The 288,358-nt window shown below is 38.1% G+C and overlaps 1 protein-coding gene across 2 annotated transcripts; it reads left to right on the forward strand.

Moving 5' to 3' along the window:
- Positions 1-16,032: 16,032 nt before the first annotated feature.
- Positions 16,033-144,618, forward strand: CDH7 (cadherin 7). 2 transcript variants are annotated; one of them, XR_006195385.1, is made up of 13 exons: positions 16,033-16,085; positions 28,049-28,454; positions 71,179-71,473; positions 75,218-75,337; positions 82,354-82,521; positions 85,159-85,346; positions 100,754-101,007; positions 113,392-113,528; positions 114,330-114,451; positions 115,106-115,223; positions 118,293-118,544; positions 134,831-137,106; positions 144,485-144,618. XR_006195385.1 is itself a non-coding variant. In XM_042911057.1 (12 exons), exons 2-12 carry the CDS (start codon positions 28,245-28,247, stop codon positions 135,322-135,324), a joined length of 2,358 nt encoding a protein of 785 aa, XP_042766991.1. In that variant the 5' UTR covers positions 16,033-16,085; positions 28,049-28,244; the 3' UTR covers positions 135,325-137,445. The 2 variants fall into 2 exon arrangements, 1 of the variants encoding a protein (XP_042766991.1); XM_042911057.1 differs by lacking the exon at positions 144,485-144,618 and having other exon boundaries at positions 134,831-137,445.
- The last annotated feature ends 143,740 nt before the right edge of the window (positions 144,619-288,358 follow it).

A 288,358-nucleotide genomic window follows, 5' to 3' on the forward strand; every position in this document is an offset into this window, starting at 1 on the left:
AATAAAGGCCCCTATAGGAGGCCCTCGTGATTCTGAGGAGAGCGGAAGAAATAATAGGGTTTATTATTTTTAGTATCCCAGGGTCTTACAGAAGGTTTTAGTAGAGAGAAAAATCATATCTTAAAAATAATATAATATGTATAACAAAATACTAATATGCGTTATATACTTAATTTTATTTATTTTACTAGCTTATTTAATTATAGCAAAGTATGTATATATTTTTGTCTATGTGCATAACATATATTACATATATGTAACATACTCACATATTATGTTATATATAAATGTATATAAGCACGAATATATATGCAATATATATAATGTAGGCTATATATATTATATATATGTATTCAGATTTGCTACCTCCTACTGTGTCATTTCTACACTGGATTTCCCTTTCTCTCCTGATTATCCTTAGTTCAGGTTTATCTCTGAGAACAGTCATGCTGACGTCCCCATGGTATGTAAAGTGAGATGTCTGGATACAGACTTCATTTGCTGAGTAAGATTCCTCTGAGCATACTTTACAGATGGAGACAGCTGCTATAAATCATGTGGAATTAAAGAGTACATTTTAAATTTCTGAAAATGGAATTAATTAAAATGAAAATATAAAGATGTGGGTGCATCAGTATAGAAAAGCAATTTAAAACTCAACAGCAAATTGTTATGGCTTAAAATCAACTCCATGTTCAAGGTTGCTTTCGGGTACCATATCAATGATGGTATAAAATACATTATGAAGGTGAAATCTAAAGAGAAAAATTCCAGTATAAGTGACTCTGACAATGGAAATCATGGAGATCACAACCAAGAAATAAGTTGCATACACATCTTCTTGGCTTCTAATGTAGATACTGTAATTCCTCTGAAACAAGTCGTCTTCCAAACTTATTGACTTTCAATATATGCCCAATCTTAGATAGATTGTGATCAGATTAAGAGCACCTCAGTCTAGTAGTAGCAAAAGAAGAGGAAGAAATTTAAAAGGGAAATACTAGAAACTAATTGGGGAGGATATATTTAAATGTAATATGTTGCATATATTTAATGCATTTTTCAAAATATCACATTTAACAAGTAAATAATTGTATTGGTACTATACTTACAGTTGTTTAGAGATTTTGAATTCCTATGACAGAAAAACAGAACCTGTGAAAATGAAAATTGTTGATGCATTAAGATAGATAGGTAAGATGATAATGGAGAACACCCAAAAGCCACGGATCAAAAAGATAGAAAGTTATTTGTCTTTCATGTTTAGAGAAGATGAGCAGGTTCTGAGCAACAAAATGAGCCAGTGTCCTGGACCCACAATGGCTCTGCCGTATTTACCACAGCTTCCAAGGCCACTCTGGACACAATCCTTTCAGACAATGGGAAGGGGAAGAACAGAAGGGTAGAGGCAGGGATTCCCTCATACGCAAGAGAAGTGGACGTTACACAAATCAGTTCTACTCACATTCCATTGAGGAGACCTTTGGGCTCCTGACCTTGTGCAATTCAAGGCAGACTGAAAAATGTACCCTATTCAAAAGCTTACTAGAGGAGAAAGATCAGCATGGGGAGTTGCCAGTCTTAGCCTCACGGGCAGGGTGGATATTTTTCGTCCTTTCCTTGTATTATTAGTATTTATTCAGTAAAGTAATAAAAAGTCAGTGGGAATTGGGAACCATCTCCAAAATAATCCACGATTTGTTCCTTTGGGTCTTCAGTGGAAACTCAGAAGTCTTTCGGAGTTGAGAATCGGTTGTGACATAAAAGTAAAGATCACGTGACTTCAACTGCCATATGCAATCCTTTTGTGAGAAAAAATATGAGTTGCCATTCTAAGCAGGCAGAGGGTGCATCTCATCTGGTGGCCAATACCAGATGTTTCACTAAGAGGAATAAACCTCCCATCATATACTTAATTTCGCAATATTATACCATGGGGGGGCATATCTTCCTGACCCATCTGGTGAGCAGTTTCTGCCCTCAAGCATGAAGATTGATAGCGGGTGTAATTCTATCCTAGCTCGTGTACTGTAACTGCAGATGCCAGCCTTCCTCACATGAATCTCTAATTATCTTTAGGATCATTTTCTCTCATTCGCCTTCGCTTGCCTGGTATACAGGTTAAAAATGTTGCTAATTCTTGAACATTATTCTAAAAAAAAAAAAAACTACTTATGAATGTTTAATATATTATTCTGTCTTGTTTTATTAGCTACAGGTCACCTGTGTCTTTTTTTTTAATGTTCTATTTATATTTTATATTGCCCCCAGTGATTTGAGAGGTGCATTGACAAAATAATTTTTCTCAAAATATATCATTGTCTCCATTTCCCCTATGCCGAATGTCTTTGTTTATTTTCCATGACAATTTATAGTCATGAACTAACTTCCTTGCTGCTAATTTCACTGTAAATTTCATTGTGTTACCAGACACCCTCTGGACTCAACTCTAACAGATCAATACACTGAATTTATATTTGGTACGGAGCTATTAGCACCAGTATCAGCAGGGTAATTAACTTCCCAAATAGAGATATCATTCCCCGTCCTCATTATTAATAGCGTGTATATCTTGAGGAAATACTTCTGTTTCCACCTAACACACATCAAAAGAACTTGTGACTCAATTCCAACGTCCATGTGAATTCTAGACTTTGGGGACATCATTTCTTGGCACAGGATAATTTTAAGATCTATTAGGACAGGAATAGAGAAGAATAGAGAAATTGCCCGTCATGAAAAGAGCTACACACAGAAACAAACTATAGAGGCCGCATGGAAGAAAGAGCTCGATATGAAAGACTACTCAGCATTTTGATCATCCTTCAGAAATAATAGTCAATCCCTATCTAAATGACCATGAAATTCACTTGAAGGTCAGCATTCACTTTGGTAAAGCAAAGGCCGATGACTTCTCATTGACAAAATAAGTTGCCCTTCATAATTTAAGAGGTAACTACCTTAGTTGAAAAATATGCTATATGCTTAATGATAGTTGGAAAAAATGTGCAATGTCTTCCACATATGTGCATCTGTTTCTTTTTTTGTGTGATGGCATTATATACTAATGTAGTATAAATTAATATTTAAACATGCTTCATGTAATGAGTGCATAAGCTATGCAAGATTCTCTACTGAATTCTTTGAATAGAACTCAGCAATATTACCCATCCTCGTCGGGATAAGAAGAAAAATATTCTGAAGCAAAAGTTCTAACATATAAAAATTTCACCACTATCTATGGATGGGAGATCTGGGATTGAATTGGGCTCATGGAATAATTGCCCTGAACTCTGACTCACTAATATATGTTGAAAACTGAAAAGTGTGGAATTGACAATACGAATTTAAGGAATATAATTCCACCAAAAAAAAAAAAAATCTCACTTATACTTAGGGAATATTTGCCTAATGTTTTTATCTCAATGAATGGGTCAGGAACATTTTATATTAAAAGTAAATACGATTTGGATGTAAATTAAAAAACTAAAACTAAAAAAAAAAAGTAAATATGAGATCTTTGAAACAAGTCCTCCTAAAATTTCTTTCTTCCCCCCAACCCTTTCAAAAGCCCTGATTTAAAATGAGAGTGCCATTTAAATCAATTTATGCTCATTTTCATGTAATTAATTTCTGTTGTTATTCGACAATATTTTCCTTTACTCTTTGTTTTTGGAATAGATTTATTAGGTTTAAACTGCTTATATACTCCTATGCTTAAATTGGGAGACAATCCATCCAACTTTGCCTAACCATTGCTTTGCTTAAGATCGCTTCCTGCCTAATGGATTTTTTTTTTCTTGATAAATGTCTTTAGCCCTCTGCATGTGTCCTGTGCACATAATGAGTTTGTTGTCGAAGTGACAGTGAGAATTCCACAGATGTCACGAAGACACAGAAATGTAAGGCGCTTGATAATTAGTTGTAACTTCATAAACGCCCAGGTACTGTTTTCTCTTATGGTCATTCATATAACTATCTTGTAGATTCTTATGTCATTATGGCCTCCCTCTCAATCTGGCCATGTCTTAATATCCAGTGTATCAAATCAAATCCTACGGTTTATTGTGGGCCACCCCAGTTGGTCTGTTCTGAGCTCTTTCCTCCCTTCTGAATGAATAGGAGTTATACTTATGCCCTGCTGGTGGCTTGAATCACCTCAATTTGTTCTGGCAATCAGAGGCGGCCACTTCACGGGAAAGGCGTGAGGACCACTGAACACCACATTAAGATTGACCTCAAGCTAAATGTAAAAGGCTCAGTCCTTTCTGCCAGGCCAGCAGAGCATGTGCAAACAGATTGGCTCAAGTGCGAAATGGTCCAGTGATGGAAAGCAAGTCTTGGTCTCTTTTCTCTGTTTCATTCTCTCTCTCTCTCTCTCTCTTTCTCTCACTTTTCTTTCTTCCTTTAAAAATGAAACAGGATAGTGGACAGGCTAGTATCATCTTTGCAACATCTGTTGCCTTTCACAAGGGTCTTAGCTAAGGACAATAGGTTTCAAAAGGGGACTGAGATCCTGTTGATGGGGTAAAATAAAAGCTCTCCACTGAAAGGAATACATGTTTCCCCACACAGTTGAGCCCTTTTGTGCCTTCGGTCAGAATGGACACGAAGAAACTTTTTTTTTTTTTTTTTCCTGATGAAACTGCCAGGAAAAAAAAAAAAAAATCTTTCCCAATTAGTGCTTAATGGACTTAAAGAAGTGAAGAAAAGTTACATTTCCCCCCTCCTTGCTTTTAGTCTCAATACCTCAATCTTAAGCTTGGTTAATCAGAAGTGTGAAGGAATTTATGCTTTCCCTTCTTTCACATCTGTTCTGTTACTTCTGAGCTTTCTAACTTTTTTATACTAAGTCCAGAAAGTTTAGAGAGAGAATGTTAGGCTCTTACATTTTTTTTTTTTTCTTGGCCAAAATGAGTATTTCACAGTGATTATTCTTTCTTTTGAATTTGATGTGTTCATCTGACTCCAATGATCATCCACTGGGCATTAAATTTACATAATTTATATAGTATCAGTAACCTGCTTTTTGTTGGCAAGATATTTTTCATAAGCAATTTTGTTCACTCCAACCATGGCATCCTTTCCTATAAATGAGATACGATACAGCTGATGTGTGTGTAACTCCTGCAGCCTTCTGTTTCTTAAAACAAAAAAGCAAAGCAAACAAACAAAAGTCAATTGCAATATCTATACTTTTATTGACTTGTGTATGTTTCGGAACCCTTCTTATAGTTTTGAAAAAAAAAATAGAGAATATCTAGACTTAGAGATTTACATCTATCAAGAGAATAATAGGTTTGTATAGATTTTAATGATTATGATCCATGTTTTATTTATAACAAAGATATATAAATAATTCTGAACAAGTGTGAACGAATTCAAGTTTTTTTTAAAAAAAATAATGTAGGGGCGCCTGGGTGGCTCAGTCGGTTAAGCGTCCGACTTTGGCTCACGTCATGATCTCACAGTTCGTGAGTTCAAGCCCCGTGTCGGGCTCTGTGCTGACAGCTCAGAGCCTGGAGCCTGCTTCCCATTCTGTTTCTCCCTCTCTCTCCGCCCCTTCCCTGCTCATGCTGTGTCTCTCTCTGTCTCAAAAATAAATAAACATTAAAAAAATAAATAAATAAAAAAAATAAAAAAATAATGTAATGGTGGGGCACCCGAGTGGCTCAGTCGACTTCAGCCCAGGTCATGATTTCACGGTTTGTGAGTTAAGAGCCCCACATTGGGCTCTGTGCTGGCAGCTCAGAGCCTGGAGCCTGCTTCGGATTCTATGTCTCCCTCCCTCTTTACCCCTCCTCTGCTCACAGTCTGTCTCTCTTTCTCCTTCAAAAATAAATAAACATTAACAAAACTTTTTTTAATAAGATAAAATAAAACAATATAATGGGTCCTTTGACACTCATATGCTTTTACCAACATAGTATATTCATACATGATATATGTAATAAATGTTTAAAATGCCCTTTAAACATATTAGTTAAAATGGGTATAATTTATTTTATTCCAAAATGATAATGTAAATGCCTCAAAAGTTTTAAAAATATTCCTTGTAGTTTAAATGCATGATTATATATCCAATTCTATTTACATAGGCACTATTAAAAATATAAAATACAATGTTGCATCCATATCTTGTATGATTCTTATTACTGATTATCAAGTCATCCTATTTTTTAAAAAAGCTTTAATGTTTACTTATTTTTGAGAGAAAGAGACAGAGGGACAGAATCGAAGCAGGCTCCAGGCTCTGAGCTGTCAGCACAGAGCCTGACGCGGGGCTCTAACCCATGAACCATGAGATCATGACCTGAGCTGACGTCAGATGCTCACCTGACTGAGCCACCCAGGTGCCCCTCAAGTGATCCTGTTTTTAAACTCAAAGTAAAAATAACAAAAGAAAGTCAATGTAAGGAGTGGAATTTAGGAATATAAAGACCATATATTACAAATATGGAAGAATATGCGGGGCATGATTGAAATGACTATATTTTGCAAAAAAAAAAGGAATCTTTATAAACTGGGCTTTAATTAACATCTGATAATCCCATTAGGATAGGGGAAACTAAAATTACTTGGGAGTATTTCAGAACTAGTCTTCATGAAATGAGATAAATCGCGTTTTGCTTTTCTCGCTTCTGATACTTTTATGTGGATGCTAAGTTCCCATTTAAATCAATAGGAGTACCAAGACTAGAAAACATTGATAGCATAAATAAAATAAGGGAAAAAAATAGATCAGAAGTCTTTTGCAATCATACATATAATAAGGTAGATATGTCCCAGTGGGTGGTACTAAGATTTTCCAGGTAATGTAACAGGGCAGATAGACTAATACTGAGGTTTTCACTCACTTCCAATATATCCTACAGGTAACTTCTATCCCAAGAATGATAAAATCTCATTATGTCTAGTGATTAAATGAAAAAAAATGTCTGAAGACTTCTTTTTTTTAACTTTTTCATTTTGTAAAATAAGACACACTTTATAAAAATTCTTAGACTTTTAAGTCTGCCTACTCACATGCTATGCTATGGACTGAATGTTTGTGTTCCCCGCCCCCTACCCCCCAAATTCATATGTTGAGGCCCTAATCCCCAATGTGATGGTGACTTTGGAGCTGGAGTCTTTGGGACATAATTGGATTTGGATGAGATCACTGGGGTGGAGCCCTCACCATGGGATTGATTTCCATGTAAGGGGATAAAGAGGGCATATCTCATTCTTGGCTACATGAGGACACCACCAGAGGGTGGCTGTCTCTAAGCCGGGAAGAGAGCTCTCACCCGAACCTGACCATGCTGATGCCTTGACTTGAGACTTGTGGCTCCTGGAATTGTGAGAGATTAGTGTTTGCTGTCTAAGCTACAGTGTGTGGAATTTTCTTATAACAGCTTGAGCAGACTGAGACATTGTACCCTTGACACTAGGGATCATTATTTGTACACCCATAAACTGCTACCAGTTAAATTAAGGACTCAGATGACTGTGGTAAACAGGACTGTACACGTTCCATCTCAAGGAAACAGAAAATGCTCAAGTTCAATCATACTTTACAATATGAAATTGCAGCCCAGCTTGGTCAGAATTTTGGCGTATAAAAGAGAAGTCAGAAATAGGGACCTGGATGCATGATCTTCCAATAACAAATACGGGAAGATACTTATGTACAAAATGAAAACAAAAAACTCTGTGGGCCAAAGTCATGTGGAAGATGGGCTCCGTGTAAACCAGAGGAACCCTCAGTTGGTACACCTTGGTTACACAAACTAAAACATCTGAAACACTATTGGCCTTGCTCTTTTCTGGTATTCACACAAACAGGAGACACAATCTAAGCAAATTTTCAAGAGCAGTTAAGGAGCTGTTTTTCCAGAAATTTAGAAATATTTATTTTGTCTTAATCTATTGGGGAAAATTGGAATGTTTAAAGGAATCTAATAATTTTCTATAAAGTCATGGAGCTATTTCTATTCCTAACTATGATTTAAATAAACTTACTTTTTTTTTTTTTAAATTTGTTAACTTTTGGGTGGAAACTACTTGACATTTCATATGATAATGGAATTGAATTATCAATAAATATGGATTCTAACAGCAAATGGCTTTCTTGCCATGAGCTAGTCCTTTGCCTTTTTAATTCTCTACCATATAGGCATTTTGCCCTGAAGCAAATGGCTCATTCAATTCTTATTCTCCTAAGAATGAAAATTATGATGTATATTTGTATTTAAATAAAATTTTAAGGTGTGATGGAAATCCATGTTTTCAGATTTATAATATACATTCAATTTTTGTAATTATACAGTCACTACAGTCTGAGCTGTAAATATCATATTAAAAATGAGAAAGGCTACAACCAAATTATTTTTCCATTGCTCAGACACACTATGAAATGTAAACAAAAATCTTTCTTGGTATTTGAAATGCAAAATATCAAATAATTAAGTACCAGTATCTAAGATCTTTAAGAATCCTGCTTCGGGTATTGCGGGATAGACCAATCAGCATGCTTTCATCACCGGGTTTTGATTCTTACTTCCATACTTGAAATTTATCCTAAGAGTATGAACCAATCTCGTTCCCTCTCTGAATTTCAGTTTCATCATTGATAAAGTAAGGGAATATGATTAAATGTCTTCAAAGGTGTCTTATGTAGGTCATTTCATGCATAAGGTATTGGTTCCAATTATCCTCAGTGACTGGTGGTAATTTAGTGGCTTGCCAAGACCCATTAACCCTTTCAGACCAGCATCGGTATCCACAGATATATTTGCAAGGAAGTCTTTAAATTACTTACTATAACATTTTTTTTGTCTGTCAACATTAAAAGTAAAAATCCCTAGCTAACAAACATGGCATAATGAGAACTCATTTCAACCACAACTGTTCTCACACGAACACGTGAAGGCATTGGGAAATATCGTGCCTTATTTCGCCCATGAAGTATGTTTGTTCCTATTGGTCCTAATGTAACTGCATCAGTCTGAATTGGGTTTGTTCTTTATTTAATCATTTGCAGTCGGGGGACCTCCTTTAATTTGGACTTTAGAGTGACCATTTTGTTAGATGGGGAATGAAATAAAACAGAGACGCTTGTTCTATTCATTTTTAATCATTCGGCCCTCAAAGTGGAAAGGGAAACCATTTGTAGTTCACAAAGATAATGACTGCTTCAGATTTTGCCTTTGTGCGTGTAGTTCAAGTTCATAAAAAGACTACTGCTCTCCTTAACCCGAAGTATCTTCTAGGGCGGTGGTTCTTCACGACTTTATTAAGCATGCTTGACTTCTTAAAAAACTCACCTTCGGAGAAACTGGCTCATTTCATCTAAGCTTTCTCCCTGAGGTATATAGTTTCCTCTCCTATTTTCTCAGATTTTCCTTCTGAACATGAGGGTGGCCTCAAAGTCACGTAGCTCCATGCAGCCGCTGGAGGCAGGGTCATTCCTACATGCACAGTTTATGTGTGTTAGGAGAGCACTAAGTATAATTGAGTGGCACCAGCTGTAAAATCTGCAGAACCCAGGGCACGCCCGTTCTCTGGACCTCCATGCAGGGAACAACCAGGTCAGCGTTGAGCTCAGTGGGCTTGGGCGGAGGAATAGTGTCCCAAATACAAGTGGAACAGCTGACTGCATGCTTAGGGAGCCCTCTTTCTGTCTCGGTGAGAAGAGGATTACGTAGAATCTAATTTTATCTGAAATAAAAAAAATCCCTTTGCTCCTTGGAGATGGTTTCCAGTTCTGTGAATAATGTCCTGATTTGCTGTTGACTCCTACTGGCTCTAGTCACGTCCTAGACCCAAGGGAAATGCCATACTTTTTTCTTTTTAATTATTATGTATGTATGCATGTATGTATGTATTTAGAGAGGGAGATGGGGGAGGAGTAGAGAGGGAGGGAGAAAGAGAAGCTTAAGGAGGCTCGATGCCCAGCAGGGAGCCCCATGGCGGGGCTCGATCTCACAGTCATGAGATCATGACCTGAGCCGAAATCAAGTCAGACTCTTCAGTTAACGCTCCAGTAGAAACTATTATCTCCGCCTTTCAAATCTGGTAACTCTCTGTGTGTGCACTGTACCCTTCCTGAGTTTAGCCTCATCTCTCCCTTCTTTTATATTTATGTGCCGGGAATACAACTGTGGGGTCTTGGCCTTTCTTTCCCTTTTGGTTCCTGCGGTGTGTGGCATTAAACCTGGAGTGCAGTTCATACTCAAGAAATATATTTGAAATGAGTTTATTGAGAAAATCCACATTTGTCCAGAGATTCTATTGCTTATCACAGAGAGTGCACTGTTTAGCAGAAGTTTGCATTGTTGCTTTTCTCTCTGAAGGTTTTCGAAGGCTTTTATGGAACCGCTGTGATTCAACAGACAGTGCAGGCCTCGCCGTATTATTTCTGACAATTTTGATTTGAGCTTTTTAAAAAAGTCATTTGTGTTCCGACTATTTTCAACCCTGAGATACAACTGCATTAGTATATGCCATTTAAAGAAGTAGGTGTTCCCTTGCTTTGGCATTTAATACCAAATCCAAATCAGATGTTTATCTGCTGGAGTTTGTTCTTCAGAAAGAAAGTGTTGAGAAATTTGACATGTAGCAGGAGAAAATTCTGCTTCTACTTACAAATCATACCCAATGGCCGAGAACAGCTCAGCTATTCTCAAGCCTCGACGGGAAGCCCTGGATATCTGGAGGAAACTGGATGGATAGTCAGGACCACCTCCTTTGCTTAGATCTGGGGAAACACGAATTCATCATTTTTGTATGCCATTCCCGCTACGTCCTTTTGTTCCCATTTTCTCTCTGTGGGTGTTTTTGTTTTTTTTTCTAAATGGTTTGCGGGAGGAGTGAGCCACCTGCAAGGTCACAGCCAACACGGAACCTTTGGCGGCACAAACTGAGAGTCTCAGGGAAATTTTCCATGTAGATTTTCACTTGCTTCCTCCCAGATCACGGACCATTGAGCATCCTGCATTCTTTTTCTTTTTTTTTCAAATTTTTAATGTTTATTTAGTGTTGAGAAAGAGACAAAGCTTGAACAGGGGAGGGGCAGAGAGAGAGAGGGAGACACAGAATCTGAAGCAGACTCCAGGCCCCGAGCTGTCAGCACAGAACCCGACACGGGGCTCGAACCCACGAACCGTGAGATCATGACCTGAGCTGAAGTCAGACGCTCAACCGACTGAGCCACCCAGGCGCCCCGAGCATCCTGCATTCTTAAGGATTCAGGCTCCTGAAAGTCCTGTTGCCCTCCTCTCCACACGGAGAAACTTCTAAGGGATGACTTCCTTTGGCCCCAATAGACATCTTTGTATTTTCTAAATAATTCTGTGCTGACTTCGTATCTCTCCTGTCCGCGAATCTCTTCAGGGCCCTTCAACTGAGTGCCACACCCTGCAAGTATTCATTTTTGAACAGACTGACTTTCTGGATGATGAAAAAGGAGCCCTTGAGAATATCCTAAGCAACAAAGTTGTATTACCTCAGACTTTGGATTCTTCCAGCCCAGTGTTCTGCGAGGGATACTGTCACCAGTAGGAGGTGATTGGGGGCGATTCCACGATGCTACTTGTAGGCACATGTCTATCACCTTTCAGTGTTCATTTATGCTCCCTTATTGATAACTATATATCTATAGATAGATGATAGATATAGATAGATTTAGATACAGATTTTCTGATTTCAAATCCAAGAGATATTCAAACATTAGTGTCACAAGTAGAGTCCAGGCCCAGATGTTTCTTACCCGGATTTCTGGAATAATTTCCTAAACATTTCCTAACCTCTAGTCCAATAACGTCTTCCAAGGCTGCCGGAGTGTTCCTTCTTCTACTGGAGTTATGGTAATGACTCTCCCTCATAAAACTCTTAGTGATACCTTATTGTCCTCATGGCACACCCCAAATTATTCTCGCATTCAAGACTTTCTGTCATATGGCCCCTTTTATGGGCCCCTACACTTGACATTTATGCATGCTTCATCACAACGTTTATCATGGTATATGGAGATGTACCCCCTGCCTGATTTTCACCATAGGTTGGAAGGTTCCTAAGGGTAGGAACTACATCTGAAATTCATCTCTGTAGTCCATCCTTCAGCGGGGGTTCAATTCATGCTTACCTAATTGGCCAATGAGTATATTGAGCTAGAACCTCTCCTCCTAAAACCTTCATTTTCTAGAAGATGGAAGCATGCTTAATTACATAAAATAAATTGAAGAACATAGACACCCTCTGGAAAATGCTAAGCATTACATAATGAAAAAAAAACCATATTTATTAGCCACTGGCTTATGTTGAAGAAACTATAAATTCCTCTACTTGACAGTTTGCCCGATTTAGGTGCTTCTTTCTTCCTGTCGCATCTATGTTTTCCTACCGGAACCCCCTGAATTTCTACCGCTACTCAATTCTCAATGGTTAGCTGTCTTCAGCTCTTAGCTGCAAGATCCCTGAGCCTCGTTTGGTTTTAGAGGAAGTCCAGGATAGAATGAATATAACCTAATCAGCAATCTCACCAGAACCTTCTTACTTGTACCAAATCTGCTTTGAGAGATAAAATATGTAGGGACGTACCTTCTATGGTGACACAAGACATGACAGAGTTCGCCTACCTTTTCTGACTTCTCCTTTTCCAAAATATAGCTCTGGTACAGCTGATTTTATTGATTTCATCAAGAGTAAAAAAAAAAAAAATAAATTGAAAGGAGGGTTGCTTTTTTCAACAGAGAAGGGAACATTAATCAAATTTGTGTATACCATTATGAGACACTGAAGAAATAAAACCTTCCACTGAAGGGATTGGAGAAAGGTTATTATATATAAGAATAGAAATATGAAAACATAAATTTGAAAATTATATGGAAACATTATGAAGTTTCTTAAATAAGAATATGCAGTTATGACTTACATTTGTATTTCATGGAATCTTAAACATTTGCCAGGCACCTTAGGATTTATCTAGTACAGTGAATTTTTATTTGTGTTTCTCAGGAAACTAGGTTTTCCAACCAACTAGAGTTTTAGGAAAAGGAGGGGAGAGTAAAAGAATCTAATAAAACAGGTCTTGTCCCTGGACTTGACCACAGCCTAAACCTGCGGAGTTCTTGTCTTACTGGCCATTCAGAACAAATGTCAGGCTTCTTTCTGAGAATAAAATAACGAACCCCTTTCAGGGACCTAGAGGGACCTGGGAATGTGTCCCTGCCCCAGCAACCCCTCCCCCCCTCCCCTCCCCACTTGATGCATCTAGACTTTCCCCTTCTTACAATACTTCAGGTTTCTCAAACACGCCCAAAGCTTTCCTTCTGTAGATATTCGACTTTATTCTGCCCAGGTTTTTTCCTTCAGATCTTCACAAGCGCGACTCATTCGTATCATCACCTAGAGCTTAAGTGCCACCTCTGCAGAGAGGTCATCCCAGATGTCCTAGGAAAAGGAGTGTCCACGATTCTTTATCTTGTCCCCGAGGTAGAGAGGCACTTAGACCTTCCTCTATGATGAATGGCTTGTGACTCTAAGGACCAGAACTGGTATTCTGTTTAACTGAGCTCATCTCACCCCTTCTACAATCCCTGTAAAAGTTATGGCTTCAGGATTGTTTTGTTTTGTTATTTATTTGAGAGAGAGAGAGAGAGAGAGAGAGAGAGAGAGTGAGCACGCACAGGAACGAGCAAGGGAGGCGCAGGGAGAGAGGGGGACAGAGGATTCAAAGCGGGTTCCATGCTGACAGCAGAGAGCCCAAAGCAGGGCTCAAACTCAGTAACCAAAGCCCAAGTTGGACACTTAACAGACTGAACCACCCAGGTGCCCTAGTTTAAGAGATTTTTTTTTTTTTTTTTTTTTAAGAAGGCAGATTACATGGAAGCATGTGGTTCAGGATAGAAGCCAAATTTGTGATCAATATTTATGGGGAGGCACAAAAAAAAAAAAAAAAAAAAAAAAAAGAAAAGGGTAAGTTGTGGGAAAAAAACTTAAAAAAAATGATCTCCAATTTGTTTTCCTTTGATTAAAACAAATATGGCACAGTACCTATTTCCTCATATCATCTCAAAGATGAAAGACCCAGGAGATCAATGAGCAGGTTACAAATAGCATGGTGTCCTCAGGCTTGTGGTAATTGCTGGATGAGATACAAACATTCTCTTGTTTATTTAACAGATATCTATCATGGCCCAAGTCTGTGCGGTGTCTTGATCCTACTGAATATCAATGTGAAACCTTTGTTCTCCCGAGTCTTTTAGTCCAGAACAATTATAAGAATTGGTCCCATCCCAGCAATGTGTTCATAAGACAAAGCAAGGCGCATGCACGTATGGCCGTCAGAAAAATGTAAAGTTCTAGATTGTATGGTATTAGCCAGAATAATTAAGGATTTTAATACAAAAAAAAAAAAAAAAAACATGTCAAAGGCCTCAAAGATGAAGCCAATGTTTAATGTCTGGGTACCTGGAAAATGATAATGCCCTTGACAGAGAAGAGACTACTGGGGAAATCCAGTATTCAGATAGGTCTGTTCTGAACATCCTGAGTTTGGGTGATGACACAGTTGAGTGGAAGTGAACTATGAAATGGCCACCCAAGCGGGCCTGGAGTTGGGGAGGTTTCGAGTGGGAGATCGAACTTTAAAAATGAAGCAATGTTTAGTAAACAGCAACGCTAGGCATCTGGAACTCAACAGGAGTTTAAAAAAAAAAAAATTGCTGGTGGAATTGTTAGCAAAGGACTGTTTTAAAGACTAAGAAGATGCAAGCTGAACGGGCAGGATGGACCGGATGGGGGAGAGCTAGTGTGCCTGAATGAACAGGAAAGCAGAGGGTGCTGACAAGGACAAGCCTTGCACCCACATTCGCTGTTAAGGATGGATAAGAGAAGCAGGGCACGTTCCCCTGACAGAATAGGAAAAACGAACGCACTCAGAAAGGATCTGTTCACCTCCCGAACCCTGACGACAGAACACCTAGCCGTCAGGTGAAATCAAGCACCTGAGCCGAGGAAAACAAAGCGGGCTCAACTCTCCTGGCTGCAGCGCGCTCTCCGCACAAGCCCGGATCCCCTTCCCCACCTCCCGAGGGTCCTTCCACCCCACCCCGCGCGTAAATCGCACCCCGCAGAAGTTCTGCGTTAGAGAACGCAGCGGGGAAGAACATTTTCTGCAAGGAAAGAAAGTAAAACTAGGGCAGTCCGAGGAGATTGAAAGGGCAACACTATCACGCAAGAAAACTGTAAGTTCTGATTACTTTCATGACTTTGCCTTCATGCCTCAGGAGCTCAATTGATCACGGCTTCCACGACAGGTTGGGGGTGGGAGGGGAGGGCGCTCGGGAAAAAAAAAAAAAAAAAATCTCAAAACTCTCCTCCAGCTTCCGCGCTCTCAGATGCAAATACCTGGCGGAGAGATGGATGGGCCGCAGCCCCTCCTACTTTCCCCGCTCCCCTTGATTTCCCCGCGAAGGACTCCATCTGTACGGAGCCGTCAGGAGGGCGCTGGAGGAGGGGTGCGCGAGTGTGCGCGCGCGTGTGTGCGCGCGTGGCGGCGGAGCGGCTTCCTCTCCAACAGCCCTCACTGGGTCTCCAGGAGGTGCCCAAGTCTCAGTGGCTCCCCGGGCCGGGGTCGCCCGGCGCCGACCGCAGGCCTCCGCCGCCGACCACCCTCACCTCCTCGCCTCCCTGCTGCGCTGGCCCGGCGCCCTCTCGTCTTCTCTCGGGCGCTCGCCCTCTCGCCCTCTCTCCGGACGCGCGCTCCCGCTGGCTCCGGACCTGGCGTCTGAGCCGCTCGGGGAGAGGCGGCCGGCCCCTTGGAGCGGGCGGCGGCGGGCCGGGGGCGCCCGCGGCCCGGGCCGGGGCAGGGGCCCCGCGCCCCGCGCCCCGCGGAGAGGGCTGTGATTGGAGCAGGAGCCCGCGCCCGGCCGGCCGCAGCGGGTGCCGGGCGGGCGCCGCCAGTCCGCCCCGCGCGCCGAGCTGCGCTCACTGGGTCCCGAAGCGCACGCGGGCGCCCGGCCGCTGAGCGCGCGCCCTCTCGGATGCCAACAGCCGGGTCGCTGGCGCCGGACGCCGCCGGGAGGGCAGCGAGGCCCCAGGTGAGTGCGTCCGCCCGCGCGGGGCCGGGGAAGGCGCCGCCGGGCAGGAGCGCGCGCCCTCGCCGTGCGCCTCCGGGGGCCGGACTCGGCGGTGAGCGGCAGGCGGGCGGGGGGATCCGTGCGGAGTTTCCCTCGGCGTCCCCAAGTTTCCGCTGTGCGGCCGGGAGACGTGGCTCGGCGGGGCAGCACAGACGTGCGTACCGAGCCGCGGGCGCTCGGCCCCCCGAGAGCCCGAGCCGACCGCCGCCGGGGGCGGCGCGTGTTGGCGAGTTCGGGGCGAGAGCGGATCCGCGCACGCTCCCGATGAAGCGGTGAGGCCGGACTCTTGGACCGCCGTCCTCCAGGAGGGACGCGAGTGGGCCGCCGCTGACCTGGGGTGCAGGGGGGCGGGGGGGGGCAGGACTCCGCGCTGGCGGGGCCGCCGGCTCCGCGGCGGTCTGAGACTGGAAGGGGGGTGTGCGCCGGCGTGCACGGGAGTCCTTGTAGCCGTCCACGCTGGACTCCTTTTACCTTTGGAGAAGGTGCCACTCGTCTAAGGGTGTTTTGCTCTTGCCTGTAATTAGTATTCTGCTGCGACGGTGCGTCTGCAGGGCTTGCCTCTGCTCGGCGCCCCCGCTTCCCCTCCGCCTGGCGGTACCTTAGGTTTGCGCTGGGAAAAGGGCACCCTGTTTCTCTGAATGCGCGGTGGACGTCTTCGTGGGTGCACCTGCTACGCGGCTAGTTGCCGGTATCCAACCTCCCTGCGTGGATTAATGAGAAGGGACCTTTGGTCTGTATTGGCTTCACGTTGTAGATCGTTAACCTTTTCGGATTTCATAGATATAGTTCAGGTGAGTAAAAGATTGGCCGTGAGTTCACCCAGCCTTGGGCAGTTGAGAACTGTGAAGAAATCATCAAGGACTGGGTGTCTCAAGGCTTTGGAGATGTGCAGATTGAACCGTGAATATACTTATGTTGCAAGAAATATCTTCCTTTTATTAGATGAGTGAAGTGAAATATCTTTAAGTAGGAGCCATCCTTCCTAATTCCTGTAACCAGACAGGTGTTCAGCAGATCATTTTCCATACAGAAGTAGATAAACAACTTTATGACAAGCGTACATTTAAAAGATCAGGTTCACGGCACAAAAGGACACATTTTAAAAGAGTTTAGGGGCGGTAACATCCCGTGTTTTAAAGGAAAGTTTGCATTGATTCACTGCCAGCAACATCTAAATAGTTTGTGTCTTTATAAAGACAAGTTGGTGGGCGGGGGGGGGGGGGGAGAGCTAAGGAAAAAAAGTAATTACGTTAGGAGGCTTTCAGTAACTCACCAGGAATTACTTTTTTTTCCCCGAAGAACTAGTCAGACTTTATGTTTACCCAAGCTCTTGGCTCGTTACGGTATGTGACAGGAAAATACATCAAGAATCAGTTTCTTCATTTTTAGGGCTATTTGGAATAGTATGAATGAAAATGCAAAAGAATGGAGACCACGTAGCGAAACTGACAACTTTGTGGAAGTCTTGTTTATAGGTTAGTGTTTAATAAGGAGTGGAGTGGGAAAAGCAATTAGGTGGCCTTCAGTGTTAATAGTCTTATCTGGTAATGTCTGTGGACAGAAAAATAAAACAATAATCAGTAGTGCAGACCATCACCCTGCAAAAAGCTATTTCGGATTGCAGCTTTAATAAAAGGGCATTGTGTGCTTACAACGTGAGATATTATTGTAATTAAGGGCTGCAATAGGTCATTGGAATTGTGTGGACAATCAGCTGACAGGCTCACAACTCTCCTTCAGTCTACTTTTGATACAATAGCACAGAGCTTTTCCCTTTTTTATAAAAGGGGAATTGTAAAGCATCTGTATTACTGCAGTTTACCCTTGAATTGACTCTAGTTTTTAGTGTCCAATGAAAAAGACAGGGTGGGGAGCATACTGAGTTTTGGCTACTGTTCAGCCTTCCCTAGATGTAAAAAACCAACCCCACTGTGTCTCCTCAGGCATGATTTCTTTGCTGGTCTCCCTATCGTTCAGCACTGTAGTTAATTTGACGGCAAAGCTGTTTTAAACTTCTCTGCATAGAGTCAGATACTTTGTCACGTCTTTCAGAAATCTTTTATAAAGTAAAAGCCCATAGATTGTTTAGTGTTGTGAGTATTTATGCCTCAGTGATCTTAAGCTTCCTTGATTTCACAAGGTTTTGCATTTGTTGTGCTAGGGGTTTGTATCCTATCATGGTTCTCTCTCACACGCGCACACAAACATTTTTTTGCTTGGTTGGAAGGCTTCAGAGCCTTAGTTTAAAATGGGAGCTTCAGGAACTTCTAAAATAACTAACACGCATTAGCGTGTTGCAAAGGGATTGTGATGGGAGCTTTTCTCCTTGGCGTAAAGGAATCCGTTGCTTCCAAATGGGGGAATAAAGGGGAGCTGAGGACAAGGAAAAAGACATGTGATCAGAGTCCTGTGTGTGACCATCTCCTCAGCCTCTGACAAGCAGAGCACATTTAGCTGTAACCAGCAATACGCGAGTGCCTCCTCTGGGGATTTGCCGGTTTTGCAGAAAAGCTACCCCTGCAAACATTTTCCCCCTTGTTGTTCGCAAGACTCCTCCCTGACAGAATTATCAGTGCAAATGACTATGCAGACATCTGTCCATATATTCATCTCAGATTATACTCTAGATTTTCATTCTGGTAGAATTTCTTTTAGGTTGTTTTGCAAAATGTTTATTGAAACATGGTGCCTTTAAAAAAAAAAAAAAGAAAAAAACATGATGCCTTTTATTGAAGTCACATACATCATACCTGGCTCAGTGTAAATGCTAAGGTAAATTACACAGTAAAATTGAGATGGCTGGGATGTTGTAGAAGCATAAAGGAAAAACACTATAAGTATATTTTCACTGTTATAATTGTACATGCATACGTATGTTATGTATAACATATAAATAGCTCAGATGGACTGTGGGATGTCATTTTGTTTTCTTTTTAATTTGCATGGGCTTCTTCTAGTTAATTATAAACTCTTGCTCCTCTTTTCTTTTTCATTCCTTTTACCCGTGACAAGTTATTTGTGCTTCGTTGAAATCGACTCTGTAATCCACTTAGAGAAGTTTTCATTCCATGTCTGATAGCCAGATGCACGCTACAGGCTGTGTGATTCATTTCCAGGGCCCCTGCCTGAATATTTAGGCCAGTTAACGGTGGGAGGCTGTGGTCTGTGGTTGTAATGTTATCTGGCCCAGGGAGCTAATGGAGTTGATCACAGTTTCTTTACGTGAGAAGTCGCATATCACGGAGGGTCCCCAGCCTCACTAATTAAAATGTAAAAAATTATACCTTTTAAGTTAAAAAAAAAAAAAAAAAAAAGAAGAGAGCTGTTTCATCAGTGTTAGCATTACTGAAGCTAATCCTAAACTTTCAATGGTATATGGATAGAGAAGTTAAATGATAGTATGTTTTATAATAGAAGCTAAAGATGACACTATTAAATCTAAATAGTAAATGGCTATAGATAGGAGCAGACAGTCCTTTCAAAATATAGGATTTGTAGCAACAACCAAATAACCATACATATACATCCTTACATCTTAAGATATTGAGTTGGTAGCCTATTTCTACAACATTCAAAGAGCTATTGTTTAAACTTCAGTGGACATCTATAGTGTCACAGTGTGGTAGGTATTCTTTGATCACCAGATTTGGAAAGGAGAGGAGATTTTAAAGTTGGATCTTCCTCAGTGTGCCTTTGGGTAATATGGAAACGACAGTCCTAAATGGATCTGTTCTCCCTTATTCTCACTCTGCACTCTGCACTCATGACCCTTCTGGATAGAATAATCCTGCTTGGAGAATTCCAACTCATGGTCCTATAAAAATTGGAGTATGATTAAACTTACTTTTCTTGGCTTTTGAAGAATATAATCTATTCCAAAGAATATAATCTATTCCAAAGATGATAAATTAGAAGGATCTTTAGTATCAGAATGAGAAATGTTTAACATTTTAAGTTTTCTGGTGTAACCAATGATGCCCAGTGCCATTAAGAACTTGTCGCGTGACCTTGGGCATTTCACTAGAATTCTGTAGATACCGTTTTTCTTAGGAAAAAAAAAAAAAAAAAAGAAGAGGCCACCTTAGGTTTTTCTAATGTCTGTTCCAGTTTTGTGGTTCCACCACTCAAGGAACCTTCAAACATCAGGAGGAACAGAGGGTTTAGGGACTTCTTTATTTATTTATTTTTTTCTTTTTGCAACATGAACCCTCAGGAGAGCCAAGCGATTACCTTCCTCAGCACTGAAGTAACATTCTCTCTGTCCCATAAACATTATCCTTGAAAGCTCTGCTTATATGTGGTGGTCGGAAAATGTGGCCACAGATCTTGAAATGCTCCTTGCCCTGGATTACTTTCTGTCTATTGTGGAATTATGACATCTGCCCATTCATGAACAGGAGATTAGACTATCTTTTCTTTCTTTTGTATTCCCTCAAATGTATTCAGTGGTTCTACTTTAAAAATAAATACAAGGGGGCGCCTGGGTGGCTTGGTCGGTTAAGTGTCTGACTTCGGCTCAGGTCATGATCTCACTGTCCGTGAGTTCGAGCCCCGCGTCGGGCTCTGGGCTGATGGCTCAGAGCCTGGAGCCTGTTTCAGATTCTGTGTCTCCCTCTCTCTCTGCCCCTCCCCTGTTCATGCTCTGTCTCTCTCTGTCTCAAAAATAAATAAACGTTAAAAAAAAAAATTAAAAAAAAAAAATAAATACAAGTAACAATGAACAAGTATTATCCTTTTTACCAAGCAGACTGCTCTAACTTTATGGACAGAGATAAGTCACAGTGAGGACCTCAGTGGTGACAGGTGGCTGCTGTCCTGGGGAAAGCAAGGACAAAGGAAAGTCTTTTAAGAAGGCCTTGGGTGAATCAGGAGGCAGTCTTTTCGTTGAATTTAAATAATGCTATTAAATGCTCAAGGACTATTTTAAAAAGGCATATTTTTTTTTGTCAGACAAAAAGGTACAAAAGAACAGATACATGGAAGGTTGTTCTTAAGGCAATGGTAGTATTTTCATAGTGCCCTCTAACCACTGCTGTGAAATGGTACCATTTCCACTTTTGAGCATGTATATTGTTCTCTCTTCATAAGGATCCATTAAAAATATGTTGCTTGTCAGAATGTAGTTCCACTTTCAATCAGTCTGGGAAATGACAGTTTCTTCCCAAAAGGCCAACAGCAAGATTTTAAAAATTTTTGTTACTGTTGCAACTGTGATTTCTGGTACTGTTATGTTTTGTAGATTAGCGAGCAAAACATCTTAGGGAATATCAGTTAGAGTCGAGAGATGTTGGACAGTCATCCATTATGGATTTTTCGCATTCTCACTGATTATTTTCTGTCAAGTACACGGAGTCCTCGAATGTTATTCTTACCACCGTTTTTCTAGAAAATGCAAGTAAGAATTTACTTTGGGGATATCACGATCCACATAATTGTGAACCGTACCTGTTTTTAAAGGAGAGGCACAAGTTGTTCGAATCTTCATTGACTTACCAGGAGATAAGAAATTATGTGTTCATGTGGTATATAGTCAGTACATTTCAAAATAGTTTCAGACCCGTGTGTGATGCAGCTCCAGACACAGAGAGCATGAGTGTCTGTCCCTTGCTTGTCATTTAGAGAAACTGTTGATAGTATTGAACTGAGCTAAGCCAGCGGTTACTTACATTGAGCTGCAAAGAGAATATTCCACCCTAACTTTGCCACAGAACCTGAAATACGAATATGTTTCCCTTTAACATAACTGATCATCCTCTTTCATAGCTCAAGTGATTTCTAGAAGGCATGTAGCGCTTGGAGAGAAGCAGTTTAGCATGTATAAGTTAATTGGTAATCAGGCATGTGTTGAAAACTACTCTTGTGTTTGTATGTTAATGTGACTGGCTGAATACGATCCATTTCATGCGATTTGTCCTGCTTTTAGCATGTCGCCTGTAATTTAGATGGAGCAGGTCCGGGCAGATTTATGCTTTTGCTGATTGGCACTTGGGATGCTGATGCATACAAAATATTGTTTTGTCGTTAAGGGATTTTTAGTCCTTGTGTTGAGGTATGAACCAAACATTGTTTTGAGCCTATGATAGTCACTTGCTCTGATTTTGAAAAGTGGTTTCCCCGAGATGTTAAGTAGAGCAGAAAATCCAAGAAAATTTTATACTAATGAATTTGTTTGGGTAAAATGATAGGAGCTATTAAGGTTAAGTGAATAATAAACCATCTACTTGGAAATAATTCTTTGCCACTTAGTTGAACAAAAATAATGGGAACCAAAAAGTAGCACGCTAAAAGTGGTGTCAGGTCAAATAAATGATGTTGACGCAGTAAATAACTACTTGACGGATCCTTACCACGGACTTTTTTTCTTTTCTTTTTTCCTTTTTGCTTCCATCCACTTAAAATTTCCTTTTGGAGGTTCTCTCTTCTGTTCTTTTGATTAAGGTGTGTTGTGTTGTGTTGATCCCACTATTATGATTTTCATGTGCTTTTAGTTTGGCAGAAAAAAAGAAGTTATATGTTAAAAAACACGGGTTTTTATCAGTTTTATTTTCTGATAGGGATTGCGTTCAGTGTGTAGATTGCTTTGGGTAGTACAGACATGTTAGCACTATTTGTCCTTCTAGTCCGTGGGCAGGGAATGTCTTTCCATTTCTTTGTCTCCTCTGGAGTTTCTTTCATCAGTGTTTCATAGTTTTCAGGAAACAGGCCTTTCGCCTCTTTGCCAAGTTAGGTTTTTTTCCTAGGATATTGGGTGGTTTTTGGTGCAGTTGTAAGTGGGCTTCATCCCTTACAAGTTTTAGCTTTAAAATGTCAAGAGGAAAACATTTTAAACCTTACTCAGATATGTGTGTGTGTGTGTGTGTGTGTGTAATCTAAAATTTAATGTATGTATATATATGTATATCTTAAATTTTAGATTATATATATTAGATATATATGCATACATTAAATTTTAAATTACCAGTCCGGTAGCAGCCACTACTGTCTTTCAAACATCTGGTTGGCTCCTATTCAGTTCTTTTCTCCTGAGGTAGAACCTGTTGTTTTTCTCCCCACAGCTATAATGCTACCCATTTGTAACTGTCTGGAAGTTGACATAGATCTGTAGAAGTTACCCAAAGTGTGTATATATCCCAACACATCGTTGTTCTGCACTGTCTTTCTTTCTGAGCCAGCAATAGTGAACAGGTCAGACCTCCAGTGGGTCACCGCCCCAAGCTTTCCCACGTAGGACATAATGACACATAACACCGCTTGGATGCAGGGGTCTCTGCTTGTTTCTGAGGGGACTTTCCCTCTGTTAATGGGGACTGTTTCTGATGGGGAAACAGTGGGGACTGTTTCCCTCTGTTAATGGGGACTGTTCCCTTGTTTCTGATGGGACTTTCCCTCTGTTAATAGGAAACTCAGGAGGCGGAAAGAAGGGAAAAGACTAGAGGGATGGAGACCTAACTAGGCAGGGTGCAGGGTTTTGCTTTGGGGCACAGATTTGCGAGTCCGAATTTAACCCTTTGTGAGAAATGGCAACAATTGTGATTGGTTGTGTGCTCAAATTCATTTAAATGTAAAAAACAATGTTATTGGGGTGCCTCTCTAAGTGCGGACACTTGTGGGATGATAGGAAGCCTATTTGCAGTAGGGAATCTCAAGTTCATGCTTTGATGACTTCTCTTTGAAGACCACGAATAACGGAAGGTTTTTCATAATGCTTCAGAGCCTATCATTTCCTTCATGATCTCTCAGGTCAGGTCAGGATTAGTTGGGTTGACCCTCTGTACTGGTCTTTACCTTGAAAACCAGATCTGGTCGTAAAGGAAGGCAAGGATTTGGGGAAGCCTCATGATGAAGGGTCATCTGCCCTGTGACTTTCCCCCTGCTGTTGTCAGTTGTTCATTCCAGGCAGAGTTATTAGTCACTGTCAACAGTGTTGATCAACAATGAATCTCCCCTACTCCAATCACAATCATTCACATGGGAGATTCTGACTATATGAGTGCATTTTACAGAGGGTATTGTAGAATCATTTATCTGCTTCATAAAAATGAGAATTTTATCCTCCAGTAATGTACACAGAGTCCGTTAAAATATTCTTGTACACTATTAAAGACCTTTAAAGAAAGGTAAATGAAATTTGGGTCAAGAGCCTTCAACTACTGCAGAAAAATATAATGGACTTTTTTTTTTCCAAAGTGATTTTGAGTCATAAACATGGAAGAGTTACCAAGGAATTTATATATTGACCTACATGGTTAATTTCCCATATTAAAAACATGAAGTTGATCGTAATGAAAAGAAAATTTGTAAATATGTTCTCAGCGTCAATTGCGTGTGTCTACTTCTGTTTCTAGATACTAGGGTGGGTCTTCCTGTTCACCAAGGTTTTTATTAATCCCTGCTTTTAAAACACTTGGTTTTAAATAGGAAAATACAGATCTCCGGTCTCTTTCACAAATATTAACCCAGTGACTATAAAGTAACCCATGGTGTGTTTTATAACTCACTGCTTTTGTATGTTCTGGCTCGTTTGGTAACTTCACAGTCTTGGGTGGAAGAGAAAAGGTCTTCAAGAGGCAAGAAGAGTAATTTAAACATCTCATGTTAAAATTCCTGCTAAATTTCATAAATGTAAAAAAATGCTTTTATATTCCTATGACTTTCTTATATCATTCTGCCCTTTCATTAACAATGCGTGCTTTTTCACAGCTTAAAAAAGGCCAGCAAAACCAATTCTATATAATTGTCAAAAGCAGAGAAGTTACATCTGTTAAAAAAAAAAAAAAAAGACTTTATAATTTAGTTCATCTTCCTCATTTTGCAAATGTGGAAAATGAAATCCCAGAGGGATCTAAGGTCATATAGCAAATGGTGGAGGTTTTAGGGCAAAGACCCCAGTGATCCTGTTTCTGGTCCAGATTATATTTCTTTTTCTTATTAGTGAACATTTTGAGTGAACTCAAATCTCTCCAATTCTGATACCAGTCTTTGACGTATAAAAATCACAGAGGACATGCCTTTAGGAAAGAAAGTACTGCATTCTTTTTTTAAAAGTATTTTGGTGCCATTGTCCATATTCATCTAGATTTTTGGGTTCATGATCCATATAGTTCTCTGGCGGTGACTGGAACTATCGAGAGTGTTTTCATTCAGTGTTAAGAGTTGTCTAAAACATCTTCCTATAAAGAACATTAACATGAAAACTAACATTACTTCACAAACTAACTTTAACATAACCAGTATCAAACTAAAAAATATCATCACAATAATAGATAATAACCCAACAGCTTTTTTTTTTTTTTAAGGCTGTTAGTTGCATCAGGGATCATCCTTAGTTTTTCATGATTTGCTTATTTAATCCTATGAAGTAGATGCAGTTGTTATCTGTTTTGTAAGTTAGAGGCTTACAGCTTCCTCTCTGGAACGCATGTTAGAATTGAAATAATGTGTCCAAGGCTGCATAGCTAAGACAGGGCAGACTCGGAATTCGAATCCTTCTCTGGTGTAGGTGCCCACACTTTTTCTGAGTGTATAATTTTAATAACTCCCCAAATACTGGATTCCATTTGCCACTCAGGTTCTTAGAAGTTGGATGTATTTAGGGGCGCCTGGGTGGCTCATTTGGTTGGGCAGCCGACTTCAGCTCAAGTTGTGATCTCAGGGCTTGTGAGTTCAAGCCCCGTGTCGGGCTCTGTGCTGACAGCTCAGGGCCTGGAGCCTGCTTCGGATTCTGTGTCTCCCCCTCTCTCTGCCCCTCCCCAACTCATGCTCTGTCTCTGTGTCTCCCTCTCTGAAGAATAAATAAAACAGTAAAAAATTTTAAAAATAAAGTTGAATGCATTTCACCGTGTAACAGTGTTCTCAAGTTCACTTGAACCATAAAGTGGCCTTAATAATATAACTTAACTATGTTACCTTAAAAAAAATTGTCTTCAGGACCAAAGTATTTATCTCCTTGTTTTTCTGAGAAAACACATTCTCTCTTGAGGAAGTAGAGCAGCGAAACTGGAATATTCTTTGGCCCCAGGTCTCCTAAGCTCGACAGTCCTGTGACCACACTCTAACCATCCCCCTCCGCCCCGGAACAGGGTTTTTTGCCACTGGCATGAAGGGAACCACATGACCTTGGCCCTCCCCACGATGACAGCCATTCCCACAAAAGCCACTCAGTATGAGTTCCTGGCTCATCGTAGACTAGTCCATACTAGTTTCTGTTTCCCAGCAAAGAAAGAAACACCTATGTGCCTTCTTTAACTACAGATAACCTGTGTCTCAGGTGGGTTAGCTCAGACCTCCCTGCAGTGAACTTTCCGCCTGATGGGTGAGTGTGGTGGCTACATGGGAATACAAAGATACGACCCCACATTACTTCTTGTTTATAATTCTAAGTCTTAGAACAACTAACCCTTCCAGAGTGATTTCTAAATGGACCTTTTTGGTGCTGAGATGACCGATCTGGATTTTAGGAGAAGGTGTTCATTGCCCAGGTTATGGTGAATATGCTCCGATAATAATTGGCCTATTCTGGTAGTTCTCCACATATGTCAGCCGTATGTTGGATTATTCTGCAGTGCCCTCTGGGATTTCAAAAGTTGATAGACATAGTTTTAACACGAATGTGTTCATTAGAACAGAGATCAAAGTGCAACCTGTTTTTACAGGTGGGTGGACTATTTTAATGTATTTAATACATTTAATGCATTTCATTTTTCTTCTACAAGATAAGACATTTTCCATAAGCAGACTTTACTGTCAGAAATCATCTAATGAGTTACAGACACTCTTGTTACAGGAGAGACAGGTAGAAAGATGGAAAAGCTTATAAGGTAAAGACAGTGTATTTTCTACTTTGATTGGGAACTATCTTTTGGCTTCATGTTCCTAAAACTGTATTTTACCTCCTCTCCCTCAAAAAAAAAAAAAAAAGAAAAAAGGCAAATATTAGCCTTCACCTTCATTATCCTATTATTTATAGGTAGTCGAATGAATTTACAAACCAAAGTGCAGCATAGTGATTTAAGCATTTTGCCAGAAATCCTCATTCCTCTGTGTTTTGGGGTATGTTTGGAAGTTTCTCTTGTAACTGACCTTGTATCTCTTGCATCATCAAGAATTCTGCATCCGACACAAGTGGACTTTAGAAGAAAAGTTATTTTATTCCCATGCTGCTGCTGACGCCTTCTGGGTGCACGCTTGCTGTGAGTGGGGCTCACAAAGACAGCTGAGTCTTCAGACCCCTCTAATGATCTCTTCGTAATCTGTAAATATTTAGGCGAGAAGGCCCTACTGTGTGCACAAGCCCTGCTCTAGGATGTTCGATAAATATTCGTGGGGTAGCAAATAACGGCCATCCTATGGCATAACGTACCAGGCCACACAGCCGACGTGACAATAGGTTTGAAGGGTGGAAAATGGAAACCACTGAGCTTTTCAGCTGATCACAATCAAATCAGAACACATCAAAACAGCTGGTGTTCTGTGACTCAGAATCAATCAACCGGTTTTGAATCACCTCATACCTCTTTATTTCTCTTTACAGTTTCACAGAAGAGATTTAAGCCAGCATATGTCCTTCCCATTTGGTTAAATCCCTGCTTTGAGCAGCTTGGCTTTCATATTCTAATACCAGCGAATGAAACTGACTGTAACATAAAAGAAAAAAAAATAGTGATAAAGGCTGGCATTAAGATGATTTCTTTAACCGACGTTGCTCCATTTGTATTAAGTAAACCGGGTAATCCTGCATGAGCAGTCTTGGTGTGGTTTAGAAATATGGCACCAGTCGTTGTACGTCTTGAAGTTCATCATCAATATTTTAATGATTATCCAACTCCCGGTATCTGGGGGAAGATCAACAGTAAGTTAGCAAATGAGAGTTAAAAGTTATGATGTATTCTGGTTTCTGACACTGGCTCTTCCTTTTGTTCTGCCAGGTACCTATTACACCATTCTTTGGCGAAGGTTATTCAGCAGTGGTGACCCTTACAATCGAACACTCTACAAATTATTATCTCTGGACTCCCAGCTGACACCCTGCCGGAGGCAAGAGCTACTGAGCCAACTGGAACTGTGCCTTTTCTCTTGTCAAGGTTTTTTTCTTACACAGGAAAAAGGAAGAAAAAAAAAAAGATGAAGTTGGGCAAAGTGGAGCTCTGCCATTTTCTGCAGCTAATAGCGCTTTTCCTGTGTTTCTCGGGGATGAGTCAAGCAGAGCTCTCCAGGTCCAGATCAAAGCCCTATTTCCAATCAGGGAGGTCCCGGACCAAGCGCAGCTGGGTGTGGAATCAGTTCTTTGTGCTGGAGGAATACATGGGTTCAGACCCTCTCTATGTAGGAAAGGTAGGGCATTTGGCCTTTCAAAGTCGCAAATGATTATTGTGAATGTCTGCGATTGGATGGAGAACTGCTCTTTTTGCTTTGGGGATGGAACACGTAAACTTGTTGCTGCTGTGAAATAGTTCGTGAAGTTTTTGGCATTCGTTCCTCTGAAAGGAGAGCCTGGGTTGGTGTCCGTACGGTGAAGCCATAATTTAGGGAGTGATGCTTTAATCCTGCATCCAGATGAGTCCGCAGATGTCTAGTTTACCAGGATTGTGGCACACTGATAGAACTTTTATTTCCAAAATTAGAACAAGAATATTCGCTAATAAACGAAGAGTGGTGGGTGCTTCTAGCCAGTCGATTTGTTTTTTAGCTTCATTTTTGGGGGTCGGTACGGTGCACACAACTAACTTTATGCGTATCTTTCCTTTTCTGATACTTGCATTTGAAAAACCGCCAAGTGACATTATTGGGTCTGTTGTCCCTCAGTCATGAGCGGTTCTGACCCCCCTTTCCTTAGTGGTGGTCTTGTGTTGGTGGATCTGTGGTTTTGTTTTTTAGATTTTCTTTTTGGTTAAAAAATGAATGCGAACAGAAGTCAGTTTCTAATGGATATTAGACCAAAGGTGGGCACCTTGTGGTACGTGGGTTCGGTGGTCACGTCCTCGTAGGAGCCAAATTGGGATGTTTCCCCTCCCGCCACAGATTCTTTCCCTTTGAATACTTGGGCATGGGATTTGCATTCAAATGCTTTCTGAACTGAGGGGACTTTGGAGAGAGCATGGCCTTTCCCCCTACTATCCTTGTATCCTGTTCCCAGTCTCTAACCTACTGCAAGTTTGATAATGTTCATATTTGTAAAGATATTTGGAATTTCTCGTTTTGGTACTGGTAAAGAGTTTCTAAGTAGAATGCACTGGCAAGATGTCTATACATCCACGTTTCTGTACTTTGCCAGTTTTATGTGTCTATTCTTGATAAAATGGAGCGTAGCACACTGATGAACTTATCTGAGAGAATTTTCAATTTTGAGTGCTTGAGGAAGAATCTTTGCCGTTTATTCCACGGATCATTGTTTCCTTTGAACACACCTTAAATAAGAGTGAAACATCTGTTTTTGTTGATGAGTATCTGTATAAGTCAAGGTAATCTTCATTATGTTATTTTTCTTTTAATGCCTCTATATTTTACAAACACCGATACTATATTATAAACAAAAAGGATGAACAAGTTAACGGTTTCCAGGGATGTGGAGTAGGATATGCCCAATTGTAGCATTTTTCTGACCTAACAAAGAATATGTAAGTACACAGAGCCATTCTGCCTTAACCAGTAGGGTACCATCATATATACTGTGCATGTACTAAATCTCTCTGTCTCAGTCTCTCTTATCCATATTCTCGTAAACAAAGTGAGAGCAGTAATCATTATGCGGTGTTACTGACGAGGAATCTAGCTTTTAATTTCATTCATTTGTAATGAATATTTAACAGATTCATCAAAGTTTGTTTTCGTTAGATAGGTGTATAAAAATCAATTAATTCATAAAGAATCAGTAGTTATTAGCTGAAATCACACTTTTATGGGAATGTAAAATTTTCTAAAGGCAACGAAAATATTCCCATTAATTGAGTTTTAAATGGAGTTGCTTGAATGAGGTTGAGATTTCGAAATCAACATTACTTAAAATTTTAAAAGTGCTCTTATTTTAACTTTTAAAGTTTTCACATCATAATTGAGAGTGTGTATATCGAAATAATCCCTGTAAGTCCATTTCGAATTCTGGAAATGCATGCCCCTAGGTTAAATTCCAAATGCACATAAAGCTACTGGGCAATGCTGATGTCATTTTTCTGAGAGAGATTGTGGGATTCCTTGATTGGTAATGTTATCTGTGCTTCTCTTTCAATTAATCAGCGACCATTGTTTAGTAGATTTTATGTGACAGGAAGCAAATTTGTGTTTATCTCTTGCAGGCTATATCGTGGGAGTTCAGTATTGCCATTCACAGTAAAAGAATGTCCAGGGTGGTGAATAGGTTAAAAAACCAATCAACCCATGACTGAAAAAATACAGAAAAAAAGACAGTAAAATAATTTGAGATGGAGAGGTGAATTTATAGACAAAGCACCAAAGGCTTCAAAGGAACAATTTACATTTGCTTAGGAGGAGGTGGCAGAGAACTTGAATACTTTTGGATTGTATGTATGAGATGCCAAAATGAATCTCCTTGGTTTGCTGGTCTGAATAAGCAGTTATAACAATGAGTTTGACCTTGGTACATTTTTGATCACTTGGGGTATGTGGAATAAATAGATTTTCCTTTTTTTTTTAACTTGAGGAAGGTAATGGGTGTGACCAAAAGTTTTCATAGGACATAGAAAATGAAAAATTATAGATGTAGACGTGGAAGAATGGAGAGACAGATGTTCATGGAAAGGAAAGAAGGAACGCAATCGTTACTTTTTCTGGATGCATATTTAACCCGTAGTAATTGGATGGTCAGACTCTTCGCCTTCCTGACACAATCCAGCTACTTAATTTGGAAAATATAAATAATGACTTTGATGAACATGATAGTCTAGTTTGATCACATAATGGATAAATACAGTGTGTGTCAGATCGACTTCAGTTTTATTGCGGACTCTATGACTTCCTACTCATTGTGGAACTTTGGATAAATTGCCCAATATTACTAAATTTTACTAATATTATTAAAATTTACTAAATATTACTAAAATCAGCTCTAAAATGGGAATAATGAAGGGCGCCTGGGTGGCTCAGTTGCTTCAGCATCTGATTCTTGATTTCAGCTCAGGTCATGATCTTGTGATCATGTGATCGAGCCTTGCGTCAGGCTCCATACTTGGGTGTCTGTCTCTCTCTCTCTCTCTCTCTCTCTCTCTCTCTCTCTCTCTCTCTCTTTCTCTCTCAACCCCGTTTCCCCACTCATGCTCTTTCTCTGTCTCTCTCAAAATAAATAATAAACATTAAAAAAATAAAGACAGTGGGGTTAATAATACCTATAATCCAGTGTTTTTCTGAGAATAAATGAGATCAAAATATTTGGAACATATATTAATTTAATCTAGACATTCTATTTATCTGCTTTACATATACTGTTTATGAAAAGAACTGCATTTCAGATGATTTATTGTGTGTCCAGGGTTGTATTTGTTATCCTTCAAGTGAAATCAGACATTATTTTATGTGCTAAATAGTACTTAAACTTTTTGCAGTCATTTAGGAGAATGGTCTGTGTAGGGTGTGCTTAGAAATACAGCACATCTTCATATTTCTTTCTGAGTAGACTATGGCAAAAATATGGTTAGTAAGCAGGTGATTCTTTAAACACAGGGAATTCACATGTCAGAGAGATCGTATCCAATTCTTTAGACCTTCAAATTTGGAGACCATATTTATGGATGGTAGGCAACAAGATGTGTTAAATGAAATTTGGTCATTAGGACATTGAGGCTAATGTGGTTAGAAGATGGCTGGTGCTATTATTATTATTTTAGGCAGTTTCCTGGGTTTGTGTAACATAACAAGTCAAGACCAAAGTAGAACAGTCTGTGGAAGGGGACCAGCAGTGCTTCTAGAACCCTCATCAAGAGACCTCCTTGGTACATACTTCTGGGCTGTGTTAGAATCTGGCATTTACCATTAGCATCCCACTTTATTCTTGTGATACAAATTGATAAACTCGTGGATCTAAATATATAGACTTAAGGAAAGAATCACTAGACGTTACTGTGGCAGGACTTTTTTATTGAGGCGTAATTGATATATAACGTGTATGTATGTAAATATATACACATATATACATGTGTACGTACATATACATACATATATATAACGTATTATATTGATATATAATATTAGTTTTAGGCTTACAGCATAATGGTTCAATATTTGTATGTATTATGAAATGTTCAGTATAGTAAATCTAGTTAAAATCTGTCACCTTACACTTTACATTGCTACAATTTTATTTTTTTCTTGTAATGGGAACTTTTTAAGATTTCCCCCCTTAGGAATTTTCAGATATACAGTGGAGTGTCATTAGCTATAGTCACCATGCGTACGGAGTACTGTTTCAAAGACTAATAGTGTGCCCTTCTCTAAGAGTAGCTCTTAATTACCGTCATGACTGTTTTCTTGTCCTTTTACAGGGAGAATTAGGTGGAGAGTCCTCCCCCGCCCTCTCCCCCCCCCCCCCCCCGTGACTTAATGTCACCCTGAACTGGCTATTTGAAGTACACAGGAAGTAGCAGTTTCCAGCCTTCTCATTGCATCACAATGCACTTTTCTAGATTAGTCTTTTCCTTGCCTTGGCATTTCTCACTAAATGTCCCCTTAACCACCTGACACAAAAAAAATTTGTCTACAGATCCACTCGGCCTCTGTTCCAGGTATTAAGTGTTTTTCATCTCTTCTGCCCATAATGGGCTGCTAGCTGATGGCTGTGCTCCGGGCTGTTACTTTCCCTGAAATGTGTGCTTCGTGCCTGTTCCGCGGTCTGCTCTCTAGCTGTTAACATCACTCTTGCCTTTTAGGCTACTCCCCTCTCTTCCCTCCTCATTCAGGCAGAATTTATACCTGTTACCCTGGTCGAAATCAAATATATAAGAAATGCAGTGTGGGATTCACTCTGCTTTAAATTTAAGCTTGCTGGAAAGCGTCGGTGAGCATTTTCCGTGCATTTGATTGCACCTCAGCAGTATCTCCTACCAAGAGATTCTCTGTCTCCTGATAACTGAAGCTATGTTCAGCGTTCCAGAAAAGAAATATTCATCTTGAAAATAGGTTGTGTTTAAAAACTTGAGTTCTGCATTAGATTCCTTAATGGGGCGAATTTATATTAGATGCACAAAAAGAAAATAATCACAAATATTAATTCCTTAGGAAAGAGCATGTTCATCATAGTCAAATTTCTATTTTATAGATTTGGGAGAGCAAGAATGCAAAAGTGTCCTCCAAATCTATAGATGACTTAAAGTTGGCTCCGGTCGTAGAAGACAGCAAAATACAGTTCGTTTGCCCTCTGTATGTATGGAAAACCCCCTTTTCGTATTGTCTTCATAAGCAGAGTGAATTAAGAAGACTCTTGTTCTTATCTTTTTGTTTCTTTGCTAATAGAAATGGAGGGCTCCTGTGGCTTCAAAATGAATTTGGACTTGGATCAGCTCTATGGGATACAAATATGTTTAGATATTTAGAAATACTCTTTTGACAGTTATTTTTAGCTTTTATACTCCAGCATAACTAGTAAGTAGTAAATGCATTTTCTTCGCATAAGATCAATGATTCAGAGTCTTTGTTTATTTCCTTTAAACTATGATGGAAATAAAACATGTCAGTTTTTGCCACTAAAATGAAAAATCCTACCATTAATTTAGTTTAACATTGGTCGTTTTCTCTTTAAAGTTATCTTAGGTTAGAAATGAAGGTTACGATTGCCAAAGGCTTTATCAGGGGAGGCTGCACAGCTCTAGATGGAGGAGAGAGAACTCACAGTTATCAGCCTAATAATAGTCAAACTAGATAGTGTAGATTGGCTCTAAATTTTGTGAGTATCTGTGTTGGTCAAAGTCACTTAAAAATGCTGTCATTTTTAATGTGTTTTTTTTTTTTTGGTACGTATTTTACTTGTTGCCCATTGATGGGAGAAGCAAAAATTAACGTTCATTCTATACCACTGTGTTTTTATGTTGTATGAAGCTGTGTTTTTAAGTGCAAACGACAAGAGGTAACGTAAAATGATGTTATCAGGCACTTTCTATACTAAGTGCACTGTAATTGTTTGACAAGCTCTATATGCAGGGCTCATTGATAGAGTCACAGAAATTGCAGCAGTCTCTGTAACTCACCAAGATAATTGACAGATTTAGATAAATAGCAGGGCGGTCACTGAACCTTTGCTGGTTCAAGCATATGGATAAGAACTGTATTGGAAGAAATTTCATCCTGATCATTTTGCATGATTTGTATTGATTATCTGTCATAATGATTATGGTCACCAGAGCGAAATTATAGTTTGTATGAATATGCTTAACATTATCTCCCCCGAACTCACTTTGGCATGCTGTAAAGCCTCTTACGTTCTCTTCTTTTTTCTCTCTCCTTTTTCTTCTTCAAATGCTTACCAAGGGCCTATTCTATGATAGGTATTGTGTTAGGTAGGAGAGTTAAAACACACACACATGCACGCACACACACACGCACGTGCGCACATACACACACACACACACACACACACACACACACACACCCCACTCTTCTTCATAAAATTTAGTCTCGTTGATAAGCCAAGAAGGTAACCAGATGGCATGGGGAAGCAGTAAATTCTACAGGTAATCTACAGCTGTGGAGGTGGGAAAAACAGAGGAACTAATTCATGCATCCGTGAACAAATGCTTGCATGAGGATACCTGACATACCTCTGTGATTTCACAATCCTTTTATACAATCTTCAAACCAAAGCAATAAAAAATTACTTTCTTTTAATGTAGGACAGAGTCTTTTAAAATTATATTGGGGGGAAACTTTATGCAGTAGAAAGATCAATAAATAGAAACCCTAGGTTATATACTTACAAGTTCCTTGTTTTTGAGCACTGTTCTAAAACATAATAAAATGTTATCCTCACAAATATAAAATGGAGATCAAAAGGTAAACACTTTAGAATTTTTATTTTAAAATAACTTCGGACTTACAAAAGGTTGCAGAGTACTTTTCCCAAACCCAGCCTTTCCAAATGTTAGTATTGGACATGACTATACTTAATATTTAAACCATGAAATTAACATGGATATATTACTATTTACAACAAATCGTAGTCAAAAATTTCCAACTATTACAATAAAGTAAAGCAAAAGTTTGGAATTGCGAGTAGCTTGTTTTGAGAGTATCCTGCAAGTTGAGCAAACGTTTCTAACAAATTTTAACTTGATAGATGAGTGATGTCTTGCAATATGAATAGTGCGTGATGCCGAACATCACACGATCACAACTGTGCCAATGGTTCTTGAAATTTGCTTTTGTATACAAATGCTTTGGATTACAAGCATGTTTCCAGAACCAATTAGGCTTGCAAACCAAGGTTTTACTGTACTTTGTCTGATAGGAGCCCACCTAGTATCACATTTCACACTTATTTTGTGATCTGGGTCTTTTCCAGTCTGGGATGGTTCATCAGTCTTTCATTGTCATTCTTGACCAGTGATTTGGTAGCATATTTAAAAAAAATTTTTTTAATGTTTATTTATTTTTGAGAGAGAGAGAGAGAATGGGGAAGGGACATAGAAGGAAACAAAGAATCTGAAGCAGCCTCCAGGCTCCAAGCTGTTAGCTAGCACAGAGCCCGATGTGAGGCTCGAGCCCACAAACTGTGAGATCATGACCTGAGCTGAAGTCAGACGCGTAACCAACTGAGCTACCCAGGAGCCCCTTGGTAGCATATTTTCCGATCTGGCTTAGTTTCATGTTTCCTCCTCATGGAGATATTTTAGGTGAGGTATTGACAAGGATGCCACAGAGGGGATGTTGTTCACTTCTCAGTGCCTTTTGTCAGGAGGACGTTGATATGATTCATTAGTGTTGATGTTGACTTTGGTCACTTGGTTAATGTGCTGTCTTTAGGTTCTTCTGAAAATACATGTGAAAGTTTTGAAATCTTAAAGGAGGTATAAAATTATTTAAGCTGTCACTATGGATTAGAATAAATACTACCACTGGTTTGAAGGGGCTTCTTGGGTGACGGTCCATTCATTGTCCATTTTTAGGGATGAGGGGGTCGTTTCATGGGTCGAATTTAAATCTATAATACAATCAGGTAATGTCCACAATTTTACATAGAAATTGCTCTTATTCTCCCAAAGCACATCAATTTAGTATGTCTCAGGGAAATTGATATTTTTTTTTCTTTTCAACCAGGCAACAATAATCTCTAAAGTCCAGGATTCCAATAAGATGTTTACTGACATAGAGTTACAACAAGAGCTTTCTCTCCCATTGTTTACAAAAAATAAAGAGCTGTTTTACATTGGAAGGTATGCCACAAATACTTAACCCTCATAATTGTAAATTGTAAATATCGTTTGAGAAAATAATAGATACTCAGGTTTGGCTAAGGTGGAAAAAGTAGCTCAAGAGAGTGCCATCAGATGTCTTACATTTTAATATATTCACAGGAGAATTGAAATCTAAACAGTGAAGAGAATTATATTTAGTGTTTGAAAAGATTTAGTAATGACAGTTTCTTCTAATGATTCTCTTAAGAGCCTATAAAATTTCTGTTTCATAGTGAATGCTGATTAAATCTTCAGCGTTAGAAAGGAACCATTCTTATATCAGAAATGAGATTATTGATACATTTGGAAGTAAAACAAGAAAGGGAACAACCATTAGAGCTATAATTTAGAAGAGTTAGAAAACAAATATGGATGCTTATATCAATTCTCAGAAGTAAATTTCTGGAAAAATGTTAACAAGATATTTTAGGTCTATAAAATATTTTGTTTTCTTGCAAAGTATCAGATTCAGTTGTGCTACCGCTGAGCCCTTTTAACAAATGTGTTTGAAACTTCTGCCTTTAAAAACAGCACGTGTTCGGGGCGCCTGGGTGGCTCAGTCGGTTAAGCGTCCGACTTCAGCTCAGGTCACGATCTTGCGGTCAGTGAGTTTGAGCCCCAGGTCGGGCTCTGGGCTGATGGCTCAGAGCCTGGAGCCTGCTTCCGATTCTGTGTCTCCCTCTCTCTCTGCCCCTCCCCCGTTCATGCTCTGTCTCTCTCTGTCTCAAAAATAAATAAACGTTAAAAAAAAATAATAATAAAAAAAAAATTAAAAAAAACCAAAACAGCACGTGTTCAAGAAGGAACAAATACATTTACAGTGCTCTCAAATCATACTACTTACTAAAATTTAACAAATCTTGAAGGTGAATATGGTTGGAATGATAAGCAGTGGTAATAATGGAGAGATTACGTGGTATTTAGTCAGGATGCAGAAATATTAAAAATGAACCCTAGAACTGAAATCTTCAGAATAGGGTTGCAACGAGAACAAACTATTGAGAGTCTGGGAAGAAAATGTTTAGGACTTTTATTCCATTTTATTAAAAAAAACTTCCATCCTTCAAAAAATCTCATTTTTGGATACAATACACTTCGGGAGTTTTTAACTGATAAAAGTACCATTTCAAACAAGCGGGGTGACCATTAGCCCAACCCAGAAGGGGTTGTAAAAGAGAGATCAAGGAGTGTTTGTAACCAGTTGGCCCTACCTACATTGCAGCACAGTATTCCACTCCATGGGATGGGCTCGTGGAGCATTTGTTAGGTTGGCCTGGACCAAGATAGGTTCCCAAATCAACGTAGCTTACTTTTGCATCTCATGGCTTAACATTTCACTGGAAGGGAAGGTCTGAACATACCTCAGTCGGTGGCATCTAGAGAAAAGGAAATGGCCAGGAAAATACTCATGCTGGACTCAGTCAGCCTTGGGTCTTCTTAGGCCGAGAGCCTGGAAGTTGTCTTTAGAACTGTCACCACACAAGCAAAAGAGAGAGAGCCCAAAAGACGCGTGTTTGGTTGGGGGGTGGGGTGGGGCAGTGCAATAGAGTAAGGTGAGGCCATCTCCATTCCTCGTTAAATTAGAATCCTTGTCTTCTGTAAGATAAATGCAGACTAATTTCTCAAGATGGGGCTGTGTTACTGGAATGGCAATTACAAGAACCAAAATGATTAACATCATTCCGGCAAGTTTTGTGTGTAAACAGTGTGCAATTATCTGATAAGAATGCTTCCCTTAGAATATTTACTTATCTTCTTAGTTAAAATGCTGACATGTTTTAAGGTATTTAACTGAAAACACACAATCAAGATTTGGACAACACATACATAATGCTCTCAACAGATGTGGGTTTGAAAGATTTGTGATGATCACTAGTGAAATTAGTCAAACCCTACTTAAATTAGATTTTGCTCATTTGTGAGTCATCTAAGGGTCCACACTGGAGCAGAATGTGTGTGGCGAGTAAAAGATTACACATCCTGCACTTGGTTTGAAATGAAGAAGAAATAAAAGTCAGCATTTCCTTCTTCACAACATATTGGAAAAACTCAGTTCTGTATCTCACACCCACTCTATCCTTGACACAGTTTATATAATTTTCTCAACTGAATCATAACAGAGCTGAATTTAGGCCGCTAGCTAATTTTGCTTATTCAGGGGAAGCAGATACTGGTGAGCCATAGTCTTTGGGATTCAGTGTAATTATATATAAGAGAAGTGAAGCTATCAACAGTTAAGACTGATTGCTAGTCACAAATGGAGTCTAAAGAGACCCAGAGCCACGTCGAAAATAAGGTGACTGGAGTTGTGCAGCAGATGCACGACCTCGGAGACGTTTTTTTACAAAGATTGGTATCGAATGATGGCATGGCATCGTGAAGCTTGACACTGAAATTAAAAACACAAGCTTTGTTGCAAAGGCTAAGTAACCTTTTTGGCTGATCCTTACAACATCTGCAAGTAGACTCTTACCTGTGGCATAACAGCTCTGTTCGGTACATTTGGAAGAGCAGTTGTGGGGTGTAACGATCCGAAACAAGGCTGTTTGTCCCATTGATTAAATCGTGTGTTGGAAACGTGAGTACAATTGATGATGGAAAGTATATGCCAATGAATGAGGACTCGCAGTAAGGGTCAGAGGGAGGCGATGCGTTCGGTTTCCGATCCAATTAAGATTTCACCGTGGCACCGATGCTGAAAAACATAGAGACTAATATTCAAACTATTAACATCTTGTAACATACGCAGTTGAGTGCCACTCTCTTCACACCCTCTGTGGCTTCTGACTTATGTTTAAGTTTGAGTCTTCCATAAATTCTGGGCACACTGACCGAGTCCAGTCTGATACAGTACTCCATTTTTTGTGTTCTAGCCAGAGCTAAAAGGATGTGTGGGAGAAATGGAAGCTTTAAGGAGGAAGGATTTTAAGTTACTCGAGAGGCTTCACCAGTTATGCAATAGCTTCTTTACTGTTTTTCCAAGCCATGACCTCTCTTGGAATTTAGCAAAAAAAAAAAAAAAAAAATCTTGTGTGTAATTTTGGCTATGAAATATGCATTATCGCCTTTTTTTACATGCATCACGTGTATCATTAATGTGGAAATCCAAATATTATGTAAGTATCAGATATTTTCAGCAAAAAGAAAATAAGACCCTTATTTTTACTTGTTTTTCATATTAGAGCTGCCTGGGGCTTTCAGGCCCGTTTACTATAATCTCTGAATTTAGAATTTATTTTTAATGTTTGTTTATTTTTGGGAGAGAGGGAGAGAATGCTGGGGGAGTGGCAGAGGGAGACAGGATCCTAAGCAGGCTCCGCGCCGACAACAGAGAGCCCCACGCGGGGCTTGAACTCACGAAACACGAGGTCATGACCAGAGCCAAAGTTGGACGCTTAACGGAGCCACCCAGGTGCCCCAGTTCAGAAATTTCTTATACAGTTTCTCTGATGGCTGATCAGGGAGATCAGGTAGCTTCAGGTCTCTTTTAGTTGGGGCAGGAATGGTGGTGGAAACACACATTTCAGTCCTGTGCACTGGGTTTGAGTCCTGACTCCCACCCCTGGAGACTGGTGACTTTGAGCAAATAGCTTATTTTTTTGATTCATTCACTTCTAAAATAGGAACAAAATATTCATCTCACAAGGCTTTTGAAAGCATAAAAAGTGTTAATATGAAAGCATAAAATAAAGTATGAAAGTCAGCGAATATATTTACAGAAGTGGCTGAGCTTCATGAAGAAAGGGGTCTTGTCTGCTCCAAAAGTCATTGGCAGCTATTAAATGTGCTGGAAGCTTCTGGAATCGTGAGGTACCAGAGTTGTATTGAGGAGAGTTTTAGGACCAATAATACGGACGACGCTTATTTTTAGGAACCTGAATTACATCTGGCTATTGAAATGTTTGAAGGCAGGTATTTCCCAGCCCACCTCCCATTTGAAATAATGCTTGAAAAGATTAAGTAACGTTATCTCAAGCATTCCTTTTTTTGACATTATTTCCAGAATTTTCCTCAGACTTAGCTCTCCTTGTTTCTCAGTGTCTCAAAATTTGACAACCAGGATTAAATGTCAGTAATTCATAACTGATCCATTAGGTTCAAAACAAGAAAAATTGAGATTTTTATTCCCGTTGGTATGAATTCCGTCATCAACACAGGCCATGATTGTATTACTTTTCTTTTTTAATTTTTTAATGTTTATTTTTAAGAGAGAGAGAGAGAGCGTGAGCAGAGGAGGGGCAGAGAGAGAGAGAGAGAGAAGGAGACCCAGAATCCGAAGCCTGTGAGCACAGAGCCTGATGTGGGGCTCAAACTCACATATGACAAGATCATGCCCTGAGCCAAAGTCGGAAGATTAACCGACTGAGCCACCCAGGTGCCCAGCATTACTTATTATTCTTATTACTAGTATTATTATTATCGTCTCTTAGAGAAAACAATGCAGAAAAATCAGGGTTTAAAACTCAATGTATATGATCATAAAATAGTGAATATACAAAAGGAAGTTCTAATAAAATTGAACATTGACTAGGAACGCCAAAGTTGATCTCTCCAAATTGTGTTCTCCTCAGAAAAGTGTTAAATGAGCCTAGTTTCTCTTCTTCCAGAGCATACACTGAAAACTTCCTCCCAGGCTGCCGATGCGGGCTTTCTCATATGCTTCCTTTCGGGTGTCTGCATTTTCCTTTGGTTTTATGAGTTATACCTCTATAATTCCTATGATGGCTTGGCCCTGCTTTAAAATCTGCCATGAAACTGGAACAAGAAATACATAAAGAGAATAGAGGTGAGGGGAAGGAGATGGGTTATTTTGGAGCTGTCTGGAGGTTAAGTGCAAAAGATAGAAGGAATAGTTCAGTTGGTTTTCTTTTTTTTAAAATTTTTTTTTTAATGTTTATTTCTGAGACAGAGACAGAGCATGAGTCGGGGAGGGGCAGAGAGAGAGGGAGACACAGGATCCGGAGCAGGCTCCAGGCTCTGAGCCATCAGCACAGAGCCTGATGCGGGGCTCGAACTCCTGAGCCGTGAGATCATGACCTGAGCCGAAGTAGGTCGTTCAACCGACTGAGCCACCCGGGCGCCCCCAGTTGGTTTTCTGATAAATATGTAGAGGATGAAAGGAAACTAGGGTTAGACTCCACAAGCAAGGGCTTTATAAGAGTAGGATGGCAACTGTTGTTTGTTTTTTTGTTTTGTTTTCTCAAAGGGAACTGGAAACTCTGCAGCTCTTTACACATTATGTGGTCTTCTTTGGGTAGACTACCTAAAATGAGTGGTAATGAGTTGATAAATTATGCTAGGGCATAGGGAGGAAGTTTAGCCTAACTGTAAAATCCTACTTCAGGCTCATAACTCGGGAAGATCTGAGTGGGAATCTCAGCAGCAGCATTTACTGGGAAATTAATCCGTTTCTGTCCGCTTCATCTCTGTAAATGGGTTAATAACAGGCCTCCTATAATACAGTTGTTAGAACTAAATAAGGTAAATATAAGTGCTTCCTGTTTGAAACGCGGGGAGCACTAAGGGTTATCTGTTATTGTTAATAATAGTGAAAATATTTTTACTCCACTTTCACTCTCTACTTTCTCAGTTTGGTGTTTTCTTTTTAAGGAATATGTATTTTAAACAAACTATAGTCTAAGGAGAAAACAAGGAGAAACCCAAGAAGGATTCATCACATTGTTGTACTTTGTGACCACAGCTAAGTCCTTTATATATGTTTTTGTTTGTTTGAGAGAGAGAGAGAGACAGAGAGAGAATCCCAAGTAGACTCCACACCTGGTGCAGAGCCCAATGGGGCTTGATTTCAAGACTGTGACATCACAACTGAGCCACCCACAGAAAGGTCATTTAAATCACCTTCCTTATTCTTTTATCTATCACAGAGGGACAGACAATCCCCCTGGGCCACGAAGTAGACCCCAAACCTCCAGCAGATGACCTGTATTAAAGTGCTTTGAAATATATGAAGCATGAAACTTGAAAGCTATTTCTGATGGGGAGAAAAATTACCAGTTATAGTTATAAAATATTAGGGTAGAAACGGAATTTGCAATTCCTATGGATTTTTTTTTTTTTTTTTTTTGGTAATTGATAAGTGATACTTTGATAGGTACCGTGAAAATGCTTTCAGGATTTTGCTGCTGTTTTAAATACTATATATATTCAGGATCAAATCAGATTTAAAATTACATAAGACAGCTTTTCAGACCGTACATTAGCAGAAAGGTTAGAGCGTACACACACACACACACACACACACACACACACACACACACAGGATTGCTTTATTCTCAGACTCTTTCCAAATCTATAAAGTTAATGACATCTTTGAGAGTTTAGGAGGCAAGAGATTCCAGTGGCATTAGAATTCTACTGAAGAAGAGGGATGTTGGATGGAACTAGGTAAATGGGGTTGCTTGTTAATCTGCTATTTTTTTCCCCAATCGGCTATTTTTTTGACCATGCTTTGGGTTCGAACTTCATTTTTATTTGGTCAGAAGTTTGGCTGGAACCAATTGCTAGGGTGTGCCCATCTAGTACTCCATGGAGTTCTGAATGCAAGAACTAAGTTAAACTAATTCATTTTAGTTCCAAAAATGGTCGCATTTACACATCTCCAGCTTAAGTATTGAGAATACTGCTTGCATAACATTTTTGGAGTAGTAAAATTCTGACATTTTGAGAGAAGAAAAGGTATTGGACGTCTTGATGTAATTTGAATATTTGTATTAACATGTATTTTTTCCCTTCTCGTCATTGGATAAATAGAAACCAAATATTTTGCAATTCTGATAGTTTTGCCAGGGCACAAGAGGTGGGATAGAGAGTGTTCATATTCGGAAATACTACCAGCTTCTAGGAACTGCCATTGCAAAGAATCTGTTCAGGCTGGCAGGTGTTCTAGAATATGATTAAAGAAAAGAAAACAGAGGGGAAAAACAAGGCCATAGGTTATTTTTCTTTTCTTTTTTTTATAAATTAAAGAAAAGTGAAAGACGAGATTTTGAAATAAGTGATCCCAAGGATATGTGTTACAGAGGGAGAAGGGCGTTTTTAAATTCAGTTCTACAATATAAAGGTGAAGAAATGCTTCTGTAGCTAGAATTTTTTCATGTACAGAAATCATGATTTCAGTTCACTGTATCCAAATGAAAGCCATGTGAGTTTTAGGGCAAGTTGTATACAGTTTAACCATGAAAAACCACAAGGTTTCTAGATGAAATGAATGCTAAAGCCACCCAAAAGCTCCTAGGATGCTTATTGATGTTTGCAATGAGGCTAGCTTATGGGCAAAAAGAAAAACTTCTCAGGCTGGAGCAAATTCATCCATTCAGAGGGATAAGTTTATGTTTTATCCATCCAAACATAAGCATCTAGTTGAGTGGAGAGAATACATATCTGGACTTCACAAACTCTTTACTACAGATTGACCCCGTGACTTAGGGTAATTTTTTTCCTTTATCCCCTGCCCGGAGGAAGTGAGAATTCTACTAAGGCATAAGCTGCTCTCACACACCACCAGACTCTAACTGTGACTCAAGTTAACAATAAGTGTACATAAAACGTGATACGTTCCCGTAAAAATAAACGCACACAAAACTAGTCAAGTGTCCCTTTTGGTGGATCTGTAACAGTGTCTGCTTAAAGGAAATAAATCCTTTACTTGTGTCTATTTTAGTTTTGATTATATCTCCTTGAAAGGTGTCATCAGCCTTTTAGTGATTTTAATGTTTTTTTTTCAGGGAGTCAGTGACTTTTCCTTTGTGTTTACTTTATGCTGATCTGCAACTAAATGCTATACCTAAGTGTCTGTCATTGCTTTAATTGAGAACTGATGCTGTGCTGATTCAACAGTACCTTGCACTGAACTCACATACACCTGCACAGAGAAAACTGTTTTAATTTTGTTGCCAGGAATATACGACCTCCCTCTTTTTTTTTTTTTTTATTCTACCACCAGAACTCGCATGAATGAGAGGAAGCACTTCTTTATTTTTTTATTGTTTTTATTTTTGAGGGAGAGAGAGGGGAAGAGAGAGAGAGAGAGAGAGAGAGAGAGAGAGAGAGAGACAGACACTGAGTGGGAGCGGGGGAGGGGCAGCGAAAGAGGGAGACACAGAATCCAAAGCAGGCTTCAGGCTCTGAGCTGTCAGCACAGAGCCCGATGCAGGGCTCGAACTCGTGAACCACGAGATCATGCCCTGAGCTGAAGTCGGACGCTTAACCGACGGAGCCACCCAGGCTTCCTGAGTGAGCACCTCTTTAAATGTTGTGCCCTTGGTGCCTCATCCTTAGGATGGCTCTTGCAGGGAAACAGAAGGGCAGGGTTAATACTTGCCTAAAACTGAGAGTGAGTTGGTCCTTAAATCGTGTGCCCTTAACTGCCTAACTCGCTTCCCGCTGGTCACGACCTTTTGGCAGAGAGGCAAAAAAGAGGACTTTCCTCTCTCAATCTCTGACTCAGTTGCACTAGTGTGGTCTACGTTTGAATCACATATGGTCTCACCAAAACTTGTTGGAAGTCAGTGGAACTATAAAGTATAAGCACAGAACTGCTTAAGATGCGACAGAATGGGAAGCATTGACCGCCTCTTTCAGTGTTTTAGAAGGAACATCTGCCAAGCTCTAATTCCGTCTCATGGATACACCATTGCCGTTTTATCAGAGAGTTGACAGTGAATCCTCAGATTTGATGGACCTGTCTAGTCCCCTTTACTTAGATTGGCCCCGTTCAATCTTTTGTTTTCTTCTGTCTCAGACGTGCTGAATTTTATAGCAATGACAGTCAGTAGATGATAAAAAATAATTGAGAAGAGAACCCTTGACTTAAGTAAGAAATCAGGTTAATAACACTTAATTCTTTCTCTCAAGTCGCATGAATATAATCTGACCGTACGTGTACATTTTATGTAAATCTATGCAAATGTACATAGAATAACTATTTTTACTATGAAGTACTATTTGAATGTGGTTTCTTGGTACAAGTTTAGAGCTATTTCGCTTGAGAAAAAAATAAATTTGTGTTTACAAGTTAACCTTTTACATATTTTAAGGGGCAGTGCTGTCAGAAAGAAGGAAATACACAATAGAATAGGTGGAATTCAAGCTCATTTTTAAGCTCTTTTTACTTTCGCCATTTCCACTCTTCTCTCTTCCCTCTGTCCATCCCTCGTTTCCTTACACTCTGTCTGCCGCATTTTAATATCTGACACTCAGGAGAAAGAGTTACTATCTTCAATAGGGCAAAGGACCTTGCTTTCTACCCTGTTGATTAACTTTTATCTGTATGTAGAAATGGAATTTAACATTAACAGAAGTCTTAAAGTGGAACACAATTTTCCATTGGATGGGTGGTTATGCAGTTAATGCTTACTATTTATGGTAATTAAGTTTTTTATAAAATTGCCACAAACACTGAATTAGAAAATACTGAACCATTGCTCCTGGGGAAACCACCTAACTGGTCACATTTTCATCTTGTGGTCACCCTGTAACCTTGTTTTATGAGTTTCTGTTCAAAGACACCTAGACAGATAGATACGTAGTTGGTGGATCATTAGCACTGAGCACATGTCCAGCGGCACTAACTCATGCCTTAACAAAGCTTAACTAATGTACATTTTTTGCCCCTGAGGCACATCATAGCCCTCTTGCATCTGGAAACACTAGACAGCACTTTAGCAGTATGTGGAGGTGGCGGGGGGGGGGGGGCAATTTTAAACCTCAAAGGCACCAACGAAAAGCACAAAATATGAAAATGTGGTACTATATAGACCTGAAAAAGTACACTTGTTTGCAACATGAGAGCTGAAACGGGAAGGCAGAGCAGTAACTTGTTCAGCCGTAGTCGGGCACCGATGAACAAGGAGACTCCCAATTTATTGCTGCTCGGCGCATGTCCACGAATGACCAAGAACATGTACATTTTAGTGAGGAGGCAAGTTCACAAATGCAGAATCTGGGATATTGAAGAATCACTGTATCCACTGTAACAAAGAGAATACGCACAAGTCCTATTTTGAGCACGATGCATGAACACTTTAATACTGTCATTAGGCAACACGTTTCTGCAAGTAAACAAACCAGAGGAAAAATAAATTGATAACGATGAAGATAATTTAAATAGTTATGAAAGAAGTAGCAGTTGGAAATTCTGAAAAGCCCAAAACATCGCTGACAATACGTTATCCTTTCTGGAAACGGTAGGGTTTTCAGTTAATTACGTGTGAATATTCGACCTAGGAGGTTGGCAAAAATGTGCTGTTTCATAATAACCACATTTCTTATAGAATGGTGTGTTAGAATCCATAAACAATAACTGTAGTCTAATTTCACTGTATAAATACCAAATTTATTTAGGGGCTAGTACTAACCCCTAGTGGTATAAAAGTTTGTATGGAAAATTTAATGGTACAGAAATTCCTACTGAAATTCTGACCCATCTCCTTAAGGCCCCTCCAGAGAAAGTTGGTGGGCTGAAGAAAATACCTTGAGGATCTTTGACTTAGACGCTGCAAAGAGTGCTCACAAATGTCTGATGTCATATTTTATCACCTTGGTCTTTTTGGTGGAAATCCTGAGCAGAGTAAGTCAGGCAAGAGTGATATCAGCTGAAAGTACCCACGGAGAAAGGCCCCAAAAGTGTAATGGAGCGTACATCCTAGTAGGGGACAGAGGCAAAATCAAGTAAAAATAACGTGACCGATCCTAATATATCATGTAGAGAAAAATACATAAGGGGGTGGGAATCAAGAGTATCCATAAAGCGGTGACCATTTTTTGAAGGGTAGTGAGCTTGACTAAAAAGGGCATTTTTACAAAGTCCAAGAGGAGATGCAGAATGAACCCAGAGGACACCCAGAGAAAGTAAATTCCAAACAGAGAAATAGCAAGAGTAGTGTCTTTTAGCCGAGAGTGGCCTGATCCTTTTGGGGAAATAGAAGGGGCCGAGGTGGCTGGTTGAAGTGAGTAGCAGATGGTGGCAGAGAAGAAAGGGGAATCGGATTATTGGGCCGGCTGTGCAATCCCTATGTAATTCCTGTCCTCTGGTGTAACTGGTGAGCTGCAGTTCAAATATACTATGAGAAAATAAGTCCTAGGAAACCTGTCCGTGTGTCTGCTATGGAGACATTGTCCTTGACCTGCCAGAATGCTTAGAACTTAAGTGGTTACCAAGTTTTGGTAGCATCTTTTAACTCCTTATTACTGAGTCATTTCGTTGGCACATTGGTTCTCTGATGCTGCCTTGCTCTTCTCATTATATCCTTATGAGCCATCGTATGTCCCTTCTGGAACAAGGTATTCAGTAGATAGACAGGTAGAGAAATAAAAAGATGATAAGGAAACTGAGCTTGTGTTCTTTCATGGTGGTTGCAGCAACTGCAGTTTGGTTAATGGCTCTTGGATTGAATTTTGGCTAATTAGAATTTGGTTAATTTATTATAACAATCCTATTGCAAAGCAGTCCTTTTAAACTATTATTTGACTGATTCTAAAATATTATATCTGACCTAATGTTTATGAAATTAATTATTGGAGAACCATGGCTACGTTCAAAACAAGCATGTGTGTCGTACGTCCTTTGAAAATACACGTGATTGTGTTGGGTACTTCTCAGCCCAAAGGGACATGTATATAGTTCTCTATAGAAGCAGAATGAAAACTGGATCATCTTTTTAAAATATGTGGCCAGCATGGTAGAGAAGATTATATACTGTCTTTAGTTCAATTTAGTTAAAATATGTTTGGTTAAAGTGACAGTGTGAAATTCATTGCCTCAATTTTCAGGCAAAGTCGGGTCATTTGATCTAACTTGACACACCTATTTGTAGAAAATTCATTCATTCTTAGCCTTCCAAGACCACCGTGCCCAACGTAGTAGATATTATATAAAGGAGAAAATATAAAACCCTTGGAGGTGAGGAACAAATGACACAATTTAACGAAAAAAATATCTAATGGTGTTTAGGGAACTTAATATAATTTTCCTGGTGGCATTAGTTTTAGAGTTCATTATACACATCATGGGTGGTGTACTTACTCATTTTATTCTGATATTGGGCCTAAGAAAAAGCATGAAAGTTAGGATGGTAAAGTACTATGATTTAGAAGATTTATTTCCTACACAAGAACCAGGACGAGGATTACAACAAAACTGAACTTTTAAGTATACAAAATGAAATTTGTGATCATAAATAGAGCAACAGAAATTTTAAATCACATAGACACTGTGAACATCCACTTTAAAATGTGTTATAAATAATGGTACTGCTCATTGCAAGTACAAGTCTCTCCTACATTGATTGGCGCGTGAAATCTTTGGTTCTCTAGGTCCAGAGATGGGACTTGGCATGAAGTAAATGAGGGCCGTTAATTTGAGTTAAAGCCGCCCATTAATAGGATCTGAATTGGTACATATAACATGAATTGGTAATGACGACGTTCTCCGTGTAGCGTTTAACATATTCGGGCTTGTGTTTCTACGGTGAATGTCCCTGACTATGTCATGGAAATTAATGAGGAAGTCGTTTTCAAGCCAAACATTTTGATATGACCTATGACATTTCAGGAGCATACCTAACATTGAAAAAAAAAAAAAAAAACAACATGAAAGATCAGAGTTTTGTGGGTCCTAAAGCTTCTTAAGAAAAAAAATCTAAAAATTGCTTTTGGATGTTTTACAAAATTGTGATTCCATTTGTGTGCCAACTCTCCCCCCGCCTCCCCCCCACCATCCCCACCATGTCTGGGTCTTGGGAATGGCTTGTGCAGGTACACAGCCCTGAATCTTAAGGTGCATTTGCTGCAGAATAAATCCACCTTTGCATCGCAAACCATAAATCTCTACTGAAAATGTTTAATTGGATATATTAATATCTGTCTGTGAAGGGCTTGGTTTCTTGTTCCGAATGATGTTGTAAAAGGATAGCTTTAAGGGTTGATAACTCTCTGGGTCAGATAATTTCCTTGGTTTCATGCCCATCAATGAAAACCTATTATTTCTGACACGAGACTGTCATATTTTATGTGTTTCTGCTAAAACGATTTAAGGGTCATTATCATAAGCAACATTTTTCTGACACGTGCAGGTCGAGAGCCATGCATAAAATACTTAGAAAAATTTTATCAAAAAATATTTTTAACTTTCAGAGAGATTTTATGCGTATGTATATATATGCATGCATATGTAAATCTGTAAAGCCATTTACATTTTTTTCAATATTTTTTATGTTTGTTTATTTATTTATTTATTTATTTATTTATTTTGAGAGAGAGGGAGAGACAGAGCATGAGCAGGGGAGGGGCAGAGAGACAGGGAGACACAGAATCTGAAGCAGGCTCCAGGCTCTGAGCGGTCAGCTCAGAGCCCGACGCGGGGCTCGAACTCACAAAGCGCGAGATCATGACCTGAGCTGGACGCTCGGCCGACCGAGCCACCCGGGCGCCCCTGCATATGCAAATATGTCAAACGAACTTGTCCAGCAAAAATACTTGTCTAACGTTTCGAATTAAATTGTGCCACATATGTTTAGATGCCTGTAGGTCTAAGAAGGATTACTGAAACTTCGATTTGGAGTGGCAGTTGTCAACTATTCTGCATTGCCGTTTCCCTGCTATGGCTGTGGCCACAGGTGCTGGTGCTCCTGCCACTGGTAGAGTGGTCTCAGTTCAATGTAACCGAATAAGAATTGACAGAGTGTTTGTCGTTCCTTCTAGAAGATACGACAGGAGTCTCCTCATCGTCCTCCCCTCTCCCCCTCCTCCCTTCTCCCCTTCCTTTCCTCTCCCCCCCTCCCTCTCCTCCCACTCCCCCTTCCTCTCCAGCCCCCTCTCCCTCTGGCAGTCTCCCCCTCCCCTTTTCACCCCTCCTGAGAGAGAAAGAGAGAGAACACAAGTCAGGGAGAGGGTCAAAGGGAGAGAGAAAGAGAGTCTCAAGCAGGCTCTGTGCCCAGCATGGAGTCCAACGTGGGGCTCATTCCCATGATCCTGGGATCATGATCTGAGCAGAAATCAAGACTTGAAAGCTTAACCTACGGAGCCACCCAGGCACCCCCTATAGGAGTATTCTTTTTTTTTTTTTAAGTTTGTTTATTTGCGATACAAAGCACTAACCGGGGAGGGGCAGAGAGAGAGGAGGAGAGAATCCCAAGCAGGCTCAGCCCTGTCAGTACGGAGCCCGACACTGCGCTCAAACTCATGAACCGTGAAATCCTGTCCTGAGCTGAAGCCACCCAGCCGCCCCTGATAGGAGTCTTCTCAAAAGCATGAACAGGGAGACTAGTTTTCAGAGGTCAGTAGCACATTTGAAGGAATTTGTAGTCTAAATTTCAGGAGATTTGGGCTAAGTGTTCAGGGCGTAGGTGGAAGAACAAAATTAGAGCTGCTTTAGTTTTGAATTCTGTGCCGTGAAGGACTGGATATACTGTCCAGATATATAAAGGCAGGGGCAACAATATAATAAGGCAGAGCTGTAACTACCTGTTTATTGAACTGGCTCTTCTCTTGGATGAACTCTTCGAGGGAAAATGTGTGCCTTTTATTTTTGCATTCTCAGCACTGAGCAGATGGTCTGATGTAAGTATTTTTGAAATCTATTACGCAGATGAATATAGCCAAGAAACTACAGTTTCTAAGTAGACTGAGACTAATCGAACTCTGCACTCAGGAGATATATGGGTAATATATTTCCTGAATAAGTTGGTGAAATTCAAGGCAAAATAAGCAGTGTGAAGAATGGAGAAGAGTAAATCACATTTGCTTTTTAGCGGGCTACCTCTTGGTGAAACAGAAACCCTGAAACCGTGCCTTAAAATTAAGAAGAAAGGCAGATAGCAGCTGCCAGGATTTTTGTGGTTTTTTTCCCTGTATTTTTACTCAACTCTGTCCTCCTCTTGAACACACTGAAAGCAAGCTCTTATAATCAAGAATTGATTCAGATTCATTAAGTGGACAGTGGATTAAAGTTGAATCATCTGGGCAGTGGCTGGTTAGGTAGAGAGGTCCAGCTACAACAGGCATCCGGAATAATGGGTGGTTATTTCAATAAACGTTTATTAAGTATCACTAATGCACACAGTTCTTTCCCCTCCGAAATCTTTGAACACGGTGGAAGTTATTAGAGCCACTTTACTACATGCCAGATTCTACACTGTTGGCTCAAACCATTATGTAGGTTTAAAGACCCAAGCAGTTAAAAACAGGCAACCACTTGAGATCAGCATCACTTAAATAGCTGGCTTTGGAGTGCTTTATGGAATCCATGCATCCTATATAACACACAGGATATCTGAAATTAAAGAAGGGTGGTGAGGGGAGAGGAGAGAGAAGGGAAGAGGAAGGGAGGGAGCTGAGGGAGAATGGCGGGAGAAAGCCTATCTGTCACAGTATGTGTGCAGTTCAGTTGTGCAGGTGTTAGTGGGTGTATGCACAAATGCTCCAGAGTAGAACTCCTCGAGACCATGTGCCGTCTGCTCAACTAATGCAAATGCACGAGTTCCCAGAGGCTCGCAGACTCCTGAAGTTACCAGCTCACTGATCAGACAGACCTTTCACATCATGCCACTTGCCAGATACCTGTGTAATCCAGAGAAGAGCAGAATGAACGCCGTTTTTGTGTGTCCTGCCTGGGAAGAAAGAGAAGCGTAGTTGTGTCTGCTTTCACTAAGATGCAAGTCTTAGCGAGTCTAAGATGGTTAGCTGGGTGGTGAGGGTCAAAGCCTTCAATAGGAATCTACTCGAGACAGTTTCGCCCTGTTCACCTTTAGATTTTACCTGTAGCTTAAGATAGTTTGCCTGTTGAAAACCAAACTTACGCGATAGGGAAATGCAAAAAGAAAAGAAAAAAAATTCATGGTCTGCAGTTATCCTGGAAGAAGTCATGTCATCATGATGATTTTAAGCTATGCGTTAATTCACTCTTCGTTCAGACATTTGTACGTGGGCTGTATGCTCCTGTCGCCATATACTGGGGATACAAATATACAAAGAAAGACTCCTGTCCTTTCTGTGGGTCACAATGACATGGGGCAACTTACAGACAGGCTCAGCGTTGTCTGGTAGTGGATTTTATAAATGTGCAATGAAAGATTAAAGGCAAGAACAGGAAAATCAGCCTGGGGAGATCAGGCAAAATCTTTAAAGAGGGGATAATTTTTCAGCTGAGGCTTAAAGGATGAGAAAGTGGTCCCTAAACAAATGGGATATGAGAAAAAGAGATTCCTGTTCCAAAGGAATGGTTTGTGCGAGGCATGGCTCTGTGAGATAATACAATTTCTTTAGGGGTCTGTAAGTGATTCAGGTGGCCACAGAGGACAAAAGAATAGTGGCATCCACGAATCGAGGGCCACGCCGTGAAATGTCAGTATCCTTGTTAAGGAATTTTTTGTTGGTTTTCTCTTGGTTCTTGTGTGTGTTTTGGTACATCAGATGGTTGGTTTTGAGCCAGTTGGGATTTCAGAAAGGCCAACTTTACTAATGTTAAAGACTTTTAAATTAAAGGAGGCCAGCCGGGAGGCAGAAGACTGAAGACATCAAGTCAGCGATGATCAACTACTCCAGGCAAGAGATGGTAGGGACTGAAATATGGCAGTCGGAATGAGGATGGAAAGGAGAAAATGGATAAAAGTTATTTGGAAGGTGGAGTAGGTTTGATGTCGAGACATAAGAGCAGAGCTAGGAAGGTCTGGAGGGATACAGAAGGGGAGAAGAGAGGTTGCCCGTCTTAGTCACCGGTGTGTCTGCAGCATTAGCAAAGGTACCTCCCACACGGTGTTGTACGGTGAGTGGTGACTCCCTTGTTTCTGGCGCAAGACAGGAAATAATCTGATTAAGTTGCAGTCTGACACTGTTGAATTTGAAATTGCCTGAGGGGTATCCACCTGGAGATGTTCATTAACGAAACATTCAAATCCCTAAACGTAGAAGACTGGTGAGAAAAACAACTTCTTGCACCTGGTTGGGGGTGAAGCATGTAGGATTGACGTCTCAGCGACGAAGAGCTGACTCTTAGGCTTGATCACAAACAGGACCTTGGGGAGCAAAGGGTAGAGGCAAATGCTCTACAGCACGCTGAGTTTTACATTCACTCACTGGCTCTTCATCCTCTCTGTTTACCCAAGTAGCCAGAAATACTTTAAGAAGACAAACGCGACATTAAATCATCGTACTACGATTTGTAGAAAGCCCACTGTTACGGACTATTTCTGAAAGGCAATTGGTTAGTTCAAAACACTTCCGCTAAATGCTGAAGTATGTACTGTATGTAGTCACTGTGTGTAATATAGTACATCAGTTAGACACCTTGAACAGAAGAAATTCTATTTATTTACAAAAGGGCTCTCAGAACGATGAACAAAAGTTTAAAGATTTCGTTAATGTTCTTGATTTTCAGGCAATGATCTTATAAATTTGCAAAATGCTTCATGAAGGATCTAATCTGAGAACTAGGAATGAAATGTCTTTTTGTCTGTTCAGACCTTTAGTCCTTATCATCTCCGTTTGAAACCTAAAACTCTGAGTTTATGTATGAGTGTATGTGTGTGTGTGTGTGTATTTGTGTGTGTATGTATATATAGTGTGTGTGTGTGTATATATACATACACACATGTGTATATGTGAGTGCATATATTTATGTGTATAATTTGCATTGTGGATATATTCCCGTGGTGCACATCTAATCTGCTTTTTGCATTCGTATATGCATACAAATTAGTAAGGTATTTTGGTCTTGAGACTGTCCTTCATATGTGGAGTTCTTAAATAGCACTAACCTAACAAAAATTTGCTATTTATTTCATATTTTGTAGTTTGTAAGCTATATTTTTGAACCCATTCTCTCACTCGAGCCTTACAAAAACTCTTTGAAGTTGGGGGAAACATGAGTGCCAGTTAACTTCTATATATGAGAAAATTAAAGCTGAAAGAAAGTTACATACATAGCTAATAAGTGATGGAGTCCGGCCCTGGCCCCAGGCATTCTGCTCACAGACCATGCTCTCCTTTCCACTGTTAGCCACTGTCTGTCTAGATGATGCCAGACATGGCACTAGAATTCTTAGGGGATGTGCTAAATGATGTAATATGTAATAATAATTTAAAGTTCACTCTGGGAGTCTGTCCAAGAGTCCTGTCACTATTTTTATTTTTTTTTTAAATTTTTTTTAACGTTTATTTATTTTTGAGACAGAGAGAGACAGAGCATGAACAGGGGAGGGGCAGAGAGAGAGGGAGACACAGAATCTGAAACAGGCTCCAGGCTCTGAGCTGTCAGCACAGAGCCCGACGTGGGGCTCGAACTCACGGACCGTGAGATCATGACCTGAGCCGAAGTCGGACGCTTAACTGACCAAGCCACCCAGGCGCCCCAATTTTTATAATTTGTTTAGAATATGACAGAATTATTGGGAAAACAAACGCAAGTCGACTCGTCTGGATTCCTTCTGCCCTGAGAGTTGTATGTATTCTCCACTCTTTCTTTCCTCTCTCTCTCCCTCTTTGGCCTTTATTTTCCATTGATGTCTCTGGCTTTTAATTAATGACATTTGGCTTTCTTTGTTTAGCATGCTAATTTGTGTATATGGTTCTTGGATATTGAGTTTTGAAAACTACGTTAACTAGTTCTTTTAGGGTAGTATGGTGGATATTTTTCTGAAGTGCCCCTGATGCTGACTTTCCGTGCACTAAAAAACGACTCTTAGAAATTCTAGCCACGTTCCGTGGAGCCCCAGCTTGGCTGCTGAGGCCAATCTTTTCTAAAGAGTGGTGAAACATATGGAAGACTTCTTAGAGAATTTGGAAGAGAGGAGAAAAGGAAAAGGAGGGTTTTCCAGGTTTTGTACTTCAGAGGACTGAATTGACATGGCCTCTAGGGCTCAGAAGGGGGTCAGTGTCTGTCGAGTACAAGTGCAAAGAATGAAATGCCAAAAGGGATACGTGTGGCTTTTCCTTCTCTCTTCCTTCATGGATCATCCAGCTGTGATTTCTCTTTCTCTTTTGTTTGTATTAATGGAATTAGTAATTATTCTTTATCACATGGGTGTTTGTGAGAAAGAGGTAGATGCCTCAGTCTTTTTCCCACAAAGATTTTGAGACATTTCCTCGACATAAATACAGTTGTGATAAATGCCAGTGAATACACATTTCGTTACAAAGCATTTTTCACTGGATTAAAAGCCTGTATAACTGTATTATCACGGTCCAGTTTATAGATCGGAACCCCAGGTATTAGAGTTTTCATTAATGGTGGTAACTATAAATTGCTTACAACATCGGATCACACTGTACTTGTCACAGAAGTTTACTGCCACTCGGTGTGATTGCAATGGAGACTTGATTGTGTAAAGATAATAAAAATAAGATTATCTTAAAAGATGTTCTAGAGAAAATGCATGCTGTGGCAGTACTAAACAAAATGCTACCATTTATTGAAGCTTTTTCATTATGTTTCTTTGAGCAACAGATCATATTCAATGCTTCGTGTGCTCTTTTTACTTTTACTTGGCTTTCCTTGATTTTCATGTTAGATAAATGTGAAATATGGATAATTTTGGCCTGGGATCTGATGGATTTGATTGTAGAAAGCCTTAGGCAGTGTGTTCTTGCTTTGAAAAGCCCCTTGCATTTCAGAAGGGGGGAGAATGTGGGACAATATAGGAGAGTTCGAAGTAGGAAGTAAGAGACACAAACCAAAAGGCAGCACATTCTGCCTATTTTAAGATGCATTTTTTTTTCACATTTTGCCCTCAGAAATTGGAGTGTCAGGTAGAATGAATGACATCTTAAAATTATAATAGCCAGGTTTCTTTTTTGTGTTGAAATAAAGGATTATGATGCATATTACGGTCATTGGGGTCATACCATTGGAGAAAGCGAATGCTAAGCTAGACATCAGAGTGGAAAGTTGTAGGGAACCTTCCCGTAACCACGAGCCAGAGAACAGTGCCATGAGTGTGGTGTCGTCAGGTGCATGTGGCAGCCAGGTGACACTATGTGCTAGAGATGGCAGCAAAGGGGAGGACAAGTGAGAATCTGCACGTTTTTCATAAAAGTGAATTTCTTTGTTGTTGTCATGTATAAGAACTAATGCAATCCAACTCGGGGCCGTAATAGGCGAAGCAGTGACAAACGGACAGAATTGGCGAACCATTGAGGTGGAATATGGGAAATCGACAAGTAGGGGTGGGGCGAGGACGCGGATGCCTCAGGCACAGAACCTGGAAAATTGGGTACCTGTAAATTCCTGTTTTGACTTACTAATCGCCGGGTTTTTCACCTAGGGGAGGGCAAGAATCCAAGATCTTCTAGGCCATTCGTCTCTTATGGGGGGAGATGGGTAGGTGCCAGTGCAGGATAGATAAGAACGGGTAGAGTAGAGACTTTGTTGTTGGGAAGATCTCCCATCAAATCTGGGACATTGTCGTGTCAGCTTGAGTAAAGCATTTAATCCTGTTAAATCCCAGTTTCCTCCTGTGTAGAACCAGGCCGATCACGCGCACCACAGACGGCTGGTAAGTGAATTAAAGGCCCCTTTACCACAGTGTCTGGCACATAATTACTCTCAATAAATATTAGTTCTCACTATCAGCTATTTGAATAAAAGAGCTATGAAACAATATGTGGAGCAGGGCGGCTAAGAGGACTGCAAATATAAAGCAAAGAAACGTAAGGTTACAGGAGGGAATCGAGAAGTTATGTTCTTTAACGGGAGTCATAGCATTTTGAGTTAGACTTGGATGAAGCCTGCAGGAAAAAACTTCTGTCGTAACTCCGTGGTCAAATAGGTCCCTTTCACATAGTATCACAGTCCAGAATTAGCTGGCCGTAGTGGTCACTGTTTTATATTGGGTGTGACAACACACATCCGTTTCATGATGGGATTCTTTATTTACTTCAATCACACGGAGTATAAAAGGAGGGCGATTCAGTTAGCTGCCCCTTCCCCTCAGTCTCCTCCTCCTCCTCCCTCTTCTTCTCCTTTTGGGGTCCACCACAAAGGAAGTTTTAGTTAATAGGAGCAGCAGAGAAAACAAGGGCGGGGGGATAGCCACCCACAAAGATGCCCTCCAGGAAGGTTTCTCTGTATTAATGTCTCTCAGTAGCAGGCTTCTACCAGGAAATCATTATCGTCACAGTACAGCTTTGTACTCTTTCAGACTGAAATATAATAATACATCTGGACCATGTGTCTGTAATATGACAGGATGAAGTACGGGGAAGATGTATAACATTGTAAATCTCAGGGAAAGAAAGAGCAAATGGGTTTTTTTTAGTGTGTATATATTTTAAGTGATACTAATTGAATTTGTGCATATCAGACAAATGATAAATACCATGACTCTTTCCTTTTCAACAGATGTACTTGTCCAAATGGTTGTGTTTAGGTAGCATGTTACTTTCCCATACCCTTTAAAGATACCTTGTGCATGTTGTTGACACAGATCTTTAAATGAAAAACTAATTCTCTTGAATTATTTTAACCAAATTGCAAGCTGTTATACGTACATAGGACGAATTCTCCCAAGTGCCCGGAAGTAAATGTCTTAATGTCTTTTTTTTTTCCACGAGCCATTACAAAACAGACATTTTGAGATTACAGAAAAGAATCTTATAACCTAAATCTATGGGATTTTCTGAGGATATAGTAGTCTGAGCGTGTCCTAAAACACTCCCAACTTTCCCAAGGTGGCATAACTACGCAATTCTTACGTGTGATCTTATAGATTCGTTTAAGCTAAGGCATTCTCATACCCCTAAAACTTAGGTCTCCATGTCTTGTGCGGTCCCCAGAGTAGACAGCATATGTTAGGAATCTGGATGGATGCCTGTGGGTCACTCGTGTTGACTTAGAGGTGATATGTAGAGTTTTAGGAACGAAAGGGGAGCTTTGAAGACCTCCTAGTTCAATCCATTTTGTAGATGAATGAACGGAAGTTCCAAGAAGGTACCCCTTTAGCGTTGTCCAGTGTTAGGGCAGTAACCCGTGGCTCTAGTCGCAGGTTCCCTGATTCTCGTCCTGTGCCGTGGTGCTGCACGCAGACGTGAATCGGTTTCAATAGGCTTCTGATTCACTTTCCCGATTGTGATTGTGCTGCCAAAGAGCTTCTTTTATTCCTTTTCAATCCCAGGCCTGTGAAATAACGGATAGCAGAATAGAGTTCCAAAATTTAATACCCTTTTTAGGAGAAGGGATAAAGAGTCACAAATGTGGCTGTTAAGAAAGTACTCAGATAACTGACTGCATTTTGAAAATTAGAACGTCTTCGGTTTCAAAGCTAAACGGAACTGGAAAACTCATTTTAGGCAAGGTAATTACTCATCTTCCTTCGCTGCACTTTAGCAGGGAGGAGGGAGGACTCAGCCACCTGTGTGTGTGTGTGTGTGTGTGTGTGTGCGCGCGCGTGTGTGTGCGTGCCCACGTGCATGCCTGTGTGGGACTGGTGGAGTCCTGCTGGTAATACCAGAACAACCCGTAAACAAAGACAGACAGCCGCGAGCGGTGTCTCCTGGGAAAACCCATGAGGCCTTTCCAGAGTCTGCGACGCTAAGAGCTATTTGAAGATGTCTTGCTCTTGTGTCAACTGGTTATCGACTTGGCTTTCTTGCTGCCTGTCCTTCCACCGCACTCTTCCTCCCTTTTTCTCTTTCCTTGTCTTCCAGCTTTACAAATGTTGTCACATTGGCTCGTGGGAACTTTTATCCTTCGGGCCTCAAACACTTCCTGGAGATGGTGAGCGGTAGGGAGCCGGGGCGTCGTGGCCCTGTGGTTGTAGTGGGCCCAAGAGGGCTCCGAAGGAACGTTGTTTTCCTCCTTTATTTCCGAGGGATCTCTTGCTTTAGAGGCGAAAACATGGCTTAGCTCTTCTTAGGGCACCCGAGCTGGAGAAAGGCCCTCTTACTTCTTAAACCCGCTATATTTTAGATGAGGCAATTACATATCCCAGGGAGAGTCCTGTCATGTGAAACCAGTGTACTTTTTCATTTTAGGAAGCTTTTGTGTTCATTGAAATTTCGCCAGGGATTTTTTTTTTTTTTTTGAGGTATGATTTTAAAATCTGCCACCCTTTCAGCAAATTATTGGCTAAGCTCCACAGACATGCTTCTTTTCTTTTTTTTTCTTTTTTTAATCTACTTAATAAACCTCTTTTTTTCCCCTCTTTCAACGCGATATCATCAGTAAAATGGACGAGCGTTTTCCTCAGCTTGTATATTTCTTTCTTCCTTTTAGGCCAACGATTCTTACATTGGGTGTATAATAGTATGACCCGGAGAGCTTCTAAAAATAATTAAAAAATAGGGGCGCCTGGGTGGCGCAGTCGGTTAAGCGTCCGACTTCAGCCAGGTCACGATCTCGCGGTCCGTGAGTTCGAGCCCCGCGTCAGGCTCTGGGCTGATGGCTCGGAGCCTGGAGCCTGTTTCCGATTCTGTGTCTCCCTCTCTCTCTGTCCCTCCCCCGTTCATGCTCTGTCTCTCTCTGTCCCAAAAATAAATAAACGTTGAAAAAAAAAAAAATTAAAAAAAAAAATAATTAAAAAATAAATAAAAATAAAAGCTTGGGCCCGTGGACGCGTATTCTGCTTGAACTCTTCTGTAGTACGTCTGGGCATCATACCGCTCGCGTGAACAGAAGTCACTCGCCCTGGGTGTGGAGAACAAGCGTGTTGTATGAGGAGAAACACACGCGGACTTAGCTCTGGGCTCACTGAATTAAGGACATTCTGCTTCCTCCTCTGCTCAGATAAAAACACAGTGAGTCCTCCTCTCTCTGGTGACCGGTTCATGCACAGTATGAAGTTTCTAGAAATCAAAGCCGCTGGGAGCCCGGGGGGCAAAAATAAGCGTATATCGGGTGTAGACTGAAAGAAACAAGGAGCGCTCTGTCCAGGGTTGTGTCTTTCGTGTATGTGGCTGCCCCGCGGCTTCTTCAGCTGCTGCTGCTTCTAATCTGCAAGTGCACACCTCTCAACAGGTTACGGAAATGCGCTTCTCACTCTCCTGTGCATTGTAGGAGACTGTGTGGGACGCATGAGGACAGATGTCTGCAGGGAGCTGAGCCCCGCCACTCACTAGTTACTGAGTTAGTCTCCTGGGGGCATGCTGCAGGTCAGGTCACGGGAAATGGCCTCGGAGACCCGGATTTGCCTTGAGGGTAGTTATTGGAGGGCGTTCTTGGAATTAACACTTGGAAGGGGGGGAGGGAGGGTTGGGCAATACAGTTGCAACCTACAACTTGGCTGACCTTTGGGGAGCAGTGGAGCTGGAAAGTTTCTTCACGGGGTTCCTGAAGTAGGAGAGAAGGAGGCGCGTTAAAGCCCCCCATCACTAGTGTGGATGTGGGATGCCCCCAAGACCGAAGGATTACCTCTGACGAGGTGGCTCTTTTTGCCAATTTTGCAACTTGTCAACTTTGTAAACGTCTCAAGAGTGGCGATTTTGGGGGCAAGACCTAGTTGAGAAAGGTCAGTCGGCGACACTTCCCGTGTTGACTGATTCGGGAAAGGAGTGGACTCAAGAGGCTGCCGTGACATCCCTTAGAGACCACCCCTGCCCCACTAACATCCCTTTGCATCGTGTAGTCCATCCAGAGCACAGTTCCTAGGGAAACGTGTTACATCTCTTTTCTTGGAGGAATCTATAAGAAGGTTAGTAGGATGAGGTACAGCCTATGTTGTTGCAGCTGATTTTCAGGTTAACACTGACACCCTTTTCCCCTGCCCCAGTCTGGGGTCTTGCACTTCCCCTTACCATCAAAATGGGGCAAGGGAGTCTCAAGAGACAGCCGATGTCCAGAGGCGATGCTTGCTCTTTCCCATTGTGTGAGAGAAGCCCACCTCTTCCTGGTGAGCGAGGCCAGTTGCACCTACTGGGATGTTGTTCCCGTGGTAGTGGGAGTTCAGAGACAAGGAGAGAGCATGTTCTAGGAAGTGGAAGGCACACAGTCCTCAGGTGGGGCGGGAGAAGTGAGGGATCACATGGCCGGGTCCACTCGACCCCTTTATTCTCTGGTCCTGTCTATTCTCCCTGCCCCAGGAAGCTCTATGGCATTAGATGGGGGCATTTTTCTCCCGGAGAGAGAGAGTTTTCATAAAGCAAGTGGCGATGGGCCGAGGACGCGAGGATTCCAGGACCTCCAGCACTTGAGGAAGTGTTTCTGCCCATAGGGTGAAAGTGGGGTGCGGGAGGGGTGCCACACCACAGATGCCTAGACGGATAACCTCTGAGGTCTAATTGAGATCATAAGTATTTTCTTTCTACTATTACTTTCTTTGTTTGCTTTATATTTCCAGCCTTTTAATAATAAACACATGGTAGTTGAAACTATTAACTTTTCTGAGCCGACATGGACTATTTCTTTAGGAAAAATATAGTTACCACCAGAGGCTCCATGGATGCCATTACTTACAGTTCTTGCCCCACCTTGAGTGTTCCCCTTGCCTTTCTGACTCCAACCAATGGAAACGTGTAAAATATAAGCAGGACATTTTATTATTCTTAGTTTATCTTTCTGGCCCCAGAGGGATGCATGCCGGAAACCTAAGACAATTTCTGCGTCTTGAAAAGAAGTCTCACAGGGTATTGGATGAGGACATAAGTATATACTGTGTACTTTTCCCTTGTAACTTTGGTAGAGAAGGGATAGATCCCTGTTGAGTAAAGTGCATAATTAAATCAAGACAGAAAATTTTATTCAATCATCTTATATAGAATAAGTTATACATACAAACTAATTGAAAGTACTGAACTATTTTAAGCCATGACATTATTGGTCTAAAGAGGCTGCTATGTGAGTGGTGATTTTTATTAGACCAGAGGTTTTCTATCTGGGATGCTGGTTGAAAATCCATATTTTCAACATGCTGGTTGAAAATCCATATTTTCAGTGGTTTCAACTCAAAGACATTCTGATTCCATAGATTAATACAGAGCCCAGAAATTGGCATTTTAAACCAACATCTCAGGTAATGCCGATGCAGGCAGGAAAGCTACATACTGAACTTCAATAAATAATAACTTCAGCATCCAAACGGTAGGTTAAGATCAGTGAACATTCTGTAGCCTTTTAAAAACAGTTATTTAACCAGATGTTTACAGGATATTGGTTGTAATATATTTACCCTATAAAAGACTCTTTCCGCGTATCACATGCCAAAACTATCCTCTATTATAAATTAATGGATCCTGTGTATTACTGTGTGACTATTCCTAAAAAGAAATTTATTCCATCATGAGTCAAGTGCCTTTCTGGAAATCAAGCTCTGCCCTTCATCATCAGACTATTTCTTAGTAGTCGTCAGCTTGTCTCAAATATCATTTCTTTAAAGAACACTTCCCTGAACCTCTGAACTCCGTTTGATTTTCCTGCCACATGATTTCTTGGCATTCTGTGGGTGCTTTTTCAATGCAGAAATGCGATTGTTTGTTCGACCTGGTCCCATGCCTGCTGCATTGACAGCCTTTCTCTCCGTGAGCTCATGAAAACAGGCCACTGTTGGCTCTACACTCTAGGCTCCCCTGGGCCATCTTGTCTTCATTCAGACACACGCACACACCTGGCCCATAGGAGATACCCGGGACTCATTTGTGATACATGTTTAATATAGGTGGAGTTTCTAGAGAAGACAGAAACAGACTGGATTCAGTCTCTGTTTTTCCAGGACAATTCAGCTTAGGCACGAGGACCATGTCGATTGTATCCCTTTAGTTCGTGCGTAACAGCTGAAATGCTACTTCTCACGCGGTACGCGGTGCTTTTAATAACAGCTAAAGGGATACTTGTGACTTTATAAAGATGCCAGAAAAGAGTCACTAGACGAACATTAAATACTCAGAATATTTGAAAACAAGTGTACCAAGTAGATATCACAAATTACAAGTAGTGTACATTCTTACTGTGGGTGTAAAGTTTAACCATTGGCTCTTCTTACTAAGGTCTTACTAATAAGTGCATGTTGAATGACTACTTACTGGCTGTTCTCTTCTTGGACTAGCTCCTTTCCTCTGTTCACCCTCCTACGCTCATGTTATCTCTGAAATTCTGTTTCTCTGGATCTTTCTCCACATACGGGCCTCCGTCAGGTCACGTTGGACCTATACTATGCTTGTGTCAGAGTTGATACGATAGTGTGGAGTATTCTCTTTTTAGATTACACGAGTGTCAAAGCTTTCTTCCCCAAATGGAGACTCCAGAATTATATTTCTATTAACTGGTATCGTTTCATACTTTTGAAGGCACAAGGCAATACCCCTCAGAGGACTTCAGGAAATACTTGGCAAACACGTGCCGTTGCCCGCCGCAGCTTGTACACGAATGCCTTCTCCAAGATGCCATGTGCAAAACATCTGTGCAAGTCTTCAGGCTGGCCTCCGGCAATTGCCCTGTCCCTCCCTGGGGGCTAGCATCCTCGGGTTTTGCTCATGTGAGGACAGGAAGAGAGTTCTGGACTGATGGTTTATTGCCTAGAAGCATTCAAAAGAGCTTTCACATAGGCGTTATCCACTGACCCGGTGCTTCTCAACTGATCCGGAGGGAAGGGCCAAGTTTTTGTTATTTGCAAGCTTAGTGTTTTTTGAAGAACACAGAACATGCTCTGTTGTAACCCCCTAATAATTTTGTAACTGTGTTAAAAATGAATTATTTAGATATAAAACTCAGCCCTCATTTTTCCGTTACTGTTGGGCTCAGCAGACATTAGATTGCTCTGTAAAACAACTCTGGAAATTGCTAAGCTCTTCTACTCATTTTCTGTACTTGCCTCGACTTGGACAGATGGCACCCAGTCCTTGGACCCCGTGTTGAGTAGCACTGCTTTAGCTTCCTGTGACATTTTCTGCTCAACCAGCCCCATTTAAAAAGCAAGATTGAAAATTATCCTCTTGAGCAAAAAGCTTAACGTTTCCAGGGGTTTGCTTTTTATCTGCTTCTGGTTGACTACTTGGAGTTTAGAACTCAGTGAGTAAAGTACTACGGGGGAGCCCCGAAGCAAAGAACATGATGTGCTCACAATTACCTTGGAAGAGGAGCCGTTTTGATCAGGAGGAGTTTTGATCAGTAACAATTTGACTCAAGGCAGATTTCCTAAGTTGTTTGAAAGTTCTGGATGTGGCCTGGAGACAGCAGTCGGAGAGAGGATGAGATGAACGCTGTGGAGATCTCTTTAGGGAGGCGCATGTAGCTGTGTGGGATAGAAAACACTTTTCTGAGTTGGTATCGTTGGGTCCCTGATGAAAAAGATGCAGCCCTTAATGTGAAGTTCTCAGTAACCACGCCCTAGGCGTAAATGTAGAACCTTTGCAAAGAAAAGGAAGATTCCCCCCCACCCCCACCCCCCCACCCGCCTCCGCCGCCTTAGGGGATGCAGCTAGTTCTATTGTACCCGTTCTGTGTGGATTTGCAGATAGGGAGAGAAAGTTACATTTTACAGAATACGCCCAAGTGCATTACTTCATTTTATCCCCATTTCAACGTGCAAGGCCAACTGTACCTTTATGGATGCTGGTCTATAACAGATGAATAAACTGTGATTTGGGAGTGATCAAGGGATCACATAAGGGGCAGAGTGGAGATTCAGTGGCCATACTTCTGGTTCCTTGGCAATGGACACCTAACAGTTGTCCCTTTCAGCTACTAAGTAAGTGAACTAAGACCCCAGGAATGTTCATTGCCACTGAATTAGTGTAGACTTTTTCCAAGGGGGAAAAAAAAAATCTGAATAGGTCTTCCTTTTTACTTATAGTTGGCTAAAAAAAAAAAAAAAGATTTTTTTTGTGTGTGTGACAATTTTAACCTTCGCTAAGCACTTCCTGGATTGCATCCCTTTCCTCTATTACTCGATGTGCTGTAATTAACACCTTTACTTTATAAACCGTGCATCTTCATCAAAAGATGCTTCACAAGTAAATTGTGTTCCGTTACCCTGGACCACAATGATACGTATAAATTGGAAATACTTCAACCAGAAAGAAATGGCTCATACACTTGTTTTCCTCTATAATATTTCTTCAACAACCTGGTAATTACACGGTATCCAGTGGCATGTGGAAAATATCTATTAAAAAAGCATAACGAGAAAAGAAAACTCACATGGAATATGTATATTCAAGAGGCTTTATTTCCATCGGTCATTGTTTCAATCTGTCCTCTATACTTACGACTTCAACCTTGAAAAGTTTAGTGAATCATGTGAGTCCTATCAATATGTAATGTATTTTTAAACTTAAAAACAAATCTAGGAATCTATCATCAGTAAACCAATGCTGGGAAGTTCACCTTAGAAATCCTTTACTAATATTCAATATAAATCATCCATAGATTGCGATCAACTTGCTGCTCCTCCATCATTGCTCTATTTTTGTGTACAGGTGTAGTATGAACTTTTATATTGTTGTAATAATACATTTTGTGCTTATTCAAATGTTTATTACAAGGAACATTGAATATCAACTATAATTATTTCCATCCTCATCATACATAGGTCAGTGAGGGTCACAGAGACATTTGTTGACTTTAGTTTTATTTTTTAGTGTCAAAGCTTTCATGATAAACACGATCTCTTTTCCAAATAGTTTCATCTTCTGTCTAGATTTACAATTTTTTTTTCATGTGAAAATTTTGTCTGTTACCTTACAAAGCATAATCCTGATGCTAGAACCTCTCCAATAGTTCTACTTCTATATGTGTTCTACTCTAGCCTCTCCAATAGTTGTCACAATTGTTCAGTGAACTCCAAGTACAGGTGTCTTTTGCTTCCATTTTGCAAAGGAGGTGACTAAAAGGCAAGATCATTAGATCAAAAAACAAGCAGAATTTAAGCTGTTCATAGAGAGAGGAAAAGTTGACCAACATATTGATTTTTTTTTCCCTTCGCTTTTGCTGAATTGAGATTTATGCACCATATTAAGACTCTTCTTTAAGCAGATAGGTTGACAGTTCTACAACCAGATAGTTCGTATCAGGCCCTCTTTGATTAAATAGATATAAGAAATTTGTCAAAACTGCAGGGCATTGATCTATTTTTAGTTTTGGTCTTTATAATCTTAAATTAAAAACTAAATGGTGTATATAAAGGTTAAGGACATTGAGATTCTTCCATCCAAGGGATCCAAAGGTCTGTAAAACCCTCTACCAGCACGTGTGTGTGTGTGTGTGTGTGTGTGTGTGTGTGTGTGTGTGTGTGTGTATGTACTACTGTGTAAGACTTGGGAGACAGGAATAAGAAAGTGTGACTGGCCCTACAGGGTTCTGTCTCCTGGGGAACACAAATGTGTAAATTTGCAAGTACAAAATAATGTGCCAAATGTTACCATGGGCATACAAGATGAGGTATCTGAGCTCAATCTAGGCAGTTCAGAGGATTAGGGAGAACAGTCGAGAGATACAGGATGTTTTTGTTTAGTTTTTCTTTTTGCCTAATGCTATTAAAACTTAAAAGGATAGAAATTGAGGAAAAACAAGCACTGCTCTTTTACAAAGTGGATTATGAATTGACTCCATTTAATACAATGAACTGTTTATTGAGAATGTGGATTTGGTATTAAAAAAGAACCTGGCTCTTAAGGAGTTTATAAATCAAAGGTTGGATATGAGAACAACTAAACCAGATTTTCAATATAAAGCAGAATTAAATGCATTCTGCCACAGAAATGCAAACAGCAGGCCATGGGGAAAAGATAGGAAGATTTTTAAGACTTCAGTAAAGGGGATTTTGCATTAAGCTGAGTTGGAGGTCAGTTGATGGAGGTCAGTTGGAGGCAAGATGATGAAGGATTTGTGTTGAAAAGGATCGTGCTGCCTGCTCTGCATAGCCGGTGTGGTCCTCGTCTGACATGCCTGAAACATGGAGTGCCTTCTGAGATGTGATGCAAAAGAGAGACTAAAGAGATAGCATATGGCTACATGGAGCCCCATGCTTAGAGTTTGGGGTAAATCCCTAGACCATGGAGAGCCATTGAAAGTATTTGATGAGGGGTGTGATATAATTCAATATGAATTTTAGGGAGATAATTTCTGACACAGAAAATGGAGAGTAACTGAAGAGTTTTGTAACTAGTGAAAGAGTTTAAGATTCCAAATTAAGATTATTGTTCTGAAGACTGAGAAGAAAGAGTTGCTCTATTGGAGGTAGTGGGTAGGTATTCTGTCAAGGGAATGATGGAACCATAATGGATTATTAAATCTATTACATTTTAGGGTGCATGTCGTGGGTGCTTTGATTTTCCGGCATGTGTGGCTTATAAAGGATCCAGTACGGTGTGATATGTTCTCACATTGTTACCATACACAGTGCTGACATAATGACATAGAGAAAACCCATAATGATTGTACCTCCTTCTCTACTGATTCTTTTGCCTTACCATGAGGTAGACCCAGCCAAGAGGTGTGTGCTCCTCACTGTGTTTATTTGGAAAAAAAAATATTAATGTAAACATCTACTTTGGAGTCACAACAAATATTTTTAAAGGGATTTAGGAATCCATGCACTAAAGGTGAGCTTTGTGTGGTGATTAATGAATCAAGGTGTTGTTGTTATTGTTTAGATGAATCACAAGATCATGTTCACAAGGGTATTTGCAAATGAAATAGACGTAACATTGTGAAGTTCTACTCTGCCCAAAATATGAGAACAAATATTTGTTTTTGAGCATGGTTTTCATTTATTGTTAATTCCATTGCCATATGGTGGGACCATGGAATGCTTATCTATTTATTTTTCTGCACAGAGGTTTTTGCTATGGAGAATAGTGCTTCTTTAGTCTGTAATAGTCATTCACAAAGATCACGTGTACCTGTGTGTGTGTGTGTGTGTGCGCGCGCATGTGCGTTGCACACAGACACGTTTTACCTAAGCATGCCATTAAGTCATTCTGCACTTGCAAGTTTTTTTTGCTGAGGTTTTGTGTGGTTTCTTTGTTTTTGTTTGTTTTTTGTCTTTTTAGTAGAGGAGAATAGTAGTTTTTCCCTAATAGCGTGGGTTTCAGTCCACCTCTTAAGATTAGTATTAGCGCACAGTGTTTCACAGATTAAATGTCTGAATGCTTCTGATAATCGGGTAGCCGTCTTAACATTTCAAAGTTGGTCATCCACTTGTAACTACAGATGCTTACACGAACCTTGCAAGGACACTCAAAGCAATTTTCTGCTTGTGAATTCTGGCAGTGATTACAAGCCTAGTGATGCTCCAGAGAGAGGGGTGTGTGTGTGTGTGTGTGTGTGTGTGTTGGTGGTAATAATTGTGGGCGGGGTGGGGGTGTAGACATCTGATCCTCTAATGATTAGAGAAACCAGCGATATGAATCATTTTTTCCTTTAAGTTCTTAATGCTGTCGGTTGACCATCAGCTCAGGATTTAATGTGTGTTATGTATTGAAAAGGAATGCGCCTTCTCTCCCTTACCACAGGAGCATCGTACCCCCATGCCATGGAAACAGCAACTAGTTGACAGGAATCAGTTAAATGAATCGTGAGGGCTGGTTCTTCTATATATGGTAGTCCCTAATGAGACTTAGAGACACGGCAAGCCTTTGATTAAAGACACGACCTGTCTATCCCTTGAGGGTCTCTGTGGTCATTGGATCATCCTCTGTTGTTTCACACCAAGGTCAGTGGGAGCGTATAGACTCTTCTAATCCTTGGAGGCAGGGATGCGGTGAGGAGGGGATAAAAAAGTAGCCGGGAAAAGTGCGTGGAGCTGTGGGGGTCGTTGAGGTGTCAGCAGCTTAAAACCACCTGTTTTCATCCATCATCAGCGCTTGTCTCGGGACTCCAGTTTTTTGGTCTGTGTTACTGAGGGTGGTGGAGCGTTTTGCTGTTCCACAATGCCAAGGAAGGAGCCTTCTGCCGAGTTACAGAGTGCGTTGACGGAAACCACCAGAAGCGCTCAACTTCTTTAAGACTTGGGGGTGATCAGGGTGGGGGTTGCATGCACCCCTCTTTCTCTGACTTGTCCTTTGGCTGCAGCTTTTGATATGTCCACCCCACGGGACAGCGGCTCCTCTCTGGATGCAGGGTCTTGTTGCCTAAAGTGGAGGTTGAGCCTTCCAGCAGCCCCCCTCCAAACCCCCTCCCCCGATGTCATGATCCTGGTCGCAGTATCACCATGTGACCTCAGGCGAGCCACTAAGCCTTTCTTGATCTCAGTGTCCTTATCCGTTACCAGGGAGAGTGAATCCATTCAATGTGAGCGTGAAATGAGTTCCCAGGTAGAGAACATTAAGAAGAGTGCTCGACCCCTAGGATGCACTCCGTAATTCAAACTACTGTGATTCCCAGCTTTCCTGAGAGAAAGAGAGAGAGAGAGAGAGAGAGAGAGAGAGAGAGATGGAATAGTAGCCCTGAGGATGACTTCAGAAAATTAAGCAATCCCCTGTATTTCAAGAATGCAGCCTTTCCATATGGTGGGTACACATGCGGTACAGTGACCCGCCAGATAATTCCGCACTGAGCAGGGCTAAATTGTAACTTGGCGCCAGTAATTAATTTTTTTGTATGAGTGAGTCCCGATATAAATTACAGAAACTAAAAGGTGAATCAGCTATTTGCGTGTTCTGAAGCAGAGTATAAACACAGCTGTCACAATGTGGTAGATGGAAGAATCGCTTACAGAGACAGTGGTGCAAAAAAGCGATACCTTCGGCACCTACCGCGGCAGTAAGGAAACGTACCACGGGCACACTTCCCTAAGTAGTTTCCCGCATCTTACATTTTTGAAAGGGTGCAAACACAGTTCTGGGCGGCAGTGAGAAGCCTCGTTATTTGGTAAATTGGCTGTTTGCATTCATATTAATCGAAGTCCAGATGATAGCGGTTCTAGGGGATGAAAGATTGTGGAGATGACAGATTGGGTCCTGTGTGTTGCGGGTTATGAAGTTCAGGAAAATGTGTAATTATGTCTGAGTTTCCTAAGGTTCTTCTGTTCAACATAATGTTCTGACATACAGTGGGGACGGTTCCGGATATGAAATGCAAATTAGTAGGTGCTGGCCGTGCTGCTGATGCCGGGGTTAATCATGCAAATCTAATGCAGTTCTTGGTATTTCAAGAAAGGTTTGAGCTCAAGTCTCAGGCACATACTGATTTAACATTCCTACTTCAGAGAGCAGTGTAATTTTTTTTTTCGGCTTCACATTTTCAAATATAGAACAGGATTTGGAGGTGGATTTAGTGGCTGGACATCCATCCATACTTGTTAATCATGAAAGGGGGTGGGAGGGAAGGGAACCCTTAAAGAATGTGGGGATTTCTAAGCAGATTACATATTTTATTAGATCGAAATTTACAAGTGTTCTGTAGCAAGTCCCTTTGCTTGGAATAAGATCAAATCAACCGATTATACATGTTTACTGAATGCTCTGTTCAAAGAAGATGGCCAAAACTGGCAAGGACAGATCAAATAAAAATTAACACCACCACAAGTTCCTAACTTTGGGAATTCTAGGAAAAAAAAAATACCTTTGGAAATGAGACTGTTTACAGGAAGAAATGAAATTGTCTTGCTCACAAGTGCAAGCTGACGCATTCTAATAGCCTTTCTGCTGTGCACAATAAGCATCAGCTTATCTTTCCAAGAACAATAAAATTTCATGTACTGCTGCCTGACATAAGAATTATTTTTACCTATCTCCATATCGCTGACGCTCTTGTAAGTTAATCTCATCTCACATGAATTTTTCACCAGCTTCACTCTGATGTTGATAAAGGAGATGGTTCCATCAAATACATCTTGTCAGGCGAAGGGGCAAGTTCCATTTTCATTATTGATGAGAACACGGGGGATATCCATGCCACCAAGAGGCTGGACCGAGAGGAGCAGGCCTACTATACGCTGCGAGCCCAGGCGCTGGACAGGCTCACCAACAAGCCCGTGGAGCCCGAGTCCGAGTTTGTCATCAAGATTCAGGACATCAATGACAACGAGCCCAAGTTCTTGGATGGCCCATACACTGCAGGAGTTCCTGAAATGTCGCCTGTGGGTAAGTCAAGGCATGCTGGTCTTCAGTGTCTGGTCTTAGGGAGTTTGTATTAAAATCATACCATTGGGCGGCTCAGTCGAGTAAGCGCCTGACTTCGACTCAGGTCACGATCTCACAGTTCATGAGTTCGAGCCCCATGTTGGGCTCTTTGCTGACAGCTCTGAGCCTGGAGCATGCTTCGGATTCTGTGTCTCCCTCTCTCTCTGCCCCTCCCCTGCTCATGCTCTGTGTCTCTATGAAAAATAGATAAGCATGAAAAAAATGAAAGAAAAATCAAATCATTGTAGGTACTGAAAAAAAAATCACATTAGTATTGGTATAGCAGTTGCCAGGGAGGGTGAGGGGGAAGACTGAGATGTGTTAATAGCCAGTGCCTACATCTAATTATTCAAGTCATTATTTTATTTGGAAAATTAGGCAAGTTTTTCGTTTCACACAGAGATCTCAAAATCTTCAGTAAATTATTCAAGCCTTGCCTTTTCCTTTCAAATGTAATATTTAACTTTAAAAAAGATTAAAATTACACCTAAGAAGTTAAAAAAGAATATGCTTCCAGACTTTGCCCTGCGATAATCTCTTCTTTCTCCTGATTAATATTAATGATTCACTCTTCTGAGAATGCTTCTGTGGCCGAGGTATCAGGCAGGCCATCTAACGTTTAGGTCAGCTGGTCTACTTGCTTGTAGAGTGTGCTTGAACTCAAAAATGCCCCTCCATATGCCACCACTAATTTTTTTTGTAATTTCTCCAGAAACTTAAATGTATGAAAATTTATGCTGAATTGATCATAATGGTAAAGAGATACTCCGTTTGAGATATATAAGAGAGTCATGAAGTCTATTCTATTCGAAGGCCTTTTCACATTGCCCCATTACTGGAAACATAGAAAGTAAAGTACTATTGGTATGTACTTTACTTACATCAGATGATATAATTTCAGTTTTAAACTATTTATTCAGATACCTTTGGAATATTTTTTTAGCCGGTATGTAATTTTAGATGATCTCGTAAAACAATAAAAAAAAAAAAAAAAAAAAAAAAAAAAAAAAAAAAGATGGGAGCTTAAATAGACCAGTTGAGTTAGATATTTATTTCCTGTCATTTTCAGTTTTGAAATAAGACATGCATTTAAAGTAGTAATTGGCCTTGTATTTCAACATGTAAAAATTTTACCCATTGTGATTTGTTTTATTAAATAAAGGCCACTTTATTCATTCCAGCGTTCAGTCAACATGTCTACCATGGTAGTGGAAAAGATGTGTATTATGCGTGCCCTTGAGGAGAATCACAATTTAGTGCCCCTAAATTTCTGTGTCTAGCAGATGGAAAAGGAAAATTATTTGGGGCACCATTGCTCTAGCTGCTAAAGAAATAGAAACTGAAAATGAGCCAGAGGAATACCATGTTCATGGTCAGGAAATATTCTGAACTACGACGGCAGGATCTCACCATAGTCAGCTTGCATGGAGGAACTTCTTTAACCAAACAGGCATGTTCATACTTTCTCAGTACTGCCCACGTCTTCGGAGTGCTTCTTGCCGTTGCTTGACCGCACAAACAACTAGGACAACAGCAGCCACAACAAGATTTTGGAGGTTTTAGAGAAAAGAGAAGGCACATTGTCCTCTCCAAAGCACTAATGTTTGGAAAAACAGGAAGCTTTGAGGCGTGTTTAAGCAGTTTGGTTCAACTCTATAATTTTCACGTTGACATGTTGGGCTTTCTTTGTTGGCTTGCTAAGGTTTTCCTCTGCTACATAGACTGTAGCCACGCAAACTGGAGTAATGTGAACTTTTTTCTTTTAGAGGCTAAATAATGCACTGTAGTTTTGATTTCAGTGGTACCACTCTTATATCAGACAGCATGATTATTGTGCGCACATGCAAGTTATTTTAGCTCTTTGACTCCAACAGGTTCAGGGCCTTTTAGGAAATGATTTTTAGTGTCTTCTGGATTTAATTGACATTAATTGGGACCACTAAAATAATATCGGAATTTAAACTAAGAACAGTAGATAGCTACATTAAATATGTTATGTGGATCCATAGTGAGCTGTAGTTTATCAAAGTGTTTAATTCTAACCAAATACTTGTATATATACAGCACAAGCATTCATTGTTTAATATTCATGGGTGTGGTTTTCAATGGATGCTAATTTTAGATTGAAAACCTGCTAATAAGTCCTTAGGATAGTTCGTCTTCTCCAGAAGAGCATAGATAAGCATGGACAATTAAAATCATTTAAAAGTATGTGTGCATGTGTGTTGGGTATGCGTACATATGAGTCTATATATAAAGTAAGTTTCTTAGTGAACATTTTAGAAAAAAAAAAGTCATATACAACCAAATTTACCCAAATGGTTTTATTTTGTTTAGGCTCTTTCCCTTTCAAAAGAATTAGAAAATCAATACTTAAGCATATTACCAGAGTAAATATTGCTGTAAAGCTGGTACAGTGTAGAGAAAATAGAGAATATCAAGGTCATTGGTTCTAACAGTTTAAAATGATCTCAAATTAATTCTTAATATTTTTAAATACACATCATTCACTATTTGGTCCTGCCAGGCATCCGCACGGCACAATCAACTAAGTCTGTCAAATTAAAAAAAAAAAAATCAGAATTTAAACAACAGTGCCATATACATAGCTTCGTAATATGCACCTGTTTTTTTTTTTTAAAGGAAATGGGATTGTTCATGAAAATCATAGTGTTGAAAAGACGATAGATTTGTAACAAAATGGACACCAATGACTTTTTTAAAGGGCTTAGAGAGGGAAATCTATTTAGAAATATACCAAGATGAAATTTTAGATTAAAAAATATTTTCAAAACATTTGAAACAAACTTAGAAGAATACATAAAGAGATTTGCCCCATTGTCATCAATAGGACAGAAATGATAAAACAGCATGTGCTTAAATATAGAAACTAAGTAAACGTGAGTGACGTTTTTAAGATTATACTCCAAATGGAAATAAAAAGAACAGATCGCAGTAAGTGCTTTCCATGTGGAGTAAGTGAATATATAGTAAAATGAGGAAGCTGCAAAGCATTCTATCACACACACACACACACACACACACACAACCCTGCTGATGCAATTTTTAAAGTTGCTGTGCTACGAATTTTCTTCTTGGGGCGTGTGGTTTGCATTTGATTTTATGCTTTTGTTTTTAAATCAATTCATGGAAACAATGAAAACTAAAGCTGAAGAGATGCCACCTAATATCCAGTTAAGTGTATCCATCAGAAATTGTTTATTCAGTGAGGGAAGTTTCCTTTTCCGCCTGGCTCTCCTCGGCTCTAACAGTGAGAGCGCCTCAGCGACTTGGGTGTCAAGATGCTGTTACTCGTCACGGTGCCTTCTGGATGGTAACTGAAACTTGGAGAGATTGCTTTTGATAAAAACTTGTTACCTGCCCCTGATGGATGAGAGGCCGAAAATTTGAGTCCCATCCGGTTCTGAGTATACTCGTAATGTGCATCATCAATCTTACTTTTTTGCTAACATATTTTTGTACCCCTTAAATATTTCTGAGGGCTTCATTAGTATTTATCATCGTTTTGGGTGTGTCATCTACAAACCACATGTCCATTTTTCATTTGCCTTGAAGTAAGAAAAAAAAAAAAAAAGAAAAGAATTCAAAACAAATCTAATGGAGAATCTTCAGCAGTGTGTGGGTTCTTCTGTGTTGTGGCATTTGGAAATTTTTAATTCATTGGTTTTTTGGATTGGCATGTAGGGACCTCAGTGGTACAAGTGACAGCAACGGATGCTGATGATCCTACATATGGCAACAGTGCCCGAGTGGTCTACAGCATTCTGCAAGGACAGCCATACTTCTCAGTGGAACCAAAGACAGGTAAAAAGTGAAATGTGCCTCTTCGTGTAACGTCATCTTTTATCTGTTGGCATAGAATTAATATTAGTGATTTTTTTAAAAAACCTTTTATTTATTTTTTATGTTGATTTATTTTTGAGAGGTGGGGGGGGGAAGGGACAGAGAGAGAGGGAGACACAGAATCCAAAGCAGGCTCCAGGGTCCGAAGTGTCAGCACAGGGTCGGATGTGGGGCTCAAACTCACAAACTGTGAGATCATGACCCGAGCCGAAGTCGGATGCTTAACCAACTGAGCCACCTGGGTGCCCCATTAGTTGTTTTTATGCAATATACTTGGTACTGATAACGGACACTACGTTATTGCTGGGCTTTTCTCAGTGGGTGTCCTGTGGTAAGAAACAGCCGATGATTTATAGTGGCATTAACATCTTTTAAGAATATTTTATTACATTCATCAGAATTTCTAGCAGAATTAAACAGAGTATTATATATTTAAAAAGTATTGTAGTTGCTGTCTCCTGACAAGAGAAGAAAATCTTGATTATTTATGTCACGTGTTATTTTTGTCTTGCCTCCTCTAACTCATTCACAAAGGAATCGCAGGCAGTTAAATTTAAATCTCAAGCAAAAATCTCCCTGCCAGGTAGTGGAGTAGGTAGGTTCTGTTTATCTGTCTGGAGTCTGGTTTACTCAGGGAAATTAGTTTATGTTTTTATTTTTTATTTTTGTCAATATATGGAATTTATTGTCAAATTGGTTTCCATACAACACCCAGTGCTCATCCCAAAAGGTGCCCTCCTCAATACCCATCACCCACCCTCCCCTCCCCCCCACCCCCATCAACCCTCAGTTTGTTCTCAGTTTTTAAGAGTCTCTTATGCTTTGGCTCTCTCCCACTCTAACCTCTCTCTCTCTTTTTTTTTTTTTTTTTCCCCCCTTCCCCTCCCCCATGGGTTCCTGTTAAGTTTTTCAGGATCCACATAAGAGTGAAAACATATGGTATCTGTCCTTCTCTGTATGGCTTATCAGGGAAATTAGTTTAAATGTAGCAATTTGGATGATGAGCTGCCCAATCAAAAATTAAGTTGATTCTTTTTTTTTTTTAATTTTAGAAGAGAAACATATTTTTATGAGTTGATTGTGTGGAATAGGTGGTTGGTTGGCTAGGTGTTCTGTTTTGCTCTGGAGCTGGAATAATTTACATTAAGTAAGACCATAATTTGGAGCGCTGTTATCTTGGATAGAAAATAATGGTTTATCTGTTCTGCTTTTCTGGCTCTGGGTGTTGGTGGGGGGGGGGGGGGTGTGGAGATGGGTGGTTTGAGCCGATGATTTTCCTCACCACCACGAAATCCAGAATTTCTCCATGTTGTAACTGTTTTGTCTTCATCATGAAGAAAATTATTTTTCAAACAGCCAAGCTTAGGATTAGGAATATTGGAGAGTACCTGTGACCTTCGATGCTGATTTGAATGCTACTCATACTGTGTTCCATATTTGTAAATGGTAATATTGATTCATTTTCAGATCACTATGGAGGATCCATAGTGTAAGTGTCTTCTGAGAACGACAGGGGTAAGGTGCAGGAACAGAAAAATAAAATTCGATCCTAGCTCACCATTAGGATTTTTATGGAGACCGCGTTGCGTCTTTCATACCAATATGGTGGTAGAGTGTGGAAGCCACCTGGACAGTCTAACAGAGAAGAAACAGTTCCGATTAAGCAAGTATTGATGGAGAAGTAAACAAAAGTATTCGATTGGTGATATGAATCCTGTCACTATGGAATATGTGCTTGGGGTGGATTTAACGATAGATCTGAGAAGCCTAAATTCACACACCCACCCATTCCCTTATATATCTACTCTTTACAGCCTACAAAGACATTGACAAGTTTCTGACAATTTGCTCACAAATTATACACTTCTGCATTATATAACCTGTCCAAAAATAGCAGGCACTAATCCCTAGGGTTCAATATTTTGCAGGAACTCTTGATTGGCCGGTGATTTTAGGTTTGTGGTAAGATAACAGTTTTTTTTTCTGAAGTCCAGTGGGAGTAAGGCCTCTGATTAAGTGGACAATAGTCTGTGTCGTGGGATCACATGATTAGTACTTCAAATTAATTTTAATTTCAGAATCTCAAGGATCGTGTAGAGTAGGAGATGAATTTAGTTTAATTTTGTTTAGACTTTTTCATACTGTAATTATGGTAATCATTGGGACTTCTCTTTCTAGAGTCATTAGTGCAGAGAGATTCTGGGAATTTTTATCCTCTGCTAATTTCTCGTATGGATAGTGTATTATTTGCACAAATGTATTTTTTTTGACAGAAATGGAAAGTTTTCAATCCTTAAGGGCATGGAGATCTGTAAATGAAGTTTGACTTAGTCTTCATATTCGGTGTCAGTCTGATTTGTGTCTATGTGAGAAATAATGTGATTTTTCTAAACCTTTAAATGGAAGAATTTTTGAGAAGAAAGTAAAATGTTTGATAGGAAAAACACTGAAAATATGCTAACTCCAGTATTTGTGAAAATAAGGCACAGAGCATCACTATTAGGTACATTTCCATAAGTTTAACTTCGGTTTTCTCTTTTCCAATATTGACAATACCCACTACCGTTTGTTAACCACACATCATGAACCTAGCATGGCTAAAACCTCCAATCACATATTTCACCTGTCGCACTACTCACAACCCATGTGACCAGAGGGTAGCTGTATTTTCTACCTTCATTTCTCCATCCATAAAACAAGAACGCAAGTAGCTGCAAAAGCCAATGTTAACAATTTGCTCTAACAAGCGAAAGGAATGGCACTAAGAGGAGGATAAGGCAGCATTAAAAGGACTGTAGAGCTGCCCATCCCCTGTCTCCATGATGGCGACAAACTTCTAAGAAGCTTGTGGTCATTCTAAGGTGTTCATCTACTCTGTCACCTGCAAGCAAATAGATCCCGTGTTTCTGCCTATTTGATATGGGGCAGGACTGGCTACATAATTTGCAGTTCAAAGTGAAAATGCAGGCGCCGTCTTCTAAAATTAATAGGATTTCAAGATGTTACCAGCAGAGCAAGAAACCAAGCATGGGACCTGTGTGGCTGCAAAGGGCACGTGGCCAACGAGGCTGGCCCTGAAAAGTGGATTGAATGGGCAACGCCACTTGTCATTTACGAGTTTCTTCTTAAACGTGAGAGGTGTGACTGCGTGTGCCTACTGGTTAAGTCGTAATTTTACGCAGGTAATTTAGTCATAATGAAGCCTGCCTCCCAAGTATGGCCTTCGACTGCGTTCCATTCTGTGGTGTGGCTCAAGGTGTGGAGGGCCCTCACTCCCATCAGGGCTGCTGAGGACATCCTCTCACAGGTTGGAAGAGTCCATTCCTCAGCGACTCTTCATTTGAAGTTTACTGCTTCAGAAGCTTCCATGTTTACTATCATTGGCTCTTCTCTGGCTTTTTTGGTTCTGTTTCACATGCTTCGCTTATCGATAGACCAACCTAATATAAACAAGGCCTAGAGGCACAATTTAGGAAAGAGTGTAAACTAATAGGAAGAGATTCAGCAGGTACATCTAATGCGTCCCAGATCCACACCGCATGAAGCCCCACAGCCCCGGGTCACCTGGGTCACGTGGTTGCCGAATCAACTGAGACCAGCCCAAGGCCTGAGTGTGCAGACGCCCGTGGCCTCAATGATTGTTTGGTTCTCTAAACTGGGGTCAATTTCAAAACCGGCTCTTATCTGTTACATTTAAGACATATATAAATTCTTTAGAAGATTTCATGGTAAAAGAATATGCTTTAAAAAAACCAAAAATCATCAGTGGCTGGTAGGCAGAGAATCATCTGAAAATTTATTCCCAGACTCAAAAGCCAGAGAGATGTTCAGCAGTAATGAGGATAAATTTATGTTTCCTATGCCCAGTACTTTTTGTGACCATGGATTATAAACAAATGAAAAGTTCTGGGTGATTGGGTCAGACGATACATCTATAGAAAACTGATTATTTCAGGAAGCTTAACATCTGAGCTCATCTCTCTTTTGAAGAGCTACAGGATATATTCTCATCATAAGGGGGTTAAAATGACTGATTATTGAAATTAAATAATATCGTCTTCCATGAAAATCTCACGGAGCTATAGGGATCTGGTTAGAAAAGACTAGCCTTTACGACTTCAGAGTTACAGAGTGAACAATTTGCCATATGTGTGTGTCCCTAATATATAGCAAAGTGCAAATCAAATCCAATGTATGAGAATTCTTTTCCAAATATAGACAATTTTACTTAAAAGTAAAAAGCCAGCAAAAGTCATCGAACTGGAAATATATTTTGAATGTCCGGATTTAAATTCATTTCTCTCCCAATTATCCCAGTCTTGTCAAAAATATGCTTAATATTTGAGGTATTTGGAAATTACCTTTACTACCTGGATTACTCTGCAAACGTTGTGATGATTTCTGCTTTAGAAAAGTGCTATTTATAGGATTACATGTAAAGAAACAATTAAAGGTGTGAAAAATCAGTGAGTAACTTTGAATACCAGACTTTCTTAATAGTGCTATATTTCCTTACAAACATAATGCCACCAAGCAAAACCATGAAAGGATACAGTGTTCTCCTTGTTGAGTAGTTAAGATATTAAGGGCTCTCTCCACAACATAATAAAGGTTCGAGGATGAAAGTTCACTTATACCTATTGATATTAGAAGGAAAAATAAGAGATGAATAGAAATTAAAAGAATGGGAAATGATTCTAAACATAACTCATTAATATTTTGTCATCTAATGACACACACTTAATACTCCAGTATTCAAGATGGCCAATCCTCAATTTATTTAGAAGAAAAAAAAAAGGTTAGAAATAAATAAGGGATGATTAACATGAGAAACATAAGAAAGGAAAACAAAATGAAGAGGTTTAAGTCCCAGAACGCTTAGACAAAGATTATTTATGCTTATTATTACTGAGATCAGTGCTCACTGTTTTATGAATTGGGGTTCACAGAAGTATTGAAGAACAAATATATAATATTCATAGAACTGTGATGACACCAAGAAAAATATGTATTAGACACTTACCAACTGAACCAAATGACTGTTTCCTTCGATTTTCACGTCTCTTGGATATGTCATATATTAAACACAAGCAGTATGTAGAGAGCCAAAGACTTCAGTGAAGGAGTTACTTAAAGAGACCTTGTATTGCTGTGTTTGTAGCAAAGGGGCCCAATAAGAGAAAGTGGTTAACGTTTAAAAACAAAACAAAACTGCCCAACTCAAAGAAGTGTAATCTAAGCACTTAAAATATGGATGTACTGTTGATGTGTGTATGTGTGTGGGGGGTGTGTATTTGCTATCTAGTGCTCAGACTAAACAAAAGTATGGTTACTTAAGATAGTTTGAGTGCTGTTTAACTTGGAATCTTGGAACTGATAACAGATTGCTCAACTTTTAACTATACTGTTGAAAAGCTTTTCTCGTCTGTTTCCCATGCCTAGAACAGTTACCATACTGTAGAATATCGTAAAGTATAGGGCAGGCCTAGTTTAGTGTCACCTAGGCTTATACTTCGTGCTAAAATATAACACAAACTGTATATGAGATGTAACGCGTATTATATATAAAATGTAACGCGGCATTATTACATGTGTACGTTGAATTAGCAGCCTTTAAACTATTTAAATTGGCAGCCCTGAAAAAGTTATAAATTTGGAGAATATAACTTTTTGTGCTAACCATGAGGAAAGAAAGAACCTCCATCCCAATTTAAAGAGCTGTTTTCAGTTATTTATTTCCAAAGAACCGTCCTCCATCAAGCAACTTGGTATGAGGAGTGCAGAGTACTAGAGTTTCTCTTTGTCAGGTCGGAATCAGTGAGGATTTAAATTCTGACTTCCCCCTAAAAGGTAGATTCTGTTTAATAAAATACATTAGACATCTTTCAAGCTATGGTCCTACATGGATTAGTAAGACAGTGTGTGGGAAAAGATGAAACTGCAAGACATCTTAAAGATGACCTCATATTGTGAGTTTCAAGGTCTATATAGATCATTTTTAAATAGGTTTTTTGTTGATATCACCTTTGTGTACATGTACTAAGTATGTTAGGTATATAACACACATATAATTTGTATATTTACCTATACATGATTAAACTAAATTCCACCCCATAATTAAATATTATTGCCTAACATACCTATGCAATAATTAAATAGTTATTAATACAAAACAACCAGTTCAGTGCAACAATGATTATTCTGTCAAGTTTCTCCATTGAGTACCATGAAACCCTGGAATCAATTTCTCATACATCTGAAGCCTTAAGGGTGATCAGTATTCAATGCAACTGATTAGAAGCAAATAACAACAAAACACATGAATGTTTTCAGTGTTGCTGATTTATATTAACATAGTTGTTCTCATCTTTAGTGCTTTGTCAGATCTTTCAGTATAGCATAAGATCATCCTGCATCATAACCACATCCACAAACATAGCCATAGGTTGAAATGGTGTTTTTGTTAATAAATGTAAATCATTCTCATTTTTTGCTTTGTAGACTATTTCAGTTGTTTTGCTCAAAGAGAGGTGGTAGGAACCATAGCTGAAAGGTTTTTGGTGATTTCATGTCACCTGTGAATGAAGTTGTTGGACAGCGTGAAAGAGAAGAAAAGGAGAGTTTCGTGACCATGTACCTATATGGGTAACTGCCCATCATTGTAGATGAGGACTTCATGTTATTTATTTATAAGTTGGTATTTCCCGAACCATATTTTCATAAAATCTAAACATCATCTCTCTCTCTCTCCAGTATCTAGAAGCCCTGCTTGTCCATGTTATAGCATTCTCTATGTTTTGTAATATTGTATATAATTATTATACCCCCTGGTCTTTAATATGCGTTAAGATTATTTAAAATAAGCAAAACAACAAAAGGCAACAACTCAAGAGCGACTTGCTACCTCTGTCAGTGTTCTTCGCCAGTATAAATGCAATGATTCATGATGCGTTTTACTGGGATTTGAAATTTTACAGGAGTCATCAAGACCGCCCTTCCAAACATGGATAGAGAGGCTAAAGACCAGTATTTGCTTGTTATTCAGGCAAAGGATATGGTTGGTCAAAATGGAGGACTCTCAGGAACTACGTCAGTCACCGTGACCCTAACTGATGTCAACGATAACCCACCTCGCTTTCCTCGAAGTAAGCTGGTTTGTTAAATGTTCCAAGTCTCCTAATTTTCCTTGCCGGTCTATACAAATGTCTCTCAAAGGGAATTTTTCCAAATGCTTTTCAAACAAGTAATTATCTTATTACAGGGGTGTGGTTTTAATTCAGAAGTGTGGAAATCCTATCTTTGTATTACTTCTGTCTTCAATATATTATGGGTTTTTTTGGTTCACGTTTTTAATACCGGACTGTTACTAAGTTTGTTTATAGATTCATCTGTTCATTCTAAGATCTTCTTTGCACACATTCTGTAATTATGAGATTGTTGCCAATTAGTAACATTCAAATACATACATTCTGTACACCGACAGTATTGATTTATTTTTAAAGAGAAACATAGAAGAACATGCAGCATTTTCATTTTTTACTCTACACTTTTTTTTTTTTTACGATTTCATGCACATTAAACATTCCTACAGCAGTTCGACCACCTCTTTCTTGTGCAAACGTTCAGTGTTTCAAAAGTCAGTTCAAAGAACCAGAAAACCATATGGCCTCAATTTAGTTTCTATGACCAAAGTGGCTTTTGACTCAGCCAAGGAAAAGGAAAAAAAAAAATCTAGGTAGATATGTCTTGATTATATAAAAGCATTTCATCTCAGTCTCTTTTAGTTTTTTTTTTTTTTTTTCTTTTTTTTTTGTGTGTGTGCAATATTTCTTTACAACGCTCAGGAAAATTAAGGAAATTGAATAGACTACAATATCTCTAAAATGTTTGTTGTATAGAAATGGGAAATTAAGCTCCCTTACAAACAGATCTCAGAAGCCAATAAACTCAAACAAGGAAGCTTTCTCTGTAAACATGAAGTCGCTATATTTTCCAGCAAATATTCCATCTGTCAATGTTTCATTTTTATTTTACACATTTTTATATTTATATTGTACAACAGACATTTTAAATTTTTTTAATGTTTGTTTATTTATTTATTTATTTATTTATTTATTTACTTACTTACTTACTTACTTACTTATTTTTGAGAGAGAGAAAGAGCATGAGGTGGAGAGGGACAGAGAGAGACACACACAGAATCAGAAGCAGGCTCCAGGCTCCAAGCTGTCAGCACAGAGCCCGACGCGGCGCTCAAACCCACGGACCATGAGATCATGACCTGAGCTGAAGTCGGATGCTCAACCGACTGAGCCACCCAGGCGCCCCTATACAACAGACATTTTAATGCCTCCACACAAAATCAAGTGAAATTACTCAAAATTCAGCATTCATAAAAAATGAACTTACCCTTAACTGTGCCTTTGATACCTTATAATGGGAGAAGAGAGGAAGGTTGTAGAATAAACAAAACAATCATATAATTATATTGGGCTCACAATCAAATTAACTGTTCTTCTTTACGCCTACAGTGATAAGAATTGATACTTAGAATTTGTGTTATTCCAGTTGTCATGATTGGATAAGACACAGTACAGGTTTTCTAGCTTACTCTAGATACTCTCCTGCTCATTAAAGTGAGGGAAGGCAAGGAGGGAAGGCTCAGATTTTCCGGACTGCCTGTAGCTACTATTCTAACCTTGAAATTTCTGGATTTTACTAAGGTCTCTTACGGATGTGTGAAAGAGATCACTTGAAAGTCATCAGCATCTCTTGTCATTATTATTATTATTTTTAATCAGTAACTTGTCACAAAATTTAGAAAATTGCCAACAATAGTAATTCTGAACTGAACATGTGGTCCTTTCATATGGATACATTTTCCTTTTTCAGTTCCTCTCGAAGAGAGTCTTTTCATAAGAAAGTGAAAATGCACCGCGTTTAACAACCAGAAGGGAATGGAATAGGTGGAAAAGGCAGGAAAAAATAGAAGATCAGGGAAAACTGTTTCTGAGGAGTTTTCTAGTTTCAAAGGGATGGTTCATGGTCATGGTCATCTGCTTCCCAAACTTTTTTTTTTTTTTTTGACTTTGAGGATGGTGAAGAGGAATTTTTACAAATGAAAGTTTGAAAAGCTTCTCTGTTTTTGCTTCTCTTTCCTTTTGTTTGAATAATACGGCCTCTGCTCTCGTACCGTTGTGTTCCAAATCACTTCTACATAAACCCACACAGGTAATCCTTCCTGATAAATCTATGAGCTAAAACAAGACCAATATTGTCTTTCATCAACTCCCTGGCCCAGTTTTCTGACACTTTCATAGTAACAGACACTGTGATGTAAATTCTAACAATAATTCATCGGTACTATTTAGGCCTGTATTTGCCCATTGGAAGCCTAAGCTATACAATTTTTGTTTTTAATATTTACAGTAATTATATTTTAATTATGTCGATTCAATGGTTATCTAGTAATCTTCTTCATAATTGTTTTAAATATATGTTATTATTCAAAGAAGCGTATTTCCCACCACTAGAAAAACAGGAATCGAGATTCTTCTCACACCTTTCCTCAGACTGTTTCTGCTGTTATATAGTGATTATCTAACCATCACCATGAGATTTCTCAAGTCTCTATGAAACTCGTCATTTATCTGATATTGCCTCAGCATCTTTTTTATGAACTATGAACACAAATTAAGCAAAGATGATGCAAAAGAACCAAATAGGTTTTATTGGTTAGCTTTTGTATAAAGCTTGTTCAATTCTTGATTTGAATTTCACAGGGTCTTACCAGTATAATGTCCCAGAATCATTGCCAGTGGCCTCTGTTGTGGCCAGAATCAAAGCAGCTGACGCAGATATAGGAGCTAATGCTGAAATGGAATACAAAATTGTGGATGGTGACGGATTAGGGATTTTCAAGATTTCTGTCGACAAAGATACACAGGAAGGAATCATTACTATACAGAAGGTAATATTTTCTTTATTCTTACTTTCTGGGAGGGTGACACCACAGAGCATACTAAGAACCATGTTTATTTTGATTGAAGAATGTATTAGACAACATGAATCGCCATATGGAAATATTGTTATGTTATCTTTAGGAAGAAAGCTATGCGTTTACTTTTAGGTGTCAGAATTATAGAGAATCGCGAATGGCATTTGTAACCATGCCCTGCAAGTCTGTTCTCTAAGTAAGAGAATAGACTTATCGTAGTTCTGTGACCGTAAGGCCCACTGGCACATTAACTGCAAACTGTCAGCACAAAGCCTGCCACCAAGTTTGAACTCACAAACCATGAGATCATGACCTGAGCTGAAGTCAGAGGCTTAACCAACTGAGCCACCCAGGCACCCCACAAATGTACTGTTTCAAATGTCCTAATGGAGAGGGGAAGATGTTTCTTTGTTGACTATTCCAGGAATGAAACCCTAAAATCAACCACAAGTCTTTGTTAGCAAACTAGACAAACACTCCATCTCTGTGAAAAAAAGTATAAACTTGGAAATAGCAACCAAAGTGTTGAAGACTTGCTACATTATCAGTTATTCCTTTTTAAAGTTTATGCTAATTGAAGTACTTAAAGAATTCATACAAACAGAGCATGAAAAGTTGTGAAGCCTATCATAATCCCTTAAGTATAAGTATAGAGGAGATAGAAAATTATTATAATCCTAACTAAAGACTGTTTGTCATAGTATATTTAAATTAGCTCCCAACACTGATTAGATATGGGAGAAAATGAGCTGTTTACTCCCTTTGCTCTGTATAGACATGATCTTTGACAACTGTTAAATTAAAAAAAAATGGAAAAAGGAATTATTACAGAATATAGTCTTATTGTCTCAACTAAGTACTGAAAATTAAAACGTGAAAATCCCACCCCCTAAATAATGGAATTTCATGCTGGTCTGACAATCCAGGTGTATAACTCTGTAATTAACACTCCTGAATAATTAACACATGTCAATAAAGAAAGTTATATTTTTAGTTGTTACCGGAAAACATATGTTTGATTTCAGGCCAATGGGCAAAACATTTCTGCAATTATTTCCAGTGGACAGCTGCTGTTTTAGCTCAGCTGGTGACAATCTGTGTAAAAAAGTTTTAATAACTAGGACAGGCCAACTGTTGGCAAATGTTTTGTTGTCTAAAATAAAAGAAATGCAGTAAAGTACAGTGCTGCTCAGAGATTTCAAAGATTCAGCTGAAATATTCATCTGAAATCAGTCTGTTCATACTGAAAAATTTTTAATATATAGAAATTATTTTTGTTGCACACGTGCATTTCATATATTATAAAGAGAGAGCCTAAATCATTGGAAAACATATACACAAATATATATTTGATATGTGTTGCAGTAATAAAATTATGTCCAATTTCTTAATATTTTTTGAAGTTTTAGAGAGTTGTTAATTCTGGTCACAGTCAAATAGGATACTTTTTTTGTTTTCTTTTTTAAATTTAAAGCTCTGAAGTCATTTCTAACTTCTCTTCTTTCTCCTTTTTGAGCCATATTAGCTCTTGGCTGTAGGTTTATTTGTATTTTTCGATTGTCTTTAGCACTATCCTAAGGTTGGTCATCATTACTCACTCCAAAACTATTTTAAAAGCTCCCAAGCTCACAACCTGTTTCTAGCTTCTCAAATCCATCTTTTGTTTAAATTGCTGTTCAAAATTCAAAACCACTTTATTAGTCCAACTAGATTGAAAACCGTCTCCCTTATACTAAGGAAATAGGAGACAGTGATGCGACAAAGTGATAGGAGGCAGTAAAATAATCATTAAAGAGGTTATATATTTAGAAATTCCAAGGAATTCATTGAAGGATTTTTAGAATTAACAAGAGCTTTCAATATGAGAGCTCCAGTAGTCAGTCAGTTTCAGTGATATTGGGGTCTGTATTGCATTCCAGGTAAAATGCTTCCAGAAGTGCCTCACAGGGAGTACAGTGAGCAAAAACCTGTATGAGTCCCATACATTCAGTATTCTTTCTGTACTAGAGAGTAGTGAAACATCTGTGAAATCCAGAATGGATTTTTGAAACTGACTCTCAAGAGCATTCTTACTAAAACCGGGAAATTCTGAAAGAAGACAAAGGAAGCATTCTTCCGTTGTTCTTAGACTATTTTAAAATTTTCATTTAGAAAAACAGTAGAATGCTATGGGGAATCCATAAAAATGACCCTTTTTGTGATAGGTTTTTTTAGTCTCTCCTAACTATAGGAAAACATTTACAACCAGGTGCTGCTGAGATTTGATGTATGTATTTATTCTGATGATTGTGAACACCTCTAAAGATTATTTCACATTTGGACAGCCGAGTCCCATTGTCTCCATTCAGATGGTCATTTCTCTTGGAATTCGGTTATTTTGTACCTGTGAACCATGCTTCATAGTCACCTGAACTTGTTTTCTCTCGACTCTGTAGTATGATAAAACTTCAGTTATTTGTTTTTTCATAAACAATGCACTGTCATGATTATAATGGGATTTATTCCAGTTTGAGAAAATTGTTGTCATATTTTGAGACATTTGCATATGTTACACTTTGCACAGAGTGAACTTAAGAGCAGAGAGCGAAGAATAGGAAAACTGTCTTTTTAAAGAAGATACATTAGTAAAAGAGAAATATGTACAGAACTGTGGAAGATTACTTTAAGTTATGCTATTATTGCCCCCATGTCTTGTATAAAAAATGTTTATAAATAGGACCAAATAGGCAGAATCCACAAGGCTAAAGGTTTTTGTAGGTATTGCCACAGAATTAGTTGTCCGCAACTTAAATATTCCCTCTATACATTAGGAATAAATATGATTACATAGTTTAAGTGTTGTTTAAAAATTATGACAAAAATACAGTGTTTCACAGTTAAAGTGCCGTACAGGCTGGTTCTTTGGCCATTTATGAATGATTTAATGATAACCTTGGCGAGCAGTTCTACAGGGCTTCAAAATTCACGAAGTGTCAACATAAATATTCCTCCATGTGAGCGAACACGTTTTTTTTCCCCACTTAGAAGTTTTTCTGCTTGCAGTCTCATATCCTAATTTACAGGGGGTGTCCTTTAGCTTTCTACTTTTCCTTTGAGATACGTCAGTCCTGTCTCTAACGTACTTCAGTTTGCAATACGAGACCTCAGCAGGGGTTAACGACGCAGTTTTGCTTTTCTAAAATTCATTACCATAGAGTCGCAGTGCAGTAGAAAAGGATGTGTGTTCAACACGCATTTCCTGTGAAGGACAAGTACACATTCCTCTCTGGCCAACAGATGGTGTTTGGTGGGTCACATGGTCACTGTCAAACAGCATATTTAAGCTTCTTCTGGACGATTCTGTGCTATCTTCATAATCTCCTTATATTCGTACCTTAAGAAATTCAGAATGACGCCAAAGCCACGAAATAATAAAGCATTACTGTAGAAGGATCCTTAAGGTGGCCCGCACCCATCCACCGCTGGGGAGCAAGAGTTCACATACGCAGTTTCCTTTGAACCTTCAACTCGGCCGCAAGGATTTCTGAGCTCCCGGGTTTACCATCTTGTTATTGAAACGTGTCCTTTGTCGACTACTTGAAGTGCTGAGGGGCTAATCCCCAGAGTCAAGTTTGTATTTCAGCATTTCATACAAGGCTGTCGATGTATAGTGGAGGAAACTGACAACATTCACAATTCTTCTTTTTTCTTATTATTACATTTTTCTTTCAAAGATCCAATTCAATTATTCCCGCTGTGGAGGCACGTTCCTCAAAATGGAACAAAGATGTTTCCCTTATTTGACCGTGAAAGGCACAGATTTGGAATTAAAGGCTGACTGTCATAAGGTTAATACAGTAACTCTAGTTGACTTCTGAATTTCAGATTATATTTTCCAATTAATTCAACCCATTGTTACTGTATATATTTAAGTAGATCCTTCTGTCATTTTAATCATTATGCTCATGTGTGCATATGTATAGGCTCTCTGCTTATCAACGTATAAACTTACCTGTGTGTGAATAGCCAAGAGTAGAGATGAATTTAAGGTCTTAAAAAGGAAGTAAGAAATTGACAGTCTCTGAAGGAAGTTGATAGTAATGTACATGTCAACGCATGATAGTCTTGATCAAAGAGGCAAAGGCCATGTTCGCTTGGGAGTATTTTCTGTTTGCTTTGATGTTTGATAGTTATCAGAGCAATGTTTCTTGGAATATATGTATGTCAAAGACATTTTTCAGTGAGTCCATCACTATTTTTTTTTTTTTTTTTTTGCTTAGTATAAACAAGTCACAGATAACGTACAAATTTTTCCTTGACTTCTGTCTTTTTTTCCACGGTGTGTTGTTTCCTAAATTAGCTTCAGTGGGTAGGCTTCCAAGAAAGAGATATTTAAGAAAGAGATAAGAAAGGATTTAGTGATTGTGTAAGAAAATTGGAGAGAGAATTTAAGGAGAAAACTAATGTTTCTAGCATGGGTAACTGGGTAAGTGTGTCCTTGAATAGGGGTGTGCAAATGATTAATATGGTTTGGAATACACGTGAAGCGCCTATGATATCTGGATAATAATGTCTAGGAGGTCATGAATAAGGATTTGCAGCTTAAGGCAGAGGCCTGGAGTACAAACTTAGGTCTGGGAGGCATTACCATATGCATGACAATTACAATTAAAGGGACACTGGAGAATTCCCTAAAGCATGTATGGAAAGTAAGGGAAAGAGGTGCCTGGCTGATCTCAGGGTTGTGAGTTCAAGTCCCACAGTGGGCACAGAGCTTAGTTAAAAAAATAAATGAATCAAGTGAGGGAAAGAATGCTTTAGACACTGGTGAAACTGAAAACTTTAAGTTAGAAGGGCAGAGAAGAATTCAAAAAAGGGAAATTGTTTTATTCTTCCAGCATTAAGGTATTTGCAGAGAGTTTAAAAATAAGTAGTCAAAAAGCAAATTAAATACATGTATATACACACATATATACACATATATGTGTATGTATATACACACATATATATGTGTATATATGTGTATATGTGTATATATATATACACATACAGGGGTGCCTGGGTGGCTCAGTTGGTTGAGAGTCCAACTTCAGCACAGGGCATGATCTCATGGTTTGTGAGTTTGAGCCCTGCATTAGGTTCACTGCTGTTAGCACAGAGCCTACTTCAGATAGATCCTCTGTCCTCCTCTCTCTGTCCCTCCCTTGCTCGAGCTCTGTCTCAAAAATAAACCTTAAAAAAAAGTATACACACACACACACACGCACAGAAAAGTAATTGCATATATTATCAATAGAGAAGGGAACTGATGGAGCCTGGAATCTATTTTAGGTGATAAAGACAGAATACAACCAATCAGAAAATGATTAGAAGAGTCAAGGGCCTGGAATTCAAAGAGATCACATGTCTAGACATGACCCCCTCCCACCATTTCATTTGGTCATTTCAAGGCTAGTTTGATTCACTTTTACTGGCTATGCTGTCATCACCTGTCACAAACTGAAGCCACCAACTTGTATTCTGTGTCTCTCCACAATTGTGTCAGCCATCCATTGCGACTTAACCAATTACCCCCCAAATGGACTACTTTAAACAACAGTTTTTCTTTAGGTCATGACTTTGTGGGTGAGCAATTTGGTGGGGGGTTAGCAGAGTGATTTTTCTGCTGGTCTTAAGTAAGCTCATCTTAGTGGTGAGCTCCTGGTCAGCTTGGTGGCTTCTCCATGGAGGTGGCTGTCTGTCTGCTGGGACAACAAGAGGGGAAATGTGGCTCGCATCATCCAACAGCTAACCTGGATTTATTCCAAGAACGGCAAGAACAGAAGCTGCAGGGACTCGCGGCGCCAATGTCTAGAATTGGCTCATCACTGCTGCCACGTTATATTCATCAGAGCAACACAGGCCAGTCCAGATTTGAGCAGTGAGTGGGAAACACACATATGTACACACGCACACGAAAAGAAAGGAGCTATAAAACATTGTGGATGCTGGCAAAGTAGAAAAAAGATTTTGAGTCCCAGCTGTGCTCCAGAGAGATTCAGCTCAAAAAATCTTCACGGTGCACATAGAAGGAATGGTGGAAGTAAGAATCTCAGGTCAGCTGACGTCTGCTCTCGCCTTCTCTCCTGTGTCAGCTTTGCTCACAAAATAATTGCGTGGATCAAAATAAATCAGTATTTGCCACCGTTTGGTAAAGGCTCCCAGGAAAACATGAGCTAAACTGCCTTTGGGTCATAATCTGGGTTCAGCTTGCCTGAAAATGCGTGAGACCCTTCTGTAGGGCGTCCCTTGGTATCCTCAGTCGTGCATGCTGGGAAATAGAGACCTCTGCCTGGGCTGTTGCGTGAACCAGGTGTTAGATGCCGGGCAGGAATGTAGTCTTTTGCAAAGGCTTGTTTCCTGTTTTCTGCTTATGAAAATCAAAACAGTCTAGTAAATTCACAGTAGGAGGTTCTGGTACACAGAACCCTGTGCCTTCCCAGAGAGATCTCTACATCCTAATCTCCGGAACCTGTGAATAGTTTATATTACAAAAGGAATTTTGCAGATGGGATTAAATTAAGGAACTCAGGATGGGGAGATTATCCTGGATTATCTCCTTGGGCTCAATGTAATCACAAGGTCTTTATATGAGGGATGCAGGGAGAGTCAGAGTCAGAAAAGAGATGTGATAACAGAACCAGAGAAAGAAGTGATACGTTTTAAAGATGGAAGAAGGCAGGCGTGGGGGGGGAGGCGCGTGCACCTGGGTGGCTCAGTCTGTGAAGCTTCCGACTTTGGCTCAGGTCATGATCTCACCGTTGTGGGTTCGAGCCTCACGTGGGGCTCTGTGCTGACAGCTCAGAGCCTGGAGCCTGCTTCGGATTCTGGGTCTCCCTCTCTCTCTGCCCCTCCCCGAGGCCTTGAGAAGGAACACATCCCCTGCCAATACCTTGATTTAGACTTCTGCACTCCAAAGTGGTAAAACAATACTTTGATGTCTTTTAAGCCGCTAAATTTATGGTGGTTTGTTACTGCAGTAGTAGGAAATTAACACATATGTCGAATGGAGCATTTCTGTGAATGGAAAAGCTAATCCAGACAATAACATAAAAGAGGAAGCAAGACATTAACTAGTCTGGGTAATTCCTGATTTAGGCATTCTGTGCTCAAGTTGAAATAATGTACAATGGCAGTGCACATTTTGGTGATAACAGCCCTCACTTTCTCTCACTCAAATCTCACCCACCCCCCAGTATGGACTGCTTGTTTCCAACGTCAGTTTTATAGGATTTCTCTCACTTTCTTCCTTTTGTCATCGTCCTGAGATTAACTCCTACTACTTTTGTGTGTTTGTTTTAGATGATCTGATTTATACTTCCAATTCATTCTGCTTTTCTTTCTTAGTCTGTGGGAACAAAGACACTGGAGCCACCCTGTGTGATTAGGAGCAAGAAAGTCAATCTGTCTTGACTCAGTTCTAGATTTGTTAAAAAGATCTGTTCGAAGCTGTATTATCTTGTGAGAATCAATGATGTTGATAATGCTGTTAAACACTTAGCATGATAACTTGCATATGGTAAGGCTATATAAATGTGTTGTATTTTTATTTCTTTTATTATTTTATAAATTATTTTTTAGAGAGAGCATGAGTGCAGGAAAGAGGCAGAGGGAGGGAGGGAGAGAGAGAGAGAGAGAAAATCTTAGGCTCCACACTCAGAGCAGAGCCTGACATGGGACTCGATCCCACAACCCTGGGATCATGATCTGAGCCAAAATCAACCAACTGAGCCATCAAGGCGCCCCATCAATGTGTATGGTTAATGGGGAATACATCGAGCAGCTTACAGTTCTACCTCTTTGTGGATTAGTTCAACTAAAAATCTGAAATGTATGTGCATTTAACTGATTGTCTCAGATTTTTTTAAGTTACAGAATGGAGATGTGTTATGATGCCTGCTTGAATTATCTCTTTTTTTTCACATCAAGATTAAGATATGTTAATTTAATTACTCATAGAAGTCAAAAGACATCTGTTTGGCTAGATAATGGAGATAGTTACTCCCGATATGTATGTCTTTATTTTATTCCTAATGGGTTGACATAACTTAATGTTTCGGGCTTAAACTTTTCTGCAATTATTCGTAAGATCTTTGGTGGGGTACCAATTTACCTATAGAGTACCAAAAATTTTCTGTGTAGTAATAATAGTATATTAGCAAAATGTGAATATTTGTATCAAGTACCTGATAAAGAGCTGCGTTAAAGTATAATTTTTTGAAAAGATAATAATTCTCCTAGAAACATAAACTGGACATGGTGGTATCTCATAATCTTTTTTTGCTTAGTCTAAATTTGCTTATACTTATTTTGCGACATTTCAGATTATTTGTCCTTAAATATTTTTAATTCATCAACATAATGCATCCAAGTATAGAATCATATAACAACTTGAAACCTGTGTTTCCCTTCTCTTATCCTCTATAAAAAAAAAAAAAAAGTACTCTATTGTCCAAATCTGAACATAGGTTTTATGATTCACAAAAGTTTTCAAGGCAAATAAAACCTTCAGAAGATGCTAAAATCACTTGCACCTGTCAGCAAAAATTGCACTGGACAAATTTAAACAGCTTAAGACAGACTTCAAGGATATTGCAGTAGGAGAAGGAGACCATAATTCAGTCTAAACTCAAGTCAGAGGAGGGCGCCTGTGTGGCTCAGTAGGTTGAGTGTCTGACTTGATTTCGGCTCAGGTCATGATCTCAGTCTTGAGATTGAGTCCCATGCTGAGCATGGTGCCTGCTTGAGATTCTCTCTCTCCCTCTGCCTTCCTCCCACTCCCATGCACACTTACTTTGTCTCGCTCTCTAAAAAAAATTTTTTTTAATAATAATAAACTCAAGTCAGGTGAGAAAGAGGGCTACCGAGTTAGAATTTAGTATCTACGAAGAGAGATAACAACATTTGTCTGTCCTGATTGGCTTTACCCAAAAGAAAAGTAGATTTTCTTGTACCTTTATGACAGGGGGTAGTTTTACAACTTGGAGTAAGGCTTAGACTGAAGGTTGGCTCCTACCCTCCACAGCAGCCAGCAGCTAGAGGGTCGGTCTTCCTTGATAATGACATTTCAAAGAGATGGCTCCCCATTTCTTGAGGAAGACATTTCTGGGCTGTAAAAATGGCAAGTTTTGTTTTTTTTTTTAATTTACCTCTCAAAGGGGCAGAGAATGGGCTTATGATACAAGCTGTCTAAGAAAAGGGCTGTCAGGGGCCAAAGTCAGGAAGAAGCCTACCTAAATTTAGGCAAGTGGGAAACATGAAGGCCTCCTTGGGCACAACCCGAGAAAGGGTGAAAATAAAGGCAATAATGCAGTTGCACATGATAAAGGTGTGTTTTGCTTTTGAAAAGTACTTGGGGGGAGTAACTTTAGAACTCTTATCATTGTATTTAAATGCTATTTAAATTTATCCTTGCTGAGAGACCTTTTTCAAGGTTGTAGTCCATTTTTAAGGTTTTGGACAGTAGGTTTATTTTAAATCATTGTAAAGGGAAAATTGTGAGTGGGGTTATTTTTCCATAGGTATGGCTTCATTTAGGCCCACTTACTAAAGGGAGACAAAAGGTTTCTGTTGGTTTGATCAACAAGTAGGGAGGATATTGAATACAAAACAATATGCTTTGATCCAAAAGACGGCTGGAATCTCCAGAGAAAGAAGTGTTTTACAAATGACAGTCTTCGTGCTTTTGCACAAAATCAACATTAAATATAAGACACTAAATATATAGACAGGGGGACACACACACACACACACACACACACACACACACACACACACCCTCTAATCAGCTCTTATGACACCACTCCATGTTTAGAAGAGCAGAAAGAGAACAATCTGCAAAGGAAAAGGTTAACCTGGGGGGTGCCTTGGTGGCTCAGTTGGTAAAGTGTCCGACTCTCGATTTCAGCTCCGGTCGTGATCTCATGAAACATGAGATGTCATGAGACCGTGAAGCCCTGCGTCAGCACAGCCTGGTTGGGATCCTCTCTCCCTCTCGCTCTGCCCCTCTCCTCTGCACGCATTGGTGTGTGCATGCACACGTTCTCTCTCTCAAAATAAATGAATGTTTTAAAAATATTTTTTAATGTTAATTTATTTTTGGAGAGAGAGACAGAGTGTGAGTGGGGGAGGCGCAGAGAGAGAGGGAGACACAGAATCCAAAGCAGGCTCCGGGCTCTGAGCTGTCAGCACAGAGTCCGACGCGGGACTCGAACCCATGAACCACGAGATCGTGACCTGAGCCGAAATCAGACGCTCAACCGACCGAGCCACCCAGGCACCCCAATAAATATTTTTTAAAAAGAAGAGTTTAATGTGAATCAATTCCTAAACATCAACTTCTGCATTGCTCAAAAGAAGAAGAGCTAAAAGGAGGCCGTTGAGCTTAATGAGAGCACCTTTGGCTATAGACCAGTAGCCAAACTATATGGAAAAGAAGAATGTAGTGCATTGATTTTATTAAATGAATTCATGATTATGTTTTAACTTAGGTTCTACTATTAAAAATGCTAAAAATGGCAGGGGGAACTATGGAGACCCCACTCTATATATTTTTTTAAAATCCAAGCCACCATATTATAAAGTGATTTTACTGAAGGTGTAGGTGTCATGGGGGTGTCCTCTTCCAGAAGAGGAAGGCATGGTCTTAACTGTCATTGGATTTGCTCATAATCTAGCAGGAAATAATGGCACTAAGAATGATAATGACCAAGTGAATATTTGTACAGCAATTACTCAGTGTCGGGCAGTGTTCTACGTATTTTAAAGCAAGGAATACTTTAAAGCAAACCTTTGAGGTCGGCGACGTAAGCAGGTGCCTAAATTTGATAATGCCATACAATACGAAGTCCTAATTGCTCTTCAAGCCTGCTTTTTGTAGCAGGAAGGGAGTAGGTGGTGGGTGGACATGGCCTTGAGTTCACATAATGTGCCTGCCCTTCTACACATGTAACTTTACACTTCCATTGTAACTCCCTGCTGTTTGGTTTTCACATCAATTAATAATACCAGCCTTGCATCGTTTTCAATGTACGTTAAAAATGTGTTTAAAACTTCTTGTTCATGGTTAGCCTTCAACATACAGTTTATTATGTGTTAGGTACGGGGATTCTGGGAACACTCATAAAAGAAAAGGTGATCACGAGTATCCTTGAGATTTCTATAAGAGAAATGGAAGACAAAATTATGTGGGAAAGAAGGGCCAGCAGGCGATACGAACTGGAAGACGAAGTGTGATGCTCGTAGTGAATAGTTCATTTTAATTGTAGTAAAAAGGATGGGGGAAAGAAGGGTGAGCATCTAGTCTGGAAACATAAGCTTATTCTGTTGGGCTCGCTAGATCAGGGGTTGACAAACAACTGCCTGTCTGCTATTGTACAGCTCCAGACCCCAGGGTGGTTTTGTGTTTTTAAAATGATGGAGAAATCGGGAAAGACGGATGTTGTGTGATACGTGAAGGTTATATAAAATGTAAATTTCATTGCCTGCAAATGAAGCGTTATTGGCTCACGGCCACACTAATTCATTTTCAGGGGGCAGAGAATGCATACCCTGCAAAGCCTAATTATTTAGTATTATTTCCTTACAGGAAAAAGGTTGTTCACCTCTGCCGCAGTTATACTGCTTAGTGTTTAATTACGCTTTTTATTTTCATTCCCGTATAGTTAACACGTAACATAGTGTCATATTAGTTTCAGGTGTACAGCTGGCTGATGGGACACTTCCCCACATTCGTCCATGCTTGTCAAGATGAGTGCACTTTTCAAGCCTTCATCCCCTTCGCCAGTGTCACCACCCCCACCCCACCTGTGCTCCGCTAACCATCAGTTTGTTCTCTGCAGTTTTTTTCTTTTTAATCCTGAAGTTTCTCATCTCTGATGGCAAAAACAAACAAACAAACAAACAAAAAACAGCCCTGTTTTATAGTCTAGGAGATAAGATACCCAATAAGCTGCTTCTTTCTTTTGGTGTCTCTGACATACGGGTCACTTGACAGATGAAAGAACAGCTTCTACAGGTCCCAGATATGTCTCTATGACATCACTGGTTTGGGTCTACGTGATTTCCATTTGAACTCAGGTTCTCATTAATCCCACATCTTGCTTGCTATTGTGGGCGACAGCATGAACAGTGTTTTGGTTTGATTTCCAGTGACATATGGTCTCCAGTGATATGTAGCTTCTAAGATCGAACATAATCTCTTCAGACATTACCTTCATCTCCTTCCTTTTACTTTGCCTTTCCTCACCTGTTGCTTTAACATTTCTTTCCCCAAGTAAAACCCTGTTCGTTAAATCTAATAGTTACGGAATATGTTGCTTATATAGAAATCAATAAGAAAAAGAAATAGGAATCAAAATTCTGTTGCAAAAGCTTTTTCTTCTATGTGTTTAACAACTCTGTCTGTTACCCCACACCTCTCTTTGAAAAGTATTGTCTGGCTTATTCTGATTTGCTCTGAAAATCATTTTGTGTAGCAATTCTTTTGTCTGTAATCTTGATTCATAGCCTTTCATATGAATTCTCTTATTGCTCTATTTTCATAATAGCTCTCAGGCAACCAATCATCATGTGTGATACTGTGTTTCATTATGATTCAGTGGCATCCAGATGTCTGTATCTCATGTTGTTGCCTTTTAGACAGATTAAAAAAAAAAAGTTGCTATAAAATAATTGCATTCATTTGTGTGGTAGATTTTAAATTATTGTTTCATATATCAGTCACACTTTGAATACAGAAATACTTGTTACCCCTTTTGATAAACCTGAATGAATATCTTAAAAGTTGTGGTTTTGAATTGATTTAAAAGGAGATGATAAACAGGATTTTTAAAACACATTCTACATACACAGATACATATTATATAAAAATAAGATTCCTCTCATCATTTGTCAGTTTTATAAGTAATAGAAGCACAAAGTAAACAGGTTAATATCTGAGCTGTTTGTGCGTATGTTTACAGTCTCTAAGTAAATGCATTTAGGTACATTTTTTTTTTTTTATTCTCAGCAGTACCCAAATTAAATAGTGGATTATATGTATGGTGACAAGACCGTGTTAATGCAAAGATCAGGCTTCTTACAAGAGGGTTTGCATCACAATTACCCAGTGAGCCTTTTGAAAATGCGTATGGTTGGGCTTCATCCTGGATCTGCTGAATCAAAATTTTCATTGAAGGAGCCACACGTGTGTCAGAAAATTCCTCTGGGTAGTCCTAATTCTCACATTTGATTGAGAATTATCGAGCCAGAAATATTTTTAGGTAATAGACAAAAAAGGTAGCCTCATAAAAAATATCACTGAATTTGCTAATAAGGACTTGTTTAGAGCACTGTCATGTGCCCCTGAATTTTCACATGAAACTTCAGAAAAAATTAAAACTGCATTTTCCTGTAGCAATTCTAAGAATTTTTTTTTCCTGTGGTAGAATACCAATATACCTGATTGTTCCTTCCCCTCACCCCCTACTTTGGCCATCGGGATTCTCTGTGGCCAAGTGTCCTGGCTATCTGTGGTCTAGTTGTTTTCTAATCCAACAAGAATTTATTGAGCCCCTTCTATGTACTGAATTCATAATAGGCACTGGGAATGCTAGTAATTAACAAAACAGTCTGGAGCTTACAGTCGATTGGATGAGACCGATGTGAGGCCAGTAAATAGTTCAGTAAGTTCTCCTTTATCTAGATATTGTAAACCTATTTTGAGAATTGATCTATATATTTTTTTCTCGGTATTAACCAGAGATGAGCCATGGAATCTTTTCATGTAATATATGTCTGCAAATACACATGAATATTTGTATATTTTGTACGTACATGGGTTTATGTGTGTATGTGTATTATGTTTTGTCTAAGCGTGTGTAGATGTATATATATGTATATATATTCTGTACATCATATATACATATATGTGTATATATATACTTTCAGTGTGTGTTTATATGTGCATCTCCTAATTTATATTTATAAAAAATTTTTTTTAACGTTTATTTATTTTTGAGACAGAGAGAGACAGAGCATGAACGGGGGAGGGGCAGAGAGAGAGGGAGACACACAATCGGAAGCAGGCTCCAGGCTCTGAGCCGTCAGCCCAGAGCCCGATGCGGGGCTCGAACTCACGGACCGCGAGATCGTGACCTGAGCCGAAGTCGGCTCCTTAACCGACTGAGCCACCCAGGCGCCCCTAATTTATATTTATATGACTACATTGTTTTGTTTTTTTTTTAGTATCACACCTTTTGGGATGGTTGGAATGTATGCATACCTTCATGTATGTAACACTCATGTGCCCACGTACATAATAGATGAAGTTGGATTATAATTCGCAACATTACGTTTTTGCCCCTTTTCATAATACTTTTCCTGTGACATAACCATTAAGTAAAAACGAGAGTTACATGTATCATGTGTTATATTTCATACCATGCCTTTACTTTTTTACACCATTATTTTTGTCTTATTGAACGTAAGTGATATTTGGGGACAGCTTTTCAGTGGTGAGACTGAGATCGAAAGTCATTAAACTCTGAGGCTCTGTATCCCTTGAAGAAAGAGCATTTTATTGTCACAAACAACTTCAGCATGTTGTGTGCGGCATTCTTTTTTGTTTTCCCCCCACAGATGGTGCGTTTCTAGGACAGCATTTAATTGCCCTTACAACTTTTTAAAGCTGCCAAATGGTTTAACTTGGGTCACTATTTTTGAGGAACGCGTTCGCATGTTAATCCTCTAGGAAAGTTACAGAATGGAAGTTCTGGAATATAACTCTCCACCATCAAATACAGAGACACAGTGTGCACTGGTAGAGGGATTGTGGAGAAAGAAACAATGCGTGCTTCGTCGAGAACTGGCTGTGTTTTCAGACGGCACAAACTCAACGTACCACCTATCCTGTGTGGCTGGCTCCCTTTGGAGCATCCGTAAAAGCTCAGGACTGGAATGGAGTCCCTGAAATCAATAAAGATGACCTTTTAAATAATAAATTCAGTGGAAAGTTGTATTTTTCTTTCTTTTTAGTGTGCACCCCTGGATAGTGCAGCTAAATTACATGGTTGAAGAAAATTATATTGATATCCCTGTTGGAAAGATTTTTCAATCTTATCAGTTGTCTTTCAAATAATATTCAAAAGACTTGCATTTGCCAGCGGAGTGGATTAAGTTAGCTGAAAAGCACTTACCATTGTCTGTGAGCCAGAAAAGCAGCAAGGAGTCTGATTGGCATTATTATTTATTATTTGTGAATGCTGATGGTGCATTTTCGTGGCGGAGTCCTTTCTGTGCGTACTGACATTCATAAATGAAAAGGCTCTGCTTAGCTGACTCTTTAATTGGTAATTTAATTTTCCTAATAACTTTCTTTACAGGACCTGGATTTTGAAGCCAAAACAAGTTACACACTCCGGATAGAAGCTGCAAACAAAGATGCCGACCCTCGCTTTCTGAGCTTGGGTCCCTTCAGCGACACGACCACAGTGAAAATAATCGTGGAAGATGTGGATGAGCCCCCTGTGTTTTCCTCACCCTTGTACCCCATGGAGGTATCGGAGGCTACCCAAGTGGGGAATATCATTGGCACCGTCGCGGCTCATGACCCAGATTCTTCCAACAGCCCTGTGAGGTAAGAGCTCATTGCTCTCCTTTTATGCGATTTTACAAGAGTGTGCTTTGCTCACAGTTCATGTCTCTGCGTTACGATGCTTTTGGTTCATGGCAAATGAAGACCAGTTTTGTGTATATATTGAGCCATAGAGGCAGAAGGAACCAGGATCAGAGCGGTGCAACATTTTACTAATTTAAAAATGTTTCACCTGATTATCTGGGGCCATTATTATGTAGCAATAATTTTTAGGCATCCGTTATCATCCACAAGCCATAGCTGATGTTCCTATTCAACCAATTATCCTGAGCTCTTTCAAAGCAAACCGTGTTCAAAGATGAAGTGATGCGTGTCCTAGTTATGGGATATATGCATATATTAGAAAACTAATTTTATAAAAAATTTAAATTAGGGATTGACTTTCAATAGATCATTTTCTCATATTGGCCTGTTTGGTTAGCATGTATTTGTTTATTATTTCCACTTATAAAAAGTATAACTGTATCTGTATCTAAGGACTGTTTTAAAGTGTTTTATCAATAGTCCTGTATCGAGACTAGACACACGGTTCTAAGCAACTGATCTCTTCGCAACTAACAAAATGATGATAGGTAAGCACGTCAAAATACCATGATATCCAATTTCACACTTTTTACATAAAACTTACAACCTATGATCTACATGTATGGTTTTGTGTATGCATGTGTTAGCATGTGTGTGCATACGATACATTATGTCTTTTTAGATAAATGTTATAAAGACGATATATTTGAAATGTCTTTGTATTGCATGTCTTAATGTGGGTTCACTAGTAAAGTTCCTCAATGTGACCTTTTGGATTTTGACTACAAAAATGTAAAGGTATAAAGTACAAAAATCACTCAGTATTTTATATATATTCAACTAATAAGCTAACCACATTTAGATTTAACTGCTATCTGGCAATGGTGAAAGCTTTGAGCTGACTTCTGAGCTAAGTCTGGACATTGACTGTAAACTGTCACGAAAAATATCCGTAATTTAGACGATGATTATTGTTAAGAAAAGCTTATAATCTTTTACCTCCCTAAATAATAAGCTTATTTAGGGATACAGATATGGTAACACACACACACACACCCACACACCCACACACCCACTCTCCTTTCCTTCTGTCATGTCTGACATTAATATCATAGTCTAGTGAAGAATTTATTTAAAATAATTGTTCAAAAATGAAGTCAGACTTGGCATCCCCCTATCTATACGATAAAGTCAGGCTATATGGACGGCTATATTATTTTGAACACAGTGATCACAAACCATCTCTAGGAATATAATCTTCCGTGCAATAGAACATTTGGAAGTCGCAAATGTAGCAGGTAGAACACGCCTTCCCCTTCTGCCTAAAACAGCCCATCCTTCGTTGTCAGAACAGTTTCCTAACTTAAGCTCAGCTGCATCCACCAAATCCCGTTGACTTGCACACACTTGAACTTGGGTTTGCTATAGCATCACATCTCCTACTGACACACGTAAGTCTCCTTCCCTTAGGAACAGTCAGACACAGCATGACTGTAGGCACAGATCAGCTACTCAGAACAGTCAGACTTCTGCTTAAACCATTCAATGGGAAGAAAGAGAATGCTTTCATGACGTTAGGGGTGTAAAAGAAGAGACACATATATATCACGATTCGGGCCTTGAGTGAGAGGAGTCAAGGAAAATTGATAGATTGCATTGCGTTTTTATCTTGTTTCTTTCTTATTTTTCCTTTACTCATTTGCTTGTATGTCATCCTGTTAAAGCCTCGCCACACAAACATTTTACTTTTTATAGTACTTTATTTGAAAAAAATGCAGTATTATAATTTGGGGAGGAAGGAAGAGTAGGGCTAGGAGGGTAGTGACCTGATGTAGAGATGAAGTGACCTCCAGGTTTACTCCCTGAAGTACAGAGAGAGAAAGGGTCAGAAGGTGAACTCTGTTGGTTTTGAACGTACAGATCTCTGTGGCTTTCGTCAATGAAAGAGGCTGGCCAGGAATTTATTTTTACCTCATTTTCTTTTTCTTAAGACTAATGAAGGTGGCCTGAAAGTTCAGCTTAGTGCTATCTTATATCAGTTTTTGAACACCTAAGTCTCACAACTAAAGAGGACCGCCTTTGTTCAAAGTGGACTAAAATGTTGTTGTGTGTATTTTTTTTTGCTTTTGTAGAATTCATGTCGTTACTTAATATTTTTCAGAAAATTGTAACGTTTATTTTTGAGAGACAGAGTGTGAGCAGGGGAGGGGCAGAGAAAGAGGGAGACACAGAATCTGAAGCAGGATCCAGGCTCTGAGCTGTCAGCACAGAGCCTGACGCGGGTCCTGACTTCGTGAACCGCAAGATCGTGACCTGAGCCAAAGTCAGATGCTAAACTGACTGGACCACGCAGGTGCCCCTGACTTAATATTTACCACTAGTACTTTTGAAGCATTTTTACACTATTTTTTATAAGGTCAGTTCACATCCATAGCTGATTTTTTTTTTTTCTGCATCTGTCTTTCATATCCATTTGTGATATCCACCTTTGAAAGGCCAGGCTCCTCCTATCAGATTCTAGTTTGATGAATAGGTGTTCACTGATGTGCATTCTCTAGAAGACTAGTTCTCTTCTCAGCACTGATATTTGCTGAGTTACCTAGGGGATGCACTTAGTCTCCTAAGTTCCCATATACCTAGTAAAAAGGAAAAGTAAACCCTATCCCTGCCTTCTCCCAAGTTCTTTGAAGATTAATAAAGGGAAAGTAACCAATGATTTCAAACTGAGAATCATGACTTAAGCATTAGAAAGCATTATCATGATACATTGCTATTATTATAGTTTGTTGTGTTTCCCTGCCATCTTTATTTCAAGGTCAATAAGCCAATGAAAGGAGACATACTCTATAGGCAGCCGTATTGGCAGTCTGTAGTGAAGTTTATTTGGTATTCACATAGGTTCCAGTACACAGACAATATTACATAGTTTAATGGACATGAACACGTGTTTGCATTGGGCGCTCAGGTACCTATCCAAATGTAAGCCCTCCTTCAGCGAATGCCACTGGTTGGGTAGATGTCACAGTCTTCTGAGATCTTAGGAAAAGTGAATTTCCAGATTGAGTTAGAACCCGAAGCGTCTTAGAGTTGTGAACCTTGTGCTCACACCTTTAGAAATGGTGTGGTTCTTAGAGGAGTGGAAGAGTAGTATTTGTTTTATTGTAACTGCTTGAAATGAGGCCGATAGTGTTTGAATTGTAAAACAGGATGGGAAACTGGATACTTCGCATTTAAATTTATCGACAGGTTTGTAGCATAATACTAAAATCTAGCATAGGCTACTTATATTTGGGATGTTTACCAATATGTGGGGTATGAGACTAGAATTCTAGAAGGAAACACATTCACTTTCCTCCAAAAAGACAGAATTGAGAGCCTCGTCTCATATGATCCCTTCCTTGCTCAGCACTTTTTATTTTTACCTACCTCTGGCACCAGCCAAAGCGATGAGTAACTCTTCTCTGTGCATATGCCCTTTCTTTAAAAGAGGACTGGGCATCTACATCACGATAAAGCATTTTGACCATCTAGAAGTATAGTAGCGATAGGTGGAAAGGTTAAATGAACTCTAAGCACGGTACTTAGCCAGAATATAACACCATCGTGAAATGTCATATCTTCCTTGGAGCTTGCCTAGCATTCAGATAGGGCACCTCCCCCATCATGTCATGTATACATTGTTTTCCTCTTCCCATATAGAAACTTAGAAGCCCAAAATGCAAATTAGGTGATAGTTAAGATTACTTAGCCAGAAGAAAAAAAAGGAAGAAGAAGAAGAAGAGGCTTTTTTGAAAGCAAAAGTAGATCATTGAGGTCCAGCATATACCTGGCTCTTTATGTTTTATGTAGTTGCTTACTGTTTCATGTAAATTTTGTCCCAGAATGCCAAATATCAGGGTTTATCTGTTGAATTTGGAAGGACAGGTCACGTTCTGATTTTGATCATCTTTCTGAATGTTAGAAACTTCGCTTCTGCGCGTCTCATCAACGAGACGGGAGACACTAGGAGAGCAGCCTAGAGCCTAGAACACTCTTCACCCTTCATGTCAGCACTTGGAGACCAAAGCACTGCATCAACATACATTTATTGAGAACCTGCTTTGTGCACAGTGCTGGGGAGAATACTGACAGGAAAAACAAAGATGAATAAAACATTTCCTCTGACCTCCAGGAACTTCCAATCCGGTTGAAGAAATAAGATCCCATAAACGTTAAACAAAATGAGGGGGGAAAGTGTCAGAGCAAATCATGAGATAAATTGTAGTCACTCTGAGCTCACTGGACAGGAGACTTCGTTTGAAGGAGTGATAGTGTAAGCAAGGCCTTGAGGGAGGGCAGAATTTGGACAGACCACGAAAACGTTATGCAAAGTCTGTTTATGTTTTATTTAGTTACATCTTAAGAGTCGAGTGCTGTTTTATGAAATCAGAAGTACTTCTCTAGGCAGCACAAACAGCCCGAAGTCCCTATGCTAAAAATAGCCAATGGATTGAAACATGATATCATCGCAAATAAGATTAGATGTGAAGGGGGGGGGGGGGGTCATAAAAATTAATGGGGATTGTTTTCAGCATTTCTAACAAGTTAAATACAGAACTACATTTGGACTTATGTTCAAGGATTCTAAGGTAATATTACTTACCTGCAGGCACTTTTGGCATTCCTGGTATTTTATGTTCTCAGATAAAAGGTGATAAAATAGTATCAGATATTACATTATGTAGTGTGACTAGTATGAACGCATTTGGGATGTTTGAATAATTCAGTGTGCAGGTTTTTTTTTTTAAAGTAGCCTGTATACATGCATATATTTGTACATATTATTTTAATCTAAATTATTTGGTAGTATCTTATTTTGTAAGAAACTTAGCCAGTAACATAGAGGAAAAATAGTGGTTCATGTGCAAAGTAGCAGAAATCTATTCCATCGGGAAAATATGAGCTTTAATGTCAAAATGCTGCCCAATTGAATATAACTATCACTAAAAATGAAAAAAAAAAGTTCACATATGGTGGAGATAAAAAAAAGTGTTTTTATTATACTAGCGTATTTAATATCCAGAGATAATTTTCAAAATGTGAGTAGAAATTCCTAATATATGTGATCAATTTTTCCATCTTTTATCATATTGCCCTAGAATTAGAACTCTGCTTGGAGTTCTGAGTTAGCTTTTGGAAGACTGCAGGTAATGAATTTATTGAAGATTACATTTCTCTTGATTTGTCCCTTATATTATTTTCCACATTTAAAATGCTTATTGAAAAGTGTGATGAATAGAAGAATACTAAATCCATAATGTGTTTCGGTGTGAGTCTTAGGGAACTATCCATGAGGAAGAAAGATTAAGGAGCTATACTTACACTGAACTGTACTCTTAGCATTGTTTAGTTGCAATAATAGAAATTGGCCATAGATAACTGAAAAAAAGGACTTATTGAAGTAATTGGGGATAGCTCACAGAATTAAAGAAAACGTTGCATAGCCAGTACTCTGAAAACAGAAGACTAAGGTTTTTCTAGAAATATGACCAGCAAGAATGAGCAGATAGTCTTTTGAGGATGGGGCAGTGGGGTGAACCCGTGCCAACCCTGTTCTTTTCTCGTGGCCCTCTGTTTAAGGTTCACGTTTCTTGGAAAGTTTTTTGGCCTGTCTTAGGACGTGTGCCCCGTCTCTTACCCAGGAAGTTCTGGGCATCTTGATTGTGAGTACCATCAAGATTGCATGAGATTGGGAAGGTTTAAATCTCCAAGGAGAATCGAGTTGCCGTTATCAGCAGGGGGTGAGAGTACAAAGAGTAGCATCTCTAAGTGCTGAACTCAGTAGTTTATTTTGAAGAAATTTCTTGTTAAAGTCCTGTAAGGCAAGCATTATCATTCCTGTGTTATAATACATCTGCCTCCTGGTCACACAGTTAGAAAATGTGGTTCCAGGATTTTAGCAAGGTCTGTATGAGAAGCTGCCCACTCCTTACAGCAGTACACACACATGCACGCACACACACAACACACACACAGGCACACAGAGGCACCCACCCACACATGCGTTTCTTAAGATCTCAACTCGAATGACTCAGCTGTTTCTGTGTTCAGAATTGTTCGTGTATATTTATCACATTCTCTTTTGCCATTTGGGGAGTAGCGGTGATACATTTGTGTTAATCTAGCTCACTCACCCACACGTCCTCTTTGTGAGTGTTCACATGCATCTCAGTAGCTGGGCGATAAGGATGCTGCTGGAGAAGGACATTTCGATTGATCTCCATAGCTTCTCAAACAGCAGCCATGGTAATAACAGGCGTTTATTAAGGAATTCTTTTCATTGCAGATGTACAGAGAGCCGAGCGTATACAGATGATTAGATGAGTTCCCAACCCTCTTGTTATCTAGCTGGAGAGAGGTGGTACACAAAATCTTACTTAAAAAAGCAAATGTTAAATCTGGAAATGATAAACCATCTTGTAAAACTGTCTCATTTTGCAGCGAAAGAAACAGAACAGTATAAATAGTGATTCGAGAGCCCAAATGAGTACAGGAGGGCAGTGGCAGGGTCGGGGCCATAAATCGTGTCCTTTATTTCCTTGCGTGTGATTTGTGGTGGGGAGCACCAGGTTCACAGATCCTAACTACTGCAGGGTTTCTTAAAAAGGCATAACTTGTAAATTGTTTTTGCTTTGGTTTTTGCTTTTAGTTTAAAATATTTGTTTTGAAAAAAGTTGTAAGATCTAGAGAACAGAGAGATCCAAATATGTGTCCTCCAACTGTTCCCTACATTAAACATTAAGGGATTTTAGTGACAGCCTGTATTCTTTATACAAACCAAGAAAGGCCCATTATGGATTATATGCGTGTATCATATTTTTAAAACAGAGTGGCTTTAATGAACTAAACTTCAGAGATGTTGCTTTGACTATGAATTGTTCTTTTTTTTTTTTTTTTTTCTTGGCAATATACTATAGGAACAGCCTTGATTTCCCAGTACCGAGTGCCCTAATTTTTTGTTTGATCCTAGGGAAATTAGAGTTACAAAAATATGCAGTGACTCTCTGTGATAATGTAGGATAATTGCTAAGATCAGATCAGACACTTAAAAAATTTTGGAGATCTCTGTTTCAACTCACTTATTAATAAATTTGGGCTGAGGGATTAAATTACTGGTAGTCCCTCCAGGCAGTCAGATCAAGCTTGGTGCTAATATCCCAGGGTGTCCTGACTTCGAATCCTGGGGTCCCACAGTCACATCACGTCATACTACATTATTTTTTAAAGACTTTTCCAAAATTATTACTGGCGTGATTTAACAGAAACTTGATGCTGGGGGCAGGGCATGGGTCGAAATGAAGAACACTCTTGGGTTGGCAAAAATCCATAACACATTAGCTTTTAGGTTTAAATCTTGCTGCTTTCTGATGTTGTTCTTGGGCTTTCTTTCTGAAACCGGTACCCATTTTCTTCAAAATGATGTATGGCAGGACCCTGTCCCATGAGCCTTCCTTTTCCTCCCAAATAAATCAACCACATTTTCTGATTTGCTCTTCTCCACAAGCAAAGCCCCAAACCTCTGAGGCCTGGGGGTCTCTGATTTGAGGCAGGAATGCAATTCTCCAGGATGGCAATTAAGTCCCATGCATCCAAAGCCAGGAAAATGGAGATGAGTTAGAGCAGAAGTCAAGACAGCTCCTCTGTGCTTGCTCTACATCTGGCGCCTTAGAGAGGCCCTGATTGGGGGGGAAAAATTCTTTCTCTTTTATGTAATTGGAAAGGCTTGCTGCTTTAATGCTAGAGGACTGTCTTCAAGGAATCATAGGACTAAAATAATTGGAAAGGCGGAAACACGGAGTACAGGAGGACCAACATGAGGAAAGACATCAGAAATGGAGAGACACTTGGCCTTTTAATTAATCCGTTAACATCAGTTTGACTGGCTTAGGGTTTTAGATAAGAGAGCATTGGGAAAAAGCAAAAAGAAGCTGAATCGTAAAGTTGTAAGTGACAGGGACTAAAAGCTCGTTTATGGGTAATGTGGTACATAATGGACAGGTGGCTCAGATGACACGGTTCTGAATCTTGTCTCCATCAACAACCAACTGTGAGATGTTAGTATCTAATTCTGAAATACCACCATAATAGTACCTGCTTGCCCTTGTTTGAAATTGTGCTTGGCTAGTTGCAACAAAGCTTAACACTAATGACTTACTAATGAGAAGTCTGGAGCTATGCACCCAAGGACTGACAATTTGGCAGTATAATGTCATCAAGGGCCTTGGCTTCTCATGCCAAGCACTCATCACCTCCTATTTACAAGATGGTTTTTGGACCTCTTCCATTGTGTGCGTGTCCCAGGTGAGATGGAGGGGAAGGGGCGGACATCAAATGCAAGCTGAATTATCAGCTCTTTCCTATCGTCTGTAGGGGTTTTTCAGTCATGCTCGACTCAACTTTCTTCATCTCATTTGCTAAAATGTTAATATAAGGAGATTGACACTGCATCAGCATGGAAGACTAGTAATCCCAGTTGTTCAGCTGAACACATGGCTGCGTCTAACAAAAGCAAGGTTCTATTAATAAGAATGAAGGGTAAATGAATATTAGACATGTAAGTAGAAGTCTTTGTTACACATGACCCTTCACAGTTGAGGATTCAGAGAAAAACGTCAACTCTGCTTTAAATACTCAGCTCGTTCCGAAAACGGGAAAGTTACGAAGAACTGATAGTTTTGGGGAAAGGCTGCTGGATCTGCTTTAAATCTACTGAATTTGAGTTCAAGACATTGCAGGAGTCTGGAGCAGTTCACAGCTCTCAAGAAAAGGACTGAGGCTGGACAGTGAGATTTCAAGCTGCCTGCCTAATAAATGGATAGAGCAGAAGCTTTAACTACGGCAGATCACAGAAGTGATCTCTTTCATTGGTTCCTCCAACATGCATTGAAAGAGGCCAAGTTTTCTTAGGCTGTCATTTGCAGAGAGTAGAGGGATCATCGTGAGTCCAAACACCACTAACAGCATGAGGAGATGCACTGACATGCACTTCAGTTTGTGATTAGAGAAACAACCTATCCCCTTCCTTTCTGTTCAGCCTCTAATTGACTCGGGCCATCGAACATCTCAGGGCCTTGGCCCGTGGGTCCAGACCTGTACAAGGTGCTCCTCTGAACTTCTTTAGGCTCTTCCTTTTCTTTTGGCTCAGTCAGTCCTCCTGAGAGACATCTGGCACCTCTCACTTAAAAAATGCCCATGTAATCATTACTTCTCTTGATTGAGGGGCTGCTTTTCTTAGGTAACTTTATATCGTAGTGAATGTCTCCTATATAAAATCTAGGTTTTTGTATGCCTGGAAGGACTGGTTGAAAATAAGGAACCCCTTTAAAAGAACTAACATTTATTTATTTTTGAGAGACAGAGACAGAGCATGAGCAGGGGAGGGGCAGAGAGAGAGGAGACACAGAATCCGAAGCAGCTCCAGGCTCCAAGCTGTCAGCACAGAGCCTGATGCGGGGCTCGAACCCACAAACTGTGAGATCATCACCTGAGCCGAAGTCGGATACTCAACCTACTGAGCCACCCAGGCGCCCCTGAAAATAAGAAACCCCTTTAATCCTCAGTGATCCCAAGTCCTTGTGATGAAGAAGTATGACCACCACCCGGAGTGTTCTGGACAACCCGTGTCCTCTGTGTCCTTGCCAAGACCTTCAATCTCAAGCCAACAGCTCATTCTTTCCCCACATCTGCTCTGACTCCCTCCGCCTTAGCCTCGGAGAGCAATTTGTTAGTTTTCTCCTAATACGTTGATAAGGAGTAAAATAATGCAGAATCTAGGCTACAGTGTATGGCCATTGGAACTGCTTGTACTTGGAAGTTGCTGAGAAGCTGGATGCAAGAGTAAGTGAGAAAAACAAGTCACTGACCAGTTCTAGATTTTCTGATCGAACATTCAAGTGACTGGTGGTGTCATTTACTCGGAGGAGAAAGAGTAGGGGAAGTAGGGGCTTGGGAGACTGTAGCAGTTACAACATCACTTGGGACATGTTACATCTCAGTTCATGTCGTCTATCCATGTGGTGACATTAAGCAGGCAATTCAATATATAAATCTAGTGGGCCAAGAGGATTTTATGTGAATTTTGGAGTAATCAAAAATACACAAGTTATTTAAGCCATGGGACTGTATAAATTTGCAAAGGAAAAGAGTTTTATATAAAGAACATAAGAGGACCTGCAGGAGAGTTTTCAGATTTTAAGTAAAGGGCAGTCATGAAGAGGAAGGTGAAGCACAAACACACACACAAACACACACAGGCACACAATATCTTCTTTATCTATTCATCAGTCAATGGATCTTTGGACTCTTCCCATAATTTGGCTATTGTTGACAATGTTGCTGGAAACGTCGGGGTTCATGTGCCCCTTTGAATCAGTGATTTTGTATCCCTTGGGTAAATACCTAGTAGTGCAATTGCTGGACTGTAGCGTAGTTGTGCTTTTAACTTTTTGAGGAACCTCCTTACTGTTTTCCAGTGTGGCTGCATCAGTTTGCATTTCTGTCAATAGTGTAAGTGGGTTCCCCTTTCTCCACATCTTGCCTGTTGTTTCCTGAGCTGTTAATTTTAGCTAATCTGACAGGTGTGAGGTAGTATCTCATTGTGGTTTTGATTTGGGTTTCCCTGATGACGAGTGATGTTGAGCATCTTTTCACGGGTCTGCTAGCAATCTGGATATCTGCTTTGGAAAAATGCCTACTCATGCCTTGTGCCTGTTTCAGTTTCTTGGTCTTCTTACCTCCAGTGATCTGTTTTTCTGCCTTGATTTAGTCCTAGATTCTCACGAACATACTTGTGACTTGTCAGCTCTCGTATATACGCTACTGTTGAAAATCTACCTCGAGGATCTTAATCTTTGTCCACTACTTTCCACTTTAGAAATTCCGCATCCTGAAAGAGATTTATAATGTACTGATGCAATAAGAATCTTGTCAAATCAGTCTATCTTATTTCCTTAGTTCTTCCTTACCAACTTATAGATCATGGGCCTTCCTTATTATCACTCTTATGTACATGCCCCTGTTGTCCATACACCCCCCCCCCCCCCGCCGTCCATTGTCCGTGACCAGTTAAAATAACCCTATGCTCTTTATGCGCCTTTATGACAACAGAGCAAGACAGACACATAGAATGACTGGTTTCATATTAAATCGATGAACATAAATCTCAAAGTATCAATCCACAATGCTTAGCTCTTCTGTTATACATTCCCTGGTCTCTGCGTGTGTATTTATATTTATTTATATTTCTGTCTCTTCTAAAAAAAATGACTACTCTTCTCAAAGTACCTTCACCCCTTTGCTCTCTCAGCTGATAATCTTGTTTCATATGCCATCAAGAAAATAGAAATCATCAGAAAATAAGTTCCTAACATTCTCGGTACCCAAACACCTACTATTGCTGGACAAAGACGATATTTGTTGGTTTGCGGTTAATTTTCTAATATTTTCTGATGCCTCCTCTTTCCTTGCTATGTGTCTAGCATTTTGTGATACATCAGACTGGAAGTAGATGATTCTATTTAATAATAGTGTTGCAGAACTATGGAAACATAGAATACTTTCTTAAATTGGGTATGCGTTTATCTGTTGGTTTTGTCTGTTTTTAAATGAGATCCCTTTACTCAACTAGAATGACTTGGGGGTGGCATTTAAAGACAGTCATTAATGGGAGGTGGGTGAATTTTGTATACAGAACAAATAACAGCATAATGGATTAAGAACGCAGGTAGAACATTTTTCACTCATATTTGGATAGCAGATATTTTGAGAAAATGCTCCTATACACCAAAATATTCATGTAATTTTAGGGGTTCTACCTTGAAACTTCTCTATGGAATCCTGGTCAAGATCCTGAGGGATTTTTTTTTTAAGTTTGGGGGATTAAGATCTGGCTGGAGTTGTCAAGACAAAAGGTCTATGTGAATGGTCAGGATGTCTGTGTATATTTCATTTTAGAGGGACCTATAACCATGGCAGGGGCTACTAAGTCTATTGTAAGTGATTTGGGGGAACTAACATAATAATAAAATAAATTTGAAACTTATAATATCAAATCTGCTGTGAAGAGAACTATACTAGGGTGTTTATTTTTTACTGACAGAAAATCAAAAAGATTACTGAGAAGAACTTATGAACCAAGTATGACTTTGGTGAAGTTTTAAGCTAAGCATGTATTTGTACTAACATGACAGATTGTGGCGTCAGCAGGATTTGATGAGTGGCCGTGTAATTAATGAAATAAATTTAGCAAATGGTAATCAAACATAAATATTGAAGTGTTTTTCTTCTTTTTTAATGTTGCATTAGGTATTCAATTGACAGAAACACAGACTTGGAGAGATATTTCAATATCGACGCCAACAGTGGAGTTATTACAACCGCCAAATCTTTGGATCGAGAGACAAATGCTGTTCATAATATCACAGTTCTTGCAATGGAGAGCCGTAAGTTGCAAGGTTTAGTATTCAGTTAGGATGGGGGACACTGAGAGTGGAGAGTGGGTTGTCACGAGGTTATCGTTTCTACTTGAGTCATATTACGTGCTTATTCAAGTTAAGCAAAACTTTGAAAATCCTTAATTTCCAGCTGTGAAATACATTTATATTCATTAGCTTTATTTTCTAATGCTCAGAGAGTTAATGAAAAGAGAGGACTATAAAATAATGGGCCTGAGTTACCTGCAGAGGATTTCTTGTTGCTTTGTAGTCGTATTTCATAAGCTACATTTATGCTGATACAGAGTTGGGCCAGTAGCTTCCAGAAAGTAGTAGGTTGATCTCTAGCCAAGACACTCAGATTTGCATATTAATGTCGAACTCATTTGAGTCTCTGATAAGAAAGACATCGACATAATGCGCACTTCTATGTTATGCATATTATGTACATATATATGTGTACATTATATACGTGTAGTCCTACACACCTGAGCTCTAGCTTCAAAGAACATTGAAATTCATGGTTTGTCATTCTTTCAATGATTTTCTTATCAAGGACTAAAAAAATGCGTATACTGTACGTATATATGATGCTTGGATCAAATTTTCTGTTGCTCTCTTTGAAGTCTACAGTGTTAAGTTTCTAGATTTCTTTCAAAGTTTGGTCATTTTCTTACTAGGGTCATGCTTTAGAGAGGCCAACCCTTTTGATTGATCCTAATTATTTTTAATAGGACTTTCTTGAGTTAAATGGCAATGGAATAACAGCTTTACTCTGAGTAAATGATAAGACATTTTCCTCTTTATTAGAGAATCCGTCTCAAGTTGGAAGAGGCTATGTGGCCATTACTATACTCGACATCAATGACAATGCCCCTGAATTTGCTATGGACTATGAAACCACCGTGTGTGAAAATGCCCAGCCAGGGCAGGTGAGAGCTTTCAGAACACCAGCCTCCTAGCTTGTGATTTCTTTTAAAATATCCAGCAGCAGTTGCCCTTGAAATTCTGTCAGCTTTAAGATAAAATATAGTCAGCATGTCTCAGCAAAACTAACACTTTGATGTGTAGTATAAACTAATATTGAAGGAACTTTAAAACTCTGGTTTAATTGGGATGATGAAATTTCTCAGGAAGAAAGATAAACGTTGTAAAAGCCATGGTAAATGGTTGAGGGCTTTGACTCCTTTAAGAAGTCTAGCATATTAAGCTTGATTGAGCTGTTCCCCACTTTACACAGCAGGGCGTAAGTACCTTGAACTTCAAAGAATTAAGCGTAGTTTAATCTCGGTCTGGTTTGTTCTACTCATCCATTTTGTTCAGTGCTTTGTAATGTTTACGGGGATGGTGTCATCCGTTGGTACAGCTTATGTCTCAGGTTCACAAAAGTAAATTCAAACACAGCGTTTGAAAAGGACACAGCTTGTTTTTCAGAGCCCTTTTTAGATTGAGTTCATATTAGCTTATCTGCTCCTTCCTTCCAGAAGGATGGTGTTTATTATAAGGTATAGAATTGCTCTTCTCTGTCACAGAAAACAAAGCCGAGCACAACAACATATTTTCATGTTTTACTTCTCCGTCCCTAGGTTATCCAGAAGATCAGTGCCGTTGATAAAGATGAGCCATCCAATGGACACCAGTTTTATTTCAGCTTAACGACTGACGCAACAAATAACCACAACTTTTCATTGAAAGATAACAAAGGTGAGGGATTATTATGGTCACCAGTGGAGGCAGCAGGTACAAACTCTCTAAACAACTACTATTTCTTGCTCAGGGATCCTGATTGTGGAATACATATACATACACATATACCTACACATACAAGGACATTAATTAAAGGGCAGTGAGTGGAGTGCCTGGGTGGCTCAGCCAGTTAAGCACCCAACTCTTGAATTCGACTCAGATCACGATCTCACAGTTTTGTGAGTTTGAGCCCCAGTGGCACAGGGCCTGCTGGCGATTCTCTCTCTCTGCCCTTTCCCCGCTCGTGCTGTCTCTCTCTCTCAAATAAACTCTTAAGGGGCTCGTTGCCCTTAAATTTTTTTTTTTAAGTAATTTTTATCTGTGGATTTGCTGTCATTAAGAAGCAGCTAAATCACTTCCGGCCAAAATCCAAATCAGGGAAAAGGCAGGTCCACCTTTCTCTTTAGTCCTAGACATTTGAGGGGCCACTGAAATGTATCAATAAAGCTATCCTGTATAGGCATAACTGACACGTTAGGAAAATAATTGGTATTTCCAATCTGATTTCAACATAAATCAATTTTGACCTAATACCTTCAATAGCAACATCAGTTATTCCTTTATTTTTACATAAAAGTAGTCCATGCAGATAATTAAAAGATCTACTCCTCATGCAAGGAAATATAAAAAAAGAATTTCCTGTCATCCTCAATCTCATTTCTTTGCGTCAGAGGTGAACACTCTTACCAGTTCCCTAAGTGTCGTTATAGAAACATATTTACAGAGGCCTGTAAGTATATTCTGATTTTGCTTAAATAAATAAATATATATACAATATTTATATTTTATAAATATATACAGACTTACAGGCATATATAATTATATATAAACAACTTATATAGACAGTTATATATATATATATATATATATACATATAAAATTAGAGACATATACACAACATATAGACAATTATAAGAACTTTTAAGGGAAGCAGAAGACCATTCTGTTGTCTAATTTTGAATCTATTCACAGGTGATTTCATTCAAGGTATTTATTTTAACAGAAGGGTATTTGCAACTGATATATCGAGAAGAGTATTCCCCCACCAATACAGAAGATGTATTTCTTTCAGCTTGAATATGTGAATCAGGCTTCAGGAACAAAAAAACAAAACGTAGAAACAGATTTGCTAGTCAAACAGTGGCTCATCTAAAATGACTTAGAAGGTGGGCATTATACCTCCATCCTGTTTAGCGCAGAAAATCCAAGTTTGACCTCAAAACTTCAATCTTAAAATATTTTTCCTGATTCCATCCTCTGCTTAAATGAGAACACTATCTTGTCCCTTCTGTAACATAAAAGGAAGAACATTCTCTATGTGGGTAATCCCAAACTCTCTGACTTAATCATATTTGCAAGGGACAGTTCTCAGCACTTGGATTCACCCAGCACAAATGCAGAGAGGGGAATTTATGACCTTTCCAAGAAGAGAGTATCTCCCCCATGTGTCATCATCATTTAGTGCCATGATTTTTGGACAGTAAACGCACACTTGAAAGACTTCCCTAAGTCAAGCCCAGAGCGTCCTAGCATGAACCATGTAAGAATTAGGAGATTAGTTCTTATATTGGCTTCCATCATAGGAACTGCATAGAGAACATCACACATCTTATGATATCTTTCCTGAGCACAGGGCTCCCTTCTCATGTATTGGGCATTTTTGCACGTGTTCCTTGATTCGGCGTGTGTGTGCGCATGCACAAGTGTGCTCTCTGATGCCAGGCATGTCAGATTAACGTTCAGCAACTCTGAAACAACTTTGTGTATCACATCATGAATACATACATCTGAGTGGTTGAGAGGCCAAGAAACAGACGTCGCGTTACTATTAAGTGTATAGAGAAACATACTGAAAACAATATCCTTCAGCCGCATGTGTGGGTTTTTAATGAACACCTCAAATTCACGTTTTAAAACAGAAGATTCGTTTACATAAAAACTTACCGGATGGAATCCAAAAAGCAAACAGTTTCTCTTGCCATATTTGTAATTGCAGGATATATGATTTCTTTGGTCTCCTGTGAGCTTGCTGTTTGGTGCTATTTGGATAGAATACATTTCAGCTTGCTCTTTCACTAGAGCATTGTTAATTCTTAGATAACATTGGATAAATGTCTTTTTGATAGCTTGGAAAGGAGATACAATATTAAAGTACACTGGATGAAACTAGCATCCTATTTTCCTTTATGTGTTAATTGCTGTAAGTTTAAAGGACCACATACATTCTCTAGTTAATGAAGACAAGTTAGTTGGGTAAACCGCTAGCAGATAAGAAAAAATATTTCTGATCTAGAAATCACATTTATGTGATACAGACTTATTGATCACTGTTAAAAGTTTCATAATTACTTTAAACGTTCAGATGAAATAGACTATTGAATATAAATTAAACCCAAATGACCCATTTTATCACTGACACAATGTTTATACACATGGGGCCTGGGTCACGATATACACCGATATGGATTTTTGAAAACTACAGTGTCATTTCTCTCTGATAGCTATACTTAGATAAAGCCGGATCGACTTATTTTAATTGTTTCTATATTGGGTTTGAGACAGGTGGAGATTTTTGGGCCATCTCATGATTCTGCAAAGATACCCTGTTCATTTGCATCATCCTCTTTGTAAGTGTGTGGTTCGAAACGTAAGAGAAGTAAGAGGGTAGACTGCATGGAATTTTCACAAAGCTGCAGTTAGTAAGTGACGAATAAAAATTTCCATATTCAGTTTTACTTTGTCACTGTTCCCTTTGGTCATAACTCCATAGCATGAGGTAAATGTATTAAACTGTACTACAGTGAACCAGTATTGGGTAACATATAGCGCTCAGTCTAAACACACCAAACAGAAGGACTTAACTCACATACATCGTGCGCGTGTGTGTGTTTCTTCCAGAAGTTTGTACTGCTTAAACCCCCTCACCTATTTCGCCCCTCCTCCCACCCTCCCCCTTAAATGGATACAGTTTGGCAGGACTGAGTCTGCCAGAAATCTTGGGTTACACGTTTGCTTTCTTTATCCTAGACAACACGGCTTCCGTTCTCACCAGGAGAAACGGCTTCCGGAGACAGGAGCAGTCTGTGTACTACCTGCCCATCTTCATCGTGGACAGTGGTTCGCCTTCGCTCAGCAGCACGAACACCCTCACCATCCGCGTCTGTGACTGTGATGCCGACGGGGTAGCCCAGACCTGCAACGCGGAGGCCTACGTCCTACCTGCCGGCCTCAGCACCGGAGCCCTGATCGCGATCCTCGCCTGTGTCTTGACGTTACTGGGTGGGTACAGTTTCCAGTGCTTTCGCTGCGAGAGCAGTCACGCCAACCCTGCATGGACCGTGACCCTTCTCTTTCCTTTGGCCTTGGGTACCTTTTTGAGAACATACGCAAATGTTCCCTTCTATTGTGTTTTGTTCAGTGAGCAACCCATGTTCCTTTGGCCACACTTTCCCATGGTATATTTAAAACACAGCTCAGAAAAAAAAAAAAAATACCAATCTCTTTTTTAAAATCGCAGTGAAGATACAGGACTGTTTAAAAATGATTTTTTTTTTCAAATTTACCATGTTGTTTTACAGTACCCTACAGAGTCATCTTTTAGACCAGAATCTTCTCTATGTTGTTTTTTTTTTAATTTTTTTTTCAACGTTTTTTATTTTTTATTTTTGGGACAGAGAGAGACAGAGCATGAACGGGGGAGGGTCAGAGAGAGAGGGAGACACAGAATCGGAAACAGGCTCCAGGCTCCGAGCCATCAGCCCAGAGCCCGACGCGGGGCTCGAACTCACGGACCACGAGATCGTGACCTGGCTGAAGTCGGACGCTTAACCGACTGCGCCACCCAGGCGCCCCTCTATATTGTTTTGATGAGAAAATTACTTCAGAAATTTTGGCTTTATATGCCCCCTCTTTTCAGAAAAGGTGTAAGGAATATTTTATAATTATTCACAAAGCTAAAGAGATTGTAATTCCAGCAGTGCAAAAGTTACAGTTTTCCCCAGAATTAACATATTTAATTGTACTCTCCTGGATTATTTCATTACATGGTTAAGTAAGATTTACAACTTGTATTAGAATTACAGTTTTGTAAGAGATTATGCAGTACGCTTTTAAAAATTGGGAGCTAGCCAACATGGGCATTGAGTAATGGGTTTATTCCTTAGCTATACTCTCTTTCACAGTGTAACTTTCCACAGCAAGGACAATGAGCATTTACGATTGCATTTGAGACCGTGCTGTGTGTTTTCTAAGGTAAATGGGTCTGATATAATTTGTGAACCCATTTATAATATATTTTTATAAAAGCAGAACTTGGCGATGTGAGTCATCATTGTGTAATCTTTAAAAACAAGATTTATGGAGTTAGGTAAACCTAGTGTTTATTACTGCTCCCAACATACACTGGTTTTTCACCAGAGGAACATTAATTCTTCTAAAGCTGGCTTCTTAATCTATGAGGGGAAAATAGTAGAACTAGACCCATAAGGTGATTGTCAACCTTAAACGAGACAGTCATGTGCCTACCACATAGTGGACATTCAGTAACTTTTAAGCGTTATTGGTGAAGCAAGTTCCCAACCCGTGAGCTAAGCTAAGACCTAGTTACTAACACACTGTCAATGATCTCACACAAATGTAAACTACGTTTTCGATAACTTCAGCTAACCAAATAACTTCACACAGGTGGCAGAAAGTCTCAGAAAACCATTAGACATGGCAATTCCCAGTTAAAGCCTGATGAGAATTGAAAGGACTAGCCTCAGTTTTGAAAAAGATGGAACCATTGCAAAGGTAAATGGTATGTGGATGACTCTTCTTGAACTTAACTTGGCTAGTTTATCACACACCATTTAGATTACATCGGACTTCAAAAGAATAAGGTAAAATTGGATTTCCCAGAATTTAATCATACCCAGCAGTCAATTATCTTTTTTTAAGGCTGTCTAATGAAGCCTGATTCATTGTTAGAACATACTTTTACCTTGGACTTAGGGGTTCCTTGCAATTTAGGTTGCTTGGTTCTAATTAGTTAAGAATCATTACCTAGCTGTCACTGGTAAGTGAAATTGAGTATTATTAGATTTCATTTTTGCATATAATATATATGAGGATTTGTATGTGTATACGTATATCTTAGGGTAAGTTTATAGGTTTTTGTTGATTTCTTCAAAATTTAAGAACTTGGCTCAGTAATCAGCATGTCCAAAAACTGGTATTTCTGTCCAGCACTGAGTCTCTTTGTGCCTTATTTCCTGAGTCTTTAGAAGCAGATAGTCGGGACTTTGCATGTTCTTTTGGTTCTGTCTCCTCAACCGTAGACTCTAGGTTTTCACACAGTATGTACCGAAGTCAATGTGACTGAGTATTTGGGGTGAGGGTGGTGTGGATGGGACAGCCAGCCTGGCACGGATCATGGCTTCTAGTGCACAAGTAACACATTCTTTCCACCTCAAGAAGTAAGATGACACTCAATACCAGGTTTTATAGTTCAGCCTTTTTAGGCTTCTGAATAAATATTGCAAGAAAAAAAGAAAGGTAAAAGGGTGGAAATAGGGAAGAACTCCTTGAGAATCTAGGTCACTTTAGGGATGTTGTGGTCCAGTGAGGTTTTAAATTAAAGCTACTTATAAGATGAGAGAAAGGGATGCCCTGAAGGTTCCAGAATGCTCCTACAGGAAGGCATCGCAGAAATCCATTCCAACCCAAACCTCTGCATTTTGCAGAGGGGGAGAGTGAGGTACAATGAAGTTCAAGGATTTCAGGAGTTCATATAACAATGGCGATTATGGCATAAGATTCTAGGTCTCCTTATTCTCAGTCACTGATTTTTGGATTAATCTACAAAGGAATTGCACCTTGAAAATACATTTGTTTAATGTTCATATGTAGTCCTTTCTTAAAATTGGAAAGTCATGTTGTCTGAAGTTGGTCGTGTTGACTTCACCTCTGTGTCCTTTTAATTTCATGGGTGAAATCTTTCCCGACTCTTCTCCCATCCCCACTTTGTTCTCACCCTTTCTGACTTATTTGCGTGGGAATTCTCTGAATGAAAGACATGATCCCACAGTTAGAGCCTGAAGCTTCCTTTACTTCCACTGAATACAACTTGAACGAGAGAGATTATGGTCATATTCAACGTTCATGAGAAAGTTATCAACGAGATGCAGTTATTTTGCCAGTAGAAACATTTCACCAATATATGGCAAGATCCTTTAGTATTCTAATGTCTAAATATTTTGCCCCAAAATTGTTACACATTTTGATCATAAACTCATAATTGTTGACATATATGCTTATTTTTCAACCAGGCTGAAAGCACTTCAAAAAAATTTTTATGAATGACACTAACTTACTACTTCAGTGGATTTTGAGAAGTGAGCAGACAGAAAGAATTTCAGTTGTTTTAAATACGGATTTGGGGCACCTGGGTGGCTCAGTCGGCTAAGCATCCAACTTGATTTCAGCTCAGGTCATGATTTCACGGTGGTCGTGAGACCGAGCCCCATGTCAAGCTCTTTGCTGACAGAGCAGAGCCTGCTTAGAATTCTGTCTCTCCCTTTCTCTGCTCCTTTCCTGCTTGTGTGTGCTCACTCACTCTTCCAAAATAAACAAAAAAATAAAATAGGGTTTCAGTATTATTGCACGTCTATCCAAAGACTGTAATAGCCAGTTTCTTCATTAGTCTGCACAGTTACTTTGTTAGCTTGTGCATTTTCCTGCACGTTAAAACTGTCACTGAATTTACTATATTCAGTTTTGTTTTTCCCTATTTGGACCATTAGGTCCAAGTAATTGAAGTCCTATAACACCCCCTCTGGCTCTTTGCTCTTCAGCCACAATTGGGATTTGTTAGACTGGCCCAGCTTCAAGTGCAATAAGACATTTGTAGAAAACACTGCTTACCACATGGAATTCAAGTTCAAGTTCTTCCAGTGTGCCCAGGATGGCCAGCTTCACATTCAGCTGTCATGCGTCTTTTCACTTTTCCTTCCTGATGTACGAAGTGCTGAAGTGTACTTGCTCCCCTGTGATTCTGGCCACTCATGCTTTTGTTCAACAGGAAAATATATTCCCAGTTTTGTAAGTGACAATATTACCTAACTAAAAAAAAAAATGCGGAGAACAATATGATAGCACTACGTAAAAGACTGAGCCCCATCATAATCTATAATGATCAAAAGTACTTGATACAGCAGTCCTATTGATAATAAAGGACTGAAGTAGCCAATTTACGATGGCACATGGTTCCCCTTTCAAACAAACGCAAGCATAGTAAAAAATGAATTGCATTCAATAAGCTCATACTAAGAGCTAGCCATTAGTTATGTGCTTTACAAGCATGGTCCGATTTAATGCTCATAACACGCATTTCCTAGGCAGGTGTTAGTAAGCAGTCGTATGCCCACTTTTTTATATGAGAAAACTCTAAATTGGAGGAGACATGCACAAAGTTATAAGGTGTCAGAGCCAGGACTCAGACACAGGCGGGCCTGGCTTCTGAATGTCCTTTATAAGGCATGTTTCCCTGTGTGTTTTCCCATGTGAAAGACTCGTGTGTCTCTGGGAAATGCCTACAGATCTGTGGGTATCGCAGCCCACGTACTGCCAAATTAGAGCCAGCAGAATCTTTGATCTGCTTTACACAGCAGCTTTATCGCTTCTTTGGCTACCTCTGAGTGTCTAATTTACAGGATCTTCCAATTACTTCCAACCTTGAGAGAACGCGTTGAGAATTGTGTATGATAAATTTGAGATGATACTGCATTATCACCAAAACGTATAGTATACCAGTTGTCTTTGTACACACGATATTCACTTTACTTAGGTCAGTTTTATCGCTATCTTGAGACTCAACTTGCACACTTAATGGAGAGGCCTCTGTGATACTTTTGGGGAAGTAATGGGAAGTTTGGTTTGAGTTATAATGAAATGTTTCCCTTTCTTGAGACATGGAAAACAATGTCTCTTTTGTGCAGGTGATTTGCAGAACTCTAGGTGGGCACAGTCATTATTCTAACGGACTGCTGGCATTAGCAATCGAATAGAATTATTAAATCCTGAACAGTTTTCCTATATCCTTACCTCTCCTCCCAATTTAGTCCCTACTTCCATGTTTTTTTTTTTTTGAGGGGAATCAGTCATCCTTTTCTTTCTTTTCCATGCCCCACAGTCAATCACCATGCCCCACAGCCAATCAGTATCCCCAAATATGAATTTTACTTTATTGATCCTTGAATCTATGCTATTCTCTGCCTTGATGTTGCACCTGATTTTGCCCAGGGCCCATCGTCGCCCTTCTGGATTATGGCAGTCATTCCAGTCTCTACCAGATGCCAATCTGTCAACATCCCAGGCAGAGTAATGTTTTGCAAAGCAAATGTGACTGTGACACAGCCCAGCATAAAATAAAATGTCCATGGCTCCCAATTGTCTACAGACAAAAATCACAGACTCTGTGACCTTACTGCTCCCTCCCAGTTCAACCTTCAGCCAAATGGCAGAGCTGCTCTTAGACTCCTCGTGATTTGCCTTACCTACTCTTAAATGACTTGCTCCTTCTGCCTGGAACACCATTCTCCTTTTTTGCATTGGAGTCGACTTTGGGTACTGTTCCTGCATACCCCATAGCACCTTGTTTATACAAGAGCATCCTGCAAGGCTGACTCACCTGTTTCATTAGTTTGTCTATCTCCTCGAGTAGATTCCTGCTTTTAGAGGCAGGGGCTGAGCATTATTTAATCATTATATATGTAGCATCTCATAAAATGCTGATATGACATGTAGAGGGTGTTCCATACCCTCCTGTTGAATTAGACCATGGACGATTTTAATGTACTCATTAGTGGAAAAGAATGTTTGATTTACTTTTGTCTTTATCCGTAAGTAGTATCTCCATTGGACCCAGATTTTCCCATTTCCTTAGATGATATGATTTTAGGGGCGCCTGGGTGGCTCAGTCGGTTAAGCGGCCGACTTCGGCTCAGGTCATGATCTCGCGGTCCATGAGTTCGAGCCCCACGTCAGGCTCTGTGCTGACAGCTAAGAGCCTGAAGCCGGTTTCAGATTCTGTGTCTCCCTCTCTCTGACCCTCCCCCGTTCATGCTCTGTCTCTCTCTGTCTCAAAAATAAATAAACGTTAAAAAAAAATTAAAAAAAAAGATGATATGATTTTAAGGCATTTTTTCCCCAAATCCAGCCTATTTTTTTCTATAAAGTGGATATGGCACACATTTAAAATATTTAAATTCTATTTTCAGTGTAGTAATCCCAAGATCTATAAGGGCTCAAGAAAAAATAAATCCGAATATATGATTTTCCAAATCTGTCTAAAGACAGAGAAAATATTGCAGCAGACATTTCAAGGATACTGCATTTGTTGTTAAAATTCAGTTCAAATTTTAGTTAAAAATGCTATAGTTGATAGCTAATTTACCTCAATCACATGCTGGGATTTTATCACATATAAATCTTCATTTATTCTTTGTGACTATAAATAATAGAGTGGGTTCATAAGTACAAGTTCAAATTCTAGCCGCCTATTACTGAGCATCTGCATATATCTCTTATTCTACAGCACATAGATCCAGACAAAATGACAAGTTGAATTTTCTCATCCCTTAGATCTTAGCTTAGATGTCACTTGCAGTGACATCCGCCTTTGATCACCAGACTGCACTAGTACCCCTGTATTTTTCCTATCATTTCACTTTTTTAAACATAAATTATTTCTTTGCCTGAAACATTTCAGAAGCGTCAAATGTACCTACATGAAACCCAAATGGTTCTCATGGCCCACAAAGCAAGACATGTTCTGACACCTGCTTGCCTCTTGAAGGTATCAGGCTAAGCCTTCACTCAGCCTGTAGGAAGAGATGCACAGCTGCCTTTCCATCCATTTCAAACATGGCACCCTGTTACTGAGAAATTCTTCCTGAATCCCTTCGCCTACTGGGCTCACACGCCCCTTTATGTCCAGACTCAGTGTTACCTTCTCAGGGGGACTGTCCTCACCTACTGATTAAATTAAGAGCCATTCACAACCAGATTCTTTTTTTTTTTTTAATTGAAGTATACTTGACCTACAGTGGCCTATTAAAGTGTACATTATAGTGATTTGATACGTTTCTATGAAGTGAACCCCATGATAAATGTAGTTACTGTATATCACCGTAGAGTTGTTACAAAATTATTGACTGCATCCCCTGTACATTTCCATGCCTTAATTTCTAACTGAAGGGTTATTTATACCACTTAGTCTCATTCACCTATTTTGTCCACCTCCCAGTCACTTCCCACTCATAACCAACATTTTGTTCCCACCGAGTCTGTTTCCATTTAGGATGTAATTCTTTTTATGGCTGAACATTCCATTGTGTGTGTGTGTGTGTGTGTGTGTGTGTGTATTTTTTTTTTTCCTGTGCGAGAGAACACTTCCAATATGGAGGTTCCTCAAGACATGTGTCTCTTTGAATTGGTGTTTTCATTTCCTTCGGATGAAGACCCAGAAGTGGATTTGCTCCATCTTCCGGTGGTTTTAACTTTTTGAGGAACCTCCAGACTGTTTTCTGTAATGGCTGCACCAGTTTGCACTCCCACTCGCAGTGTATAAAGTTTGTTTGTTTTTCTCTACATCCTTACCAACAATTTTTTGGTTTTTTTTGACAGTTGCCAATCTGACAGGTGTGAGGTCATCTTATTATGGTTTTGAATGTCATTTTCCTGGTGATTAGTGATGTTAAGCATCTTTTAGTGTGCCTGCTGGCTATCTGTAGGTCATTTGAGAAAATTATTCAAGTTTTCTACCCATTTTTATTTTATTTTTTATCTATTTATTTATTTGAGAGAGTGGGGAGAGGGGCAGAGAGGGATAAAGAGAATCTTTTTTTTTAATGTTTAGTTATTTTGAGAGAGAGAACATGAACAAGTGAGGGGCAGAGAGAGATGGGGACAGAGGCACTAAGTGGGCTTGCGCTGACAGCAGGAAGCCCGACATGGGGCTCGAACTCACGAACCACGAGATCGTGACCTGAGCCAAAGTTGGACGCTCAACTGCCTGAGCCATCCAGGCACCCCTGTTGTAGTTTTTTGTTTTATTAGGTTCTTTTATAGGTTTGGTTTTGGTTACCATGTGTTTCACATACACCAGTGTTATAGCAGTCTATTTTAAGCTGATAGTTGCTTCATTTCCAATGCATTCCAGAAGTATGACATTTGAGGGCCCTGGGTGGCTCAGGGAAGCATCCAACTCTTGATTTCAGCTCAGGTCATGATCTCATGATTGGTGGGATGGAGTCCCTCACTGGGCTTTGTGCTGACAGTGTGGAACCTTGGGATTCTCTCTCTCTCCCTCTTTCTCTTCCCCTCCCCTGCTCATGCACTCTCTTGCTCTTTCTTTCAAATAAACTTTAAAAAATATTAATAAAAATAAAAGTACATTTGTACTCCCCCCAACACACACACATTTTATGTTGCTGATAACATATTTTACATCCTTTTGTTTTTTTTAATTTTCATACTAGATTTTTAAGTGGCTGATTCACTACCTGTATTATTTGCCTTCATTGGTGAGATTTTTTTCTTTCATATATTTTCTAATTTTTAGTTATGGCCTTTTCCACTTAAATTTGTTTTTAATTCCTTTCTTTTAATGCGTATTTTGAGAAAGAGAGTGAGTGAGGGAGCAGCAGAGAGAGTAGGAGAGAGAGAATCCCAAGCAGGCTCCACACTGTCAGCAGCCCAATATGGGGCTCAGTCCCACAAACCGTGAGATCGTGACCTGAGCCAAAATCAAGAATTGGATGGTTAACTGACTGAGCCACTCAGGCATGCCTTAAAGAAGACATTTTAACTTTCTTTGGAAGTCTGTTTTAGTGGTGGTGAACTTTAGTTTTTGATTTTCTGGGAAACTGGGGATCCTTGGTCACGTCATGTCGGGGCTGCCTTAGTGGGATGGCTGAAGCTAGAGCAGATGTGAGCTGGGGGGATCCCTGGGCGTGCCATGCTTGGGGCACCATGACCCGAGAGTTGAAGCCAGAGCAGGGGGTGCCCCAGGCAAGCTATACAAACACCTGCAATTCCTTGTCATGAAACCTGTGTATTTCTTTTAGATCAGTTATCACAATTGGTACATCTGTTTATTTGCTTTGCTCAAATTTAAGAACACCTTGAGAGTACTGATCTTAACCTTTCTTTTAATCCAGTGTATTCCCAGGGCCTAATAGAGCAAAGGTAGGAGGAAATTCCTTTAGGGATGAATTTGTGAATAGTATTTAACATGTCCTATTCACTTTCCTGTCTTTGCCACATTTGTTAAGCTTCTCGAGAATCGTTCTGGTGTCTCTATTTTACCATCCAATAAATAGAATAGTATAGATAGCAAATAACTAAATAAATAGGGAGTTAGCAAAATCACATGAGTACAAGTAAAATTTGCTTTTGCTTTTAGTGTGCAAGTTATAGGACTCAAATTTTAGCAAGACCCAGAGATACAGGCGTTATGTTGCATAAGACTTTGTTATAGTAGTTTAACACATATCACCTATTATTGTGCTTACTGTATATATTTTTAAGACTTTATAAACGTAATCTTTGTAAAGTTACTATAAGATAATTTTTATGAGTTGATTCTATTATCTCCATTTTGGAGAGGAGGAAACTGAGGCAGGGCTAAGTAAAATATTTTATATAAGCCCACATATTCAGTCAATAGGGGCAGGGATTCAGTGTAAATGTGGATTTAGGGACAGGATTTGAGGTACATTCCAGGAGTTACACTATATAATAATTGGTTCATTACAGTGGTGGAATGAGCAAGAGGTAAATACAGGGAGGAAGTGAAATTCAGGGCAAAGACGACCTGGAAGTTTCTAGTTTGGGGTTCGGGGATCTTTCTGAGAAAAGAGCACAAAATATGAAACAGATTAAAGTAAACAGGTTTAAACCTGAAGAGAGACATTTGTACAGAAAGGTGTAAGCTAAGTGATGGTAACATTAAAACATTATAATTGCCATATAAGAAGTATTTACCATAGTCCAAGCAACCCATACATTTTCATTCATAAAAATCACAAGCGGTCATTTATGAATATGATCTGATTCATTTAGAGAGACAGATGGGAGGTTTATATGTCAGAGAACTCACCAATCGCCATATATAGAAAGTAGTCGAATTCTTGGGTTTCACTGAGCTCATGTAGAAAGAGTATTGGATGAAAAGGGAAGAAGCCAAGTACAGAATTTGAGGAAGATTTACCATAAGTATTACCCTAGAGAAGATCAGCTACCAACAAACCATGATTTGAGAGGAGAGAGTAAAAAAGATTTTTTTTAACTATAAGAATTTCTGTAACATTGTATTAAAACAAAAAACTCACCCATATCATGTTTCTGCATTGAAGTTCTACTTCACATATGATAGATATGCCATGTAAACATAGAGCTCACTAGTGCCCACTGGATTGGGCAACCGTCAAGGTCATTGGTAACCTTAGTCTTGGAGATAACAGAAAAATTCAGATTTCTCTGGTTTCAGAGCAATTAGGATATAAGAATGTGGAAATATGAAATAGGCTGCTTTTATAAAAAAAAAGAAGTCAATAAAATTGAGTGCCATTGAAGATAAATCATTGCTTAGCAAACTGTCACTTAATGACCTATTTTTTTGTGGTGGGAGTATGGAGCTCTGGGGGAGTTCCAGGCATGGAAAAAGTGGTGGGAACTTGGAAGTGATGCTGAAAAGAACTAAGATGTTTCTCTGTCATGGTTGTTTCTGATCTGAAGCCACCAAATTAAATGAAAATTCATGAAACGTAATTAGTGCCAAATAGAGAACATGTAACAGATTTTCAGTAATAGTGGTGCAAATCAAGAGGATCAAAAGACAGTGAAGAGTTAAAAAGTAGTTATCGAAGGGCTAAGTTCTACTCGCACATGGATAGAATAAGCATTTACAAATTAGTGAATGTGGATATAGATTATACTAGCAGATTTTCCATTTAAAGTAGGTCACTTTTCAGTTACACCTAATAGACACAGTAATAATTGTAGTGCAAGAGCTGTTTTGCTGTTCAATGCATCATTTGGCCATAAAATTTTAGAGTAGCGTACGTCAAGATCGTACGCAATTAAGATTTTTCTAGTATTTTTGAATCTTTATTTTGTCCGAAGACGTAGGTTATGGTTCACAAGTGTGAACTACGTCAATTTAAACTTTCAGGGAGTAGCCTCATTAGTAAAAATAACAAGAAACACCTGAAATAAATGCTAACAACAAATTGAATGAGCTATTAACAAACTAGTATAATTTTAACGTGTTACCAAAATATGTTTTTTTTTTTCACTTTAACAATGTCTTGAGTGTCACATGTGCATTTTACACGAAAGCACATCTCAATTCGTGTTTCAGATAGGAACAGCCAAACTTCAAATGCTCAAAGCCACAGGCAGCTAGTGGCTGCTGTGTTAGCAAGCGAGGATTTAGACAATTTTATTGACTAATAAGAAATTCTGATGATTCAGAGAGATCCGTAGAGAAAGTAGTGTTTCTAAGTGATGGTGGTTTATCCTTCAAGTCTTAAATCATGTTTTCTCTTTTGTGAGACTTCTCTGAACATCGTGGGCAAAGTACACCTTTCCATACGTGTTTACCTAGCATATGTTACTTTGCTGAATAATCTATTGCATAATAGTTATTTGTATACAAAATACTGAACTTCATAATGCCAGATCCATTTGCATCTCTCTCCAACCCCTACTTTATTAATTTAACTAGACTTATTGAGTGCATATTTACTATCAGATATTGCTTTTTGTGCTTAAAATACAACTGTGGGGAATAAACTCACTGACGGTATAGGGATTACAGTTGTAGGAAATCAATTGCCCAGTGGAAAAAAAAAGGAATTAAAAGTAATTTAGGTTTTAACCTTCGGTGATAGTCTCTAAACAACAGGTTAAACTTTACAAAGTGATGCCGAACAGTACGAAGACTTCCACTTTGATGTACAAAAAGAACCTTTCATCGAGGTCTCAGATGGAAAAGAACTGATTTGATGGTAGTTTGCACGACTGGGTGCTTTAAAATGATCTTGGCTCAAAATTTGAAATATGCTAAAAAATAACTAAATACATTCAGGGAAATGGTTTTCCTTTAATATAAGTAGGCTTATCAAGCTGTGGTAGAACTTGTACCACATCAGCAGCGTTCTGCCAGGTCCTGGGGACCAACACTGGATGTTGAGAATTCTGGTGTTTGCAAGCTTAGAACATCCCGTGCAGGGGATTCGGGGATGACCACTAGGTGTTGAACTCAGTAGCTGAGAATACCCTGTAAGCGTTTCAAGAGCTAATCTGGATGACTTTTCAAGCGTCTGCCGTCTTTCAGAAAACAAGACACTTGATGATGCAAGTGTAGTAGAGAGGGGGCCTCTTAATCACAGGGGCCAGTAACGCTACGGTTGACCTCTAGGAAGCGTGGCTGGTTCCACTGAAATGCTGCCAAGATGATTAAGTGAAAATGAATATCTGGCACAGATCACGGTGACGTTGAGACTATAGGAGCCCGCTAGTTTATAGGATGCTGTGTATTTTACACTTCTGTATTTTTGTCCATCTTCCCTTTTCTTTCTTTCAATGTGGGAGGACGGTGCTGTTCTCGTAGGTATGCTTCTTTGCACTGGTGGGTGTCTGCACTTTCTCACAGTGAACTGCATTATGATTTATACTGTATTTCTCTTTGTAAAGATACAGCTACCAAGTTGGGAGCTGCGTGGATGCAGGGATCCTCCCTTATCAGGATTTTGCCAAAACCCAGCACCCCAGCCGACGTACCGGGATACTCAGAAAATGTTGAATGTTATAAAACTGAATTCTAAAACCAGAAATTTTAGTTAACAGTCTGCTTTTGCTGCTGCAACAGCACTGTAATTGCTTTGCTAACATCTACGCTGCCCTTCTTCCTATCCTCAGTCCAATCTGAATTATATTGTTTTTGAAAAACTAATGTGATCATACCATACCAGCCTCAGACCGCATTGGTCATCTCCACCTTTCTTTGCTCCACAGCTTTGTTGACTTCCGACCTTTGCTGACTGCTCGCTTGTACCAAGAGTAACCTTCCATATCACCCCTCCACCGTCACCCCAACCCCAGCCTTCAGTGACCCTCACTTAAATCTGCCTTGCATGGGTCTGTTTCTTCTGTGGATCTTGGAAAGATCATGTTTCCCTCTTTTGCAATCATTATCCCAGTTCTACATTGACATTTAGTCGTCTCATTATTTGATGGATATCTGCCTTCCCATTCAATTATAAGTTCCTTGAGAAAACTTATTGTGTCTACTTCTGTGCTCAACATTATATCATCCTACCTAATGCCTACAAGAAATGGTTAATGCACATTGGTTAAACATATATAAATTCATGAGCCACAGACCCATTATAACTTCCACGTTTCTAGACTAAATCTTTCTTTATGCCTGCACTCAGAAGTATCCTTCATATGACAGAAAAGACAGATGAGGAAAACCTCCTAAACTATATAATCTTGTGCTTACTTAAGCAGAAAATATTCTTTTTAATGCAGGGATTATCTCCATAGACCCTGAAGAGCAGTTAATACTTGTTCTACGTAAAGGTTAAATTTTATTTTTTATATGTGCTCATGTAGTTAGAAATTAATATTCTCCTAAGTCATTGAAATGTTAAATTCTCTAACCTTCTAAAACACTTCATTTTTTTTCCCAGCTTGAGGCAAGACTGAGAAATGAAATAAACTCTGTAAGATACTAATATCCTTAACAGGTACTGAACCTACGAGCTGACAGATTCTGTGGGTTCTGTCATGTTTCACTTTTACTGAACACTACACTTGAGCATCCAAAAGTAAGTTTATCAGCAGAAAAAACAAAACAACATTTACAGGGGTGCCTGGTGGCTCAGTCGATTGGGCGTCTGACTTTAGCTCAGGTCATGATCTCATAGTACGTGAGTTCGAGCCCCACATTAGATTCTGTGCTGACAGTACAGAGCCTGCTTGGGTTTCTCTTTCTCTATCCCTCCCCCACTCCCGCTTGCCTGTTTTCTCTCTCTCTTTCTCTCTCAAATAAACTTAAAAAAAATACATTTACAGCAGAATATAAGAAATGGTGGCTTTATGTTATTTATATATAACATATAAATCTATATAACATATGTATATAACATAAAACATTATATATCATATACCATATATATAAATGACAAAGTTCATTATATGAAGAGAATTGAGAATTTTGAAATATTTTGCCTAAATACTGATTTAAATTAAAAGTGCATCTAATTATCACCTAATTCTTACCCTCTTCATAGCCCCATTCACTCTTATGCCCATCCATTTCTTCCATCCTCTGCATTCGGTTGGATATTTGCTCTGCCTGTTTCCTTCCGACATGTCTTAGAGATTTCTCCTGTCCCTCCCTTCACCTGTCCCCCAATCATGGCTCTCTCGGATACTCACTTTCCATTCTCTGTCTTAATCTGACTTCTCCAGTGATATGATATGGCCCCTCTTTCTTTCTGTTTCAATTACCTATATTTGGGTGTATGGGAACTATGTAAAAAAGTTTCAGAAGCTAAATTTATACAGAAATCTAAAGTTAATTTACTCGTATGTGTTAAAAGGTACTGGTGTGCCTTTCTCGGAACTAGCAAATGGTCACTTGAGCTCTTGGCTTGTGTCTGAATTACCGTCTATGGAAGTACTAAGCTCCTAGTGTTCTAGAAAGTGCACCAGCTTTGAGGCCGATGGAACTAGAGAACACATCATTCCTACCTATTGCATTTATTTCATGACCACAGGCAGGTTGTTTCAGATGCCTAAGACAGCTGTCAAACAAGAACATAACATGCCCCAGAGAGCTATTCTGAGGGTCAAACGGTAGACCTTGTTTGTAGACCTTCCTTTTTTGCTCTACTGCCTTTTCTGTCTCTCATTTAATCTTTAGTGCACGTGCCTTGCCATAGATTTGCTGCACCTTCTACTTTGTACCTAACTTCATTATTTCTCCTCGGTCAGAGGAGAAATTTTGAGTTGATGTTCTTAGTTGACCAGAAGATAACAATGAAAACTTCACTTTTGCACACAAACAAGTACCTGGCATTCTACTAACTCTATTTACATTCCCTCCCCTGCCTCCTACCCCCACCCCCTCCCAGTCTCTACCCTGGGACCATTTGCCTATAATTATCACATGTGGCTAGACTCAGTAAATTTGAGTACTGGCCCAAGATCACCCAGCTAACTAATATGTGAAAAGGCTGGGCTTTTATTCAAGGCCCACGCCACCACATTACAACAGAAAAGGACTTATTTAAAAGTAAGTGCTTAGAACTTTGTTAAAGCAGATTGAGACAGGATGGACTAGGTCTCACCTAGTCATTGCTTTTAATCACTCTGAATTACAGTGATGTCCTCCTTGGTTTTATTTATTCTTTTTTATTTTCAAATGTATTCTTAATGCCAAACTAAGACCTCTTAAGATATTGTAAATATAAATATTTCAAATGTCTTTTTTTAAATAGGCTGAGAGTAATGGTTACTTTGGGCCTTTTAGATCTTCAAGAAAAAAAAATTGGCTGACGTAATAGAAAGGTAATTTAATTCTTTAATTTATATATTTTGAACTCCAAAATTCAAGAATACTTTTTTTTTTCACTCTAACTAAATCAAGTACCGAGGAAATCTGATATGTTCCCAATCCAGCTAGCATTCTGTCACTCATAGCCTGAGCAGAGCAGAATCTTTCTTAGTAGCATGTACTTATTGAAAATACAAGGAGTATATTCAGGTGGTTTAAAACCAGTAACAGCCAGTGTATCTGTTGTCCTTTGCTTTCCAGTATAACCATGTGCTTTATTACTTATTCTGATAAATCTCTTTTTGGCTAAGCTGCAAATCTCACAAGCTATAATCTCTTTCCAGGTCTAACGCATAAAGACCAAGTTCAGTATTTCATCCTGAAAGTGAGACTCAGTTTACTAGAGAAAAGCTTTTTTAATCTTCATATATGGTCTGACATACTGGATTTTATTTAACAGCGGAATTTCTTAGACAAGTACTAGGCATTTCTTCAAAGAACCTGACCAAATGCTAAAATCCATTTCCTTCTGAAATTGCCGTTGTTAAATTAGACCTAAAACATTTATGAAAGTCATTTTGCCTTTCCAGCAATTAAGGAGTTCAAAAAAAAATCACTTTGTGTTGCATAGCTTTGAAATCATTATAGTTCTCCTGAACTGGCCCTTCAATTTGCTCTATCAAATATTTTGCAGGTTGCCTTAAAGCGGGAGACATCAATTCCGAACAGGTGTGGAAAAGGGTTTCTTGATGTCTAAAAGTGTCCTTATTTTAAACGCATTTTAGCAATTTTAGCACGTCTGCCGCTGTGAATTCCCATGCACGTAGGTGGCCAACTCATTTCGCTTTGAAGAGCAGAAAATCTGTAAGTCGGGATCATAGGCCTGATTTCACCATGATGAAGGGGCAGTTGGCCATTTACTGAAACCTGCTCCTTTCCTGTCTCGTTTTAGTGTTGATCCTCCTCATCGTCACCATGAGAAGACGGAAAAAAGAGCCTCTCATTTTCGATGAGGAGAGAGATATCCGAGAAAATATTGTGAGATACGACGATGAAGGTGGGGGAGAGGAAGACACAGAAGCTTTTGACATGGCCGCACTGAGGAACCTCAATGTCATCAGAGATACCAAGACCCGAAGGGATGTGACTCCAGAAATTCAGTTCTTGAGTCGACCGACTTTTAAAAGCATCCCAGACAACGTCATCTTTCGAGAATTTATTTGGGAGAGGCTGAAAGAAGCTGACGTGGACCCCTGTGCTCCCCCCTATGACTCCTTGCAGACGTACGCGTTCGAAGGAAATGGCTCAGTGGCTGAATCGCTCAGCTCCTTAGATTCCATCAGCTCGAACTCTGATCAGAATTACGACTACCTAAGTGACTGGGGGCCTCGCTTTAAACGACTCGCAGATATGTATGGCACCGGCCCCGAGAGTTTGTACTCATAGCCCCGGAACCTTAATCTGAAATGTACTGGAGAAAAAAATAAATAAACAAAAGCAAAAACGAAACAAGGCAAAACAACGAGACAAAACAAAACAACCCACTGCATACAGAAAACAAGAACTCGACTTACTAGAGAGAACGGTTGTACATATTTCTCCATTTTTAACTGTTTGGGCGTTGGCCTTGGTGAAGTGTATCTCCATTAGACTTACCCAAGGGACTGCACTGACCACAGACTCTGAGCATTCGAAGGCTTTTTGATAAAACGAAACGCTCAGTGGTTTGTGAATAGATAGCAACTCTCAGATACCTGCAAAGCACCTAACCTCTATGAGCAAGTAGTGCCCTGTGTTGTCCGTGACCCAAGCGTGCCCTGTACAAACCTTCACGGTACTGCCAGTGAGAAGAACAACACACGATGTGCCATTGAAATGTCCTAGAACTTCTCGCGACTCAAAACTCGGGACCAGTATAATTTGCGGTGATGCTTTTCGCTTGCTAGATTACAGAATCCAGCGCAAGTTTACTGCTGCTGGTTAGCAAATATATTTTATTTAGCAGTATATAAATTCTTAGAAAATCCTCCCCGGTCCTCCAATACAAACCGATAAAATTTGGTTTCAGGCAACATAAACCGTTGTTTAGCAAATAAATTACGAAGGGTTCCAAATAAAAAAAAAAAAGGTAAATCATTCCTTTTGAGCTGCTTGTGGAGGTATGAAAAAAAGTTGCTGTCTATTCATTGATTTTTATTATCTCTTCTGATTTATACAGGAGACTATCTTTTCTTTTTTTTTTATTTCATACATGGTGTTCTATTTATTTTGGAGCTCCAATCTCCACGAAATTCAGGTCCATCTGACTGCCTCATAGAACTAAGCTCGTCAGAACATGCTGATTTTTCTCCAGGCTGAGCTAAATGAAGGGAATGAAGCATGGATATGGAGAAGAAAATAGAGCAGTTGAGCCCTTTTCACATCTCAGAGAGGATCCCAGCTACAAGGACATACAAGATGTTCATCTGAGCCATTAGAATGTACCAAACAGTGGAATAAAAATATTTGTATTTTGGAAAGATTTCAGAATTGAGATTTGTTTTGGATGCAAGATTTATTTTTCAAGGTCACAAGTTCTCTATGCTCCAAAGACTTTTAAGAATTTGTTTTCCCCAACCTTTTTGGCTGTAACCGTATTGACTAAAAGACTGTTTATTTTTTTGTTTGTTTTTTTTTTAACACTACCTTAATGTAATGTTACAATTTTCAAAATCCGTCTTTAAATTCTGACGCACACACCTTCCTCAAGAACTAACCAAGCAATGTAGAAGGTCCATACTGGTTTAGAGGGTGCCAAGATGAGGAGACCATTTCAAGTGATCATGTGTGTTTAGGATGGGATTCTTAGAATACGAGTTTTATGACTAAAATAATATTTCCACCTATCACTTTTTCCTAGAATAGTACTAGCTCAATGTGCATATATTGAAATAAGAATGGACTTTTTTCTTTCATTTCTCTCTTTCAGAATAATTTATTGGGTTCCTAATCAATCTACAGATAGTGGACCCTGTAGAGGAAATTGCATTTTAAAAGTGCTTCTTTCTGAAAGACAAACACTGGAATCAGAATATTCATATTTTGATGATGTGAGGAGAAACCAGGATTCTGTAGACTCACGATTCATCCTTAGAAATAAAGTAGGTGAAGGTGGCCTTCAGCCTCATCACAAAAGAAATAAGTCCGTCAATCTGACCATCTGCACTCAGTCCTTTCATTTGAATACAGGTTTGTAAACATTGTTGTGGGACTAGATAGATATGCTTCTTGCTGTATTAATATACATGTATGTGAAAAACTCATAACAGTAAAAGATTCTGTTCATGACTTTTAGTCCCCTATGTAAGTTTTTCGAATAAAAAAAAAAATACATAGTACACGTACCCAAGTCAATAAAAGCAGAGTGTGGTGCAAGAACTATGTAGGCGTTAAATCAGCAAGGTGCTGAAAAGACAGTTTTGTAATAATCCCCTGTTGTCTGCAGGAAGACAAAATCGTTTAGTGCATTTGGATGATGATGTGAAAACTGTTGCACAGATCACTAAATGGAGGTTTGAGTGTATTTTAGAAAAGAATAATCACATCATTCACCTTTGTCTTGTTTTTAAGTATATATATATATATATATAAACATATCTTTTTATTTTTTTTTTCATATTTGCTGATCACAGATTGGGAAAAGAAAAGCTTAAATTTAAATAAAGATTTGAAATTCTTGCCTATACCCACTTGCTCTTTTATGCGTGGACAATGACATCAAGACAGATACTAAACTTGATTCAGTGGGATTGTTAAAAAAATACTTGAGATGGCTGAGAGTGTGTCCCTAATTTAGATGAAATTTATATGAGGCTTTCTATCTAAGCTTACCCGTAACAGGGGTGAGTTTGTTATTTTAGTTTTTTGGGTTTTTTTCCCCCTTCTGAAATCCAGTGCCATATATGATCATCTCCATAACACTTGAGAGGCTGGGTTTTAAAACCAGACCCTGTAATAATTGATTAAAAAAAAAAATCCATGGGGCGCCTGGGTGGCGCAGTCGGTTAAGCGTCCGACTTCAGCCAGGTCACGATCTCGCGGTCCGTGAGTTCGAGCCCCGCGTCGGGCTCTGGGCTGATGGCTCGGAGCCTGGAGCCTGTTTCAGATTCTGTGTCTCCCTCTCTCTCTGCCCCTCCCCCGTTCATGCTCTGTCTCTCTCTGTCCCAAAAATAAATAAAAAACGTTGAAAAAAAAAATTAAAAAAAAAAAATCCATGTTAAACTGAGTCAGGAGATTCTCCAGAAGCATTTAAGTAGATCCCTATTATCTAGTCACTAAAATTCAGTGGTGTATTAGAACCAGCCAGAACAGGCTCCCAAGAACCAATGACGTACGTCTCTTCGCCATCCCCCTTCTGGTGATATCATTTGGTGGGTTGAAGTTAACCACGTAGTAAGATTTAGACCACCATGGAAATAAGCAATTTTTTTTTTTCCTGAAGAGCCACTTATTAAATGTTCACCAACATTTCACTGATTAAATTGCTTTATAAAGGCAACTTTATGATCCTAAATATAGTATGAATGGAGTATTAAATAATAATCCTTGGAGCTACAAATAGGACCCACTTCATTATAGGAAGCAATGGCTTGATAATTTCAAGTGCAGACAGTGGTCTGGAAAGTCCATAAATTTAAATATTTTCCATTTGTCCATATAGGGGCACCATTAGAAACTCAAAGCACACAAAGTAATGCATACTTTTGAACAATTTAATTTCTTAAAAATTTTTGTATTTTATGGGGTGCCTGGGTGGCTCAGTGGGTGAAACATCTGACTTCTGATATGGCCTCAGGTTGTGATCTCGTGGTTATGGGATGGGAACCCCACGTCAGGCTCCATGCAGAGCATGGGATTCTCTGCTTGGGATTCTCTCGCCTCCTCTGTCTCTGACCTTCTCCCACTCATGCTCTTTCTCTCTCTCACTCTCTCTCAAATAAACTTAAAAAATATATTTGCATTTTACTTGTTACTGTTTATGTCAAGGAGATATGTCCAAGCCCCAATTCTGAATTATCACGGCATATTTTAAGTCAGCGTAGAGAATATGAAAACTAAATCTTATCAAGGGAGTGGGCTTTTGCAGATCAAGTCTGAATTATCATTCTGGATTCACAGGTCAGTTTCGCTGTTAAAGCAATACTCTAAGGTCAACTGCAGACCCAAGTTAAGAAGGAGAAACAAGAAAAGATCAGCTCTGTGGAGGCAATGAGTAGATCCTTCTATAAGCAATTACTTAGATGAAGCTGTTAAACTTTCCTTTGACAAGAAGCTCACCGGAGGCTCGGTTGAGGTCAGGTAGCTGCCAAACACAGGCAGGAAGTAATCATGTTCAGTAACAATAGCTGCCTTTTCACTCCACCCTCTGAGAATGTTTTAAATTATTTTAACTTCATGCACCATTACATTTACTACACTGGATGGTGAGCAGGATCCAGCAATTATTCTCATGTAAAAAGTGTAGTTATGCAAGATACGAGTATTATTTGTGTCACGGGCCACATGTCCAAAGAACTTACGTGCAAATAGTTACATCCAAATCTAAAATCCGAGGGAGCTTAAAATAAGTAGAAATATGTTGCAAAAGGCAAAAACCATCTAAATATTTTACAGTTTTTAAGCACTAGCTGTAAATATCAATCTCCAATTTTCAATTTTGATTTGAAGTCGACTGACAAACTGTTTTAATTAACCTCATTGTTTTTAAATCACTATTGAAAGGTTTATTTACAGATGAGCTCATTAAAGTTGATTAAAAGAGAGCTTCAACTTTTAACTCTTTCCAGTCCAGGATGGCTGGCGGCACAGTGTATATGACAATTAGCAGGGAATGAATTTCATTTTCTGTTAGTCTGTGTTGGTTATCTGGTCTTCATTATGCAGTTTTTAAAAAAGTATTCGTAATGTATATTTTATGTATATACGATGGTGTGTGGAAAGCTTGGCAGGCAAAACAAATGCAGTTGCGTGAGCTGACTCCTCATCGGTACGACCCAAAGAGCAAAAGAAGGAGTAATTGCATTTACGTGTTGAGTGTAATTGAAATTGTTTCAGAGATGGGGATAAGCCCTTGAGAAAAGCGAGACTTGATGCTGATTTGGCAGCCATTGTAAAGTCCATTTCCAGGGGTAATTTTTCAAGCGTGTGGCATTCTGACACTTTTTTTGTTATGCTATCTTGTACAGGCTCAGAGGTGAACTGTAAAAGGTCACGTGAGTGTGTGTGTATGTGCGCGTGCGCGGGTGTTTGAGATTGGAGGGGGTGGGGCATCGGAAAGAATGTCTGAAGCAATCTTAGAAAACTGGTCTAACATTACCTTGTTACTGCCAACATATTACTGTCATTTGGCAAATTCTTAATAAGCCATAAGATTAGAATATCTGATATTGACTGAAGGGAGCAATATTCTATTCGCTTTAAAATTTTAACTTAAGGAGAAGGATTTTGGTATTAAGGGGAAAGCATTTAGCTGAACTATCTAAATAATTGGCTCACTTTCTTTTTATTGTGTAGATGTGATCTCATTGTTAACACAGACTATGGAGTTTGAATTATTTATTGTGGAATGTCACTGAGCTTTGGCCTTGAGTATCAGTGTGTTGTACTACGAAGTAACCCTGGTCTGTGGTTATAAAATCTGGGTCAGAAGGCAGTTCTAGCACATTTCTGCTATGCCCTGGATGCCATTCTAATTCTCTGAACCTTTATATCTTCATGATTAAAATTGAGTTAATTACTATCCTGTCTCAAAGGCTTGTGAGCTGATTAATTGAAAGTGCTGTGTAAACTGTAAAATGCTGTAAAAACAAAAAAATGTACGGCTTTATTATGGAAAATTATGGAAATTATATGATAAGGTTGATTATATGTATTGTTACATAGTAAATACAGATAATGTCTGTTTTTGGAAACATGCATTAATGGAAAAAAAAAAGTATGCAATTAGTATCCTAAATTGGGAAAGCATTTTCAGAGAAAATTGGCATAATTGATTAAAGCCACTCCTCAAAAACAATCATTTTTGTAAGATCTTTAAAGGTTGAGGTATAATTCAAACCAATTCAGTCACTAATAAGAATTAAGGATAGCCGTATGGGCAGGGGATTACAAATAAATAACAATATTCCCTACTCGTGATCATGACGGAGTGAAAGACGAAGGCCTTCCACTGATCCCAGCCTCATTACAGATCACAAATATACGGGAACAGAGAAGTACACCATCTTCTAGAACATCCAGAGGAAATACAGTGTGGTTCTAGGGAACCCAAAGGTTTTGTCAGTCATGAGCGACATATGTATAATTAATAATTTATACACTTCAAAGAACTAAGGTACCATAATATTGACTTTACATGAAAACTATCCTGTGCTCTTGTTTTGATGACCTAAAACCACTTCCAATATCTTACGGAAGCTTGCTTATTTTAGCCTTTTATAAACAAAGAAGCCATCAGAGATTAAAAAGTAACATGCATAGGATACTATTGCTTTGTCAGTGATAATCTACTCATAAAATGAGTGCTAATAAACTTTCTCCTCAACTTTAGATATTAGTTATCTGGTTATTTGAAGCTCGTATGAACAACCATTCTAAACATACGCATTAATAGCTATGGAATTACTGAGAGTGTTGAGAAGTATGGCATACTCATACTCAAGGACATTAACTCTTGCATTTTTATTGCATTAATTCGTGAAATTTTGCTAATCGTTTTTATTTTTATAAGCCATAAAAATGATATGCTCCACTACTGTTTCAAGCTGTATTTTGCTTGTGCGTAGACACTATTTTTTTAACATCAAGATCTGGCATATACATCAAATATGATCAATATTTCAAAAGTAATCAGTTTTATAAAACAGGTATGTAGAAATTGCAATTTATCTGCAATGATTTTATAAGGCAAAAAATAAAAAGGAAAAAAACTCACTAGACAAATTTAATGTATATTATGTTTCAAATTGCATATACATATTTAACATTATATATGAGCATACACACATGCCCCCCCAACACAATCTAAATGCTACCTGCTAAATGGAGTAAATGGCTTTTAACATTCTCTCAAGGTAATTATGACTGCTAGATGCAATCTCCATAATTAAATTATGTGGGAATGCTGAAAAATGATACTGTACATTTGTAAAGCTGTTCTTAGATTCCAGTTTTTTTTTTTTATAAAAAGAGAAATGAGCAATTCATGTAAGTAAAATATACAAGATACTTTCAATGAAACTATTAATGACTATTCATGAGGCTTTATTATAATTATATGAAAAAAAATTGAACGCTTTTTCTGCAATGTTTTGACTTACGTAAGAGTCAGTTGAATAAATGGATATAACCTAGTTTTAAAAATGCTAATTCAATTAACCACAAAAATCCATCCTGAAAATGTAGTTCCATTTAGCCTGGGCAATGAGACATCATGCAAAAACTTGAAGTCTGATGTATGTCACAACCTGAAGAGATGATTTTTGTTCAAATCAAGCACTGCCTTTCAGGCAGATAGTCTGCTTGAGTACTAAGTACTTGAGATTTTTTTAGTAGATAAAGGAAAGTACAGTTTTGTAACTATATAAGTGAATAGCTGTATACAAAACGCCCAATGAATATGAATCAATTTGGGAAACCAGGCAATGGCATTATGAGAGTTCAGTTTATTGCCACGATTTCTTGATGTGTGCTTTGCTGGGTTTAAAAATATTAAGAAGCTGTGTTGCAAATTAATTGATCGCCAAATAAAACAATTTCCCAAATTCCTGACAAACATCTGTGTCTGCAGTGGCTCACTGTTTAGTCCTGCTCCTCAACAGTGATGGTAATCCCAAGCTGGCTTCTAATTTTTACGTCTTGACTTCCTGGTACATAAAATGAATTCTGTTGTAGTTAAAGTTTGATGTTTTCTTCTAAGTGACTGATTTTTATGTGAAATCTTGTTAATAAAAATGTTCCAGAGATATGTCATTTTAAGTTTCAGAAAGATCTAATGTAACATGTGGTTTCAATTTGCTTCTAAGCCTGTGAATCGCCCAAGGAAGGCATCGTTATCCTTTTTATAATGGAGAAAAATTGAAACCCAGAATAATTATAACTTATCCAAGAAAATGTGAAAAGTAAGTGGTAGAGAAAATAAGAGAAAAAATATTTTGCCCGTTATATTTTCTACTGTTGCAGACCTTCAAAAAAAACAAAAACACAAACAAAAAAAAAACGTGTTCTGGTTTGTGAGGGTAAGAAGACAGTTGAAACTCATTTCAAAATCAGACTCGCCAATCTTAATTAACCTTTAGATTCCTTGCAAAGAGTGTAAGACTTCTTTATTAAAAATTTTTTTTTTAAATCTCTAATTGGGGAAATGACATTAAATTGTATGTTTAAAAGTAGCAAGAAAACAAATACTGATATTGTCAGTAATCTAACATTTCAACTCTATTCATCCCCTATTATCTCTCTGAGGGGGTCCATCGACCTAAGAATGTACCAGATTGTAGCAGTATGGCAAACTAGATATTCTGGGGGGCACCCTCTCTGCAGATTTCTATACTTTTTACGGCATTGTTGGCTCTCAGGAGTGTAATGAAAATCCTGAAAAGCCTTATACTTTCACAAAAAGAAAAAAAATATAAAAAAAAAGCTGAATACATTGAAGATGAACTGTAAGCAAACACGAACGCTGAAGTTGCCCTGCAGACAGCTGTCACCCAGTGCTGAGCTTGGAGAAGGCAGCAAGACACCTACAATGAAGCCAGCACCCACGAAGGTGTTAATATCACTCGAGGCCAACTGTGCCCTTCGTTCCAGATTGTTGTTAGCCAAATATGAATGAACAATGAAAATCACCAGACGCATGAATGAGAGGTTTCACAGAAACCCCCAAGAACTTCAGATACTGTAATTATCAAAAACAAAAAGCGAGCCATATATAAAATGTTTTGGGAAATAAAAGGGAGAATAACACATGAATAAAGACGTTGCCAATCATGGAGGTATACTTGCAAAGGAGCCCAAGCGTCCATCTCTAAATTAATAATTCAATCTTGAAGCTAGAAAGCAGATGGGGTACCTATACCATTTAACACTGCACAAGAGAGACTCAGTAAACTAAAAAATAGGTTGGAAGAAATGACCTAGGCTGTGGCATAGCGAGAGGACAAAAAGATGTGATCTATAAATGCACGAGGGATGAGGATAAAATGTGGAGGTCCAGCATCCCTTGACCCATGGTGATCTCTGTTACTCAGAATTTCAACACGATGTTCAATTGCCTTTTTGGACTCCCATCTTCAAATGATGGTTTCACTTTGCCAGAGGCTTCCTGTGCCCCTGACTCTACAACAAGCTATCCACTCTTTGCGGTTCACAGCTTCATTTATTCAGCTTGGTGGTCCACTTAACAAATATTGTTATAAATGAAGCCTCAATTCCAGTGAAAATAAATTGTGCACCCTCATCAAAACTTGGGGCATACCTATGAAAAGTGAGCAGGATGCCTAAGCAATGTGAGTTAAAGCTAGATAAATTAAAATTAAGCTCTGTGTTTTAATTTGTCTCCTGTCTCTAGGGAGTCCAGATGATTTCATCTGTGGTTACTGAAGATCAAAGTGAAACGTTAAGTCTTTCCTCTGATACAGGGAGTTTGTTTAGATTTGGACAGAAAAGATGCAACGTAATAAGGATATACGTGGCATAAATGAAAATGGTCATTATGTTCCTTCCAGGTACTCTTTCCTGCCCCCCTTAGCCTCCAAAAATCCTTCTATTAATGTGTCCTACAGCCAGAAACACAACCGGGTGTGGATTAAGTCATTCTTCAACTCTCTGGTGATATGTCAGTTACTAGTTTGGCCCTGTACCACATCTAGGGGGTCACAGATGTATTCATTTGTAAATTTTATAAATAGAATTGAACCGTGCTTTGCCATTTCACAATTTGGGAACCAAGTGGATTCTGTCAGTGCTAGGTTCACGTAAAAATCGCTGCTACTATTTTTGTCTTTTCTATTGAGCATCAAAAGAGGGTCAGAGGTGGGTGTGGTGTTACTAGGACTTAGTCTCATAAGAAGGTAACAAGTCCAGGGTTTTATGCCAGAGATCCCTTAACCTTTGTACTCGAGGCCACTTATTTCCCTCAGCAGACAGAAGAAATTAATGAAACTTAGTCTTTTAGGTCCTGATGGGGCAGTGGAATGTACGTATGCCTATGATCATATGAAAGGGATCAAAGAAAAGTCTCTTTTGTATAAGCCTAAAAATGGGTCATATTCATTTTCCTTAGTCTGAAACTTAGGCTAATATCTAGCCTCTAAATTGAAGATAATTAGTGCAATAGTGTATAAAAATTTTTTAAAAATGAGAGTATTTCTTATTTAAAAAAATTGTTTAATGTTTATTTATTTTTGAGAGAGAGAGAGAGGCAGAATGTGAGTAGGTTAGGGGGAGAGAGAGAGGGAGACACAGAATCCGAAGCAGGCTCCAGGCTCTGAGCTGTCAGCGCAGAGTGCGACGTGGGGCTCAAACTCACAAGCTGTGAGATCGTGACCTGAGCCGAAGTCAGACGCTTAACTGACTGAACCACCCAGGCTCCCCAAGAGTATTTCTTATTTTTAATATGTATTGTGGAGTATTACTTTCGTTATACATAATTATATCAGGAGAGGCTTAAATCACATAAATGCTCCTTAAGAAACTTATTTATGTCAAGTAAATTTTACCATCACTGCACATCTATTTTCTGAGGACGTGTATTATTATCACCATTTCACCTACAAGGAAAATGTAACTCAAAGAGTTTCGATGAGTTCGCCAATGTTCCAAAAACTTCACGGGATGGACCAGACACCTGAATGAGGCTAAGATCATTCTTCCTTAACACTATTACGATTGCTCATAATTTGAAGCTTAATATCACAATACTATCATTTCACCACTGTATATGTATATTTATTGTGCATCCAACAGTACGTAATTATAGGTGACTAAAACTTATTGCTTCCCTCTAGGTTAACATGTGGCCAGAGGGAGTAAATCTATAAAAAACATGATTCTTTAGCTCTGAAGTGTTTAGGTGAGAAAATATGTGAAATGGGTGTATAGTCACATTTATGTAGGCAGATCTTTGTTAAGTTTTCAATATTATTTCACGACAGGGGTGTATACACAAACACAACAGGACTGCAAAGGAATTCCCGATAGACATTTGGGCAGTTGTAAAGCTTAACACTGGAGATTTAAGTGTTATAGATAGCGGTTAGAATAAGAAACTCTGCCTTAAAAATGAACATCCAGTACTGAACACACTGACTTAAAAACAAATGCTACTAACATTAATAGGCAAGAGATAGCTTTGCTACAAAATAGTCTTATCACATGTTTGTAATTGAAATCCTCTTGAGAACTATTACTCTACAAGCAAATAGGGGCCCCTGGGTGGCTCAGTTGGTTACGCGTCTGACTTCAGCTCAAGTCACGATTTCACGGCTGATAAGTTCAAGCCCTGCATCAGGCTCTGTGCTGACAGCTCAGAGCCTGGAGCCTGCTTCGGATTCTCTCTCTCTCTCTCTCTCTGCCCCTCTCCCACTCACACTCTCTCTCAAAAAAAATAAATGAATAAACATTAAAATAAATACACACACACACACAAATAGAAAAAGATGCCTATAGTTCTTGAACCTATTCTAACACTGTTAAGGAGAGATGCAAAAAATGCTGGTCAAAAGTAGAGTATTAATTGAAAACTGTAACTCAAATTAGTCTTATGTCAAAATCCCTCCTCCCTTTTCAATTCAGCTTTCCCAAATCTAAACATTTCTTCTTAATTTTAGAAGTGCTCATTGAGCTTCTACTGTAAAACAGGTTCTGGTGAGACAACAGCTGAGTTAGACAGTATTACTGCACACCTGCTAGACAATTTTCTCTGGATATGATTCCTGAATTACTAAATCATTAAGAAAATTTATCCTTGCGGGCTTAATGGTGTACACCTCATCAGAATTTCTGGAAGTGAAACCTTTACGTTTTGGGATACCCTCTTCTGAAATGCCAAGAGCTACCACATGAGTGTGCAACCTCGTAGCTCTGTCCGATTCTCTGCCACGGACAACAGCCGATAAAGTTCTTTACATGTTCATGTTAAAAATATCGGTGGATCCAACTGCTCTCTACATTGGGTAAGAAAGTTTTATAATTATCAGTGATTTTAAAGCACTTCAAATTGTCTTCCAGAATTTGAATATCAAAATGAGCTAAGTTCTAATAATATGGATTATAAGCTACTAAATAAAATCCATGAATTCGTGTTAGTATAAATTAATACAGAATTAAATTAGGGAGATAATTTTGTTTAAATGTTCATGCTACCAAAAGCAATCTACAGATTCATTGCAATCCCTATCAAAATGCCAACAGCTTTTTTCACAGAACTAGCATAATCTTAAAATGTGTGTGGAAACACAAAGAGCCTTTAATATACACAGCAATCTTGAAAAAGAAGGACAAAGTTGGAAGTATCACAATCCCAGATTTCAATATATACTACAAACCTATAGTAGGCAAACAGTATGATACTGACACAAAGATAGACACACAGATCAATGGAACAGGTTAGAGAGGCCAGAAAGTAACCCATGCCTATATGGTCAATTAATGTATGACAAATGAGAAAAGGCTATACAATGGGGGAAAGATAGTCTTTTCCATAAATGGTGTTGGGAAAACTGGACAGTTACCTGCAAAAAGAGGAAACTGGACCACTTTATGACGTCATACACAACAATAAACTCAAATAGATTGAACAGCTAATCGTGGGACCTGAAACCATAAAACTCCTAAAAGAGAACGTAAGCAGTAATCTTCTGGAAATGGGTCTTAACAACATATTTATGGATCTAGCTCCTTAGGCAAGAGGAACAAAAGCAAAAATAAACTATGTGAATCACACCAAAATGAAAAAAAAAATCTTTTGCACAGCAAAGGAAACCATCAACACCACAAAAAGGCAACCTAGTGAATGGGAGGAGATATTTTCAAGTGATGTATGATATCCAAAATATATAGAGAACTTCTACAATTCAACACCAAAAAAAGTAAAAAAGAGGACTTGAATAGACATTTTCTCAAAGAAGACTTACAGATGGTGACAGATGAAAAGTTGCTCAATATCACTAATAATAGGGAATGTAATCAATAATATAACAATGTTGGGGCACCTGGGTACCTCAGTCAGTTAAGCGGCCGACTTCGGCTCAGGTCATGATCTCGTGCTCCGTGAGTTCAAGCCTCACGTTGGGCTCTGTGCTGACAGCTCAGAGCCTGGAGCCTGTTTCAGATTCTGTGTCTCCCTCTCTCTGACCCTCCCCTGTTCATGCTCTGTCTCTCCCTGTCTCAAAAATAAATAAAACGTTAAAAAAAATTAAAAAAATAATATAACAATGTTTACATTTCTTGTGGTAAGCACTGAGTAATGTATAGAATCATTGAATGAATACTACACACCTGAAACTAATATAACATTGTATGCCAATTATACTTCCATAATAAAACAAATTAAATTAGGAATAAATAAAAGTACTTCCTTGCAATTGAATGACAACCAATACACGGTGAAGAGATAAAGTTAGGAAGTTATCTATGGATACTAAAATTAGGGTGTAATGTTTGATAATAAGCATATTATTTACATACTCTCCAGGTTTCTTCCACAAAATATTTATTAACTACAAAGGAAAAATAATAACTTTACAGTGGAGAAATCTGGCAGACACTGTCTTAATCAGCTAATGATCTGATCACAAACATTAGGACAAACCGTTCTCAAATGCCTCTTGACATTATGCACTGAGAAGGACACAACATCACTTCTGTGGTATTCCTAACGGATAATGTGTTTCTAATCAGGAAATGCGTGATGTAGACCCAAATTGAGAAATAACCTCTGAAGCAGTGAGTGTGTGGGTTTCAAAAAATATCAAGATCAATAAATTTTTAAAAGCTAGAGGATATTCCAGATTCAAGAAAAATAAAGTGATATATATGCAATACATCTATTTTCACAGTTAGAAGACATATATATATATATATATATGTATATATATATATATATATATTTTTTTTTTTTTTTTGAGAGAGAGAGAGAGAGAGAGAGAGAGAGAGAAAGCGACCACACAAGCATGTAAGAGGGGTACAGGGAGAAAGAACGAGAATCTTAAGCAGTCTCTACACTGAGCACAGAGCCCAAAGCGGGGCTCAATCCCATGACCCTGGGATCATGACCTGAGCTGAAACCAAGAGTTGAACACACAACGAACTGAGCCATCCAGGAACCCCTCAAACTATATTTTTGTGAGACTAGAACATGAAAGCCAATTTAGCCTCTGCCAGGCCACAAAGTGATATCATGTTTACGTATTTTGTGTATGGCAAATGGAACTTTTGAGTACAGTAGAAACAGAATATTAAACAGAGGTGGCATTACCTTACTGCCCATGTAAAATTAAAATAAAAGGCAAAACACAGTATGAGATTTTCACATGGAAATGCTAATACATATAATTTAGACTTAGAAGTCGTTTCTATGGTGATTGCCAAACTTCTACTAATCACTGTTTTTTTTCTCATATACCAGTATATTCTTTGTTATAAAATGCTAAAAAATGCTTTATAAGGTATTTATATTCAACCAATAGAATATAAGTAGGCATTAGTTAATTTTCCCAGAAACCCGTTAGTTTTTTCAAATAAGTGTCTATAAAGATTGTAACAAAAGTTATCATTTTTCTATAATATGAATGACAGAGTACCTAATTGGATTGGGATAGATTCACTTAGTGGAAATCTATATATTAAGATTAGAAATTTTCTTTAGAAAATGTTAACTGTGGAATTATAACTTGTAACAAACATTATGATGTGATTTTTAAATGGTCTATTTATCATTCATTGTACTTAAGCAAATAATAAATGTCCTAATAGTTTGAGCCACTGTTAAGTAGGTGTTCAATTATTTGTTGTTAAAAACTCTGATAGAGGCATAGGGTGTGAGTGAAGCATTTTCTACATTGAAATATTTTTAAGAAATTTAAATTATTGAATTTAAGCAGATGATAGAGTTGAAAGACTATTCTCTAACAAGTAATGTTAGTAAAATAGGAAGGTCCTATACTTTATATGTTTTAATGGATGGCAAAGATACCATATAATTATAATGTTATATGTAATCAACACTATTAATATTGTTAAGTATTTTTTTCTCTGAAGAAGCGTAAATTATCTCTTAGCCTTTGAATGTATTCTCCATGTGTATAATTTACTCAGCGGTTTTATCTTCCCTTTATTCTTTCTGTCTTAGCTAAAATTTATTAAGATTTCCAATCAGAGAATCATCCTCACTTCCTGACAGCATCTAATTCATAGCAAAGCCCTACTTTTTTCAACTCTTCCCCAAATCATCTAATGCAAGCTCCAATAATATGTATTTTCTAACATCTTACTGAGATACTCAACAACTCTACAGTGTGTGTTCTTGTTTTCTGCAATGAGGATCTAGACTCATTACCAAGTTTCTTTGGCTGTAGTGCATTGACAGCAGGTATATTGCCAAAAATAATGGAGAAATGAGAAAAGTAGCTGGAAGAGAATGTGGTGTCAAGGGAGGTTTTTCACAGATTTGTATTTCCCAAATACAATATTTTTAGAAGCGGATTCAAGAGAGATAATTTAAGTGATATCTCTGAGGTGAGAGACGAAGGGATCTAGTGCCTAAAGGTTGGCCTTGGTTGGATAGAGAAAAAGATAGTCCATAACTCATATTATGAAAGAAGATAGGGCATATTGCTACCAACATAGGTAGCTTAATGTGGTAGTGGGATCATGTCAAAGTTCTCTCCTAATTGTTTTTGTTTTTCTTGGTGAACTAGAGAGCAGTCATCAGCAGAACGTGATCAGGTGGAAAGACATCTTGATGATGAAAGAGAAAAAAGGTAAGAAGCAGACTTCTAGGGAGAAAGAAGAGTGAAAGAATTAGAGAAACAGAGCAGGACCTCTGGCAGCAGGAAGAGCTCAGCACCCTTGAACTTACTGATTATGACCAGAAATCAAATAAATTGTCCCTACCTTCCCAAATCCCAACATACTCAATACAGTTTTTAAACAAAGGTAGATGATAACTTTCTAATTGCTGATTTACTAGGGTTATCAAGCTGTTAACACACACACATGCGCGCGCACACACACACACACGCACACACACGCATGCACACACACGTCTTGAGGTGGAGTTTTCAGAAGTAGTCATTAGGAGGGACAGTGTAGTATCACTAGGCAAAGCTTCTACATGTAAATTCCTGGATTGGGCCAATTATCTGAGTGAGTCTGGACAAGAGACTTGCCTCTGTGGCTCAAAATTTTCATCTATGTAGTAGGCTTAGCAATAGAATCTACTTTATACGTATGTTCATAGAATTAAATTTGTTAATACTTATAAAATACTTAGAACAACAGCAGGCACTGTGTTTGCTAAATAATCTTATCAAACTGAAATCGTACATCGTTTATTACTGAGTTGCTTTAAAAAAATAAAGTCAAATGGGTGAACCAATAGAAAGAACCTATCTTCATGGCCTATTTGCTGAAATGATTATTTCCGGTGCTTCTTTAGACAATCTTTGCGGTCTGGGCACTGGCTGACAACTCGAATGACTTACATCATTGTACATCCACTCTGAGGCCATTCGTGAATGAAAGCGCTCTTTCCATGGGCTCAAGCATTCTTGCATCATTTTCTAAATTATGTCTAGAAGAGTATTAATAGAAACATGTTTTAAAAGTTGGAGAAAATTGCAGTTCCAGATATAAAGCAACCAATTATAAATACAGTAACAATTAATAACTTGGCTGACAAATAAGGTGAAAAATGCATTCTTACCTACTTTATTTCTATTAGAAAGAGAGAGAGAGATCCTATGATGGGACATAATTGTGGGACAATTATATTGTCCAACAACTCTCTACACCCACCACCAAAATAAAGCCCTTTAATAACAGATGATCTTATTTTGAATGTGTCCACTTAATGGACATGTTCTTAAGGATTATCCTGAGATATCAAAGGACAGCCCCAATGTGAAAGCCTAAATTATTACTCATTACTATCAGACTGCTCTACTTTCAATATTAACATTTGAATTGTTAAGTTATTTATTTAATGGTTTTCACGCTTACATATTTGTTTTTATATGGTTAAAGATTTGTTTAAAAAGAATACGTGTTCACAGATTCTAGGAAATCAGGACTACTGAACGAAAATCATCACTCACATCTATAAAATTCAAATAATCAGAATTCCAAAAGAAAATATTTCTCGGAGGGATATTATTGATCCTGGCACTCCAAATATCTACAAAGTCTTGAAGTAAAACATTATGTGGTAATTTTATTAAGTATTTGGGGCTAGCAATAAAGTGACCAAGTCTGCCTATATCAGAAGTGAAGCATTAAGTCAAAGAAAGAATAGAGCCTCAGAACTGCCTAGAAGCTTCACAGGAAGATGTGGGGTCCACCTAGGAGAAATAAGTTTCTATTAAAATACAACAGGTATTTGGCTGCACTGATCTACTCTCTTTGGAGATACATTCGACGGGAAGTATTAGTGATGGAGCTCTTTTTACTTTAAAAAATGCTGTTCAAAGCTTTTTTCACCTCAAAGAATTTTGTCTTGCTTTACAGGCCATACCCACAGAGAAATAAAAGTTACTTTGTGTGATATTACATTGCATTTTACATTCAAGGACACTGTAAGGATTTATGAATTGTATGAAAATTAGAACATTCCTTTTCTTCTAAGAACAAATAAAAGGTTGAACAATGTCTTGTTTTTGTTCTTCCATACCTATTCCTCTGCCAAGGCTAGAGATGATGGCAAACGTATTCAGAAGACATTATTTCAAAGTTGTTGGTAATTATTCACTCATCTATTTTTGTATGTATAGAAGAAATATAACTTAATTAGATAACAAGTTTCAAATAAGGGAATAAAGAAAATATTTAGGGGCGCTTGGGTGGCTCAGTCGGTTGAGCGTCCGACTTTGGCTCAGGTCATGATCTCGTGGGTCGTGGGGTCAAGCCCTGCATCAGGCTCTGTGCTCACAGCATAGAGCCTGGAGCCTGCTTCGAATTCTGTGTCTCCCTCTCTCTCTGCTCCTCCCCTGCTCATGCTCTCTCTCTCTCTCCTTCAAAAATAAAAAAATAAATAAAAACATTTAAAAATTTAAAAAGAAAATGAAAATATTTAATAATTTTAAATCCTCTGGGGGTTTGCAACCTTGGGATTTTGTCCTCAAGGGAAAAAAATACTTTTCTAAACTACACAAAATTACCTTTCTGAAAAAACGAATTAAAAATGAGAAATATCACCTGAACAAGGAAATAAAAGGCAATTTAAGTTCTTTCAAATATTTAATATTGAGAATTAGTTTAATTTTTTAAGCTACAGATAATGAGCCAATGTATTTTTTGCTTATCAAACTATGCCAAGCACTGGGATTTAGAAAGTTTTTTAATGTTTTAAGCACCGCCAGAATTACTCATGAAAGAAAAATAGCTAGATGTCAAGTATCCATCTCCTTAGGTGTATATGTGTATGTGTGTGTGTATAATGTATTATGCCATTATACTTAAACTGGATTCCTAGAGTCGATTCTAAATAACAAACACGGGAAATTTTGCAAGGCAAGAGATTATTATCCCTTTGAAAATTGCTAAAATAATTAAATTATATTTCATGGAAAATAAAGCAAACTCACAGTAAATGTTATACTGAACCTGGTCACATGAGTGTAAAGGGCATTATGTAAAGAATATTTTTTTAAAAATGTCCTTTAAGATATCTTACCATTTTTTATTTGTAGCAAAGTGATTTGTAGAATAGCTTTCCATGAAATTCATTTTATTATTTAAGAATTTTTGAGATCTTTAGAGATAAACTTGTGCATCACACTAAAAAGATCTTAGAGGAATACTTGCCCTTCTAGTTACTTCTATACATTTATATGAAAGAAACTCCTTTATTTTTATTTCTCAAATCTGTTTTGAGGCTGTGTTTATGGCTCACTTTTAGAGTTCCTTTCTCTATAAAATGCATACTATTTCAAGTAGCATGCTTATTATTTTTTTGCAGAGCAACAGGATGTAATTCAAGAATTCATATAATAAAACCACTTGAAAATGTATTAAGATATTTCCATCAATATTTTCACAGGTATCCTTAGTCTTTAGTATTCAATTTCTAAATGTTCTGTTTTTCAAGAGTTATAGTTAAAGCTGAAATAAAATGATTTAATTTTAATTATTTATCATTTGCAAGCAACAGAGACATTTTGAATAAGGTGTTCGTATAGTCCCAGTGTCATGATTCTAGAGTCTGTGCTGTAACCTCTGAACAGCTCAGAAATAGGATGTTGTGTTGACAATTGCCTGTATTTGTTGGAAAACTGCTAACTTAGATTTATTGCACTTAGTGCACTCTGGAAAATGTAAAATTGAACAGAGGAGACTAAAATATAAATTGTATTCTACAAGCAAATAAATACAGCTCTTTTGAGCTTCCAAAATAAACATAAAATACACAGAGGGGTGAAGAGAGACAAGTTCAAGCACAATAGCTGGTTTCACAAGGCTGCCTGACTCCTTAGCAACTAGAAAATATATGGTGGTTCATATAACCCATGATTCTTTGGCTCTGTCTTGTGCTCTTTCACCTTTTACATGAGATTTTCACACTCTAGTCAGTGAAGAGCTAAGTTAATTTGAAATAAGTTTGATATTCATGGTATAAAATGTGTTAAAAGGGAACTGAGTTAGATGCATGATACATATCGTGCTCTGAATCTGTCCTTGCATTTTGATGGTGCAATATTACGAATAAACCAGATAATCATGTGGAAGAAAGACAGAGCATCCTGGAGAATGACAATAAACATCAGGAAAAAGTATAGTTCACAAGTACCCAGTCCATTATTTAGAGTGGAAAACTGGGTTTTCAGATTAGGGCTATATCTACCAAGTATATTTCAATCCTGGATGAAATATTTTAAATTCATTTGTCCATGCAAATCCTTTAGCTCTCTGATAATCGTAACATTTAACTAACCAGACATAGTATGAAAAATAAATGCACAGTAAATGTATTGAATACTATTCTTATGTTTTTTTGTTTGTTTTTATGAAGATAATTGTTACAATTATCTGAAAAATCCAGAAAGGTTATAGACTACACCACACTCTTTCCAAACACACATATACACTGATACACACATACCCACCGAGCAAAGAAAAGCAGAATATATCAAAGTGTGAAAGTCTGATTCTGTGCTCTTGGGGATTTTCTATGAATTCATGTAAAAGCGTTGAAGTTGTTATTTCAACTCAAAATGTTTTTTTTTTTCAGTATACCTTTTGCATGGATCCAAATTATTGTACAAAAATTCTAACTAGTGAGTGGTTTTCAAGAGTCCTAGTTTAAAAGCTACTTTAATTTAGAGCAAGAGAAGACAGAATGGTGTGTTTAAAATAGAAATTATCCCCTTTGCTCCACCTTGTGACCAATAAATGTGTACTCTCCTTGTACATTTTCTTGCTAGGTTAAAAAATCTGAAGGTTAGTTTAACCTTTTTGACTTACTCAACTATGTAGCAAACTTCCTTGAAGGAAAAGAAGATGCCTTTTCTTCTCTTCTACTCAGTAAACATGAAGAATTGCAAGTAGCATACCCCTGAAATTTATTATTTTGAAAAAACTAGCAGAAGAAAAGGTAAGGCTACTATTATAATTTGAGTAAACATTCTGAATGATTGATTAAAGATTCATTCAATCTTGAGTATCAAAGCAGTGAATCTCAGATCTAGAATAAACATCATAATGTGAAATTAAAAAACAAAAAACAAACAAACAACAACAACAACAAAAACAAAGAAAACCTCTGTGGAGTAGTCCTAACAACATAGATATTGATATATTTGCTGTGTTATTTATTCTGGAAATTCTAAGCCCAGTAATTCTACTAGGTATAAAATTAAATGAGGACTTCCATTTCTGGTAGTAGTGGAACAGCTTATATCAGAAAAATCATCCTGCAGATAACAGTTATACACTATAGAAAATATGTGAAAAGTCGCTATTTGAAGGTGCAAATAGGTAAATGAAACTAAAGAGAATTCTTTGTTGAAAAACAAAAGGAGCACAATGAATAAAGTGTGAAGTAATTAAATTTTAAAATTAAGTAATCTGGCAAATTAAAGTTGAATATTATTAAGCTAGCATAACTGAAAACTATTATAATAGATATGACTAAAAAACCCAAATATGAAAGAAATGGAATGCTAAAAATAATAAGTCAAGGGAAGGTGAGAAAGATATAATAGAAAAACAAAGAGAAGTAACATGTGGAAACAAACATTAACGTTGTTGACTTCAACCAAATAACATCAAAATTATATTATATGTAAATAGAAAAAACAATCCAATAAAAGGCAGAGATTTTCACCCTGGGCTTTGAAACATGAAGAAACAACTCTATGCTGTGTATAAACAATGCACAGTATAAAAATATAGAATGAAATTAATAATATAGAAAAAGGTACATCATGTACACTTTCTGCTTACCAACTTGTATGTTTACATCAATATCAGCAAATGCAGACTTCAAAGTAATGAGTCTTAGGAGAGATAGACACTTGTAATGATAAGAAATATCAATTCATCAAGATATAACAAAAACAGTCTTGTCAGTATTTGGTCTTATCAGTGTTCTCCAGTTTGGCCATTCAACTAGGTGTGTATAGTTTCTAATTTGCGTTTCCCAGGTGATGTAGGCTTTGGAACATTTCTCATATTCCTATTTGCCATCTCAACCGCTTTTTTTAATTCACTGTTCTTTCTAGGACTCTCCTTCTGTCTCACCTTCATTTCCTTGCCTTTTGTTTTTAGAGAGAGAGGGAGACAGAATCTTAAGCAGGCTCCGCACTCAACATGGAACCCAACGTGGCACTTGACCCCATGACCCTGGGATCATAAACTGAGCCAAAATAAAGAGTCTGACACTCAACTGACTGAGCCACACATGTGCCCCTCCTCGCCTCTTTAAATAAAATGTTCCTCAGTGGTCTTCCAGAAATCTCTTCCCTTTTCTTTCCAGGATCTTATTTTTTACATCTATATGAAGATGTTTCAAATCTATGTCTCCATCTCATTCTCTATCCTGAGATCTTGACACACACTTTGAACTCACCCGTTAATTTTTAAAACCAGATGCCACAATAAACTTCAAATTCAAAATGTCAAAGGAAATATATTCTTTCATAAGAGTTTGTGCTACAAGCTTATTATTTTGATTTGTCACAATTCCATTAATAATATCATATCCATCCAGTCAGCAAAGCAGAAATCTTCTTCACTTTCAACTTTTAATTTTACTTTGCCTCATATGTACTCTGACGCCAAATTCCGTTTTACTCAGGGATGTATTACAATTTCAAAGTCTACACGGGATCCTCATTATTTTATCAGGAATACCACAAAATCTTCCTAAGTGGCAGTCTCTTTATTTATTAATCTCTGTGTCCATAATGATTTGTTATGTATAGAATGATGCCCACAGCCTTATTAAGGGATCAAATTATTGTATACACTCGTGCCTAAATGACTATTGTTACAATGATGTTATACATGAAACAATCACATAATTTTTCTAGCATCTGAATAGAAGTGTTCATTGGGAATAAGTCTGGGGTCAGTGGGATTTGGTTAGGCGTCTCCCCTTGATCTTATGTGAGATTGCTCCCATGTGGAAGGTTAGGCAGCAGATCGATAATCTAGTCTGCCTTCACCAGGGACAACCTGGTAGATTCAGCTTGACACCTCCTCTCCCTCACCCTCCAGCATGTTTTCACGGTGATATATGAAGCACAAGAGATGAGTCAGAAACACAGGCTATGCTCTCTAATACAAGTCCATGATTTTCCACCATATTCTATTGGTCAAAGAGAGTCAGACGAAGGGAGCAATATTCTCTGTCCTTATGAAAGAAGCCTCAAAATCACACGATAAAGGTCACTGAAGAACAAATAATTGGAGACGTTAATAAAATCAGTCTATCACATGTGGTCTCTTACCCTTCCTAGAACTTTCTTATAAACTAGGTCAGCCAGAAAAAATACAGGACACTTAAAATTTGGATTTCAGATAAAGAAATATAATATAATATAATATAATATAATATAATATAATATATATAATATAATAAATATAATATAAATATAATATAATATATATCATATATCATATATCATATAATATAATATAATATAATATAATATAATATAATATAAAATCCTAATGCCCTATATTAGTCACGATTCTCAAGGAAAATAGGATACTATGGAGAATTCTTTCCCTCTCTCCCTCTCTCTCTCCCTGAGGAGTTGGCTCACATGACTGTGAAGACTGTCATGTCTAAATTACTTAGGGTAGACCAGAGAGACAGGATGTTGTAGTTCAAATCTGAAGGCCCTCTCTTGGAAGAGTCCCTCTTCCTCAGGAGAGATCAGGCTGGTTTCTACTAAGGCCTTCAAGTGACTTGATGAGTTGTTATCACATGATGTCATATTGCCTCACATTATACATGGCAATCTGCTTTTCTTTTTTTCTTTTTTTTTTTTTTAATTTTTTTTAACGTTTATTTATTTTTGAGACAGAGAGAGACAGAGCATGAACGGGGGAGGGTCAGAGAGAGAGGGAGACACAGAATCTGAAACAGGCTCCAGGCTCTGAGCTGTCAGCACAGAGCCCGACGCGGGGCTTGAACTCACAAACCGCGAGATCATGACCTGAGCCGAAGTCGGCCGCTTAACCGACTGAGCCACCCAGGCACCCCTGCTTTTCTCAAAGTCTACTTGTTCAAGTATTAATCTCCTCTTTCTTTAAAATTATTACTCATACATGAAAGGCAAAATTCTAGAAATCATTTCCCCCAAATAGTTCACAGAATACCCTCTACTGCTTCTCCAAAGCTAAGTTCTGGCCCCCTTAAAGGTACTGATTTTCCTGCCGAGGCAGCTCTCCCAAATGATAGAGTAATACAAGGCACTGAAATTTACCACTGACTTTAGGCTCAACAGTTCTAGTTAACACATGTGAAGAGATCCACAAATGGCTGCCATTGTTTCATCTTGTCTCTGGGCAAGTAATGTAACACTTAAAGGTCAGTCCTTTCAAAGAACTTTTCCCATTCAAATACAAAGCTGGGCGAAAGTCGCATTTTAGAGTGTGCATTGACAATGCTTTCAAAATTAAAAGTACCAAGCGTGTGCAACCTCCTTATTAGAAGACACTGTTTCAAACAAAAATTGCACTGGTAGTTAAACAGGAAAGGGAGACTGTATTCAAGCCTATTGAGATAGGGAGACAGGTCAGAACTTCCTCTGAGCTCAACCTCCCTGAAACAAAGGTCAAAAAAAGATATTAAGGGCCGGGATCAGGATAAGAAAGGACATTTGTGTTTGCTCATTGGCCTTAGCAACTACTTAAGAAAAAGTAAACTCTTCCCTCTTTTCATAACAGCAGGTGATTTTTATAACTTGGAGCAAAGTGCCTCCAAATTTAGATTACTAGGCTCAGACAGATACTGGAAGATAGGGATGCTTATTTTTCAAAGGATGGTCCAGGTTCTTGAGGGGGGGAAAAAGTGTCCTGGGTTGTAAAATGATCAAGAGGTTTTTAAAAACTTACATCTTGGGGTGCCTGGATGGCTCAGTCGGTTGAGCGGCCGACTTCGGCTCAGGTCATGATCTCACAGTCCGTGAGTTCGAGCCCCGCGTCGGGCTCTGTGCTGACTGCTCAGAGCCTGGAGCCTGTTTCAGATTCTGTGTCTCCCTCTCTCTCTGCCCCTCCCCTGTTCATGCTCTGTCTCTCTCTGTCTCAAAAATAAATAAACGTTAAAAAAATTTAAAAAAACCTTACATCGCAAGTAAGAAGAACAATTAAAAGTTTTCTAATGTAAATACTCTGAGCGAGGTGATGCCTAGAGTCCAGAAGAAGCCTGTGGAAAGTTTAGCGAAGCTGAGAACTCTTAAAAGGCCATCTTGGTCACTGGCTGTAACTAAATAGGACTTTAAAGACAGAATTTTACAAGTGGAGGGGAATGCATATCTAAAAGATAAGAAACCAGCTTCCCTAAGGGAGACTGAAGGTTCAGATCTCAGAAAACAGGATTAAAAATTGGCAACAGCTAAACAACAAACAAAACTAGTTAATGAAGATTAGAAGTTCAACTGTCAAAATCTGTTATTCCTGGGAGGTTTCTTATTGCCTGGTGCTTTTAATGACTAAATGTTCCTATTTAATGACCTCGTACCATTATTAGCATCAGTGTGTTAATACATTTAAAATGCTTATAGCCCATGGTGGGCATATTAGCAGCCCTCAATAGCAATTATTTATTTATTCAGAAAAACTTCCTTCCTTCCTCTCCGGAAGTTTGTGTGAGTAGTGCTTTAGGGTATATGCTCTTGACTTCCAAAAATAATGGATTTGCAAATGTAAAGGATTTTCCAAACTAGCAGGTGAACAGGCATCCACAATTCTTGCACTTGCCTTGAATATACTTATTGTCATGGAAGGGAGATGAAAACTGAAGCATTGAAAGAGAAGAGTCAGTATTTCTAAATCCTGTGATTCAGGCTTTGGAATTTTTTATATGTGTGTATATAGACACACACACACATATGTAGAAAACTCTTTTTGGAATATTGGTTGAATATATCTTGAGAATGCAGGTGCATTATTATCATCTTTTCTCTAAAATGAATTTTAAAAAATTATTGTAAGGTTTACTTTTAGAAGATGAGTTTCTCATATTGAGTCAGCAGGTGCCTAGTGCAACATTTCTCAAAACCTGCTGGTCCCTGGGCAGTTTTGTGACTTTGTAGGGGACAAAAGGTTTGAAACAAAAATTTACGTTTATTTCACATATTGAAATCAAAGGTTTATTATACGTTTTGTGGAAACCCTATCACATTTATAATAATAATTACTTATGCTATATAACCTACCTTCTTGATCTGGTTTTGGGTAATATCCAAGTAACAGAAGAGGTTTTGTCAATTTTGTATCTTTTTTGTGGCATTTTTTATTTTGTTCAACACGCAGTTTTCATTGTTACTATTGTATTATATTAAATCCTAAATTTGTTAGTTGGATTATTAGTGAAAAAGTGGGTTATTGAGGTATAAATTCAGTGATTTTAGTAACACAAAGACTACAACTTAAATTTATTAACAGATATAATCAGGACCTGGTGTCCTGGCATGAATACAGAATGTAAATCTGTATGTTCTTGGACAGCCGACTGTGGAGATGATCATTCACACAAGCGGCTAAAGAGAAGGATAAGTAGGATATAAAAATTACATTGTTTTGGCCTATGAATTCATAGAGCTCTAGTTCCCACAGAAGTATCAGATATGAAACTTCATTCAAATAGCATGAGATGAACTATTAATACTTCAACATTATTTACAGATTTTTGGATAAATCAGTAACTTTTCCTCAGAAGAAGAATATACCCCTCCTTCATGGAATTCGTTAACATCAAAAGTTAGGAAAGTAGACCAAATTACCAAGGTGCAAAGTGGCATGCCCCATAACCACAATGGAACATAGAAATACAATTTGTAAACCAGTAGAAATGAGTTATTGACAGGATTGTCAAAGGGCACTAAAGGACCCACACCAAAGTTACGTCATGCAAACGGGAGAACAAAATCAGTCACAGTTGTGAGCTAGGACGCATCTTTTTAACACTTGGGTGAAAGTAGTCATATACAGAGGATGAATTCACACTTGATTCACGCGGTATATGTAGAGGGGAAAGGATTGGTCATATTGATTCAAGGTACACTATACTAAATGTGAAAATAAATAACAATAGTGCAAACTTTGGTAAGACGGAGCATTGGGATCAATACACTACGAAAACAGAGCACCACCATGTTGAAAGAGGAAACAGCCAAATGTTGATCTGTGTTTATCGAGAAAGAAATCTTAGAAACTAACAATGAGTCAACTGCTCTGGAATAAAAGTTAAAAGGATTACTGACCATTTTTCATACCGAATGGCCAATCCATCATTAGCTACTGGGCGTTCTTCTGTTTAGAGTGCCACAGAATTCAATCTACTCTTGGGGAAATCCACATTTTTACTCTGAAGTACACTAACTAGGAAAGAGATGTCAAGGGTATTAACTGGGCAAAGGAGAGTGGGCCTCTTTCTTTGCTTTTTTTGATTACTTCATTCATTATTCATAAGATATGCACAAAAGGTTTGCAAGCCCAGTTATCTCCAAAGTTTATTCTACTTTTTTTTTTAAATTTTATATGCAGAACAATATTAAGTAATCATTAATTAACTAAACCAGACATGGTTTTGTTGAGAGGCCGGTGTCTTAGGAAGCATAAGCCGAGAAAGCCTGATCTGCAGTCATTCCCATGGATTTAAAATGATCACTGTTCATGTCAAGGGGTTGTATTGCCTCTTCTTAATGAAAACAATTATAACTTTTTGCTATTATTGTTTGGGGAACTGAGAAACTGGCTTTATTTGCTCTGCAATATAAATATTTTTAGGTCAAGGGGTGTCTGGGTGGCTCAGTCCATTAAGCATCTGACTCTTGATTTCAGCTCAGGTCATGATCTCACGGTTTGTGGGTTCAAGCCCCATATTTGGGCTCTGCACTGACAGTGCAGAACCTGCTTGGGATTCCTTTTCTCCCCCTCTCTCTCTGCCCCTCCCCTGCTCTCACTCTCTCTCAAAATAAATAAATACACTTAAAAAAAATAAAGTTGCAAACACCGTAATTCCTTAGTAATATTGATGTCTTTTGTAAAACAATCTATGTTTTGTTTCCTGTCCTTTTTCTAATATTTGATATATTTCTCACTTAATTCTACCTATAATTTATAAAGGTTGTATGCTAGACCCTTTAATGCACAATTGCATCCTTTTTTGCAATTTTACCTAGGGCAGAATTTAAAAGACAGTAGGTCAATATAATGAGACTATTAAAATAATGACATCTTATTAGACACAAGCCAAGGATGGCCAAGCATAATGGGTACTTTAATCTCTACAGCTCCTTTAAGATTGCTATTAATTTTATACATTTTGCTGTGTGTGGAGTTTTAAATTTTAAACTCTGTGGGCTTTGTCTTTTTTCATTTGATCCAAATTCAATTGATTTACAAACCCTCTATGTATATCCCAATTGACTTCAGCTTTTTGGGTTCAAGATGATATATTTACCCCTAGATGTTTTAACCAAGATATTATGAACTCCTGAAGAGCATCATTCTCTTTCAATTAATACAAAGTATGCTATTAATTGGTCTTATTAGTTATTATCCTTGCAGACACTTTAAAGTAATTTTCAGTGGTAATCAAATCATCTGAGGAAAGAATTATTTTCTCCCACTATCCAATATACCACAAGATATTTCTAAGAGCAATAATAGATTTTTTATCAACATTTCAAAGAGTGGGATGCTGTTCTGAACAGAGAAATAAAACTACCAGTGAATAACGCTGTACAACAAGGGGCACAGAGATGGCCAACAATTACGCCTTTAATACAATCGCTTGAAACCACCAGTTTCAAGATGAACTTTGTACTCTCACCAGTGCAGAGATGAACTTGGCAAGCACAGGACACTGTAACTTCCCAGTCATATCTTCCCTTTTTTCACACAGGTGGGGTCTCACAGTTTGTCATTCCAGAACAACTGAAGGACAACTTTGATCTGACTTTCTTATTAACTTCCCAGTTATTTATAACTCTTTTTCCTGCCAAAGTCATCAAGTTGTATCATTTGTTTTTGAAAACTTATGTCCACATTCTCAGTCATAAAGTTAAGATTCAGTTTTGTGAATCCAAAGATGGTCACGGGGCAGACAACTCTTTGGAGTTCTGCAGAAACAAAGGTTCTTGCATTCTGAACTATGGTTATCACTATGTGTATTCCTACCACCTGCCCCTCCTACCAGAAAAGTTTACTCTTCCCGATAGAAATAGGTCCATATCGTAAAAAGAAAAGTCATATCTGCAACGTCTTATGTATGAAAATTACTTATTTTACAGGTCTACATTTTTTACACCTTTAAGATATAATTGAGCTGCAATATCCAGTACATAAAGTATATGATATATCTTCACACACACCCTTCTTGTGTGTGTGTGTGAATTTATCACCATAATCAAGAAAACGAAAATATCCATCAGCACCCCAAATTCCTTTATTCCCTTTTGTAATTTTGTTCTTCTGACTTTTTGTGCCCACCATCTACAGGCAACTGCACGTCTTTTAATTTCTGTAGATTAGTTTGCATTTCTAGAATTGCATATGAATGGAAACCTATATTTTCTTATCAAGCTTCTTTCATTAGGTATAAACATTTAAATACCACATCATTGTATGTATGTATGATACTTTCTTTTTATTCCTGAGCATTATCTCATTGCACTGATATACCGCAATCCTGTGGGTGGACATATAAATTGCTTCCAGATTTTGGCTACTGCAGACAAAGCTGCTATGAATATTTGAGTACATGTCTTTGTATGGACATATGCTTTCATCTTCTCCAACAGTCGACTGTCTCTGTCATGTGGTGGATGGATGTGTTCATTTATAAGAATTCGCCGACTGTTTCACGTATAGTTTTACCATTTTGCATTGCCACCAGTAATGTAAGAACATCACAGGTGTTCCCTACCCTTAACAATACCTGGTATGGTCAGTCTTTTTGGTTTCACACATTTTAAGAGACACATAGTAGGAATTCATTGTAGTTTTCATCTGCACTTAGCTCATCACCAATGACCTTGAGCATTTTTCATGTGCTCTTTTGCTATCTCTGTATCTTTTTGGGTGAAATGTCTGGGGAAACTGTATGACTCACCTAATTTGTTTTCTGTCTCTCAGAGATCACTGTACATTCTCTGATGGCTAATGTTACCAAAGCTGTTGCTTTATAGGTTTTGTCTGGTTCCGAAATTGTTTCAGGTGGGAGAGTAAATCTAGTTGTATCTTGACCAAAGAAGAAGTTCTTATCTGCACAATTAAATGTTTTAGCCTTCTTGCAACGAATCCGTGTATATTTTACCCACATAGCAGTTATTTATGTCTAAGTAAATATTTCAGTAGTTTCTTTCTCCCTTCCATGCTTGTCAGTCTGCCATCAAGGGGCTCCAAGAGCCATACTCTTCTGTACATGGAATTCTATTTTTATCATGTTTATTCATCTTCCTATACTTGAGATAACTATATAAATTCATCTGGGGTTTCTACACTTATCTGAATTTCTCTGCTACTAAAGATGTGGAATTTACTCTCTAATACTGCTGGGGTTGTTATAGTATATATTTTTACTGTATCTGCACACATTTCCCCAGCTGCTAGCTTTGGATCTATTTTCAGAACTATCATTAGCCTTTGTTTCAAGTCACTGGTTACTCCTCTAACTACTACAGTTGAACAGTTTGGTGTTTTGTACCATCAAATGTATTCCCACTTGGCCCAGGCAAATGACTGGGAATTAATAATTAGTATCTGTTGCTAATCCGCTTATGGAACAACACACATCTAGGAAGTGCCAAATACCTACGTTGGGGTTGCTTCCCTCATCACTGTAATATTCATTGTGCTGAAACGTTTTCACACTGTAGGACTATATAAAAAGGGAGCTGGGTGATTCTGGTGACATGAATTCATAGCTACAACCTCAAATTATAGAAGCCATCTGCACAAGTAACAGGAATAGAGGGACAGAGTTGTAAAAGAAAACCAGAAGCTTCCCGATTACACTTTAAGACTAAATTATATTTCCCATGATACTGATCAGCTACATATTAGGTATGTTCTGGGCCTTAAACACTATCTCTCTGTTTTGGGTCTAGTTCCCCGATAATTAACTCATAATTTGCCATTTTTTTGGTCGACGGAAATTTTTAGTTTTTTTTTCATTCATCCTTTTGTTGAATAATGATTTTAGCAGGGTTTTTTTCCCTTTAATTTGCTAACCCCAAATTTGTAAACAAAAATTAATTATAGAAGTTCGCCTTAAAGTAATAAACTTACCACATTAATATTTTCCCTTAACGATTCAAGTGTGTTTTGTTCAAATCTACCTTCACCTCCTCCCGTTGTAACAAAGATAAGCTGAGACAGTCTTATTTCATCAAGTCCTACCATATTGATTATAGTCAAACACATGTGAGGGAATGGCCAGCTGAACCCCTGTGTCTTATCTATTCTCTGTGTTCTGCCATTTTTATCTCCCAATCAAGAAGTTAGCTGATGTGAGAGACTCATACAACAGGTCACAGAAGACCAAAATCTGTCAGGTTATAAGATTAAAGAAAAATCTCAGAGAGAGTAGAAGTAAATGAATAATTGTGATTTTTGTTTTGTCTTTCTTATTTTTTCTTTCTTTCTTTCTTTCTTTCGTCATACTGACTAAACGTTGAGTAGAATACCACTTGCACTTTTGGGTTTCATGCATCCCAATGTTTTAGCCTCACTGCTTAAAACAAATTAGGTCCAGCTTAGAACAAATTAGACCTGAAAGTCAACACATGGCCAGAAAAGACTCATCTGTGTGGTCCCCTCAAATGTGACTGGTCAGCTGAAAGAAATAGCCGATACGTTCATATCACAACATGTCTTCACCTGATGGTGAAGGTTTGGGGAATCATTCCATTGTAAATTTTAATTTAATTAAAATCATATTTTCTAATATGGGTTCACAATGGCTTTACTATGATAGGCTTGGTAAATTTTGTTGTGAAATATTTTACGGAAACTCGTGAGGCTAAATACCTTCAGTGGCTTGTCTACTGTAGTGGTTCTCAAAGTAAGGTCATTCAGCAGAAGCAAGGTCTTCCTCTGGGACTTATTAGGGATGCAAATACTTGCTTCAAACCCTCTCACCCGGCGCCTTGTTCCAGACCTAACGTTTCAGAAACTTGGAGCAAGGCCTAACTATCTTTCCACAAGCCTTCCAGGTGATTCTCAGCAAGCCAAAGTTTGAGAACTACCGCTATACACAATCTTACTTTGAAACTCAACAATTTTGAGACTGCCATAAAATGAAGTACCACGGGAAGTGTCTATTTATTAACTGATTTAATTCAGATATTAGCCTTATGAGTCTATGTAACTGATGGTGCACGCAAAACTCCTTGTATCAGAGCAACGTAAAGATATGGTGGAAATGTGTCTTTATAAACATGAAACTCTATGATGTGAAATGTAGGATGTAGGATAGGCACTGAGGATATAGTAAATACCACATCTTGCAAAATAAGTTTGAATAGTTGTTTCTGAACATTTTAAGCAAAAGAGTGGACCAATAACTATATTTCTTCGTAAAATCGATTATTTAACCTTCTTATCAACCTGCATTGAGCGTATTTCAATATTAACATAGAAATAACTGTAATAACGAAACTGTTCAATTTAAAGTACATGGATTTGTTATTATTAAATGTACCCTAAATAAGATTTAAAAAAAAAAGTTTCCCAGTGAAAGTGACAAAGCTAAATCATTCTATAAATTTTTTATTTTAAGATAATATCTTATGTCAGAGTTATTTTAACAAGTTAATGATCTTTTCTTTACCTATCAGATATAGTTTATATTTATTCCTTCATTTAGAAAACAAGAATCTCAAAGAATCCAATTCAATATACTGTAATAAAATGGTAATGTTACTACAGTTGATTCCAAGACTTAGTAGCTTTCAATATACTGAGAAACGATAGCTATAGAAATTGGAGCTCTGATCAATCCATCAGCGGATCCCCTCGGATACATGGCACGAGCATGAATCGACAGGGATGATAATAAGAATTAAGCCATGTTTGAGAGACTCCAAGAATTAATAGATGTGAATTACGCATGGGAGTTGCCTAATCATTTCCGAAGCACTATATACTCTCCCGTTTTCCATGTGAATGTGCCTCTGCGTTCCTGTCTGTATAAACAACACAGGCAGCATAGGAAAATCACGTATCCTTTGCCACAAAGGAAAATTTTCAACAGCAGTATAATTTTGTTTTTCTTTTTTATTCCATCACTCCACTCATCTTGGAGGACATTTGTTTGGAAGCTTACATTAGAGAAGCTTGGAGACGTGCCATGGTTTTCAGGGGACAGAATCCTTAGAGCATGACCCAACGTTAGCACTCCTCATGCGTGTAACAAAGTGGCAGAGGTGATATAGTGCCAACGGAAGACCGAGAGGGCGAGGAGTCCATTTCAAATCAGAGAAACTTGGAATCATTGTTCTGACATTCACTATTCTGTTGGACTACTAAATGAATCTCTCGGTATCAGTTTCATTGTCTGTAAATCAGCGTAATACTTGAAATGGATGCCGTGAGATTTCGTGTTCATGTTGGTGTCTCTCCTTTTCTACCCCCACTACCTCCTGTGGTGAGTTTATGTGGTTGTCAGTAAAAGCAGTTTACTTGCAAGGCAATGATCAGTGCGTTTTCATTAGTCATTGTTTTCCCTGCTACAATGATTTTAATTTCTGATTCTCTTACTTGTGGTGGTGCTTAGGTTCTGCAGTCTTAATGAGTTTTCGCTGTGTTCTTTAGTGCTATGTGCACAGAACAGATGTGAACTTTTAACATCCCTTTAGTATTAAATATTTAATAATGTTTGAACACTAACTTCTTAAGGATGTTTTAAATCTTTCTGTAAATACACCAGTACAAATCATAAAGGTTTAGACTTTCACTGGATACTGAGAAAAACAAGGGATTAAATCAACCACAAGCTAAGTTACATAGGAGATTTCATATGGTAAGGAGGCCAAACAACATATTTTCATCGATTTCCCTCGAGTAAGAAACTTTAGCTGCTAATTGCTAGTTAATGACCATGAAGTGCACTGAAAATATGTAAGAGCCGTATATAATGATCGAAACTTTATGACTCCTTCAAATACTATGATCATTTAACAACAGTTGAAAATTCTTTATGCTAATTGCTTCTCTTACTCGTTTATATTGCAGGGTGACCGCTTCTGTTTGAAAAGAAAAAACAAATAGCATTCTTTCAGCCCTCATCCTACCCCTAGTGCAAGCCCTCTGGTTTTCATGTTTGACTTTAGCTCAAATATTCTTTTTGCTACTAACTTTTCTCTATTCCTTGAAGTGTGATGTATAAATAATGGCAGTGGATGGTTTCTTCCCTTTAGTCTCTTGTTTCAAAATTAGGTCGTCTAAACGTTGTCAAATGCTGAAGTCTCTAAAACCCCAATTCTGTATTTCTATTTCTAACCTTACGTGCCCTTGATTCTGGCCAATTGCCACATTTCCTATCTTCTCTCCCTCTGAAGGCGCAAGTTCAATTCTCCTGTGTATGGGTTGGCAGCACATTTTGTGTGCATTCTCCAAAGACTGCCATAACAACATAAAATGAGAACTTATGCTTATATCAACTTTCATGGGTTGGAAAAATAAATGCTTGGCATGACATCAATAGTTTGTCTATATCTGTTAGTTCTCCACTCTGGAATAATATGAAAATTATGAATAGGTTGTCTCTTTTATCTTTTTTCATGCATGGAAGTCCAAATTAGTTGTTGTGATTCATGCTGACCTTCTAACATCGCTTTGTACTCATGGTCCCTCGGTGCTCTATTCTGTGGCTGAACTGAGCAGCAATCAATTTATTACTGAGAACAGAAGACAGAAATGGAGAAAAGTGAAGGCTGTGCTAAGGGGATGCATGTGGTTGACTGTTATCTAGATATTTCTCTTTAGAATCTGAAGTATAAACATAGTGTGTTAAAGCATACAATGATTTATAACAAGTTCTAGCTTATCTCTGGGCCTGGAATAAATTATTTGTTAACATTATATATGTTCCGCAATCTCTGAATTATCATTGTTTCATTTAATCTATTTATTATTACTACAGGAATTTATTAAGGGCTAAATATTACTCATGTTTGAGCTTCTTTTCAAGGTAATTCAACATTAGAATTTGTTTTTTATAAGTTTGTTTTTATAATTCTATAGTTCTATAGTTTAGTATTTAAAACTAATGTTTTAAACGCTCTGTGGAAAATTAAATGGCAAAATAAATATGGATTTACCTATGCAAGGGACCTATAAATAGACACCCAGGTATTGAGAAAATATAAGATTGTTACTCGGCATAATCCAAGTACTTGACTCCAGTCGTGATGCATTTTTGTTTGAAATGAGAAAGGGTGACACCTCATGAGCCACGGGAGCCAGAGATGTAAAGTCCCCCTGAATTTCTACGATCAGAGCCCAGAAGGAAAGAAGATACCCTTCGCTTCCATACAGTAAGAGACTTTCCGCCATTTTCGTTGTTTTACCTGTGTTAGAGAAGCAGCCCACAACCGTCGTGCCCTCTGAGGCCTTCACAACAGTGTTTCATCAGCTTCAAATCTGCTTCCTGAACTTCTGTCCCTCATTTGCCCACATCCTACTTCTACTTAGCCTTCTCAGGTAAAATGCCATTCCCACAGGGTGGCCTTTCCTGACCCCAGACCCCCAGAAGCACCCCATCACACTCTGATGGCAGTCTGGTTCTCCTCTTTCATGACATTTGTCATGACCCGGTCAATGAAGTCCTACCTGCCAAGTAGAAGAATGAAGGCAGAGAGAGTATTGAATTCTGATGCATAGTACAAACTAAGTAGATGTTTTCAGAATATGTAAAGACTAAGTTACAGGTTAAAGAATTGGTCATTTAAAGTATACGAAAGGAGCCCCTGGGTGGCTCAGTTGGTTAAGCAGCCAACTTCAGCCCAGGTCATGATCTCACGGTCCGTGAGTTCGAACCCCGTGTGGAGCTCTGTGCTGACAGCTCAGAGCCTGGAGCCTGCTTCAGATTCCGTGTCTCCCTCTCTGTCTGCCCCTCCCCCACTCACACTATATCTCTTTCTGTCTCCAAAAATGAGTAAAAATGTTAAAAAAATTTTAAAATGTACAGAAAAGCTTTGTAGGTTTTAATCAGAAAAGTCATGATATGACTTGAAAATACAACTTTACCATAACTTAGTTTATGACAAAGTAGCCCCAAATCAAATGCTGAGAATGAACTAGTAAGTGCTGGCGGAAAACTGGTTTGTCACAAAGAGAAAATCAAAACTTAACTCTTACTTTGGACTCCACGTGGATTAGAAATCTAAATGTGACAAGTATTATCATACAGGTAATATTACTTGAAGAATGTCCTTGTGCCCTACATTACATGGGACTGCTAAACAAGATAAAAACAAAGAAAACCACCCTATAACATAAAGCTAAAAAGTAATGAATTTGATTATATCAAAATCAAAGAGTTCTGTTTCAAAGGATAGTATAGACAAGGTTAAAATATCAAGAGCTGCTTAGCAGATGCCGTGTGCACGTGGAAGGTAAAGGAACAGCTAATATTTAGAATCCAAAAAAAAAAAAAAAGTCCCGGAAATTAGCAAGAAAAGGGTCAAAACCTAAATTTATAAATGGCAAACTCTAAATGATTCAAACAAAACATAAAAGTCATCGCAACTAATTTTCAATCAACACATGCTTGCTAAAACATACAGATTTCAACCCCATACCCTTCCGATTGTAAAAAACATGAGAGATGGGCCAAGTATTGCTGGAAATGCAGGGAAGCGGGGACCACAGCCCTGCTGGTGGCCATGGGAATGGTGTAGCCATTTACATTTTTTTTTCTAATGTTTACTTATTTTTTTGAGAGAGACAGAGCACCAATTGGGGGTGGGCAGAGAGAGAGGGAGACGCAGAATCCGAAGCAGGCTCCAGGCTCTGAGCTGTCAGCACAGAGCCCGACACGGGGCTCGAACTCAGGGACCGTGATACCACGACCTAAGCCGAAGTCGGCCGCCCAGCCAACTGGGCCACCCAGGCGCCCCTGGTGTAGCCATTTGATAGAGCAAACTGGTAGTGCTTTGTCAAATCATTTTTCTGAACACTCAGTTTCGGTAGAATTAGAGACCGTAACTCTGCTCTGATTTTGCATTGCTTTTCATGAAAAAGGAGAAGCCTATGTGACTCAACTATTAATTAAAGCCGTAGTCACGTGATGCCATTTAGCCAATATAATGTGAGCGACTGGCTCCAGACAGAGGTTGAGGAAGCCTTGCGTGGCTCACGGGGTCAGTCAAGAGAAGAACATGCCCCAGGTAGCCACAGGGCCTTCAGCCTGATTACCTCCGCGAGAGACGTAGCAAGCACACCTCAATCCAACACACAGCCTGAGCGCTAGGCTCCTCTCTTCATCCACCAATCCTTAGGCCAGGCACATTCTTTCCTTGATAAGACCCGGGATATATTACCTTTTCTCTATTACCATTAATGATAATTTAGTTTTTGTACCTATTCAATTGCTAGAATAGCATCTTTACCAATATTCCTATCTGCTTCCCTTTCCCCACACCCCAGCCCAGCCAATTCATCCTGAAATCTTCCATAATTATTTCTTTTTATTTATTTTTTTATTTCAGAAAGAGAGAGAGAGAGAGAACAGGTGAGCAGGGGAGAGGGAGGGAGAGAGGGAGAGAAACTCGCCAGCCTCAGGGTGGAGCCGGATGTAGGGCTGGAACCCATGACCCTGGAATCATGACCTGAGCTGAAATCAAGAGTGGGCGCTGAATAACTGAGCCACCTAGATGCCCTATAATTATGTTTTTAACGCAGATCTGATCATATAGTGCCAATTTCCTGCTAAAAATCCTTCAGAGGGTTTTTATAGTTTCTGCAGTGAAATAAAATTCACCTCCTTAATATATCGCACCCATCAGGTGGACAGCTCTGGCGATTTGTCCACCTCTTCTCCCAGCGCTGCCCCACGGGTATACCCTTGACTCCCGTGCTGGAGGCTGTCTGCTGTTACTCAGAATTATCCTGACACTGGTAATTAGCCCTTCTTCTGTAACTCAGGAGCTAGAAACTACATTTCTCAGACACCACTGCCAGCAGTGTTCCAGTAGAGAAACTGTCAATGTGTAAGGCACTGGCGAAAGATTGGGATAGTGGAACAGAAACCGGAACCACCAATGTTCCCCTGACATCGGCTGGCACGTGGGTGAAATTCAGCAGACACCAGGTCGAGATTTCACAGTGACTAAAGCAGACGGATTTCATAGTGACTACGCTGGCTCTCGTAGGTATCTACTTCTGCGCTGCCTCACCTGAAATCCCTGGGGTTGGGCTCTGGCAAAGATTACGACATTCTACTTTTCGAAAATCCCTGGAAGTCTCCCTTGTCCTTTTGGAAGCTCACTCAGTCCGAACGTTTTGTAATTAGCGACTCTTTATATTAAATACTTTACCCGAAATCTCTAGTGTGTTTTCTGTTTTTATAATTCGTGGCAGAAACAGTCTAGGAACGAGTCAGCTGATCTCATACATTTCTGCTCTTTAGCTCCGATTTTGTTTACCGAAGATCCCTTACCATTACTGCGTTGCTTCATTTCTACTTCTCTTTCAAAACTGAACCGGAAAGTCACTTTCTTTGGGAGGCGGCTGAACAAACTTACAAATCTGATAAACATGATCCCACTTCAACCTGACTTTCTCTCTCATCATTCGGAATTTTGGTTGTTTCTTAACTTGTGTCTACTTTCTACTTAGTTCTAAGCCTCAAAAGAGCAGAGATGCCAAAGTCACTAAATAAGTATGTGATCGGTGCTTAAAGGATAGTTTAGAACAGGTGAGTATTAACACATGATGTGAATCTTCCAGATTGTATAACAGAAATGAGAGACAACCCAGCTCAGTGTTTTCTATTATTTATGTTGAAGTTACACACACCTGAGGATTGAAACAGCCCTGTCACTTGTTGTCTGTGTCACCACTGAAAAATTACTTCACCCTGCTTTGTGGTTGTTTTCACAACAATAACCACTAAATTATAGGATTTCAAGATAATAAGTATTTGACATAGTGTTTACATACAGCAAGTAATAAAGATTATTTTGCTTTGTTGCTGTTGTTGGTATTATTATTATTATTATTATTATTATTATCACCTGTAGTTCCAGGAATCACTATTCAAATTTGGGACCAAATACATTTTTAAGTGAATTGCTAGATATCTTTAGCTCTGACTACATACTATTTAAAATTCAGGAATCTGGGCATCTGGGTGGTTCAGTCGGGTAAGCATCCAACCCTTGATTTTAGCTCAGGTCATGATCTCACAATTCATGAGATCAAGCCCCATGTTGAGCTCTGCACTGACAGCCCAGAGCCTGCTTGGTATTTTTTCTCTCCCTCTCTCTCTCCCCCTCCCTAGCTCATATGCACACTCTCTCTCTCTCTCTCTCTCTCTCTCTCTCTCTCTTCCTGCCTCAAAATACATAAACTTAAAACAATTCACATAAAATAAAATTCAGGAATCAAGGATAATTAAATATATTCATTGCAATCAAAACAGCATCTGAACTCATTATTTGTCAGATTTGAAATGGAATAGATTTGGATTGTGACAGGTACATGTACATACAAATACACATTTTCTGCAATTAAGAGTATTGGAAAAATTATTAATGGCTTGATATTAAGCTTTATTCAACTAATCAGTACCAGGTCTAACCCTTCTTGAGTGAAAGAAACCTTACAAGTCATGTATTAAAATTTTGGGGAAAAGAAATGAATCTAGACCCACATAGGGAGATTTCAGAAAAACAGAACACAGCCTTCCATGCCTCACCAATACACAAATAAGTATCTGTTTCTCTTACACTTATTATATTTCAATATGGCATATTATATTATAGCAGCCAGATTATAAGTACACATATCTGTACATATATCTATATATTCATATAACTACATATATCTAGGTTAATATACATTTATATTCCATACAGATTAATAATAAATGTTATATATCTGTATATATTATATGGATGGCATCCAGATTTCAAGTTGGGATCATTTGAAATTTAAACATTTTTATAGATGTCACACTTACTTTTATAAGAAAATGCCATTTACTTTCAGGCAAAGAAGTTAGTCAACTTTGTGAAATACAGACTATAAGGTTTTTTTTTTTCAAGCACAATAGTATGTTTCTTTGAGGTTCTTTGTATTAAAAGATGGTTTTGAAAATACTTCATGACTTTTTTTCTTTTTATGGCTGGGAGGAAATCATTTCTGAAGCATTTACTCTAAATGTCTTTGCTAAGTAAAACTTCCCTATATTTTAGAGTAACAATTCAAACTGTGTAGAGACAAGGTGTTTATAAATAGCCATGTTCTTACATTTATCATCCTTTTCTCTGTGTGTGTGTTAAAATTAGCAATGAAATGCACATGTAGAGTGGTTTTTGTGAAGGGGCTGGACTGTATCTGTAGGTGTGCATGTTGTGTTAGTCTTAAAGCCGCATGAATTTTTTGTACGTCGTGCTCTTTGGTTGGGAGCATCATATTCTACAGGACTTGTCTTTGATATGCTAGCAATGAGGTCGCACAGTCTAGGATTCTCTAGAACAGATTTGCAACAATGATGATGATGCTGTTAATGTATTCAGTGGATAGTAGGCTTCACATATGTTACGTAATTGAATCTGCACAACAAATATATTAAGAAGGTATTATTATCCTCATTGAATAGGTGAGTTAACTGGTTTCCAGAGGGTGTTTAATTGATATCGTAGGCGAGAGCTGCACCATTAATCCAGTCTGTCTGACACTGGGATTTGATTATGATGGATACACACTGACTACAGAACAATGTTTTCAATGCGTGATACCTGGCTACAGGCTGGCTCCGACCAGCTCAGGAGAGCAGATTCCATGCATGTCTTTTTAGTCCTCTGTTCAGTGATGTCATGTGGCTAGCAGAAATTCGGACCCGGCAAAAGCGCATTTTACCATGGGAATAACGAAATGGTACAAGTCAGTGCTTTTACACTTCAGAGAGCGAGTTTTCACGCATACCACTGGCAATGGATATTCTGTTACTATGCCATTAAGTGGCCCAAAATATGAATTGATCCTTTTTGTTTTGAATACATTCACAAAAATTCACTTTAAAAAATTGTTTTTAAATTAAAAAAAATTTTAAATAATACATTTTAAATAAAAATTTTAAATAACAATACATCTTAAATAACAATTTTAAATAACAACACATTTTAAATAAAAATTTTACATGACAAAATGTTTAAAATTTTTCAAATGTTTATTTTTGAAGGAGAGAGAGCGACAGAACGTGAGTGGGGGAGGGGCAGAGAAAGAGGGAAACACAGACTTCGAAGCAGGCTCCAGGCCCCAGGCTGTGGGCACAGAGCCCAACGCAGGGCTCAAACACACAAACCCTGAGGTCAGGACCTGAGCTGAAGTCAGACACCCAACCGACTAGGCCACCCAGGCACCTCACAAAAATCCACATTCACCTGTAACTAAATCTTTACTAAATCTAAAGCAAATGAGTTTTTAAAGGTCAATTAAATTAGGTGTTCATAATTGTGGAGTGTTTAAATATATGTTTACTGAGTATTCTAAAATGTTTACTGAGTATTCTAAATCAGCATTCTTCTATCAGTTTTGGTTCCCATACAAGTATTAGCAGGTGTGTGACTCTCACTGCGGATGGATGGATGGATGGATGGATGGATGGATGGATAGGTAGAGAGCAGACCCTGGCAATTTTAGGAACTCCTATCAGTGCACTGTAACTACAGTCTTGAGGTGTTTATTAAAATGTCCTACTTTTGCTTTTTAAATGATAATTACCATTGGTTAAATGTAATTATAAAAACTCGTGTCTTCGGTTTTTGCTGATTGTGCAATGTATACTCACTCATGTTTTTATGAATGGTACGCTGGGCTTATACTTTAATAATTAGATTTTAGTACATATGTGAATTACAGCTCAAATATGAATCTTTTCTATTCCTATTTCTAAGGTCATTGTAAACCAATCCTCCTATCCTAAATACAATGTATAAAACGTTATTATGACTGATTTCTTACCCTACTAGACAATGAAAAAGAGTGGTCTGCGTTCTTAAAGGTCTCTTTTTGCCTCCTTTGAGAGAATGAGTTAAAACAGCTTCAGGCATATGTGAGAGAGGATCATTGTAACATCCTGATGGTTAGGTGTTTAAAAGATAATGACAGAGAAAGGAATCTATCTGGAATTTGGAAGGTAAGGAAAATCCCAAAATAGTTGCTCAATTTTAATCATTTTGAGTAATATAAAAAACTGCCAGGTTTTGATATTTTTACAAAAATATATATTTACAAAGTTTATGAGTGGATAAATGTCTGTTCCCTCAAGTGTGTGGGAGGAAACTGAGCTGGATAACTTGGAGGTATAAAAGGATGCTGGTCTACCCTAGAAAGAAAAGCCCAGTGAAGCAAAGGTTAAGGGATGGTTATAGACAAAGTATTGAATTGTGATGGATTTTTAACATAAATTTTACCTATTTTTTTTCTTTGAAAACACAGTTTTTATTACAGGCAATTATCTTATTCATGGTGATATCTTCAGATAAATTTGTTACCATAAAGTGTCCTAACACTTGTATGGAAGGCTGAATAATGGTCTCCCAAAGATGCCCATGTTCAAATCCCCAACACCTATAAATGTGTTAGGTTATATGACCGTGGGGAGTTGAGGCAGTAGATGAAATTGAAGTGTCTGACTAGCTGACCTTAAAATAGGGAGATTATTCTAGATTATACTGATGGGTCCAGTATAATCACAAGGGTTCTTCAATGTGAAAGATGGAGACAGTGGCAGGCATCAGAGTGATGTGCTCTAAGAAAGATTCACATCACCGGACTTTGCTAGCTTTGAAGTCCATGAGGAAGGGAATATGGGTTGCCACTCAAGCCTGGAAAAGATAGGATCTTCACCTAGAGTATCTAGAAAGGTATCTAGCCCCGCTAACAATTTGATCTTTGCCCAGCAGAACACATTTTGAACTCCTAATATCCAGAATTAAAAGAAAATAATTTCGTATTGTTGTAAGTCACTACATTTGTGGTCATATGATAAGGTAATAATAGGAAATTAACATGGGCAGGATGCTAACATGAGAAACCATTCTGAAACGCTAGTCTTTCAAAACTTAATTTGAAGGCATAGCTTCTTCAAAGAGAAAAAAAAAAGCAGGGATTCAATTACTGTTAGAACACAGGAGAGGTCAAAGCAAGGCTGAACTGATGCTAAGACACTCGGTAAGAAGGTCTTAAGATTCTGAGTAGGGGGTCAGTTCCAGAGAGAGAGGCACACCTTCCCATGACAGCACATAAACCATATGGTCTAGCACGCATGGCCCAACACGAATGATGTATGGAGTCAGGGCCCTTGGTCAGGCATTACAGAAATGGTCTCTATGATCAAAAGTAGACAATCTTTACAAACTGGATCCATGTCAGCCCTTCCTTTAATATATTTGACTAATCTGGAAAAGATTTTGTGTTCTGTGATAGAGAGAAATTAATAAAATATCGGTTATTAACATACGCCTGGCTTCTTGAATTTAATGACCAAAAAGCAGCCACTCTGGGTTGAATAATTCTCGTCAGCTTGTTAGTTTCGTCAGCCTCCTGATAAACGAAACAGAGCAAATGTAGTAAGTTTTCTCTGAAATCTCGTGGCTCTGATGGATTTGAGGGATTTATAATTTGTGTGGCAAATCATAAATGACCAAGCAATTAAAGCTATTCTGAAGAGTTTCAAAACATTATAAGACTGGTTGAATTCCCTCAATCCATTCTAATTATTTAATTATTTGTAAATTGAGTGCGCGTGCACACACACACACACACAAGAACGTCAATAATAAGTTCTCTGACACCCATCCAGTATCTTAGTGCTGTAAACAGAATGGCCCCCTGAAGGTATCTGTGTCCTAATCTCTGGAACCTCTGAATACATCACCTTAAATGACAAAAACAATTTTGCGTAGGCAATGAAGCTTACATACTTCCAATAGTGAGATTATCATGGATAATCATAGAAGTCCTAAAAAAGAGAGAGAGAGAGAGAGAAAGAGAAAGAGAGAGAGAGAAAGAATTTCCTCTGGCTCAAGTCAGAGAGATGGGGCAAAAGGAGAAATCAGAGAGATTTGAAGCATAAGAAGGTCTTGTCCCCCACTCCTGGATGGAGCTCCTCCACAGCGGATGGGGACAATTTCTAAGAGCAAAGACTAGCAAGCATTATGAAGGTCAGCAAGGACAGGATCCTCCCTGGAGCCTGAATGAACTTGATAGCAGATGCTGTCCCACCGACTCCCGTGAGGATCCCGATCTTGCCAACTCCTTGATTTCAGGCTTTGTGAGATGCTAAATAGAGGATCCGCTCGAGGTCACCAGACTTCTGACCCACACAAGCTGTGAGGTAACATATCTGTGTTGTTTTCAAGCCCTGCTCTTGTGGGAAGTTGTTACAACGGTGAAAGACCACAAATCACCTTGCTTAAGGAAGCAGGCATTGGACGGAGTCCCCAGGACTCAGCAAAGCACCTGGCCCCAGGATGGATCGGATGCCCTGGCTGGGGAAGGACTGAGAGTCCCAGAGAGCAGAGGATTATTAGCGCACCGATTTTCCTCTCAACTGGAGCGTTGCCTCTGGAATCTCAGGACCGTTACAATAACTACAAAGCTAAAAATAAAATCCACTCAAAACTCGTACTTCTGTGTGGACTAGTGCCCTGTGTTTTTGATTCACCTAGCATGCTCCTAGGCCACCTGGCTCATCCTGAACCGGGGCTGTGGCGTGTAACTTTGACAGTCACAGTATTCTGTTGCCATGAGATGTGTTAGAGGAGACGTTGCAAAATCACCCCTTTCAACCCTGCCAGGTTCTGACAGTTTGCATTCTAGCTCAGACCTCACACCTGAATTGCCCCCCTTGCAGGACTTCTCCTGAGATTTTAAATGATTTTGTTTTCATTTGAATAAACACATGAAGAGATTTTTGTGCAATTTGATTACCATGTTGCTTGTCAGATATCTGTAAGAGAATTATTCAGTTGAAAAATTGCACTGTTTTTCAAAAAGATGTGTTATATCTGAAACACGTACAGGAGTATCACGAGCATGCTAAGTTCTGTGAAAAGTACTCCCTCACTTGCTTTTTTGCCGCTGATAATTTCCTCCGAATTTTCTAGGTTTCTTCACATATATCCCTCACCTTTCTTCCTCTACCATTACGTGTGCTCACGTAAATGAAACAGTTGCTTGTCCTTGGTATTAAATGGCACCCTGTCCTAAGAATTTAAAGGCCTCCGAGTAGCATATCAGAAAGGTTAACGGCAAATGAGATGATGCATTTCAGTGATACTGTGGACTTCATTAAAATTTAGTATTCGTTATTAGTCTTTTCTAAGATTACGAGTTCCATTGAATCATTTGATTCTGCCCTTGGAGTTTCACTAATAATTCAAAAACTTTGTTTCCAGTATCTCTTGTCAGCACCTTTAAGCCTCACGCTAATGACCCAGGACCACCCAACTATCAAAGATGGGAACCGCTGATAGACTTGGGGCTTATCTGTCAGGCTGAATTGATCTCCTTTCAACATGGCTTCCCTCGTGGATGCGGTCACCATTTATATCCACGCCGCCTGTATTCTGATCACGTGTTCCCTAATAAAGAACTTCAAGTACGTGTATGATATGGTGTTTGTGTCATGGTCTATAAATAATTCATTAGTTACCAAAAATTTGAAACATGGAAAATGGAAACTGAAAAATAAAAGACGTGGATGATCTCTTTGCCTAGAGATAACTACCACCATCATTTTGGTATATTCGTCTCTAGTAATTACACACAACGAATATTATACTGTGGATATAGATTTTCAACATTTTTTTTTTTTTTTGCCTAACATGATGAGTGGTTTCTATTTTCATTAGTTAACATTAGAATTGAAATGTGAATCGACTATCATTTGGGTGTAGCGCAATTTGCTTAATCATTTATTCGTTACTGAATTCAGTTATTAAAGTTGTGCTATTGTAAATAACACCGAAAGACGGGATGTTTGGGGTGCCTGGGTAGCTCCGTTGGTTAAGCAGCCAACTCTTGCTTTCAGCTCAGGTCATGAGCTCACCGTCGTGGGATCCAGCCCCACGTCGGGCTCCATGCTGAGTGTGAAGCTTGCTTGGTATTCTCTCTCACCCTCTCTCTCTGCCCCTTCCCAGCTCATGGTGTTTGTCTGTCTGTCTGTCTCTCTTTCTCTCTCTCCTTCTCCCTCACTCCCTCTCTCCCTCAAAATACATAAACATTAAAAAATATACATGATGCCTGCACAAAATGTATTTTCTACCATTGACAGGCTGCTAGACATCTATAAAGACTGTGAAAGTTCATGACACAATCAATTGTTTCCCAAGTCCAGGAGACAGTGTCACATGCCTGCCTCTCCATCATTTAATATTACCTGCCAATTCTGCTAATTATATGAAGAATAGTATTTCATTATTTTAATTTGCATTGCTTTGATTTCTAGTAAGACCATATGTTTTCAATCTATGATTCATTATCTTTAAAAGAGCTGATAATATCTGTCTTGTTTACCTGACGGATTTATTTAAATGATTAAGTTAATCTTCTCTATTATCAGCCTTCACGATATCACGTGCCTCTCCAGCACAATAATATTTGCACTGATATATGTGCTGTTCTCCACTTCCTGTCTCTCCTTCACACTCAACTACACTGTGTCATACTTTGAAGCATGGGCCATGACAGCTTTTGCTTATGCCGAGTGGCTCTACGTGTTATGGGTTCTCAAAGCAGGATGAACTGGGAAACTTGCAGGGGCTTAATGACACTTTAATAAAAATGAAGTGGGAGAAGTAAAGCAACAAGGAGACCAGGAATGCCCTTATAGGCAAAGGAAGGACCATAGATTCTGTCCAAGTAAACCAGTGAGTGATACTAAATAAACATCGCCTTACATCTTTATTTCAACTAACCTCAAGACCAAATATAATACATGCAGTAGTATTTGAAGAACATGGGTCTTTGTCATCAAAATAAATCACAGATATTTTCACAGAAGGACAATTTGCAGCTAAGCAATAATGGGTGAATAACCTTTACGCATAGTGTTGAAGGTATAAGATGCTCACGGATGCAGAAAAAAAAAAGCATTTGACAAAGTAAAAGACTCATTCATGATAAGAAAAACCCTCAACAAAGGAGGTCTAGAGGCAACATACCTCAGCATAATAAGGGGCATATATGAAAAACCCTCCGGGAATATCATCCTCAATGGAGAGAACTGAGAGCTTTCCTCCTAAGGTCAGGATCAAGACAAGGATGTCTGCTCCTACTACTTTTATTCATCATAGTACTTGAAGTCTTAGCCACAGCAATCAGACAAAAGAAGTAAAAGACATCCTGATTGGTTGGGAAGAAGTACAACTTCGACTATTCGCACATGACATGATACTATATACAGAAAACCCGAAAGACTCAACCGAAAAACTACTAGAATTGATAAATGAATGTATTGAAGTCATGGGGTACAAAATCAATGTTCAGAAATCTGTCGCATTCCTATACACTAATAATGAAGCAGCGAAAGAGAAATCAGGAAAACAGTGCAGGGGCGCCTCGGTGGCTCAGTGGATTAAGTGTCTGACTTCAGCTCAGGTCAGGATCTCACGGTTCATGAGTTCGAACCCCAGGTTGGATTCTGTGCTGACAGCTCAGATCCTGGAGACTGATTCAGATTCTGTGATCCTGTGTCTCCCTCTCTCTCTGCCCCTCCCTCACCCATGCTCTGTCTGTCTCTTTCAAAAAATAAAAATAAAAATAAACATTAAACATTTTTTAAAAAAGAAAACAATCTAATTTACAATTACACCAAAAACTATAAAATATCTAGTAATAAACTTAACCAAAGAGGCGAAAAACCTGTACTCCAACAACTATAAAACACGGACGAAAGGAGTTGAAGAGGATGAAAAGAAACGGAAAGACATTCCATGCACATGGTTTTGAATAACAAACATCGTTAAAATGTCTCTACTATCCAAAGCAGCCTACAGATTTAATGCGATCCCCCTCAAAATATCAACAGCATTTTTCACACAACTAGAACAAACCATCTTAAACCACAAAAGACCCAAAATAGCCACAGTAATCTTCAAAAGGAAAAACACAACTGGATGTATCCCAATTTCAGACATCAAGATATACTACAAAGCTGTAGTAATCAAAACAGCGTGGTATTGGCACAGAAATAGACACATAGATAAATGGAACAGAATAGAAGACCCAGAAACAATCCCACAATTATATGGTCCATTAATCTTTGACAAAGGAGGAATGAGTATACAATGGGAAAAAGTCTCTTCAACAAATTGTGCTGGGAAAACTGGACAGCAACATGCAAAAGAATGAAACTGGACCATTTTCTTTCATGAGACACAGAAAATAAACTCAAGATGGACTGAAGTCCATCTGACCTAACTGTGAGACCTGAAACCATAAAAATCCTAGAAGAGAGCACAGACAGCAATTTCTCTGTTATCAGCTGTTGCAACATTTTTCTAGATATGTCTCCTGAGGCAAGGGAAAGAAACACGAAAATAAATGATTAGGACTACATCAAAATTAAAAGCTTCTGCACAGTGAAGAAAACAACAAAACTAAAAGGCAACCTGCTGAATGGAAGAAGATATTTTCAAATGACCTATCCAATGCAGACAGATCTCTATCACATAATGGAATATTATTGATTCAAGACGCTCAAAGTAGTCAAAATTTGAAGACCAGGTGGAAAAGGCACGCCTGTGAAAGTGAACTCCTAGAGGTCGCCGTACTTGCAAATATATGTGAGCTCAAGGTGCTTCTTACTTAGCGTTGACATAATAGTGGCTGATGTTTACTCATGGCTTCCTATATGCAAGATACCTTCCTATATGCAAGATATACTTCCTATATGCAAGATACCTTCCTATATGCAAGATACCTTCCTATATGCAAGATGCCAAGTACTTCTGCATAAAGTGACACATATGAATGTCACAGCATCCCTGTGAATTAGACACTGCCCTTCCTATTTTATACCTGAGGAAACTGAGGCACAATACATTCATCCCTTGTTCACAGGCACAGAACACATGAGGAAAAAAAAAATTAGGCTTTGAGATTAAAGAGGCTCTCTCTCCCCAGAAACAGATGGAGAAAAAGTTTGGGTCCAGATGCAAGCATGGAATAAGACAAAGTTTTACTTTTGTGTACATAATTGCCATTTCTCCAAGGGGGACTCTGTTCTCACCGGTTTCCTCACTGTGCTGTCACATGAACTGTTTAAAACTTAGACGTTCCAACTTCTGCAGTCGTGCTGACAGATTTCCTGATCCCATCTGCTTTAATTCGAGCCACCTTCTAGGCTTATTCTTGGTCTCCATCTCCAAAGAGCTTTGGACGATCAAGCTCACGAGGAGCCCTCTCTGCTCTCTGCTTGCAAGGCCCCCACACTCAGTGCTGCCCTACTATGGATTCCACCGCTTTCCATTTTACCAGCTTTATGACATTTCAAGTTTTTTTTTTTTTCCACTGACTATATTAATGATTCTTTGGTACGATAAGCAAAAGTCATTATTTTTTGATTAGCAGTGATGGTGAACCTAACATAAAGGAACATATCTGTTCTCTCCAATAACCTGCATCTATTGAAATTTATTTGATAGCTACAATGACTGTATTTTCAGCATAAAAGTGGCATATGCGGCTAACACAGAACAATATAATTGGAAGGAAAACAGACATAATCAGGGTTGCATGGTTTTCGTATTTATATTTACACCTGCATCTCAACTAAAGTAGCACAAGTTTTGCTCCCAGAATATGAACATAAATATTGTGTAATTATGATCTCTCTATATACCCAAATACAATTTTCATATCCAAAGTGTATTTTATTTAGCTTTTCTGCCTATCGGCTCCTTAAATCTAAGAATTTTTGGGGCGCCTGGGTGGCTTTGGTCGGTTAAGCGTCCGACTTCGGCTCAGGTCATGATCTCACAGTCTGAGTTTGAGCCCCGCATCGGGCTCTGTGCTGATGGCTCAGAGCCTGGAGCCTGTTTTGGATTCTGTGTCTCCCTCTCTCTGACCCTCCCCTGTTCATGCTCTGTCTCTCTCTGTCTCAAGAATAAATAAACGTTAAAAAAAAATTTAAAAAAATCTAAGTATTTTTTGTTTATCCCTTACCTCTTTCTACAACCTATTTGAACTCACATTTCGCAAGAAGCTAAAAATTAAACAATGACAACAAAGAAATACATGGATAATGCGAATAAATAAGCTGGAAAACTATCCTTTATCTTCAGACTGTGTTTACAATTTGATTGTGGGATTCGTTAGATTCTGGGCAGTAAGGAAAACATGATGATTTATATTAAGAATTATTTTTTTCTTGCAAATTAAATTGGGAGAAGAAAGAAGATGAAATGGACTTTTTATTTTTCATTATTTTCCTAAACATGCAAATTCAGCCCTCTAGAAAGGCACGATTTTCCCTCGGTCTAGACCAACTCAATTTACTCTGCATGTTTGTATGAGAACCATATATTGATTCTGAGAGCGATCTTATTCTTCCTTCATTACATGTGCCCGAGCCAGGAAAATCAGTGACAATGATGATGAAGCCAAGACAGTACAGTAAGGAAAAGTGTAATTTATAATACTTGCTTGCCTTCCCCCCAAAAAATCATAATAAATATTATGTCTTCATTTAGAGTAATTCTTATAGGTTTCTTGTTTAAAACTGTGATTCCTAGGATGCTGGGGACCATGCTGCAGAGTGCTTTGGGAGAACAAAAGAAAATGAGGCTCTGAATTTCTCATTTGAAAGGAGTCTGCTGAATCCCCAGCTCATCTGGGATCTTCTCCTTTCCTTCTCCGGGGAAACCAGCAGGCAGCGGTTGTTACGTAAAAAGTATAAGCTGTATTATCACCCTCAGGACGGGAACTAAAGAGCATCTAATCACGCAAGTGATTACAAGTCGTGAGACCTTCACCTACCAAGAGATCATGTGTTTGAAAACAACATGTCTCTTGATGGTGATCATGACCCTGAGACGGGACGCAGTTAGAGCTCCGGTTCCATGCCTTGGAGAAGCCTGGTGGAACGCATCCCAGGACTCTGGTGTGCCCTCCCCAGTCTCCCCCTCAGCGGGAGACTCCGCGTTGTCTCCTCTGTCGCCGCCAATAGCAGGGAACAGGTCTTTCACTCTACAGAACTAATGTGGAAATACCATCAAGGAAAAATTCAGCTGATCAAGAATTATTTGAAGGCGACTTTTCAAAGTACTTTTTAAGCAAAAGCAATGTAGTTCACGAGCAAAGTACAGAGACCCTGCTGCCCAGATGGTGCCTGGGTTCGAATCCCTCCAGGACTCCCTGCTTGTGAGGACACCTGAACCAGGTATTGTTACTTCTTGGTGAGTTTATCTTTAAAACAGAGATAAAAGAGAAACCTACCCTATAGGAGTTTGGGAGGATTTAATGGTCGAGGGATATAAAAACTTAGGAAGGTACCTGGCAAAGTGTAAGCTTTCAGTTAATGACCGTCACCTTCATACATGGAAAGATTCTTAAATGTGGAAAACTATTCCTGACTCCTAGGAATATGTACAAATTCAGAAGAAGGGAAGGTATCACCTGGTATGACTTTGGTCAGGTTAAGTCTAGGGAGGTGGAAACGCTTTAGTTTACCAAAGTTCTGTTTTATTCAGGTTTGATTAATTTGCTTACACCATAGCCTGGCCTTTTACAAGTGAAAGTGTATTTCCCACTTTCCTTAAATAAGGATATTTAAGAATAATAGAATTTCCCTATGGTCTAAGACATAGGTGGTTTTGGGATATGGAACAAAATAATCCAGACAGTTGTAGAAATATCCATAGGGCTTGGCTTCATTTAACTTACTAAGTCATCAAGTGCTTTCCTGATAGAGATTAGTTTGTTTGTTGTAATTTTCACTTATTAGTGTGAAGAATGTGTCATTAGTGGAAAGGATGATTTATGATGATAACAGGCAGAGTAATTAATATGCACACACACATTTACTCAAAAGTAAATATTTGAGGCATTCTTCACCATCTGAATCAACCTTAAGGAAACAAACCATAACAGCCATTTCATCAGTTTCATCCATGTCTCTGATCACTGCCAAATGATACATTGCAACAAAAATGTCCAAATATCCATTTTAGAATAAGGGGAAATATTAAGTCTCAACCTCGCTAAATTGCCTAAGAAGGTGATTTTTCTGTTCTCTAATGTGTCTCATTTCTTACTATGATAAATATGACAAACGAAAGAAGCTTGCTACCCCCCGCTGAATTCTTTCAAAGGTTTCTACGAGTTAAGAGAGAATGAAAAAGCCTTTGTGAAATTGAAATGTTTAGCTCAGCAATTTAAAAATCTTTTGTGCTGGGATGTAGATTATAGTGCTAGCTTCGAAAGGGGAGAAGTAGTTTTCCTTTTCCAGCAGCTATTCAGCTTTTAGATGCCACATTTAAACAAATTTCAAACTGCCCCATGAGAGATTAGGGTTCGTTATAGGGAAGGCTTTCCCCGAGAATTTAGGATGGCCAGATGGGAGACCTCCTTCTTAGTTTAATGTTGTTTAATGATCGGCTTCCCTTTCACGTTTTATTTTCTTCAAGTCCTCAGAAGGAATTCTCTCTGCAGTAGCTATTATGACTTGTCACCCAGAGTGCTCCCCTCCCCAAGCCCCTGGAATGAAGATTTATTCCCCACCATCTGAGAGTCACCTTCCAGCCTTTTCAGTCCCTCCCACACAGGGCTGCTGAGTTCTTCACTGCACATCACAGCTCACCATGTTCCTCCATCCAATCCAGTTCATCCCCCTCCTACACCCAAGGGTGTAGACCCCCGGAGAACCCTCAGAAACGTCTCTGCTCAGATTCAGCTTCCCAGCCTGCTACCTCAGCCCCCATGCTGCAGCACACACATGACCCTTTAGATCTTTTCGATTTTTTTCATAGCTAAGCATTTTTGGCACAGGCATATGCAGAAGAGGGAGTTACAGCTCAATGACTGTTCACCACGCTCACATTCCACTATTCGTGGTAACTAGAAAGAAAACAGGAGGTTACCAGGTCCCCAGGATCCCCGCCCCCATTCTCAGGGCAACGGACTATTCTGACTTCCAACACAATAGACAACCATGTCTGGTATTGGACGGGATACAAATAAAATCACAAAATCTTTGTACTATTTGTGTTTTGGCTTTCTTTGCCTTACATTTATGAGATCCGTCCATGTTGCTAAGGGTAGTTCATTTCTGCTTCGCAACACGGTATTAATTGCGTGACTATGTCACATGTTGGCCATCCATTTATAGACATTTCTTTCTCATTCGGCTGTCATGAGTAGTGCTAAGAATATAATTATAAAATGTCCTTTGGAGAACATACTGATGCACTTCTTTTGGATGTCCTCGCGTCTTGAGAGTTGCTAGTTCATAAGGAATATGTCTTTCAGATTCTTAGAAGGTGCTAGTTTTCCAAAGTGGTTAGGACAATTTGCATTTCTACTAGTAGTGTATGAGGGACCTGGTTGCTTCGACAGGTGATCTATGCTTGCTGACAGGGGATATATTCTGCTTCTTTTCGTTTATCCTTTCAGATGACTATATAGTAGCATCACATTAGAATTCCAGTGTATATTTCACTGGCAATCATTTATTTGAACATCTTTTAATGTGTCGATTGGCTTCTAGGTACTTTCTTTTGTGAAATTTGTATTTAATTTTTTTTTCAACTCTTTTGGGGGTACCTGGTGGCTCAGTTGGTTAAGAGTCCAACTTTGGCTTCAGGTCATGATCTCACGGTTAGGGAGTCTGAGCCCTCCACATCAGGCTGTCTGGTGTCAGCACAGAGCCCACTTTGGATCTTCTATTCCTTCTCTCTCCCTCAAAAATAAACAAACATTTTTTTTTTAATTTAAGACAAATATTTTATCTTTTGGGTTGATATTTAGGAATTATTTATTCACCTAAGTCACTGATGAATATGCATTTTTCAAATATTTTCTTCCACTGTGTGGTTTAGATCTTTATTTAATGGTGACTTTAGAAGAACAAAGTTCTTAATTTTAATGCAATACATTTTATATTTTTCCCATTACAGTTAGTACATTTCATGTTCTGCTTGAGAAAATTTTGCTATCTGAAGGACGTGAAGAGATTTCCCCATGTTTGCCTGTAAAATCTCTATTATCATCATTTATGTTTCACATATAATTCTACACTTGGTGTAGATTGCTTGTGTGTGTGTGCGCGTGTGTGTGATGTGAAGGTGGGTTAATGTTCATTTTTCAGGAAAGTCATAAAATTAACTGACCATTTAATGACTATAATTTTATAATCAGCCTTGGCATATGGTAGTGTAAGTGCTCTAGTTTTGGTCTTCTCAGGATTCTCTTCAATGGTTTTGGACCTTTGTCCACATCAGTTTAGATTGAGCTTGTTAATTTACACCAAAAAAAGGATGGGGCGGGGGAGATACTGTTGAGATTGGGGTTGGGGTTGGGATTGGTTTGAACCTTTAGATAATTTAGAGAAAATTAACATCTTTATAATATTGCGGCTTCCAATGTATGGACATTGGAATAGCCTTCCTTTTCTTTAGATTCCCTTCAATTTCTTTCAATTACAACTGGAGTGTTCTTAGATTTGGACTTTTCTGTATAAAGTATTTTCATGCTTTTCCAAAAAGCATAATGTTAAAAATTTGACTATTTCTTTGTTTCTGATAAGTGGGTTTTGCTTTCTATTGACTTTATATCTCACTCCGTGTAAGGTTTACCTATTAATTCTAACGCTTTGCCTGTAGACATTTTAAAAAATTTACCACATACCCTGCTTTTCATTTATGAACTATACTGCCTTATACTATCTTTTGTCTTTGTGGGGGGGGGACACTTTGGGTCAGAATGTACTGATGCGGGTTTCATGACTGAATATGGAGTGGATATTGGTGTTGTGAGTACTCTTTTTGTAAACGTTATATTAAGTCCAGAGTGAATTCCTTGCAGGAAGAGACATATGTAGAGACATGGTTGGACACATGAATTGTTCCTCAATAGGTCTTCCTGTTCCCTATGGGCTGGTCAAAAAGAAGCATTAGATCACCCAAGAGGGAAAAAAGAAATCACTGTCATGACTATTTAAAATCCACAGGTGTAGTAAACTTTGATAAAACTTTGTGTGATTTTCCTCTCTGCTATGGGCATCCCCATAGGGCACCCAACACAGAGCTTGTGTGTTTATCAGAACCCTACTTGGCAAAATACCTTGGTTCTAACCATTCCCTTATTATCACAGGAAGCTTCTTTAAAGTCTGCTTTTCATAGACTTTTTGCTTAGTGTTTTAGTCTTCTTCCCTGCTTGGTTTCGGGAATCAGTAAGTATCTTGTGGAGAAAACAGATTTTATCTTTGAGAGACCCCCAAAATCCAATTTTTGTCTCTCCCAACTTTCAGTGATCACAAAACGTCCCTGTCCTCAGTCACAGCCATCTGCTGTGGCAAAGCTCAAAGTTTTTGTCTCTTACCCCATGCCAAGATTTATCATTTGCTCCAGGGAAAGATCTACCTCAGGAAGTCAGCTCACCTCTCTGAGGCACTTTCTCCTTTGGAATCTCAACACCATAAAGTCTTTGCTTCAGTAACCCTGATCTAAATAGATTATTTCTAGTTAGTTTCTTCCTTCCTTCCTTCCTTCCTTCCTTCCTTCCTTCCTTCCTTCCTTTTTTTTGGTGTGTTTTGCCAAATGTTGATGAATGTGTGTGTGTGTGTTTTATGACTGGCCTCATACTGCTCATACTGGTATGGTCGTTTCCATCAGATGCAATTGTGAGCATATGAGCATAGTGGACCGTTCAACGTGGGATGAAATGGGCAGATTTACTATTTGTCAAAGCCAAAACAACAAAAACAAAAACAAAAAGTAAAACCTGAAACAGAAAGAAACACAAGGAAAAATGATAGCTGCGTGTTTCAATGATTGTCTGAGACTTGTGAGCATATTAGAGTGCAAGGTCAAAGCATTAGATAGATTTGCTCACAAACATAGCTCTGAAGATGAACAAATTGCAGAGTATTAAACGGATGTATCTCCTAGTCCCTCTGAGTGGTTGTTGCCCTGCAGTCAAGATTGTATTGTAGCTGCTGACTCACTATTTTTGTTATGAGGCGTTTAATCTACATGTTGCCAGAAAAATCTTTCTATCTAAAACTGTACTGAAACAAACATGAGTTGCCTCTATTTTTTCTTATAAAGTCATACCACTGATGTAGAACATTCGAGTTGGAAGGGATAATAAAGGTTATAAACTCTGTATCCCCTTTATGGATATAATGAAATTCAAGCCAAAGACCATTAAATAATTTACTAAACACCATATATTATTTAGTGGTAGGATCAGCACTGCAATCAAATTTCCAGACTCCTGGTTCAGGATCTTTGCTTTCTACAACCAAGATTCACTCCGGATAACTATGTGCATGTATCTTCTCCATTTTCAGGTTACGTGCACTTAGTTTCCCCCTTTGATTTAAATCAAAACCCTGATTAATGGTGCTCAGTCTGTCTCCTTCATGTTTCCCATCCACTCCTTTTTTTTTTTTAAGTGTAGAAAAAATGACCTAGTTGAAAAGAGAGAACATAATGCTTTAGACAGATGGCAGGAACTGCTATGGAAGGATATTTCAAGGGGAACGATTTGGCAAAATTTGTGTGGACTTTCTTGTGTGTAAGTGCAGAGGGGAAATGCTACATGAAAAAAACAATTGCAACAGTAGTCCTGTTTGTAAACCCTGCTCGAGGGTGAAGCAGCACATCATGGGGGGGGGGGGGGGTGGTAATTAGGTTGAGTTTCCTTAGTTCCTGTTCCTTCTACAACATAGACACAAATTTGTAACAAAACATTCTGTTGAGATTTTTATTAGCTAACATGTGTCAAAGGTGTCACTATTTAATGAAAAAATAAATCAGAGCACAAGACTTGTACCAAAATAATATACTCTTACATTGGCCAAAAATCCCTTTATGGGAGCTTACGAATTGCTAATATCATACTCCAAATCCACATGGAAAAACTGTATTATAGGTAAAGATGAAGTTCTCTTGTTATATAAATGATACCATATCACCTTAGCACCTTACTGGCTCATGATATTTATAATAAGATTCATTTGATGAAAACAGAATACTGAAGTCAGGGAAAACAAAGTAATATAGCCGGAATCATCAATCAAGCCATTTATAATAAAGTTAGGATGGCCTTAAAAGAATTCAGGCTGAAAAATAATTGTCATTTTAGTGAATCTTGAACTCTGTTCAATGGTATAGTTGTGATTTTTCACACTAAAAGACTCCTATGAAGTGGATGCCTTCTAAAATATTGATGGAGAGTAGGAATGAGAAACATTTTTTGGAGTTATATGGATATCTATATTGTTGTAGATCACAGAGATAGATATAGATTATATAAAACAGTATTAGTGACATTCACAAATATCAAGGTATTTCTTACTGTGGTATTAAAATTGAAGATATTTATTATCATCACCCTTCTAGATGGATTGCTAGAATATAAAAGCTGGATTGGGGCACCTGGGTGACTTGGTCGGTTAAGCATCCAACTCCTGATTTTGCCTCAGGTCATGACCTCATGGTTGAGTTCAAGCCCCTTGTCAGGCTCTGTGCTGACAGTGCAGAGCCTGCTTGGGATTCTCTCTCTCTCCTTCTCATCCTCTCTCCGTCTCTCTCCCTCTCCCTGTCTCAAAATAATAATAATAATAATAATAATAATAATAATAATAATAATAATTAATAATAAAATAAATAAAACTTAAAAAAATAAATAAAAGCTGATTTAATATAACAAGGTATTTTCTGTTTATGTTCTCTATTTTTTCCTCATAATTTGAAAATACTTTAATCATCTACTACTTTAGCTAAATATAACATTCTTTTAGCACTGTTCAATTTTCATTATTTCTATTTTAGATTACAACCTGTTTAGGATTATTTTTGTCAATGTTTGCCTTTGCTTAATTGCTGAACCACATATGTATAAGGCTAAATGTAATGATATGGAAAAATGATACCCTCTAAAAACCACACCATATTGTGCAGAAATGATGTTTAATCAATTTTCGTATGAAAACAGAGTTTTCAGAATTTAATAATTGCAAAAGTTGTGTAAAATCTTTCATTAGTTTTGACCAGGAAACTTTTACTTAAATCACATATTGGTTTTGAACCTCAATAAATAAGCTGATAATATCTGGAATACTTTTTGGTGTATAAAAGCTAGTCACTTAGATCCTGATGTAGGTTGCTAGGTTGAAAGAGTCTTGAAAAGTACAGAGAGCAAATTAGACACACACATACACTTACTATAATGGAAAGACTATGTCCTTTGGATTTGGACAGACCAAATGTTAATCATTATTTTAGCCATTTTCCAATTCCATAGACTCAAATTATGACTATGTACCTCTCCTACATTTGGTATTGTGCTCCAAACTGTCACTGAGTTCTAGAGAGTTCCGTAGTTGTGCTATGCAAACAAAGTAGCTATATATTTTTGACAATACTAAAGATAGTAATAACCTAACATGAAGTCTCAAAACAGAATACCCTGACACCTATCTACGCATATGATAATTGTCTAAAAAACCAACTTAAATGAGCTATGGATGCAACGAGCATCCTTGAGTACCTACTTTCAGCTAGAACTCTACTTTCTAAAGTTATCTCACTGTATGCCTAGAGCAAGCCTTTCATGTAGGTGTTGCTTCTATCTTGGACATGTCGTGAGACCCAAAAATGTTAAGAAACTAACAAAATTCACACTTTGAAAAGTGGTTGGAACGGTACTAACATTTGGTCTAGCCGAACCCAAAGTACATGTTCTTTCCATTACACTGGGCTAATCAATATTTGACTAGCCTGCTCCAATTCCCCATGTGAAGATGCTTTTTTTTGGAAAAAAAAATTATTTATTTTTGAGAAAGAGAGACAGAGCGCAAGCAGGGAAGGAGCAGAGAGAGAGGGAGACACAGAATCTGAAGCAGGCTCCAGGCTTTGAGCTGTCAGCACAGAGCCTGATGCGGGGCTCGAACTCACGAACCATGAGGTCATGACCTGAGCTGAAGTCAGCCACTTAACCAACTGAGCCACCCAGGGTCCCCTTATGAGGATGCTTTTTGACTATAGCACTTTACATTCTCTAAACTGTATCCACATGAGGTAGATACTCTGCATTTTCTAAGAAAAAGAAAGATCCACATTTACTGAGCACTGATATGTGAGTGACAATGTAAATATGTATAATGTCTAAACTGACGTATGCATCAAAGTTAGATATGTAGATATCTATAAACTATACTAAAAGTGAATACTGAATGTATAAATGTTGATGGTTCATAATTTTACTTCTAAAGATTTTCTTTCTCCATTTACTCAAGACTTCTTTGATTCTTGATGTTGACTTGGTAAAGAGAATTTAGGAGTAAGAACATATGTTTGATCCTAAGCAAAAACAGTTTAGCGGAGAACTATGTTTACAAACAGTTATTATAAAAAGTGGTCCCTCTTCCTCCGTGTTTCAAATTTGTTTCCTTCATTTTTTCTAACATATGCTCCTTATAAGTAAAGAAAGTCAACAGAGTTAAAAAAATGAATCATTTTCAACTCTTGTACAATCTGAGCAGTCCACATACATAAAGAATGGCATGGAACAAACTCTGTATTGTATTTCACACAAAATGTTATCAAGTATAATATTTGATAGATTGCTTTTCTCAAAGAATTCTGGCATCAACTGATCTCTTTGGATATTGTCTAGTATCTTTTCTTACCGAGGAGATATTCTGAAAAAAATAATTCTAGTTCTTTTTTCATTTAATAAAACTGTATCAACACAGCATGGCTCTTTTTACCCACCCCCTGGATCATGTTATTGTTTATAGCCCAGTGCCTGACACTTAGAAAGCCTTCTAAACTATTTATTGAAAGATGGGTCAGAGTAGACTGCATTCAATTCCTAGAGGTTTTGTCCTTTAGCCTCTGAGCCTGTATTTTTTGGACTTTTTTACCAAAACATCTGAAGCATGAAGACCAGACTCCAGAAAAGGTATAAGCAATTGGTCTTGTCTCGGGCTGCTCTTATATAAACTGACCCATAAAACGTTACTGATACAAAATACTGAGTAATCAAACAGAAAGGCAATATTGCGTCATACGGCGTCTCATCTCTATCACCCCCAGGGGTCTCTAGTTCCCAAGCTGGGAGTTAATATTTGACTTTGAGCATTGGTTGGCCTCTACCAGAAAGTGGATGGTTATAAAAGAAAATTGTTCCAACAGGTGATCTGCTGTTTAGCTGTACCTCCAGGAAGGTCAGGGTGATGTAGGTAGTTTTACATGGCAGAGAACAGACAACGATTTTTAAGCAAAGCATTACGAGATTACCAAAACCCTACCAGAATGAGATATTTTAAGTTGTCAACTTTCCAGGAAAAGTTAATTTAAGAACTTTATGGGAGGTTTAGATAAATAAATAAATACATGGAACACGAAACATGACTTTACTGGCTTCTTTTGAGACTACCTTACGTTTTTTAAAAGTTCTAGCAAATACCAGCTTCAGAAACATTCTTTTGACAATTCTCTTTAAACTACATCTCCCAGACTTGATGAATTTTCATAGCAAATAAAAGCAGACTATGAAAAAATATTAAACTTGTCAACTTACTTTTATTGAAAAGATAAGCAAAATAGTAATTAATCATTTGCATGACAGTCTGTCTTTCCCCATAGCTTCCTTTACAAGACCTCAGAATAAAATTAAAGAAAGATCCTAAAACCGAGAACAAGAAATCCCTTTCCTCCTCTACAATATTCTCTGCTCATCCCATTAACTTGATTGGGTTGGTTAACATACTGCATCATGGGATGATCTCCTAAAGGGACAGGTAATTATGGAGTTTATCTCAAATCAGCAAATATTTATTCAGTATCCACTGTGTGAGAACTGAGTATAGAAAAGAGTCAATCTTTCAGCTCTCAAGAACCTGAAGCAACTATAGTTTTTTCCTTAATTCTTATGTTCTTTTTCCTTAGGAAGATTAATAAGGATCAGGTGGTTATTTTTAAATTAAACGAACTGTCTGGTATACTATCTCAGTAGGCATGATTTTTGGTGGTGACTCTGACATTTGAATGTTACATGGTAAGGGTTTAGTGTAAACCTGAGGTCATTTCTGGGTTTAATCAGGATAATGACATTTTCCTAGGAAAATCTTCCTGCATGGTTATTACAAAGAGGAATTATTTCCTTTTTCTATGATACATGCAAAACTTCCAGTAACCACGGAACTCCTTTGACAAATTATCCCATAGTTGAAAAGAATAGTGTTAATCTATACATGTGGGTTTCAGGTAAATTTTAATTTCGCCCCTTTAAGCTTGTTTCCACTAACAGAATGTTTACATGAGCTCAATCTATAGCTCAGGGAAGGAGGCTTATGATAATAGTACCAGAAACACTACATTTTAAAGGGAAGTGATTTACCATACCCATGAATGCACTTCCTAGCATGCCGGGTGCGGGTTGACTTTTATCGGGTAATTATGTTGAATCTTCTCCTAACCCTTTTGTTCCCCGGGCAGCAGCATCTTCTGCGGAAAACATCATCAGTGTGCCTTTCTCATACATCATCCGTGTGACAGCCTCAATGGCATGCCGAAGGAACAGCTCATCAGAACAGCAGTGCACTGCGAGGATGTATCACGGTAACATATCATCGGAGAGAGGCAGCGGAATAATATAGGGCCCGAAGCATTCAGGAGTGTTATGCAGAAACATATTTAGTTGCGCAAGACGATCCAAGAAAACCTGAAAGCTTCACTTTAGCAGGCATGTGTCCTAATCCACATCGGAGGGTGTCTGTGGGGAACACGTATCAGTTACTCTACGTAGAGTCGGACGGCCGCCTCTAGTTGGTTGTCCCAATATCTTCAGTATGTCCTTATAAACTCTTTGCAAATACAATTGAGATTTAGTTTTATAAGAAAATTTGTAGTCATTAAAGGTGATATAAAATAGCAGATATGGTTCTATATTAGGGGCACTCTGGAGTTTTTCCCTACAGCGTCTTTTAGAAGGATGCACGGCTTTAATACAAAATACGCTGGAAAAACCACTCTCTTCTATGAAATAAGTCTCGTCCATACGTGACTATTTCAACTTGAAAATTTATGCAAAGCTAAACGCTCTGCAATTGTTACACGGTGGAATGCTTAAAAGTTCAGGTGTTAAGGAGAAGAATTCACCATTTTAACGTGGTTTACAATGACTCTGTCGTGTGATTTCCAAGGACAATGTTTGGTGAAATTCTCAGGTCTTAAAGAGTGTCTTATGTAAGCTGAGATACTAAGTAAATTTTCAAGCTTTCAGAAAATCCAATCTTTTATTTTCATGAATATTTGAAATGACAAGATTAAAAATCTTCATGGGGGACATTCATTGTATTCATTTTTGTGGATAATGCAATACGCAATGCTCCTAGTCATAATTTTTTTTCACACATGATGTCTGATGGCCTCAGTTACCTCTGAGATGATTAGCAGAACATTAAAATAGGTCCGGTTTGGGAAGCATGACATCATCTCTGCTAATGAGTTCTACTTTTGGAAGGGCAGACGTGGTCTTGCCCTGATTCTGATGTGTATGCACGCCCTGCTTCTTGGAGGTGCTACTCGGTTAGAAATATCTCTTGGCAAACCTCCCAACACAGCATTTGTCAAGATCTTATCAATCCTTAGTCCCAATTGGAAGGGAAATATTTCTCGAGTGAGTTATTTCTTCTCCATGCAACAGAAAGCTGTTGTCACCAATTTTATTGGTCAGTAAAGAAGAGGCTTTAAAGAGACCAAACCATACGTTTCGCTGCCAGTTTGTATTTTTGATATCCTCAATATGTGGTACCTTTATTTTATGAGTTCAAATATAACATTTCCTCAACTTTTTCCTGGCATGTCCATGAGCCTATCAAATTATTTTTGTGCAACTTCGATAGCACTTATCCTTATGTAATACATCACTGTAATGTATCTATTTATGTATGTCTTTCCTCACAGGCCTTGAACTTCTTGAGAAGAATTATGTTTTATCAGTCTTTGTATTCTCAAGGGTAGCACATAAGCGGCCAATGGATTCGAGCTGAAATTTAACCATCCCTCACTTTTGAGAGTTCACATTACACGACGCTGCTTTTGCAAAAGACCCACATTAATTCCTGTTTTCGCCATCCTCAAGAAAACCACGGAGGAGTTTCTCTTTTAGAAGAAAGGTGAAAGGTGGGAACAGCATTCAACATTTGTTCCCTAGGGCGCCCTTCTAAAGGCCAGACACATCTTGAGCAGTGAGAATGGCGCCGCCCAGCGCCTTCCCCCGGAACTACACCCACCATCTCAGCAGCAAGCCTCCAGGACTTGGAACTGTGTCTAGAAGCATTTGTGCTTTGTCTCCATTTATTTTCTGCACCCCCATGTCCTAAGGCACCAGGAAAGCCGAAGGGTGATTATTAGGGTGGGTGCAAATGCTCAAAAATATATAACTTAATAGCAATTGCTTTTTTGCTTCACAAAATTTCCATAAATTGTTTCACTCTTGGATAGTGAGGGAAACTTGTAATTTTGTTGTTACTTATGGTGACTTAAACATATGAATTCCTATTCACCTGAATGTGCTTCCATTTATATAGGTCTCATATTTATTTTGCTTATACCCTGCATACTGTATTTTTTCTGTTTGGTTGATGATATACAGTAACTGAATTTAGTTCACAAACACTAATTGAAAACACACTATTTGTCAGGGTTGCTGTTATCGGTCAGCCTAGGAAGAACACAGATAGGGAAACATACCTGCAACGTATTATGTTAAATGTGGAAATAACAGCCATAATAGTGATTAGTCATAGTAACAAAAATACCACTACAAACAGTAATTACTGAATACGTAAGTAACAAAACACAAATTTATGTGTACAAAGCAGAATGCACTGGGCCTAAGGGTTTATCTTTGTTGTTGAATTACATACTCACACTCACCCTGAGGCAGATGTCATTACTGTCCCAACTTTACAGAGGCGGAACCTACTTTAAAATTGTTTTCTCACATTTTTATTAATTTTTGAGAGAGAGAGAGAAATTGCAGGGGAGGGACAGAGAGGAAGACACAGAATCCGAAGCAGGCCTCAGGCTCTGAGCTGTCAGCCCAGAGCCTGATGCGGGGCTCGATGTTATAAACTGCGAGATCATGACCTGAGCTGAAGTCAGTTGCTCGACCCACTGAGCCACCCGGGCATCCCTAGGTTAAACCTTCTTTAAAGAGGCTATGTCACTTCATCAAAGATATAAAATTAATACAAGGTAAAGCAAAGATTCAGTCCCACGTGAGCCTAACTTGAGCCTAAGCTCTGACTACCTCTAAAGTGTTTTATTAAAAATTATAAAGACATTCTGAGGATGTAGAGGAGGCTTTTCCACAGGCTAAGGCTTCCAGAGAGGATTTCTGGAAGGAGCTTACCTAAGCTGAGTCTTGGACTTTATCCTCTGGTTATGAAGATGTTATAAAGCTGTTGGCTTTTTTTGGCCATGTTTTATTCATTTTTGAGAGACTGCAAGTTGGGGACGGGTGCAGGGGGCAGAGTATTGGAAGCAGGCTCCATGCTGACAGCAGCAAAACCTGTGTGGGGCTTGAATTCACAAACCGTGAGACCACAACCTGAGCCAAAGTCGGACGCTCAACCGACTGAGCCACTCGGGTCCCAAAGATGTTATACAGTTTTTAAGGAATGTAATATCATATTTGTATTTTTATTGGCCAACTCTGGTAACAGAATTTATTTAGGAAGCTAAGAGTAGAGATAACATAATAGAGAGCAATAGCTCTTAGACTTCGATATACATCAATAGCACCTGGAAGATTTGCAAAGCAAAGTTCTGGAAACCACCTGTAGAGATTCTATGGGTCTAAAGAGGGCTCTGGAATTTGCGTCTTTGTAGTTTTCTGGTGATGCTCATGCCTGCTGGTCTGGTGGCCACACTTTGAGAACCGCCAATCCAGATCACCACAACCATCCAGGACTATAATTACAAGGACAAGAATTTAGGCTATGCAATAAGGATTCAGAAGAGGAGGTGATCTTGATAAGTATTTAGACTGTAAGACAAGTTTAATTTCTAGGAATGAGGCAATAACAATATTGGAGTTTTTTAAAAATAGCCAACTTTGGTAGGATTCTCATATATTTTAGGTTGGGTGATGGTGTTGACCAGGATGGAGAAATCAATGGGGACCATGTTTGAAAGACTAAGGAAGGTGCTAAATTTGGGGATTTTGAGAAGCAGTTCTCTGTGAGTCTCCCATGTTTCTGCTCTTCCTACAGCAGTTCCCGTACGAGGTTGTGTTTTTAAGGATATATGTGTACAAAACATAGTGTATCCTTGTGGGGGCAGAGGACAGATGTGGCTACTGTTTAGGAAACTAGAGGCAATATGCTATCTGGGCAAGGATTTAGTTTCTGTAAAATTGGGGTTTCCTATACATATGGTGTAAGAAAGTTGTCCCAGTTCATTCTTCTACATGTCGCTGTCCAGTTTTCCCAGCACCGTCCACTGAAGAGATTTTTTCCATTGGATATTCTTTCCTGCTTTGTCAAAGATCAGTTGGCCATACACCGTGGGGCCATTTCTGGGTTCTCTATTCTGTTCCATTGATCTATGTGTCTATTTTTGTGCCAGTGCCATACTGTCTTGATGATCACAGCTTTGTAATACAGCTCGAAATCCGGAAGTGTGATGCTTCCAGCTTTGGTTTCATTTTTCAACGTTACTTTGGCTATTCAGGATATTTACTGGTTCCATACAAACTTAGGATTGTTTGTTCTAGCTCTGTGAAAATGCTGGTGTTACTTTGATAAGGATTACATTGAATGTGTAGATTGCTTTGGGTAGTATCGACATTTTAACAATATTTGTTCTTCCAAACCCATGAGCATGGAATGTTTTTCCATTTTTTTGGCGACTTCGATTTCTTTCATAAAATTTCTGTAGTTTTCTGAGTGCAGGTATTTTACCTCTTTGGTTAGGTTTATTCCTAGGTATCTTATGGTTTTTGGTGTAATTGTAAACTCAAAACAAATGAATGATCCAAATGTGAGACAGGAAAGCATCAAAATCCTAGAGGAGAAAAGAGGCAGCAAACACTTTGATCTTGGCTACAGCAACTTATTAGACATGTTTCCAGAGGCCAGGGAAATAAAAGCAAAAATGAAGTATTGGGACCTCATCAAGATAAAAAGCTTCTGCACAGTGAAAAAAGCAATCAACAAAACTAGAAGGCAACTGACGGAATGGGGGAAGATATTTGTAATGACATATCGATAAAAGGTTAGTATCCAAAACCTATAAAGAACTTATAAAACCCAACACCCAAAAAAGAAATAATCCAGTGAAGAAATGGGCAAAAGACATGAACAGACACTTTTCCAAAGAAGACATCTAGATGGCAAACAGATACATTAAAAGATGCTCAACATCACTCATCATCAAGGAAATAACAAATCAAAACCACAATGAGATACCAGTCAGAATGGCTAAAATTAACAACTCAGGCAAGAGCAGATGTGGGCAAGGATGCAGAGAAAGGGGAACACTTTGACACTGTTGGTGGGAATGCAAACTGGTGCAGCCATTCTGAAGAACAGTATGGAGGTTCCTCAAAAAAGGTTGGAGAGCAGTATGGAGGTTCCTACCTTACAACCGATCAACTGCACTACTAGATATTTATCCAAAGGATGCACAAATGCTGACTCAAAGGGGTGCATGCACCCCAATGTTTATAGCCGTTCTATCGACAAAAGCCAAATTATAGAAAAAGCACAAATGTCCACTGACTCATGATGAATGAATAAAGAAGATGTGGTTTATATATACAGTGGAATATCACTAGGCAATCAAAAAGAATGAAATCTTGCCATTTGCAATGATGTGGGTAGAACCAGAGTGTATTATGCTAAACAAAATAAGTCAGTCAGAGAAAGACAAATATCATACAATTTAACTCATATGTGGAATTGAAGAAACACAGCAGATGAACAGAGGGGAAGGGAAGGGAAAATAAGATAAAAACAGAGAAGGAGGCAAACCGTAAGAAACTGTTAAATTCAGAGAACAAATTGAGGGCTGCTAGAGGGGAGGTGGGTGAGGAATGGGCTAAATGAGGGATGGGTATTAAGGAGGACACTTGTTGGGATGAGCACAGGGTGTTAGATGTAAGTGATGAATCACTGAGTTCTACTCCTGAAACCAATACTACACTGTATGTTAACTAACTTGAATTTAAACCAAAAAAAAAAAAAAAGAATTAAAAACAAAGAAAAAGAAAATTGAGGTTTCCTAAGGTCACAGTGCCTCAGTGGTAACACAATTCACCATGTATACAGCACCTACCAGGGCCAACCTATATTGCCTCATGGAACTTGAAGGGGAGGGAAGAGTGACACAACCTGAAGTTCCTGCTATCTGCTCCACCATAACTAATAAAGCCCTTTGTCTCACACCTTCTACCCGGATCAAGGCAAATGTGACAGGCTAACTTGTCAACTAACAGGGAGGATAAAATTCTAGACATTCCACAGTTCTTGACAGACTTATCTGTGGGCTATTACAGAGGATATGACCAAGAGGAAGACAGATGAGGGTCAGATGCTCAGGAGAACAGATTTGAGGAAATAATTTTGTCCATCTTCTGTGGATAGGTGGAGAGAGATTTTAATGGGATTAAAGAAGATCAGCCAAAAAGAGCACATGAGTTGATGTGGTCAAGAATGGAAATGAACTAGAGTTTTCCCTTTTAGGTCCTGTATTAGAACTGGAGGGTCACAGTAACAATCCTATGGCCTTACCTCTTGGTGGGAGAGGGACATGGCCGCAGAAAGTTGGGAATCCTTCCTTTGGAGCCCAAACCAAAGCAACTGATTTTAAATTAATTATACCATGTACTTTAAAGCATTTTTACATAAGGCTATATGTTTCAAATATGGCAAGGAAGTTGGTAGAACCAATCAAACCGGTTAAATAGTTCCACTTATATGAACTTGCAAAATGCACAAAAGCCTAGGGAAATATAGTTGATCAAAGTTATCAGGGGCCAGTAGGGACATTGCCTGCAGAATGACACAAACTTTTTCTGAGTGATAAAAATGTATAATTTCATGGTGGTGGTTACGTTACTGTCTATGTTTGTTCAAATTAGTCAAATTACGCACTGAGAATTTGAAATTTTTGTTTTATGTAATTTATATCTTAATAAAGCAGATTAAGATAGAACTGTGTAATATTTTCAGGGTTTTGTATATATAATTTAAGGTATATCTTCTTTATGAAGTTTATTAAAGTATCAAATCTTAAGATTTCAACATAAGTCTAACTTTTATCTGTGCCATTAATATTTTCTTCTTTTTGACCTTCTATCGCCTATCGTTAACTTTCTCTCATATTGAATTTATGGTGTTGGCATCGTGTCGATAAACTCAGTACATTTCTTTTCTTTCCCTACCTTGAACTGACACCGTGTTAGGTTTTGTATTGCTTTTTAATATATAAACTTTTTAATGGCCTTGGAATATGTCACCTTAAACTATTCAATTTTTATATTCTCTTTCAGCTCTTGAGATCTTAAGATGACAGGATCTTGATTATGTCCCACAAGAGAAATAAAAGAAAATGGGTACTAGTCCAGAATGCCAAAAGATATCATGTCAATATTTAAGTCAGGCTGTTTTTGAAACATGAATCTAGTTAAAAGGAAACTATATATTTTTATTATAATCAGAAATACCTGAGTGCTAGTCCTAGAGTTTTGCTTGGCTAAGTCATGTAACAACTCTGCTTCAGGTTTTTTTGTTTTTGTTTTTGTTTTTGTTTTTAATGAAATATAACTAAATCTTCACCCAAAAGTACATTCCACAAGAAAGAAAAATACTATTTGGGAAGGCAATAAATGAACATATTATTTTGGTAAATGACAGAGAATTGCATGTAGTGAATAATCAGAATTTCAGGGTAGTTTAATGGAACTGTTTCTCTCAAAATCACTAACCTCTCAACATCCTGTTTTGCAATGCATTAATTATTTTTTTCATTTATTTAAAAAGTTCTCATTTGGTTCCTATTAGCCTTGTGTCAGTTACTAGACCAGGGTTGCGTATTCAACATTAAGCATATCCAATCTAATCTTAATTCTCAGATTGACTACAGTCTAGTGGAAGGTAGGCATCAAACACGTCAGCATTCTGAGACATGGATTGTAGAGACTTCTTATGGAATCATAAGAAATTCTTCTAGTAACCGTTTCTGGTTATTAGAAGAAATACATTACAAATATTCTTAATGACATTTTTATTTTTCATAGGTATCATGTAGGTTCAAGTAATTTCATTTTTTGAGAGAGAGGTGCATGCAGGAAACAGAAATCATGTCAACTATTCATTTTCTCTTCAGATTAATTCACATATAATTTGGCACAAGTACATCATTTATATCGTGAAGCTTTGTGATTTGAGGGCGAGTGTTGTATACTGTTCCATTTCTCCAGTTTGTCTAACGTGTTTAGGTGGGTGATGAATGATTTGTAAAAGTTGTGTTATATGTGACAAATATATGAGTGCATAACTAAGAAATAGCAATTCAACCAATAAGCAATTATCAAGAGTATGTCTAAGTGAGCACACAATGAAACATATCCGTGCACATGTTGAATTATACTCTTGAATAATGATGTAATGGTATCGGTGTTATTCAGTATTATACAAAATTGAAGAGAATAAGATTGATTTTCAAATTAGCATAATTTGCCACCTGGTTCATCTAATTATAACATTGTAATAAGTAATTGTATGCCATCTTTATTGAAAGTGTTGGGCATATTGTAAGCCATCTGATATCGCAATGGACGTTATCAATGCAATTTATTTATTTCAGTATTTCTGTCATTTCTAAGAAAAAGAGGTCAAAATTTTATTTGACAAGTGTTAATATTTTTTAAATGCTTGGGTTAAAAAACACAGCCATTCATTTGAAAATTATAATATAGGTAATAAAATAAAATTATAGAACAGAGACTTAAAAGTTACATTAAAGTTCATAAGAATGCACGCTATTCTTGTAGATATAGATGGTTACAGTTAATATTAGACCTTCTGTTTAGTTAAAATCAATGCACCTCCGGTACAATTAGAGTAGCTAAACATATTGGTTTCCTACTGATGCTATAACAAATCGTCTCCAATTTATTGGCTTAAGGTAACAGAAAGTTATCTTACATTGCTACAGATTAGAAGCCTGGCACTGGCTGCACCAGGCTAGAATCAAGTTTTCAGCAGGGCTGGGTATCTTTCTGGAATCTCCGGGGGAGAATCCATTCCCTTGCCTTTTCCAGTTTGTAGAGGCCCCTTCCCTGCATCTTAAAACCCAGCAACATTTCATCTCTAATCATTTCTCCACAGCGACATCTCCCTCTGACTCTCTCCTTCTGCCCCTTATTCCATAGTTAAGTACCCTTCCTCATATCTGGGATTCACCAGCATAGTCCAGAATAATCTCCCTGTGTCAGGATCTATATACCCTTATAGTAGCATCTGCAAAGTCCCTCTGGCTATGTAATGTAACATATTTAAAGGTTCAGAAAATTAGGGCATGGACGTCTTTGGGAAAAGGCATTATTCAAATCTCCAGGATCTTCAGGACATACTTTTCATTAAAATGAATTTAGCTTAACACTGTCACTAATTAAATCAACAAACTTCTGTTAAGAGTTATTACAGTCAAGTACTGTACTAGGAAATGCAAAAGGATAAAAATAAATTATATTACTTGAATGGAGGAAAGTAATAGCAAGAACTATTAGTAAACCAACAACTTCAATGTATTATAAAATGTGAACATATAAATTAGACTCAGTTGAACGGAGATGAGAGGAGGTGTGGTGTGACATTCTTTAAACTATTTGGTCCCCAGTGGTTTAAATTGAACGTTAGAGTTCTAGCTCAACAGAACTCATCATTAGATTCATGAACATTGTTTTTGTGAGGAAAGTAACTTGGCAGTTTTCCACTACAGATGGAACGTAAACTTAACGTAAACGATCTTGTATTTACATTTTACCCACCTATTTAAGTCACTTCTTGATAGGGTATTCACAGTTATTTCCTTTTTAGCAAATTCGGTTCCATTTTAAGACTGATACTGCGGCACTGAGTGGGAGACGTGGCTAGAAAGAATCACTATCATAGACAACGATTATATTGTCAAAGATCTTCCCAGAAGGTTCTCCTCATCTCCTCTCCTGTCTTCCCTCCTCCATTTCCACCACAGCTTCCCAAAATACACAATAAGCATGAAGATCGGACAGTGTTCCCCACCCATAAGCTTCCAAGAAATCTCTCTCTTACCCTTCCTGTAACGTCTGATTTAACTCTCCCCACAAGGTTAACTTCTAATAGACTTGCGTGAATCTCCAAATAAGCAGCAAACATTTTATGAATGGGCACACTATTTCACCACTTTTATAATCCCATTATCTACTAGACTATCTATAAGCCAAATCCCACAAAATATTTTCAAAATAACATTTTGCTGAGCATATTTTGGTAATAAGAAGGTAAGTTCTATATGTATCTGTTTTCACAGATGAGGAGACTGAGGCTTGTAGGGATTAATCAACTTGCCTGTGTTCTTGGTTAGTGACTGCTAGACCCTGAATTCTATTCCCTACATGACTGTCTCTAGACCCTTTCTTTTAAGCCCTATGTCATTCTGTCTTACTGGGTTGGATGGACTGAGGAGACAGAATTGGCAACCCCTTCCCAAACCACAGTGCTTTTGGGAACTCGAGCCTCCAAGATGGAGAAAGGATTCCTTCTATCAGGTAGGAGAGGTGTAGAAGGTACTACAGAGATGGATGGATTGTGATGTGGGAAATTCAGAGGTGGGAAAGTCCTCAAAACTACTGCAAACAATTAACCTGCCCTTGTCTTCTGCAACAATTTTAAGGAAAATGACATGTTACTCCATTCAGTGATCCTGTGTCTTTGAGACGCCCCAAAGTGACTTTAACAAATCTAACATTGACTACCCTTACAAATAAGTGTTTCATTTTGAATACATTTTATTTACAAAAACAAAACTTGTAGTTGTATCATCTACATTGAAAAATTTTTTTTTCAACGTTTTTTTATTTATTTTTGGGACAGAGAGAGACAGAGCATGAACGGGGGAGGGGCAGAGAGAGAGGGAGACACAGAATCGGAAACAGGCTCCAGGCTCCGAGCCATCAGCCCAGAGCCTGACGCGGGGCTCGAACTCACGGACCGTGAGATCGTGACCTGGCTGAAGTCGGACGCTTAACCGACTGCGCCATCCAGGCGCCCCTGTATCATCTACATTGAATAAAGAAAATGGGGTAGCCACTTAGAAAGGTGGCAGAAAAGAACTAATAAATTATTTTCAGTTTTGGAAAATAGAGTCAAGCAAACAATCCCTCAACTGAGTATGCAACCTATGAATGAGGGCCCCAGGATGGCCCTTCATGTGCTGGGATGAAAGAAGTATTGACTTTGGGGTCAGGCAAAAATGCCTTGGTTTCTCCAGCCTCATTCTCTAGGCTTCCAGGCTTCAACACCCTAAGTATCAGAAGAGAGAGCAGATGAGAGCGCGTCCTTCATAATTAGATTGTCCAGGGTAACTCAACATTGTCATCAAGAACTTTCTAGTTATTTCAAAGACTTAGACCCCACAGAGGTCATGACTTCCCGTGCCTTAGAGAGAGGCCCTTTATTCATATAAGAATATAATTTGCCTGAAGAGTGTATAGTTTGTTATAAAAATACGAGAAGCTTCTTTACAACCTTTAATTTGATAATGACCTGTTAGCTATAAGCCATGTGTAGAAGATGACAGAGTTGAGGGATGAGGCCCATGGTCCTGTCTTATTAACAGTAAAATTGCCTGGTCCCCACACCCATTAAAATGGATTACTGGAGGAGAGGAGTGAAGAGATCTACATACTTAACGCTGGATGGAACAGGTAATCTCATCTCAACTTTGGAATACCACTGCTGTATACCTTTTAAATGCAAACTCATAATAAATTGAGGGGCTACTAAACTGATTTATAAATTAACCATTGGCTGAGCATACAATGTATAGATTTTTCAAAAGATTTTATGCCTTTTCCCTCTATGTACCAAATGTGCACTCATGCTGTCTTTGAGTTCACTAGAATCTCAATTAGAAACACATCTATTTATTACAAGTTATGACAAAAGATTATGGCAGATGGGGAGTGGGTAGTAAAAATTCTGTCATTTCGACTTTCCTCTTTCCCTGAGGATTTTTTTGAGTTGTCTTTTTTATTCAAGAGTTCCCTTAGAGATATCACTTCAAAAATCCAGGCTCTTCATACCTCTCTCAAATCTTTTCAGACAATTTTAAACAGTATCTCTGGTTAGGAGACAGAGGAACCATGCTTACATTCCAACATGAATTTCTGAGTTTTACCTTGTTCCTTCTATGCTGTGATTTTCTTTTTTTCTTTTGTTAATTTCGTGAATGACAGTTAAAAAGAAAACATTAAATTCTCAAAAGGTGCCCAAGAATTATTAAAGCATTTAAAGATGCACTTTTAAGACCTGGTTGGTGCTTTATGCCCATGGCAATCTTGGCTAATGAGGCCATTTACATTCATGAACTAAAAAGATGGTCTGCAGAAAGTCATGAGATACATTTTTGCACATTTCAATACATTAGTGGTATTATCGGGACATTATTGAACTGCAAGGCCAGGAGCCTCAATTATTTGAGAAGCATATTTAAAACAGCCAAATTCTCGTTACAAAGAATTTAAATTTTTTAAAGTTTATATTGCCATGACACCATTTACAATGGGTGTTAATGATTATTCACATTAAAAAATAAAGCTAGGGTAGTTCTCCTGAGATGGACCATTAAAGCTTATTTTCATAATTTTCAGTTGCTGTAAGGTTAAAATAGAGTTTCATAGTTTTTAAAACATTCTCTGATTCCAATGAGTTTAGCCAGCTGAATTAGCTGTTTCAAGACATTAGGTGGCATTTGAATAACTAAAGCAGGAAGTTATTTAATAATATCCCAGCCTCTTTCCTCAACATCCAGTGGTGGCTTGGACGAGAGGAAAATGTAACTCAATATTTTACAAGTGATTTGCCTTTTTTAATTTTCGTCTCTGCATTTCAGCAATATCAGTGAAAATAGTACCCTTTTATGTCAAGGGCCAGGTGGAAATAACTTCAATTTTTCAATTTATGTTTCACTTCCTCCTGCACCCGGTTCACACTACTAGCTTCTCAATCCTCAGAAAATATATAGGTGAATCAGCATTATTTCCTTTTAAGAGTTTGTGCATACACACATCCCCTTCTCCCCCACACACTTCTTAAAATGATGATACAGCTCAAATGTCATTTATTTCATCTTCAGAAAGGTAATTATGTGGCAAAATAATCATCACCCTGATGGCACAAGATTTTTCTGAGCTTTTCTTTAAGATAATATTTAGATAAGTTTTATATATACACACACGACTTACTAAATGCTTTTAATGCACTGTAAAAATTTTATATTTAAATCAAAGATGTAAATTTTCAGAGATTGTTATTGGAATAGATTTTTTTCTTCAGTAAAAAACTCAATAAAAATCCATTGGCATTTGAATGTTAGATTAGGGACAGAATCAATCATATGTGACATATTTCTAAATGGTGAGGTAAAAACTTTTAATGTTTTCTTTTTATAAGATACCCTTAGATAATTTAACTTTATAACATGACAAAACATTTAAATTGTAATTTTTATAACATACTGGGAACTATTTTCTTACTTCTCTTATCTTATCTCTTGACAAAGTGCTCTATGGATGTTTATTTTTGTTAAATCTTTATTTGGAATCCCTAGTTTGCCTGACAATTAGTTGCTGAAATCACTCTTATCACAAAGTTTTATTAATTATATACGTCAGTTTTTAGTATTAATCCTATGACCACCAATCACAATAGTATTCAACCCTCAATGAAAAATGTATTTTATCCACATATGAGATACACCTTTATTTAGATAGCATTACTTTATGGAGTTATATTTTATTTCCATATCTGAATTTTTAACTGTACATTTGGACGATTATGGGTGATACTCTAATTTTTCAATTTTTCAATAATAAAATAAAACAAAATAGATCGTTTTCATTGATCAGGTTTGTAAATTAGAGCCCATTTTACTATGGAACTTATCATTCACTTGTCACACAAGGAAGCAATAAAAAATGATAAGTTGATCATTTCTTTCATCTTCTTTTAGCAATTGAAATCTTAAAATGTAGGCTTTGCTTTATATGTGCAATATTTACCAATTCAAACGTTAAAAAATATTTATTTTCTGCCAAAACTGGGGGAGAAAATTCAAGAGGACATGACTTACCCTATGATATGGAAGGAAGGAAGGAAGGAAGGAAGGAATAGAGGGAGGGAGAAAGAGGATGAGAGGAAGAAAAAAAGAATCCCTTACAACCTAATTACATGGTCCCATATCACCCAGATGTCATCTATACCCTTTTAGAAGCAGAATATCATTACTGCCAACTCCTCATCACTTCATAAGCCTTCACAATTAGGGGCACAGTTCTTCCATGGGCAGTGATGTTTGAGCTAGAATACCACAAATGCACAGAGAATAGGCTTTTTAGATTCTGGACAGAGTACACAAATGACATGTGGAGCCTACACAGATCAGGTATTAAAGGGAGAACACACGGTCTGGAGTGCCAGAGCATGTGGGAATACGTTGTCCACGAAACTACCAAGTGAGATGAGAGGAGAATGGGAAGAGCTGAGCGGGCCACGTTATGGATGTTGGTATTTATGTTTCCAGCATGGAATTTCAAAGAGTGATTTGCAATAAATTACATCTGAATTTGTAAAAGTTACTCTAGTTTCAGAGTAGAAATTAGACTGGTGCATGGGGGCGGATGCTCTATGTGTTGGTGCTTCCTCGGTGGGTCTCATCTATTACTATTCTTGCCGCAGGGATAACAATAACCAAAATACTATTCATTGAGCTCTTAAAAGCAAGTTTATGCGGTAAGAACTATTTTTCCAATTTTGTTTTAGAAGAAAATAAAACTTAGGGAAGTTAAGAAAATTGTGAAGAGTAACACAATTCGTAAGTCAACCAACTAAACGTTGGACCCGATTCTTCAATTCAGAATCCCAGTCTTTGATCGCAAACACCACAACCCTTTTTGCCATCATCGCACTTGTAACTTGCTCTGACCAGTTGACTTGGGGTCAGGAGTGGCCTCTGCCAGTGGCCTGAGTAGGGTGTTGCTCTTCTGGGAGAGGGAATACTTCTATCCCGGTTGGATGCAGCTTCTTTGCACTTCTGCCCTTCCTCTGGAACAATTCAGGTTAAGAATTGTTCATATTCCTCTACTCCTTATATCCACTAGGACTATGAAAGGTAATTCTGGTGGCCACAATTCCATGTTCCCAAAATCAATGGTAAATTCTTAGCCTACATGTCATGTGTTCCCTCGGCAACATTTGACACCGTTGATCTCTCCCTTCTTCAAACACTTATTTTACAAATTCAAATCATCACACACTTTTACATCATTTGCCACTCTTTCCAATTCTCCATGACTGAATATTCCATGTCTTTCCCAAAACAAAGAGTTATAAGGCCTCAAGTCTTGGTCTTTAAATCAGTGAAATAGTTTAGTATCATTGCTTAGATAACATCAGTTCACCAAATCCCACAAAGATAAACCCCCAGCTCTTACTTCTTTCTGAACGCCAGAGTCATACGTCCAACTTTCTATTCAAAGTCTCCATTTGGAAAACTAACCGCATCTCAAATTTAACATGCCCACATTTGAGGACCATTCCTCCCCCCCAAATCTGTTCCTCCTCTATGTTTGTTTTTTGTTGTTGTTGTTGCTTTATTTTTATCAGAAGACAAATGGTTAGGTCAAGACATGGAGTTTTCCCCAATTTTTTTTAATTCATCAGAAAATACATTTGAATTTATAAAAGTATATTGAATCTGACCACTTCTCACCACTTTGATCTTTATTGTCTAGCCTCATATTACATACAGAAACAATGAAATACTGATACATCCTTTTTTTTTCTTTTTTTTTACTGGCCTAATCCCCTTAAGAGAGGTCTCTACCCCATCCCCCTAACAGATGACCCACTGTAATTTGTAGCCATTTACTACTAAGTTTTCTCATAGCTCTCCAACTGAAACTCTTAAAATATACATAAGATCATGAGACTCCCAACTCTCTATCCTCCAATGGTTCCTCACACTGTGCCAAACAAAATCCAAATTCTTTTCATAAACTCAGTGTCATACATGGTCTGTGTTCTTATTATATGTTATCATTTTGTATTACCTTTACCCCTTTATCTCAGGGTCTTATTACTTGTTCCTCTGCTTAGAACATTTTTCTTCCCCTTGATGTTTTCATGGTTCACTATCTCATTTCCTTCATTCATGCCTTGCTCCAATGTTATCTCCTCAGGATGCTTTTTCTGTTCAGCCTTTCTATATACATGACTCAAAAGACTTTCACTTTTCTTGGTAAAGAATCAGAATATTTAATCAACTTGGGAAATGAAGAGGTTATGGAATTGGTTATCTACCCACTGGACTTTGAATGATTCTTATCTACTCACTCATCGCATTAGAATGTACACTTTAATATATATTTATTTATCTAGTACCTGCCTCCGTGAGTAGAATGTAAGCTCTCTGCTGATAAGGACTATGCCTCTCTCTCACAAATATTTTCAGCATCTAGAAAAGCATCTGACACATCCTAGGAGTGCGTTATATATTTGCTCAGTGAATTATTAAATAACGAGTTGGTCTTTGTGTCCACAGGGCTAATACCTACATATCTGCAGGCTAGAGTTTCTCTCGGAGGAGTTAACCAGTCTCTTTCTCCTTCACCCACTACCTCTCTGCACATCATGGAAAAGTGCTTGAACCTGGCAGTTTAGTGGTCCTGGACTCAAGCCCCAGGTCTTTGTCTTATTGACTGTGACCACAGGCACTATGTATCTCACCTTCCTCACCCGTAGATTTGGCATCTTGTATTGTCAACATGTCAATCGAATGTGAGAAACTTCTTAAAGTCCTACAACTGGGCACACAGTAAGGGTAAAAAAAAAAAAAAGGTATTATTTATCTTTTTATTTATTTATTATTTATCTTAGAAAATCTTCTCAGATTCAACTAATTTACTTCATTCTCATTAAACTTCTAAAACAATCTATTTTTTTTTAATTTTTTAATGTTTATTTATCTTTGAGAGAATGTGAGCAGGGAAGGGACAGAGCAAGAGGGAGACACAGAATCTGAAGCAGGCTCTAGGCTCTGAGCTGTCAGCACAGAGTCTGATTCAGGGCTTGAACTCATAAACTGTGAGATCATAACTTGAGCCGAAGTCGGACGCTTCACCGACTGAGCCACCCAGGAGCCCCTAAAACAATCTATTCTGAAGTGTAACGCTAGAGCATGTTGTAAAGACCAACCCATATGTTATAACTGTATGCTAAAACATTCCCACTGGACTAATCACCATACCTTGTTTTATAGTTTCTGTCTCATTTTCCAAGTCTGTTATATGCCTGTGCATATAAGTCCTAATCCCTTTCAGTTATATGTAGTTAATTACCTTCTAGCAGAGAAAGAGAAGTCATTTATTGGTTGTCTCTTGTCCTAAATGTTCGTATGTTGAATTCTGTTGGAAGATGGCCCCTTTGTTAAAATATTCTTTTGCTGTCTTTTAAAAATTTGTATTATTCCATCTCCATTTTCATTGAAATGACTCAAATTAACCAATGAAACCTACTTTAAAATAATGTCCTTCATAAAACTGTGCATGCAAAGCAGATGCCTAATAGAATGCTTATCTTTACATTTCATGTTAGATCTGTGGCCAATTATGTTTAGTCTTCAGCTTAATGGAGTCAATCTCAAGCAGAACAAGAGGTCTAAATGAGCCACTGAATGTGTTGTGCTTCCTAAGATATCTGTTTAGTTGACAGACGTTTCATTCATTGAATCATGTAAATGGATTTCCTATTTACTCATCAAATATCTCAGAAAATTGACGCTTGCAGGGTCAATAATATAAACATGGGACTTTTTAAATAGAAAGAATGGGGCACTGAGTCATACTGTTAGGAATTCAATACCTCTAACACTCATACTTCTGAGACTTTTATTGATCCCCTAATGGTGAGGATTACTATCAGCTTGTATTCATGCAGGATGATTACATTGTCCAATAATGCTTATCCCTGTATTATAAGCAGATAGTTTGGGAAGGTCTGGGGAGAGGTTTCACTGTCCTTCTGGGCTCTGCAAGCCCCTAACTGAGTAGATGTTGGAGGGCTATCATCAGGCCTCTCTCGACTCTGCCACTGATTACGAGGTTTTGGAAACCTGTCTAACTAGGCTCAACTTTTCTCTTTGAAAAGATGAGTTTTGGACTAAACTGTTCTTCTGCTGCTGCTCCTCTGACTCACCTATGCTGTTTCCATGTCTAAGGGGAAGCCTCTAGCACTGTGCCCATAAGCAAGCTTCTATAGGATAGGCCAATCCAATGATGAAGGATCTACTTAAATTTGGCATTTGTGTATTAACATAAGGGGGGGAAGGGTCAGGCATGTTCTTGAAAATTTGTGCTATAATAGAGTCTAGTCAAGCATCCAGACTATTCTCGTCACACAAAAGCTGTAAGAATTTCATATTGTTCCCAGTATATGGAAGAGCCCATCTGAGGTCCAGCGATCACACCGTATTGATTGATTTGGTTCATCCTTCAATAAGCACAAAAAGTTTTTTTTGGCACATGATATTTTTCTCCTTAGATAAATGACCAGCGCCATCAGGAATGTGAACGTAACAATCAAGCATTTTGAGACGTTCCTGGAAACTAAATTCTATCTTCTTGCTCTCGGGGATTTAGGAATAAATAGGCAACATTTTAAATATAAAAAGGTATCTCTTTTTTACAGGATACATTTATTAGCAACCTTATCATTTGGGGTGCTGATAGAGATCTTAGAAAAGATAGCAGTAACTCACACGGATTTCTAATAAGTAAGTCTTAGTGACGCTTCCTCCCTCCACTGCCATGCAAAGAGTCCACATTGTAAACACACAGCTCTCTGTTTAGACACGTTTCAAATACAAGCTGGTCCCTGGAATGTTACAGCTTTTTCTCTTGATTTTTCAGTTCAGCAGAGTGTGTCCTGATGGTAATTCTAATTTACTATTGAGCCTAAATTAAACATGCATTAATCAGTTTACCTGCAAACACACTCAAATGTTTCGATGCGGTGGCCTTCAGGTTTCTATCTAAACACACATCTCTTTAGCAGTCCCTGATAGTTCTCCCGCCACAGGGAGCAATAAAACAGTGCAGATGGCTTAGTGTTATATATGGGCTTTAAATAAGCAGTGTGGCTTTCTTTTCTTTCAAAAAAAAATCAGCTAGAATTTATTGATTGCTCATTATGTGCCTGGGGGCAATTTTCACGTTGAGAACTGTGGAAATAACTTTTCTGCTTATAGAAGTGAGTCAGTTTCCTCTTATATTCTATAACTCAGCCCTTCCTGTTGATCACTTCAACTTGGCCTCAAGTGTCACATGACTCAAAAGACTTTCGTGTTTCTCGGTAAAGAATCGGAATATATAAGCAACTCGGAAAACGAAGAGAGTATGGAACTGGTCATCTACCCATTGGACTTGGAATGATTCTTATTATCTCTTTCCACCTTCATTTCGGGCTGTGTGATCCTGAGATTCCACGTGTGCAGAGCATCTCACTTCCAGGCGAACTTGGATGTATTTTTTTCCCCCCTCAGGTGAAGTTATTACACGGATCCCCCACTTGTTCAAAAGTTCATGCTACTCCACTTCAGTTTTATAAGACCTACAACAGACAGCACCTGTTTTTGCTAGCTGAAAACAAGCGAGGGGCGCCTGGGTGGCTCAGTGGGTTAAGCGTCTGACTGCGGCTCACTCAGGTCATGATCTCACAGTTCACGGGTTCGAGCCCCGCGTTGGGCTCCGGGCTGACAGCGGGAGCCTGGAACCTGCCTGGGATTCTGTGTCTCCCTCTCTCTCTGCCCCTCCCCCACTCACACTCTGTCTCTCTCTCCCCAAAATAAATAAACATTAAAAACAATAAAAAAAAAAACGAAAACAGCAAAAATGCCTTCAGCATTTGTTTTGCAGGAAGCACAGAGGCGGTGCTTCCCTGAGCAGTGAGAGGGACTCCACCAGCTCCCTCTCCAGGAAGGACACTCAACGTCTCAGCTTCAAGCTACCTGATTTGAACTGTTTCTGTGAGCACCTATGCCTTAGGTCAATTTATTTAGTATCTCCATTAGCATGACGTGTCTTAAGGAATCAGGAAAGGTATCTTAAGAGAGCTTATTTCTTGGGTCTGGGAAAGCTCAAAAATGTTTCCATATCAATTAATGGTAACCGTTTCTTTGCTTTATGCCATTTCAGCTTATGAAAGGTTTCATAGAACGTGCTACTTTCACAGCAGTGGGGGAAACCAACGCTGACTTGTGGAAATTACGCCCAAGCTCAAGATTCAGGTTTACCGTGTGATCTTGGACAAAAAGAAGCTAAGTAAAAGTAGCCAAAGGAGGAAATGTATCGTGTGTTCTCAGTCTGGATAAGGAACTAGATAATCTGGTGGACGTTGATCGGCTGGAGATCCATGTTACACGAGGACGGAACACTCAGTTAAACTGCCCCCCATGTTGTGGTTTCGATGGTCTACTCAGTAACATTGATGGTCTTACGGTAACATTGGTGGTGCTGGCTCAGCCTAGACTCCGGGGGAGGACACTCCAAGGTTAGAGCTTGGAACCACATGTTGGCTTCTTTGGCTGCCCTTATGAACATGTTGAGAGAAGGCTTGAGTTTACAAAGCTTTTAACCAGATTGAAAGCCAAAGTAAAACGACAACAACAACAACAAAAAGAATGGATATATGAAGATCCCTGGTAATTGAGGTCTTAAAGTTGCAAACCCCAAGACAAAAGAGATAATATTTAAAAAGCCTCTGGAAGACAGAGCCTGAGCCAAATTACTCAGTTGAGTACAATGACTTGGGGAAAATGTTTTAACATAATCCAAATATTGTAACCACAGAAATTACCCAGTTTAATAAAATAATGCAGAGAAAAGATCGGAATTATCAGTGTGGAGTAGGCTTGACTTAAGGAGAGAGGGACAGAGAGAGGGAGAAAGAGAAAGAACCAAAAACAAAAGAAAGAAATGAAGCATACTTTCCAAATAAGAAACAGAAAATCTGGATATCCCTATTGGCAGATGAAAACAAATGATCTTGTACAAATCAAAGTCAATGTATACTTTGAGAGGATTAAATGGTCAAAACACCCACAAGCCTAGGTTTTGTTTTGTTTTGTTTTGTTTTTTTAAGCCTCTGAAACTTTAGAGGCATCTGGGTGGCTCAGTCGCCCAGATGAGCGTCCCACTCTTGGTTTCGGCTCAGGTCATGATCTCATGGTTTGTGAGTTCGAGCTCCACATAGGGCTTTGTGCTGACAGTGTGGAGCCTGCTTGGGAGTCTGTCTCTCCTTCTCTCTCTGCCCCTCCCCTGCTCACTCTCTCTCTCTCTCTCTCTCAAAATAAATAAATAAACTTAAAAAAATCTAAAAGCCCCTGAAACTTTAATCTTCTACATCCTGCAGGAACCCCTCTTCCCACTGGCAGGAGATAGCTAAGAAAGACGTATGGCTTCCTCAGATGGGCCTAATCCCAAATGCCTACACAGACATGGTATAAAATCACAAAAGATGGGAAGGAATATACACAATGCTGAAAGCTGCTATAGAGAAAAACAGGCAAGATGAGGACAATATTATCGGCAGCCCCCCTCCCAACCACAGCAGGATATCCTGTCAGTCCGTTATTCTCAGGCTTACAACAATGCTATGGAAAAGTAAGTGGTGCTTTATTCAACTCTCTTACTTTTTTTATTTTTTTATTTTTTTAATTTTTTTTTAACGTTTATTTATTTTTGAGACAGAGAGAGACAGAGCATGAACAGGGGAGGGGCAGAGAGAGAGGGAGACACAGAATCTGAAACAGGCTCCAGGCTCTGAGCTGTCAGCACAGAGCCCGACGCGGGGCTCGAACTCACAGACCGTGAGATCATGACCTGAGCCGAAGTCGGACGCTCCACCAACTGAGCCACCCAGGCGCCCCAACTCTCTTACTTTCTGAAGCTAGGACTACACACTATTTCTAGACCTTGAACTTTAAGCAGAATTTGGTGACAGGGAGTGACTTTGCACCTCTCTCCACAAAGGAGTTGTTTTCTCTTGGTGGGACATTAACAAAAGGGTGCCCTGTAACTAGAGATACAGCAAGGGATTATGAAATTACGTGCTCTATGTCTCCAACTTCTTGGTAATTAGGTATGGATAATGTACCCAGATTCTGGCCAATGTGATCTAAGTGGAAGTAAAGGAAGACACTTCCCCACATAGTTCTCCAAACCATCTTGCAGAATCCTGCTGTTCCCTATTACTGGGCTACGCATCCCAGGTGGAATCTGTGTAAGATTCACTGTCCTATCCAGTCCTAATTGAACAGAGGTGAGCAAGAAATAAAATTTTATGAGTTTACCGTGTTAAGAATTTGGGTGAATTTAGGGGCACCTGGGTGGCTCAGTCGGTTAAGTGTCCAACTTCATTTGGCTCATGATCTCGTGGTTCATGCGTTCAAGCCCCGTGTTGGGCTCTGTGCCGACAGCTTAGACCCTGGAGCCTGCTTCGGATTCTGGGTCTCCCTTTCTTTGCCCCTCCTCTCTCTCTCTTTCTCTCTCTCAAAAATAAATAAACATTAAAATTTTTTTAAAGAATTTGGGTGAATTTATTAATCAAGCTTCGACTAACCTGTCTCATAACTTCCATTGTTGCTCTCGAAATGACAACTTTATGCTGTTGGTTCTTTGAAAATAACCAGAGTTGGGGGGCTCATTTTAAAGATATTTGCTATTTGGCTCTCTGAAATTTTATAAGTTGTGAGTTTATTTCTATTATTTTTTATTGAATATGTTGCAATCTTTACATCTGGGAACCGGTGTTCTTAATTTGCACCTTCTATGACTCAAATATTGTTTCTGCCTCATTTCCACAATCCTTTTCCTAAGAATCCATTTAAACACATGCTAGTTATTCCACACCATCCCGTTTCTCCCCAACTCTGCTCTCTGCCTCTCTGTACACTTTCTCTGACTTGCCCTTAGATGTTTCAATTCGTGTCCACCCTGTTTAATTTGCTACTAAATTTATCCATTGGTTTCTTAACTTGTTATTGCAATTTTTCTCTTCTAAAAATTGGTTTTTTTCTTCAAACGTGCCACCTTGCTTTTAAGGTTTCTAGATAATCGCTGGGGTTTTCAAGTTTGATTTTAGTTGTTTATTCTGTTTTCTGACTCTTGGTCATTTTGTCACGGGTCCGTTTGTTCCTGATTATCTTTGCTTCTATGCTAGATGCTGTATTTAAGAAAAATGGAGATAAATAACATGAGTCCTGAGTAATGTTCTATTCCTCAAAAGAGTGCTTTTCTTTACTTTTGCCACAAGCCTTTGAGTGCTGACAGTACAGTACTCTGAACTTCAAGATCAGCAGTGTTCTGGACCCTTGATAAATCATTAAGGCAGACTCCAGGTCTTGAGAGAACAGCTTTTCTTCTGGCCCTTTAACTACCAGGGGATAGTCTCTTAGGAGATCAGTCCCAAGTGTGGGTCAGATTACGTAGATTCCTGCTCTGACCGTTTATAGTTGGTGGCTACTTGATTTCTAAGTTCTGAGGCAAGAAACTTATGGGGCTTGGTCTCTTGGAGAAACTGATGTCCCAAAAGCCAGCAGAAGAGGTAGGTTGTACACAGGGATAGAAACACACTTTATTCCTTTCTATTATTTCTTGCAATTATTTAGTGAGGATACGTTGACTCTAACATATCCGTCCACACCATAATTAAATCTGTATCTTAACGATAATTTTGTGCATTTATATGATAACTGCTATTTACTAAGGTGAATACGCCATTTTAAACTATGCTCTTCTGTTAAATTTTAAAGGACAAGTCATATACGTATATAATTTTACACACACACCTGTCTATGTTCCACATTAATCAACACTGGTATGTGCAAAGAAAGATGGGACCTCGTTAAGGCGGGTGAGGTAAGACACGTGCCTCAGAATATGGTGACAAACGATGGCTAATTCTCTTTTGAGGACCTAAAATGATTACATCACTCATGTCAGCTCATTTCCTTTCCCAGATTTCTACTTTTATAGTTCCACAGAAATTCTCTTCCCTTTCAGGATCTCAGGTTTTTCCTGAGAAAAGTAACCAAAGAGAAAGTAACCAAAGTTACTTGCTAAGAGGAAATAAAAAAAAATCGTTTTTTTTTAAATTTTGTAACGTTGCATATTTTTGAGAGAGAGAGTGTGCAATTGGGGCAGGGGCAGATAGAGAAAGTCAGAGGATCTGAAGCGGCCTCTGCGCTGACAGCAGCAGATCCAACGCGGGGCTCGAACTCGCAAACTGCGAAATTGTGACCTGAGCTGAGGTCAGTTGATCAACCGACTGAGCCACCCAGGTGCCCCCAGAATCATTTTTAATGTAAAACCAATGAATACTTTTCAATGAACACTCTACAGTTTCAACTTTCTCTCTATGAAAAACAATAATTTTGCTTTCTTAATCATTCCAGGTTTTGCACTTTGGGTTGGTGGCGCAGTTGTGGTCACAGGAGCTGGGAGGTAAGAGTGCTGGGCGCTTTTTTACAACCCATAAAATACTCCAGTGAAGACCGGGTTCGGCTGATTTGAAACCTAAAAATCCGAATTAGGTCACAAAAATGTCATTGTCAGAAAAGTTTCCCACGAGCCAGCACAAGAACAGTTGAAATTATATTAAAATGTGTGATGTGTGGAAAAGGCAGACTATTTTCTATGGCACGAAATAGAGTTTTCATTCATAGCGCTCACTGTCATCTGCTTAAGCTTTCCTCCTTTCTCCTTTCGAGAATTTATTTAGGAGGGATTTGCAGCTCTACTCTGGGATCTTCCTTTCTAACCAAAGGGAAATTTGAAATATTGAAAATAATTGCCATTTTGAAGGGTAAAATGTTAAATTCGTATCTAGAGGACACCGCCACTGTTAAAAATGTTGATATAGCATCTGTGAGGACGGCAAGCAGTGGTGTGCATTTTCAATTCAAACGCACGGAAAGGAAGTCAAAAAGGAAGTCTGTCATAAGTCCTGTGAAAGCACAGAACCCGTGTCCTGCCTGGCGGAGAGAATCATTTTCAAAGTCCCCCAGAAGTGTTAACTGAACGTTAATGTCAAACTGTCAATGACTGCTTCCCCAAAACAAATTGCCTCTAATACCTCGTGTGTTTTTTCACACCTCCTATTCCCCTGTTACCAATTAGTTAATACTCGCTTTGACAGAGAGATGATGATTCTCAATAATCGAGGACTTCGGATATAGCATGAATAACTTTAATAATGCTCTTACAGGAGAAAATCTCTCATAAAGCCTCACTATATCAAATCCTAATTTAGAGAAACGCAGCAACAAGCTGCAAAGTGCTCTCAAGTTAATGTGCAAATGTTTATTGGATTCTCATTTCTCGTCAGTTTCATGTTTCACTGATGTTTCTATCCTCTCCCAGGGACACATTTCCTAAAGGAATTTATATTGTTTTTATTGATCGCCATAGAAAATTAAAGTTATATTCAGCAAGCATAAAATATATCATTCTTGAATCACTAAACAGTCTGTGCTGTGACACACATGAGAAGCATAGTTATCAGAAAACGAGGTCACATTTTAATGTGTCTGAAAGAAGTATTTATAGGAAGAGGTTGGAGATGTGGGCCGGGGAATAATAAAAATTATATATGAGTCAAGTAAACAAGCTAAAGAACCTTCAGACTAAATAGCAAGGCAACTGCGTCATAGGTAGCAGGTAAGAAAAACATTAATGTTGTGTCAAAGAACCTGGATGATTCCAAGGTATTACGCTATAATAAATATAAGATAGCTTTATCAGAATCAAATTTCAGCGAAACTCCAAGTTCATGATCTTTTACTTTTGTGATACTCTGGTTCCCCTTCCACTGGCCCTCTTCTCCCTTGCCGACCTCTAACCCAACCCAAGGCCATCATGCTGCTCCTGGGACCCTCAGGACACTGACTGGGGGGCACGTGTGTCTGCCTCTTCTCTGTACTCCTTCTCGTTCCTGTATCTTCTTCCAATACAATGTCAAGTTCCAGAGTCCACTGCTTTCACCATTTGTCATGGCCAAGATAGCTTTTGATAGAAAACCAAGCTCTCCTTAGTTTGTGATGAATACTTAGCAAGTGTCTGGAAGAAATATACAAATTACGCCTCCCAATTCTTTACTTCCTGTTCAGGCACAGCTGGCTGAGTGATCTTATTAAAGTAGAAGTCACATTATATCGGTTCTTTGGTCACAACTCTACGATGAATTTCTATCTCGCTCAGATTGAAAACTAAAGTCCTTGCCATACTGAAATGATCTACAAGACCCAACACCACCTGCAGTAGACAACGAGTCTCCTCCACCCACCCTGTTTGCACTGACTTTTCATCCTGTTGCACACATTCCCAGCAACACCACTTTCCTCGGGGTCTCTGACATTCTGGGACGCTCCTGCCTCCAAGGCTCTGCACTTGGCCTTCTTTTTCCTGGAACGTTATTTCTCAGTGATCCACATGGATGAGCCCCTTGACTTCTTTAGGCTTTTATCCCCATATCATCTTTTTAAAAGAGCCCTTCTTGGTCACGCTATAAAATCGCATTCCCCGGTTTCCTCTCTTTAGATCCTTTTCCCCTTAGATCTCACCACTATCCAGTATACTATGTATGTGACTTTTTTTTCTTGTTTTTCTCTATCTTCTCATTAGAACGTAAGCACCAGGATGTTAGGGACTTTTGCCTGTTTTGCATACCCTAAGTGCATAAATGGCACTTGGTATGTAACATACAAAAAAAGAAAAATGCTCACCACAAGTAAATGAATATATCCCATAAGGCAGGCATTAAAAACTGAACCTGTACATACTGAGGCACAGAAAAATTGCTCAGGTCCCACAGTTGAACCAATGTCTTTCTGGCTTTTATAGCAAAGCAATTTAACCGTTTTTAAATCAGTGGGACTTTGTCATTTAACACCGGCTTTCTTGCAGCAACTTTTTCATCAAAAGCATTCTGTGTTACAGTTAAAGTTTCAGTTGCCATGCCAGATTGTTAAAAATCAGTTTGATCTTTTTCCTCAAATCTCACAAATAGAGAGCACTTTTCTAAGGAAACCAGGGCTCAGATGTGTTTATATCATCAAGCTATTAAGAGCTCGTGTAAAGGCCTAACATGGAATCAGCTGGTCCTTTCTTCTGTCCTTATAATTAAAAAGCCAAACACCCTGAAAATCAATGAACTTTTTTGGAACTATCCGAACACTGAGGTCACAGGACAAACGGCCACCCTGAAATCAGGACAGGTAAATCCAGAGTGCCACAGCCGAGGTCAGCTTACCTAGAGCAGAAACCACTGGGTCATAAACTGACAGGAACAGTTAGATGCTAATTTTGACAAATTGCTAGAGGCTGAGTGTGAACTAGCATGAGAATAAAACCTCAGAGCCACAGTCTTCAGCGAGGCTCTACATTTTTGTAGATTTTACCTTTAAGGAGCCCCACTAAGTTCTCCCAATGAAAGCCAAGAAAGATCCCCTGCTGGCTGTGGCAGATGGAGACAAGGAGTTACCATCATGAGATACACCAACAGTCTTTTCTGCAAGTAAGCCCACTCTACAAGGGGAAACAATTTGCCAGAGAGTTATCTCAGGGGGGGAAAGGCATTTCTCTGACTCTCCTCCCCTCCAGCCTTCCTTTCGCATACAAGGATGAACAAAGCTAAGACACTGCTGTGAAAGTCACAACCAAGGAATTTAGACCAACTGAAACACTGCAATTTAATCATAATCTTGTAAGATAAATAACCCTGCCTCTTTCCTCCACACCAACAGGACTCCACTAGAAGAAGAATGGGTTACAGCTGGAAAAGGCAGACTCTATTTAAGGAGTTTTTAGAGAGACTCAAAGACAACAAGAGAAACAAAAACAAGAGCACAAAAAGAAACTGAAGCCCCTGACATCTTCAAGGACAGCAAACACAGTCCAACTCAACATAAAATTTTACAGCAAAGGCTTATTACCACATGTACTATGATTGTCTAATGCACACACCATGTCTATCTTTCAACAACAATGAAAATACTATAAGGCAGGCTATCAAAGGCAAGGACCCAGTCTTAAGAGACAAAGCAAGCATGAGAACTCAATTCAGATATGGCACGAATTTTGGAATTCTTATATAGGAAATAACTATGATTAATATACTAAGGCTTTAATAGAAAAAGTATACAGTATGCAAGAATAGATGGGTGATGCAAAGCAGAGAGGTAAAAACTAAGAATCAACAGAAAATGCTAAAAATCACACACACTGTACAGGCATAAAGAATGCCTTCGACGGGCTCATCAGTAAACTAGATACAGCCAAGAAAAGAATCGGTGAACATGAAGAAATGTCAACAGAGATCTTGAGAACTGAAATGTAAAGAGAGGAAAGAATGGAAAAAAAAAAAGAAAAAGAAAGAAAACCAGAATAACCAAGAACTGTGGCACAACTTGAAAATATGCAGCATACACATAATTGGAACATTAGAAGGAGGAGGAAGTTCAGAGAAGTTCCCGGAACTTCTGTTCCCGGAAGTACAGAGAACACAGAGCAGATTAAATACCAAAAAAATAAAAATAAAAAGGTCACAGAGGTATGTCATATTCAAACTGCAAAAATCAAAGTCAATGATTTTTGCAGAAAACAGAGGGAAAAAAACCCTTCCCTATACAGAAACACTTATGAAAGTTACAGTAGACTCTTTTCAGAAACCATGCAAGTAAGAAGAAAGTGAAGTATTTAAAGCACTTTAAGAAAATTATAAATTCCTAGAATTCTATATTAAATGAAATTATCCTTCAAAAGTGAAAGAGAAAAGGGACTCTCCAAAAAACAAAAATCCTAAGGGCATTCACCACTGCAGAAGTGCCCTGTAAGAAATGTTAAAATATTTTTAAGCATAAGGAAAATAAGAGTTCAGAAACTTGGGTCCCCGTTAAAAAAGGAAAAGTATTATAGATAGAAAAAGAAGTAAAATACATTTTTTCTTAACTGAATAACAAATAACTGTGTAAAATAATAGTAACATTGTATAGGATGATAACAGCATGTGGACAGTTAGAATAAACATCAGCAGTATTACAAACAGAGAAAAACTGAGCTATTATGTTATAAATGACCTAGAATATATGTGAGGCAGATATTGTTATTTTAAGGTAGACTTTGATTCATTAAAAATATACATTGCAAACTGCAGGGAGCACTAAAATAATTCAAAAGAAATAAAATTGCAATGCTAAAAGAGGAATCACATAAAATACTCAAAACTAGTGAAGGCAGAAATAAAGGAAAAAGATGACACAAAATACAACAAATAGAGTTACAAACATGATGATGTCAATCTAACTATCAGTAATCACTATAAATGTGAATGGTTTAAATACACTAATTAAAATGGTATGTCAGAGAACGGGGCACCTGGTGGATCTGTCAGTTGAGCGTTCAACTTCAACTCAGGTCTCGATCTCACACTTGTGAGTTCGAGCCCCGAGTCATGTTCTGTGCTGACGGCTCAGAGCCTGGAGACTTTCTCCGGATTCTGTGTCTCCCTCTCTCTCTCTGCCCCTCCCCAGCTCACACTCTGTTTCTCTCTCTCTCTCAAAATAAGTAAACACAATAAATAAATTAATTAATAAAACGATATGTCAGAGCAGATTAAACAAAAAAATGAGACCCAACTTAGATGGTTTTCAAGGAAACCACTTCATTATAAATAATTCATCCAAGGTATTTCATTTAGTCTTTAACAAATGCCATTGAGTCCAGCTTAAGTGCCAGGCCAACCATTGTGTCAGCATCAAGGATGAAATGAAGTGAAAACACACGTTGTCCTTGTGAAAAACTCATGGTTCCAATATTTCTTGTGATCAGGGTATATTATGGTCTAAATGTTTGTGTAACTACCAAGTTTATATGTTGAAATTCTAACCCCCCAATAAGACACTATTTGGAGATCGAGATTGTGAAGGGGTAATAAAAGTTAAATAAGATCAGTAAAGGATGCCTGGGTGGTTCAGTCCGTTAAGCCTCTGACTTTGGCTCAGGTCATCATCTTGCCACTGGTGGGTTTGAGCCCGGTGTCAGGCTCTGTGCTGACAGCTCAGAGCCTGGAGCCTGCTTTGGATTCTTTTTCTCCCCCTCCCTCTGCCCCTCCTCCACTCACACTCTATCTCTCTCTCAAATAAACTAAAAATTAAAAAAAAAAGTCAGTAGGGTATGACTCTGATCTGATAGGGTTGGTGCCTTATCAGAGGAGGAAGACAGGTGCCTGGGTGTCTCAGTTGGTTAAGGCTCTGACCCTTAATTTCAGCCAAGGTCATGATCTCACAATTCAAGAGATAGAGTCCTACATGAGGCTCCATGTTGATAGTGCAGAGGCTGCCTGGGATTCTCTCTCCCTCACTCTCTGCCCTTTCCCCACTCCTGCATACAAGCACACACCCTCTCTCTTAAAAGAGATAAATAAACTTAAAAAAAAAGAGGAGAAAGAGACAACAGAATTCTCACTCTCTGCCATCATGTTAGGACACAACAGGAAGACAGCTCAAGTGAAAACCAAGAAGAGAGCCCTCAACTAGGAACAAATTGACTGGCACCTGATCTTGGACATCCTAATCTCAAGAACATTGAGAAAATGAATTTCTGCTTTGTGAGCCATACAATCTGATATTTTGCTATGGCAGCCCAAGCAGACCAACACAGGACATCAGCATTTTTTTTTTTTTTAATCACCAGATGCTTCTAACATGTAGCCAGGATGAGAAATAATCCTCTATTATTTCTTACCATGAAAATAATATAAAAGCCAACATACACATTTTTTAATTGCCTTTCTCTTTATGCCTTTTCCCCCCTCAAATATTCCTTGTTGTGCCTCCATTTCCTTACATCCTATTCATTGCTTGATGTACTCACTCTGTCACCTTGACTTTCACTAAAGATTGCAGTGATTTTTATGACACCAAAGCAATGAGATATTCTGGTCCTCTTTTATGTAACATTTCAGCAATTCTGACATTCTTTTCCTCATTCTTTTCTCATATTTTGTATTTTCGTTTCTTGACTTTCTGTTTCTTTCCACGTATTCTACTTCGTATCTTCAAATACTGCAGCGACATTCATACTCTCAATGGTCAGAAAGAGTCACATGCAAAATTTTGTCATAAAGACTTTCTTTTGAAATTTTTAAGAAAACAGATATTAGAATGAAAGTTGAAGCCTGATATCTAATACAGGAAAATCTCCCTTTCCCCTTGCTCTAGAGATATTTCTTATCATAAACTATTAAAATTTATGATATTAGCCTATCCTTTCTGATCTCACACGCAAACCTAAGTACAGTGTATGTATTTATATATATAGATACATACGCATACATGCATACATATATTTACATATATGTGTGTATGCATGCATATATACACACAGAACACATATACACTCATTCGATGCTATTTGAATATTTAAAAAATTTACATAAATTATATTGATAAGGACAAATGCAGACCCTCCCCTTTTACATCTACCTATTCCACCCCAGACAACTTCTCATTTTTTCTCCAGTGATTATTAGCTAAATTTAGAATCGTTTGTCCCCCTGAAAGAGAAAATACTTCCTATTCAGCTAAGACTTCCCCTACTTGCAGAATAACCATACCTGTAAACCATCCCATCTGTAACTTGTCTATTCCTCACTATAAATATCTGTCCATGACAAAAAGCCCCTGCCAGACATTAATCTTACAATCTGGGGTGCTTTCCCATTGCAATGGCATCAGTAAAATCAATCTCACTTTTCTAGTGTCACTGCCTGTGTCATACCGAACATAAATTGGTCTGACTTTTTACCAATAAAGGCAATTCATACTATAAAGAAACCCATACCATTTAAGGCTCAATGCTCTTTTGAGGTACATTTACACAGTTCTTATTAATTAATTCTGTATTTTTTGTTGAATTATAACTAGGAATATTTCAAGAATGAGACTATAAGCTCATTTCTAATACTGTCCTATAAATGGATAATTATACTTCACTGGTTCCCAATGCTGCAACGCTTATTTGTAAACATCTCCATATGCATATGTATTAGTTTCCCCTCATTTCTAATAAAAATAATATCATACTTCAAGCGTTTTGGATGCAACCACCCATTTTATACTAATACTTTTATCATGGACGCCAGTATTATTCTAGTTTTACAAATAGAAAAGGGAAAGAAAAGGTTAGGCAATTTGCCCAAAGAGAAACTATTTTCACTTCACAGGATTAAGCATCTCCAAGTGTGTTACATAACACCAAACTGTTTTCCCAAGTGGCTGATCCATTGTATTTGTTCAGCAGCAGGGGATGGATGCCTTTCCCCTACATCCTTATCATTGATAGTCAGACTTTTGAATTTCTGCAAGAATGAGAAATAATATTTTATTGTGTCTATTTAATTTATCCTATTTAGTTTATCCTGGATTTGTTTTTGCTTTGCTTTCTTTTTGTAGATTGTTTGTTATTGTTTTTAGCCAATTTTCTCATTTGGTTGTTTAAATTTTTACTCATTGATTTGTAGGTACTCTGTAAATATTTGTAGATATTAATGCTTTCTCCAAAAAAATAGGCTGCATTTATAATTTTGTTTCTTCTTTGTGCCAAAAGTTTTTTTAATGTTTATTTATTTATTTTGAGAGAGAGAGAGAGAGAGAGAGAGAGCGAGAGAGAGAGAGCACAAGCAGGGGAGGGGCAGAGAGAAAGAATGAGAGAGACAGAAAAAGAGAGAGAAAAAGTATCCCAAGCAGGCTCCACACTGTCAGCACAGAGTCAGATATGGGGCTTGATCCTATGAACCATCAAATTATGACCTGAGCCAAAATCAAGTCAGACGCTTAACCGACTGAGCCACCCAGGTGCCCCTATGTCATGAGTTTTTAATTTGGATGTTGTCAAATGAATTGCTGTCCACTTTTAAAATTTTGACATTTATATCTTAAGAAAATGATCTTCTCCAAGTTCATAAACATAATTTGTTAGAATTTAGAGATGATGATAAATTATCTTTTCCACAGTACGTTAATAAAAATAATGAAAACAAATTAATAAAACAAATGAAATTGGGAAAGATGAAGGTCATCAGAATAATCTACTTAAATTTTTTTTTTTTTTACATTTATTTATTTTTGAGCCACAGGGAGAGACAGAGCACAAGTCGGGGAGGGGCAGAGACAGAAGGAGAAAGAGAATACAAAGCAGGATCCAGGTTCTGAGCTGTCAGCATAGAGCCCGACACAAGGCTCGAACTTATAAACCATGAGATCATGACCTGAGCTGAAGTCAGATGCCTAACTGCTTGAGCCATCCAGGCACCCCAGAATAATCCACTTATAAGCATAGTGGTGTGCTTGTGTTTTTACAGGAGCACAAGTTTCTACCTTCAGGTAGCCACCAGATGGAGTGTATAAGACTGCAACATGAACAACTCTTGCCAATTAAGCTTCGATTATAGGCAAGGAGGGTAAAAGAGAGAAGGCTTGGGTACTAACCTAAATATTTTTGCCAGATAGAAGGCAAAGCATAAGTAAATTATCCTGTCATGTTTTTCCAAAATGTCTTTTTTGTACAATATTGAATAAATTCCTTTTTATTATTAATTTGCTAAGATTTCATCCAAGAAAGGATATGAGGATGAACTGTATTTTTTTAAGTATTGAAATGCACATAATGTTTTCATTTATTTTATCAATGTGGCGACTTAAAGTATTTGAGTTTTGAATTGTAAGCCAAATTTGCATTGCTAGAAGAAATCCAGCTTGGCGCTGATCTTCCAGTTCATGCATTTGCTCTTCTATTTTAAAACGCTATTATATCTATCTATTCAGCTCCAAGTTTCAATTAATGCATTATTCAAGTTTAGCATTTCCATTTGATATTTTGAATAGTATACAGTCCTGTGATGCAATTCTCTATCATTGCATTGGTTTATATAAACCACATGCATTTTAGAAACTGTGCCTAATCATTCTGATTAAAGGGTATGTCACATGGTCGGCTGTTTGCTCTGTTTCCTGCCATGTAGCTTTGTTTCCTGGTAAGAATGGTGATACTGCATTGAATGCTGGAGATTATATATAAAACACTATTCTGAAAAATGTCAATAGAACTAATTGTATTAGACTTTAATACATCATGGCATATTTCAATCTGTAGTGTAATCACTAAAAGAACAAAAGATGTAAAACTAAGAAGCTAGAGTGGGGTCACCAAATGGAATAGTAAACATATTTAAATGACCCCAGGAAAGTTCTCTCCTAATGTCAGTTACATGAGGAGGAGGAAGCAAGAACTCTTCACCTAGTGTTGATAAGATTTTAAAAAGAATAAAATGCTCTAGTTTTCAACATTCCAATATTTAAACCTCAGTGTATAAATTACTTTTTTCATTTCACTATGCATTTATAATAGAATAGTCAATGTTTTGACAAAGTGTGTAAAGGTCACTGATTAATCATATATGTCCCATTGACCATTAAGACCATTTTGCACAGTTTCAGATCACAAGACCATTTTCACAGTCCCATACTACTGTGCAGAGTAAGGTTTAAACTATATAAACAAACCTTGCCATACTTGCCACTGAAAAGGAAAATAATTGCGCAGGGATAGGAGAAATTCAAGTGCACCTGTTTTTACTGTTTGTTTCCTGAGGCATGAAGTATGTGAGTTAAGCACAAACACTGAGTGAATTTGATTCAATGGGAACGTGTGTGTGTGTGTGTGTGTGTGTGTGTATTATCGCATTAACCTTTTTCCCAAAATAACCTAGTGACTCCATTAAATATTAGATTAGTCATGTTTTCAAAAATATGAATAAGGTGGTAATTGTGAAAGATTTTCAGCCCAGACAGTAAATCCCTGTAGAGGTTTTGAATTCTACACTGTAATTTGATGCTTTGGTGACAATTCAAGCATATACTAATGCTACCAAACACTAGTTTATTTAAAGTCATATTTATAATAAACGTGTCTGAAAGTTTAAGGTGGGGTAACATTGTGGAAGGTCTTCAATGCCTCCTTGGGAATGTGCACATAATTTACAAGAAAAAAAACACCAGAATTGTTACCAGGGCTACTTTTAAGAATGTTAATAGCTGACACTTTATAAAACTTACTTTGTGTACTATTTCTTATTTATATATTATTTGGGTACTTATTTGGGTATTATATTTATTTATATATTATTTGGGTACTATTTTAAGCATTCCACACCTATTAATTTTAGTCTCATCTTTACCCAAGTATTAATATTATTATTCCCATACTATAATTGGAGAAACTGAAGCATAAAGAGACTAAATTGATGAAACAAACACAGCCAGGAAATGGGAATGCTGGAATCAAACCTGGACTTTCTGGCGTAAAGCATACTATCTCTTCTTGTACCCAGTCATACCATTATACATCATAAATTATGCCATAACACTGCATATTCCTCTCTAGGACTCTCTCCCAGGCCATCTCCAGAAGGTGCGTTATGAGTCGAGATTATAAGTAGATGAAATTATGATAGCTGAAAAATAATTTTATTTTGTGTGAGTTTGAAGATTATATTAAAATTTCATATTAAAACAACTGATATCTGGTAAGACAGATTTGAAATACTACAATGAGAAGAGAGAAGATAATTCTTAGATCTAAATTTTAAATCATTATTCTCAAGTAAAAATATTAGTGCTTTAAATATTTTTAACATGTGAATGAACAGCATTATAATTATTTACATTTTTATTTGTCCTATTTGCATTCACATATTTTATCCATTTTTCTACTAGCCATTCTTATTTTTGCTTACTTTCTTTCTGTCTGTAGATCTGGTACTTATCATTTAAAATATACTTTTAAAATATGAGGAAACTTATAATACTTTTTTGTTGGAGCGAGAGTCTACTTATCCATAATTTAACAATTTCACCATAAGGATCAATGTGTGTTTTTCTATCATTTCTAAAACAATGAAATATTCATATTTATTTTTTTGTTTATAATACTAATGAATAGCCTGGTGTATTATTTCTCTACGGGTGGTAGCAATATAATCTATGAACTCCACATATAACAAAAGATTATGTAAGAGAAATTGTGAAAGCTAACCTATTTGTTTTAATTGCAAGACTGGTACCTTTTTAATGTATCTTTTATAATGCTAAGACTCCTCAGTTATATGCAACTGTAGATACAATTTGTAATGCAATATTCTAATTTTTATACATCAAAATAAGGTATTACTTAAGAACAGGCAGGAAATAAAGCACGGAAAGTATCCAACCAAACATGATGATGAGTCACTCTAGCAGGACAGTTCTGGAAAGGATAGAGCTTGAAATGAGACTTCAGCTACTCCTATACATATGTTAAATTTTAAATCCTAAACCATAAAGCCTCTATAACAATTGCTAAACATGGCTGACATGGGTATGTGTGGTATATGGTTTTTTTTTTTTAATTTTAAGATCATTTTCCTCATCTTTCACAGCTTACTCCATCCTAGAACCCATGAAAAACAAAACAAAGGGTATTGTCAATGGTGGACACCGAAGTTATTTGATAAGTAGTCGTCTTTCATTTTTATGTTATTTCCCCTTCCATACACACAGTGGTCAAGGATCTCGGACAAGAACATCAAACATCAAAGGATTTAGTCTAAATGGTTACTTGCTCATTGGTTTATTTGCCACACCTCTCCTCCTAGGCTGTGCTTAAAAGGCATATAACCTCCCTATTGTTTTTCTATTCCTGAAAATTTAGGGAGTAGAGTTTGTGGTGGGTAGGCCATGATAACCCAGATCACACATCAGTCTGCATATGCCTGTAAAGCCACTTTTTAGATGGAATTAACATTTAAAGGAAACATTTTAGTCAAAAGATTACTTGGCCATTGGGTTAACAGCCTTCGCTGAAAACAGGAAGTAGCGTGAGGAAGACAGCCTCCAGATTGCGTGTGTTTCAATATTCCCTCCAGGCTTGGTGTCCAGCCCACCAGGATCCCCTGCAGTATGCGGACTTCCCAGCCTTCATAATCATGAGTCAATCGCTTAAAAGAATATTCTCCCCATAGATAGATAAGATAGATATTCCCCCATATGCATACTAAATATATTCTATTGGATCTGCTTCTCTGAGGAACCCTGGCTACTACGTGGTTTCATTTAATTTTTGACCTTTACATTTAAACACATTTAAAGTACTGGAATTTGCCCATAACTTGTCACAAGATTCGTCCCACCCCATTATTTTGAATGCAGCTCTATAGCCAGAATTGAGCTTCTAAAATTCATTCTTTCCTAGCAGCTATGTCCCAATTGACTGAAAAGTCTCATAACACATGGGATAAATGTGTAACAATTAGGAAATTCAGACGAACGTCAAAGAAGATATACCTTGAGGCTATAACATCTCCACTTTCTACTGTCCAGTTAAGCAAAAGGAAGCCCCTACCCACTTAAAGGCAAAAATCATATTGGATTAATCAGTGATCGGTGATTCAAGCATCGACAAACTAGAGAGATACAGAAATGCGTTGAAGAGGGCAGACTTCTCCTTCAATTTTCAAATAGATTTATTTTTCAAAAGATCCTGGCTTGTCATTTATTTTCATTTGTGGAGTACATCACCACATTTCCTAACTAAACAAGTATCATTATCATTCAATATGAAAACATGAGACACTCCCACTGCCTTCCAAAATTAGAAAAAAATGAAGGCGTTAGAGTAAAACCCTGCTGTCTAACCACACATCATCTGATAGATGGGTCAATGTTATTCGAATTACTGACGTTAATGAGCTGTTTAGAATAGCTCACTTGAAGTAAGACAAGAGGCCAAATTTTTTTAGCCTTGTGTGGAAGGTTGCTGGATTGTGTAGTAATCCTTTTAAAAATATGGTTTTTTTCTTATTGGTTACTCTTCTTTCCCTAGTGTTTAAAAAATAATAGTAATGTTTGTTTATTTTTGAAAGAGACAGAGTGACAGCAGGGGAGGGGCAGAGAGAGAGAGAGAGAGAGAGGGAGACACAGACCCAGAAGCAGGCTCCAGGCTCCAAGCTGTCAGCACAGAAGCCAAGGCAGGGCTTGAACTCAGGAGCAGGGAGATTGTGACCTGAGCCAAAGTTGGATGTTTAACAGAATGAGCCACCCAGGAGCCCCATCCCTAGTCTTTTCTTCCTACTCTTTCCTTATTGTTCTCTTGTCTGTCTCTTCCTTTTCCCTCATTATGCTGTTATTAATTCTGGCATTGAACAAATAGCCTTCATGACTTTTTTCTTTTTTTTAAACCAGTGTTCTGTAATTCTATTTTTTTTTATGTGTACTCAAGTACTCATCTCCCACAAGCAATTATAAGTGCCCTGTCAGCACAAAGTAATTACGTCTTTCCAGATTACCTGATAATCATTCCTTACATCACTAAGTACTTTCAGTTATTAACGTGTAATGTTTTCGGAACTAATGATATTAAAGCATTTGAATACATTTTTGAAATAGAAAGAAATCCATATAGCAAAGCATTTGTACTTTATTTTCTCCATTTGCACATGAAAAAGCAGTGAGTGTATGTGTAACTAATAGGGATTTCTGAACACGAAATGACCGTTCGGTGAAAGTAAGTGGCCTAAATTTTCTCAAAGAAGAGTTGTATTAGCCACGGGTACAATTTTCTGAAGTCCGAAACTACTACTCCATTTTTATTGATTGATTCATTTGACAAATATTTATTGGCTATTTACCACTTGCCAGGAACAGTATTAAGTGCTGGGGATGCATTAGGAGACAAATATGAACTTGGTTCCTGCTCTATTATTTTGACCTGGTGGAAATAACAGAGATTGATCAAATAATCACATAACTAAAGTTGCAACTTTGGTATTTACTGGGAAGGGGTGTTACGTGATGCCAGATATAATATGGAGATCCGATCTTGTCTATGTTGAAAGGAAAAGGGGAAAATTGACGATATCCCTCAATATTCAAAGGATGGAAAGGGAATAAATGGGTAAAGGGAAATCCAGGCAAAGACTTTGGTTCTGGAGAAAATGCAAGAAAGATGAATGGCGGTTTCATAGAAAGGGGGGGTTGGAGCTGACACCAGATGCAAGACACTGGAGAGGTGTGCCCACTGTGGGGCCTGCTGACGATTACGGTTACGCACAAAAGACTAATGGAGCATCTTTTCAAGGCTTTGAGCATGCTGGGGATAAGATCAGAGCTGAAAGTATCTAGGTGGATATCTAGGAAGGAATTTGAGAAGCTATTCAAGCATTTCAGATGAGAGACAACAAATTGGGATTAAGGATGTAGGGGTAGAGAAGGAAAAATGAGAATTACATGAGAGATACTTCAGAAGACAAGACTTGGTGAATTGGGGAGGGAGGAGTGGCAGGAACCTCTCACGTATTTCTGACATGTACAACTGCAAATACAGAACAGGAAAGACTGAGTTTACCGTCAGGATCATGGATTCTGTAACTTTTTGAGCATTTTCAATTTGAAGGTACTTGACGTCTTCTCAAGCAGTTATGTCAAATACGTAGTTGAATCGTAAATGGAAATTCTGGGCCGGATTTTCATGGTCAGCAGGTGTTTAATAAATGAAGAAGGGAGAGTATGTGTGAACGACCCAACCTTAACGTTAAGCCAAGTCTCAAATATCGACCTCGTGACCCTCTACACTTTGCACTACACTATGTTGTCACTTTTTGATATTTTATTTCCATGAGGTAGCTCTTAAGCTGTCAGGCCAACTCATTGATAGTTGCCTTAATTTTGTGCTTTCTTGGGATAATAGATGCTTTGGTGATTGACCCAAGCCCATTGGCTTTTGTAAACACGGCGGCTAAGGGCTTTGTAGAGTCCTCTTCTACGAAGTATTTTCCTTGACCAGCTGAAGCCACCTCATCTGAGAGGTCTCCCACACCTCACCTGTTGCAGTCACTAACTCTTTTTGCAGTTACGCTAGCTTCTTTGCCGTAAGCTGTGACACCTTTGCAGCGTAATTTATATTGCAGAGTCATCAGACTTGGTGTGAGGGATCAGCCTAAGGCAAGACAAAACCTAGTCTCAGCCCATTCTGAGCTCATTCTGGCTCAGCCATTTGTGGTTTCCTCACTCCTTTTCACCGTCTTCACTAGAAGAGCAACCCTCCTGTTGCAATGTTGTGTTACAAGCACCCTCAAACTGAGTGGCTTTAAAACAAGATTTATTTTGTTCACTAACCCAACTTTGAGTAGGCTTGATGGGAACAGCTCTCATCTGTGTATTCATTGGTAATCCTGGTGGCTAAAATCTCCTGAAGGCTGGTTCTTGCGGATGCTGGTTAAGCTCCAATGGCTGCCACCTGAAACAGAGATGTTCCTTAGACACCCTTGCCATCTCTGTAGTCCTTCTGCATGATCCCTTCAGCATGGTGGCTTCAAAGGAGGCAGACTTCTTACATGTTATCTCAACACTCTGAAGGCATGAGTCACAAGAGGAAGGGCCAGGCAGAGGCTCTATCCTTCCTAAGGGGGAGCTACAGAAGTGACATTCATTGCCTCTACCACCTGGACTTGGTTGGAGCACTCACAAGGCTATCCAGATTCAAGGGGAGGGAAATTGACATCAACTCTGGAGAGATTTGGGAAAGGATCTGAATGAATGCATTTGGACTGGCCAATTCGCCACTCTTCGATTAATCACATTTATCTGAATCCCTATCTCAGGGTCCCCTTCTAGGGAACCCATTAGACGTTTTGGGGAAAAAGTGAATCGGTCTCCATGCTCCTAATATTTTCATAGAGTGCGCATTTATTTTAGGAAATGCTTAGTAACTTTTATTTATCAAACTCAAATCCTATTAACATAAACTTGGTGTTTTTATTATGTGTGTTGACTCCACAGACAGCACCAATGAAAATGAATCAATCAGTAATTTATTTTTGCATCATTATGCATTTCATATAGAAATTTTCAAGATATTTCCCATTAAACATTTGTGATTTTTTAAACAATTATCATAGCATACCAATGAAGTGTTTCTTGTCATAGGATTTGAACTAGTTCTTAAGATTTGGAAAATGAAATTATATCACATAATAATGATGAAATACAACAACATGTAGTAGTTTTGACCTCAAAAAGTTGCAATAGGTTGCTTGAAAAAAAAAAGAGTGAAGGTAAAGGGCTTTTATTTTTCAAGCATTAAATTGAAGATAATATGTGGGATCAAACTGTCTCCTGGGGAACAATTTTATTCCAATAGAGAGTGAGAGGAAATGGAATATACGAGTTTCTTGAATGCCCTGGAGCTACGCTGATGTGGGGTCAAAGCACAGGAGTTTGAATAGTTCTAGAAGATGCAGGAGAAGGATGAATGGTTGTGAATAGGGCTGAGAAACAGAAAAGAAAGGCAGTGCACTGCACATTGACTTCTTTTCTCGTGAGGCTTGCCGTGGGATTTATGGACAGGAGGATTGAGCCAGAAGTGGAGAGCTCCGTTGGTCTAGATTACCACATTTATTGATGGCCGCACCAAGCACTGATGTTGGTTTGGATGTTTCATCATTTGAATTTTAAATGAGTTATTTAGGAGTTATCCCCTGAGCCAGATTTTGCTTTCTTGTAGTTCACCGTGTTGTAAACCAAGCTATTTTCATACCAACGCGCATGGAAGTCATCTTTCAGTTTTGCAATCTGTAGCAACACAAGTTGTTGATGTTAATTACTCCTCTGCCACCTGTGTTTTCAGTAAAAGGCTTTGCCAACTGACTTAGGTTTAACCCTTTCGCGTTTCAACTTTTGGGTTTCTAACTTCTGAGATTTAACATGTGAATAACCTTGTGAGCCATAAATAAAATATTTATGTCTCAGTGCTCACTATGGCCTGAACCTGCTTTGGGTACTTTATAAAGGTGAGTGTAAGTGATTCTCAGGGATGGACAGGGAGACAGACATTTGTCCCTGTTAATGAGAACCTGAGAGGCAGAAAAATTAAGGTGCTTTTAATGGGTCAAAGAGATGATAAATTTTACAATCAGAAGGTTTAGCATCATATTTAGTCATCGGTTGTTGCCATTTGAATTGAACAAATGATCAAGAATTCGGGAACAAATGATTTGGAAAATTTAAACAGTATTACCGAGGAAAATTAATTGATTTTACCTGGGGTCTCTTAACATTTTGAATAGTTGAATTTGCTCTTGTCTCATAGAAAAAAATTAATATTTATATATAACATATACATACACATAATATGTATATAAGATAAAATGTTCTATATACATTTTATTAAATTCTATAATACATTATATTAAATTTGTCTTAGCTTTTCATGTTCCTGAATAAGAAGTTAGTGTTTATAAGCAAAATCATAACTTTAATTTCCAATAAGTTTTTAAAGTTGTTTCACCTTCACTTGGATAATTAATAGTGACTATATTTTAATTCCAATTTGTTCTGCCCTTCATACACTGTGAATCAATTATAATGTTATACCAAGCATTTAAATAAAATATTAGAAGAAGCATGAAATTAACTCTTGTGAAATGTAATAAATCTGTGATTCAAAAGTAATCACTCCCTAATTATTGTTTTGTAAATGCATACTAAATGTGCAATATTATTTTGCTTTGTTCTCTCACTGACCTATATGGTTATTCAATTCTCTAACCCAATATTGTATATAATTTTGTTGCAAGAAGAGTCTCTGAACCAGAAGAATTATTGGGTGATATTAACAAAAAAACACCCCAATACAATATCATATAATAATCATTTATCATATGTAATTCTTAAATAACTAAGAGTTGGATATAGAACAATAGATGAGAAGTTGATATTGTTATGTGTTTACACAGCAGACCAACCCACTTCTTAGTTGTTTTTGAAAAGTGTCTTTGTTTTCTGCATGGGGAACATATTCTTTAAACTCATCTATGATGGCATTTATAAAGGATAACTCTTAACCGTGTAATTTGCCTCATTTTATTAATGATCTAATCAAATGATGCCAGTGGATTGTGAAGTAGGTTACTTACTTCTGGTCTGTTGAAAACACTCTTTTTCTAACATTCCCACTAAAGCTTTTTCAAATTCCACAAAATATCACAAATACCTAAATGAGAGCACTGGTTTTAGACTTAGACTTTTGCACTATATCAACAGAGACCAGCCAGTCGGTCAACAAATATTTAGTAAGGGCCTAGTATGGGTCACTAGGTATCCGTTGTAGGTGCTGGATACAGCCTCAAGCAAGTTAGCTGAAGAAAGGATTGGATACCAATTTCAAAATAAACTCCCTGCAACCCTAGCTGACTGCTACATTGTGTGTGATCAGGGGAGACCCCTGGGACACAGGGTAAAGCAGATGGAAACAGAAGATTCTATCCTTGAAGGACAGAACAGAGTAAGGCTCTCTGGTTTGTTTCTTTTGAATGCATTCATCAGCCTACATGCAGCTTATATAGCAGAAAATGGAAGACTTACTCCCTTGGGTGTCAGATGACAAATATTGAGGCAGACACAATAGCTGGAAATTTGGCTGGGAGAGCCTCAGAGGGGATGGGGAGCTACGGAAAATGAGAGTGCTCAATTCTGAATATAAATCGCCAAATCCTTCAGCCCTAAACTGTGCAGGTCCAGGGGAGACCACCAGGGGGTCACCATAGATAAAGTGACAGCCACAGGCTTTAAAACAGAGATACCACCATATTGGGATATCACAGGACAGTGTACCCAAGGCACCTGTACAATGCCAGGGAGACAAGAGTTTGTGCAAAGCAGCAACCTCTAGAACAAAAACAAGTACTCATTAGGTGGTCCCCATCCTTAGAGCAGTGATTAATGTATGGCAGAAGGTGAGAAAAAGAAAAATATATATATGAAAGGGCTTTCGTGAAATAAAGGTCAAGAAAAATTATCTGACTCTCTAATCGGGAATTCAGAAGGCAACATAGAAATTAGGGGGAAAGATAACATGGGAACAGCTAAAAGTTGAGATTTTTTTCCCCCAGATGAGGAAGGCCAACAAGTCGAAAACTTGGGGAGCACAGTGAGTAGAAAGAAAAATAACTCTTCTGTCTTTTTAGTTCTTTGTCCTCTTCGAGAGTCCCTCCAACTATGGCGGGCTCCAAGGCCAGCCACTGCTTGGCTCAAGTGCTCCCAGGGAGGACAGTGGCCTCCTAGCTCCTGACCAACTAGAAAGGCATGCACCGCTCTAGATTTTCTTTCCTTTAAGTCCTTTTCTCAACCACAGTTCTCTGATATCTTTGTAAAAATCAGATTTTAAATTTATCTGATTCTGTTAACTGTTCACGTTTTGTCATAAATTTCTACAACCAAACTGGAGACGGAAGTCCTATTTGTTACGTACTAGTTACACCTTTTTGTATATATATCACAATAAATTAAATATTTAAATAGTCAAGTAGATACTAACTATTTTAAAGTTTAGCAGTTAGGGTGATAATTAGGCTTTTCAGCAGAACACAAAGAATTAGTAACTTCACTGGGGCAAAATTTAATCACAAAAAAATGTAACTGGGTGATGGTGACATTAATGTCTGCATCGGCAAGAGCCTCCCTCTTCCTCTATGGATTTTCTTGCCTACAATATTCTTTTAAGATGATAAAAGCGTTGTTTATTTGGAGGAATTTCCCTACCCCTGTTACTTAAGGAAGGTAAAACTAAGAAATTTTTAAGTGTATTCATTTATTTTGAGAGAGAGAGAGAGAGCACAAGTAGGATACTGGCAGAGAGAGAGGGAGAGAAAAAATCCTAAGCAGGCTCTGCAAGGTCAGCACAGAAATCAAGAAGTCATGAGCTGAGTTGAAATCAAGAGTCTAATACTTAATCGACTGAGCCGCCCAGGTGCCCCCAAACTAAGAAATTTTAGAAATTGGATACTGACTGATCAGAAAACATTTATGTGTGAGAAATACAGTATCAAATCTCATAGCAGTTTAGATCAGTTAGATGGGTAAACCTGTCGCTTATTCATACCACTTTGAATTTCATGAAGGAAATTATGTGTTCTATTAGCTGCAAATGTGAAGACTATAAGGGTTTCAAAAATATCCTTTCCACTTCTCAAAGTTCTATTTATAGTGATTACAGACACACACACACACACACACACACACACACACACACACACACACTTTATATTTTTAAGAGATTTCTTTCATAGTTCTGCACTCTTTCTGTGGAATTTCAATCATATTATTTAATTGTGTCTTTAATATTCTTCTGAATACCTTTGTAAATGGGCATTTTTCTTTTTTAAGATTGATTCTAAATTTTCCAACATGGCCTTCTACTATTGACTTCTAACTCTTAATTTACAACCTTAACTCCGATACGCCTAACTCACTGCCTATTTACAAGGACATGATTTCAGTTTTCCGCATTTTCTCTCTGCTTCAAATCCTTACACAGCCTCTTTCTAGTACTTGAGAAGTTCTTGGCCCTCCTCTGTGCCTACTCGAATGCCCCTTTTCATCCTCTGGAAATTTCACCTCCCTAACTTCTCATGTCAAGCTTTTCCTATTGTACATTCATATAACAAACTGTGCTTGTTGGATTTGTTCTTGATAGTGTACATCGCCATTATTATTATGCAACATATGTGCATTTTTGGCCTATTATCTTTCTTCTCCATTGGATTGTGGCTTAAGAACTGTCTTGGAGCACATGGGTGGCTCAGTCACTTGAGCGTCTGACTTCAGCTCCGGTCATGATCTCACAGCTTGTGGGTTCGAGTCCCATGTCAGGCTCTGTGCTGATGGCTCAGAACCTGGAGCCTGGTTTGGATTCTGTGTCTCCCTCTCTCTCTGCCCCTCCCCTGCTCATGCTCTGTCTCTCTCTCAAAAATAAATAAAAATTAAAAAAAAATTACCCGGGCATATAACATGATCTGGTATCCAACATGTGTTCAGCAAATACAGGCCTAAGGAACACCTAAATCCATCAACCTAATTTTTGCCTTGCATTTGAGCAATGAAAATGATCTCTGGGTGTCACTCTAGAATTTTAATTTCCATCTTTCCTGTGACTGCCTCCGTCTTATTTCTCAATGGATTTTTCTGAGTTTCCTTGATATAAAATAAGCGAATCATGAAAATAAAATGCATTAATTATCATTTTCATAATCTGACTTGGATGTACTAGACTTTGCATTGATTATATTAATGTCCATGTTAGTACCATTATAATTTATCTGCTGGCCATACATCTGTGTGATCTTTGTTGTCACAGAGTTCAAGACAGATAATTTGGGTAAGATTATTAAAAAAAAGATGCATACAATTCTTTCTCCTGAGGATTATTTGATTTTAAAGTAAACCAACAAATCTTCACTAAAATGAAAATCTGATGGTCACTTTTTTTTTTATTTATTTTTTAACGTTTATTTATTTTTGAGACAGAGAGAGAGCATGAACGGGGGAGGGGCAGAGAGAGAGTGAGACACAGAATCGGAGGCAGGCTCCAGGCTCTGAGCTGTCAGCACAGAGCCCGATGCGGGGCTTGAACTCACGAACCGTGAGATCTTGACCTGAGCTGAAGTCGGACGCTTAACCAACTGAGCCACCCAGGTGCCCCCACTTTCAAATACTTTATGTGAAAGTGTAAGTTACTGTTATGTTTCTGGAAAGAATATCTATAATCTGCATCAAGAGCCTTATACATATCCATTATTTTGTATATTACTTTTGAATTTCTAGCAATTCATCCTATAGACAAAAACTATATACACCTATGGAGAAGTACATTTTCATTGCAACACCTTAAGAATGATATAACTTGGAAAATAAAGTACATGGCTATCAATATGGAAATGATTATATGAGATTAGTATATTCACACAGTATAATACAATGTAATGGTAAGCATTCATTTAAAAATAGCATTTATGGGAGCCCCTGGGTGGCTGAGTCGGTTAAGTGTCCAACTCTTGGTTTGGGCTCAGGTCATGATCTCACAGTTTGTGAGTTCGAGCCCCACACTGGGCTCCCTGCTGGCCATGTGGAGCCTGCTTAGGGTTCTCTCTTCCCCTCTCTCTGCCCCTCCCCAACTTGTGCTGTCTCTCTGAAAATAAATAAATAAAACTTAAAGTGAAAGCTGATACAAAATGGTAGATTCAATAAAATACCAATTAAATGTGGATGTTAAATTATATGCATACACACATGCGACATGGTACAATACTAAATGAAAAAATAATTTTATGTAATGGTACAACTATTAAAAATAAAAGTATGTTGTAGATGAGTATGCACACCATACTTAGATACAGACACATACCTGGAAAAAACAACAACAATAATATATCACATTAATTATATTTTTCTCTGCATAGGAATTATGGGTAACTTTTCCATGCTCTTTGGCATTTGCTAAAAATAATTCTATGAATTAAGGACTGCATGTTTGTTTCTTATATGATAAGATGGCATATTGTTTTAAAATTTATCTTACTTCTATCTCATAAATTCAGCCATAAACGTGTTAGTGTGATTATTCCTACTTCTGATGTTTTAACAAAATTTTTAGCTACTCTTTGTTTAGCACTTCCAGTACAGACGAATCTGTGTATTTTCTTTACTTCGAAAACACATGCCACACCAAACGTTTTAAATGATTTCCTCCTCTTTCTGAGATTTCCATCCTTTTCCTTCTTTCACAATATGTTCAGAAATAGATTAAAAAAATAACAGTCTCCGTATTGTATTTCTCAGGGAAGAGGAAATGATGAGATCCATACATTGATTTTTATATGGGAGGTCTTCAAAGATGGCTGTGCCTCACTATCCTTTGAGAGCTAGAATTGGCCTTTGCGTTTTTATCCTGACAGAAAGATGCATGAAAAGTGAATTTTTATGTTAATGTTGCATTTCTGAAAGGAAGTATCTTGATCTATAAAGGTTTTATAGACTCAGATTTTTTAACATGTCCCTTTGTTACAAACTTTTGTGAATGAAAGAAAACAATGTGTTGATGAGCGAATAAAAACAGTCAGTCTATAGAAATCCGTAAGTGTCCTCGTCCGTTCATGCTGGAATAATCAACTTGTTAGTATTCTGCATTTCATGTCAGGAGATTGCCAGCTCTGGAAAAGTACAGAAAGACAGGTGCTGATTCTGACTTCACAGAAGAGTGGAAAACAGGTAAGCTTTCTATTCGAAGTCAGGAGAATATAACCATCGTGTAAAATTTGCTCTAGAACCAAATAGTGACTTATGACATGGGACTGACCTTTTCTCAAAACATGTTCCTTGCTTGGCTTCTAGGATGCCATTTCCTCTTTGTTTCCCACCCTCCCCCCAACCTTTCTGGCAGTTCCTTTGTGAACTGTTCTTAGGAAGGGAGTCCGTGATGGAGCAGGAGAAGGAGGGCAACAGTATTATCCCAATCCATGTCAGGATAAAATTAAATTCTGTCCTGTAACCTATTCTGGGATAAGCCTCATCACAACTGAACTTGCAATTTAGACCAGACTCCAATATTAGACTAGCCTCCAGCAGTGCTATGGAATTAAATATCTAATACTGGTATTAGTTCCCCTTGCTCACAATTCCCTGCGTAGCTTTTTACATTGGATTATGATAGTATGTAGTATCTGTATTACACTCCCCTGCTCCTGTGATCATCTCCCTATAGACAGGCATTCTTTGAAACTGGGGCTGTGAAATATTCATCATATTTGCATGGCTTAGCTATACAAACATACGATGCATGTGGCTTTGAATTGACATGCTACTGTGTACCCATTTAGGGAACACTGAATACTTTGTAAGCATTGTCTTCACACGATGGGTAAGTGAAAAAAAGTATTTTAAAAGTATGGTTTTCTTTGTTAATAATTCTTAAGTGAATGTTTAGGGGGTATCATAAAAAAATAGAGGGAGAGCTGGTTAGGCTACATGGCAACTTTCCCATTTCAACGTGACCAAAATTTAATATGCTTCTAGGTCGACTTCTGGCTTTGGCAGGGGTTCTAGAAAGCTGGAAAGAGTATCACTCTCATTCTTTCAACGAGAAAAACTACAGCCACAGAGTCTTCATATTGACAGTTTTTCCCGAACTCATCACACACCTGGGGTCAGACGGCACCAACTAAGGACAGATGAGGACAGGAGATTTGCTTGCCTGGCTATGCCAAATGCTGCCAGAAAGTTTATCTAACATTTTCAATGGAGTTGTAAAGGATAAAGTGTTTGCTAGCCAGAGAATAAAGAACCCTTAGTGACAGAAAATACTAGGGAGGTTTATGCTGATTCATAGGCTTCTTTCTACAAATGTCAGCAGGTGCTCACAAAAGTCATTGATAAGAATCCTGAGGAAACATTTTTCATGGAACAGGGCTGGGGTGGCGGAAAAGCAGCCACAGTGAGAAATGGGGAACCTGTTCTCTAGATCCTTCTCCCTGGAGCCCGCATGTAGAAAAAAGTACATGCTCCTGGAGACATGGCAACAAACTAGAGTTGCACCTAAGGAACTGGCCAAAACCCATTTCAACTGGAAAAAAAAATAAAGAAAAGAAAAACCATCTTTCATGATGGAGAATAGGAATACAAGTGGCACAAAAGCATACACTTGGAGTTGGGCTAAGACACTGAGAAGGCAACACTCCAACCATCCAGAAGCTCAGTGACCACCTATGAAGGAGGCTTAATCAGAATAACCTAGAACTTGCCCCGTCCTGTCCCTCCCCATCAGGATAAAACATGTCATATGGCAAATTACAGTTTACTCCTAAGGGAAGATGAAGAACATGGAGACAGACCCTCTCTGAGGTGCACCACGGGAGAAGACCTGAAGAGGACAGGCGTTGAGAAAAACTCAGGCAAAAGAGATCTCAAGATAAACATAACATTAAAGGTAAAGGCAATAGGAAGCATGTAGTGCACCAAGATGAATTATAACAATACCCATTCTTAATGTTTTAATGTTTTATTTATTTTTGAGAGAGAGAGAGAGAGAGAGATAGCAGGGGAGGGACAGAGAGAGAGGGAGACACAGAATCCCAAGCAGGCTCTAGGCTCTGAGTGGTCAGCACAGAGTCCGACGTGGGGTTCGAACTCACTAACTGCAAGATCATGACCTGAGGCAAAGTCAGACACCTAACCAAATGAGCCACCCAAGTGCCCCAATACCTGTTCTTCAACAAAGAACAACACTTAACTATTTTAACTCAATGACTCAGATGATAGGTTTTTTTTTTTTTAATGTTAATTTATTTTTCAGAGAGAGCAAGCAAGCATGAGAGCAGGGGAGGAACAGAGAGGGAGACACAGAATCCGAAGCAGGCTCCAGGCTCTGAGCTGTCAGCACAGAGCCTGACGCAGGGATCGAACCCACAAACCATGAGATCATGACCTGAGGCAGAGTCAGCCAATTAATCGAGTGAGCCAGCCAGGCACAGGCGGAACGTTCTAATAGAGGGAAAACATGCCAATTTCCAGGCCATCCTAAAAAGGACATGCCCAGCATGTCCTATGAAGATATTCAGCATTCAACAAAAAATACCAGCCATAAAATAAAGTAAGAAACAGCCACATATGGTAAAGACACAATAATTCCAAGAACCAGACTCAGATATGAGACACTTGTTAGAAGAACCAGACAGAAAATTTAACATAACTATGATTAATATGGTAAAGGTTCTGTTTTAAAAAGTAGACAATATGTTGGGGCACCTGGGTGGCTCAGTCGGTTAAGTGTCTGACTCAAGTCTCAGGTCATGATCTTGCGGTTAGTTCAAATGTCCTGTGGGTTCAGCTCTGGAAGTGCTTAGGATTCTCTCTCCTCTCTCTGCTCCTACCCCACTTGTGTGTGTGTGTGTGTGTGTGTGTGTGTGTGTGTGTGTGTGCGCGCGCGCGTGTGTGTGGCTCGCTCTCTCTCTCTCTCTCTTATTAACAAACCTAAAGAAAAAACAAATGAAAAGTAGACAATATGCAAAGTTAGATGGATAATTCTAGAATGTAAACTATAAGAAAAAATTAAATGAAGATGCTTGAAATAAAATTAAACAATTATTTAAAAATGTGTTTAGCAAGGTAATCAGTGGACTAAGGAAAGAATAAGTGAATGTAATAGGAGGGTAAAAAAAATATTACACAAAGCTCAAAGAGATAAAAGAATTGAGAAAACGATTCAAGAGATTTGGACCATTATTAAGTGCTGTAACAAATAGTATAACAGTGGTATAACAGGACCCTGAAAAGAGAAGGGAGAGAAGGAATGGGGAAATACCCCCCCAAAACTGGCAGATACCAAATTAATTCCTAAATTAATGACAGATACCAAATGATAGAGCCCCCAAGCTCAGAGAGAATGAAGAGGATGAACACAAAAACAGATAAATCCCTGCCCCACCCACCCCCACATAAGCAGAACATATTCAAACAGCTAAACATCAAAGACAAAGAAAAAACTTGAAGGCACAAAAAGGCAGAGGAAGAAACATAAGAATTGCAGCTGACATCATCACAGACTATGCAAAAACAAAATAATAAAAACAGAAAATAGTCCTCTTTAGAGATGTAAAAAGAAGAAAACCTGTTAACCCACAATTTTATTCAAAGCATAAATAGAAGTTAAAAAGAAGAAATAAATACTTCCTTTAATAAAGACAGACTTCATTGCAAGTAGATATGTGCACAAGAAATATTAAAGGAAGGTCTTCAAGTAGTGGGGATGTGATAAGTGAAAAACGTTAATACATACAAATAAATGAAGATTTCTGAAAAATTGATGAATGAAGATAAATACAAATTAATGTTTTCCCTTAGGTCTAATCTAAAAGATAAGTAACTTAGGTATAAAGAGCAGAAATATATTGTGTGTTTATAGCAAATGTAAAATTAAAAAATATGACACAATAGCCCAAAAGATGGGAGGAAGATTTGGAGTATCTAATTTTAAAGTCCTTGCACTATGTGAGAAGTGAAATATCATTTGAAGGTAGTCACTGCTTAAGATGTATGCTGCAAAGACAATGTCAAACATAAAAAAATAATCCCAAATTAGGCATAAAAAATGATAAAAAAAGAAAAATGGAATAAAATATTATGTCAAGATGATAGATTTTAATTACATATCAATCATTACCTTAATTGTAAAGTCTATATACATTGTTAAAGGATAGAGATTATTAAATTAGATTAAAACAAGCCAGACCCAACTATATGTTGACTTCAAGAAACCCATTTCAAATATGAAGAAATTTATAGTATAAAGGTAAAAAAAATGGAGAAAGGTATATTATGTTAACATTTACCAAGAGAATGCTAACTAGCTATACTGAAACTAGGAAAAAGGATATTTCAGAGAAAAGAATATTGCCAAGTATAAAAAATGTTATCATATAATGATTAAAGGAATAGATTCGTCAAGAAGTTAGAAGAAACCTAAATGTATATACAACTAATAGTACCTAAAAAATACATGAAGCAAAGAGGAGCACTTGGGTGGCTCAGTTGGTTAAGCTTCTGACCCTTGATTTCAGCTCAGGTCATGATCTCATGGTTCACCAGATCAAGCCCTGCATCAGGATCTTGTGCTGACAGCATGGAGCCTGCTTGGGATTCTCTCTCTCCCTCTCTCTCCCTCTGACCCTCCCCTGCATGCTCGTGCTCTCTCTCTGTCTCTCAAAATAAATAAACATTTTTAAAAAATATATGAAACAAGGAAATATGCAAATCCACAATTATTTTGGAGGACTTCAATACTCCTCTTTCAGTAATAGGCAGAATAATAAAGAATTTACAACACTTATTCACCTACTTGATTTAAACTACATTTTTTAATGACCTAACCCAGCAACAGAAGAATAGACATTTTTCCACTATACACAAGGCATTCACAAAGATAGACCATATTTTAGCCCATAAAACATTAAAATTTTTAAAAATGATAATATACAAAGCATAGTCTAGGAATATAATGAAATTAGATATCACCAATAAAAAGCTATTTAAAATTTCCCAATTATTTAAAAACTAAATACTTCTAAATCACACATCAAAGTAGTAGCCCAAAAGGAAATTTAAAATATATTGAAATAAATGCAAATAAAATACATTGTATCAAGACTATGACTTCAACTTATGAAAAAGGGGGGGGGGGAAGGGAAATAAAATCCAAACTAAGCAGAAGATATAATAATAGCAATAAAATAAATCAATAAATAAATTAAATTAAAAATAGAGAAAATATTGAAAATTAGTGACAGTAAAAGCTTATTCTTTGAAAACTTTAAAAATATGATTAAATTCTACCCAAACAAAGAAAAAAAAAAAAGAGAAGAAACTACTTTCAATTTTGAGAAGGAAAGAGGGAACATCACTGCAGTTAACATGAATATTTAAATGGTGGTAAGAGAACACTATAAGTAAATAGTCCAAGAATTGAAAAAGTTAAATGAAATGCAATATTTTTGAAAGACAAAATGAAATGCAATATCTAAATAGTTTTATAATGTGTTAAGAAAATTTAAATTTTAGTTAAAAATTTTTTTTTCAAGGAAAACTTCAGGCCCTGATGATTTCATAGGTGAATTACATCAAATGTGTAAAGAAAAGATAAGATTGATTTTTAAAATCTCTACCAGAAAATTTAAAAGAAACAAGTTCCAACTCATTTCATGAGGCTAGCTTGAACCAAACAACAAAACCAGAAAATACATTACAAGAAAAGTAAACTCAACTAAAATAACTCTCTTGACCATGGGTTCAGAGATCATACAATCATTTGAATTGCTGCAGAAAACACAGTAACTAAAGCTCATGTCCATTACTGATTAAAAATTATCCATAATCAAATAATAGAAAGGAACTTCCTCAATCTGTGCGAAGGCATCTACAAAAATATTGCTATTAGTGTCATAGCTGTGACAACTGTGAAAGACTGAATATTGTCTCCTTTAAAATAGGAGCAAGAAAATGATACATTTCTCACCATTCCTGTTCAACATTTTATGTATCATATCCAGTGTAAATATCAAAGGGAGAAAAAACTATACAATTTGGAAAAAAAATAAAATTTATCTATTTACAGAAAACATTCTTGCCTACTTAGAAAAGACAAAGAAATGACCAAAAAGCTCCTAGAACTATTTTGCTTTGGCATGTTCTCAAACTGGTGGACAATATATAGAAATAGTTGTATTTCCGTAGACTCAAAATGAATCATGTGAATTTGAAGTTAAAAAGTAGTATCGTCTACAAAGCACCAAAGATTCTATAAGATATGTGCAGGATCTAAGGACTTGAAACTACAAAATGCTGATAAAAGAAATTGGAGATTTACGGAATTGGAGCAACAAGCCATGTGCATAGATTGAAAAAGTCCGTACTGTTGAATTATAACTCTTCATCCAAATCATTCCTAGTCAATGCAGAAATTTAAATGGAAACTAGAAGGAGCTAGAACAGCTAAAATAAATTGGAAAAAGAAGAACACGATTAGAGAACCTATGATAACCTAATTTTAAGATTTACCATAGACCTAGATTTATCAAGTCAGGGTGATGTTGATTTAAGGATAGACATGTAAGTCAATGAAGCAGAATAGTAATTCCTGATACAAATCAAAACATATTTCGACAACTGCTCTCCAAAAGACATTATTAATAGAACTAAAAGGCAAGCAAACACCTTATAGATTTGCAAACTGCATGCTCAATAAAGTAGTTCATTCCTGAACATATATAAAGAGTTATTTAAAATCAACAATTAGAAAACAATCTAACCAATAGAGAAAGGTTTGGGATGAATATTTTACCACAGAAAATATATGATGGCAGATAGCACGTGAAAATCCGCCCATTGTTAGTCATTAGAGAAATACAAATTGATAGCAAAATGAGGTATCATTATACCTATTAGAATGGCTTAGAAGGAAAACTGAGAATTAAAAAACCAAGTGTTGACAAGGATTTGTAGCAACTTTAATTCCCCTGCTTTGTTGGTAGGAATGAGAAGGAGCAGAGCGTGTGTAGCATTCTTTAAAATTTCCTTCCCTTCTCATTTCTATATTTATCAACTTGGGTAGGTTACCTGTGACATAAAAATAACCTATTGTGTTTCTTCAAAGTTATAGCTTTCTGAATAAATTCTGCTGAAACTTGAGTTCCTGTGTGAGCTTCAAGCCTTGGGAAGCTAATTTACAGTTGTACAGAAAGTGAGAGAACTCAGATTTAACTAACTCTGGAATTGTGTGTTTTTATTTCAAGGAAAAATGAAGCCTGCAATCTTGGAGTCATTTCTAGGTCATAAAAGCCCAAACAATGACAAAGGGACTTGTCTGGCCCTTGGAGAGATGTATTTATATTTTGAAAGGTCAAAAAGAAGAATCCAAGATCCTTTCCAACCCCTTTCCAAAGAACAAACGTTTCTACTGACTCTTTTTAGAAAGGGAAGGAGAGGCAACTCTTTTTCCTGAATATAAGCAGAGAAAATCTATCTGCTTGTCTAAGGCGCTGTGTTCACATAAGATTGTTCTTTATTGAGATGTAATTGACATAATGCATTGTGTAGGTTTAAGATGCACAATGTGTTGCTTTGACACACTCATATACTGCAAAACGATTACCACTAGAACATTAGCTACCACCTCTAACATGTCACATAAGTGTTTCTTTTGTGTGGTGAAAACAATTAAGATCTAGTCTCTTAGCAACTCTGCAGTTTATAACACAGTAAGTATTATTGTCTATAATCGCTATTCTGTGCGTTAGATCGCTAGGACTTATTTATCCAGTGATTGCATGAATAAGAGACTTGGCCTCACTTTTATCACATCATCCCAAGGGTAACAATCAGGGAATGTCTGTGGAACCACACAGTCATTATTTGCTTTTGAAGTGAATAATGACAATCTGTCAGATCCAGAACACCTGTGTTTACATTCATGCTAAAATCAATAAAGATGAATATTAAAAACACAAATATATCTCATCCGAGGCTGGCCTTCTGGGGCCTCAGTACTGTGTTCACTTCAAAAAGAAGTCTATTTTAAAGCATAATACAAAACAGGAGAGCAGATGAAACCTATAGAACGACCTCAACCAAAGCGTTTTGGTGGTTTTTGGTGGAAGTGAAATGGAGAGGAGACCCTATGAGCGGCTGGTAGAGTGGTCCACTTGTCTCACCCAAAGCTAACGTGCCCACTGCTTGTCTATGTGGCTCTTTAATTCATCAGTGCATATTACATACACATACATGCACATATCTGTAACAGGACTTTACTACAGATATTTTTAGTGGCAGACATATACATTTCTTCCTCTGAGTAAGAGAGAAGAAATATATATATTATGCCTCTCTTTTTTTTTTCCCCTTTTTCAGGTTGAATCTAGGGAGAATTTAATCAGCTGAATTCAGTGTGTTTGTACTCTAATAGGTTAATCTCTGTAATGAAGGGTCATTGAGGTTCAACCAGACAAGACAGAGGAAGTCTTCCAATAAAGAAAAATTGAGGTCTTTGACCTCAATTTTTGCATTTAGACCTTTTTAACATACTATCCAACATAATATTATAACCTCTGGTTTTAAAATTGGAAGATTGAAATTATAATTCTGACCCTACTAAGTTAGGGTAAAGGCTCTTAATGTGGTTGAGTACTACCTTCTAAAATAAGCAAGTTGACAGAAAAGGGTAAAGCTATTAAATGATTAAAATGAGGGTTATTTTAAATAATCTAATGAAAGATTGCCCTTACACTGGCACATTTCTCAGTCTATTATAATTGCCAAATTATTAAAGCAGAATAATGCAAGAAGGATTACGTTGAATCAGTATTTTAGATTTGGATTTGACATGTTAGTTATCTTTTTTGTGCACTATAGTAAATACAAAATAGCATCTAACCTCATCACTTTGCTATGTTCAAAACCAGCTGAGCACCAAAATTATAGTATATAGTTTATTATAGTATTCGAAGGAGAAGAAACCATTAAACACATTACCCATCACCGGTAAAGTGAGAGCTAATGTAGTTCCCGTTCTCTTCGAAGGCCGTTCTGTTTTTTAACACATATGAGAAAACCTAATATTCTTCCTTGGCGTATTCAAAGTGACAACAGTAGGATGTCCTACGCAGTCTCATATCTCTGTTATAAACCTTAAGCCTGTTACACACCCAGTCCCCTAGACCACGATGCGATATTTATAAAATAACCATAATTTTATACCTATTTCCTTCCTGGAAATATGGATACCACTTGATTGATTTCTATGTGAATGTCACTCAGAAGCCATATTTAGAGCAGATAGTGATGAATTACACTTCTATTTAAAGAGTAATGGCAAGTAAAAGATAAGGAAAATTTATTATTCCAACTATATTACATTTTAGAAAAGGCAAAATTATAGAGGCAACAAAATGATCAGTGGTTGACAGAGGTTTTGGGATGGGGAGGATTAAACAGAGCACAGAGCATTTTTAGAGCAGTGAAATTACTGCGTATCATACAATAATGATGGACACATGTCATTATGCATTTGTCCATACTCACAGAATGTATAACACCAATGAAAACTGTTGACTTTGGGTGATTGTGGTGTGTCAGTAAGGGTTCATCAATCGTAAACAGTGAACCTCTCCGAGGGCACCTGAGTAGCTCAGTCGGTTGAGCATTCAGCTCAGGTCATGATCTCACGGTTCATGGGATTGAGCCCCTTGTTGAGCTCTGTGCTGACAGCCTGGAGCCTGCTTGGCATTCTCTCTCTCTCCCTCTCTCTCTGCCCCTCCCCCTACCCATGCCCTCTCTTTCAAAATAAACAAATAAACATTAAAAAAAAAGTGTACCTCTCTCTGGTGAATTTTGATTGTGCGGAAGGCTGTATATATGTGGGGACAGGAGATATATGGAAAATCTCTATACCTTTCACTAAATTTTGATGTGAATCTTGAGTGATCTTAAAAAAATAAACTCTTGATAAAAATAAAAGGTAAAGAAAATAAACCATAGTAAGGCAACCACCAATAAAGCAGAATGAAGAGAAGGAAATTGGACTAATGAGAATGAGGGGAACAACGTTTTGAGTTGAGGCCTATCCTTTCTTTGTACTAGAAATTAAATATTGAGACTTTACCCAATAAAACTTTCCCAGTGAGGACTTGTCACTCATGGTACTATTCTTACTCTCCCTTTAAATACCTTAAAGGGATCAGTTTATTACATGTCAACTACATATTTTTGATGGCCTCTAGAAGATGGCATCCTATGAATTGGGGTCCAAATATTCTTACAAAAGTTACTCTGTGTGCAAAAAGACTCAAGATGGCCCTAGCTCATTCCCACAATGGTAGCATCTGATTACATTCCTAAAAAAAATGAATATTTTTTTTAAAAAAGCTATTTCAGAGTCTGTGGATTTGTGAATAGTAAATACATATGTGATATTCTGACGTTCTCCCATGACAGCAAACTCTCCCATTCATTATAGTATTCTTTCCAATCTGAATTTAGAGTAGCTTCTGAACCTACCATAGTAGAGAAATCTAGGATTCAAGCTGATCAGAGTTCACACCCAATTACAGACTTACCTAGGAAACCTCATGTCTCTTAAAGATAGTGTGGTATATTGGAATGCCTGGGTGGCTCAGTTGGTTAGGCGTCCAATTCTTGGTTTTGGCTCAGGTCATGATCTCACAGTTCGTGAGTTCAAGCCTCACATCGAGCTCTGTGCTGATGGTGTGGTGCCTGCTTGGAATTCTCTTTCTCTCTGCCTCTCCCCTTCTTTCTCTCTCTCTCTCTCTCTCTCTCAAAATAAACAAGTTAAAAAAAAAAAGATAGTGTGGTATAAATTATTTGGCTTTTATTTATTAACACTAGAAAATGAAGTAATAAAAGTAAACCTTAAATATTTTAATTATATACTATATCATTCTATAAGCTGGTAATGAAATGGAAAGTCATAATTTGGGACTTGGCTCTGGATTCCAAGTACAAAGAGGAAGTGGAAATTATTGTAAATCCCAAAGTTTTATGTCATAATTATACAGTTTGCATGGTTTTATGATTCATTATCTGAAATCTATCCTGAATTTTCACCACTGTCATCTAGCGTGTTAATTATATATTGTTTCATAAACAATGGATCCCAATAATTTGGCTGAAAAGTAATATACTGTCAACATTCTGAGGGTTTACTAGGTAAAATTAGGCAATTCCTGTCTGGTGACTCTCGTGGTGCTGCAGTCAGATGGCAGATGGAACTGGAGTCATCTTAAGATAAGGCTGGAAGTTCAACATGACATTCTCCCTCACATACATCACACCTCAAGTGGATGGTGGAAATAAGTTGCAGCTGGTTAAATCTCTCTTTCTCTTTACGTGGTTTCTATATGTGCTTAGAGTATTCACACTTCCTACCCGGTAACTGGCTTTCTAGCATGTGTTTTCAAAAGTTTCAGATCAGAGCTACAAAGCATCTTGTGATCTAGCCTTGGAAGAAACTTAGTATTACCTCCAACTTATCATAGTTGAAGAGCCAGCATGAATGAAGTGGGAGGAGCTATAAGTCAACATAGATACCAGGAGGTATGGTTCATCAGGGGTCCATCTATGGAGACTAGCAAACGCATGTGCTTGGACTTGGGTGCTCATATACAGAAAGTTTAATAGGTTAGGTACCACTTTAGAAGGAGAAGAGAAGTACCTTGGTCACAAAGGCAGGTTTTGGAAGGAAATTATTAATAACTGATTTGTTTTTATATACTTAAAAAATTTTTTTGATGTTTACCTTTGAGAGAGAGAGAGACAGAGTGTGAGCAGGGGAGGGGCAGAGAGGGAAGGGGACACAGAATCTGAAGCAGGCTCCAGGCTCCGAGCTGTCAGCACAGAACCCAATATGGGGCTCGAACTCACGAACCGTGAGATCATGACCTGACCCAAAGTTGGATGCTTAACCAAATGAGCCACCCAGGTGCCCCAATAGCTGATTTTTAGACTAAAAAATAAATTAATGAAACAAAATAAGAACCTGCATCTTGTGGGTTTTCCTGGATAGATTATCATAAATTACATTTTGTAAATTCACATACAAGCCTAAATGAAAATGTCTTATTAAAACAGTGATGTTTTATATTTAATACTCATGAAACATAAATAATACTTAAGGTTGCCTTACTATTTCATCCTACCCCGGGGCCAAGAATTTAATAAACATTAAATCTTTGTTCATAAAATACTAATAATGAATGAGCATGAAAGAATATTTATCAATTTTGAATTGTATTTACATTACCCAATGTGATGCTGACGTACCAATTAATTTGTGTTTTATGGGTATCAATATTTTTGTTCGTGAATTATGGTTGTATTTTTCAATGAAAGAAAAGGCAAATATCTTCAGGAGGTGTAATATATTTTTTTTTTCCCTGAACTAGCAAACAACACATACTATCAAAAAATGGATTTTCTTCCCAGGTAGTAACCTTCATTATCCTGTTGCTTATATAATTGAAGTGATATTATATCACATTATGATTCAATGTATGTTGAAACCTAATTGTAATCTCAAATCCACAGTGAACACAGAATATATTATATCCCAGTGTGCTTGTAATCTAGTAGAGTCTTCTATTCTGCCTGGATATTCAGTATTATAGAGGAAGAGTGAAATTCTGCAGGCATTCAAAATAATTATTGCAACATATAAAGAACAACTAGCATTTATCACATCAAGATGGCCTCTTTGCTAAGTCTACAAACTCAAAAGGACAGGGAAAAAACCTACAGCACCAGTGACAAATTGATAGATTGAAGTCAATATTTGTTGGGTGTCTGGCTGGCTCAGTTGGGAGAACATGCAATTCTTGAAGTCAATCTTTGTAAAGTATGTTTGTGTTTGTGTGTGAAAGAGTTTGTGTATGTGTTTGTGTGTGTGTTTTCATTTTGGAATGCAAATTGGAAGGGTACGCACAGGCAGGAAATGAATTTTCATGGTTTATCCTTTACACTTAGGCACATCAGTTTGATTGCAGAAGTAAATACTGCTCAGTTGTGTGGAATAACTTTAGTATAGATACATAATTAGTTATGCCTTTGAAAGTATCCGATAAAAATAAGCGATAAGCAGCTCCTAATGTAGCTATACAATCTGTTTACATTTTCTGAAGTTGTGCAAGATTGATAGCATTTTATTTTTTTAAGGTTTCACAGAATTCACAAATTAAGTTATATGGCCCTGCAGATTTCTTTGGATAGATGTTGTCTATTATGAATTTAATATTTTTAAAGACAGGGCCATTCAGATTTTGTATTTCTTCTTGAATTTGTATTTGTAAGATTTCTCAGGTTATTTCTCCACTTTGCTAAGCCATTCAATGTTTTGTCACATAGCTGGTCCGACTTTTTTTTTAATTATTTTTTAATGTGTCTAGAATATGTACCAATACCCCTTTCGTATGTTGTATTGGTCATTTGTATTTTCCTTTTTTACTTAGTTAATTAGTCCTGCTAGTTTTTATCATAGTTATTAATCTTTTAAAAGGATAGACTTCGGGCTTTGTTAACTTTCTCTGTTGTTTGTTTTCTATTCCAGTAACTTCTACTCTTATATTTAGTATTTCTCTTCTACTCCCTTGGGGTTAATTTGCTCTTTTTATTTTAAGGTAAAAATTTCATACATATTTATTTTCAAATGTTTTAACTTTCTAATATAATAATTCCAAATTAAGTGGCATAGTGACTATAGTTAGTAAAACTGTATTATGTACCTGAAATTTGCTGAGAGAGTGATCTTAAGTGTTCTCTATCACACACATATAAAACTATGCCAGATAATGGATGTTAAGTAAATTGAGCATGGTAATTACTTCACAAAGTATATGTATATTAAATCATCACCGGGGCGCCTGGGTGGTTCAGTCGGTTGAGAATCCAACTTCGGTTCAGGTCATGATCTCACAGTTTATGAGTTCGAGCCCCGCATCAGGCTCTGTGCTGACCGCTCAGAGCCTGCAGCCTGCTTCAGATTCTGTGTCTCTTTCTCTCTCTGTCCCTCTCCTGCTTCTGCTCTCTGTCTCTCAAAAATAAAAATGTAAAACAATAAAAAATAAAAAATAAAAAAATCATCACATTATACACCTTCAATTCATATATTTTTTTTTGTCAATTAGATATTGGGGAGGAGAAATTCTCAATAAATACCCCTTGATCCAAAAAACAAAACTACAAAATAATTAACTTAATATTTTTCTATAAATTCCACTTTAACTCTCTGATATAAATTTTGAAATAGTATTTTCTCTTTATCATTTATTTTGAAATATTTTCTCATCTCTTTTTTAACCCATTGGTTACTTAGAAATATGTTATTTATTAAATATCTGTGGCAGTTTTAAATCTTGTACTCTATCGGATTTCTAATTTAATATTGTAGTCACAGAACATATCCTGTAAGCTTTCATCTTTTTGTCTTTAGTGAGTATGATTTTTTTTAATCTGGTTTATGGATTACCTTGAAAAGTTTAATGTGCACTTTAAATAGTTTGACACATAAATAATTTTTACTTTTATAAATAAAATACTAAAGGATTTGCTGAGGTCATTTTGATCCAATTGTATAGTAGTGCTTACATATTTTTAAATTACTTCTGTTTACTTAGAAATAAATCCTCTACCCTTTTACTATCAAACTGTTTATTTTTTTAAGTTTATTTACTTATTTTGAGAGAGAGAGAAAGAGAGAGAGAGAGCAAGTACAAGTTGTGGAGGTGCAGAGAGGGAGAGAGAGAGAATCCCAAACAGGCTCCGCACCACCAGCACAGAGCCTGATGCAGAGCTCAGACTCCCAAACCATGAGATCATGACCTGAGCCAAAGTCCGATGGGTAAGTCCAATGCTTACCCAACTGGGCCACCCAGGTGCCCCTCAACCTGCCTATTTAAAGTGTATCTCTAACAATACACATAATGTAGTTTGATCTTTTCCTTTTAATCTAGTCTAATCATCTCTGACATGTAATTGAAGATTTTTTTGTCAGTTTACATTTAATATAATCACTGATAATTTTGGAATTAAATTTAGTATATGTGAATTTGGTTTGATTTATACCTTTTCTATTTTGTTCTTCTTTGGGATTAAATGTATGTCTTTGTAGCAGTCTTTGTAGATTACCAAATTAAGGTTAGGTCATTAGGGTGGGCCCTAATCCAATATGACTTCTATCCTCATAAAATGGGAAATTTGGACAGAGACAGAATGTGTACAGAGGAAAGAGGATTTCAAAATGTGGGGAGAAGGTCATCTACAAGCCAAGGAATACCTGAGGCTACCAGCAACCAGGACAGAGGCATGGAACAGGTTCTTCTCCCTCCCTCCTTTCTCAAAAGAGGCTGACTCTGTTGACACATTGATTTTAGCCTCTCGAACTGTGAGACAACATATTTCCCTCATTTTAACCACCCAGTTGAGGTACTTTGCTGTACAGTGATACTAGGAAACTAATACAACATTTTAAACAGCAAGAAAAAGCACCCTTAGGAGATAAAAGCAAACATAAGAATCATATTCAGAAGTGGCACAGATTTTGGAATTATCACATAGGAAATTTAAAGTAACTATGATCAACATGTTAAGGCCTCTCCTGTAGAAAATAGGCAGCACCCAAGAACAGATGGATAATGTAAATAAATAAATGAGAACGGTAAGAAAAAATAGGAAATTCTAGGGAAAAAAATGACATGAACATTGCCTTTGATGGGGTCCTTAAGACAGTGGATACCATTGAGAAAAGAATCGGTGCCTCTCAAGATATGTCAATAGAAACTTCCTAATCTGAAACACAAAGAAAAAAATAAGAAAATGGAATATCAAAGAAGTGTTAGAGAATTCACAAAAGTATAGCCCCTGTGTAACTGGACTATCAAAAGAAGAAGAAAGAGACAATAGGACAGAATAAATATTTGAAGTGGCAATGCCTAAGGATTTTCCAAAAGTAATGACAGATGCTGAACCATAGATGCTGGAAGTTCAGAGAATATGAAGTTGGACAAATACCAAAAAAATCCACATATGGTCATATTACATTCAGAGTGCAAGGAAACAAAAGATCCTGAAAGAAGCAAAACACAAAAACACCAGAAAACTTACTATATGGCAAAATAATCAGTTTAGAATATGCAACACGATATGAAACAATAAAACCAGAGTACTTATACCACGTAACTTCAAGACTTACTGTAAAGGTTCTATAATCAAGACAGCACAATGTCATCAAAAGAATAAACAAATAGATCAATGTAACAGAATAGACCAGAAATAGGTCCACACAGACATATTAGACTGAACTTTGAAAAAGAAAGAAAAAAAAAAGTAGCAGAGGCCAATTCAATATTGCTATTCTTTTCAACAACTGGACATTCATATGAAAAAAAATTAATATAGATATAGACACTGAACTTTTTACAAAAAAAACTTTAAAAAACCATAGAACTAAATACAAAATACAAACTGTTTTTAGAATAAAATACAGGAAGAAATTTATGTAACCTGGTTTTAGCAAGGCGTTTTGAGACACATCACCAAAGGCATAATCCATGAGAAAAAAATGTTAATAAATTAGACCTTAGTAAACACTTCTGCTCTGCAAGAGACAAATTTGACACAAATCATAAATAGAAAATATATTCAAAACAAATACCTAACAAATGCTATTTATCCAAATTATAAAAGAATGATTAAAATTCAACCAAAAGAAAAAACAAAAAACTCAAAAAATGCAAAGAATGGGCCACAGATCTGAACAAATGCCTGTCTATATGTGTATGTATATATATGTATGAAAAGCAGCTGAACATCACATGTCATCAGAGATTTTACAAATTAAAGCAATTAGATATCATTACACATCTGTTAGGATGGCTAGAATTAAAAAAAATGACAATACCAAATATTGACAAGGATGTGGAACAATAGAAACTCTCATTCAAGGGGCACCTGGGTGGCTTAGTTGGTTAGGTATGCAACTTCTGCTCAGGTCATGATCTCCCAGTTTGTGAGTTTGAGCCCTGCAGCGGGCTCTGTGCTGACAGCTCAGAGCCTGGAGCCTGTTCCAGATTCTGTCTCCCTTTCTCTCTGCCCCTCCCGCGCTCACACTCTGTCTCTGTCTCTCTCAAAAATAAACATTAAAAAAATTTTTTTTAGAAACTCTCATTCATTGCTGGTAGAAATGCAAAATGGTAGCCGAACCTTTTGGAAGACAGAACTAAATGGTCTTACAAAGATCCATCAGTTGTGTTTCTCAGTATTTTCTCAACAGGTTTGAAAACTATGTACATGGAAAAACCTGCTTGTGAATGCTCAGCTGTAGTAGCTTCATATATAATTGGCAAAATGGGGAGCAACCAAGATGTGTTGTAATAGGCCAATAGAAAAACAACGAAACATATATATATATAACTGAATATTGTTCATTGATAGAAATGGTCTGTGAAGCCACAAAAATACTTAGAAAAAAATTTAAGGGCATATTCCTAAGTGAAAGGGGTAGTCAGGTAAGGTTACCTATTTTGTGATTCCAATTATTGACATTTTGGAAAAGGAATAAATATTGAGACTGTAAAATGATCACTGTGTGTCAGAGATTTGGGGTAGAGTGGAAGAAGGATAGATAGGTAAATCACAGGGGATTAAAAATACTGTGTAGGAATGCTATTCAATATGATACTATAATTATCTAAATATGATATTATGCATTTGTCAAAACCCATAGAACTTTGCAGCTAAAGACTGAACATATGCAAATTTCGGGCATCTGGGTGGTTCGGTTGGTTAAGTGTCCGAATCTTGATTTTGGGTCAGGTCATCATCTCACAGTTTGTGAGTTTGAGCCTCGTGTTGGGTTCTGTGCTGACAGCTCAGAGCTGGGAGCCTGCTTCGGATTCTGTGTCTCCCTCTCTCTCTGCCCCTCCCCCACTCATGCTCTTTCCTCGCTCTCAAAATAAACATTTAAAAATATATATTTAAAAGACATATGCAAGTTTTAATATATATAGTGAATAGTGTATATATTATATATTCATATATATTATACATATATATGCATATATTTTCATTAAGATTAAGAAATCCCAGGAAGCTTGTGATAAGGGAGTTTACTTGGTTTGCCCATCTACAAAACCAACTTATTGAAGAGGGGAGGAACAATGGTACCGTCCTTAGTAAATTTCGATGTGAGTCATTCAGAAAGACTGGTATTCGCGCATAGAATAAGACTAAGAAGAGACAACAGTTTTGAAAAGAAAAAAAAATAGTTTGTTCCCACACATTCTGCTTAGAGTGAACAAAGATGATAGAAAAATAAACAAAAATATCTATTATTTTAAGTGGGAGTGATAGAATTATAACTGCATCTGATAAAAGTAAGTCACAATAGCCAATTTGTAGACTGTGAGATAAATGAATATATATATATTTAGCTGTGCATTCAAAACATTTTTACAGAGTTGGAAGAGGAGTTAACATTATGGTTTCACTGATAGTTGAACTTCCACCTAAAAAGTTAGAACAATTCTTTAATATCATGGGTTAATTTTGCCTGTTTTTGAATGTCATACAAATAGAATCATATGTAAGTTTCGTGTCTGGACTCTTTATATCAATATTGTGTTTGCAGAATTCATTCATGGTTTTCAAGCCGTTGCATTTGGAGCATTCTCATTCGCTTTCTCATTATTTTATTGTATGAATAAACCACAACTTCTGTATCCATCTACTGCTTACATACATTTGAAATTTGAGTTTACTCTAGTTTTGAAAAACTATAAATTCCGCTATAAACTGTCTTGTAATTGATTTTGGTGAATACATGTGCACTACAAACATGTCAGATATATGTCTATAGCATATAGATCTGAATGTGGAATTCTCGGGTCACAAAATATGCATAATTTTCACTTTAGTAAATACTGCCAAACCTTTTTCTGAAAAGGTCGTACAAATGTCTGCTTCCATCAACGGTATATAAGATTTTTTCAGTTGCTGTGTCTCTCTCTTAACCCTTGGATAAAAATCTGTCCTTTACATTTTAGCCATCAATTATGGCCTATGTGTAGTGGTACTGTATTTTGTTTTCAACTGCATTTCCCCTAATGACTCCTGAAGTTGAACACATTTTCATGATTTTTGGCTCTTTGGCTATAAAGTACTCGTTCAAGCCTTTTGACCATTTTTTCAATCAATTTGTCTTTTTCTTACTAACTTATAGGAGTTATTTTTTTTATATTCTGATCTGTGTAATATGACGATATTCTTCCATTTTAGGCTTTGTATAATATGATATCCCTTTATTCATCTGTCAAGAATTAGCTATAACAGAAACCCTGGTCATAAAATCACCATTAAATTAATCCACAGGAGCAGATAGTATTTATTTCGGTAAATACAGGATAACATACTCAAATTTTAAAGTTGGGAAAACATCGTGGAATGGAAGAGGTACCAGAATACACCAAAGAGAGTAGCAAAAAGAATCAGAAACACAAAGAAAATTTGCTCAGATGAAATGACCTGAAATTTAAAAAGACTTTCATGATTTGAAGATGGTTACCTGTATCACCTGTTGCAGGAGGTCAATGACTGTAAACATTTAGAGACGACTGAATTGCCCTGTAATTGGTTACTATAACTAACAAGATTCAATCATTGGCTGGAACAATAAATCAAATTGCCATGAGTGAGAAATGAGGAAATTCAAGTAAAGGATGTATGCTTCTTGTTCAAGTTTTGTAGGAAAGGAAGAGAATAGCATGAGAAGAAACTGATGTTGCAATTTTGACTTCCTTTTTAAGGAATAGCTATTCATAATGGAATATTGTTTTCTATTGTCAAATTGTACATTGATGTTGACGGTTTTAAGACCTATCTTTTGTGTCCTAAGGAATAATCTTGCTATTGTTTTTATTCTTCACCTACATTATAATGTCTGAGTGAATTCTTCAAACACACTTTAAAGGCCTGTATAAAAGCTACCTTTCTCTCATGCCAGCTCTCCTAGATGATTTTTTTCTTTTAATCTCCGTTTTAAGCAAATCCTGCTGTCTCCATAATCATGCCCCAGTTGCCTGGAATATTCTTCCCCCCAGACCTCTATCTTGAATAACTTCTAGCAACTTAGTTTCCCTTCATAGTTATATACTTAACTTTTAGGGTCACTCCTGAAGTCTTCCTTAAATGTGTAGAACATGTTAACAGTAGAACTAAAATAAAATACGTGAATGTATAATGAAATACATTTAAAAAACTAGTGAGGAGTTCTAAAAAGAATTCCAATCAAAACTGTAGGACTCTATATATGTTATAAAAGAATATAAGCATTCAAAGAGAAATATTTATTTATCATACATATGACAAAATAATGATCTAAGCAAAATTATATTAATAATGGAAGTGAGGGGGACCTTAGTATGGAGAGGAGTTTGGGAGAAGATAATGGATTAATATAAGCAAATAGATACATTTTGGGTTTAACTACAAGTAACTTTCTAAAGTTTCTATGATTTTTCCCTGCTTAATTTTTTTTCAATGGCTAATCCTTCCTTTGGCAAGAATTGAAAGAACTGTGTTCTGTTCAGTTCCTTGTATTATACATCCCATCTAAGGTATCTTTATTTTAGCCATTATTTTTTCTCTCCTATTCTATACACTTACTTTTCTTTGTGATTCTTTATTCTGGTTTCCTATTGCTAATATGTTTCCTTATCTCTTTTAGTGCATATTGTGCCTGTTTTAAAATTTAGGTTCTTCTGTGCTACTCTATTTGCCACTGATTGCCATCTACATACAGGTGTTGTTTTATATTTGAAGTGTTCATCTGCTTTAGCTTATATGCCCTGGATATAGTAGCTACCTGGCACAGTGTATTATGGAAGGGCCAAAGGGGAGAGGCTGGTCTGTGTTCCCCGAGGATAGTACAAGGAGAGATGACTGAATGAGTTCAAGGGTGGGAAGCCACAGGTACCACATTTAAGGCAGGTACCACAGTAAGTCACTCCCATTTCCTTCATATCAATTCATCAAGGCTCAACACTTCAGCCTTAGATCTGCAGGAAGCAATCTTGATTGTTATGTACCAGCTATGGTGGTTTGGGGGGAGGAGGTGGAAGAAAATCTAAATGCTAATCAATTCTTGCATTCTGTGCAACTTTTTGCCTACATATGAGTTTTGAACCACCCTGATTTGACCCCTATGGACATTTATTCGAGTGACCTTGAATTTGCCAAAATACTTGGAATAAGGCAATAAGTAATGCTTTTTTCCAAAGCAAAGAAGGTGGGGAACAAGATAAATTTAAACTATATGTTAAGCAGAATTCTCCTCACCGTCTTGCCTGCTACTTCTTTGGATTTTGTGTTTTGCTTCAGGAGTTTATCTTTGTTTAATAGCTGGGGAAGGAGTGAGCATTATGGATAAATTTACTATCTTAGCAACATCCATAACTGGCTATCTCCAAGGAATTTCTCAAAAATCTCTTTCACAAACTCGTATTTTTGTGCATATATATTTCCTGGCAACAATTAAGGTCTAGCTTAATCAATCATTAGCAATTTTCAAAAATAAAATAGAGCAGGTCAGATCTGTACCAGAAAGAGGCATGCACAGAGGTTTCTTCAAAGAGTTTTGTGTTCCTCAGACCTGTCAGAATGGCTAAAATTAACTCAGGAAACAACAGATGTTGGCGAGGGTGTGGAGAAAGAAGAACCATCTTACACTGTTGGGGGGAATGAAACTGGTGCAGCCACTCTGGAAAACAATATGGAGGTTTCGCAAAAAGTTAAAAATACCCTATCATCCAGCAATTGCATTTTAGATATTTATCCAAAGGATACAAAAATGCTGATTTGAAGGGGTACATGCACCCCAATGTTTATAGCAGCACTATCCATAATAGCCAAATTATGGAAAGATCCCAAATGCCCATCGACCGATGAATGGATAAAGAAGATGTGGTAGATATATAGGTACATAGATATATAGATATATAAATACACAATGAAATATTACTTGGCAATCAAAAAGAATGAAATCTTGCCATTTGCCACAATATGGGTGAAACTAGAGTATGTTATGCTAAGCAAAATAAATCTGTGAGAGAAAGACAAATATCATATGATTTCACTCATATGTGGATTTTAAGAAACAAAACAGGTGAACATAGGGGAAGGGAAGGAAAAATTAAAAAAGATAAAAACAGAGGGAGGCAAACCATAAGAGACTCAAAGAGTACAAACTGAGGGTTCCTGGAGGGGAATTTGAGGGGATGGGCTAAATGGGTGATGGGCATCGAGGAGGGCACTTGTTGGGATGACCAGTGGGTGTCATATGTAAGAGATGAATCACTGAATTCTACTCACAAAACCAATACTACACAGTATGTTAATGATCTTGAATTAAAAATAGTAAAATAAAAATTTTAAAAAAAGGTTTGTTATTTTTTTTCTTAAGATAATTAAGCACGAACAAAGAGAAAAAGGCTTTTAAGCCTAACCAGTGATATAAAATTTTACTATCACTGTAGAGGTAGGACTAGGGAAGCCATGATCTAGTATCAAATTAAGGGGTCTTTGTGTACATGTTGCCCCTTGTGGCTCCTATCATGTAGAGTGATTTGTGTAAGGGATGGCTTCTTAAGGGATATTATGAGTTCTCTTTGTAAAATAAAGTTGAAGTCATATTTAACATCTTCAAGTCACGTATTTGAATCTGTTTTAGTTCAGAAAGAAAAACAGGTGCCTGGCTGGCTCAATTGGTCGAACCTGCAACTCTTGATCTTAGGATTGTGGGTTTGAGACCAACCATTGGTCTCGAGATTACTTAAAGGAAAAAAATAAAATAAAAAAAAGAACTGAAACAGAGCTATGTGCATCACACTGTACAATAATCTTAATCACAGAGCAAATTACTATGCTGTGCCTATTTACGTTTTTTAAAATTTCTCAAGTTTTGTTTTTTCAGAAGATAAAGAAGCTTAGTCAATATTTCAGCAACTATTTTCCAGACTCAGTCTCAGAAGAAGATAAGCCAAGGAAAATAGGCTCTCCTTTCTGATGTGATGACCGCATCAATCATTGGAAGCATGATTTACTCTGAAACATTCTCAAAATTTAATGTGCATCAGAATCACCTAGAGGGGTTATTAAAATACATATCGCTAGTCTCTATCCCCTTCGTTCTGTAATTCAGTAATAGGTCAAATAGATACTCAAGAATTTGCATTTCTAACAATTACTCAGGTGATGCTAACCTGCTAGTCTAGGGACCAGCACTTTTGAGAACTCCCTTTGTATAGAAAAGTACAATTGGAATAACCTTTATGAGACATTTGATCCACGGGCAAAGTGTCAGTACTTTAACTTGCTAATTCACAAAGTCAAGTTGGGTAACTGGTTCTTCTATAACCATAATTTGTCTTCTGTGCTTTGTCTCCGTGCTGTTTCTCAATAGTGTAAAAGTACAATTTTTTATATTATTCTAACTGTTTATCACAGAACCAGGTGATCATATGGTGGTATGTGCCTTCTGCTATAGCTTTTCCTTCCCTAAATTCTAGCACTTTTTCTTTATCTTCCAAATTTCCCCTCCAAACAATTCTTCTGGGTGTATTGCCCCCACAACCGCAGCCTACTGGGACCAACCAGGGATGTTCTGGTAAACCAGGTCTGCGGGACAGCGTAAGCAGCTGGCGGCTTGGATAGTCTTCCAAGTTCAGTGGTGTATATAGCCCCACCATAGCCAATTTTATGCTACCAAACCTCAGCTTGCAATATTTCCGAATATTTCCTAATTACATCTTGGGAGCTGGAGCTGTGTCCCACACACCAATAGCCCTCTGCCTGTGATCCTGCCCGGACAGGTTGTCCTCCGGGCCTCCTGAACAAATGCCACTCTAGAACTTAGTGTACTGTTTACGGATTGGGTTTCTATTTTCCCAATCCCCCTCCCCCCCACCCGTTCTTCATTCTTGGTTTTATTCTGTAATTTACAATAACACAACCTGAGGTAATTTCTAAAATATTCACACATAAAAGGTTAAAATTCAGAGTCCTTGAATGTCTGAAAGTGGGTCTGTTTTTACGTTAACATACTTAATAGTTTTTACCACATTTCAAGTTCATTTTTTCCTTTCTCTTAAGTCGTTGCACTCAAATAGCTTTGTAGGTACAGTTTTTTCCTGGATATGTTTAATAATTTTAATACTTAGTGTTCTGAAATTTGACGAGGTGCCTACTTAGAAAATGGAGGTAAAAAGACTCCTGCAATGATTCAGGCAATAAATACTGGAGACTGGCTATACTGTTCGTATTGACTGTGTGTGTATGGTGAGCAGCCTGATTTCTGGGTATATTTTAAACATATGGTTGACAGAATTTGCTTACCATTTGGCTGTGGGTTATAGTCAATAGTGAGAGTGTAAGACCGGGACAGAGACAATGATAACTCCATAAGTTTTTATTTGACCAGCAGGGTGTTAGTCACTGATATGGAACAACAAAGCCCCAGGTTTTAGATAGAAATCACAAGTTCAGAGGCACCTGGGTGGCTCAGTCAGTTAAGCGTCCAAGGCTTGATATTGGCTCAGGTCATGATCTCACAGTTTGTGGATTCAAGACCCACGTCAGGCTCTGTGCTGACAGCGTGGAGCCTGCTTGGAATTCTCTCTCCCCTACTCTCTGCAACTCTCCTCCCCCCTTTCTCTCAAAATAGATAAATAAGCTTTTTAAAAAAAGAAATCACAAGTTCAGATTTTGACATGCTATATTTAAGTGTCCTCATCTGACACATATTTTCAAGTCCAAGGAACTCAATAAACTGGCAATATAGGTTGTGAGGGTACATGAAGGAAAAAAGGGATTCAAAATCTAAGCTCTACAATACCTAACATTTAACAGCTTGTACTTGGAGTTTAGAAAGTGGAGAAAACTACAGCAGAAGATGATGAGAAAAAGGAGGGAGATAATACAAATGCCCACAGGGAATGATATTTTGCAAGGTAAGAGGAAAAACTGTTTCAAGACACAAATAGCAACCATAAGGGCCAAATGCCCTTGAATTGGACAAAGAATTAATTACACTTAAAGAATTAGAATTAAGGAAAAAGAATAACTTTTCGATAGAGTTTTTAACTAATGATAGAAATGTTTGCTCAAGGTAGTTGAAGATGGGAGAGATCACATCTTGTGCTGAAGGAAATAACGAGTAAAAGAAGAAACTGATCATAATAAAGGAGAGAGATGGCTTACTTGTAAGAACAGAATCCAGGGGTATCATGAATTTCTGATGAGTGGATTAGTTGATAAGAAGCACTTAAAACAGTCATTGACAAAAAGTACATGAATATTAAGTATGCGCTATTGTGGTATTATTGATATCTTCAATCTCATTCTAGATCTTAGTTTCCTTCAGAAATCATCCTAATTTACTACTTTTCCTTTTGCTAACCATGTATTTGCTGATTCTAATTTGATAGTCTCCTTCTTGTTCATTGTTATGGGCTCATATTTAATCTGTTAATATACTCCGCATTTTACTGGGTTCCATGGAAGATAGGTTAAAACACATATGGTCCATGTACCACATCTGGAATCTTCATTAATAAGATGTATAAGCACTGTTCTTGGTTGTGGTTCTTTTCCTAATATACATGTATAAAATCTAAATCATAGTGCTGAAGTGATTTTGCTAAGGTCGTGAAGTTAGTACATTGTGTAACTGAAAATTCTAAGGTACCACTGACTATATACAGAACTACTTTGCAAGTAACTGAATAAAATATACACAAATAAAACGGGCAATTCCTCTCATTCCATTTTCTAAATTCTTAGAAACACTTCAAACGTTTTTAAAATATATTTTGCATCAATGCACAAATCAGATTAAGAAAATAAATAGAAACATGAAATTTGTCTCTTCTACTAAGTCATAGTGACTGGCTACTAGTCAGAGGACCACCAAGGATGCCCTTTACAAGAAAATAACAAAGAAAAAACTTCTTTTTAACATTCTAGAATCATAATTCAGGACCTCTTCAGTTTAGAAACCTCATTCTTTCTGGTATATAATTAAATACCTTAATGGTAAATTAATCCAGAATGTATCATTAATCCTAGACGTCTATAGAAAAACTGCTGACTGCTAGGGAAATAACTATGGTAAATACACTAACTGCTAGGTTCCTTCATACTGAAACCATGTCCCAGAGGGTTAACAAGGTTGAAACTAGCAGAAAGTTTATTTTCCAAGTTTTTATTTCAATTTCGGTTAGTTAACACACAGTGTAATATTAGTTTCAGGTAAAGAATTTAGTGATTCATCACTTACATACAATGCCTGATGCTATTCACAAGTGCCTTCCTTAATCCCCCTCACCTATTTGACCCACCCCTGCTCCCAGGTCTCCTCTAGTAAACATCAGTTAGTTAAGAGATTTTCTTTGTTTGCCTCCTTACCCCCACTCCATGTTCATTTCTTAAATTCCACATGAGTGAAATCATATGGTATTTGTCTTTCTGGCTGACCTCTTTCACTTAGAATAATATACTCTAGCTCCATTCATGTCATTGCAAATGGTGAGATTTCATTCCTTTTTATGGTTGAGTAATATTCCTGCGCATGTGTATTATGTGTATGTACACACCTCATCCTTATCCATTTATCAGTCACTGGACATTTGGGCTCTTTCCATAATGTGGCTGTCGTTGATAGTGCTGCTATAAACATTGGGGTACACGTATGCCTTTAAATTAGTATTTTTGTGTCCTTTGGGTAAATACCTAGTAGTGCAACTTCGGGACCACAGGAAAGTTCTATTTTTAACTTTTCTTTTCTAGAGTGGCTGCACCAGGTTCATTCCCACCGACAGTGGAAGAGAGCTCTCCTTCCTCTGCATCCTGGCCAACATATGTTGTTTCCTGTATTAGTTTTAGCCATTCTGACTGGTGCAAGGGGATATCTCATTGTATTCCCTGATGGGCAGAGATGTGGAACATCTTTTCATGTGTCTGTTAGCTTATCTCTAGGTTTTCTTTGGAAAAAAGACCTATTCGTGACTTGTGCACATTTTTAAACTGGATTATTTGTTTTTCAGGTGTTGAATTTTATAAGCTCTTTATAGATTTTGGATACTAACACTTTATCTCATATGTAATTTGCAAACATTTTTCTCATTCTGTAATTTGCCTTTTATTTTTTGATGGTATCCGTTGCTCTACAGAAGATTTTTATCTTGATGGGGTCTCAATAGTTTTTTTTTGTTTCCCTTGCTTCAGAAGACATATCTAGTAAGAAGTTGCTATGGCTGGTGTCAAATAGGTTGCTTTGTTCTTCTCTAGGGTTTTGATGGTTTCTGGTCTCACATTTAGGTCTTTAAATCATTTTGAATTTTTTTGTGTGTGTGGTGTAAGAAAGTGGTCCAGTCTTCCTAACACTATTTGTTGAAGAGACTTTTTTTCCCATTGGATATTCTTTCCTGGTTTTTTGCAGATTATTGGCCATATAGCTGTGGGCTCATTTCTGGTTTTCTATTCTGTTGAGTGCAACAGACTTAATGTGTCCGTTTTTTGTGTTAGTACCATAGTGTCTTGATCACTACAGCTTTGTAATATAATTTGAAGTCCAGAATTGGGATGTCTCCAGGTTTCCTTTGGTTTTTCAAGGTTGCTTTGGCTATTTGGGATCTTTGTGGTTCCATAAAAATGTTAGGATTGTTTGTTCTAACCCTGTGAAAATTGCTGGTGGTATTTTGATAGGGATTGTATCAAATGTATAGACTGCCCTGTATAGTATAGACATTTTAACAATATTTGTTTTTCCAATTAATGAGCATGAAATATTTATCCATTTCTTTGTGTCATCTTCAGTTTCTTTCATCAGTGTTTCATAGTTTTCATAGTACCAATATTTTACTTCTTTGGTTAGGTTTATTCCTAGATATCTTATGGTTTCTTATACAATTGTAAACGGGATCAATTCCTTGATTTCTCTTTCTGATGCTTCATATTGGTGTATAGCAATGCAACAGATTTCTGTATGTTGATTTTGTATCCTGTGACTTTAGTGGATTTATCAGTTCTAGCAAGTTTTTGGTGGAGTCCTTTGGGTTTTTTAATATAGAGTATCACGTCATCTGCTAATAGTGAATGTTTGTCTTCTTCCTTAGTTTGGGGGTCTTTTCTTTCTTTTTCTTGTCTGATTGCTGATTCCAGGACTTCCAGTACCACTTTAAATCACAGTTATGACAGTGGACATCCCTGCCTTGTTCCTAACCTTAGAGGAAAAGCTCTCAGGTTTTCTGTCTTTTAATATACTGTTTGATTCAATTTTCTGGTATTTTACTGAGAATGTTGCATCCATGTTCATCAGGGATATTGGCCTGTAGTTCTCTTGTTTTAGTAGTCTTTGTCTCCAAAGAGTAGGGTAATACTAACCTTGTAGAGTGAACTTAGAAGTTTCCCTTCCATTTTTATGTTTTGGAATAGTTTGAGAAAAATAGGTGTTAACTCTTCTTTAAATGTTTGGTAGAATTCACCTGTGAAGCCATCTGTCCCTGAGCTTTTGTGTGTTGGGAGATTTTTGATTACTGATTCAATTTCTTTTCTGGTTATGGGTCTGCTCAAGTTTTCTATTTCTTCCTAGTTTTTGTAGTTTATATGTTTGTAGCAATTTATTCACTTCTTCCAAGTTGTCCAATTTGTTGGCATACAGTTTTTCATAATACTATCTTACAATTGTTTGTATTTCTTTGGTGTTGGGTTTTTCTCCTCTCTCATTTGTTATTTCATTTATTTGGGTCCTTACCTTTTCTTTTTCAGAAGTCTGGCTAGCGGTTTATCAATTTTATTATTTTTTTCAAAGAACCAGCTATTGGTTTCATTGATCTGTTCTATTGTTTTGGTTTGTTTTTTGATTCTGTATCACTTATTTCTGCTCTAATCTTTATTATTTCCCTTCTTCTGCTGGCTTTAGGCTTCGTTTGTTGTTCTTTTTTCTAGCTCCTTCAGGTGTAAAGTTATGTTGTTTGAGCTTTTTCTTCCACTTTATGGTAGGCACTCGCAGAAAGTTCAAAGCTTGCTTTTCAGAGAACGGTTTCCCTACATAATCAGCTATTGTGTCATTTTGGACCCCAGTAACAAATCCACTAACTGTCTCTGAAGAACCTGAACTCAAAGTTGACTGATGTGTTCCAGCCTAGGGACAAGCAAAACCCTGCATTCCTCACCCTAGATAACTAACTCAAGATCCTACCCAGTTTATACCAGCCCTTAAAACATGCCCAAAGAGAATCTCTCCTCTCCTGGTCCAAAGATAACCTCCTCATGTCAGGGGCTGAATTTTGCCTGGTTTCTATGGTTAAGCCTCCACCCCAAAGTGAACATGGGATGTCTGTTACATACATGATTACTCAATGTTTATGTTCCACATTCCTCATGATCAGTCATACATTTCCCTGCCCTTTTCATCATTATGAATGTCATCTTAACTTCTATGATTATAAGAAAACAAAAACAAAAAACAAAAAACAAAACAAAAAAAACCTTTTCCTGTCCCTGTTTGGGCTTGGAGCAGATTTGAGGCTTACTCTCCTGTCTACTTGTTTGGCTGCTTCTCTCAAATAAACTCATTCCTTGCTGCATACCTGCTGTATCAGTGATTTGCTTTGCTGTGCATAGGACAGAGAGACTAGGGTTTGATTACAATACTTGATTGTCAGTCTTCACATATGGCACTATTTTCCAAATCAAAACAGTGAGACATTGAAATTGGTCCTGCTACACACGTGGCTTTATACACAGTTGTTATTTGAGCAAATGAGCAGAAAAATATAGAAGATGCTCAATTTTGAAAGCACAACCTTTAGTGTTCCTGACCCTCAGAACAGTATCTAAATTCTTTTATTCAACTTACTGCACATTGATGGAATACTGTTCTATTAAAGGCAGCCTCCAAATTAAATTAGTCTGTATCTAGTCAAAGCGCTAAATTGACGGGTGAGGTAATGCCTCCAACTTAAACATACATTTTTGTAATAATTATATTCAACCAGTTGTTTTTTGTTTTTTGTTTTTTTTTTTTTTAATTTTTTTTTCAACGTTTTTTATTTATTTTTGGGACAGAGAGAGACAGAGCATGAACGGGGGAGGGTCAGAGAGAGAGGGAGACACAGAATCGGAAACAGGCTCCAGGCTCCGAGCCATCAGCCCAGAGCCTGACGCGGGGCTCGAACTCACGGACCGCGAGATCGTGACCTGGCTGAAGTCGGACGCTTAACCGACTGCGCCACCCAGGCGCCCCTCAACCAGTTTTAAACATGAGGATATTTGGTTCAAACTATTTAAAAGCTTGGTTATATGTATATGAGATGGAACACAGTCATGCTTCAAAGCACGTGGAATCAGAAAAAAATTACAGCAAATTTTATAAGTTTCTTGAAGGTCGATAACAACTGGGAAGTTGTAAGAAAACAGGCAAAACTACAGGGAAAATAACCAGAATTTATAATGACCTTTAAGTCAATAAAATGAAAGTCATAAAAGTGCTTACTTTTTCACTTTTCTATATGGGTATTATTTTGAAAAGTTTCATACACTATACAAAGGATGAAAACTCACTGGGGCCAGATCCACAAAACTGGTATTAGAATATCAATCTTTTATGCAGAAAAAGCATTGTCAGGCAAATATGACAGGCAGCCTGGATGATGAAAAGACAAGCACTGAGTCTATGGACAGACATGACAGGCTTTTAATCTCAGCTTGACCGTTATGTGGGTATGAGACACTGGTAAATTCATTTATTTTTTTAAATTTTTTTAATGTTTATTTATTTTGGAGAGAGAGACAGAACATGAGCAGGGGAGGGGAAGAGAGAGAGGGAGACACAGAATCCGAAGCAGGCTCAAGGCTCTGAGCTGTCAGCACCTGACCTGGGACTTAAACTCACAAACAGCGAGATCATGACCTGAGCTGAAGTCAGACGCCTAACCGACTGAGCCACCCAGACGCCCCTGGTAAATTCATTTAAATTCTTGGGCCTTACTATTATCCTCTCCATGTAATAGAATGCTTGTACGGATTTAATGAGAGACATAGGTAAAAGCCTTTACCATAGTACCTAGAATAAATGGTATTCTCAACAATCCAATTAAAATTTTTTGTAATATGTGCACACATGCACACACACACACACACACACACACACAGCCATAGTGACAATATTTGTCCTGCTTGACCTTTCTAGAGCCACAGGTGTTTCCAGCAGTAAGTAAATTTTTAATCTTACCATTTTTTTGTAAGAACTCAGAGGTCACAGTCCCCAAGCAACCTTGATCGTTGTTTGTTGCATTTAAAACGTGTACAGCAGAAATAAACACTTTAGATCCAAATAACAAAAAATAAAGTTCAGTCAGGAAGCATCTAATTCAATCAAGAATATACTTTTAAATGCATTTGATATGTTTAAATTAACCTTTGACTTTTTAAAGCAGAAATAAATATAGAGCAGTTGAGTAGGTTTTGATATCTTTTCATATGAAATAAAGGCCATAAACCAAAATGATGTACATTAAAATATTCAGGCCTGGGGAAAACTGTTTCTATTACTCATATGTTGACAGTTTCTTCCTAAATTTGAAGGTCAATTTTTGATACTGTAAGAAATGATATCATTGTCAGTTGGTATCTGGTTTACAGAGCTTAATAAGCTTGCATTTTTGGTAGAATTTGTTTATATCCGCGATAAAACTAAAATAAATCTATGCGTCACCTTAAAATGTGGTTGAATCGGAGTTATCCATTATCATTTTTAAGCAATGGTAGGACAGTAGCAAAACCAGACAGGCCTTGTTGTTTACAGCCAACAAGGATATAATTAGTTCTCAGCTACCTGCCTCCCTGCCCGGTGGCCATGATGTAGAACCTCACTGAGACAGGGCCACTAGGTGTTTTGACACATTAAAACCATACCTAGAGAGAAATAGTGTATACAAAATTAAAGGTTCTGGAATCCTTTTGTTTGTTTGTTTGTTTTGTTTTAATTTATATTGAATATAATGAAAATTCATATGTGCACATATATGGTCTCATCTATACTATACCAATAGAGTATTATTCTGCCATTAATATAAGCTGTTAGTATGAAAATAGTATTTTTAAAACAACTAGATTTTATAACCTACTAATAATCTCACAGAGAATAAGACCAATAGCATAACCCTGTTACTAAAATTTGTGTTTAGAAAATAAAAATTTGAAATTATAGCTGTTTCAGTTGCACTGTGTTTGTAAATGACATAGATTTCACAAGACTCCTGAATTAACACACAAGTTGTCAATGATGCTTCTATGAATAGTCAACTTGAATTCAATTTTTATCAATATTTTCAAGTAACACCAAAACATCTCACCTAATGGAAATATAAAGCTATTTGTTGTTATGTAGCAAGCACAAATTCATGGAACATACTGCAATTTGTTTTTCTGCTATTTTTTTCATCAGAGTCTTTTATTTTTTAGGTTAGTATGAATGAAACCAGAGCTGTTCATTGAAGCTTTACCTCCCCAGATAGCAGTCTTTTTAGATGAAAAAGGTAGATCCCTAAACTTTCTAAGTAATTTTTTCCAGTTTTGCTATTTATTTTTTTCCCAGTTACAACTTCCTAGTGAAATGTTTCCAGTTTAGTTAGACATCCTTCTCTGGTTCCCTGTATTTCCATTTAAATTCACTGCAGTAGTTATTCCAGTCTAAAGTGATGAACACTGACCTCTGTCAACATATTAGTTTCTAGAAGATGGAGACATGTCCCCCGTACCTAGCACAGTGCCAGGCATATAGGAGATGTGTGTGTGTGTGTGTGTGTGTGTGTGTGCGTGCATGTTAAAAACACTTAACATGAGGTATATCCTCTTAACAATTTCTAAGTGTTCAATACAGTATTGATAATTATAATGATAGATAGAATTTATTCATCTTGCATAACTGAGACATTATGCCCATCAATTATAAAATCCCTGTACCACCTTCCCCTCAGCTCCTGGCAACTACCATTCTACACTTTGCTTCTATGAATCTGAGTTTTTTATATACTTCATATAAGCGGAATCATGCATTTCTTGTCCTTCTGTGACTTATCTCACTTAACAAGGTCCTAGTGGCATAGCCATATGGCAGGATTTTCTTTTTTAAGCTTGAATACTATTCCACACACTATACATATTTGCTTTGTATAAATAAGTGCCTCAATGTTGGGTATATAAGTATTTACAATTTATATGCCTTCCTGATGAATTCACCTTTTATTACAAGGTGATCTTTCTCTTATTATAGTTTTTACCTTAAAGTCCGCTTTGCTCATATAAATGACCCCTGGGTTCTTTTACTAGTTTTTTGGAATATTTTTACCCATCTATTCTAAGCCTCTGTGTGTCCTTGAAGCTAAACCAAGTTTCTGTATGCAGCATGTTATTGGATCTTTTCTATCTAGTCAGCCACTCAGGTGTTGATGGGAAAATTTAGCACATTTACATTTAAAGTAATCATTGATGGGTATGAACTTACTATTGCCATTAAAACTTCACTTTCCTGCTGTTTTGTAGTACTTTAGTTCCTTTCTTACTCTTTCCTTTAAGATTTGGTGATTTTCTGTAGTACTATGCTCTGAATCCTTTATCTTTTCTGCATTATAGGTTTTCCTGTTGTGGTTATTATGAGGCTTAGATAATCATCTTATAAGTCTATTCAAGCTAATAAGCTAACTTCTAATGCATAAAAAAAAAAAAAACAACCCTGGTTATTCAATTTCCTTGACTCTCTCTGTTGCTTTCTTCATATTAGATAAAATAACCATCTTTCCTAGTTTTGATAGACTGGTCTCTCACAGGAGATGAAACTTATCAGCCCAGCTTGAGTTTCTGGTTGTCTCTCAAAATGTTTGTGATTCTTCAAGACTCCATATTTGTTTTTAGTGGTTCCAATAATTGAGGGTGCACTAAGACCTATCAGTGTTCCAAAAGGGAAAACCATTCAGCATCTAGGTCCTGGCTTATTAGAAGCTAGACCCTCAGGCAGCAGCTGGGAAAGTATGTAGTTAAGCACCTTCAAGGTAGATAGGTGTTTTGCTGTCTTTTTATTTTTATTTTTATTTTTTTAGAGAGCACATGTGTAAGCAGTCAGGCAGTTAGCTGACTGAGCCAGCCCCAAGAGATAAGTGTTTTTGTCTACCAGGTGATTTTTTTTTCCTGTCTTTTGGGTGGCAATTATAAAACAGCACTAGATGTGAATAGCTCCTTCCAGGGAGATATTGGCAGTGTGCTTGATTGTTACATCAAGCAAGACAGTGAAGCCCGGGGAAGTGCCAACCACCTCCCCTAAACTCCAAAAGGGTGGGAGGAATCATAGCCAGTCCCCCAATGGGAGTTAATTAGAAGCCAGGCCCTCAAGTAGTTTGTAAAGTACACAATCCCCTTTCAATTTTGCCTTCTCCCTCTGTACTGAGTGCTAGGGATATAGCCAAGGTTAATACTCACATACTCTTAGGAAGCTGCTTCTTTGTTTGCTATAGTCCTGTAGGTTCTCTGGATGCAAGCCCATCTGGCTTTCAGAGCTAGGTCGGGGTTTTCTTTGGAGGGGGAAGGACAGTCTTAAAATGTGAGGTGTTAGAAGCATAGGTGACACCCTTCTCTCCTCAGGGAGAAGCTGGAATGTGGGCATTCCATCCTGATTGGATGGCTCTGTGCCAGGGCTGGGGTTTATAGCATGAGTATTGCTCAGTTTTCCTAGCTTTTTAGATGTAGGGACTTTCTCACTTACCTGATGTGAAGGAATCACTCAGTTTCTGGATTTCTCTGGGTGAACTGCTGTGTGTGTAGGTGTACATTTGGTAACCTCAGGAACTTCTTACATAGCCATCTTGGTCTCTCCCCTTAGCCTTCCTCTAAGGTGTGAACCTCATTGTGCTTTTGATTTGCATTCCCACAGATGACCACTGACATTGAGTATAACTCTCACACGTGTTGACCATTTGCCTTTTTTTTAATGTCTATTTCAATTGTTAGCCCATTTTCTAAACAGATTATTAGTTATTTTGCTATTGAGTTGCAGGAGTTCCTTTCGTATTTTGGAAACTATTTCCTTTTGTAATATATGGTTTGCAGATATTGCCTCCATAAGATCCATAAGTTGCATTTTCATCATACGAGAATGGATGGGTAAGGGGTACCTGGGTGGCTCAGTCGGTTAAGCATCCGACTTCGGCTCAGGTCATAATCTTGTGGTTTGTGGGTTCCAGCCTGCATCAGACTCTGTGCTGACAGCTCAGAGCCTGGAGCCTGCTTCAGATTCTGTGTCCCTCTCTCTACCTCTCCCTTGCTGATGCTCTGTCTCTATCTCTCATAAATAAATAAATGTTAAAAAAAATAAAGATAATTTAAAAAAAAGAATGGATGGGTTGGCAAGTACATGAATGTGTCAGCATATACAATTCTATACTTCTCTTGAACACTGTCTTTGTTAACACTTTCTCTCCAATTGTTTCTCAAATTACCAGAAAAAGAGACCAAAGATTATTCAGTTAAAAGAAGTAAGAGGTGCCTGGGCAGTTCAATTGGTTGAGCATCTGACTCTTGATTTTGGCTCAGGTCGTGATCGCAAGGTTTGTGGGACTGAGCCCTGTGTTGGGCTCTGCACTGAAGACATGGGGCCTGAGTGAGATTCTCTCTTCCCCTCTCTCTGCCCCTCCCCTGCTCCCACTCTCTGAATGAATGAATGAAGTGCAATAAAGGTGCCTGGGTTGTTAAGTCAGTTAAGCATCTGACTCTTGGTTTTGGCTCAGGTCATGTTCTCGGGTGGCGAGATCAACCCCCAAATCAGACTTCATGCTAAGGGCACAGAGCCTTCCTGGGATTCTCTCCCTCTCTCTCTCAAACTTTTTACAAAAGTGAAATATATGAAAACAATAAAATATGTATTTTGTGTAGAATTGTTCTAATTCCACTCAACCTCAACTGACACTTGGGCCAGGATTTTATCAATCCATATTGCCAGTCTTGTGTGTTTGTGTGCCTGTGTGTGTGGCATTTACAAACTTAGGAAAGGGTTTTCATCGCTGTTAGAGTAATAGAAAAACAAAATAACGGACTGTTCCCTAAAGCAGATGGTAGCACATTGCCTTAGGCATTGTTTGCACATATGACACTGACTTTATATTTTAAGCATCTGACATGGTAATTAGTTTTATAAAAATGCCCTTCTTGCGATCCTTTTTCTGATCAATTTGAAATCTATTGCTTGCATTTTAAATGACCCTTCAAGTATGGATTAGACTTTTTTTTTTTTCAGTTTTAGGTTTTTGTTTGGTTGTAAACAATGTCCAGCATTCGAACATACAGATACTTCAAATCAATTAGACCTGTAAAGAAGTATCATGTCTCATCTGTAACGGGATGAGAAGAGCCATCTTTTATCAGTCGATGTTTTGTACTGAGAGACACACGGTACAGTCTGCAGGCATTTGTACCAAGATGACTTTCAGTTCATTAACCTAAGGGGATGTTCTCACACATTCTTAAAGTCTCCACCCACCTCCCAGCAAATATTTGATAGCAGAAAAGTAGCTGTAAAGATTTAGAGTAAGAATTCATTACTGGCATTAAATATAGTAAACCCAGTTAACAATATATCATCAAGTGTTAAAAATAATGGAAACAAATGGCACTTGTCAAAATAGTTTTTTAAATGGATATTTTCTGAACTACTTGCTTCGGGGTTTTTTTTTGTCATTTTTATAACAAAAAGTAATTCAACAGATCTGGTCAATCAAATTAGTTTTCCACATCATTAATGTGAACTCTGAAACTTTTCCTAAGTTGAATGATGGATTCAGAAGTTCTAAAAGTTTTTCAGAGACGAAGATTTTTAAAAATAATTTGGTGAATGTCAGGAAAACTTGAATATCCATTTCTTTCCAACCCCTCTTAACCAACTTGACCTTCATGTTCCCCTCAGTTTGACTAAACTTTAGAGAGTCTTCTTCCTGACTTTAGGACTCTTGACCTCCCTTTTCTTAGAGCATTTACTTTAGAAAACTTGCTATTGTAAATTCTCTCTTTTGTCCTTTGAAATGTAAATCTTTTCCCAGCCTCTTGCCAGTTTTACAACTCAGGAATGTCTTTCTCAAGGACCTGGGAGTGAACCCTTTGAAATCTAACCGTCAAGAAAGATAAGCCCCAGTCTCCCAGTCTCTGTGGGAGGGTGAGAGCCTACCTTCCAAAGAAGAAGATTAGAAAATGGAGATCTCAGTCACACTGACCAACCTCCTCCTCAGATTCTTCCAAACTTTTCTATTAATTCACTCCAGCATTTAAAAGTCCTCCTGCCTTTTGTTTCAGAGAAATTGAGTTCAGTGTCTCTCCCATAATGCAATAGTTGCATTCCTATTGCAATGATCTCAAGTATCTTCCTTGCCTATTTAATCTATCCCATGCAATTGTTCTTCTGACACTTCAAAATGTTATTTGTTACATGTGTTTCTGGTAGCTTTTCCACATTGTATCATCTTTTATCTCCTGCTTATGCCTCCTTTTTCTGGGAAAAAAATATGGAATAAAGTAGAGAAAGTATAAATAGGAAGATTTTTTAGGAAGTAAGTGTGTTTTTCCTCTCAGTAATCATGTACAATCAGTGAAATGCTCTTTCTTCTCAGGTCCACTGAAACTTTGCGGCACACACATTTGTATACCCCACAGAATATTCACAAAAAATAAATATGTGCATCTGGGGTCATTAAAGATAGTTTTAGATGGTATTTGGGTGAGTGTATTTTAATAGCAAAATATTTAGGTTTTTTTAATTTTACCTTCATTATTACATGACCCAGCATTTCCACTCTTGGGTATTTATTTAAAGAAAAAAAAAAACAAAAACCTAACTTGAAATGATATAGCCATCTGTATGTTCGGTTGTGACATTTATGATAGCCAAGATATAAAAATGACTCAAGTGCCCCCTGACAAATAAATGAAGAAGCGTGATGTGTGTATACACACACACACACACACACACACACACACACACACACATGCCCACACAATAAAATATTACTCAGCCTTAAAAAGGAATGAAATCTTGCCATTTGAAACAACATGAATGGAACCTAAGGGCATTAGGCTAAGTGAAATAAATCATATAATTTCTATTCAAAATACATTCTTGAGGGACTGGCTCAGTTGGTTGAGCATCCAACTCGGGATTTCAACTCAGGTCATGATCTCATGGTGCATGAGATTGAGCCCCACCTTGGCTCTGCACTGACAGTGTGGAGCTTGCATGGGTTTTTCTTTCTCCCTCTCTCCCTGTCTCCACCCCCACCCCCCAACCCCCCGCTTGTGTGTGCCAATGCTCTCTCTCAAAATAAACTTTAAAAGTATGTATATAACTGAATACCAAACTAGGTGAAGATGTGGCAAGAAAACCAGGATGTCTGGGAAACGCTGTCTTATCTGTGACAAAGGGCTCTGTGATAGGGTTCCTGTGCCACACATTTATAAATTCCACTAAAGAATAAGTAGCAATTATTAGGAACATTCTTGCAATTTGTTTCTGATACTAAGAAATCGTTTATTCTCAGATAAATTTAACAACTGAAATTTAAATGTTACTCAATTAATATTTTACATCATACATTCATTAAGACTAACTAGGGATACCTGGGTGGCTCAGTCGGTTAAGTGGGCGACTTCGGCTCAGGTCATGATCTCACAGCTCAAAGGCTTGTGAGTTCGAGCCCTGCGTCAGGCTCTGTGCTGACAGCTCAGAGCCTGAAGCCTGCTTCCAATTCTGTGTCTCCCTCTCTCTCTGCGCCTCGCCTGCTCGTGCTCTGTCTGTGTGTCTCTCTCTCTTTCAAATATTAAAAGAAAACAAAAAAAAACAATAAGTAAAAGGTACTCTTGGTTCTAGAAAGACAAAAATAGTTACCCTTATCTAAAGGTGTCATAATAAAAGGCATTGAAAAAACATATACATAATTAGCAATTAAAGTGACATGTGATAATTGCTACTAGAAGGTACTAACAGAATTTCTTGGGAGGCTAATGTACTATGAAAGAGAAAGTTGGGAGATACTTAATATAGGGAAGTTTAAATACACGTCATGAAGTTTATCAAGAAGAAAGGAAGAACGACATTCCAGGTGGAGGACCCAGTTTTCAGTTTTTGCCAAGGCAAGAGAGATGCCATAAAACAAAAAGCACACAAACGAACAAAAAGACCTACAACAACAACAACAATAATAGAAGATGTTTGACGACGACGACAAGCGAGGAGTTACTTTCTGGTTTGCAGAATGAGATTGCTTACACAGAATGGTCTTCAGTTCTGAAAAGTAATGTACTTCAAAGTAATTGAGTTTCCTCCATATGAGTATTGTATCAACGGTTCACTCCTTTTTTATTGTCAGATACTATTCCACGGTATGCATACCCTACCATGTTTCCATTCACTTCTTGATAGACAGGTGGAAAAAACTGTTGTAATTATTTCTGTACAGTCATATGCTTACATTTCTGTTGGTAAACATGTAGAGGTGGAATGACTGAGTCCTAAAATAAGATCTTTAATCATTTAAGAGATTGACAAACTATTTTCCAAAGTGATCAGTTGTACCTTCCAACCTGAGCTGTGTGAGAATTGTTCATCCACTTCCTCACCACCAATCTTTTCAGTTTTAGCCATTCTAATAGGCGTGTGAGAATTGTTTGTCTCGTTATTGGGATTTGAGGATTCTTTGCCTATTTTGGATAAATATCAGATTTTCTGTTGGTGTGGGACTTGTCATTCTCTAAGCAATGCCTTCCAAGGAGCAGAGACTTGTAATATTGATAAACTTACATTTATATTTTTTCTTTCAAACTTCATCCCACCGCCTCTGTTTGTTAACCTCTAACGACACATACATGGGGACATTCAAAATTGCCCTTCGTCTTACTGACGCTCTATTTATTTGTAGTCATTCTTTTTTTCTCCATATGTTTCATTTTGGTTAGTTACAATTGCCGGATCTTTGGATTCTCCCATCTGTTCTGCTGCAGAGTTAGCCTTCTGTTAGTTCCATCCAGTGAATTTTTCCATTTACTGTCAATTTCATCTTTGGAATTATCATTTAAATTTTTCTTGTATCTTCCACGTTTCTACTTCTGAGAATATGGAATATAGTTATACTATGTGTTTTCATGTTCTCATCTTCTAACATCTGTGCCAGCTCTAAATTGGTTTGAGCGCTGGAGTTTCCTCCTCATTATGGATTGTATTTTTCTGCATCTTTGCGTGCTTTGCAATTTTATATTAAATGGAAAACATTATACACTTTACCTTGTAGGGACCTGGTTACTCTTTTATTCCTATAAATACTAAGAAACTTCATTCTGGAATGTCATTAAGTTACTTATAACAAGTTTGAATCCTTAGGATCTTGTTTTAAACATTATTAGGTGGGACCAGTGTAGTTCTCGCTGCAGAGCTAATGAGTTATGAGGTCTAGTCTAAGTAGTGGGAACAGGCACTGTTTCCTGTCCCATGTAAACACGGGTGATGCTCCCTCTCATTCTTGGGAGTAGTTCTTTCCCCAGCTCTGGGTTGTTTTCTAACACGTACATGCTGATCAGACCTCTGTTGCACATTTGAGGGGGCCCTCTGCCATCTTCTGGAGGCAGTTCTCTCCTCTCCATTACTCTAGGCTATCTCCTCAGACTCTTAGCTTTTTGTCCAAACTACATGAGTTGGCCATTTCCTGCCTGGTTTCTTTAACCCTGAATTGCAAATTCATCAATTACAAAAGGCAAAATGAGGGGCGCCTGAGTGGCTCAGGTGGTTGCCTGTCCAACTTCAGCTCAGGTCATGATCTTGCGGTTCACAAGTTCCAGCCCTGAGTCGGGCTCTGGGCTGACAGCTCAGATTCAGATTCTGTGTCTCCCTCTCTCTCTCTGCCCCTCCCCTGCTTGTGCACTCCCTCTCAAAATAAATAAATAAATAAATAAATAAATAAATAAGTATAAAAATAAATAAAATATATTTTTTTTAATTTGAAAAATAAAAATTAAAAAAACACAAAAGTCAAAATGAGAAGAAACATGAAACAAAGCAATAAACTTAGTAATCGCGAGAGGGGGGAAATGAAGAAACAACGCAAAATGAATTGAAGAGGACAGTTTAATTATAAGATCATCTTTCCTGAGTCTGGCAAGCCATGGTCTGGGCAAGGCTAGAGAAGACATGTTCTCCTTTAGGCACATGGAATAGTTTGAAACCTATAAACTGCTCAATTCTGCACGCTTTGCTTTTTACCTGCCGTCTTTATACCTGCTCCCTGTAGTTCACTGATCTGTCTCATTTTATTTCTGTTTATTCAGTTTTGCTTGCTGTTAACCCATATTATTCTCTTGCACCTGCCACCCCAGTACTGCCCATCACTCAGCGTAAGCATCTGAATCAGTTCATCTAAATTACAATCGATGACGATTACAATCTAACCATCATTTAGAATAAACATATGTAAATGTTAAATGGCCTATAAAATACATGCTACAGCAATTAACTTTAGTAACAACAGTCTTGTTAATTACTTATGTGAAGCAGGCACTTATTTATAAAAGCCTTAAAATCCAAAAATTTTTAACAACGTATATATCAAAAACAAAAGTCATCTTATAAGTTTTCATTGGTGTTTTCCTATCCAAAAAAAATGTGAATTCTTACATATCTGTTCTCAGGGCTACTTTCCTTTCTGTCTTCCTTATAACTATATTTTTGTCTTATCTCAAAATTATCAAACCTAGAATCCTCTGATATGCTGCAAATTTTATAAAATTTGACAAAGCCCTATCATACAGGTAGCTATTTCTTTTTCAAAAGCTATAAAAATAATAACTTTACATGATCATGGGTAGAAATGATTTAACAAGATACCACTGGTAAATTTAATAACTGCCTTCAATGACATTTAATCACTTAATTTTTTATTTATGTTTGGCTATTGCTGAAAAGAAAGAGTAATAGCATCTCCATTCAGAGAAAGATGCCACCCAATCACAATCTATAGGTAGAGAATCACATGACTCAACAGGCATAGGAATGTGGTCTTTCACATCCTGGATGACTGTTTCTTTCCTTCCAATGCTAGAAGACAGAGAGCATATAAAAAACCCTATCCAATGAGATAGAAGTCCTTGCTCTGTGATACTTCTCTGAATTGCTAGGTTGATGATTTGGGAACCAGAAAGACAACCGTTCTTTTACTCCAGCCAAAGCGACATACACCTCCAAGGAGTATCGGACACGACACATTAAATTTTGTTGCCAGCTCAGTCCTGAAATACTAAAATTTTCCCCCACTCCCTATCTGCTTCATCTTTCTTGAGACTTTATATTCTCAGTGGGTTTTTAATGAATTTATGACTAGCAAATCATCGCGGACCACCTTAAAGGAAAGTAATAATTGGTAATGAGGTGTTTTGTTATGAAATAAGTTAATTATGTAAACTTCAGAATAAGTGTTCTAAATTTCCTTGAACACATAAAAAATGTTCGACATCTGCTGATATTTATGTAGGATTGGTGGAAGAAACAATATTTGTGATTGACTATGTGTGAGGCATTATGCTTATACTTTACACATATCTCCATTAAAACGTTTAATGCATTTTTAAAGGTACAGTAGCCAAATGGAAAGTACATGTAATAGAAAATACAATTGAAATTCATGGGTAAAAACTTCAATTTTGATGAAAAAGTTACATATGTTAGAATTCCCTTAGGCTACTTCTACTAAGTCAGCCAGCTCTTTATGCAACAGATGGGTCATATCGACACTGACTTCAGTGGAACTCCGCCATTGAATTTTTGACAAACTATTCATCAAGGAAGTCTTCATCATTAGATATTTGTGCCTTCAATTTTGGAGAAGAAACATATTACATTCAGCTTATCGTGCAGAATTATTGTGCATTAAAATGATTGAAAAAATCTTATTAACTTCTTCATCTTTTAATTTTGTGCGCACGAAGGGGTAGGTACAAGTGTGGAAAATGTCAAGCCACACCAGTTGCTATGTGATCATATCTTCTGACTGTGAAAGGTATATTCATTTCAACCTTACCTTTCCTTTTTGTTCTTGAACCAAAGAGTTCCCTTTCTCTAAAATTACATTTTCCCTGAAATTAAATTCTCTATGTAATTATGTTTAAAATTTTTAATTGTGACATATCTACAAACTGAACAAAGAAATATCCTTATGGTTTTAAAATGTGACCTTTCTTAGTAACTGTTATTAATCTGAGGGAAGAGAATAATCAGAAAACAATAATAGTTGACGGGTACCTGGGTGGCTCAGTCGGTGAAGCAACTAACTCTTGATTTTGATTCAGGTCATGATCCCACTGTGCTGAGCATGTAGCCTGCTTAACAGTCTCTCTCCCCCCACCGCCTCCACCCCGTTGTCTCACCTGCTCACACTCTAAAATTTAAAAATAAAAAAAAAAAATAAGCTTTCCTTTAACCTCGTCTTCCTTCCCACATTCACAAAATTAATCTTTTAGTCCAGAATGTCAGTATCATAGTAAACAATGCCCACTAAGTCCTGTTCCTCCTAGGCAGAACAGATTATCTCCATATTTATACACAATTTTTTTTCTTTTTTTTATGGTTGTTATGCTTTCTGTTAAACCTTATGAACTATGTGAAGACAATAGGGCTTAATATCACCCTAATTCTGGCCACACATGACACATT

Source organism: Panthera leo, chromosome D3, assembly GCF_018350215.1.
Source record: "Panthera leo isolate Ple1 chromosome D3, P.leo_Ple1_pat1.1, whole genome shotgun sequence".
NCBI classification, from domain to species: Eukaryota; Metazoa; Chordata; class Mammalia; order Carnivora; family Felidae; genus Panthera; species Panthera leo.

Bases quoted from the DNA above. Each gene is read 5' to 3' on its own strand.
- CDH7 (XM_042911057.1), top strand. From the start codon at position 28,245: ATGAAGTTGGGCAAAGTGGAGCTCTGCCATTTTCTGCAGCTAATAGCG. The intron at 101,008-113,391 runs GTAAGAGCTCAT...ATGTTGCATTAG, and splicing joins TCTTCCAACAGCCCTGTGAG to GTATTCAATTGACAGAAACA. The intron at 113,529-114,329 runs GTAAGTTGCAAG...CCTCTTTATTAG, and splicing joins AGTTCTTGCAATGGAGAGCC to AGAATCCGTCTCAAGTTGGA.